This window comes from Tachypleus tridentatus, chromosome 12 (assembly GCF_004210375.1).
Source record: "Tachypleus tridentatus isolate NWPU-2018 chromosome 12, ASM421037v1, whole genome shotgun sequence".
Taxonomy (NCBI): Eukaryota; Metazoa; Arthropoda; class Merostomata; order Xiphosura; family Limulidae; genus Tachypleus; species Tachypleus tridentatus.
This window is the reverse complement of record NC_134836.1, coordinates 90344391-90609212: the sequence shown is the minus strand read 5'-3', so window position 1 is coordinate 90609212 and position 264822 is coordinate 90344391. Positions and strand designations below refer to the sequence as shown.

The following is a 264822-nucleotide window of genomic DNA, read 5'->3' as shown; positions in this document are numbered from 1 at the left end:
CATCCAACCATCGCATAACTCAAGAAACTAGAGAATATAATGGATATTCGATGTTAATGCTATTTTGTATGAAGAAATACACCTCAAGACATGTCTCATGAATTTCTGAGCTATACAATGAGTTATCTGTGCTCTGCTTACCACGGGTGTCGAAACTCGGTTTCTAGAGCTGTGAGTCCGCAGACACACTGCTGTGCCACTAGGGTCCCTTCTGTGCAATTGGACTGTTAAAATAGACAGTGGTTTTCTTGAATTAGGTAGATTGTGGAAAACAAGAGGGAAGATCTACGTGCTTTGAATAGGACGAAATCTTTTACAATGGAAATTGTGTTGCGGGGCTATTGCCATAATACACATTCGTCAGACCGAGTATGGCTGGACGTTGTGACAAAGAGTGTAACGAAGAGGTTAGACAAAAACAACAATATTAATATAAAGTACATAACCACTGTTTATGAAGACCGGACAGAGGTCAACCAGTCAGTAACACCCGCCGTATGTGCGACTAATCTTGATATAACTGTGTAACTGACTGTCATATTTATAGTCCCCCACAGCTTCGAACTTGGATCCTCTGATTCGGAGTCCAACGTGCTAGCCATTAGGCCATGCCTTTCCTAAAGTAGTTTATAATAGACACATACACCGCTTAAATAAACACAATTCCAATATATTTCTTCACTTCGTAAAATTTTAAAATAATATTTGTTTTACCTACTGAAATAAATATAATTTAACTTATTACTAAATCACAAGTGGTAACTCGAAACATATAAGAAGGTTCTAAAGGTAAATAACTTGCCTTATAGAAATAGGTATGCAACAATTTGAATATTTCAACAGTGGTAGCTAAAAGAAGAGAGTAAAAAATAATTATCAGTCACTAAATTATGTGAACTAAAAGTGAACAAATGGTAAACTAATCTTTATCATAGTAATACAAATATTAATTTTATCGATGTCATGCCCTTGTATATTGTGGTTAGTTAGTTAGTTATCATCATTAGATTCCATCTAGGAACATAGGGCCGCAATCGCTTGCGGATTCTTCAACAACTATTTAAGTGAGTAGGTTGTTAGCCCACTGCACCGAGCCGTCCCTAATTTAGTAGTGTAAGACTAGAGGGAAGGCAGCTCGTCACCACTACCTACCGCCAACTCTTGGGCTACTCTTTTACCAACGAATAGTGGGACTGGCCGTCACATTATAACGCCCCCACGGCTGAAAGGCCGAGTGTTTAATAAATCCTCATGATTAAGTAAAGTATAGTTTTAGTTTGATATATACAAAAGTGATTATAAAATATTTTAAAGCAAGCGTGTTTTATCCGGCTTTATATTTGTTAGAAAGCTTTCATTTGTACAATAGTTCTCCGGAGAAACAACAATAAGTTTACAAAATTACAATACTAAAATCCGATATTCGATTCCCCTATTGTGAACTCAGGAGATAGCCCATTATGGCTTTAGTATAAAACCAACAACCAAACTAAACAATGTGTCCAATATGGAAAGTTATGCGATTGTTTTGGTCCTTCTTTACGGATTCAGTCTTTTCATTATATTATTTACGACTGGTCATTATTTGAGGCCTGAAAGGGAAACAAAAGCCAGTTTTCACTTTGTATATAATTCGTATATTTTGAAACAAATTTACTCTTTTCAATAACCAACGAATAGCCCTTCACGGTTGAAGAAATGTGAGTTAAATGTTAACCACTAAGACAACATTACGTTTTTTTTATTATTTTTTCACAGTTAATAAAAACAAATCAATTTCCTTGATCTTCAGAAGTTTACTAATTACAGTATTCTACATATTTTTAATGGCCATCACTGGGTAGTTGCGGCTTTATTGTAGCATCCTATGATATAATAATAACAATTAACATATGTTTGGGAAATAAAAGTTTGCTGGCTTAGCAATTAATATATTTACAAATAAGTTATTTTATGGATAATTCAATTTATTTAAACGATAGTTCTTACAAAAATGTAGAAAAATGACTGAAATAATGTTCCTTGTGTATTTCTGTTTTTTTTATTGTTGTTTTTGTTGGTTTTTTCCAGTTGTTTTTTTTAGCTGGCTTACACCTTCAAGGAGATCAGATCCGAACGTTGAGCCCCGCGTATTACTCCGTGGAAGGAGGAAACATGAAATATTTGGTGAAAATCAATCCAGCAGTTCATTACTATATAATCTGACACAAACATTCACGTACATAAAATAATTGTTTGGATACCAAATAGTTACATGAAACGTAAAAAACAAAAAAAACAAAGAGCAATACCTAAGTTGAATATCTTATAAAATCTAAGAAAAGAAACATAAGCGTTAAAGCTAAACTCAGTCACAAACTCCACTTTCAGTGATTCATGCAACTGACTTAAAGTTTAATCATTTGAAAAGATGTTGGCTTAAATTTCGCCCTTTGTTAATTTGTCATTGTTCATATATTAGACCATTTTAAAATTATTCTCCCGTTACTCGCATAAAGGAAAACACTACTTTAGTACAGAAAACCTAAAGGAAAAATACCACTATTCTAGATCTCTAATGGCACAGCGTTATGTCTGCGAACTCACCGCTAAAAACTGGATTTCGATACTCGTGATAGGCAAAGCACAGACGGTTCATTGTGTAGCTTTGTGCTTAATTCCAAAACAAAACAAACAAACAAACCACTATTCTAATGCTAAGCTTTCCATTTGTTACCGCAAACTTGAGTATACAGCTTTACCCATGTACAATAGAACATTACAGAAAAACACTTTATACAGGGGCTAATTACCTGGTTTGGTTTGGTTTGTTTCTAGAATTTTGTGCAACGCTACAAGAGGGCTGTCTTCTCTAGCTGTCCCTAATTTAGCAAAGTAAGACTGGATGTAAGACAGGTAGTCATCACCATCCACTGCCAACTCTTGGGCTTTTAACAATGAATAGTGTGAATGACCGTCACTTTATAATGACCCCACCGTTGAAAGGGCGAGCACGTTTGGGCTACTCTTTTACCAACGAATAGTGGGATTGGCTGTAACGTCATAACGACCCACCGCTGAAAAGGTGAGCATGTTTGGTGGAACGGGGATTCGAATCCGCTATCCTAAGATTGCCAATCTCGTGCCCAAACCACCTGGTCAGGCTGGGCTGGAACGAAATGGGAAGTAACATCTTTTTAAAAACACACAACTTTCACTGACAGCATTTTATAACATTCATATAACAAAACAAAATTCATTTGTTAATAAACAACAGCATACGAACTTTAATAAACAGAAATTTTAAATTTAAAACTACTCTAATGAAAGTAGAAAATCAAAATAATTAGACCAACACGTAAATAAATCAGCTTATCGTTGCCAAGGGACTGAAAAGCAATAAAAAGGAGTAAACGTTTTTTGAGAATTAGATTGTTTGTTTGCTTTGTTTTAAAAATTTAGAGCAAAGTTACGCAATAGAACTATGCTCATCGTATTCAGACCGAGGTAGCGTATCACAGATTTTAACGTTGTAAGTCCGTAAACTTACCCTAACCAAGTGAGGGAGCCGTTTATAAAAAAAAATAAAACAAATAACCGAGAGAAACTTTTGGGATTGATAAATAACATTCTAAGTTCTTAAAATAATATGTGAGTAAAATTAGCATTTCAATTTCCATAGTGGTCACACGTGTGACACACATAATGAAACTCAATATATCTGACCTAATAAATGAAAACTCTAACTTTTAAAGCAATTAAAATTCGAAATTTGCTTATCATCTACCAGAAGTGTGCTTGTAACCAACTACCAGAAGTGTGCTTGTAACCAACTACCAGAAGTGTGCTTGTAACCAACTACCAGAAGTGTGCTTGTAACCAACTACCAGAAATGTGCTTGTAACCAACTATTGTAAATCGTTATTATTCGTTTTTTTCTCACTAGCTACTACTTCGTAGGCCTGGCGTGACTAAATTGTTAATACAGCCGACTCGTAATCGGAGGGTCGCGGGTTCGAATTCCCGTCCCCTAGGACAGCGGTAAATCTACGGATTTACAACGCTAAAATCAACGATTTACCTCGGTGGACACAGCAGATAACCCGATGTGGCTTTGCTATAAGAAAAACACACAGACACATGAATCGAAATTTAACAGTCGCGGGTTCGTATCCCCCCTTCATATCAAACATGCTCGCCTCTTTAACCGGGAGAAAGTTATAATGTGACGGTCAATCCTACTATTCGTTGATAAAAGAGTAGCTCAAGAGTTGGCGATGACGGGTGATGACTAGTTGCCCTTCTAGTCTTACACTGCTAAATTGAGGATGGCTAGTACAGATAGCTCTCTTGTAGCTTTGCGTGAAAATTCAAAATAAACAAAGTTATTTCTGTTGGGTTTTTTTCTGTAGTTTAGAAACTTGCAACTTATTCTTCAAACCGTTTATTTCTTCGTTTTGTTGTATAACAAAAAAGACTGAACTAACAAACCTGTGACAATTTTACATAAAAATACACAGAGGAGTTGGTTACTAACCCGTAACTAACAAACTTCTTATTCTAATCCTATTACTATACGTTTTTGAAAACAGAACTTTCATTTTGTTCGAGCAAACAATGAAGAAATACGAAACTATCATATCCTTTCGTACTTTAAAATTCTGGGACTCACGATAACTAATTTATTTTATTTGATAGAACCTGCTTTAGAGCGAAATGTTTTATCCCTAAAGAAGACAAGTCTATCTATCAAAAGGGCTAAGGTTTTATCGGCTTTTGTTTCACGTGATCTGCTAAAAAACAAGTACTCTGAGCAACGTTATACTGAAATAAAGACGTCTCATTTGACATAGTAAACAAATGTCTCAATAGTAAAGCGTTAAGTCTATTAGCTTAAAACTTCACCGTCAGGGTGCGAGGGTTCGATTCTTCTGGTGGATACAGCAGATAACCCACAGTGGCTTTGTTATGAAATAAAAACAACAGAAAAGGTTTTTAAGATTGCAGGAAACTGTTTTCACGTGAAATTAGAAATACATATTGAATTTCTTATAATCCCTACCCAATATCACGTAGATTGGTCTGTGTAAGTCGTCACCATAGTAATTTGGGCCTGACTTCATGGACTCCAAGGGATATCGGAAGTTTCTTGTTTGAATGTAGTTCAGGTTCATCCAAAGATACTTAATAAAGTTGAAACTCAGAGATTACGCAGGCCACGAATGTTGATTGAAGAAGTTCCTGCCATGCGTCCTTCAAAACGATTTCAGAAAAATACGAGTGCAATAGACTGATGCATTATCGTATTGGAAAAATCACTTGTTCATGAGAGTGGAAATGCAATATTGAGTGGTGAATAAGACTTAAAATAGCGTTGGATTACAGGTGGTATTATCTGTCCTTCTAAAGAAACCAAATGACCGAATCTACCAAAATTTTCTTTTTATTGCAGCGCCACCTAGCAGCTTCTACGTTCAGAACAATGCTTGCAGGATTAAGCCCATAACCCAATCTCCTTCGAATTGTTATTCTACAGTCCAATCAGAATAGATTTGAGTGCAACACACCAAATCACTTCATACGTTTCTAGTGTTACATTGCCTACAGTTCCGATTTTAAACAACAATAAAACCGTGAATTCTTACTTGAACCTGAAATAAGCAGTTTGTGGATCGGTTGTAGTGCCATCCAGTGATGTTATTGAAATAGCCATTCACCCAAGACAAAAATCTGATTTCTGTCGCATTTCATAACCTCCCCACTTGTTTTTCTTCGGTTAATCTACAGTGGCTGACAACTACAGTTTTGATAAGAGGCACACGTATTCCTTTTTGATTGCCACTGCTAGTAGACTCTGTCGATAGATATCGTTGAATAACTGGTCAAAGAAACTGACTTTAATAATAATGCACCTACTATACAGTAATTCATTATCACGTTCTTTCGGAGAGCTCTTTGCTTTTGCTTATTATCTTTGCAGTTAGCATAGATCGATTTATTTTATATATGTAAGTGGATAGTGTTTTTCAACTATATATATATTTCTGTGTGTGTGTGTTTATGACATTGGCAGAAACAAAGGTGGTTAATATCTCACGTGCCCCTAGTGGTTCAGCGGTAATTTTCTGAACTTATGGAGCAAATATACGGGTTTCTATATTTGTAATGAGCACAACACAAATAGCCCATTGTGCAGCCTTCTCACGTGGTCTACTCTTCACTCGCTAAAGCAGTGAAACACTTTTCGTAGCCTATTTTTAAGGAAATATTTCGTAAATGAGCGTTGTCATATATAAGTACAATTTCTCAGAAAAATAAAAACATATTTCACAAACACAAATTATTCTTCCAGTGAAAGAAAACCTGTGAGAAAATATCTTGCGACAACAACAAAACTTACGTATTGCTAAATAAAATATCTCGCATCAAAGAAATTAGCAAATTAAGCAGGGCCCGGCATGGCCAAGCGTGTTCAGGCGTTCGATTCGTAATCCGAGGGTCGCGGGTTCGAATCCCGGTCGCACCAAACATTCTCGCCCTTTCAGCCGTGGGGGCGTTATAATGTGACGGTCAATCCCATTATTTGTTGGTAAAAAAGTAGCACAAGAGTTGGCGATGGGTGGTGATTACTAGCTGCCTTCCCTCTAGTCTTACACTGCTAAATTAGAGACGGCTAGCGCAGATAGATCTCGAGTAGCTTTGCGCGAAATTCAAAAGAAACAAACAAACAAACAAATTACGCAAGTGACACTTTTATAACCAGAAAGACCTTAAAACAACATAACAAAATTAAATTTAATTGAGATTTATTCACAATATCACTCCTAATTTAGCCCACACGCCAGTGGCACAGTGGTATGTCTGTGGACTCACACCGCTAGAAAACGCGTTTCGATACACGCGTTGGGCAGAGCACAGATAGTACATGTGGTAACTCTGTGCTTCATTCCAAACAAAGTAATAATTCACAATTTTAGAGAGCTCAAATAAGCCTAATTCGGTAAAATACATGAATTTTAAATCTAGAATTTACTCATATCCACTTAATGTTTTGGACATTCTCGCATAGCTATCTGGGCTAACTGTCCCTCATTTTAAACTGACGCAATAAGGTAGAATACAACTAGTCAGCATGAAACACCGCTAGTTGTTGGACGAGTCTTGTGTGACACATCAATAACTGTAAAATAGAGACTACGTATCTTTTTACAATGTGACAAAACTAGAACTTCTGTTATATAATACTGTATTCCAAAAACTGTCTTTAAATTCACAATAAATCACACAAATTCACTGTATTTGTATAAAAACTAAAGTCTGTTTGTGTGTTTACCTTAATACTCTGTTTCAAAAGTCCAGAGTAATGCACTACATAACTTATTCTCATTTTTAGTCATCTGCATTTACAGCAAGACTGTTGGTAAAATCTGTACTCAGTCGTCGATTATCTCGCAACGATCATACCTTCACTTACTTAATGTCACTATTGGAGCGTTGGAGCTTTCTACCTCATCCTCTTCTATCATTAAAGGAACCAGTTTCAAATGCCCTTTTCAGAAATCTGCGTACAATTTATACTGAAATACAACGTTTTTAGAATGTTTTACTGGATTCTTATTGACCAGTGGAAACTTCAATTTCTACATGCCTTTCATGCAGAGTTTCAGTTTTGAGAGCCATAACTAGAATCATACTACTGCTGTTGGGAATAGTAAACGCTTACAAATGGTCAGAAACACTACAGATATGTTTGTTTATGTTCGACGCCAAAAATATCGTTAATTCTTTTAACACAGTGCCTGGTGCACTGGAAGTATAAAGAAACAGATGCACAAGAACATTCATTCTCCCTTTCTTTGATAGTAAGGTCAGCCTTCTGGGAAACACTGGAAGAGCTTTAACTTGGATACAGTTCCCAACAGAACCATCATCTCAGCTCAGGTCACTATGTTTTTAGCCTAGTGGGGATATCTGGAGTTGTATAATCCTCATGAGTTCAATAGACACATAACAGCCTACCTTATGAAAGAACACATGGACTACATCACGTGATATACCCTTTTTGTTTGTTTACTTATAAGAATTTTTTGTTTTTCGTTTCAAGTGACACCACTGTAGAGTTTTTCTTTTCTCTCGTCGAGTATGGCTTAATAAAGGAAATGGACGAGGCCTAGTGATGAAAATGCCATTTTTAGCAAGGAATGTTCCAGGTTTGAGCCATGATACGCTGCAGAATGTCCTCTATCCACGTCAGTGGAAAATGACGCTGCTCACCAGTCTTCCTTCCTCTAAATAACAGTTCAAAATTAAGGGTGCCTATACTTGAACCTTAGGAGTATGTGACATTTCTTTAGCTCACGTGTGGCCTATCGAATTGGAAATACGGAATATCATACTCAATGGAACTATACACCTGGTTTTTTATGGACTTAATATTCATTTATCTGCTTCAAACTTGTTTTCCAGTATCACAATAAAGTATACAAACTTGTTTTTTTTTCAACTGATCTTTATGATAATATTTTACCATAATGCAAAATGCATAATACATAGAAAAATGTGAGTAGGAATACATAGAACTTTAGCAATTTTGTGCAAAACTATGTTTATTATTTGTAATATGTATTACAGTGATGGTTAGTAGTTTCTAGTAAAACACATATATTTATATCTATCTTTCACTGGAAACTACTAACCGTCACTTTAATACATATAACAAATTATATATATATATATCGTATTACTGTTATGAGTCCAGATTGTCAACGTTTAGTCATATGTATATATATATAAGTGTGTCCGTATGTTGTGAGTCTTACACTGCTAAATTAGGGACGGCTAGCGCAGATAGCCCTGGTGTAGCTTTGCGCAAGATTCAATAAACCAATAAGCCAAACCGTGTGTTCTGTGAGTGTATCATTTCTTCTATTTGTTTGTTGTTGTCTTTTGTTTCTGAGCTCTTCTAAAAATTTAGAAGACTGCAGCATGTTTAAAACCAATATTTTAACACTCATTTCTTAAATTAGTAAAGCTACATATTATAAGCAAAATAAATTAAATTTCAAACAGATATTTGAATTATTATAACAAAAGTCTTACATCTGTTGCCAGATACTCAACAGAATCGTGTAAGCAATCATATATACTAAATATATTATAATCTTTTCTAGGTTTCTCTTAAATTATTTCTTAGAATATTGTGTTTACAGTTATTTTATCTTTGTCGTCGTCTGTTTTATTCACTTTCAACTGTGTACATTACTCACAACGCTGGAATCTTCAGTTACTTTAGTTTTCCCCAGGGACTGAACTTATGATAATATGTAAAGTCGGTTCTCAAACATACGGACGTTTAAGATGAATTAAGAAAACGAGATTAAAAATAAACCAATTATTAATGGTAATAACGCACATTTCGTCTGACTTATACGTTTGGTATAGACATTAAAACAAACACAACAAAACAATCTTGCGTGCCTAATGGCCTGGTTTCCTGGATTCACTAAGCTCATTAACGGGAAACATTTATACTAAAGAGACATTACAAAGACATGCGAAATTCATTATAATGTAATACGGAAAACAGCGCCATATTACTAATGTTTGCTTTTAGTGTTTGTTTGTTTGTTTGTTTGTTTATTTGTTTTGAATTTCGCGCAAAGCTACACGAGGGCTATCTGCACTAACAGTCCCTAATTTTGAAGTGTAAGACTAGAGGGAAGGCAGCTAGTCATTACCACCCGGCCCGGCGTGGCCAGCTGGTTAAAGCATTAGACTCGTAATTTGAGAATCACGGGTTCGAATCCCCGTCACACCAAACATGTTCGCTCTTTCGGCCGTGAGTGCGTTATAATGTGACGATTACTCCCACTGTTCGTTGGTAAATGAGTGGGCCAAGAGTTGGCGGTGATGACTAGTTGCCTTCCCTCTAGTCGTACACAGCTAAATTAGGGACGTCTAGCGCAGATAGCCCTCGAGTAGCTTTGCGCGAAATTCAAAACAACCAACCAGCCATTACTACCCACCACCAACTATCGGGTTACTCTTTTATCAACCAATAGTAGAATTAACCGCCACATTATAACACCTCACGGCTGAAAAGGCGACCATGTTTGGTGTGATGGGGATTCGAACCCGCGATCCTAAAATTACAAGTCAAGCATTCTAACCATCTGGCAATGCCGGACCAATGCCACGAGTGAAATACATACCGTGTGTGTGTTTTTCTTATAGCAAAGCCACATTGATCTATCTGCCGAGTCCACCTAGGGGAATCGAATCTCTGATTTTAGCGTTTGTAAATCCGTAGACTTGCCATTGTACAAGCCTGGGACAAAATACATAGTCTAAGGCTTTGATATTCTATGGAATATAATCAGTTATCTTATTGGCAGTGTCACTCTCTTAAACTTATTTGATGACAGACAAATTTAACAGAGCCCAGAAAATTCTAAAAAGTCTGAAAACATGGTGTCTCTGAAACGGATTGTATGTGTATGTGTGTGTGTGTTTTCTTATAGCAAAGCCACAAAGGGCTATCTGCTCAGCCCAGCGAGGGGAATCGAACCCCTGATTTTAGCGTTGCAAATCCGGAGACAAACCGCTGTACTAGCGGGGGGCCAACGGATTGTAAGGCCTCTCGGTTTTCTTTCGTTGAATTTGTTTTTTTTTTTATTTTCGCGCATAAATACACAAGGGCTATCTGCTCTAGCAGTCCCTAATTTAGCAGTGTAAAACTAGAGAGAAGGCAGCTAGTCATTACCACCTAACGCCAACTATTGGACTACTTTTTTACCAACGAATAGTGGGAATGACCGTTAACGCCTCCACAGCTGAAAGGGAGAGCATGTTTCATATGACGGGAATTCAAACCCGCTACATAATCTACATTTTGCATGGAGTAAGCTTTCTAATTATTAATTAAAATTTTGTTTGTTTTGAATATCGCGCAAAGCTACACGAGGGCTATCTGCGTTATAGCGCCCGCACGGCTGAAAGGGCGAGCATGTTTGGCGCGAAGGGGATGCAAACCCGCGACCCTCAGACTACGAGTCGCACGCCTTAACACGCTTGGCCATGCCGGGCCGTATTAATTAAAAGCTTGTTGATAATTATAATTAACAGAACTTGTTTTTCTTTGTTTTATTTTTACATATCAATATAAAACATTTTATATTGTTTTATTTATATTTATTAGCGGAGGAAATTATATTTAAAAACAAATTGCCTATTTAAGTAATTCAAATATCTACATGGTGTCACCCCAACAAAATGTACCACAATTTCAAATGCTCATATGACTGCAGTAAATAAACGAACAAGCCAACAAGACATCTTTACTAATATTTCATACAACAAATTAACTGCACGTACACTACTGCGTCATTTGAGATGCTCAAACTGGACTCCAACAGCATTCAATCATAACATATAAGACAGATTGTCCAACATGTTGACACAGCTTGCAACTATAATGAGGCCCGTCATGGCGAAGTGGTTAAGGCACTCGACTCGTTATCCGAAAGTCGAGAGTTAGAATCCCTGTCACAACAAACATACTCGGTCTGTCAGCAGTGGGGGCGTTATAATATAACTATTCGTTGGTAAACGAGCGTGTTCTTCATATTATACAACAAGAACAACATTATTCTGATGTTATTTTCCAAATCGTGCAACAGAGAATGAAACGAGTTTGTGTAGCACAAGGTGACCTAGTGAGAACTACAGGTATTTTATTGAAAACTAAAATGTGTATGCTTGCGAGATGTGTATTTGTCTAAAACTTTGTATACAATAAAGAGGAAGAGTCAAAAACGAGAATAAAACGAAATCTACATTTTCAGAAGCTACTCAGTGTCTGAGTTACAGCTTCTAAACTTAGCTGATTGACTTTAAAATAACTTTATTTTTTATCATTTATATTTCAACTGTACCAAATAGTTGAGCTCAAAAATTCAGCTTTAAGATTTTTTTTTTCATTTATTGTTTTAAAATAATTCTGCTTGTAAACCAGTTACATTTCTATTTGATCGTTTTTGGAACTGAAATTTTCGATATGAACAACACCTTGTGGTCAAGCACGTTAAACAGCCAGGTCAGAGGTTCTCTACGGTTTAAGGAAAGTACACTACTTTAGCTTTGAGCTACTAACTAGAGGAAGGTCTTCCAGCCAGCACCATCCACTTCACTCGGTATTTATCCGACTTCTATAACTTGTCCACTGCTGAAAATGTGAAGAGCATTCAGCAAGTCACTTCCCGAACCTCGGACTTTTTGGCTTAATCCACAGTGTGAAATACTTAACACTCTTCCAATTCGTACTTCGTCAAATAATAAATAACAAAAGAAAATATTTCTGAGTGAAATTCGTACATTTGTGTGTTTATGTGTATTACATGTTTATTTATGAATTTTCACGCAAAGCTACTCAAGGTGTAGCTGAGCATAGTTGTCCCTAATTTTGAACTGACACATTAGAGTTTTTGTTTGTTTGAAATTACGCACAAAGCTACATAGTGCTCTGCCCACCAAGAGTACTGAAACACGGTTTCTAGCGGTGTGTGTCTACAGACATTCCGCTGTGCCACTGGGAAGCATATTAGAGGGAAGGCTGCAATGTCCAACACAAACTCTTGAGCTGCCCTCGTCCGACCAGTTAGTGGGAGTTTATATCCACCTTTTAACACAACTACATCCTCAAAGCAATGGTGCCATTTCAGCAAAGTCTTGGGTCAACGCTAATGTCTGGAAAATACATGAACTGTTGATGACGTGGCATATTTTGGAGTTCATGTAATAACTGTAGAAAAACGAAAGGATTACACAGAACAAATAAACACAACTTTCTACTCTGCACATCTTAATATTGCGAACTTCCTATAAAGATATTCTACTAACCGAAAGGTTTACGCTTCTAAAAAAAATTAATTAAGGTTTAAGAAAAGTTTGTAGCGAAATAGGCCTTTTCCCTTGATACTGATATGAACATTTCCAACTTCTCAGAGTTTGAGAAGTACCAATCACATAGACACCCTGTGTAATTGCTGGTATCCGAGTGAAGTTGTTTTTGAAGTTGAAAGTTCCGTGATTAAAACCTGGAAAGGATACTCCAATGATCAGCGATAAGTTTACAATATTTAAATCCGAGGTTCGATTCTCCTTGGCGGACAGAGCACAAATAGCCCATTGTGTAGCTTTACGCTAAAATAAAAAAAAACAAACATTATGTTATAAAGGTATCACCTGGTAGGTAAAAATAACGACAAAAATGTGTTGCAACTTGTGTTTATTCACTTTATTAGGGGATAGCACGAAGTCACACTAAGTTAGGGCTCACTTTAAGGCTCTTGTATTTATTGATTAAAATGCAAATTGGCATGATATATGTTTAAGTTTTGGTGCAAAATATATTGTTTCCAATGATATTTCTGGACGAGTGGGGTTGCAATATTTTAAATACCAATACATTCCGTTAGTGTATTATATTGTGTTGTGTTTTTGTTTTTCAATTTGGGAGGGGTATTCAGACGTCGATATGTTTTTCAGACGTGGCATATCTTGTTGATTGATATTTTTGTATATACTTACAATTTAATAGTATGCATACACAGACTGTCAGGCTATATCAAACCATACTAGTGAACCTGAAATATTTTATGGAACAAAGTTAATTTTTAAAGAAAATTGATAAATCTTCAAAGTTGCCACGCAATATATCATTTTCAGAGCTAGCATGTTGTTTGTTTGTTTTTTTTATTAAATTCCACATAGTTCTGCCAATTTACAAGACAGTTGCTCAAGAAATATTTGATTTATAAACATGTTTTTTTATGACGTTTTTGAAACTTAATCAACCTTACATGATAAAAATTTATTTTCTACCAGAACAAACACTTAAAGTTTTAGTTAATGTTTAGAAAGTATCATTTTAAGGTTCAAATTAAAAGAAAAAAAATCAAGAAATCTATGTAATACTGAAGATTTAGCCATTCCTTGATTAAAGGCAATTACGAAATTTATGTTATACTGAGAACATAGCCATTTCTTGATTAAAGTCTTATTTGGAAATCAACTCATGATTAAAACATATATTCTGTGTTCGACACATAAATGAACTTCATATGGTAGTGCAAGATATCCTAAGTCATATCTTTTACGATTTTGTTTTATTTGTTTCATTTGAATTTCGCGCAAAGCTACGCGAGGGCTATCTGCGTTATCCGTCCCTAATTTAGCAGTATAAGACTAGAGGGAAGGCATCTAGTCATCACCACCCACTGCCAACTTTTGAACTACTCTTTTACCAACAAATAGTGGGATTGACTGTCACAACTAATGCCCTCAAAGTTGAAATGGTGAGCATGTTTGGTGTGAAGAAGATTTGGACCCGTAACCCTCAGATGTCAAGTGCCTCAACCACCTGACCACGCCGAGTATGAAAGTCTTGAACCTTAATATTAAATATTTCATATGTTATTTCAAGGAGCTTTTTATGTGAAAGTCACAATTGCAAATACACATCTCACATAAACAAAATACTAAATTATTATGTATCAAACAGGTGAAAAATGTGTACAGGATTATTACATGCTTAATTTGCACTGTTTATTTCAAAAAAACATACTTCCATTAGTCGTAAATCCATTATAAGACTGTCCATGATTACTATCTATTTCTCCAGCACGTTTGCAAAAAGAATGCACGAATGTTTACACACAAAAAAATAGCACATGTGAGTGTGTTTTTGACCAACAAGATTCTATGATAATCAGACAACAGTTCTCTTCATGCTTTACACTGATCCAAATGTTGTTGTTTTTTAAACACACAAAATCAGCTTTAAAATCATTAATAAACACTTTTTAGTCATTGAATTTGAAAAAAACACACTCATACAATAAACTGCATTATCCATATTACATAATTCATAAACATATGTATATATATTATTTATCAATATAAATTCATAAATATGGATTTTGAAAATTATATAAAGTTATTTTCATTAGAGCTGTATTTTATCTCGTATATTTCATGCAATATCTCTGGTTATCAATGAGGCATTGATGTAGTGCAAAAGTACAATTTACAGTTATAATTATTTACTGTTTTTCATTAATTATTAAATATATAATTCACACTGCAGTGTAAATCTATAATGTTTTTTAATGCAGAAACCAATGATGTGTAATTTTTTTTCACTATTCAAAAATCAACGAAACACCCGACTATAACTATTATAACTAATACTATTAGGTAGTAGAACTAGTACTAGTGTCTCTCACTTTCGAGTGTTATTTTAAAATTAAATCAGTCTCACCTACAAGGGCCAAACAAATTCAATTATAACACATTATCAGTTATTCTCCCCGAGACAAAATTATGCCACATTACTTATCGCACGAAGTTACCGATTAAACTTGCTTCAGTAGTAGTAGTAGCATGATGAAGTATCCCCACGTTAGCTTGAATTATGCTAGTTAGGCCTAGAGTGTTACCAATGTTATTCTTAGGCCTAAGGTTAATAATTAAAAAAAATAAACTTGGAACTATAATGATGGAAATTAACAAATGAACTTTCAAAGCAAAAAAAATAGATAATCGGTGCAATACACAAATTTAAATTACTCATAAAAATATACTAAAAACAATTACATAAGCTCACAAAACTTCTATACTTCACTCGAGTATCAAGACTTCAAAAAACAGGATCGATTAATATACCGTAGGTTAAGCAGCTAAAGAAAATTATTTATCATTGTTTCAACCAGTGATCAACTAAAAATCGGTCTATCATGCTTTTATTTCCTATCTACAGTTATATTCTTATACGTTGAACTTCGTTTTCATAATACGATTTCATTGTGAATAAGTAATTAAATACCAGGCTGTAGATCATAAATAATAAATTGTTTAAACACAACAGAACCTATTCTTCATTTGGTGTTATTTAAAACAAATATACTAATACCCAAGACTAAGTTATTGTTTTATAATTAACTATATTATACTGTGCTTTAAATAATAAACTATTATTTCTTTGTTATATATTAAACCATTTTGGTGTAATTTTTAATCTTTCTTCTGAAAGTAGTTTATAAAATATCTTTACCGCTTCTAAAATCATTCAGGCGAATTTTGAAACAAAAGTAGATTTTACTATTAACATCATATTGTATTCTTTGTAATGTGTGTGTGTGTGTTTTTTTCTTATAGCAAAGCCACAGCGGGCTATCTGCTGAGCCTACCGAGGGGAATCGAACCCTGATTGTAGCGTTGTAAATCCGAATACATACCGCTGTACTAGCGGTGGGCACGTAGTAATGTAAAAGTACAAAACAAAAATACACTGCTAAATTAGGGACGGCTAGCGCAGATAGCCCTCGTGTAGCTTTGCGCGAAATTCAAACAAACAAACAAACCAGACGTAATACAATATTTATAAAACTTGAGTCATTGAAAGACTAGAGGGAAGGCAGCTAGCCACAAGATGCTGTTAATATACAAAGTTTTACCTATTCTGTTGTCATGTTCAAGAACCATACAAACTATTGGTATCTAAGAATTCTGTAAGTAGACTATATTCTGTTCTTTCTTTACTGTTTCAAACAATTAGTATAACTATTCCTATTTTTTCATACTTTATTATACAGATTACTTTGCATTGTCAGCATAAGAACTGAGGACTAGCCTAAATCTCGTAGGACGTCTGAACCTCGTAAAATACTATTGGAATTATGGCCGAAAGTTTCGTTAACAGATAGATTCCCCGATTATTACGTAATGCACTCTAATAACTAAAGAAAGAACATAAGAACATTGTGTTAAATAAGTTACTTCATTACTGTGATGATTTGTTGTTCTAATCTATCAAGGTAGCTTGTTTTGATCAGAAATTAGTAAGATTTTTAAAAACGAGTATAAAGATTTTCTTAGTTATTTTAAACATCAAAACATATGATTAACTAATACATTGTATTCTTGGAAAAGATAAAAAGTAAGAAACTTTGAAATGTAATCAGTGATCAGAAAACGCGTAAATCACATTATTTAGTGAATTACAAGAATGATAAATTACACAGGTCAACAAATTTTTTCGAAATCTCAGTTGCATAAGATTTTTTTACTCATTCTTACCCTTTGTGACCTGCTAAATTCAAATATGAAAACGGTTCAGCTCTACATGCTCTAGTTTTAATGCAATTTTAAGTTTTTCATTCTAGCCGTTTGTGGTCAAATTAACACGTTTCCTGCGATGCCTATATTGGCAAACCGGCAATTGCTGCGATGCTCTTGTACATCTAACAGCTTCAGTGCTGCATGAGCTATGATAACGTGAGGTTGTCGTTACATTTGTCTCTAGCCTGCAACTTAGTTAAAGGTAAAACAATAGTGGGACACCGGTGGGTCCCATCGCAGGAAACGTGTTAATTACTTACACGTTTATGTTATCAACAGAGATATTAAAATTGTTTAGATTTTGTGGTCAAATTAATTACTTACACGTTTATGTTATTAACAGAGATATTAAAATTGTTTTGATTGTTTCAGATCTGATCATGGCTACAAGGAGACGTCAATGTGAGAACAAGCTGGACGCTTTCTGTTGTATTTGTGGATGCTTCACGCTTATTCGTCAAAGGCGTAATATAACATCGTTTGTGAGGCGTGCTTATAAAGCGTACTTTGGACTTGCTCTTGGTGACCAAGACATGAAATGGGCTTCACATATTGTGTGTCATAACTGCGAGGAAATGCTGCGTGACTGGACAAAAGGGAAACGTAAGGGTTTACCTTTCGGAATTCCCATGACCTGGCAAGAACCGATGGACCACACAACTGACTGCTATTTTTGTCTGGTCAATACAAAGGGCATTGGCAAGAAAAACAGACACAAAATCTCATATCCTAGTATTCCTTCAGCAATCCGACCTGCTCTGCACTCTGATGAGCTCCCAACCCTAGTTTTTAAAGGATTTCTTCCATCTGAAGATGTGGGTAGTGACCAAGAGCAAGAGACTGCTGATGAAACTCAAGAAATACTTTCAGAATCTGGCGATCCTTCTTATGAGACCCCACAGTCATTAACTCCTCAACAGTTTAGCCAGCCAGAGTTGAATGACCTTGTGCGTGATTTGGGTCTCTCCAAAAATGCAGCTGAAGTGTTAGCTTCCAGGATGCAAGAAAAGAATCAGCTGAGCCATACAACTAAAGTGTCATACTTCTAAAATCAGGAGCAGGCTTTTGTGCCATTTTTTACAGAGGAGAATATGTTTGTTTATTGTCATAATATCTCAGGTCTTCTCCAGGAATTAGGGATGCCAATATATCATCCAAATGACTGGCAATTATTTCTAGATTGTTCTAAGCAAAGTTTGAAGTGCGTTCTACTTCATAATGAAAATGTCTATGCAGCTGTTCCAATTGGACACTCTGTGTATTTACGAGAGGAATATAATGACATTAAGACTGTGATTTGCCTACTAAAATACCACGAGCACAACTGGACAATTTGTGTGGACCTCAAAATGGTTAATTTCCTCCTAGGTCAACAAAGAGGATTTACAAAGTACCCCTGCTATCTTTGCATGTGGGACAGCCGAGCTCGAGAAAAGCACTGGAACCAGAAGGAGTGGCCCATACGTGAGACTCTGAAGGCGGGTATGCCAAATATTGTCAACGATCCAATTGTTAGTCGAGAAAAGATCATATTTCCTCCTCTCCATATCAAGCTGGGCTTGATGAAACAGTTTATGAAGGCGTTGAATACTGACGGTGAATGCTTACAACACATATTTTCTGTGCTCCCTGGTTTGTCCTTCGAGAAGATCAAGGCAGGTGTTTTTGATGGACCACAGATTCGTGCACTTGTGCGTGATCAAGAATTTGCCAGAAAAATGAACGACAAGGAAAGGACTGCATGGCTTTCATTTGTGGCGGTGATGGCAAACTTTCTCGGCAATAAAAAAGCTGACAACTATGAAACCCTTGTAGCGAATATGTTGTCAGCTTTTCGCGATCTTGATGTAACATGAGTGTCAAACTCCATTACCTGTACAGTCATCTTGATAGATTCCCCGAGAACCCAGGAGCTGTAAGTGACGAGCAAGTCAAGCGGTTCCATTAGGACCTCAAGACCATGGAAGAGCGTCACCAAGGGAGATGGGACAAACATATGATGGCAGATTACTGCTGGAGCATTAAACGAGAATGCCCTGAGACAGTCCACAAACGCAAGAGCTACAAGCGGAAATTTATGCCTGAGTAGACTGCAATTGAGCTTTGCCTCCTCATAGTAGCAAATGTCTTATCTACTAATCAGTTTTATATAAATAAATTGAATTATAACTTGATATAAAATTGAATTTATATAAATAACTTTAATACATTTATACTATCTTGCATTTCCTTTTTTATTACCCAGCTATATTAAAGAGTTTTATAACATATTTTATCACATATTTTTCATGATAGACTACGACGTCAATATGATGATGACGAAATTTTGAGATTTTTAAATACCTTGATTGCAAAAAAGTAGAGCACTGAGGAAAAAACTAACTTCAGATCTGAAATCAGGGCAAGAAATTATGTAATACCAAGTTTTTGATATAAATGATTTATAAATTATTTAAAACTGTTTTCTTTATTTTTCCTTGCACTTGCAATTAGCAAGTACGGCCAATAGAGGGCGTTGCTTGATGTACTCCTTAAATGACGTAAATTTTTTTTTCTCACAATGGTAGTGATAAGGAAGACCCTCTGATTGATGCTTTTTTTTTCTATTTTTGCATGATACCCTGAGAACATAGTGAATGTTTCAAGAGTAGTTTATATTTGGCTTACTTCCCTTATCGATCAACCTGTATTAGTTTTTCTATAACTAAAGGTGTTCATGTTGCTCTTCCTAAACGTAGTAGCAACAAAATGTGGAGCCATACATTGGAAAATTTTAGTTGGTTCATTTTTCCTTCTAAGCTTTCTCATAATGAGCATAGGAACTCGGTGGATTGGGGGGGGGGTAACATCCCTGGTTTACTGTACGAGGGTGATGATCAGGCGTGGTACCTATCATACATACAGGTTCAATTTTATTCAATGATTTTCAGTACTCTCACTACAAGCATGTTTCAGCATCAGCATGAGAGATACGAATTTGGAAACTACAACATCAGCCCAAACTTTATGATGATTCTCCTTTTGGATATCATCCACAGCAAATCTAAAACATACAAACGTGACTAAAACACAAAATAAATTTATATTTCTTACTATCCTTTTAAAGGTGTAGAAATTAGTAGATGGCGGTGGTATTACTACAAATGCCATAATTACAATTGTACTAGGAAGCATTAACTAGTAACCAATCAAAAGTGCCGGTGCGTATATTTCCAGATTTGTTGATTTACCCTTGAGAATTCGGAGAAGAATCACAGCAGAACTGAAGATTTACTGGATAACCTGGGCTGGATTCACACCTGGTTTGTCTCACACCATATATGCTTTGTTTGATTTTGAATTTCGCGCAAAGCTACACGAGGGCTATCTGCGCTAGGTGTCCCAAATTTAGCAAGGTAAGACTAGAAGGAAAGCAGCTAGTAATTACCACCCGCAGCCAATTCTTTGGCAACTCTTTTACCAACGAATGGGATTGACCATCACATTATAACGCCCCCACGACTGAAAGGACGCGCACATTTGGTGTGACGGGGATTCAAACCCGTGACCCTCAGATTACGAGTCAAGTGCCTTAACCACCCGGTCATGCCAGGCCTCATCATATATGGGAAACAATAATGCCAGTTTTTTTCATGGCTCAGGTGCTACCCATGTGACTGAGAGTCATCCTCACTATCAAACAAAAAATTTTGTTCTTTGAGAATCACTCGAATTTACCAGTGAAAAGGAGCCGGCATGGCCAGGTTTTACTCACCATTATGCCCCAATGTGAACAAAAAACGGGATCTGGCTAACTAATCAATGAATATTTGCCGTAAAATTATTATCAATACTATAAAAGTGTAGCTACTGGTCTGGCCAACTATTTTGACTTTATTCTTTTAAGTAATACACCATATTTTTTGGCTGCACCTTTCTTCACACCTAATGTGTTTTCGAATAGATATCACGATTTTTTGTTAATGCACACCAACAATCTACAGCAAGTACAAACGTGACACTCGATAGTAACCCTATATTTCGGAATAGTTCTTTACTTTACACAATCAACCAGATTATTTAAAATGTATGGTGGTAGTATTAAGTCTTTAAAAGTTAATAGCTTTCTTTATGTTAACGCCATGGAATTTTGATTAATAGTTTTTTGTCATCACCTCCATACAATCGGTACAGCCGTATCAAGCATTATTTATGCTAATTGCTTAACCTAATATCAACTGCCGTTAAACTCTCTTTAATTAGGATAATGTATTAAGGCTTAATAAATTTGTGATGAAACGTTGGCAATAGATAATAACTGCCCACCCGCATGATTATTCTGAAACCTTGAGCTAGAATAGAAATTACTAATCTAGTTTGCTCGGCTTAAGCAATATTTATGTATCTGCACTCGTCCTTTCATCTTATAAATTTGCTGCTCTAAATCATTAGCCATTAATCTAAATGACAAAAAATTAATACGGCCAAATGTTACCCTTAGAGAGCTCAGCATGGCCAGGTGGTTAGGACGACAGTCACGAGTTCGAATGTCTGTCATACCAATCATACTCAACCTTTCAGCCATAGGAGCATTATAATGTGACGATCAATCCCACTATTCGTTGGTAAAAAGAGCAGCTCAGGAGTTACAGTGGGTTGTGATGACTAGCTGCCTCTCCTCTTGTCTTACGCTACTAAATTAGGGACAGCTAGAGCAGAAAGCTGTTGTGTAGCTTTGCGCGAAATCAAAAACAAACAATGAGATAACTAACCCTATCTGTTTTATATGATATTCTACAAGAATCTACTTAATAAGGGGCTAATTTGACGTTCTTGTCTGCTTCCCAAGTTTCAAAAGTAACTAAGTCAAGAAGAAAGCAGTGTCCTCCTTGACTAACTTTCTACACTAAGAACAAAGCCTTTAAAGTAAACAAACAGCACACTACTTAAGGTAATCGGAAACACACAATAAGCCTATGTACCACAATTTGTGAAATTTTCATGAAATATTTGCTGTTGAATTACGCGAAGAGCTAGTTTTTTTTTTAGTGTGAAGCATCTGTTCCGTAAAGTTAAAGGAACTCTAGTTAATATTTCGAGTTTCGAAGGCAAGCTAATTCCTTACTGCTGTATCGGTTGGTTTTGAATATTATAATGTAAGACCTTACATAACAGGTCCTTCAGAGTGCTATCAATGCCAAGACTCTACTCATCACTATTCATTATCAGATGTTCCACTTATCGTGATTTTCCTTCACACTCTGAGTTTACTGAAGTCAAGCTGTGGCAGACGTGGATGTGATTATTTGAAAGGGTGTGGATAGTGTCCTACATGCTTGGAAGTGATATTAAGTGTTACAACATGAAAAGCCAAAAGATTTGTAGATACCAGTTACCCAACCTTTAGGACCCTCTTATACACATTAAGTTCTATGTCGCAAACTATCATGCTAATCATCTTGCCTAGTTTCCTTTTAATTATATATATCCTAACCACATTTGTTAATCACTCTGTTATAACTGAAACCAAAACAGCAGATTAATCTACATAAATTAGGCCCATTTTATTAATACAGATCTTAACATGAATTTAGATTTGGTGGTATTTATTGTGAAAGTAATTTAGAGACCTGGTGAGACTTTCAAGTATTCTAAATAAATTGAAAACTATTTCTTGGCTTGACTTCTAATCGCCTTCCTTTTATTGTTCTGGCAGCAAGAAACTTGCATCCTCTTCTACGGTCACATGATGGCTGCCCCTACTTAGTATTCCATACAGTTCAATCCTGAAGGCCTTCCAGCACATCATTTTAAGCTATGTACTTCTTAGTTAAGCACGCAGACTTAGTGCTAAACCATCGGTGACTCTTAGTCAAGACTAACCCTTATCTTTGTATCATACTTCATCTCAGTTGTTGTTTAACCCACTTGGTTACGCCACTTATGGGAAACACAGAATTATTTCACACAGGATACACACTATATTTATCTATGAATATTTCCCTTTAGAAATCATGGATATTCAGTTTAGAAGGAACAATGAAACAAATATTCTTCATGCTTATTATAATTATGTAAATTGTAATGTTGATTGCTATTGCAAGTTCATTCATTAGTTGTGGTGATTTTAATTCACATTATATTTACTGAGATTCAATTTACTCTGATTCCAATGGTATCTTTAACAAGTTTAACAAAAAAAAAAGACTATGTTCTTAATTATGAAAAGCCTACTCCAGTAATCCTCACACACAATGGTTTTCAGTAAACATTTTGCTTGTGTTACCAGTATTCTTATTCTGGATTACCATGTTACTTACACTTCTGTCCAAAAATATAAAGGAAATCATTGGTTTGGCTTTATTCTACCATTGACTGTCTCCTCCATAATGTCGTACATGAAATTTTCCAGACAGATAAATAAGATTAGGCTGTACAGCTTTTCTCTCACCCTGTTAAATGTCATCATATAGTTTATTCATAAGTTCCATACTGGAGTGCAGTGAGTTATAACTTAAATAGATCTGGAACTGATAAAATAGAAAACTATGTTTTTATTTCAGATTCTCTGAAAGCCAAGTGAGAGTAGCTGAGAATGTTGTAGATTAATGACCCATAAAAAGAAGACCTATCTTCCCAGTGATTTTATCAAAGATCAGACTTCTTGAACTCTGAATATACTGTGAGATTTCATAACATTGTTACCAGAGACACTCAAAGGGAAAAATTACATACCGGATATCTGTCATAAAAAAGTTTTTTTGGATATTTTTGCAAGTCACTCTATAAAAGAACTATATATCTAGAAGTTATCTCACTGTTGATGAATAACCTGTCACATTTCAAGGCAGGTAACACTTTATAGTGTGTATGTATATATATGAAATCCAAACCAGGAATGCATGGAATGAAAATACTGATACTATCTTATATTAACACACCTCACAGAGTAAACCTTTAGTCTTACCTGGGAAAACAAGAACTAAACTTTAAGGAGCAAGAAAAGTTAGTTGTGCCTGATTTTAGAAAAGGGCTATGTCACACCAACTGAAAACATTTTTACCAGTTTGAAGTGAACCAAAGAGCTCCTTCTTGTGATATCACTTTGGCAAAACAATGCACCTACATTCTGAAAACAAACAAGGTAGTGGCTTTTCTATTCATGGAGCATCATGATACAAAGACTAGAAATGAAGCATTTATTCATACCATTAATAAAATAGGTCAAAGAATATTCCAAAATACAAATGACTAGGAGATAGCTACTTGTAAAGTTCCTCAATATATGTACTGCCCTACTGAATGCATTTGAAAAGTGTATGAGAAAAAGAGAGACAGTTCAGATGGCTCATCAATCAAACAGGTTTCTTCAGCACCTTGTATAAAAATGTTTAATAACCCTGGTAACAAGAACAGCCAAGGATCTTGTGTTACGTACCCAACACAAACATTGATTCCAGATGAGGTACACATATATAATGAAGCCCCTAAATTGGGAGCAAGATGTCAATGTGAATTCTGCCCAAGAAAAACAAGATATGAAAATCAAAGTAAGAGAACAATACTGCAGTAACTATATCTGCAGAGATCAACCCAATGCAAGTTGCTCAGCATGAAATTTACAGCAATAGCAAGACACTTTTGGCAGAATGATATTGATACAAAGGTTTCTGGTAGTCTTTATTAAGACAAAATGCATGCCAAAACTTTCTAGAATGTCATTTTTACTTGAGAAAGAAATATACAAATATTATATTAATAAGTATGGGTGTCCAGTTGCTTATACCATTTCAATTCATGTATATGTTAGAGACGCACAGCTGTAATTTAATGAAAGCTTTTATCATGTGATTAACAAAGAACATTGTTGTTAAAAAGTTACCAGCACTTTGAGTCATTTCTTGACAAACTGTAGAAAAGAATAGGGTTTTAAAATACCTTCCTAGAGATCCATGTAACTTTAAGATCACTTGGATCAGAAACTTAAATCATGGTCAGCCTCAAAATCACTGTAATCTGTGTACGATTAGAATAAATTTCTTTTACAGTGCACAACAAAATAAGTACAGGAATTTATTATATTTTTACAGAACATTTATTAAAAAGTAATAAATGAGAAATGATACCTTTCATGATGACGAGAGAAATCCACTTGAAGTAAAATGAGAATACAAACCATATTTTTATACCCAATCAATATTGACAAATATTCCTAAAACAGAAACAGATTTGAGTTTCCTCTTTTCACATTTTTCTTTGATAAATCATTTGCTGTTGTATTCATTCAATCATTATGAAAAGTTTATACATTTTACCATTACAAAAGCAGCATATTAAAAAAATAAATAATAAACACACAAGTTGGAACACTTCAAGTTCCCCAATAATTTCTTAAGAAATATACTCATAAACATACAATGGATTAAGGAAGGTACACATACCTTCCTTAAGGCATTTTGACAATATACAAATGTTCCAAGAGTTCTTAATTCAGAAGAAATATGTTACATACGTTATAGCCCAATCCATAAAAATTAATACCTGTAATTAACTTTGATAAGAGTATTTCACTTATTGATATAATAATATACTTTAACCACATAAAGAGAGACATACACACAAGATTCCTGAATCTCACCCAGTCTCATTACAACAAATTAGGGCATTCTAAGATTTTTAATAAGTATATCACTATTGTTTATAGTTGGTTTTATGAAAAATTTATATTATTTGTAAGATGTAATCATACATTATTTCCAAACTTTGCTTCAGTTTTTCTATTTTTATCCAATCTGCACAAAAATCTGATATTTGTGAAAAACTATGTACAAGGTAGCTTAGATCTAGACAGTAGGGATGTATTAATATTTACTTTGGGAAAAAACCATACATACACCTTACAATCAGTAAAATGTTTAATTCTTCAATGTACTAACCCTTTATAGTCTTCAAATAATTGCATGATTATTACCTAATCGGCAATTATAATTAAACCACACATAACTACAGATGAAAGTGAAAAAATGCTCAAAATATTGCTTTGAAAAATTATACAAAACTTTAAGCTTCCATTACTTCAAACAACAAAGCAACCAATGAATGCTACTACTCATGAACTATAATAAAGGGGAAATTTCCACAGTCACACATAAACAAGTCTGTTTACTGCAATACTATTGTATCAATAATTACCATGGGTAAGGAACTGCACAACTGGAATATAGTAAAAATGCATTCCAGAAAACTATTCACAGCTAGTGGGAAAAAGGGGTTCTTCCATCTTAAAACCTCACCTCCTTCTAGGATACCCCAACAAAATTCCATTTCACCAGCTATTTTCATAATCTTACATTATGTATAAGATAATGGATAACTTTTTCAAAGGAATTACACACACACACAGGGTGTCTCAAAATAATGTACTTATTTTGGGTCATGTATTTAAATGCCCAAACACTGTCATATATAGAAGACACTCTCTTGGAAGGACTCTCACGAGCATTCAAGCTCATTAAAATCCTGAGAATCTGGTTTGTGGCAATATAAACCTCCAATTACAACTAGAGACTGAGGATCACTACTTTCTAAGAAAAACTTTCTTTATAGACATAAAAATAGATTTCTATACTCAAGTGATTCTTATTAAACAAGTAGCCCTTCCTGTAGAAATGCTTACCATATACTGGGAGCAACCAAACATTATCTACAGGAAAACCAGGACTTGTATGCTGTGATACTACTAAAATTGTCAATAAAACTAGGATACATAGGAATTCCAGACCTACAGTCTACTGTCATGGTAAAGAAAGACAGATCAACTTTTCATCAAAACACTCAATCTGAATCACCCACATGTCCAATGTTCTATGTTACAACCTAGGTTCAAAGATCAAACTTTTCAGCAACAACACACAACCAACTGAAGGGTCATGGATAAGGTACAGGTTTCATAGCTTCCAAAGTAAACATCATTAGTAAACAACTAACAGCATGCATTCTATGCAAAAAAAAACACCCAAGAAATCTGCAAGTAATTAATACCTCAAGCATGAACCCAAGATTTGTTCTAAGAAACTGTACATCCTGTGAAAGATTGCTTGGGTGAACACACAAATCATATCTAAGACACAAAAAGAATTGGAAATTAACCCATATAAAAGTAGCAATCAACTATCAATTAAGTAGATTCAGGCTTGCAGTATCAAACACCTGCCCAGTCTGCCCAACACTTGAGAGTTCACCACGCCTTCTATGAATGTGCTCATGCTAGCTGAATGTAGAGGATGGTAGTAGACATTTTCTCACTAAAGTTAATTAACACATTCATGTATAACACCCTCTTACTTGTTTCAGAGAAACTTTAATTCACTTTCTTGTTCCTAATAAGTGAATTTCAACATAAAAGTTGGTCATCAAGATGCAACAAAGTCTACAACTACATTGTTTGTTTTTGAATTTCGCACAAAGCTACTCAAGGGCTATCTGTGCACAACTACATTGTGAAACCAAACAAAGTGCTTGTCAAGTTGAAGCTACCACCAAGGTTTGTCTGACAACTGACAAGTGTAGCCCAAATCAAACCCAATTTGGAGTTTCCATGGCTTGAAGTTTTGAAAACTACTTAAACTATGCCTGGTACTTTAAACAACTCACTCCCAATATTTGTATCCAAATCATTACTTTCAACTTGTAACTTTTGATTTCTGTAGTTACACAGTTTAATATACTCTAGTTAATCTTTTGCCACTAAAACTGGAAGAAGCAAAGGTTCCTCAAAACTTCAGAAATTGAAGTGCTCCAAAATTGGTTCACAACAACTTATACCATTTTCCTAGGGACAAATCAATACAGATATGTTCACACCAGACGAAAACATAAAAACCACTTTTCATGTGCAAGATGCACTTTGGCTGATTTGGAGAGTGGTAAATGAACCTGAACAGCACATTCCTGTTTGAAGTGGATTCAACCAAACACTGGACAAAGAAAACAACAAAGTTCCTGTCATCATCACTTGGTCACTTCCAAATTATCAATGCACCAGCCAATGATTATATGTTGTGGTCTGTAATGAGATGATGTATGGATATCACAAGATTCCTAAAACAATAATTCATTATCCTCAATTTACTGAACTTAATAACTAAAGTGCTTCAGTGGCTCAAAACAGATGAGCATCAAAATATCTTAATGCTTGGTGCATTCCACACTCAGATGAACTTCTCAAGTCATAGAGAAACTTATGACACTCAGGTTTTAAAAACATTTGGATTTACAGTGAGATTTTTGGAGAAAACACAGCTTGCAGAACACTCAAAGACAAAGGCTAGAATTGGAAAGCAAGGGCCACAAAGCCCTTTCAGCTGAGTTTTCAGAATTATAGCTATCATCTATAGTTGTACAAAATTATAAATCACTAGGAATTAAGTCTATTAACACCAGCCTTCTTACCTTTATAATGATCAAGTGGAAATGACATTGTATATAACATTAGACTTCTTAACTTTATAATAGTCAAGTGGAAATGACATCGTATAGAACATCATTTGATAGCTTAGAAAGCACAAATCACCACAAACTCACAATAGAATCATTATGGAGGGTTCTCTGGCCATGCTTTGAGGAATGTACAACTAACAATGGAAAGGAAATTAACAGTTGCATCATTAAGTGTCAAAAAATATGCCTTGGCTCACCATTAGAAAACAATAGGCAAATTGGTGATAGCATTTGAGAGATGACACTCCTTGTGAAAGACCTACTGGTCAGTGTGAATATATTTGATACATTTCATTTTGACAATAAAACCTACCTGTTTTGATAACAGTATATAGACATGATTGGGATTCTATTATGTTTCACTGATGCCTTTTGTTCTGGAAACTGGATATTGTATTAAACCAGCCTCACTGAAATGATCTCCTAGTTTACATTATATGGCCAAACCAGTTATGCAAGATGGGTCATAGTCTTTCTTCTTGATGCCTGGCATATAATAATTAAAAAGCACTGGCAGCACACAAATGAGTTCTTGATGATGGATTTGTTGTAAAAGAAACTGATCACAAATTCAACCAAATTCCCAATGTACAAATCTTAGAACACAAGAATAAAGTCAAAAAGTAACAGGTGGAATGACTGAAATTCCAAGGACAGACACAGCTTGGGACAGATGGAGACAATGAAAGAATGCACATTGCCAAGTCAACACAGACTATGTTTGGCTTGAAAACCAGATGCAAGTGATGACAATGAATGGGACTACAAAGACCCAGGGTGTTCCCACAAATAACATAGTGAAGCTGATTTTATGTTGTTAAAGGAAGAATTTATAGATCACCACATCCTTAAAATAACATCACCAAAAAGTCCTTCTCAATGCACCAGCCCAGTACAAAGACTGGAAATTGATAAATAATTATCAATTATTTCTGATAATTGGGCAGAAACAATCAAATTTATTCAACACTGTTAGATTAATGGAGAAAACTGAACTTTCACACTGTTATGTATAAGGTAAAGAGGAAAACATCTGAGTCCCTCTATGATGTAAATATTACAAGAGAAAAGAAAAAAATCCACAAGTTATGACTGACTGAGCATTGTTGTATTAGTGGAATCAGGAAAGGACATCAATCTTGATAATTCACTGCAAAAGGAACTCAGTCCAGTGCTTTTATCAATGAAGAACACAGATGAAAGCTCGAGATCTACAAACAAATCACAGCTACCATAACTTTTACAGGAAGGAAATACTGAAACAGCCTTGATAGAATGAAATATGCTAGAATACACATCATACATGGGACTTGTTTATGCCCTTGGAATACCAAATGAGCTTAAAACCTTTGTAGAGCTGACATATATAACTATAGCAGGTAATGCAACCAACTTCATAAGAATCTGATATTGTGTTTAATCAACTAAACCCACAGCCTATTAAGTACAGAACTTGGACCAATTGTTGCAAAAGTCACCAACCTGCAAGATAACTGGTGTTCAAAACTGCCTGACAATTGGCAAAACTTAATAGCTCTTAATAACAAAAGATCTAGTTGACTTCTTATTGAAAGATCTCACCACAATCAATCTCAAACAAGGCAATGAAATGACTCAGCAGAGTATTTACTGATTGTAAGAAGGTAGTTTCACAGGATTCTCAACATTAAGTGTTGTACTGATACTGATCACATCAAAAAAAAAAAAAGGGGGAGACACAAGGGACATACATTTAATGTATAAAAAAGCTGCTGTATGTGGATACCAAAAAATTGTTGTTATTGCCAGAGACAGATATTCTTATGCTGTTGTTAACATTATATGACGACACTGCCTTAAGAAATTTGGATGAAATGTGATACTTAAGGAGGAATATATCAGTTTTATGCACTTACAGGATCCAATAATATACTAATTTTCAAGAACTGAAAAAAATATCTGCTTGAAAAGTTTTTTCATGGAAAATAATGCTCAATTACTACATAATCTTGGTGCACAACACCTCAACAATCCAGAAGCCAAAGGTATTTGTTTAAGAGTTCTACAAACCAACAACATCCATCCTCAGCATACAGACTCAAAATCTGCAATGCTCAAACCATCTAGAGATACAGGTGGTGCAACACAAATGTATCTCAGGTTAACGTGCCTATTCCTCTCTACTTAGAAGCTGGAAGAAGCAGTGATACACTGTTGTATGTGTATGTGCAAACAATCTGCATTTAACAAGCTGTAGAAGCATGCAAGCTGGATAACGTAGAGGTCTACAAGAGTTGGTTTATGGCGTACCTCTACTTGTGCACACTACATTGACTCAGTTGAAGATTGATGCAAGAACCCAAACAATCAAGTTAACAATGAAAACCAAAATGTTACCCATAACTGAATGTCAAAATACAGATTCTCTACTATAATCATATATTCATACAAACAAACTTGTATACTGTCCAAAATATGTGTGCTATAAAAGAGGTGGAAGATAATTGTGACTGCAAGTGGTTGGTTTGTTTTAGTTGTGCTTTTGTGTATACATCAATGGATACACACCAAAAATCAGTGTTTATGTTATTTTATTGACAAAAACAGTTTACTTTTAACATTTCTGATCATATTAAATATATATATATCCAGTTCAACTTTTGATTATTGACAAAAAAGGGCCCCTGATACATGGGGCCTAAAATTGAGCAAAGTCATTATAATCATGTCACTATTAATTATCTTTTATCTAGAAATAATGACCTAAATTTCATATATTTTGACAGCTTCTACTATGAATCATCCCCCTCTTCAAAAACTTTCAAAATATTGTCCAGTCTATTATGGTGTCATCTAAGAGAATCTATACTAACTCCAAGCCTAGGAATATTAATGACCTCAATAACAGTATCCACTAGGAGATTCGAATTATTGTCGTGTAAACATTCATTGAAGTAATGGACAATATGGTAATCTGAACACAGGCTGTTATTCATAAACTTGGAGCCTACATTGAACATATGGTGGAAAAAGGAATTATTTGAACATAAGCCTTCTTCATTAAATTTTAAATGCATTTGTTATTGAGTAATCACCACATTTTGTACATTTTTTTTTGAGGGGGCACACATTAAAATATATACTGTTTTTGAAATACATACACACACAGAGACAGACATATGCAATTCAGTAAACCCGTAGTAAACTATCTCCAGAAAATGTATTTGTTTTCCTTTTCAGAAGACACATGAATTTTAATAATAATGTGCTAATTGTTTTAATTTACCAAGTACCCGTTAAATCTGTTCACAAAATAAATCTAAACTTTCTTTATTTGGTCCTTTTCAAAGCACCTGAATAATGATCTTTATTTTTTTTTCTAATATATATGTAACCAAATTTAAATTTGACCTGAGATGACCATTCATTTTTATCACTATACATTAGACAAGAATACATTTCAAGTAAAATATAAAATATTTATGACAATGTTACCTGCAGATTTCATAAGAAAAATGACAGATACATTAAATAAAATGAGCCCTTAAAAACATACTATTTCTCAGTAGCTGTCTCATGCAAAACAGAACATTCCGTACAGAAACTGCACTGCTTCTTTATCAAAAGCTCGTTGCTGTTGTCCTTTTTCAGATTATCAACACACTGAAATACCTCACTTTCATCCTTATTTTGATCTTGACTATCTAAAGATGCATTTACAGTAAAAGAAACCCCGTTAAATCCACAAACACCTCCTGATGGTTGAGTGTCACATGCTGAAGTAAAAGGCTACATTAAAAGAAATAATTACTTTATACATGAACATTAAAAAAATAATAATAAAAAACTCACAAAATATTTTTAGATAATTTTGTTACCTGATATATTTCAGGTCATATAAAAAATGATACTGTTTTTGTATAGCTATTACAAACTGTATACAACATGCTTTAAACTACTTAATACATCCTTCAAAATAATTAGACTTAACAAGTAAATTTTTAGTCCAGCAAAATGCAAACAATTAACTTAAGTATTTTATTCCTTATTTCTTTAAGAGACTAATATATAAAACTGTTTAAATGTTGCACAAATTAAGGCTTAAAATTCAGCTTGTAAAAAAATATCAATTAATATTGATTAATCAATAGCAATGAAAAGCTTCCACAAGTTCATATTCAAAATTATATTTTTAAAAACCAAAACCTTTAAGTATTTCTTGTACTGCTTATAATATATATGTTTGTTAAATTTTCTCGTGAGACAAATTTCCTGTAAAATTACCAATTTATATATTTATTAATTCTTTGATTCAGAAGACCAGATTTGCTTATTTAACATTCTCATAAAACTTACAACCAAACTATCACATTCACTGCCTTCAAGTACTTTTCTTTTGTTTACCATGCTTGTTGTATTTTATAGCAAAGCCACATTGGGCTATCTGCTGAGTCCACCAAGAGGAATCAAACCCTTGATTTTAGCATTGTAAATCTGTAGACTTACTGCTGTACCAGGGGAGAACCCATGTTTTTTTAAATAAAACAAGCAAGCAATATAAATGTTGAATCTCAAATGGCCAGATATATTACAGATCACACTCATTTTTGCACTTTCAGGTTTAACAAGTAAAATTTAATGAATCTAAACAGCAGATCAACGGGGTTAATTTTATGGAATGTAACAGATGAGAAAGTGTACTAATTAAGCTATACATCCTTGGCAAAAAAAAATGTTTTGAACATACCAAATGATTATGAAAATGCTCTTCTGATTAAAACTACCAGTAGTGCAAAAGATATTTCACACTTTCTCCTATAATTCTAGTGCCATTTAACATAAAATCAATTATGCACAATGCCATCCAACACTACAGATCCTATCCTTGACTAAAATAGAGTTATTAGTCAAAAGTACAAAGATGCTTGAACACTACAAGAAGTTCCTTTTACACATTTTGTTTAAACACAAAGGTAATAAAACATTTTTGGAGTATACTTGTATATAGGTACACAACTTAGTGGTACTTTTAAATTATTGTGAAAATAGGAGAGTCAAGATATTGATTCAAGTATGACTAATTACTTTCTTCTGTGGCTTTTTCTATTTTTTGTAAATGCACATTTCTCAGTAGGTTTTTGTTTTTTTATTTCAGGCTTCAGTTATATAGTTTGATTGTCATTAAGATTGTTTCTTACCTTGTTTGCTAGTGTTAATTCTTAAATTACACTCTAATACACAGTAGTTAATGTTCATGAACAGATCAGGCACCCAATTTGCTATGCGTGCAAAATGTTAAGAGTGAGATCTGTTTAAAACAGTAGGTTCAACATGCAGTGTTAAGCAGAATCAAGAAACCATGTGCAGAACTTTCCATTCCTTAGATGGTAAGTTATTTTAAAGAAATTATTTAAAATAGAAAAGGGGAGAAAAAAGGTTGTACATAATAGTTCACCTTTATAATATGTTACTTAATAGAGGGTAGTGCAGTGAAGGTAGATGAGGCCAAGATGATGTAACAGTAATAACTGGATGTAAAGATAGAGAATATCAATTTTTCCTCCAACAGAAATTCTGTAAAGTAGGTTGCAGTGAATAGATTAAGAACTTACTGCTTTTGTTTAAGAAGATGTGATAATTTAGGGTGTGATAGACACTTGTACATTTAAGAACTATTTTCCGTTTATTTTTCACAAGAGCTATTGATCTGTATAATCAAAGGTTTGAGTTTATAAAGACAGACATAAGTCTTGTAAAATAATTTAAGGCAAAAACAAAGAGCCAGCTCAGCATAAAAACATTAGTTAACCTTTTGGAAAAATATGTTATAAATATATATCTGGTTAGATATATATTGAAAAGTAGGTTGGCTGACTTAATATATGAGTTACACTCCAATATAAAAAAAAAAGTTTTGCTTAGGATTGGTTGTATTTGACTGGAGTGAAGAGTGTGAGGAAATTATTTTGAAAAGCTGTATACAGCTTCAAGGAGAAACTGTAAACTAAACTTTAGAATATGGGATTATGGCTATTAAAATGTTCCTGTAGAGTTGTTTTGGTTTAACCTACATATTGAAAATTGCATTTTCAGCATTGGATTAATAAATAAATAATGTCTTTCACAGAACAGGTTATGAAATTAGTGATTTTGAACTGCTTTTGGTTGTCTTTAAAGTCTTACATGAACTTATAGGTTTGAGATCACTTGCTATTGCAAGGTTGACTTCCATCAAAATCACTAATTCCACAAACTGCTCTATGAAAAATGTTACTTATTAATCCAATGTTGAAAATGCAATTTTCAATATGTAGGTCAAACTAAAATAACTATTCAGGAACATTTTAATTGCCATAATTAAATAAAATCAATTAACTTTCAGTTGCAAAACATTTTAATATGCACTGGACACTCTCTTGAAGACATTAAACTTGTGGGCATAGAAAAAAATGTTACATCTAACAGAAACAGGAAAATTTAAGCTTATTGGATAACACTGTTAAATATTGTAACACCAAAAGGTATCAATCTCAATCCTGGGGTTATTAACCTTTGCAAGTCTCCAAAAAGATTTCCAAAACTAAATTCATGATTAAACTTACTTTACATTCTTAGTATTTTTTCTTAAAAGAAAAAGATATATATAGGTTTAATTTCCTATATATTGAGCTATATTATTATTTTCTCTATTTCCTACCACCTTTTGATATTATTTAATTTTAATGTCATTTCTATTGTTTATTTTGATTATTTTTATTGAAATTAGATAATTCTTATAACTATTATGATCTTTACACAAAACTAAACTTGACAAACAAATCTAGGTTATGATTGGCTAGTTCTCAAGGCCAACTCATATTAAACATCCGGTTTACATAATGTCAACATCTGAGCCTATATAAATTCATCACACTCATTAAACATAACTTTATTCTCCTGAAGAATAGTCATCTATTTGATAGCACTTGAGCTTTAAGTCTTATTTGAAAATATAAAGTAAGAACTGTCAATGTATATTTAAAGTTTAACAAAATACATTACCTGTTGATCTTCAGAGCTTTCAGTTTCTGGAACTGATATTTCATGTAATGTTGACCAATCTACAACAATGAACCCATTCAACATCCTTGGTTTTTTTCCAATAACGGTTAAAGGTAAAGGTTCGGAGGTCTGAGGCTTCCTTCGACCAAATAAGTTGCTTAACGCCTCTAGCATTGTAAAAGAGTCTAAAAATGTAAGAAAAACAATGCTTTCCATAAACAAAAACACATTACAATCAACAAGTAAATGGTGTGTGTGTATGTCTTTATATATACATTTATATATATATATATATATATATATTTAAACATTAACATAAGACAAAAAACTGCCCAAAATTCTGTGTAAATATTATAATTATATTACATCCTTGTAAAAATATCGCAATATTAGCTAACCATTTGTCATTCTTCTTTAAAACTTATAAATAAAAAAAACAAAAGAAACAAAAAATTTGGACACAAGTCAAAAACAGCTAGGATTATTTTAGTTTCGTATGCTTGCTACATGCATCAAAACTGAATGTTAAAACAGTTTTACAAGTATTTAATAACTGACAAACAAAATACCAAAATGAATATTCCTAAAATGTATGCACTACATTTACTAATAGTGCTTAAAAATTGAGTACACAAATGATAATCAAAATTTGAACAATACATTACAAAACCACACTATTTAAACTTTCCAAAAAGTTAAAACTGAGCCATACTGATGTACAAAAATCCCCCATAATTAATTAAACTGTTGATTCACTGCTAAGTGATGTTCCTACACATAAATATATCTTTCCAGATTTTAACAAGGAATTCTTAACTGCTCAAGCACTTGAAATTATTTTTGGCAGGATTAGAATAAATTAATCTATAAGGCCTTTTTTTTTTATCCTTTTATTAATTATATTTTTGTGCATCATCAATACCAAGCATTTGACACACATCTCCCATTTTATTTTATTGAGGATTTCTACCAGTCTACTCTCAACTTGAAATTATTTTAGGCAAGATTAAAGTAAATTAACCTACAAGATCTTAGGTGTGGTCAAATACATCAGTTGAAAAGGGTTTGACCTTTTCAGTCCAAAACCTGTAAGTATATCCCAAATCAACCAAGCAGTAATTGAGCTATGAGCTGCTATGCCATGGCTAAAAATATACTTTAAACAATTTTTTATCTTTCAAAACCAAAAATATAATGGTACATCTCCAATTTTTGGTATTGTTTAATCTAATGTTAATAATTTTCATACCTGAATATGTATTTCAGGCAGATGCTTATCTCTCTACAGAACTAAGAGCTATTACCTCTTACATCTGTTGAGATAATCTATGCACATATTGTAAGCCTTAAACAAAATTCCCATCCACACACATCTATAAAAAGACATCCACATCCAAGGAAAGTTATAACCTTAAAGTAGGAAAAATTTCTCTACTTTGAACAGTGCAAGTATAAAAGGTAGTTCAAGTGGGACAGAAAAAAAACAGAAGTAAAACTCCAAAGCAGAGTTGAGGAATTAACAATGGCATTGTGACTGTTTGAGATGGAAAGGGAACACAAAATTGAGAAAGCATTTCTGCAATCCATTACTATGTGTCAAAGAATTCATAAATGTACAAAATGGAAGGCCTCAGGGGTGACTTCATGTCACTTCCAATACTGCAGATAAAATTGTTGATAAGCAACATTACCTTAAGATTCCAGATTATAAAAGTTATAATTTTTCTCTAATGATTTCTGATAGGTACTCTTTCCTTTTTTCAAAAGATTAGCTATTCTCAGTCAGTGCTGCCCTCTATTTGCAATTTTTTTCTTTAGACATGCCACTAGCCTTCTGCTACCTCTATTGGAATGGGGTGATTCCAATGTGTCTTCATGTAAATCATGTGTCCCCTTCTCCATCAATAAAAGCATTATATATTCACATGAAAGATACAACTTTATATGCCTCCACTATAATTTCATAGTTTGGCAAAAGATGGAAGCATCAAAAAGTATGAGGAGGAAGGGTGGGAAGTGTCTATTGGAAATACATTTTAAGTATAGGCATTTATAATTTCCAATACAGTGGTATTTACTTCTTCTCACAAGGTTAACCAGCACACTACACTGATTACAAAGAGGGACTGGTGTGAGGGAAGAACAGATGTACCCCTCTTCCAAGGCATAATCTTTGCCCATGGCAGGAAAAAAAGAGAACACATCTGAATGGTAGAAAATGTGGCAGGAAATTAATCCTAACCATAGATATTTAACTCAATCCCACAATGAGAAAAGTGAGTTAACATGGATACAGGTGTAGCTAGGGTTCTGTAGATCATACTTGATATATTGGGCATCAACATCTGCATGAGGGTATGATGAGGATCATATTGTCTTCATCTAAAACCTAAGAACTAGAGAATTCAATTGATCAGCTTTGAGCTATCAGTTTTGGAATTTGACATCTAGCTTTGAAAGGACGACTATCAGATGAAATCAACTCTCACAACAGTGAAACAACCTGGAACCATTCTAATGGCAATAACATTCCTGTAAGAAAAGAGAATGAGAATGTCCAAGGATAAAACTGGAACAATCCCATGTACCATCAACATGACCCATAACACAGACAGAGGAAATCAAACTGGTACTCATAAGTGGTAAAGACTCCCATACTTGACTAGAAGAAAGGGGTGAAAATGCATAGGAGAATATAAGGAATGTTATCACCTGAAACAGTGCAATTAGTTACCATGAAACTCATTTTGAAAAGTAGACTATACAGATTTATTCAGTTGAGGCATGGCAGGGAAGGACAACTATTTCCTTCTGCTTTACCCATGAAATCCATGGATGGTACAGTCTGGAACAGGCATATTTATGAAGCAAAATATTGCAAGATTATTCATCTACAACCAATCTTGTGAAACACCTTATCTCAACAATGAGCACTGCCAAGTCATGGAAGATAGAGCATAACTCAGCATGGCTATGCAGTGTGGATTTTGAGTTAAAGAATACCTAGTCAGGAACCATTCCCTATGCAGTAAAATCCATGTGATAAAAAGTAAATAAAAACTTACCAGCAAGAGTTGCACCAAAGTCTGAAACACAGCCACAGATAGTAGATGAAATCCTAATGAGGATGAAACCATGACATCATGGAGATAGAGATTAACATACACAGAATGGTCCACATGCCAAACTGCAGAATCTCATGGTTGAAAAACTAGGTGTAAAATAATTGCCACACAAACCATGTTAGGCTTAGCAGTAGGAAACTATTTGTTTGTAAACAAAAAGTAGAATGCATTCCCCTTATGTAGGTACACCACCCTGGAAAAAAATACAGATGGAACTAGCAAACAGGAATATGACTCGACATGAGAAACCAGATCATCTCATCAAACACCAAATAAAGGCTGGAATGTAAGACATGCAACTGACATTAACAAAGAATGGAGCAAGAACTGGGTAAGCAACAAGGTGGAGCAGTCAGTGTTAGCTTGAAAACTGTCAGTGAGTTTCCCAAACCTCAGGCCCAGCAAAACTAGTCTTTGGTGTAACCTACAATATGGTAATGTGCCCTACTAAATTTATTGCACAGAACAGTTTTAACAGACCTGAGTGCAGAAATAAAACAACTTGAATTAAGTAATAAATAGAAAAATTAGAATCTGGCTGAATAAATCAAATGAAGTTGAAAAATAACCACTTTGTGAGAAAAAGTTGAACATGTAGCAATAAACAGAGTATGTCTGAACTCAAAAGCTGTCAAACAAGAAGTGTTAGTTTGACAGAGGAGCAAAGAGGGAGCCACATGCATTACACAAATGTACCATCCTTCTTTTGATGGAGAGGTGATGCATAGAGTTTCCTGAAACCCACATTAGAATCAGTCGCTTTCAATAAGGGAAAGGCTCATGACATGCTTAATGAAAAAGTTTGCATGTAGAGAGCAGCACCAAACAATACCTAATTTTGTGAGAAGGAAACATCATATCGGGGAAAAAAAACTTCCAGAAAGATTCATTAAGAAAGGTTGTAACATAATCTCTAGAGAAATATCCCATTGATATTCATTTCAGATACAAAATAAGCTGATACACAACAGGTATTTCATAAATTTCTCCAGTGTACCTGACATTGTCTTCATGTGGAGTCTATTACAGAAAGTGAAATGTGGGCAAACAGCAAAGAATTTGTATATGTGCCAGATAACAAGTAGATAAAAAAGTGAGAGATTTAAAAAATAAAAAAAGGAAATCTTTAAGATGAAAGAAGAGATAAAACTGGCTGTAACTTCTGCAACAAGCAAGCCAGACATTCAGCAAAAACAACTGAAGTAAGAGAAAACAAAACCTGTGTAATCCAAGCAACATAAAACAGAGGTGGAGTTAACTGATCCACTTTGGGAAGAGACAACCATGAGCAAAAGTAAATATGGCAAGAGTTAGTCAAATTAGTCTAAATATGTAAAAGATTAAGCTAAAATAACAAATCAGAAGGTCAGGAATCTTGAATCCAATGGCACTATTGTCACTAATCATCAAAGGACCTCCCAGTAGCTAATGGCATCTGTTGACAAGTGTCAAATGTGGAGATATGAATTTGTAATCCAGATGATCATAAAAAACATCTTATGGATTTTGTTTAATTTTTATTTAAAGGTGGTCTGGCATATAGTTGGTTCACAGGCATAGGTAATTGATGTACTGAGAAAATTGAAGGGCATTTAATGAAATTTATTCACTTGGTAGTAACAACCAGAAATAGTACCAACAAAAAACCCTTTTAAGATACTGGAACATATGTACTAAAAATAAAACCTGAATGAATGAAACAATCAAATTCAAAATAATTCAAGTAAAGTCCTATGCAAAATGTTTAAATTTAACTTTTTTATGATAATCAAAAATGGTTTGCTTGATGACATGGTGAAAATAATGCAATTCTGTTGTTAAGACTTTTAAGTTGATTACAAATTTGAGTTGAATAAAATGCCCTTTGTTGAATTTTTATAAGTGATACCAAATCACATTTAACAACTATATTTAAATTCAAGAAAAAATCCTAATATTTTCAGTATATCAGAATGCTTACATATAAAAAATGTTATCACATCTCACAGAAAAATAAAGTATATAAATCCACATACTACCAATTAGAATTGGGCAATTATGTGGAATTTACTAATCAATTAACCCTTTCTCTCCAGGCTCAGTATACCATACGTGTTCGTCTACACATTTATACACTAATTGTTTGCATTTTAACTTTCGAGACAACATGTGTACTTTCACAATATTTGGTATACTTTTGGTAAAGATTACGAGCATTTTATAAACAAAAAATCAGATTTGATAATGAAATAATTTTACTAAAGATTTGTTTATGAATATAGTTTGTTTCATTACTAGTCTGATTTCAAAGTGATTTCATGTTATGATTAAAAAACTATTCTTTGTCCCAAAATCTCAAATATTTGCATAGTCTCTAAAACCTAAATACATTTCAAACATTTGTTTTCAGCTATATTTTAGATTTTCTATACTCTGTGTGGTCTGTCACTTGACCAATCTCGTAAACGTCATAACAAAATAAAGAAATGTAAATTATAATCTTTTCATGGTAGACTGCAGTGGTTCTTAACTTGGAGGTCGTTTGAAGTTTCTTGGGGGTCACGAAAGGTTTGGGAATTATTGTGGAAATCACGGAGCAGTTTGTAGTTTTTGTGGCAAGTGACTGTAACTGCCCACCAATGAGAAACACGCTGAAGTGTAGCAGTTGAACCACGTCAAGATGCTTGTTGTGCAACCACCTGTCTAATTTTGAGTAAAAATTTTCATATATTACAATGTTTTAAATTGCCTAAATTTTTTAAACTATATAATATTAATACATGGAACTTAAAATTTAAATATCAAAGTTTCTATCGTATTTAGTATATTTTCTCATTATATATATATATATAATCAACCCTCACACTGAGTGAATAAGCAGGTTTCGTATGATATTCAGTAATTCCATGGATTTTGTATGTTTAGCACTTGTAGCATTTCTCAAGGTCATTTATTTGTAATATTTCCAATAAATTAGGATCTTTATACAGTTTTGTTTTATTCCACCTTTACACAAATTTCACCATTACAAAAATTATTACAGGGGTCATGGTAATACCATGGAGAGTCTCAGGGGGTAAGACAATGAAAAAGGTCAAGAGGTTAAGAACCATTGTGCTAGAGTAACAACATGAAAATATACATGTTAAGTTTAAGTAGCTTAAGTCTCATAATGCTATATACGAGGTCTGTTCAAAAAAATACGTGGACTGTTTGAATTGCGTGGCTCCAGTTGGTTCCAGGGGAATCCGCTTAGTGTCGCTAGGTTCGCACAGATCAGCTGATTACGACGCCATTTCCCGATTGCAGATATCTTCATTTGTGTAGTAGCTACACAGTTTTAAGTGAAGTGCAATTTTTTCGTTTGGCGAATTTCAGAATGAATGACCTGAAGGAGCAACGACTTGCTGTGAAATTTTGTGTTAAACTTGGAAAATCTGCGACTGAAACTTTTGCTATGCTTAACACGGCTTATGGTGAGGTTGCTATGAAGCATACGGCATGTTTCAAGTGGCATGAATGTTTTAAGGATGGTCGACAGTCCATTGAAGATGATGAGCGTCCTGGACGTCCTTCCATGTCAACTGACGACCCACATGTCGACAAAATCAGCACTCTGGTGCGGGCAAATCGAAGTCTAATTGTCAGGGAGCTTGCTGAAGAGTGTGGAATATCAGTTGAATCTTGTTACGAGATTTTGACCGAAAAATTGAAGATGCACCGCGTTGCTGCGAAATTCAGCCCTCAGAACTCGTGAGTTTTTGGCCAAATACTCGATCACTGTTCTTCCCCACCCCACCTACTCACCTGACCTTGCTCCTTGCGATTTTTTCTTGTTCCCCAATCTCAAAAGACTTTTGAAAGGAAGAAGATTTGAGACGATTCCCGAGATTAAGGCAAATGCGACGAAGGAGCTGGAGGACATTACAAAAGTAGTGTACCAGGACTGTTTCAACAAGTGGAAACACCGTTGGGATAAGTGTGTGCGTTGGGGAGGAGAGTACTTTGAAGGGGTCCCAGACCTGTAACTTCTAAATAAAGTACATTTTGTTTTATGACGTCAGTCCGCGTATTTTTTAACAGCCTTCGTATTATTATACTGGCCTTCCAGTAATGTCTAGCTAACATTGCATAACTTGCATTGACATGGTGCACTTGCACTTGTTACATATCCAAGAATACAAAACTTAGTTTTAGTCTTCCCTGTCTTGACTGTGTTTTAGGAAACTAGTATTTTGTAATATACAGATACATTTCAATTATTATATATTGTGTGTGTGTGTGTGCATGTATATTATGGAGAACTGTAAATCTTATTCTTCTTAAAATATAGAGCAATAAATCAAGAAACAAAGCCCAAAATTGTCTTTTCATTACAACCTTTGTACTCAATTGCTGCTAGACAGGTTGCTAAGCCTTTCAAAATTTTGCAAAAGGAAGATATCAAAATATTTTTAGGTTTTACATATACAGCTGAATAACCAAAAAATAACTATATTGATACCATAGAATTCCACTATAATTTATTAAGCTTCAAAACTAAGATATATTTATATTTTTAAAAATATGAAACTTTGATCACGCTAAAGACAATCTACCTCTTTCAAATCTTGGATCAAAAGAAAGTTGTAGCCTTTTCACAGATTAGAATGGCTGAGAAAAACCACCATGTGGGCATCCTAAGCTGTTGATTGGTTATTCATATCATATATTGAAGTGTATATAAGGGACCATTTCCAAAAACAGGAAGAGGTGAATGGAGCCACTGTGTTTATTTCAGTATACAAGCCATATCTTACCAAAATAAAAAGTAATGAGGTTCTTATTTTATATTTTTGCTTAATATATCAGTATTTCGAGTTCCTAATTTGTACAAAACTATAGACTTGGTATTCTGATATCATAAACATCTAATTTTAAACAGTGCAGCATTCAGCATACCACGACTCACTAAAAATCAATATTTAGGTATATTCTTTCAATATTTACTTTTAAATTAAGAAATTAACTCATATATAATATTAAAGTTTGAATTATAATCTACAATTTGATTTTAAACATATTGATGCAAATTCAAAAATAGTAGTTCAATAAAAGTTTGATTGCAAGTCAACAAACATGATGAAATGGCCTTTGACCTGTCGTGAAAACGTTAATCATCAAGCTCAATAATCAATTACATTCAACAAATTTATTATTCTCATACAAAACTGATCTTTCCATTTTCAGCTTTCTTAAAATATTTTTGAAAACATTTTCAACAATCTTAGTTTAATATGATACACATCTCTGGATACAGCAATTTTTAATTAAGTTATATTTTTAATCTTGAACCATTATACTTTTATCTTACAATAAAAATATGGGTTATACCATTCCAAGGAATGAGTTGCCTCAAGGAATACAGATTTATAAATATTTGAAAATGGGATGACCGAGTGTTTTTCTTTGTGTAGTTTAAGCCTTGCAAATCAAATGGCCTAGATGGACCAACAGATTCCTCATGGAATTTAAAGTTTATTTTATGGTATTCTAATAATAATAATGAATTTTCATTAATGTTAATAAAAATTACATTGTAGCATTACTTTGTTCATAAATCAAAGACTAAAAATAACAGACTAGTTACTACTAGGTACAGGTAAGTTTTAAAATACATTTAGTTCTGAAGAGCAATATCAATATTTTATATGAACACAACCATACTTAGAGCCAAGCATGTGGTTATTTTAGATACACCTTTACTGTACAAAGTTAACAGCACATGCTGCTTTACATGTTCAAATGAAAGTAGTTTATCATGGTGCATAGAGCATCAATTGGTGTCAATCAAAATAAACTATTGATCGAAATTGTAATTAAATTTATTATTGTAATGAAAATAATCAGTTAAAGAGAAACAATTATTCCAACTATCCAAGTAATCAAATTATTACTTTTATGATTTTTCATTATTTTATTTCAATCCAAAGTTTTTCACCTAAGTTGATCAGTGTAACAACTAAAAACATCAACTAATTAACATAAGCATTACCAATTTTGATTTTATTAACTACTGAATTCTCATGAAAAATTAATTGGTTAGATGAATGTAATTGATAACAAATCTGAGAATTAATCATTTAGCAAATTTCACCAAATAAGACAAGTCATTTTCTAAAGAATAATATTCCAGTGCAAAGTGAGCAAAAAAATGTGTTATTTTGAATTAAAAAATTATAAATTCAATGCATCTTTATCTTCAATAAGTTTATCCTCACACATCACAAATACTATATCGTAAAAGCTGCCTATTTACATAGACTTTTGTTTCCTTTTATCAATGTTTTCTAAGATTTATTGGCCTATTTCTACAGTAATAATTTATAGCAACCATAGTTATATTTAAATAAGAAAGTTATTCACCGATCAGAATTTCCTTTAAACAAATAAATAATAATGAGTATTAACTTTTCTTTATTAAAGCTATCTTACCCAAGTAAAACTGGTCATGTTCATAGCCTATAAACAGGAATCACGGCTAGTTTTTTAACTATTAGCCCTCACATTTTTGTGTACAAGGAAAACACATGCAAACTAAGGCTATCTGCTGCTGTTTCTAATTTTGAGCTGCCAACCAGAGGAAAAGCAACCAACTAGCAACACATATCACTAACACTTGGGCTATTCTTTACAAATAAACAGTAGTAGTCATAAGTACATTATAATGCCATTGTCCATCCTCTATTCATGTAAATTTCTAATCAGTGCATTTCAAAGTGAGAACCATATTACAGCACCAAGCATATCCTTTTTCTTGTAACAGTTAGATTATCACCTTTGTTTTGTGTTACTTGCTCTAAACATCACATATTTACCCATAAAAATAAATGACATTTAGTTATTTACAGCTGATTTTGTAATTGGAGAAAAAAATCATGGCATCTTAACTCTGCAGGTCTGCTCATTGCATTATTGTATTTATTTTAAGTAGCCCAGATGTAATGGTTGCTCATGTATTAACAATACTTTACAATAAAGTTTTCTAGAAAGTACTAAAATCTAGTAATTCAAACTATATGGATGTTTCATAATATTGTACTGTGATACAAATTAATTACTTTTTTTCTTATTCTGACCACAGTAAATAAGTTGATTTCATTAAATTACTTTGCCAAAATTTTTGACACCTAAATAAGTGGGTGCACAGCCACAAATATGACACCACTAGGCCTGTGTATTCTCACTTATTCTTGCCATCTTAACTTAACAAACCTCAATGAAAACATTGCCCACCTTATTTGTGTTTTAATACATCACTTAATAATACTAGACAAGGGCAAAGCAGATTAAAATTAATATTCCAACCTTTTCCTATGGGTGAGAGGATATATATATATATATATATATATATATATAAATGTAATATACTACAACACTAAGCTATAGTATTGAAAAACATTTGACTGAGTACTTCACTTTAAGAAACCTACTATTAGTTTCACATGAATTTTTTTTTTTCAAGAGTAAATTTAGCATTGTTTCTTGCTGTTCGTCAGATATCCTTTGTCTTTTTCTTCCGAAGCAAACATGTCACGTGTAACTACGTTGAATTTTAAGGAAATATTGGCTAAATTACTTTGGATTTAAAGCTTACTAAAAGCTGCTCAAATAATTTCAAAATATGCTGTATATTGTTTCATTGGGAAACGCAGAAACTTGTGATTTTCAAAAACCATCAATCGCTATGTTAACACTTGCGAAACTCCAACACTACAGTGTAAATTTGAAAAGACACGTAAAGGTGAAAGACACGTGACATTAATTTTTTACTAATATTAATAATACTTGTACACTTTCATACAAAATTACTCCCAGTCACCTCTAATTTATAAACTAAAGCTAGCCCACAATTTCGGCTCTGAATATTTTTTCCATTCTTTTAACTTTTGTTCATTTTTATCATTTACTGAATAAACCATAAAGTTACTCAATCCACAGAAAGAATGAAAGTTCGCAATGGCAATTCACATAAATTTACAATAGTTATTAAAAATGTAGCTCTTAAACAAGTTCAAACTTATCAACAAGCTAGTTACATAAACTAAAATAACTAATAATCTAATTACTATCGTACAAAAGAAAAATAATAACAATACATTTTTTTTGAAACAATAGGTACGTTTCAAACCAACAAGTGCATTACGTTGCAACAATTGCTATTGTGTGAGGCATAAAAATAGACACCTGGACATCAGGAAAAGAACTTAACATAGATTAATAATTTAAATAACATGAATTTTACAATAAAATTTAAAAATCAATTACCAGTAAAAAGATAAGAGGAAAAAAGAAAGTTTTTACTGAGCAATGATATGAAAATATTTACTATGTTTTGAAAGAAATCAATTGTCATATTTTGAATTTTTATTTTTATTTTTAATAATTTGAATTTTAGACTTCAAGGTAATTGCATCAAAAATAAAAAATAACCTTATATTTTATATAAGAACTATAGTTATAATTAATATATATGTTCTTTTCGTCATTGTCCCACATCAAAGAAATACCTTTTTGATATTGTGATGTGCAGACATATCATGTGTTTCTCTCATTATTCTCGTGTAACTAATGTAGAATATTTTTGTACTTTTCGTTTAATCGTATTCTAAGGAGTATTAGAATAAAACCTTGAACTGATTTATTTTAGTTCCCTCTCTTTGTTGTACTCTAACAAATATTATCGACTTTTCCCACGGATATATTGTTGCGACTTTATATCTGTAAATTGGATAATTTCACAGTCATTCACATGCTACAAGACTCAAGTGAAAATAATAGTTTGTTTGTTTATTTTTTACTTTAGCGTAAAACTACACGAGTGCTATTTGCGCTAGCCATTTCTAATTTAGCAGTTTGAGACATGAGAGAAAGCAACTAGTCATCACCATCCACCACCAACTCTTGAGCTACTCTTCTACCAACGAACAGTAGGATTGACAATCAAATTATAACTACCCCCGGCTGAAAGGCCGAGCATGTTTGTGACGGGGATTCGAATTAATGGGGGTGAATACTTGATGGAACTTGCGAAAACTCCAGGGAGTAATCGAGTCACTCAAGCATACATAGAGATGGCTTTCTTTTCAGGATGATGGTGCATGTACTGGAGGAGGGAGAGTATTGTACAAAGGCACAATTGTCTGCAGGAAGGGTAGTTAGATTTTGAGATACATTCTCTCCATGATTTTGGACTTTCATAAGTACTGAAAATGTCTCTCACTAACTTTACACTGCTTCCTCAAATACCCAGAAAGATTGAAAAGTGTTCCTCTGGCACTGAGATCAAGCAGTTTAAGAGTCAAAATGAATGAGGAATATTTTGAGTGGCATGCCAGTCAAGATGGAAACATAAAAAGTGCCATTGGTAGATGAGCTCCACTGAGTTGAACTATTTGGACAAGTGACCAAAGAGTGAACACTAAGAAAAGACAAAAACGATGATCAATGTAATGGTGGTGATACTGGCCATAAAGAAAATGACCTTTGATCAATTCAAAAATCAAATATATTGTGTTATTGACAGTAAAAATTGGGGCAACAGAGACCCTCCCTGGAATGAAAGACAGCTGTCAAAATAACCATGGATCGTGAAAAATCTAGCAGTTTCCAGGGCAATTAGATGAGGTATGTTTAGTATCTCATTGTTTTCCAACTCCTGGGAAAATAATTAATACTCATCAGAGCATGGGGCTTCTGGAACTAGATTTCAAATGTCTCCAATATCATATGGGACTTTCCAGTCTGAAGAAGACCCATGCTGAAACAATGTAAGCCTGTGGTGGAAACAAGGCAGACCTTTCCCTTATGTATAATACAGAATACAGTGAAGAACTTTGCTTTGCTCTAGAATATTCCAGATAGTTTACTGTTTGGAATAAAAAAACTTATGTACAGACAGTGCTATGCCTAATGCCCAATCTGAGCTTGATTTAATTAAGTGATTATCAAGGAGACGCAGTGTCAATATTGATTACTTGGCTGAGATAAGAAGCTAACTAGAATGGTTATTTGTTGGAGAAACCAATGGTTAAAATTGTTTTCCTACACCTGTTCTCTTAATAAATGAGTAATAAAATGGATAAATGGCGTTTTGAAATGACCACTGCATAAACTGTATGAAAACAGCTAGTATGAGTAGATGTAATACTTAGTGCATCAATAGTTTGCACAATTGTGAATAATAACTAGGAATTGGAATTTGCAACACATAATTGCTGGGTTAATAAATGGTATGCATTACATTGAGTTATTGCTACATGATTACAATAAATCTAGTATGGTCATCATTTGTCGAGAAACCAATGACTGAAAGGGTGTTGCAAACATTTGATTTCTGAGCACTCTAGTTATTTTTCCTAATCAGAGAAGAAGAGGTTGTTAAACCTGTTATGACGGCCTCTAGATGAACCGTCACAAACACACACACTTAATTTTGCATGACTCCTCCATGACACAATGAGAGATTTGTGTTCTACCTTGAAACAGAGAGTTAACTGAACAACTCTTTAGTGAAATATGTTTTATTTTTCTGGAATTGCCTATGTTTATTTTCCTGTGACGTCACATAACATTAACATATCGAATTATATTAAGGAAATACAATTGTTGAACAATGCACAATCGGTGACTATTTGGAACAATAAGTGTTCACTTACTATTGCTCAAAGCATTTTGAACCTTCCGGCAAAGGAGTAAATTAATATACAAAGAAGAAACAGAGTTAATCGTATTTCTGCCACATTGAATTTTAAACTGAATAGTCTTGTTCAGTTAAATTCTTCCAGTGAGTATTACTTTAGCAAGGACATTAAGGTACTGTCAATAACACCAGTTAAAAGGGGGTTGGCATGTCACTGTACCATGTTACTGATGCATTTTTATGAGAGTTGCCCAAATCAGTTTCTGAATAATGGTATACAAGTCCTGAATGATGTGTTAAAAACTGCTTGTGTATGTGACAATGTATAGAAGTTGAAGGTTTACGTGTATTTGAGAATACCTTTGTGATTATGTATAGACAAAGTATTGCATGCATATGTCAAACTGTACATAAAGTCATTCAAAAGTATTGTTTACTACAAAATGATTCAATAACAGAGATAAACCTTGAGTGATTGGTTTGTTTTGTTTTGTTTTCAATTTCGCACATAGCTTCACGAGGGCTATCTGTGCTAGTCGTGCCTAATTTAGCGTGCAAGACTAGAGGGAAGATAGCTAGTCATTACCACACAATGCCAACTTTTGGGCTACTCTTTCACCAACAAATAATGAGATTAACCGCCACATTATAACGCCCCCACTGCTGAAAGGGAGAACATGTTTGGTGTGACCGGGATTCGAACTCTCGACCCTCGAATAACGAGTCGAGTGCTTTAACCACCTGGCCATGCCGGGCCACCTTGAGTGCAATGGAAAATGTTTGAGTTTAATGGTGGGTATAGTTATGAAGTTAACTTAGAGCACTTGTCTGTAAGACATTATTTGAACAAACAGTGAGCTGTTATTTTCTTTCAGTAAAGGATTTTTTTTTTTGTAAATTGATGCGACCAACGAAGGGATCACAGCACACTTCCAGGAAAACACACTTTAAACTTTGTTTTTCAAGTGTTGGCCAGTAACGCTTTACTTCTCACGCTGAAATGTAAGTTATGAAAACGAAACTATCAGCGAAAAGCAAAAATTCATCAACCGTGCAATTGACATAACAAGTATGATATTGGTGTATCCACTGTTTTGTTTGAATATGATAGAATATACTCTTCAAAAAAAGAAACGCAAAAGGGATACTTTTGTTATTTTAAAGAGAAATATGTGTAATAACGTTACAAGCTCAGAGTATGTGATGTTACACGTGTTAAGGCACTGATTGTCAGACCAAAATGACAATAAAGGTTGTGCACTTTGAAAACGGAGGAAAACATCGGATTTTTCGCCAAAACGCATTCGTGTCCAATAAATTTGTTTGAAAGTTCTGCATGTTCTGCAAGTGCAACATGTGCAAAATCCCTATAAAAGTGACGGGTTCTCGGTTTCCATAGCTCAGTGTTAAGCCACCGACACGCAATACAGTTACGCCAAGACTGACTGAAGCACAACGCAACAACGCCATTGGTCGCTTGGAAGCAAGCGAATCTCAATCAGATGTTGCCAGAGCTGTGAATGTCCACCCAAGCACCATCACAAGGCTATGGAATCGTCACCAACAACATGGATCAACTTGTGACCGTCCACGATCTGGCAGACCTCGTGAGACCATGCCCGCACAAGATCGCTACATCCAGTTACATCACCTTTGGGATAGGACCACCACTGCGACGTCTACTGCCTCAACCATACCAGGGCTGCGTAGGATTTCCGATCAGACCGTACGCAACCGTCGACGAGATTCTTAGGCCCCATGTGCAACCCATCATGGTGAACGTCAATGACGTTTTTAAACATGACAACGCCCGTCCTCACACAGCCCGACTCACCACTGTCTTCTTGAGACACCACAACATCAACGTTCTTCTCTGACTGGATGGGCGAAGTCTCTTAAGCTACCTTTCACTCCAGCTTCAAGTTGCTGAGATATTAAAAAAGTGCCTTATTCCATTACTAGAAATTTAACTACAGTTTTGAATAATCCAGGTCAGAAATGTGCAGATTATAGGTTATGATTAACAACAAGGTAATTGAGTTATCACAATATGGTCAAAGTGGACTTATTTTTCTACTGAGATGGTGAAAATAAGGTCAGAATGCACCTCAAATGTGTGGTGGAATTTATTTTTAAAATGGCGAATAGTGTAACTAGATACAATGATGTGTTATGATAAGTGATACTGAGATAATCTGTTAAGCCACACATATGGCAACTGTTCCATAGTTTATCCACACTTATTTCCTAGTAATCTGTTGTTAAGCATCAAGTTACTGAACCTATTCTGAATTTTGAAGTTGTCATAAGTAATCAAACACTTTTTTATTTTAGTAGCCTTCTCCCACACCTTATTAACTCAGTGGTAAATCTGAAGACTTATAAGACTAAAAGCTGGGTTTCAATACTAATAGTGGGCCCAGCACAATAGCTTATTAAGTAGTTTTGTATTAAAAAAACAACAACCAACAAACTTTTTTATTGTGGCTGCAAGTTGTGTATTTATGTATATTGAATTATATTTTATTCGTTTATTTAATTATTTCGGGTATAATGTCCATACCTATCTTCAGTAGAGCGTAATTAATATTGAGAATTTTTGTCTATATGTGAAATGTTGTTCACGTTATGTTTTATTGAGGTAGCCAAGTGCTATACATATGGAAACTTTCTTTAAGGTACTATATATATATATTCGTATTCATTCGAGTTATACATAGTGTATTTTATACGTTTTTGTATTCTATATAAAAATAATGCTTTTTCTATAAATAAATTAGCTTAAATATACTTAGTTAATTTTAACTTTAAAGATAATTTTTATTTGTAACATGTTTTTTCTCTGTAGAAGAGCTTAGTTTTTTGTTAATATAATATGTTATACTGGTTAAACTATTGTACTTTATAACTTGCAGTTGTTGTTTAGTTTCATAACTAGGGTATTGGAATACTTTGTCTTGAGTAAAGAGTTTTATTTAATGTGTAACTTGTATTGTTTAAGGGTTTTATTGTGGGGTATTTCTGTTTTGTTAAAGGATTATTCAATTTTATTTGGCTCGACATGGCCAGGTGGGTTAAGACGTTCGACTCGTAATCTGAGGGTCGCGGGTTCAAATCCCGTCACCCAAACATGCTCGTTCTTTCAGCCGTGGGGGCGTCATAATGTTACGGTCAATTCCACTATTCCTTGGTAAAAGAGTAGCTCAAGAGGACGGCTAGCGTAGGTAGCCCCCGAGTAGCTTTGCGCAAAATTCAAAACGAACAATCACTTTTATTTTAACAGGTAAAATACTTGTGTGTGTGTTTCTTTCTTATAACAAAGCCACTGCAGACTATCTGCTGAGCCCACCGAGGAGGATTGAACCCCTGATTCTAGCGCTGTAAATCGGTAGGCTTACCGCTGTACTAGCGAGGGGCAGGTAAAGTATGTTTTCATTGTTAAAGGTTTTGTATCATGTAAAGGTATTTTTGGCGAGGTATATTTCTATGTTAATTTTGCTTAGTACTTTTAGAATTAGAGACGTTCAGGCTGCACGGAAGTGACAAGAGGAATAAATGTGATGCAAGAAGGCATCATTCAGTTTCTGATTTCCTCTGTTAAGGTTTAAATGTTTTTAGAATTTTCATTTTTCTTTGAATAGAGGCAGTCGCTCAAGTAAGCATGTTTTAACTTTGTTTTTTCTAGTTCTGTTCCAAGGCCTAGTTCATTAATTGACAGTTAGCCTAGTTTCTTGCAGGAAAGATGAATCACAGCATCCAAAATTAGAAAGTTTTGTTGTTGTTTTTTTCTGTTGACGAATCAAATTATCTTCTGGAATTTCCCCACTCTCAGCACTCGAGCAGGGGTGGATGTCATATGCAGGATAACGTGTCGGTGTTGTGCGTAAACTTGGATTAAGTTGGTAATATATTTTTTAGTATTAAAACCCAGATTCTTCCCTACTGATAGATTTTACCTGAAGTTTTACATTTTTATAGACCTTTGAGATTTTCCAGATTTTCTAGTCTTGCGACTTTAGGTATTTCATAGACATTTCAAGAATTTATAAATTTGTAACTTTGGTTTAGCTTTTAGTTCAAATTTATTTCCACTTGGATTTTATACACAGTGTCATAATTTACGTCACAGGAAGGACGGACAAGTGAGAACTCAAAAAGTTTGCCTGGAAACAATTAAATGTTTTTGAAATTTTGTTGATAATAAATGGTTTTGTCTACAAGTTCCAAAATTTGTTAAAAATAGAAATAATTTTGAAGGCTTTTCAATATACCACTTTATTTTTTGTGAGGAAAATATTCATTTCAGTTCCAAGGTCATTAGCTATTTCTTGTTGTATTACCTTTGACAGAGAAAAACAACAACACTTTTTTTAAAAAAACATACTGCTGTAGAAAGCATATATGGAGTGGCAAACCACTGCCTCGTTTCTAGGAAAGCCTGGGGTCATGCCTCTGAAAACTATTTGAGAATTTAATACTACAAGACTGAATATTGAGCTATTTTAACTACAATTATTGCAGACACACAAAGTAATCTATAGAATTAAAAGAAGCAAGTTTTAATACGTAAGTTGTAGCAATACATGCCATGAAAAACTGAACAGATCACGGCCTGACTGGTCTCACCACTTCCTACTACCCAGAAACATATTGTTTCTTATTAATCACAAAGCTACATTGAGGGTTAGTTGTTATCTGTCTATTGCGGGTATCGAAACCCAATGTTTAACGTAATTATCCCCCATACTTACAACTGAGCCACTGGAAGTTCGAAATATGTAAAAATATAATATTATTAATTGACTACATTAAATTCACAAGTATAAAACAAACTTTAATTGCATTCAATTTTATTATCTGTTTCTTTTTAATCTCGCGTAAAGCTACACGAAAACTACCTGCGCTAGCCGTCCCTAATTTAGCAGTGCAAGACTAGAGGGAAGGGAGCTAGTTAACGCCACTCACCGCCAACTCTTGGGCTACTCACCAACGAATAGTGAGATTCACCGTGACATTATAACGACCCTAAGACTGAAAGGGTGAGCATGTTTGTGACGAGGTTTCGAACCCGCAATTCACGGATTACGAGTCAAGTGTCTTCACCACCTTCAGTTTTATTTCTGGATTTTGTGTATTATTCATACAGTTACATATTCGTTTCATTGTGAAGGGAATGAAAAAATAAAGATCAATTCATTTCCACATAACACAGTATTTTGTATTTTTAAAGATAAATTTCGAAATTATTTTTGTGAATTTTCCAAACACATTTTTTCATCAGTATATGCAAGTCATTTTTTATACTTGTATCTATTTCAAAAGATGTGTAAAAACTATGTTTTTATATTTACAGTTAAACAATATTTTATCTAACTTTTTGGTTCATTTGATTTATTTACGCAAGAAAATGTAAAAAAGAAAAACAGACGGATAAAAAATAACAATAAATGTGTATTCATGCAGGAAAGGACTACAAGCTAAGTTATGTAAATTGTGTTTGCATGTAACATATCTTTTTTTTACAATATTACAATATATACATCGTTAACAAATTTTCAAAAAAATATTTAGACACGTTTTTGACATTTCTCTCTTTCATTTAATAATTGTAAACGTAAATTAGTTTTATGTAACAGATTGGTTTGTTTTGAATTTCGCGCAAAGCAACATGAAAGCTATCTGCGTTAGCTGTCCCTAATTTAGCAGTATAGGACTAGAGGGAAGGCTGCTAGTCATCACCACCCACCACTAACTCTTGGGCTGCTCTTTCACCAACGAATAGTGGAATTGATCGTCACATTATAACGCCCTCACGGCTGAAAGAGAGAGCATGTTTGGTGTGACAAGGATTTGAACTCGCGACCCTCAGATTACGAGATGCCTTAACCACCTGGCCATGCCAGGCCCTTATGTGACAGAAAACACGATAAAAAGAAAGCTAGATGTTTGGCGAAACATACTTTCATGTATTTCTAATAATCACATAAATGTAATGCCAAAAACGAAATTTAAGATAATTTCACAATACAAAGCAACCAGTGTTCATAAAAACTAAAATAGGAAATATTTAATATTAAGTGTGTTATAAAAATGTTTAATTTATTTTCAAATTAATAAAGTAAAATTAATTATTGTAATATAAAGGATTACTTTCCAAAATAAATGGTTGGTTGTTTTGAATTTCGCACAAAGCCACTCGAGGGCTCTCTGTGCAAGCCGTCCCAATTTAGCAGTGTAAGACTAGAGGGAAGGCAGCTAGTCATCACCACCCACCGCCAACTCTTGGGCTACTCTTTTACCAACGAATAGTGGGATTGACCATAACATTATAACACCCCCATGGCTGAAAGGGCAAGCATGTTTGGGGCGACTGGGATCCGAACCCGCGCCCCTCGTATTACGAGTCGAACGCCTTAACACGCTTGGCCATGCCGAGCCCAAAAATAAATGGACGGTTGTGAGAGTTATATTATTCTTAAAGCAATACAATAAAAATGACACTAGTTGACTTCAGTATCCTGTAAGTAACGCTCGGAAGACAAACTTCTGAAGAAATAACTCCATGCAAGTAACCACACATAACTCACTTTACATTTCTTTATTCGTATTTATTTATTTATTTATTTTTGCTATTCTAAATTGATGTTTGATTTCACAACGCTTGTATGTAGGTTTTTAAAGTTCACACACAAAGGGCTATCTTTGCATAACGTCTCTACTTTTGAGCTTATTGGCTAGAAAGAAGGCATCTAGTAAATAATACCCATCACCAACTCTTGCCTGACCGAATAGTTGGATTTAACTGTTCGTAGTAAAGCGTACTTTTTGAGGTAAATTTCCATATGTACTTTACATTATTTTATGCTACAATGGTCACAAGTCAATATCAAATTATATTCCCTAACCTTTTCTTACACTTTACTAATTCTGTCAAACTTTAATCCGGGCTGACTGCACAGTCCCCTAGACTTAAGTGTTATTCAGATTCGTAAACATGAAACTGGTACAAATACTTACATGTGATTTCAAGCATTAAAATCCCCCCTTAGAAACAATAACAAAGTGCCATGGCTTCAAGCGTTGATTACACAGTGTTCAATTTTGCATTTCTGCAAAATTACATGCTTTTACGTTTAGTTTCACACATTTTAGTTATTAAACATTGAATAGACAAATTTTCCGGACTTTATGACATTTTAACCTTCTTCATACCATAATATATTGAAGTACTTAAGTTCATGGATATACTAAATCTTTTCTATGACACACAGCTACTGAAGAATAGTTTATAGCGATATTTTAAGAATGTCCTGTATTACTATGTAAGGCTTAAGTGTCACCTAAGACAATTCTTCTTTCTAATTTAACGCTTTATTTATCGCATTATAAATTGGACGAAACTATCCAAAAACCATCTTCTCATGTAACAGCAATAGGCCCTTGGAGACACTCTGGTTAATATCAAGGACTTCTCGCAGGAGACGAACGAGATTGTCTAATCCCAAAAGGTACCCATTATCAGGTCCATTGTGGATAGTCGTGTCCCCCTTGTAACCTTTGTATGTTGTATGAGCAAAGTCTATCATTCTGATATCTACTGATGAATAACCCGAGGCTCTTGCTGATATACAAGAATGTCTAGAGAGTTTATTCAACGACCACCACGAGTGAGACATTTCAGACACGTCAGTGATGTCCTTCACGTTTTCAAAAATACTCTCGTAGCTTAGACTTCGAGGTGGTGCTGATGTCAAAATTCTTTTATCACAGATTGGATGCTCTCTTATAAAGTGCGATTTGAAATTTTCCTCCCCATCATAGAAGATGTTATGACTTGAAATAGCCTGAATTCTATTGCCAAAACCTAGACTGTTGTCAATGGACTCGCAGCCCTCGTACAAAACCAATAATGAACTAGAATAGAATCGAAAGGAGTGTTGGTTTTCAACGGCTTTTCGAAGTTCTTGAAGTTTCTCCAAGACTCTATGAATAAAACTCACGTTAAGCTGAATACCATTGTGAAAAAACTGGTAAAGTGTACATCTGAAACCACACTCATCTAAAGTCCGACCGTAATATTTGTCTTTCCACACGTAGTTCCTACGATTTGCTTGATAAACCTACGGGAAGTAAACCTTTATTTTAACAATTACGTATGTTGTTTTATTCATTTATAATGAAAGCAAGTTTTGTTTTAGTGCTTACAGCGATAGTATATACGAATGTCAACACGATAATTTAACTTATTTTAAAAAAGATAATACATTTATGATTTAGAGATTGTTTATTGTTGGCATACATCTAGAAAACTGCCTTTCTGAGCTCTACATATCACTAGTATTGAAATACAATTTTTAGCATCATGAGCTCTCAGACTTTTTGCTGAGCTAATGGGAGGTGTTAAATTAAAAGTATTTTCAACAATGTTGCAACTAGTTAACGGCACCGACCGCCAACTCTTGAGCTACTCTTATGAACAGTGCTATTTGATCGTCACTCATATAGCACCCATAACTTTTTTGTCTTAACGGGACGCGAACAACGAAACTCTGGTTCTGAGATTAAACTATTAATGGCATTTTTATAACACCAATAAAGATTAATTCATCTTGTTAGTTCCTTTTTACAGAAATTCAGAATTAGCCTAAATATTCTGGGTTATGGTAGAAAAGTTACACTAACAACTGATGTGCATTTTAATTTTTATTACTGAGAACGTAAGAATAGTACGTTTAATTTCCTGTGTCTACTACTACGTTAATGTTTAAGTCTGAAACTCCAATGTTACTTTTTGTTCTACAAAATTCGTCATATGCATTCTTTGTGCAGCAATTGCTAAAGCTTACAGTAAATATGTTACATACGTTTCAGTGAAATATAATCGAAATATATTAATCACAACTATAAATCAGATAAAATATTTTGATTTGTACGTAGCTGGTACACTTCTTTACCTGCATGCCACATAAACGAACACCTAGAGTTGCTGATGTACTGGCTGTACACTTGGCCATCTGGCGGCAACGTTTATCATCAGACGCATCGTCTCCATGTTGACGTGTACCCATTTTCAAATCGAGGATACAAGGACGACAAAAGTGTGATGCAACATTTTCCAGCAACAACAAATATAGTAATTAATAAGGAATGATAATATAAATAAACAACAACAAGATATTAGAAATGACAAACTGCAACATAAGTTAGCCATGATCCTCTAGCTTACGAGATAAGCTATAAGGGTCATCGCTGTACAAAGTACTTAGAACACTTATGAACTTCAAACTCAGTGCATTTGCCAGTCTAAAGATCGTAACATCTCTGAAAACGTTCAGAGCGATTATTGTGCAGCAAATTTTTCTAGAGGTCTTCATGTTATTATGTTATAAGGTCAAAGACGATATATAAAATGTCCATTATTCGAAATTCCTTATTTACGTATATTGTACTTCTCTTGTCCCACAATATAATGGCAAGCTTGAAGACTCATAATTCTCTAATAGGCACGGTCTAGATAACCAACTGTGTATCTTTGTGCTTAAAACCATAAATATGACCAGAAAATCGCTTTTAATCTTCCCTAAGAATGCAACGCTTAACATATTTACATACTTTATGTTCAGTCCAGTCATAGTCCAACTGGATGGAAGTGTCACCAATTATTGTCTCAGCATCTTGAATACCTTCAGCTATGTAGGTAATTTGGTGATTTTTGTTCCCTGTTGTGTCTGAGTGCTAGAAATCATATTATTTGTGCTATGTGTGTATAGCACCCCATAACTTTCATCCCTGAGTGATTATTTCGAATTTCGCGCAAATGTGTGTTTGGGTTTTTCTTATAGCAAAGCCACATCGGGGTATCTGCTCAGCCCACCGAGGGGAATCGAACCCCTGATTTTAGCGTTGTAAATCCGGAGACATACCGCTGTACTAGCGGGGGGCATTTCGCGCAAAGCTACACGAGAACTATCTGATTCACCAGTGTAAGACTGGAGAGAAAGCAGCTAGTCATCACCATCCATCGCCAACTATTGGGTTACTCTTTTACCAACAAATAGTGGGACCGACTGAAACATTGTAACACCCCCAAGATAGAGAGGGTGAGCATGTTTGGCGTGATTCCAACCCGTGACCCTCAGATTGCGAGTCGAGCGCCCTAACAACCATGCTATGCAGGGCCACTCGTGCCTGCTGTGTGACATAAGTAATAACAGGATATTATTGGTGGGCTATTTGTACTGTTTTGCTGAATTCAGAACAAATACGCTTCACTTAAAATCAAATATATGCAAGGATAAGAAGTCCATTACATTTACTAATGATTCACAAGTTATACGGTACACTGTCAAACAAACGTTCTTTTAGTGTGTGTTATCACCTGCCTTATATTATACACGCCTATGATTGACACAACTGGGGAAGAGTTCAGAGCTGCATCTTTCGATTCAGTCTTTCTATTTTATTTTTTGGATATAATAAATCAAGTCTTAATTTAATACATTAGTTTGTTTGAACAACAAAGTCAGAAACAGCTGGAATTCAGCCCCTGCCATCTATGATTAAAAAAGCAAACAACAACTAGACAGCTGGAAGGCAGATTTATTTTCTTAACAGCCTACAGATAAAAAAAAATGAAGAACACGTTTAGCGCCGCTAAGTCTCAGTTTTGACCTTTATATACGAATCCCAATACGTTAATACAAGGCCACGACCGACCAACGAAAACGATAACAAATCACTTACATTAAGTTACTATGTGTACGAAAAAGATGCATGCGATATGTTTGTCTGTGTGTGTGTGTGTAAAACGTGAATTTTACTTACAAAAATAGTTATTGGGGAAACAATCTTCATTAGTAGTACGCATTTGTTTAGCTCTAAGCATAGCCAGTTGGTTAAGACACTCAACTCGTAATCCGAGGGTCGAGGGTTCAAATCCCCGTCACACCAAACATGCTCGCCTTTTCAACCGTGGGAACGTTCGAACGTGAGAGTTAATTCCACTATTCGTTGGTAAAAGGGCACTCAAGAGTTGGCGGTAAGTGGTTCCCTCTAGTCTTACGCTGCTATTTTAGGGACGGCTAGCGGAGGTAGCCCTCGTGTAGCCTTGCGCGAAATTCAAAACAAAACAAGCTCTAATCAGAAAGTAAAAAGCATTTTTTGCTTTAACACAGATACAAATTATTTATTCGAGAAGATAAGCGAAAGCACGAGACGTAACTGTGCTTTCCTCATCCAGATACGTAACTGTATCCAGATACGTAACTGTGCTTTCCTCTATCCAGATACGTAACTGTGCTTTCCTCTATCCAGATACGTAACTGTCCAGATACGTAACTGTACTTTCCTCTATCCAGATACGTAACTGTACTTTCCTCTATCCAGATACGTAACTGTACTTTCCTCTATCCAGATACGTAACTGTACTTTCCTCTATCCAGATAAAATCGAAAACTAAATTTTTATATTATTAAATACAAAGTCTAATTATTACAATTCTTATCCTAACCTGGAACGAATTAACGAGTGTGTGTACGTTTTTCTAATAACAAAGGCACATCAGGCTATCTGCTGTGTCCACTGAGGGGAATCGAACCACTGGTTTTAGTGTTGTTTAGCGGAACACGGAATTAACAAAAGCTCAACACTGCAGCTTACTATAATATCGGTATTTTAATAATATGTAATTTCCATGTAATTAATTAATTATTTCATAATATTCAGTGTAATTGCATTTTAAAACAAACAAACGCCACTACAAAACCACAGTTCTTACCTGATGTGGGTTTTATCACTCCAATGTCCCATGCTCTTTTTTTTTTCACCATTAATTTTAGCCATGTTATTAAATTAGAATAAATATTCCATGTAACACAGAAAGTACTTTAATATGTTATTAGCGGATCGTCTAATAATTCGCAAGAAAGAAAGGATACAACTATAATTGGAGGAGTTGTGTTTATTTTCCACTAGAAACTGAGGTACTGGATCACCAAGAAAAGTCATTCCACTCTTGTAACCGTGAACTTGCAGTCTGTATTCATAAATATAAAAGATAAAACACCAATCACACAGAATAACACACTTAACTGTCATAAGTTTTTTATCGTGAGATTTTAGACATAATTTAGTTAAAACCAATGTCTACATGTAAGCTGCTGAGGAAGGAGCCAGGATTCACTCAGGGGTCTTATTTTTGTAAACTGTTACTGTTTCCAGGAAACTCCTGAGAAAGATTTTACGCAGTTTTGCTCAAAGCTACTCAGTCCCCACCACTGTCTCAGAAGAAAGTCTGTAAGATTATATTACTGAAAACTGTTTGACACAGCACGTATAACTCATTTTTAGCTTAGTGCTTAATAATAAACAAACAAAGAATGCACTATGCGTTCTTAATTCTGAGCTGATAGTTGTTTTTGTTGTTTTGAATTAAGCACAAAGCTACACAATGGGCTATCTGTGCTCTGCCCAGCACGGGTATCAAAACCCGATTTTTAGCGTTGTAAGTCCGCAGACATACCGCTGAGCCACTGGGAGTCATGAGCTGATAGACTAAAAGGAAAGCAGCTGATTAAACTGCACTAACCGTAAATATATGAGCTACTCTCGTCTGATCGAATATATTTGTATTATTTTTAGTCGTAGTCTTTTTACAGGAAAGGAGAGATGGATATATGAATCCATAATCATGCACGCCAGCCACTTGGCCATGTCCAGTCTTCGTTCTAACAGACTCGAGCTTTTAGTTGAAGTAAAAACATAAAAACAACTAACCTATATTGTTGGCGAGATCCACACTGCAACCATTCTATAGTGTCATGGTTTTTATTTTGTTTTTTATTGTTCTCATTGGAACAAGCCACACTGTTCTTCTTAAAAGGCTGAAGAAATTCGGAACTCTTATTACCATGTTGAACCTGCATAACACCTATACCATGTCGTAAAACTATATTAGTATAATTCTTAAGATTACATAATACTTTCCAATGTATTTAAATAAACCTTATATGTAAGATAAACATTTCAAAACAATACAAATCTTAAAAGATTTTTAAAATGAAAAATTACAATAGTAAATTTATAACAGTCACATGTCCGAACATTAAAATTGTTTATCAGATTTAATTTCTATTTGAAACCCTCGCAAAATTCACTTTAAAAACAAGAACAAATGTGTGTGCTCAATCTCACATATTACATTTTAACCACCTTTCACTTTTGCAGACAGTTGAGAGACGTTGCTTGTTCAAATGTATAAAGCAAGTCATTAAAATACGAGTCATTGGAAATAATAGGAAAATTTATCTCTTGATTGTGGTTAGTAATATAAATAGTTCAACAATAAACGAATACTGAATAACAAATGAAAAATCAAATCCATATAATAAAGTGTTTTGAACAAAATTCCTTCGTTCATTTGTAATAAAAATCTACGTATCTCATTTTGTTTGTTTGTTTTTCAATTTCGTGCAAAGCTACAAGAGGGCTATCTGCCCTAGCTGTCCCTAATTTAGCAATGTAAAACTAGAGGAAAGGCAGATATTCATCACCGCCAACTCTTGAACTACTCTTTTACCAACGAATAATGGGACTGACCCTCACATTATAACGCTGAAAGGGCGAGCATGTTTGGTGCGACGGAGATTCGAACCCACGACCCTCATATAATATGTGTCGAGTGCCTTAACCATCTGGACATGCCAGGCCTAGGAAGTACTGTCCACTGACATGTCAATGTCATCGACCAGTTAAAAAACAAACAACAGAAATAGACAAATATTCTCCAGTCTTGTTGTCATTGTTATAATAATAAAAATAGTGATTCATTTAATGTTTATTGAAGTAATGCGATGTCTCTTCCTTATAACAGACTTCTGAGGTTTTACGTACATGTATTGTACTTGTGATGTTTCAGTAGGAAGTTTTATATCTTTGGGTAAAGGTGTCGTCTTCATGTCCTGTCATGAAAGTTTGTCCTTTTTAATTTTTGTTTTTGTGTTCAAGCAAGGCCACATCGGGTCATCTGCTGTGTCCACAGAAGGAAATCAAACCCTTGTATTCTAAACAAAAGTAGCCTTCCCCCCGTGGTTTAGCAGTTAGTTTGAGGACTTAAAACGCTAAAAATTGGGGTTCCTTTCTCGTGATGATAACGATGCAGATAGCCTATTGTGTAGTTCTTTGTTTTAACATGTCCCCCGCTGGGACGGCGGTAAGTCTACGGACTTACAACGCTAAAATCAGGGGTTCAACTCCCTATTTTTCAAAGTTACTGAATTAACAAGAATGAGAAAAAAAACGTATAAAAGATAAGCATAATTGAGACAAAAACACTCAAGCTACAATTAACATTTCTTTATTAAATCGAAAGCCCAGAACTCTTCATATTTGACTCGAACGCGTTAGCCTTGGATTAGGACTAAACATTGAAACCATATTTCAACAGACTTAAAATTTACAGAAACTCCAACTACGATTTTAATTCGGAGTGCAAGTTGATATCACATTGATATACGTTGTGTCGATGCTGAGAATCGAATTACAATTATTGCACCAAAGAAAGTTTTACTCACCCTTGTAATCGGGAACAAAACGTTTCATCTCCCTGGGTACGTTCTGGTAGAAGTGAAGTTCCCTCTGTATGAGAGGTTTGCAAAGGGTGTCCGGCTCCAGGAGTAACATCTGTGTGTGACCGCCCACTTGATGACTGAAGGGATACATCACTTTGATTGATGGAAACTTTCGAGCGGTTTCTGACCCTGTGGACGATGACTTTAAATTGTAGAAGTCAGACATTCCTGGTTTTCTTCTTCTATACTGTTTTCTGTGCACCATATCCAGGCGATGACTTTGAATTGTAGAAACCAATCATTTCTAGTTTTTCTCCTACTACGTAGTTCTGTGTGCAATAGATTCGGGCGATGAATTTGAATTGTAGAAATCAATCATTTCTGGTTTTCTTTTTCTATGTTGTTCTGTGTGGACCATATTGTCTCCTGTACAACAGCTCTTCTCTGATTTGGTGTTATCTAGTTAGTGCTATCTTTGGTAAAACAAAAATGTGTAATCCTGAAAAAAAAACAAAAAAAAAAAAACAGAACAGTGATAATGGCTCAGGTGGTAATAACACCACTAACAATGCCAAGTGGGAAAAACTGTACAGATTTACCCCCTTTCTAATAACAAGCCACACAGTAGCACAGGGGTATGTCTCTGGACTCACACCACATGATGGGTAGAGCACAAATAGTCCATTGTGTAGCTTTGTGCTTAATTCTAAACAACCTAATCCTATAACAACAAAAAATTATATACATATTTTTTTCACAAAATCAAATATTATTCTTTTCATATTGCGTTACTTACTGTGTCATCTTTTTCTTTGTCATTATTACAAGAACGTTAAAAGTCTGACAAAAGCTTAACGGATCTGAAAAAAATACTTATGATAAATTAGTTTAAAGAGACTAAATCTGGAAGAATTATGTATTAGTTATTTTAAAGTAACTTCATATATGTATATGCTTTATCGAATTTCGAACAACAAATTAACAAGCAAAAATAATTATTCTATTATTTTTAATATTTAAATGAGACACATGACCCAAAATTAATAAACACGACACAATATAGTGTTAATGGCATTGGTTAGCATGTTAAACGTTGGAAAACAAAATGCATGGGGTTATTTTAGCAACTGGTCACTGCAAGTGAAATTATAATAAACTAATTTCTTCTGATGCAGATGGAAAAGTTTTTAAATCGGCAGATGGCGTCAGATAAAACCTATTTCGGCCTTTCAGATCTTTTGTTAAATAATTTACTGATTTATTTATTATACACTTCGTTAACCTGATTCTATTCCCGCCAACTCCACAGAATATAGCTGCATAATTTTAATAGATTTATCTTGAAATTATGTTTAATCCACGTACAGACTACGGACATAATGATTTCACTGTTTGTTTAAGATTCATAATGTAGGCAGATTAACATGTTGTATTTTACACAGATTTTTCTCAGCGTTAACATACTTTTAATTTGCGAGCTTTGGGTCCTCATACCAGTAAGAGGGCCTGAAATTTGCAAATAAAAGTATTTAATGTAAAGAACGTCCGTGCATAATACTACATATAATGAGTTCACAATACGCTTGGTTGCTGAGATTATATATGAAGCTTGGAACACTATTTAATGAACAGATTTTATCTTTTTTGACAGTACTTCACTCTTTTAAATTAGTTTGTTTCGTGTAAAGCTACATGAGAGCTATCTGTGCTAGCTGTCCCTAATTTAGCAGTGTAATACTAGAGGGAAGGCAGCTAGTCATCTCCACCCACCGCCAACTCTTGGGCTACTCTTTTACCAACGAACAGTGGGATTGACCGTCACATTATAACGCTGAAAGGGCGAGCATGTTTATTGTGACGGGGATTCAAACCCGCGACCCTCGGATTACGAGTCGAGTGCCCTAACCACCTGGCCATGCCAGGCCACTGAATTAGTAATGTAGTAATACGATAACAGACAAAAATAGTATCAATTAAACTCAATGTGATTGAATAGTTATATTCATATTTCTATATTTTAATTCTTGACTGTCCTATTATGTAGGGCTCATGCAAACCCCATCCTACTATCCTGTTTGTATTGTTTTTTAAGGATTTCTATTGGTCATTAATACACTTACTTCCTTTTTTGAAAATATTTATTTGTTTGCTTGTTGTTGTTTGTTTGTTTTTTGCAATATTTCAATAAATATAGTAAGGCTATACTTAAAACCAGGTTCTAAATGCAAAGAGGTTCCAGCTGTAATATTTATTGTTTATCTATTATTAGCTGGTAGGTCTTGTTACACCAGATCTTATATAGAAACTTAAAGGGAAATAATACCATCGTTTACACTACAATTATATATATAAATTTAAAAGTTAATACTAGTAGTCAATAATACATATAAAAGTAGATACTCTGTTTGAAACTGGCACCTCTGTGATAGTGGTTGTTACCATTGTTTTAGTGTTTGAATTATCAAGTAATAAATAGAAACAGAAGAAAGAAGAACAATGAATTCACACTTTTTGCTGTGATATTTAGAGACATTTCAAGAACCTGTGACTGAGTAATTAAATATATATGGTTAGAAAAGGAAACACTGTATAGTATTATAATATTCTGATGACCTATTGAGGAGATAAACTACATGGCCAAAAGTATGTGGACACCCGACCATCACACTCCTATGTGTTTTTGAACATCTCATTCCAAAAACATGGGCATTAATATGGAGTTGGTCCACCATTTGCTGTTATAACAGCCTCCACTCTTCTAGATTTTGGAACAGGGCTGCGGGGATTCGCTGCTATTCAGCCACAAGATCATCAGTGAGGTCGGGCACTGACTTCGGGCAAGAAGGCCTGGCTCGCAGTTGGCGTTCCAATTCATTCCAAAGGTGTTCGATGGGGTTGAGGTCAGGACTCTGTGCAGGCCAGTCAAGTTCTTCCACACCAACCTTGGCAAACCATGTCTTTATGGACCTCGCTTTGTGCACGGAGGCATTGTCATGCTGAAATAAAAAAGAGCATTCCCCAAACTGTTGCCACAAAGTTGGAAGCACACAATTCCCTAGAATGTCATTGTATGCTGTAGCATTAAAATTTCCCTTTACTGGAACTAAAGAGTGTAACCCAAAGCATGAAAAACAGCCCCATACCATTATTTCTCCTCCACAAAACTTTACAGTTGGCATTATGCATTCAGGCAGGTAGCATTCTCTTGGCATCCGCCAAATCCAGATTCGTCAGTCAGATTGCCAGATAGTGAAGCGTGATTCATTACTCCAGAGAACATGTTTCCACTGCTTCAGAGTCTAATGGCGGTGTGCTTTAACCACTCCAGTCGACGTTTGGCATTGCACATGGTGAACTTAGGCTTGTGTGTGGCTGCCCAGCCATGAAAACTCATTTCATGAAGATTCCGACGAACAGTTCTTGTGCTGAAGTTGCTTTCAAAGGCAGTTTGTAACTCGGTAGTGCGTGTTGCTACGCGCTTCAGCACTCGACGGTCCCGTTCTGTGAACTTGTGTGGCCTACTGCTTCGTGGCTGAGTTGTTGTTGTTCCTACAAGTTTCCATTTCAGAATAACAGCATTTACGGGGCAGCTCTAGCAGGGCAGAAATTTGATGAACTGATTTGTTGGAAAGGTAGCATCCTACGACAGTGCCACGTTGAGAGTCACTGAGCTCTTCAGTACGACCCATTCTACTGCCAATATTTGTCTATGGAGATTGCATGGCTGTATGCTTGACTTTACGCACCTCTTAGCAAGGGGTGTGGTTGTAATGGCCAAACCCGCTAATTATAAGGGACGCCTACATACTTTTGACAATGTAGTGTATTTAAAATACTATTTTGAGAAACAAACCGAATCATCCCTATACAGCTGTCCCGGCGTGGCCAGGTGGTTAAGACACTCGACTCGTAATCTGATGGTCGCGAGTTCGAATCCCTATCACACCAAATATACTCACCATTTCAGCCGTGGGGGCATTATAATGAGACGGTCAATCCCGCTATTCGTTGGTAAAAGAGTAGCCTAAGAGTTGGCGATGAGTAATGATGACTAGCTGCCTTCCCTCTAGTCTTACACTGCTAAATTAGGGACGGCTATCGCAGATAACTCTCGTGTAGCTTTGAGCGAAATTAAAAAAAACATAAACTCTATACAGTCAGTGCTGCCACCTACCTGATAAAGTAAAACTTAAGCAATGACCTCAACGAAATGGTTGCCATTCCAGGCATTTTTTAGTGTAATAGATGTAACAGAATATAGCTGTAACAAAACAGCTAAACGTCGAAGTAACAATATGAGCTCAAAATATAAAAAAAAAACAGCTTATAATTATCCAGGAATTAAAGGGAAAAGATATTTAGAAAACTATTTATCGTAGCAAGATTCTTAATATTCAGATATTTAGACGAGAAAGGACAGCAGTAGATATTTATCTACCTTTTCACTCAGTAAAAGCCTCTGATTTTATTAGCATAAATCATTATTTAAAGTCATAACATTTAGAGGAAACGTTCTCTATGTATGTACGTATTTATACGAATTTTATTACTCGCAAGACATTAGTTATTTAGCTTTAATTGTTATATTCAGTATTGTTTAGTCTCTATTTAGTGTAAAGGTAAGCTATTAAATATTACGGCCCGAAATGCAGTGTTATGAGATATAAATGCTAACATGTAATAGCGTGAACTCTTGAATTTACATTTTTATAAATACACCAGTGCAGCTGATGTAACAAATAAGTAGTTAAATAGTAATTATACGTAAAAATGGAATGAGTAACAACAATACATATATATAATTTACAAAACATTTAAACTAACATCTAAGATGATGGAATATACAGACTTAACTTACACATCGCCAACAAGATGATTCGCATCATGGCTTGTTCGTGAATCCTATTTAGCTGGACCGGCATGGCCAGGTGGTTAAGGTACTCAACTCGTAATCTGAAGGTCCTGGGTTTGAATCCCCATCCCACTAAACATGCCCGCTCTTCCAACCGTGAGAGCGTTTTAATGTGACGGTCAAATCCACTATTCGTTGGTAAAAGAGTAGTTCAAGAGTTGGCAATGGGTGGCGATGACTAGCTGCCTTCCCTCTAGTCTTACACTGTTAAATTAGAAATGGCTAGAGCAGATAGACCTCGTGTAGCTTTGCGCGAAACTCAAAACAAACCAAACCTTTTCAGCTAAAACTAAGCAATGTAACAGTACCTCATAAACTGTTATTGCAAAACAAGTAATAAAATGAAGAAAAACGTAATTAGTGAAACTTAGATTTAAAAAAGCTGTTAGGTACATAAACCTGTTAGTTTCAAACCCTGGGAGTCAATCGTGTGTTTGAATTTCGTGATAATAATATTACGTTTTATGTAATTTCCCTGGATATATTTCCAGCCACTTTCCATTGCACTGACATATCATACATCTTAAAAGAGGACTTAATGATTTGTATGTTTTGAAAATCCTAAGCTCATAATTACAACATACGCATAAAACGCATAAAAAACAATTGTTATAATCAGTAAAACCTACTTCAGGGCTACACCGCTGTAGTATACAAACGTTTACGGACTAATGAACCAAACTAGAGGCTCATATTATCACATGCAAATACTTTTTTTTTTATTTGTTTTGTACCACAACGTAACCTCGCGACTCGTTCTAATTGTATCACATGATCGATAGGAGGAGAAAGAGCGTAATAGTGTCAACCATTTTCCGTTATATTCGAGATAATGTATTCTGTTTGAATGGTAGAGGAAGTGTGCAACGGCATCACCAGTTGATTGGGACGCTCGTTCCGTAACGTGAGGGTCGTAGGTTCGAATCCTCGTCAAACTAAATATGTTCGCCCTTTCAGCTTTAGGGGTGTTGTAACATGATGATCATTCCCGCTATTTGTTGCTAAAAAAGTAGCTCAAGAGTTGGCGGTTGGTGGTGTTAACTAGTTGCCTTCTCTATAATCACACACTGCTAAATTAAAAACGGCTAGCGCTGACAGTTCTCGTGTAGCTTTGCGCGAAATTCAAAACAAACTAACATAACCTAAGAAAGGAAATAAAACATTATCTTCTGCATTGCAGTTTAATTTATTTCCATTTTGTATATATAACTAAGTAAATGTGAAGTTTGGAAATGGGAAAAACTAAACGTAAAAATAGAAGTGTTTTAACAAAGGTTAAATACGTTATATTAAACGACTTATCACGTCGTTACAGTTAATGTCGTCACGTCCAATAATATTGTATCTGAAAATAGATCCTTTGATAATTCTCCTATAGCAAAATTTTCATTGTGAAGCTGTCATATCAAAAGCTCACTGTGCTTCCTGTTTGATGTTCATGAGCCATCTAGTGTAGAACAACGGCGATTTTCCCAACAGTGTGTGTGTTTTTCTTATAGCAAGGCCACATCGAGCTATCTACTCAGCCCACCGAGGGGAATCGAACCCCTGATTTTAGCGTTGTAAATTCGGAGACATACCGCTGTACTAGCGGAGGGCTTTCTCAACAGTCCGATTGTACAGACATTCGTATGTACGGTGTCTGCGCAAGGAACAGCATGAATGCCGTTTCATTCTCTAGATATCAAGTTTCTTTGTTTGTTTTTGAATTTCGCACAAAGCTACTCGAGGGCTATCTGTGCTAGCCGTCCCTAATTTAGCAGTGTAAGACTAGAGGGAAGGCAGCTAGTCATCACCACCCACCGCCAACTCTTGGGCTACTCTTTTACCAACGAATAGTGGGATTGACCGTCACATTATAACGCCCCCACGGCTGAAAGATAATATGCTGAAGTTAGTACTGAATTTTGTATACGTTGAAGTTTCTGTACATGTGTGGGTGCTATGTTAATCCAGGCAGGTGATGCATATTCTATTGTTGGTCTAATGTACGTTTTGTAGATTTTAAGTATGTTGTCTGGTGATGTTCCTTGGATTTTACCTGAAAGACTTCTTGCATAGTTTGCTCTTTTCTAGATTCGTATCAGTATATTTTTAATGTGTGGTAACCACGTTAATTTTGAATTATAGGTTAGACCTAGAAATTTAGCAGAAGTAGCAGTCAGTAAAAGTGATCCATTCATATAGAGTTTTGGTGGATCTTTTTTTCAGCTTATTCAGTCTGCTGAATAATATGACTTGGGTTTTGGAATATTGATTTTGATTCTGTATTTCTAGTAGTATTCTTCGATGTTATTTAGGACTGGTTGTAGGTTCGTTGCTGCTATTGACGGAGTGGGGGCACTTTTCCAGACTGCTACATCGTCAGCGAACTGTGATGCATAACCTAAATTTAGGTCCGACGGAGGCATATTACTCACGTACATGATAAATAATATAGGGCTAACAACCCCTCCCTGCAAGACTCCTGCTTCGGGTGAAAATGACCCTGAGTGGGCCCCATTTACATTTACTTTACACATTTTGTTTTCCAGGAAGTTGGATAGCCAGCGAATAGTTTCCTGGGGTAATGCCATTTCAGGTAATCTATGACGTAAGCCATTATGCCACACTGTGTCAAAAGCTTTCTCAATGTCGAGAAATCAAGCTACGGTGCATTCGTTTTTGTTGAAGCTGTCGGTAATTGATTCTGTAAGTCGAATCAGGTGGTCTGTAGTTTGGTGGTTTTTTCGAAATCCGTTTTGAATTTCTGGTAATTTTGAATTTTCTTCTAAGTAAACTGACAGACGATTACTAATTATCCTCTCTAATACTTTGCCAATACAACTGGTTAAGCTAATCGAGCGATAGTTGTTTGGTTTCTCCGCTAGCTTTCCTTCTTTCTAGAACATTAATATTATTGCTTCCTTCCAAGAAACGGGAATATATCCTGATGATAGTGATAGATTAAATAAATATGGTTTTGTTTGTGTTTGAATTTCGCGCAAAGCTACACGAGGGCTATTTGCGCTAGCCACCCCTAATTTAACAGTGTAAGACTAGAGAGAAGAAAGCTAGTCGTCACTACCCTCCGCTAACTCTTGGACTACTATTTTACCAACGAATACTGGGATTGTCTGTACCATTATAATGTTCCCATGGCTGAAAGGCCGAGCATGTTTGGTGTGACGGGAATTCGAACCCGCGACCCTCGAATAACGAGTCGAGTGGGTAACTTAATCACCTTGCCATGCCGGGCTTAGCTTTAGGAAGATAACTAACAACATGGTTTCTTCCAGTATCGTATGTTTGACTATATTTTTCTCATGCACATTTTGAGCTAAATCAAGTATCTTAAAAATGTATGTGAAAAAAAACATGATAATGTTTTTATAACAAAGATATAAGGGTTATATAAAAAACTAGAAAAGACTCACTATATTTAAAAAGCTATGTTCCTGTAATTTCTAAAAACTCAAAACCTTTTTAAAATGAAAAATCTCATCTCCGAACAAACGTGTCGCTTACAGAAAACACTCAATAACTCTTCGTTGGTTGTAGCACGGTTTGATTGTTAGGTCGTTGGACAAGTACTATGAGAGGTCAAGCGATCGAAATCCGTCAACAAACACGCTCGATCTTTCAGGGCTGAGGGTGCTATAATGTTATGGTTAATCTCATTATTCGTTGGTGAAATATTAGCCTAATAGTTGGCCGTGAGTAATTTTGACTGGCTGTTTTTCCTGTTGTCTATCACTTCTAAATTAAGAACGATCAAAACAGATAAACCTCGACTAGTTCTACGCAAAATTCAACAATCAAATAATCCCAGAGTAGCAGTATACTGCATTATTAGGCCGTTCGTGTAAACTGCGTACACCTATTTATATTTTAAGTGTCTAAAATGTCAGTATTTAGATACAGCAGCAAGACCAAAGAAGTAGTTTGTTGTCACGTTTGACTCACGCTCATTAATTTGGGTATGGACCAACTTCAGCCCCTAAACGTAAGCGTATAACTGTGGCTCAACGGGAAAGGTGAGGGTTTATAATGCTAGAACTCAGGGTTGGATCCCCGCGTCGCAAACAGGGCATGAATGTAATAGTATAATTATATATCAGAAACAGGATCTTTAATATCCCCTGCCCAACTACTAATGTTATGTTTAAGGGCAAAAATAACTGAAACCCAAATTTTTAGAACTACCTAGAAAGAAAAAAAGAGTAAAATTTGCAAGTCTACAGTTATGGTTGCATTCAAACCAATTAACGTGTTACTGTGCCTTTGCAACATCCAATCATCAGTAACGATTATAGTTCTAAATTATATCAAAATACACTAAGCCATTAGAATACTACAAGCTAGAAAACCAAGAAATAAGATTCAAGTGACGTAATAAACATAAGTACGCGCTAACAAAATACGGCCAGGAAAAAAACCCAGCAAAAGTCACTCAATAATAAAAAATCCAAAAGCTGTATTGCGTAACTAAATAAATCAAAATGAAGCATTTGCTTAAATTTTTTAAGGAATTCTAAACATGAACTGAGAAGCCCGAGGTAAGTTGATATGGAATAACCCATATACATATGTGTGTGTGACGATATACGCAGAGGTTCTCATCATGTAGATGAGTGTGTGTGTTCTTCTAAAAGTAAATCCGCTTTGAGCTATCTGCTGTGTCCACTGAAAGGAATCGATCTCCTGATTTTAGCGTTAAAAATCCGTAAACTTACCGCTCTACCAGTTGGAAACTCATGTAGATGAGGTTATGAAAGGTGAAGTTCTGTAGGAAATTACATTCACTTCCTACTTGTAGGTGTATGAAATTAGTTCAGTTCGATGAAAATGTCAGAATTATTTTTAATTTACAAGAATAGCGGTTATAAGTTATCAATGATTTAAATGGAGCTGACGGTAGAAAAATGTAAATTGGGAATTTAAATACTGACGAAATTAAATTCCCAAGGAGCAATTAACGCACCAGTTTATTACCGATTGTTATATGACGGTAGTACAGAGACAGTTCAAACTAAAATATATAACAACCTGAGATGTCATCACTGAACTGGTAAGTAACCACGTAAAGGCTGTATTTAGAGATGGTTATGTACATACATACAGCCTTTTCGTGAAAATTCCAAAGGTGATGGTATATTTAGGTATGGGTGACACAGAGAGTGAGAAAGAGATTTCTTACCATACACTGATGAATTTAAGAAAAATTCATGAAAAAGAATATTATAAAGTTCAAGAAATGTGATTAACATACAATGGTGATTGACAATATACTTAGATGTAATAAATTTGTTTATGGTCATTGTACATTTATGCACTTATCTTATTTAAAATGGTCATTCGACAAGTTTGGGACTTCCTATTTCGGGAATGAAACTGAAATTTTTGTATTTTGTTTGTTTGTTTTGGAATTTCGCATAAAGCTACACGAGGGTTATCTGTGCTAGCCGTCCCTAATTTAGCAGTGTAAGACTAGAGGGAAGGCAGCTAGTCATCACCACCCACCGCCAACTCTTGGGCTACTCTTTACCAACGAATAGTGGGATTGACCGTAACATTATACACCGCCACGACTGGGATGGCGAGCATGTTTGGCGCGACGCGGGCGCGAACCCGCGACCCTCGGATTACGAGTGCACGCCTTACGCGCTAGGCCATGCCAGGGCCGAAATTTTTGTAAACTTGAACGGCACCTTACGCACACATGAGTCGAGCAGTCTCGTCAAATATCCCTAAGATTCGGGGTTGTGTCCAGTTTCGAATCACTAATCAGCGAGAAGGTAGTCAGCTAGTGGCATCTATGATCACAATAAACCTGTCTGGCCTTTAACCAAATAATAGAACTGATTCTCACTTTTATAACGCGCCAACACTCGAAATAATATTCAGCGTATTTTCGATTCCTGTCTAACACCTTTTGATTTGTGGCCAAATAGTAGGTCACTTTCGGGCCCGTTTTTATAATTAAGAATTTTCTAATCCTTATTTATTAAAAAACGTATCAGTTCAGTAAAAGGCTTAGTGACTAACTTCTGAAACGTTTATCAGAGAGAAGTACACACGCATATATAAATATGATTACGCAACTTTTCGACCTCTACTTAGGCTATTAACAGGCAAGAGAAAATAACGATAATTTGAAACACTAAAGAACATAATTTAAAGTTTTAATTAAGTGAATCGAGTACAACAAACAAACAAACTTAGAGTGCCTAATTTCAATACTTTTCACTGTAGATAGAAATGCTCTATAGTTACTATTTTTATAAATCTATAGAACAGTACTTACATTCGTTGGAAGAAATAATACACGGACAGTTTAATCACTATTTTCACAGACTGGTACGAAGCTAATTGCTAACTATTAGAATGAATACTTCATTCTTAGTATGCCAGTTTCTCGATTGGAGGATTCGTGTTATCGCAAAAAAAAAAAAAAAAAAGGAAAATTCACATTTCGAGTTTTTATTATGTAGGTGGGTTATAAGAAAGACCGTCAAATCCTACTATCTTCTTAGAGTACTCCAAGAGTACTTAGTGGTGGGTGCTGTTAACTAGCTACCTTCGTTGTAGTCTCACAAATTCAAAATTAAGTAAAATAATCCCTATATAGCTGTAGTTTTGTGTGAATATCCGAAGCACAAGAACAACTTTTTTAATTAGAACTAATCTACTGTTGATTCCTTGCTCCTACTGAAAGCAGGCCCGGCATATCTATTAAGTATTCTACTACAGGTTTGATGTTTGTTTGTTTTTTTCCTTGGCTATACTTAAGTGTGGTTTTAGACGCCAATATTCATGTACAGTGGAAGGTTTATGGAAAATTAGTCGAGGTGTGTGGTCTAAGATTAATCTCGTTCGTTTCAAAAGTTTGTTATACTAAAAATTGCAACGTTAGTTAGTTAACAGCATATAATCGTGGCCATTATAAGTGACCTGGCATGGCCAGATGGTTAGGGCCGCTTGACTTGTAATATGAGGATCGCGAGTTCGAATCCCCGTCACACTAAATATGCTCGTCATTTCAGCTGAGAGGCTTTATAATGTGACGTTCAGTCCCACTATTTGTTGATAAAAGAGTAGCCCAAGAGTTGGCAGTGGGTGGGTGGTGATGACTAGCTGCCTTCCCTCTAGTCTTACACTGCTAAATTAGGGGCGGCTATCGCAGATAGCACTCGCGTAGCCTCGCGCGAAATTCGAAACAAACAAACCTTCTGTAAGTCAAATTTAATATGATAAAAGTATGGATACAGGAAATTTAAACCGAAGAAATAACAGATAGTTTTAACAAAAAACAATGTACTGTCGCCTGCTTTCTTGACATTAAGAAAACATTTGACACTGTATGGCACAATGGTATAAGGTTCCGTATGCATGAAATGGGACTACCGTGTGGAATTATTCGCTGACTATCTAACTTTTTGGAAAATAAAAAATGTAAAGTAAATGTAGAGGGGACCTCTTCTGAGTACTTTACTCCAGAAACTGGTGTCCCTCAGGGAGAGGTGGTTAACCCTATACTCTTCATCATGTGTGTAAACAATATGCCATTGAAGAATCTTAATCATGAATTCTCCTCACAGTTCGCTGATGATGTGGCAGTCTGGAAAAGTGCCATAACACCAACAATAGCAGCCACAAACATACAACCGCAACTAAGTAGAATAAGCGAATACTATCAAAAATACAGAATAAAAATAAATACAGCAAAAACACAACTTGTCGTCTTTACGAAATTGACAAAACACAAAAAAACTGCAGCCTGAAATATATATGAATGGTGCACTACTTCAGACTGCCACATCGGCAAAAGTTTTAGGCCTAACCTATGATTCAAAATTAACTTGGATTAATCATGTAAACTAAATTAAAAACAAAGTCTGGCGAAGAACCAAATATACCAGGAGTCTAACTGGCAAAAACAGTGGAGTATCAGCAGACAATATACTAAAAATTTATAAAATATACATTAGACCAGTAATAGACTATGCAGTTCCAGCATGGAAAACTGTAAGTGACAAAATAATTAAAACCAAACTACAAACAATCCAAAACACACTTCTCACAACTGCATATAGAGTTCCTAGAGGGGCTGGCATGGTCAGGTGGTTAAGACACTCAACTCCTCATCCGAGGGTGGTGGGTTCGAATCCTCCTCGCACTAAATATGCTCACTCTTTTACCTATGGGGGTGTTATAATGTAGGTCAATCCCACTATTTTTTTGGGGCCTGGCATGGCCTAGCGCGTTAAGGCGTGCGCTTCGTAATCTGAGGGTCGCGGGTTCGCGCCCGAGTCGCGCCAAACATGCTCGCCCTTTCAGCCGTGGGGGCATTATAAAGTGACGGTCAATCCCACTATTCGTTGGTAAAAGAGTAGCCCAAAAGTTGGCGGTGGGTGGTGATGACTAGCTGCCTTCCCTCTAGTCTTACACTGCTAAATTAGGGACGGCTAGCACAGATAGCCCTCGAGTAGCTTTGTGCGAAATTTCAAAACAAAACAAACAGTTCCTAGACTGCCTAGAGCAACATCAACATACCAACCATACCAGATAGTCTCCTACATAGTACAGTAACGTACTTCGATAAAAACTGGATGAAAAATGAATTACTATGCGAACTAGACAAGTACCGTATACATGATGAAAATAGTCCTAAACACCTCACCCCGTTGAATATATATTTTAAACATAAAAATAAGTAAAATAATAATAATAAAGTATATATGTATACATATAAAAATATAGTGTAAATAAAAAGTGCCACCAACAAACTGGATATCTTCCTGATAAGGCAAAACAATATCTATACATATATATGGACATTACCCTGAAAAGAGTCAGAATAAATTCAGCTGACTCTGACCCAAAAAGCAGTAACTACCACCATCAAACAGTGCATGACCACACAAGTACAGAAAGGAGGAAGAGGTCGAAGAGCACCTGACCCTCCAGGGTACGTACATATCATACCCAAACCCTGAAAGAGAGAGAGAGAGAGATAGCGAACGATGATCAAACTTAATAGCTCATTGGAAGTGATAATTTCGTTCAATAGTAGCGCCAAACTTCAGTTGTCTTACACATTGTACCACAGATGTTGGCTTTATAAAACGAATAATATAAAGTCCTTCGACCTTTGAAGAAAGAAAATCATCAAGAACAGTTACCATGTTATTCATGATAAGACTACCTAGGGAAAATTAGGCTAAAACCAACATTTGATGTATGGTTATTCTTTTGATATTTTTTTTGTTTCAGTGATGCACAAATGTAGTGGCGAGGGAATGAGGAGGGGTCGGGGCCCACTTTTATATGCGCCTCATCAGAAATGTAACAAAGTTAAGAAAATTATTCTCGGAAAATTGTTTGTTTTTGAATTTCGCGCAAAGCTACACGAAAGCTATTTGCGCTAGCCGTCCCTAATTTAACAGTGTAAAGCAGAGGGAAGGCAGTTAGTCATCACTACCCACCGCCAACTCTTGGACTACTCTTTCACCAACGAATAGTGGGATTGATCGTCAAATTATAACGCCCCCACGGCTAAAAGGGGCGAGCATGTGTGGTGCAACCCTCAGATTACGAGTCGAATGCCTTAACTCACCTTGCCATGCCAGGTCTATTCTCGGACTTAAATACAATTTAATTCGAAGACAAAAACTTTCAGTGCCCGAAAGAGAGCTCAAGACCAATGGGTTTGTCCAACTTTTAATTTGCCTCCTACAGTTCTGTAATGTCAAAGTGGGCAAAATATATTTCTCTATAGAGTCAAGTGCGATGGTTGATACATCAGAATCACACAACTGATATTTTGAATACCATTCTTTTAACTGACTCAGTAATATTTTGTAGCATAAAGAACCTAAGGTAGCATTTCATGAAACAGCAATGATTTGATGTACTCTCAGGGGCGTAGATACTGGGGGGGGATAGGGGTATACATTCCCCCTTCATTTTAGGTAGGGGTTATGGTGCATACAATCATCCACCCTACAGTTTGGTCTGTTGAATTGTTTTATTGCATCACAGACCTAAAAATTGTGTGTTTGTTCTTGTGATTATTGTGTTTTTACCAATCAAATTACATAATTAGGCCTAGATGTAGGCTTTTTCAGTAGCCGAAATGTATATCTTTTACATAGGCGTGCTTCTAAGCTTTTCGATCTAAACGATAGTTCGTAAGTATCAGTCAGTAGGCTTCAGTATACATGCAAGTATCGTGGCAACAAGGTTACTCTGTGACTGCATGTTTACAGCTTTCAGGTTCACGTAATCAGAAATTACCAACTTGCAAATTGAACAGTCCACATAAATGGTTGCAAAAATCATCCACCCCCACCGGGTGTGAAAAATCTATGCCCCTGTATAATCTTATTATTGAATAGCCATATTAAACCACTTGAAAGTGAAGTGCACACTGTCGTGTATTTCAAGTTAGTTGCCAAGAAAGTATAATATTTAACTTTGTCGTGAAATACTATAACAAACTATATCGTTTTGTGTATAGTTGTTGGCTTGGAGTTAATTTGAAAGTTGTCGTGATTGCTTTATTTATCGATATGCGAGACACCTAGTGAAACATAAACGCAGAACACTGTCTTTCAGGTGGTTAAAAAGAAGTGTTGTTTGGGTCTTTATAAAAACAAAACAAAAAAAAACAACTAAACCTATTTTTTTCTCTAAGTTATGAAAATTTATTAGTAGATATGAAATGAATAGCCGTACATATTTATAAAAATACATATTTTTGTCACATACGGCCACTCTGAACCTTTACAAACACTGTTGGCACGTGCCCAGGATTCAGGTAATTACAAGTCTGGTCCTGCTCCGTTTTCTTTTTAAAAACCTTTTAGTAATGTTATATCTCGCTTATTATCGACAGAATGTACTTATTAATATTCACCGGCACTGGAAAATTCTTCTGATGTTCTATATTTCTATTACACTGCTAACAGAACTTCCATTTACGTCTAAAACATTAAACTCTACGAAAAATCATAAGAGAGCACAAGTATCAATAATGTTTACACATTAAAAGTATTGGATGTACAAGTCTTGGAGATCAGAAAAATAACATAGGAATTTGAGACAATTCCTATTTTTATCACAGATCTTCTTCGCCACTATCTTTATACGGAAGCTCGGTGCCACTTTGAACAAGGGAATTTGAACAGCTCCACTTTCTAAAAATAAATCAGTTTTACTTTTACCAAGTTAATAATTCGAAAAAACACTAAAAGCAAGCTAATCTCTTTCTTTGTTGTAAACGTGGCCAGGTGGTTAGGGCCGCTCGACTAGTAATCCGAAGGTCGTGGGTTGGAATTCTTATAACATCAAACATGCTCACCTTTTCAGCCGTGGAGCGTTATAAAATTACAACCAATCTCAGGTGATGATCAGCTACCTTCGTGTAGCTTTATGTGAAATTCAAAAAGAAACAAACAAAATATTTGTAAGCTTGGTCTAACTGTTTCGTTACTAGTAAGACATCGGCTAGTCGTGGCAAACAATGTGATGAATATAGTATTGCTGTCTCCATGCAGGTACAATACACAGTAATGAAATCAGTCATGAAAACTCGAATTAAACAACATTCAAAAGTCTACAACACTTTTCACAATTTTGAAGGCACCAGACCTTATTAAAAACATCTACATGTTTCGATGGGTTCCAGACCCAACATCACCAGGAAGGAACAGTTTTTAAGTACTATATAATTTTAAACATTATCTGTGTTGAGCTTTTTAATAACTGTCTTTCATGAGTGTCCTGTTCCCGTTGTTTTTAATTTTTTTACAGTGAAATGTTTATAATTGACCTGTAAAAAGACCTGTAAAAAATTCTCACGTTATAATAACATAAAATAATGAAACCCAAACGAATTTGTTTGTTGTTAAGCCTAAGTTTACACAAGATGTATCGCAACCCGATTTTTAGCGTTTTAAACATTCAAATTCACCCTCTGAGCTACTGAACTAACAAAAATACACCAAACTCCTGGTACTGAATGGTAAACACGCATTTATTTTTTTCTGTTAGAAGATTATTGCAGTCGTATGGTTTTAAACCTGTAGGATAGAACTAAAACCCGAGTTTTGGTTCTGTATAGTTGTTTCCGAGTTTGCAACTAAGTCACCATGGAGAGGAAACCGTTTCTTATTTCATCTTCAAGAAGCGCACGACACGCGTGTTTTTACAGGTATTCACTTTCTATTAATAATCATGATTCGTCACTTGAATAAAAACGTTGTAAAGTGATTCAACAGAATAAACAGATCTCAACTTTAGAAACTGTTTATAAAGAACACGCTATTTATATGTTCATAAAACAATGTACTTGTTTTAAATTATCAGCAAAAGAAACAAAGACTCATAAATCGTTTGAGGTTACCGAAATACACAAGTTAGGCCTACTTTGCAATGACTTTGGTGTAAGCCTTGCATTCGTACTTACTAGATAACATTAGCTACATAAGAATTCCAGCAAGTTGAGAAGACAAATATTTTATAGGTTTCATTTGATGAAATAATTTGACCGCTTTAGTCCTTTCTATTTAATATTTTCTTGATGATCGATTTTCATGTTATATTCATTTTATTTTAACAATATCTATTGCAGTTTCTATTTAAATTATTTTTTAAAACAAAAACTTAACTTCTTTATATCTAGCATTTGCTCTTCCCCATTTATTCCTATCGTATTGCACAACAGAAATTAGTCACATCTGCAATATTTCTTTCAAAACTAACCCAAACACTTCCGCGTTGTCATGGTAGTATACTTGTGTAAACAAGACGTCACTCCATCTTTTACTCACACCTGATTCAACTTAGTTATGACACTTTGATGACGAAGAACCCACTTTTTAGAAAGTACGAATTTAGAAATGCTTGATTGTAAAACGAAGAAATCTATTTTAAATGTAGAACGTTAAGATAAAATTGAATAATCACTAGGTAGAAAGTTTACAGACAGAGGAATATTATAAATAATTATAATATTTCATAATATTGTTCGACCAGGAGTTTCACTTCAATTATAATAGAACATAGGGAAAAATAATCTTATAAACGAAACTTATTCTTGAAACAATACCCAATGAATAAAGTTGCTAAAGTATTGAAAATGGCAAAAAAAGTTGATTTTCCGATTGTTAGACACATAGGTTAATATTCATCCATTTGTTCTTCAGGTTATTATTATTATTATCTTTGTTCTACGAGCCTACAAAAAATACTTATGAATACGTTATTCAAACCTGAGCAAACTTACTAAACAAAATTCAGGCGCAGGTATAGAGCAAAGTATATAGTGATTCTTGAAAGAAAAGGAGAAAGTTTAATAGTTTTCTCATCGTTACTGGCCAAGTTTCTCTTCAAAGCCCAAAGCAAAAACGGCTAAGTTTGCTATACTCAAATCTATGCTCAGCTACTAAGCAAATTCCCGTGAAGGTTGTAAGGCTATTTCTAAGTTGATTTTTGAGAGTCGAGATTTCCATCCTCTAATATTTTCTAAGTTTTTCTTCGCTATCAATACAGGCTTTTTAAAACAATTCAAACATCACAGACACAAAAAGTTTGAGAACCAATTATTTAAACCATAATGGCAAACTCCTTACATTTGAATGTTGTTCTCGAAAGAGAATATAGCTTTCCTTAAGGTAGGTTTTACCTACGACATTATATGTTAATTTATAGAAAATATAACTTTACACCTCAGATGAAGGTTTCTTCTATATAAGCCATACATTTGCTTTGTCCAACCGAGCATTTCAAAACTGAGAGATTATTAAAATCTTACGCTCATTTAATCAATTATGGAAGGTTTTGTCTGTTGTTAATCGTAAAGCTACATAATTTGCTATCTCTATGTACTCATCACAGGTATCGAAACCTGAAGTTTAGCATTATAACCCTCCATACTTATCCCCAAGCCAATAGAAGAACATGAGAAAGACTTTGGAAAAACTGTTATATTGATAGCTTTGGTTACATTCATTCTAGCTTTAGAACTAATCATTTCAAACTATGATGTTACATATTTAAGACGCCCAGTATGGTCAGGTGATTATGGCGCTCGACTTGTAATTTGTTATAGTCAGTCCCATTATTAGTTGGTTAAACCCAAGTGTTGGCGGTGGGGAAGTAGCTGCCTTCTCACTAGTCTTACATTAGGGATGATAGCCTTCATGTAGCTTTACGAGAAATTCTAAAAGCAAACAAACAAAATATTCGAGACAATTACAGACAACTTAGAGGAGATTACAATCACATACCAATAAGTGGGGAAGCTAGCTGTCCCAGAACCTCTTTAAATGTCTCCCACTATCCATTGGTAAAAGTCGAGCCCAAGAGTTTGTGGTGGGTGATGACTAGCTGCCTCCCCTCTAGTCTCTCAGTGATAAATTACGGACAGATAGCGCAAATAGCCCTCGTGTATCTTTGCGAAAAATTCAAAACAAACCAAACTTTAAATTGTTAGAGAAAAGGCAGTTGGTCTACAACACCCAATTACAACTCTTGTTTCACCAAGTAGTACGATTTGACCGTCACTATTATAGCATACTAGCAATACAAACTTTAAAAATTAAAAAACCTAATTGCAAAATTTTGACATTTAAAAACTTTTTAAAATAGTTAACTTTGCACACATCGTTTAATGGTCCGTTCATTCGCATAATCACAAGTATGTGCAGTACTCAATGTAGCTCAGCGGCAGTTCTTTGTGTGTTAAATTTTAAGTTTTTTGAATTTCGCGTAAAGCTACACGAGAGCTATCTGTGCCAGCCGTCCCTAATTTAGCAGTGTAAGACTAGAGGGAAGGCAGATAGTCGTCACCATCCACCGCCAACTCTTTTACCAACGAACAGTAGGATTGACTGTCACATTATAATGTCCCCATTGCGGAAAGGGCGAGCATGTTTGATGCGATGGGGATTCGAACCCGCGGCCCTCAGATTACGAGTCGAACGTCTTAACCCACATGGCCATGCAGGGCCTTTAAACACACATCTTTTTATATGTGTTAAATTACTAAAATTAACAAAAAACATGTATAGCATTTAATATTATAAGAAATTTTTTTAAAATGTACTATGATTACACTACTTTAAGCTAGAATTTGCATTACAGTTTTTTTGGCAATGATTTTCCTATATTATTAAATTCTATGCATGTTCTTATCCTGTTGTCACGATTTCTTTATACAGGTTATGTGACGTGACAACAGGTTAAAACCGGTTTGTTTTGTCACTTTGGAACTTAATTTGCCCGAATTTGATGTTTACGTTCTATAGTTATTGTTTTTCCATTTGGTACTTATGATATATATAAACAATGGCATACCTTTAACATCCCATCTTTGTATCAAAAGATATGGCTGTTTAAACTTACCTCACTACTTTTTATTTGTTTTCATTACAGTGTGAATCCAATACACGTATCGCAATGAAAAAGCACTGGTGGAACTGAAGTTGTAGCCGTCGTATGGAATGTGATTGTTCGACCTACCGGGACGTTGATACAAATTAACATATCAACCGATTGCGCATTACAAGTTCCTGCAATAGATCTCTGTATGTTTTACAGTAGAACTAGGCGAGAGTTTCAACAGCATCGTTTTCGTTATTTCCGTGCACGCCCTAAAAATAGCAGGTTTTACAGATCGCATAATTTATACCAGAAAAAAGGAGATTATTTAGAAAATATGGGCTTAAGTGGAATACATCCTAGTTTGTTTTTTTGAATAGGTAAATGGTTAGTTTTAGAACATTATAAATATATGACCATAAAAAAACCTAATCTTTCAAGCTACATGCTGTTAGTTGTTTTAGAAACAGTAACATATGTTCACTTGGTTGGCACACCCTCACGTGAGGGCGTGGCTGTACATATTCCTGGATGAACACGATTGGATGTTACGTTCGTTCTTGACTGTTAAATTTTTATGAACAATTTCAAACAATTCCTTTGACGATGCGGTTATAAAATTAACCAGGAAAAATTATACGAGGAATATCTGCGCTAGTCGACCCTAATTAGTAGTGCAAGACAATTTTTTTTTACCAAAGAATAGTGGGATTGATTGATCATAATAACGACCCTACAGCTGAAAGGACAAGTATGTTTGGTGCGACTGGGATTCGAAACCAAAACCCTCACACTGCGAGTCAAGTGCCCTAACTATCTGACCCGACAGGGCCCTGTGAAGTCGAACTTTACACAAACGATGCGTTATAAAAGTGACGGTTAAAATCACACAATTCAAATGATGTAGCTTAAGAGGTGGCGGCGAGTGCTATTGACTAGGTGCCTTTCCTTTAGACTATCAATTAAACATTAGGGACGACTAGCACAAGTAACGTTTTCTGCAACTTCCTGAGAATTTTAGAAACAAACAGAAATAAAAAGCCTCAAATATTTATTGTACCTATTGTTTTCTCTTGCATAGAATTATTCAATCAATTATTGTGAATAGCATACTACAATACAAATTAATAACGACATAGTAAAAAATTATCATCGCTATGTTAGACACTAACTTTTCCTTTTTAGATTGAATTATATTAATACACACAGTTTAATGAGTTTGGTGCTGTGCTCACTTTAATGCTTTAGGCCTAAGCCATCAAGAGTTACTCTGTTTACGCCCGAAAAATCGTTGTTTGCCATTGTATTCGACTTAAATGTCGGTCTACGGAGCATCTCATAAAACTAGTTGAAGGCTCTCTGCACTAGTCATCAATTTAGAAGCTGTAAGCTACAAGGAGTAAAGCTGGCAAATAACCGAAAAAAATCGTCACATTCTAATACCCTAAGGAGCATGTTTGGTGACTGGGTTCGAACCCACCATTTGAATTTCGCGCAAAGCTACACGAGGGCTATCTGCGCTACCCTTTCCTAATTTAGCAGTGCAAGGTTAGATGGAAGGCAGCTAGTCATCACTACCCATCGCCAACTCTTTGGCTACTCTTACCAACTAATAGTGGGATTGACCGTATATTATAGTGCCGCAACGGCTGTAAGGAACGATAATGTTTGGTGTGACGGATAATTGAACCCGCGACCCTCGGATTTCGAGTGCCTTAACCATCTAGCCATGTTGTGTCTAACTGAAAAGTGTGTGTGGAGATAAGGAGAGGTCACGGTATTAAGAGGGCCACTCAGATATTGCAGAAAAATTAGGATCTTCAAAGGAGGGTAAAAGACTACTGGTTGGCGTGGGTTTCATAACAGGACAATTCACCTAGTGGAATCGAACCCCTGAATAAATCTTAATATTTTCAACAAACCTCTGATAAAATTTAGTTCAACAACTAGAAGGTTTCAAAATAAATTAGGTTCTCTTTATAACCAACTTGTATATTTTACAGTTAATGAATATTAAGGTTTTAAGAACGAAAGCTTACGAACAATTAAAGACCATTAGGCCGAAAGTTTGTTTTTTGTTCTACATTCCTATTGATTTGACCAATGCAGATTCATTGTAACAAGTGAGTAAAAATAACATTTCAGAAATTTTAGGCCTTATGGTTTCTAAAGCTTCGCCAGCTTTTGCAATTTAAATTGATCTTTTAAAATAATATTATTAACATCTTTTATAAATGTCTTAATGTCACCTCTGTGCTGAAACGGTTAGTAAAGACACTACTTTTAAGAGATCAACACTTTAATAACGTTTTATTTAGATACTTTAAAACTGATTGAATAACAAGTAAACCAAAGGATTGAATTCGATTCTCATAGAATATAAACCAAACAAAACCTTATCTAACTTGATAAGTTGCATAAAAAACAAAAGACGTAATAGTTCCTTTTTATTGGTGATTTACAATGTCACCAAACATCCGATAAACCTAATGTTTTTGTGTAGTTTATTTTATCATTTTCGGTCTTCAGAAACACTACAAATCTACAAAATAATGTAGAGCTTAGTTAACGAGCACAAAAGAAATTTTGGAATTAGAATAAACACTGCAAGGCAGAAACAAACCAGTTTTATCTATACTTTGATTCAATTGATGAGCTCCTGTTAAGTTGTTGTGCTTAAAATACGTTACTGAAACATTACTTCTACATATAAAAACGCTCCTGTATATCTTGAAATTATATAAACTGAGAAAAGAGTTCCTAAGTTTATACACTGATCTTTATTACATTTTATAAAAAAATTATTAGCATTTAATATATTACAGAAAATATAAATTCATAAACACTTTTTTCTGAAACTTAAAAGAATTTCTCCTTCTTAGTATTGTCAAATAACAAACAAATACACAAGTCAAACATCTACCCACCCCTTTTATCAAGCCCAAACTTCAATATAATGGTGAAAATTATTGGTGTCACACACATACTACAATATAATCACTAAGTCATGCCAGTTTGTACTTCTAACAAATTAGTAACATTAAATAATTAATAATTAATGTGAAAAATTTCTTAGGAAAAGGTTTATGAGGTATTACTCCTGCAATATATTACTTCATGTATTATCCTGAAAATTATACAAAAAGAAAAACAATTAGAAAAAGTGTTATTCATAGATTTGTAAGCTCTCAGGATCTACTTAAAAGCATTGGTTAAACTATAAACAACTCAAAAGATATGTCCAATACGTGTAAATGTATGATATGATCTGTGAAAGTTTTATATCTGGTAAGGTTTAACTGAATACTTCATATGTGAGAATGGATATGCCACATTATTGAAATATTTGTATCTAATGTTTATCTGAACATTAGAATGTCAATAAATACCATTGTAACACACTACTCTTAAATTTTCTATAGAACATTAGCAAGAAACAATCACTGATTAACACTTGTACTGGTTTCACATGTGTTTAGAATCTCTTGCAGTTTTACTGTAGTTCATACAAAAAATATGAATGTTGTGCAACTTGTCGTAAAATATTCTTTAACCAAACTAGGAATACACCAGAAAGTGAAACAGACATTTACCATTTGAGCTAGATATTTGTTGGCTGTCTACACTTAGATATTGTTAAAATCTAGACCAATGTATAATTCTTACAATTTTCTCTAAACTTTAATAGTGCCATTATGAAACTATTTGATATGAGAGAAAATTTCTATTAAATGAAATTTACTATTCATACAACATACCAAAATCTATAATTTATCTTTGATATTCTACTAAGCTACCTTTAAGAGAAGTTTAAAAACAAATCAATGATGAAGCTATAATAAACTGCTACCACATTTTTTTTTTAATATCTCAATAATAAACAAGAACTATTCCTAGTAGATATCCACCAGATCAGTATTACATATCCCATATCAAGTTTAATTTCACTCTGAAAATAAATTTCTCATTAAATCTCTTTGCTTCTAGGAAGTTTTTAAAAATTCTTAACACTGAAGAAAAATAAACTTGTAAATAACTGTCATAGCAAGGTGTTCAACTTGCACATCAATATTACTTAATATTTAACTTATCACAACTAATATAATACAACATCTTTTAATAACCTTTGTAATTTGAAGTACACTGAAGCTAGAAAAAGATGTTTAAGTTTTATTCCATTACCAGTTTGAACTTTAGTCATAAGCATTACCATTTTTTCTAATTCAGTAACCATCTTCTATAAACAGCAGTTCTTATGTCGCTATACTATAACTCCAGTGTTAAATAAACATGTAAATAACTAAACAAGAATTCTCCTGTTCAGACACATTTTGACAAGTTGCAGTTAAAAACGAACTTAATAATAATAATAGGCACTGTGAGAAGCACAACAAGTCCTCAGTGAAGTCAAGCCTTAGCTAAGTACAAATAATTATATTCTAATTTATGTTTTACCAACATCTTTTAGATTTATACATTTTATACAAAAACAGTAGCACAAGTTTGGTTAAAATCAGGAGACTTGACTTTGTATTTCTTTTATAATGTATTACACAGTTTACATTCTGTGATGCACATTAATAAATTATTTTGGATGAACTTAAGAGAATTTTCACTCTTAATAAATATTTTATATAACAAGAGAAGATGTGAAGAACATGTCAATAGAACAAAATTTCAAAACATTTTTGAAGTTATATCTATAGATTATAGAGAAAATCAGAAAAAAAAATTGATATATTAAGTCTTAAAATTGATCACAAGGATCAATCATGCAAGATCATGTGTTCCCATTTCTTACTATAACAGTTTGGTATTCTTCTTAGAGTATTTTTCTTTCCCATGTTCATTAATGACACATACATGCTGTAAGACAAAAAAGAAAAATATTAAGGAACAGAATACACAGTACATTTCTAAATAAACATACATTAAATGTATTAATACTTATATTTATATCATGTGTGATGTTATGGTTAACACTATATGGGAATACAACTTGATTTATCATCACAACTGACCAATGTTGAATAAGTGGCCCTATAAGAATAATTTTTAAAGTTAGTTTATTATCAGCCGATAGTCTCAAGAGATAGACTTTCCCATAATGAAATACTTATCCCTAATCAAATGATTAACTTTGATTTTTGTATGTCTAAAGAGATATATGCACATAAGATATTACATTGAAACACAATTGTACCCAATATAAGAAACAAAGTTTAAAATTAGTTTTATATTTTCTGTACACTACATGGAATTATGATAAATAGAATAACATTGTTCAACTTCACGGCCCACAGCATTTTGATGAGGATATAAACCATTTTAACAACAACAAAAAAAATATGACAAAATGTATAGGTAGCATAACAGCAAACGTGAACAGAAATTACAAAACCGCAAAAAAATCAACTTACGTTCAAATCTCGAAAATACTCATTGTAGTCCAAGGCATATCCAACAATAAATTTATTTGGAATTTCAAAACCCACATCTGTATTCATAAATAAAACAGCAAATAATCAAAATTAGAAGTTTTGTCTTTTTCAGTTTACAATCCTATCAATGTTTTTCTTTAAAAAAACTTCAATATTACAAAAATATCAGCAAATATCATGCATATTTCCTTTTATTGAAATTAACTGTGCTTCAAAGGACCCCTAGCTGTTAAATAAACATGAAAACAGCTGTTAATGAAAGTTGCCTCTTTTAAACTGTATACAGATGATTGAATACATTTTAGTGAAATGATTTTGGAGCCTCATCACAATGTTATATCAGTGTCACTACATCTGGTAGCTCTTTCTGACAATTAAGCATCTTGAAAATAATCCTGCAGCATTATTTCCATTGCAAAAGGCTACTTTAAAACTGCCATGTCCAAAGCACAAGACTCTTCCTTGTGTTCTTTCTATGATCTATCTTGTGAACAAAAAAGTTTGTTTTCTGGTACTGTTTCAATAGTAATATCAAATAGAACTTTATCTGTCTCTGTTGGCCTGATTTCCAGATGAAGATCTTTGTAGATTTTGAAATACTGTTGGTTTAAGCAAATTGATGGCTTTTGACATATTTTTTACCAGTTACAAAATGTTTCACTTCTCATATAACTTGCTGCAGTTTTTTCTTTTTCAATGGTCTTAGTGCTTAAAGTTGATCTATTTTCCTTTACTCTCAAATGTCATTAAGTAAAAGCATTATCTCCTACCTTGGGAATTCTAAATCTCCAATCAGAATAATAATCTGAGTGTATTATTGTATCAGAAACAACTATTACATACTCATTTCAAAAGTAAACAACTTTTGGTGGCATTGTATATACTATCCATGAAATACCAAGATGTCATGTATTATTCTATTCCACTACGATATTTAGCAGTGGTTGTCATGTGACTGATTTTAATAATGAAAATTGTTTTAATATAGTAGATTCAGCCTTTGTAGAATGTATTCAACATGCATAGTCCTATGTGATGTGTTAGTGCATAAGACATGCCATATACAACAATCCTCAGCATTAGTGAAAGCATCTGCAAAAGATGCATTATTGCATTAAAAAATATCCACCAGAGTAATGAACTATTTTTTACCATCAACAAACATTATAATGAATGACAAGATACTAAACTTTGTCAAGCTATATTTGAACTGAGGACCACCATCCACTTAAGAAATAATAGCAGTTTACAGGTACAAACATAAGCCTTGGGAAATAAATTATTTTTTCTCAAGGATCCAATTTCTCATTTACTCTAATATCAGGGTCCATATAAATATCTTATTTTCCACCTTCCACTATTCCATACAAACACATAGCTGAGCCAATTAAAAAATAATTTTTTTTTCACTTGAAGTATTTTAAATATGCGTCAAATTCAGTTTCTAATTTGGTGTAGTATAAAATGCACCACCAGACTGCAAGTCCAACACCATAATCATTAGGTTATGCCAGAACACATCCAAAATGTACTTTAGGTCTATTTAGCAACTGCCCCTCGGCATAAGCTAATGCGAGGTTCAAAATATCAAACAACCAGGGTAACCATGAAGATTCAATGCAGTCTAATCATTACAGTTTAAGTTTCTTAAACAGTAGATACATTTGTTAGTTTAATAAATAAAAACTTATTATTCCAAAAATTGTTTAATTTTAAAAATCTTATTTCAAGGGAGACCCAGTTCAATCTACACTATAATCAACACGTGTTGTGTTATATTAGTTTCAGAGAATTCCACTCCTCATCAGTGACTCTGAACACAAATTAACCAAAAAGAGATAAGCTGGACCTATTTTATAGTAAAAAGTATAAAGCATTCTGTGGGCATCAACATGTTTTATAGTCACTATGAGAAAAAACATATACCCTGAAGAGGTGAAGAAAAAGTGTTATTGGTCACTATTCAGTTCTTCATATTATATATTTGAAAATATAATAAAAAAACTTAATATGCTGAAAATTGTTTAATTTTAAAGCCTTATCTTTAAATACTTTAACAATCATTATTTAATATTTTTTTAATAAATAATATCACAAGTGCTTAACTGAGGTTAAAAAAAGAAACTGCAAAAAACAACTAACATTATATAACAATACAACATGTTAAAACACTTACAATCTGGTTGAAATCCTGAGCTCAAAGTTGTTCTCTTCACAAACAAACTAAAAATAAAGATAGTAACTAAAATATCTACAATTTATATAAACAGCAAAACTTCTAATCCTGCAATCTTGTAGCAAAAACACAAATGAGTAAAATGAACAAACCACTTAAAAAAATAATTGTTCACAGCTTCAAAGTTTTGTTTCTTAATAAAATGACAATAAGACACCCACAGAATTATAACAGAGGATTTTCTTATTTCTCTTCCAACAACAGAGTTCATTAACATACTGTAATACTAGTCTTAAATGTAAGATATTCTAAAAAGTGTATCAAAGGTCTGTATAGTTTTTACAGCACTGCAAAGTTTGCATTTAAGTCAATACTATAAAAAGAAATTTTTAATAAAGTATATGAAATAAATTATTTTTTTAAACATGAAGCAATTAATCAAGGTAAACATTATACAAAACCTAGTTAGTAAACTTTTATAACATTTACCACTCAAACATTTTTTTGTATAATTATACCTATGCTGTAACTGTGAAACATTCAAGGTTTCAGTTTGAAAAAAAATTAGACAATACTGAAAAGGAACAGCTTCTGTTCATTTTCTAATCAAAAAATATGAAGCCAAGAATAAACACAAATGAATCATATCTTTAACTCGTGTTTAACACCTGCCACCTGAGCCAGCTCAACATCATTTAGTACCAAGCTTGGAATGGTTAAGGGTCAATCTGAAAACCAGTGATTTGGTGTTAACTGATAGATTTCAACAAATAAAACTTGGCACATCTTCTGAAACAAAAGCAAAAGGAATAAGAATAGCACATGATTATATCTATATGGATTATATTATTGTGGTACCATTTTGTTATATATCATGGATGTCTTTCAACCTCTGCTGAATCATTGAACTTCACCATGCTGTTAGTTTCAAAATATTGAAACAAATGACTCCAAACCCCATTTTGAAGACAACGATACTATTGTGCCCTTTATGTTATTACTACTTATGTAGTAATCAATTGATGAATCTCCAATTCAGCTGGTATGTCAAATTGATAGGGATGTCTTTGGTTAAGTCCTTTCCTCTTCTGACCTGGACCAATGGTTTAGCATAATTGCTAAACTTAAACCATCACATTGACAGCCACATCTAAAACACTTCAAGAATGTTTCATTGTTACACTTATACTTACTTGTATATTTTGTTTTTCAAAGGTCTCAGAACAGATAGAGAGTCTGATGAAGTGACTTAGACCTCAAAAATAATAAGTACTAAACATCTTTTGTGCATAATCAAAGTAGCCCATTCTTTCCAGTATTAACTTCTAAATAAAATATGCGATGCCATAGGTGGCCAATGGCAGAAAAATTAAGACAAAATTAGTTTTATCATCATACCTTCAGATTGTCTCTTCAAAATCCATTATTCCACATAGCACAAGATGCAATGTAAAAATTCTTCTGTAAATTTTACATTTATTCAAACAAGAAACAAGTTAAACAAGTATTTACATACATACCTTGCAACTTTGACTGATTTAGGTTTCTGCTCCTCCAAAATTTCCAACAGAACTTGCATTGTCTTCCCAGTATCAATAATGTCTTCTACTACAAGCACATTCTGCAACATTACACAATATTCCAAAGAAACAATGAAATACTTTTAGATGTATATATCTATTTAAATAAACTTTATTCCTATCTGTGATAAAAACAGTAGCATATCAGGAGGATTTGAATTACTATTTTCCAAGATTCTATCAAAATAAAAATATTTTGGAACAGTTTGATTTTTGTTTAATTATTCAATAGAATAATTTTCTACTTGCAGTTAAATGTTCTAATGAACAATATCAAAATATGAATCCATGCATTACAGTACTGGCTTGATTATAAAGTGATGTTGGTTTCTTTCTTTTTATCATTATTAAACAGAGAACCACAAATTTAATCGTCATAAAAATTGTTTTGCTTTTAACAATAGATTGTAAATAAATCAACTTTGCAGATTTCGAAACTAAAATTCTTTTTTTTCCTCATCACATAAGGACTTTTTTACTTAGATCAAATTATTATTTCATTTACCACGATAAACTATTATTATTATGTTTAAGTTCTAGAATGATTGATAAGAATCTCAATCTCATGTCATGATTGGTCTAGCAAAATCTATAGCCATTGGTTGTCAACATTTTATGCATAACAAAAATGTAACCCAATTTCAATTAAAATAACTCACTCAAGTAAAAATGAAAAATTTGTATTCCACAATGGAGAAAAATGGATATCATTTTTGGAATTACAATAGAGGATTTTTGGTAGAATGTAAAAATTTCAATATAATAAAACAATGACAGGGTGTATATTAAGGCTCTAAAATTCATAGTTGCCTTATAATTGCAGAATACTATATACACCCCTTCCCTCTATTCTAGGTTGTTGCATTCCTAATTATCCAGTTTGCATCCATCTACACATATGCACCAAGTCATCACTAATTTTTACAACTAATGCACCTGCAGGTTGTTCAGTGATTTTGCAGACCTGAACAGGGAGTTAACTTTACAACACTCAGTTATTTTTTTATTTTCAATTTTTTTCTGAACATGGAACTCACTTTATATTTGAGGTCACCTTCTAATTAGGGCAACACTAATTTAATCGGTGATGAGTGTGACATTACAAACATGTAACAGCAGTTTTATTGGTTTGTTGAAAATTTCAGACTTCCTAAGATTTAAAATATTCAGATGTGTTACTTACTTTAGGTTTTGTAAAGAAAAATAAGTCCACCAAAATTTAACATTTAAATGCATGTTGTGTTTTATTATCAACTTAAAATAAAGTTTGGTAACTAATAAGCCCACCAAAATTAGACATTTAAATGCATGTTGCTATTGTGTTTTATTAACTTAAAATAATCTTGTAAATTTTAGTACTCATTACAATTCTTGAGAAAACTTGCAAAAAACTACTGAAATTAAACCTAATGATTTTGTTTATGTCTACACTCTACATATACAAGAATAACATTTTTCATCTGAAGTTTTTAACTTCAGCAAGGCTGCTAGTTGAATGACTCAGAATTTTGTTTTTACAAGTACAATCTTTTAGCTCATGATTCCATATCTTGACTGATTTTATATCTAATCACAGCTGCTATCATTGAAGATTCCATCTTGTTTAAAAGTACTGAACCACAAAATTAAATTACGATTAAAGAATTTATAAAATTGAATGCCAAACATGTGCATGTCGGTAGTTTAAACTATTCTTATCAGAAATTAACTAATTCTGTATACAAGATATTTATTTATACAGATAAAAATATAATATCTAATTTCTCAAAAACATTAAATACATATACTATGCCTTGTTTTGAAGGAAAGATAATCCATCTACCCCAAGAACCTTTACTTTCCCTGTTGAGCAATCACCCTGAAAAGTAAAACAATTAACTAAAGGGACCATAAAATGTTTAAATAACCTAAAGAACATTTATTGTAATGCAATTATTAATGTAAATATTGGTTAAACATTAGTTATTTTTGTAATGAAATTTACAGTAGTAATGAAGAAAATAGTAAATGAGACAAAAAGAAAATAAACAGACTAAGGAACACGTGAAAAACTAATAACCTGATAAAATGTTTAATGCCCTCTATAAAGTCTACTTTTATTTTGTATTATTTATTTACAGTAACAAATAGCTTATTTGAAAAGATTATTTTCCCAAATTGTTTTATTGGATGTTAAACAACATGCAAACAAGGTTTTAAGAAAATGGAGCTAGAAATTCTGACAGTAACAAATGGCAATTGGTGCTCTAACAGCATTTATTTTCACCAAGTTATAAGAGTAAAGAGATAAGCAGATCAACAAGGTTTTCATCTTGCTGACAGCTTTGTATGTCACTAAATCACTGAGTCAAACATTTTTTTTGTTTTTTTAAATAACTTATCACATGCATTGTTTGGAATAAAAGTAATTGAAAAACATAAATGCTACATATGATTGTATATAGAAGTGGAAACTTTCTGCATGAAACAAAGTAATTTCACATCAAAGAAGAACTAGCAATGTTGTAAGATAACCACTAAGAATTATGAAGAAATACTTCAACTGTGTACAATTTAAATACACTATAACAACACTTCTTAACATACATAGAAATATGACACTCAGAAGTATAACCTACACACAGATTATCCTAAACCTATACTTTTTTAAGACTACTAATAGTATCTGAATTTAAAACCATTTAAATATTTATGCATGACAAAAATAAAGATAACTGGCTAAAAATGACTATTCATTAGTAATACTACATTTGTATGCTGCACACATGATTATTTATAAAAATACTTAATTAGTTCAAACTAAATATACACACAAACAGTTTCAAGTGTACAGGTAAATGTATACAACAAGAGAAAATACACCTTTGTACGAAATTAAATTGTAAATTTGATCACTTCTTGAGATAGATAACATGAGTAGAACAAAGAAAATGAATACATTCAAATGTCACGATGATATTAACTACATTATTGAAATAGAACAAAGAATAAAACATCATTTCCATCTGGTGAATTATACACACCCACATACAATAAAAAAGTAACTGATAAACTTAAAAATAATTGATTGGACTGAATCCACCAAGACTACAACTACACGCATATAACCTTTCTACTTGTCTTAACCTTTTACATTCAGCAAATTAATATTTTAGGTTTTATAAAAACAGTATGAAACTTATGCTTTACTGATATTTATTCCACATATTCTTGATTATTATTAAATTAACTTACAACTTTGCTAATGGCAGTGAACAAACAATATTCAATGTATGCTCATATAAAACTAAATGACTGTTGTTACATATTTGGTGAATGTACATGTATTTTTACAATCAATAAGCTTAAAGTTTTTTTTGTTGTTGCTAAATGTCTTTAGCAATTTAAATGAAAGACATGGAAACAATAATAATGTACAAGTTGACAGAACAGTGAAATAAGTATTGTTTAAAATGAAGGAGGACAATTAGTTTTGATGCTACACAGGAGTTTGGAATATTCAAGAAGAATTAGGAAGACAATGGTATATAGCTTCTCTTCTAGGATGGAGCCTATAATGGCATATTGGAAAAGTTTAGATAAAATACAATTCAGAAGGAATGTTGAACAGAAAACAGGAAAAGCCTGGATAAAAATTAAGAGACAAGAAACACATTCAATAAGTAAACAGTATTTCAAAAGTAAAAAAACAACCTCAAATATGCACAAACAAATTTTGAACACTGCCAGACATAGGGATGAAACCAGAAAGTAGTGTATCAGACCATGTATTAAATCAATGGCAAAAATTAATAGAACAAAATAACAAAAATTACTTTTAATGAAAATTTCAAGGAGATTTGCAAAATTATCACAAAAGGTAAATATCTAAAAACCAGCTATCATATTTAGAGAGGAACAGACTCAAGCCCATAAAATGTGTTCCAAACAGAAGTTACCAAAATAAATGTTGGTTATTAAAACTTGAGCAGACACGTGATAATATGAAAGTAAAATAAAACAATACCAAATACCTTACACGTATCAAAAATGATGACACTTAAAAGCCCAAAAAAGCATATACGCTAAACATAAAATAATAGCATAGTCACCTGCATAATGAGTGAACATCCTACCGATTAGAATGGACAGGACGAGATGTTTCACACATTTCCTCAAGACTTGGATATCACAGGACGTGAAATTTAATTGTTACAGCATTAATCCAAAAACACTTGTATAAACCAAAGGTCTTTAGCAGAAACCCCAATAACAATACTTCTCAAACCATACTATGATTTATTATAGTGTATCCAACTAAAGTGTTATGCAGATAGTTTTCTCTCTCTCTCTCTGTCTGTGTGTGTGTGTGTGATAGTGTATCATCATGGTTCATTGTGAGCCTAGGATTAATTGGTAAGGTTAGAACATATCTTCTTGCTATGGGATGGATGGGTAGAGATTTCCTCTGGTCTGTGTTATATTAAAGATGGACCTTAATCACAGACAGAAGATTCACTAATATTTTTGACTTACACTGGTGTGCATCCATAACACATTTGAACAAGTTCTTAATGTAAAACACATTTAAACAGGTTTTCAAGTTAACATAAGTTTAGCATCATTGGTGAACTATAAATTCACCATCTCTATACTTGTGTCATGGAAAAAGAGCATAATGTCCATAGTGAAAGGAACTACACTTTATGGAATATTTCACAATGTTACCCATGATACTTATTTGTCTCTAAGCCATACAAACTTCATCATGTACATCTACAAGATACATGTTCAGACTTTGTAGTCACTGGTACTCCTGTGATCACTTTAAAAAAAAAAAAAAATCAGTAACTGATAAGTTATATTCATTCAAGGTATTTACAAATAATTATATGCAGAATTGTTAATGATATAAAACTATATAAACTAAAAACTACATAGAGGTAACCATTAAGATGCTGCTAATAAGATAATTAATCTCTCCAAACTTTCTTAGTAAGTAAGGAATTTAAAACAATTGGACGATATATAGAAACAATTTTCCTACCTCATAACTCTGAAGACGAATGAAATCTACAGAAAATGGAACAGAATTTTCAGAATTGAACCGATAACACTGTTTAATCTTTTCCAGAAGATCTGCAAGAAACTTGTAACCTCCCTTCAGTACACAGAGTGCTGCAAATGGTTCGCTTCCAAAATCAGTTGCAACATCTCGAGCCAGTCTTTCAATTCTAAACCAACAGTAAAACTTTCTCTGTACTTAACTTTCAATGATTGGAATTATTTTGTTCTACATCACTGTCATTTTGTCCATCACATCCTTTGTGCTTAAGTTTAATGTTTTAAACAATGATGCTTTGTGTACTTATTATGTACATGTATACAAAATGCAAAGTACTTTTGAGATAAACAGTAAAATGGAAATTTCTAATTTTGCAGCAAGAGAAAAATTTTGGAAAAAAAAAAGGAGGATTTAGGCTTAAGAAAAGTATAACATCCTTAAATGACTCTTTAGTTGAAGTAAAAACAGATATAGAGAAAAATAAAATACACAAAATATTAAGGTAATACCATTATGTTTACCACAAAGATGACTGAAGAGGCCTTAATCATGATACTCTGTACACAGTTTTGGGCATAAGAATGGTATACTAAATACAGGAAGGAGTGCAGAAGTGATCTACCTACTAAAACAATAGTTCTTAAAAAATTTAAGCTAGGAAGAGGGACAAAAGCTTATAATTTGTTTTATTTTATAAAGGATAAAATAATAAATTATATAGACTTAATTTTGTGAAACAGTTTGCATAAAAATATAGGATATGCTATTAATTTAATTTTTTTTTTTAATTTCTTGGAACAGTATATGGGTTAAAAGAACTAAATTTTCTTTTATTGTTTTTGTTGGTAATTTTGGCAAATAACACAGTAATCCCAATAGGTTATATAACTCTCTTGTCCTTATAAAATACAGTAATTATGAATACTCAAAAAAATAAAAAAACTTGACAATTACGACAACAGGCTTTTAGAAATGTATTACTTTACATAACTACAGAGTTCATTACAGTAAGAACTGAGAAAGATTCACCACAGTTTGTTTATATTGGATACCTGTGCCAAAAGTCCCCTGCAGCATTTGAAAATAGTTATTTTCATAACTTCAAAACTAATTACTATTACTTTCATAATGTACCTTGTAAACATGACAATGACCAATTCAGATTTGCAAATTTCTATAACAGTTAAAGCTGTTTGCATAAAATCTCCAAGAGGGCAAAGTTACATTATAAAAACATGAATAAATTATGTTACTATTTTGAAAGGAGACAACAATTTTAATATGTTATTTTGATGAAAGAACTTTTCTCTATTGCATGGAAACTTTACGAGAGGGCAAATATATTCAACTAAATTTACTGAATCAGGAAAAAAAAAAAAAAAATCAATACTTTGAGCACTTATCCAGATATAAATGACAAATCAATGAACGAATGTTAGAATAATTCATAGCAGTTAGCTACTTCTAACTTTATACTGCAATAATAAACAATTTTCATTAAATTTCACACATTACTAAAATTGAAAAATTAAACAGTAAAATAACTAGAAAACTAAGGCACGTACACATTAAAAAAATCACAAAACCTGTGATACTGGTTCAGTCAAAACACTACAAGTGTAGTACATGTATAAACCTTAAGTTTAAGTTTCTACTTTGCCCAAGTAATTTTAAATTACATGAAGTTAAAATATCAAAACACAACATACACTTCTGTATGTACTTATGTGGCAATTATTCAAGTATAATCTAAATATACAATTTGAATAATCATACTGAAATACAGTTACTAAAAGCAAACGTTTACTACTACTCTCATAAAAATAAAATATTTTACGTCTTATGAAGTAAACGATTTTTATAGATTGAATTTTTAAAAAAATGCAAGTAAACTATTAAAATAGACATGTTTCCACAGGGTATTTTAAAGCATTCTCTTTCAAGAATGAATAAAACCAAAATATTTTTTCTTGCTTTTGAAATTCATACGTCATGCTGTGTTGTAACGCACAGAGGGCATAATTCTTATAATTATTCATGACTTGCATACATTTTACCAATCCATGACAGAACAAACTGCAATGTTAAGCATCCCTTATGGGATATCATTTCAGTGTCTACTGACTTACAGACAACACACTAGTGTATAAATGTGCCAGTGGTTAAAACAAGTGATTTCTCCCATCAGGCAAACTTCTTCCACCTTTCAATGAAATCATTCTTATGATTCAACATGATTTCATTTATCTTTAGGGAACTTGTAGTTGAAAGAAAACTTCCTAACAGGAGATAACCATGTTTTTGTTTTAACCTAAAAGAAATAATGAATATATTAGTGATCCATCATCTTAACACACTATCATTTACTTTGTGAAAGTTTCTAGTACAATGTCAGCTTTTTACATGGATGTACAGTAAAAAGCAACTCCTTTCAGTGCGTTTTTTTAATTCATTTTTATACTGTAATACATCAAAAAATTTCTACATTAGAAATCATATTCATCAGGGCATGTAACAGACATAAATAACTAAATTAAACTAAATTAAATAAGGTACAAAATTGGTAGTTGTTGTCAAATACTACAAGAAGAAATTTAATTATATCAGCTAGAAATTATTAATACTTCCATTGCCTAACCATGAACCAAGTTCCAATTCACAGCCATCTGAAATTCATTAGGACCTGTTATGTATGCTTGTTCTCTTAGCAATCACATAACACACACACACAAACAGAGACTAATGAAGGCCACAAAAGGATTCAGATTGTGGACTTCATGCAGCTGACAAAAAAAAATTACTCAATGCAATTAAAGATTCTTCTAATTCTTTTACTGAAATAAAAGATTTAACTTCTTATGAAAGCCATTGCACTACATGGCCCCATTTACATCTTTGCATATGTTACAACTTCATGTACATCTGTAATCTGCATTAAAATAATCATGATAGTTAGAATGTTACTCTTTAAAGTATCCTTTTATATTAACTCATAGCTACACCTATGACAAAACACATTCAGTGACCACTAACTTCCATACCATAATTAATTCCATACTTGAAAGCAATGGATTTGAAATGTTTACAAAAGTACCAGTTTACATTGTAGTATTGGTACTTTGAATAACTATTACAGAGGTTAACTATAACATGCCTCAAGAAGTTAAGGAAAATAATTTGAATAATGTTCTAATAACACATACCTGTCTTGAATTAATCCACTGGGAATTAAGATAGATTCTAGTGAATCTTCATAATGACGAGGGACAGAAAAGAACTCCAGGTTATATCCTTTGTAATCATCAGGGAGCTGAGAATAAAACTACTGTAAGCATTTACATCACTCAAATATTTATCAAGTTTTCCTTTAAATTTACTGCAATTACCATACGTGAAGACAGTCCTTTCCAAGGGACAAAAAATACTGTTTGAAATACACAATTTTCTTTGCTGAAAATGATTCTTACTCTGTTGAACTTGTACTTTTATCCTTTATCCCCACTATTCATACTACTATGTGTAAAAAACGATAATGCATCAACACTACCAATCCCTTTAACAATCTTATTTCTCAATCAGATCCCTTCTAATTCCTCTTTTTTCAAGATAATTTTAAATATCTTAACTCAGTTTTACCATTGAGCATAAGAAAACAAAATCCCACCTGAAAAAGATTAAATTTAATTTATTTACCATTAATTTCAATGTCAGTGTCACAAATAAATTTATCAATGCAAGCCAAGCCAGCTGTGAGTTTATCAATATTACACACAGTTTAATTGTATGTAATTCTGCCTTTATGGTTTTCCAACAGTTTAATTTGAAGCACTGAAAAGTGAAAACAGAAATCATAAATACCACGATACACGAATTTCCCGTCATGGTCTTCAGCTGCAATTTAAGTTTTAACACTGTCTTGTCCTAGTACCCACAAACTGCAGGAGAACGCTATTTCTTTTCACTAGTGTTCACGATTACTCCTACTTGGAAAGTCAAATCATGAGTACTACACTCTCAAAGCTGATACACGTTACCGTTTCGCACGTGGCCAGTATGAAGATGAATGGCGTGTAACTTTTTATATTTATACTACTATCTCAAAACAATTTTCTGTTCCTTTGCGTGACTCAAAATTGTCTTCAGTATCGAACACCCATTATTCATTAATCATCAACGAACTGGAAATAAAATACTATACCATGACAAACATAAACTTTGCGTACACGTACACCCCATAACTTCTCCAAGACTGGTATAATATCTCACTATTAGCACTTAAGTATCCAACAAAGGTGTATTGCATCCGCTTAAATTGCCGCCACCTGTTGTAATATTTTCACTTTATATCTAATTATTGCATTGGTATATTTTATGACCTTGCTTATTCTTAGTCAATTTTAATTATAACTGTTGAAAAAATATTATTTTAATGTAACATTTTTCGTTATTTTTTATGTTCCTCATTTATATTCTTGCTATTTTGCTTCACTATAAAAATATCAGTTCTAAAACAGAGAAAAAACAAATGTCCTGGAAAATAAATAGAGAGAACAGGAATGGTAATAATAACAAAAAAGGCTAGACAATAATTGTACAACAGATGTTTTCAAGGTTTTCGTTCAATATATACATCTACTTAACCATGTACTCAGAGCCTCACGAACTCTTTAACACTCGGAAACTTGTCTGTTTAAGTGACTCAAATTATAGAGAATGAATAACTTGTTTTTTGAAGAATAATCAAAATTACATTACCACAAGAGTGTTTTATATACTAAACTGAAACTAGTAATACTTGTTATGTATAATGTGATACGCACAGTATTTCAGTGTATTACTAATTCTATGAAAATTTTATATGGGAAGTTGTGACTGGTCGAGATTTTTATCTTCAAGAAATTCCGTTTAATTATCTTAATATGATTTTTTTCCTACTCTTAGACTTCTCAATGTAACGGATTTGCCGTTATTCGTTTATTTTAATATCTATGTTTGTTTCAGTTTGATGCATGTAACGTATATTGTTCGATGTGTATTGCGCAAGCCTCGTCTGTTCTTTAAATTTGTAAAAGATTTTTGAGAGTAAGAATAACAAAATTTGTTTCAGAAAAACGCTAGAGTGCATTCGAACGCCGTTGAATGTTCGTGAATCTCGCGTGAGTTTATACCAATGCATCGAAAGAAAGTTATTATTGTTTGTCAGCTACAGTCAATGCACTATAAGTCTCAGAAGCTATAATTGTAACTGAAGCTTATTAATCGGAAAACTGCAGAATTTGACCAGAAACTGTTTATAGATTTCGAAGTTTTTTAAACCGTTTTATTCTAGTGAATTAACTTCGGATTATAGTATTTCTACGAGAACATTAGATATTGTCGTCTGTGAAAACTTACGGGTGCTTGAAGCTAGCTAGCCTTCAAGAGAAATCTATAGATGTATCAACAAAGAATTAAGTTGCTCTCTATGAACGTCGATAAAAGATTCAGTTCCAGACCAGTGTTACTTGTAAGTTTATAAAACTCTTATATATAAACCAATATTTATAATAACCGGTATTATAAACTATATTGTTGTTTGTATATTAAGATACATTTGCGGTTAGAAAGAAAATTATGTATTTCGATCTTGCTGACAAATATCATAAATACGATAAATATCGACATTAAATTAACTTCTAAATTAAAATTAACATTCCCGTCTCTTTGAAATCGTAATACGTGATATACGTAAGAAAATCGTAAAAATCGGAGAAACGTCCGGGGTAAATTATAATGCATAACACTACAATATGATTAGTGATCCTTAGTTCTGAACTACTTGGCTACTTTCAAATGAAAAGAGTGCTATGAAGAGTTGCCTAGTGAGTAGTGTTTTACTGCAGATTGCAAACTTCCCCTCCCTTAACAACTTAATTTGCAGAGAGTTTAAAATATTGCAGTAACAAACCTTTAACATCTTGTTCTTACAATATAAACTGCTAGAAGAAATTTTAGAGACATCCGAAGTTATCTTTGAAATTTTTATTGTGGTATTTCCTTTGCGATTGAAGATTTAAAATTTATAACTTGACGGTAAAAAGAGAAAAGTTTAAACATTTTATAATAAATACGGATGACGTTTCACTTTCATCATCTACTAAATAGATGTCTCACAATAACATGATTATATAGAAGAAAAAATAATTAAAATCAACGAACTGAAGACCATTTCTATTTAAAACAAATTCAGATTGAGCCCTCTATTTTAACCTTCCATGCAAAAAACAATACAAACGTTTTTATGTCAGTTTATTAATCACTTATGTCAAATACAAAAACAGGAGAGCTCGGCTTGAGTGTTTCTTTTAAATATAAACTATGAACAGAAACGTCTGGAAGTGTATCATTTGAGCTAATGAGTCACAATTTGTCGTTTTGTGTACTATTAAAGCGACTCGTAGAAAGGTAGAAAAACACCTGAGATATTTGTCTCTCCTTATATTCCGTTTCTAAGCTGTTAAAGATAGCGAAAAGATATTGAGAGCGTTCCAGCTGTTATGATTTGATTCCTTTAGAAAAGTGAATTACATCTCAAGTGTACCTGAAAGTTGTTTTTGACAAGTTCCGCCAAAAGACTTTGTTAAGACGATAACACAACAATCTGTCGAGCTTCTATCGACCAACACTGATTTGAATAACATTTTAACATATTTAATTATCTTTTTTTTTTGGTGGGGGGGGGTGGAGATAGAGGGGAGAGAGAGCACATTCAGTAAATCTTCAATCGGTTGAGATAATTAAGGGTGAATTTCAACATTTCAGTTAACAAAAGCAAACCTGCAAACATTTGTGAATTACTTGATGATATTCTTCAACGAAATGGTTATTATAGAACAAAACATCTTGTGGTCCGGCATGGCCAGGTGGTTAAAGCATTCGAGTCGTAATCCGAAGGTCGCGGGTTCGAAATCCCATCACACCAAACATACTTGTCCTTTGCAGTCGTTGGAGCGTTATTATGTGACGGTCAATCCCACTATTCTTTGGTGAAGGAGTAGCACAAGAATTGGCGGTTGGTGGTGATGACTAGCTGCCTTTCCTCTAGTCTTACACTGCTATATTAGGGACGACTAGCGCAGATAGCCCTCGAGTAGCTTTGTACGAAAGTTAAAAAACACAAAAGCAAACCAGTTATACGACATAGCTTATCAAGCAAGTGCGCGTTGTGTAGGGTATGGAGAAAACCACCGCATCTCTCAATGGACCAAGCAAAGCCTCAAACCAAAATGATGCGATTGTGGGGAACAACGCATAGCAAACTATAAAGGTTGACAAATATATAAATAAATTAAAACACATATATACGAAATTAAAAATCAAAACACACACACAAGTCTACAACACACATTAACAAAGAACAACCAAAACCACCTACTGATCAGAAACCTGAAAACATAACAGGCACCACAGCCATAAATAACACAAGCACACAATTAAACTCATATGCTGCATTAGTCAAAAAACATTACGCAATCAGAAAAACCACCAATAACTAGTGAAAATTTACCCTAAACTACTGAAGACGCACACAAAACTACACCAGTGAACATTGAAAATACATTGACTCATACCATTACATCTGCTTTTTCTGAAATAATGGTCGAATACGTAAAATCTAATAACGTAAACAATCAATAGAAATAGTGAGTGAAGTATTTATGAAAAATGTCCAAAACATACCTATCACAGATCGTAACATACATCATCAAGTCCATCAATCACAGATAAATTCGCAGTATTACACATAAATATCCAGGGCGCTATTACTTCCAACAAACGTAAGATTGAAGATATAACAAACACCATAAAACCAGATGTCTTTGTAATTAGTAAACGAGAACTCTATAATCAACATAGATTTAAAATAAAAGGATATTCTATTATCAGACAAGATAGAAAGGATAAGATAGATTCAAACAGAGGTATTTTATTATTGTATAAAACTGAACTTATAGTTCAGGAAGTAAGAATACCTTCCTCAAATGAATCAATAGCAATAGATGTAAGAAGCCAAAATAATACCGAAGTTACACTGGTAGGCATTTACTGCTCGCCTAATAAAGTATTAGATGCCAATATATTAAACAGGATATATACTCATAACCCCAATATAATAATTACAGGATATCTAAATAGTAAACATGCCACCTTCAACTGTAGATCTACAAACTTTAATGGTAAAATGCTTTATAAATTTCTAACCGAAACCAATATGATTCTGCTAAATGATGCAACACCGACACATATTTCGTACGCACATGGATGGCACCAGTTAAATATTGGAATTATGCCTGTGTTCGTATAATATGTGTCGCAAATTCGTAAACTTCTCCGTTGGTCACGATAAGGATAGTGAGCTGACCACTTTGCAGTCTGGTGTATCTTCTATCTCACCCCCTCACTTAAACAAAATGAAACTAAAAGATAAATTAGATTATAAAAAAGACCCAGAATTTCAGTTAATCATAAACCAAATTTTACCAACTAAAGTACTAAACTTCGCTGCGGACGCATTAGATATAGATGTATATAGTCATATAATCTCCGAGTGCCTAAACCATGCAGCCAACAGCTCAATACCGAAACAAACACACTTCATATCAACACATATATGGCATCCACATCAAGAAATAATACACCTAATAAAAGAAAGAAGAAAACTACGCAGACAGTACATACAAAATCTAAATTCGACACTAAAAACACAGATTAATACCACAAGAAATAAAATAAGAAATGAATTTCCACAACAAAAGCAAGACAGTTGGGAAACCTTCTGCTCACAATTAAACCATAAAAGAAAACAATTCTGTACACACTTGGAAAGATATACCAACACAGGAAAAACAAACAAAGAGTATCCACCTCTAGAATCACATGACAAAACAGCTTACACTAAACTAGAAAAAGCAGATATATTTAAAGACCACCTGGAAAACATGTTCAAAACACACCATGAACCAGACGTGAACAGATACTTCTATAATAAAGTCAATAATTTCATTGAACAGAACAAAATAACGTACATACCAAAATTCTCAGCAAGCACAATAAACACATCGATAAAACCAGATAAAACAATAGACTGGAGCTTTCTTTAACTTATCATTTACAGCCAGATATACCCCTGTTTCTTGGAAGCAAGCTGTAATTTTAATGTTCTAGAAAGAAGGTAAGTCAGCAAATAAACCAAACCACCACCCGATTTGTCTAACCAGCTGCACAGGAAAAATATTAGAAAGAATAATTAGTAACCGACTATCTATATACTTAGAAGCAAATTCAAAATTACCCGAAATTCAAAACGGCTTTAGGAAATTTAGACAAACTACGGACCACCTAATCAGATTAACGAAACAACTACATATAGTTTTAACAAGGACGAATGCACTGTCACTTGCTTTCTCGACATTGAGAAAGCATTCGACACCGTCTGGCAGCAGGGAATACGATACCGCTTAACAGAAATGGATTTATCCCAAGGAACTGTTCGCTGTCTATATAACTTTCTGGATAATAGAACGTGTAAACTCGATGGTAATGGGGCCTACTCAGAGTCTTTTTCAACTGAGACAGATGTCCCACAAGGAGGGGTAGTTAGCCCTATCTTATTTATTATGTATGTGAATAATATGCCACTGTCGGACCTAAACTTAGGTTTTGCATCACAATTTGCTAACGATGTAACGGTCTAGGAAAGTGTCCCCATGCCTTCAATAGCAACAACGAACTTCCAACCAGTCCTGAATAACTTAGAAGAATACTGCCAGAAGTATAGAATAAAAATAAATATTCCGAAAACCAAGTAATACTATTCACCAGATTAAATAAACTGAAAAAAGATCCACCAAAGTTATACAAGAACTGATCACTTTTACAGACTGCTACCTCAGTTAAAATTTTAGGAATAACCTACGATACCATGTTAACGTGGTTACAGCATACTAACAATATCCTGACTATAATATGGAAAAGAGCAAATTATGCAAAAAGCCTATCGGGTAAAAATCAAGGCACTTCTGATAATATAATAAAAATCTACAAAACATTCATTAGATCCATTATAGAATACGCATGTCCAACCTGGTTAAACATATCACAAAAACAACTACAAAAACTGCAGAAAATACAAATTCAATTATAACCTCAGCTTATAACGTACCGCGCAGTACTTCATTAACATTCATATACAAGTATGCAAACTTAGAAACAATATCCAACAGACTCTCGCATAATGCACTAAATTATTTTGATAAAAACTGGCATAAAAATTATTTATTGTGTGATCTTGACAGATACCACGTACATGATGAGCTTTGTCTTAAGTACCTCTTTCCAATGAATATATTTTTAAGAATTATAAATCAAGCTGGCCACCATGCACGAGACGTTTAGAATTAGTATAATATACATAGTTTATAAATATCTTTATATAAATAGATTAAAAAAAAAGGATTGCAGATAGTATATTGACATTGCCCTGAAAAGGGCAAGAGTACGTGTGGGTTACTCTGGCCCTCAAACACTACAACTTCAATATAGTAGAGGCTGAGAAATGAAGTAAGAAATGAGGGAAGAGGTCTTTTTGCACCTGACCCTCCTGGGTATAAAATTTTCAAAACACCCAAATACCCATAAAGAAGAAGCGATACAGCTTATGTTGTTATTTGTAATTAACCACAAAGCTACACAATGGGCTACCTGTACTTTGCACGTCTCAGGTATGTATTGAAACCCAGAATTCACACTTGTAAGTCTGCAGACATACCGCTGTGCTACTTTAGAGCTATGTAACTTATCTTTACATGGTGCAATAAATCAATATCATTCGTGGAGAAGCAGAGAGTTTTCAAATTCCTCACGCATGTAGACTAAGTCTTATCTTAGACTTTGGGCTTGACTGCCAACTTTGGTTTCAAAGGCACTATCAGAAATATTTCAGAAATCTTTTCTTAGCCTTTTAATTAAAGCGAATGATAATGTTAAAAACAATAGCTTAGTTTTAACATTGCTTTGCCCATTATAGGCAATAAGTTACCTGATGATATCAAATTTCATTCACATTACTACATTCAAGGGTCACTCTGTGCTTGTAATTCTAAACATTGCTTTATGTTTTAGCACCATAAACGTGGCACAACTGACATCGTTATCGGATTTAAAAAGTACAGTTTGCTAAAATCATTGGCCTGGTATGGCCAAGCGCGTAAGGCGTGCGACTCGTAATCCGAGGGTCGCGGGTTCGCGCCCGCGTCGCGCTAAACATGCTCGCCCTCCCAGCCGTGGGGGTGTATAATGTGCGGTCAATCCCACTATTCGTTGGTAAAAGAGTAGCCCAAGAGTTGGCGGTGGGTGGTGATGACTAGCTGCCTTCCCCCTAGCCTTACACTGCTAAATTAGGGACGGCTAGCACAGATAGCCCTCGAGTAGCTTTGTGCGAAATTCCCAAACAAACAAACAAACAAAATATATAATTCTATGAAAAATGATCGTTTTGGGGAAAGATATGTAAAAGCGCATTTAAAATGAAAATACTCCTCCCTCCCGTTGGCTCAGGCTTAAGTCATCTGGCTTATAATACTACAAAATAGGTTTTGGTATCCTCGTTGCACAGAGCATAGACCGAACATTATGTAGCTGCATACTTGAAAATATAGACACAAACAAATGGGTACAAAATATTCATACACCCAGCTCATAAAAACATGTTCAGTTGGAGAATTTTAAAGAGTGGACATTATAAAACAAAATATTTGGATCACTTTAGGGTACCAGGAACAATAAGAAAGAGACCTGCATTACGTAGTTACTCCAGCTGTGGTAAGCAAAATGAGACGTCTCGTAACAGGTGAGAAATTACGAACACAATAGTTAGTGGCAAAAGTCGTACACGTGTTCCAAGGAAAAGTACGCAACATAATCAGAAAGGATCTCCATTCGGAAAAAGTCACACAAGTCTCATATACACAAGTTGCTTCCACAATATACTTGTTCAACCGTTGCATACCTCAAGTAGCTGGAGGATGAAACGGTTATTCATATTAGTTCGTACGAAGGCACAAATTTAAAAAAATTGAAAAAAAAAACAAATTATTTCAGGACCATGACTGGGGGAAGTGAAATGATAGTGAAGTTTTAAAAATGATTATTTCAGAGTTATAAATTCGGTTCCACAATTTCATTTAAATGATCTAGAACTAATCGATCGCATTAGTTGTCTATTGTTATGTTACTTTGGAGCAGGTCCGGCATGGGTAGGGTGTTAAGGCGCTCAACACGTAATCTGAGGGCCGCGGATTCGAATCCCCATCACACCAAACATGCTTGCCTTTTTAACCGTCGGGGCGTTATAATGTAACAGTCAATCCCACTATTCATTGATAAAAGAGTAGCCCAAGAATTGGCGGTGGGTAGTGATGACTAGCTGCTTTCCCTCTGGTCTTGCACTGCTAAATTAGGGACGGGTAGCGCAGATAGCCCTCTTGTAACTCTACGCGAAATAAAAAAACAACTTTGGAGTACTGTAAGAAAGACATTAGTCCAATGTGAGGAGTGATTTTGTTAATGTGTATGATAAAAGTTTAATTTTGGTCTTATTCAGCATTCTGACCTTCGATTCGTTCATCTAAACTGTTAAAAAAAGACATTGGCGTCACTACATGCATTATTTCCTTATTGCTGAAAACTAATTTTGGCGTTTGAAAACTTTCTTCGCTTAGCGTTTCCTTGAGTGGTATGTTTCCGTGGGAACCGTGAACGCTGCTCTAAAATATTTTCTTTACCTATGGCTAAGCCACGTATGAAACGAGTTTTTCAGCACGTAAACGAAAATATATTATTTGAAACCTGTTTCCTTTTTTGTTTTATTTTACCATGTTATCAGGTTTGAATTATATTGTGAACCGTAATAGAAAAACTGAAACTATAGTCATTTATTTTCTGGCGGATATATTTTGTCTAAAACTATTATGTTTTGTTGCAACTTAAAACACTATACTTATTTTCGTAGTTATTGTACGACATCCTGGTCTGCAAACTTATGACACTAAAAACCAGGTTTCAATACCTTTTGTGGGGAGAGTACAGATAGCCCATTGTGTTGGTTAAACTTTGAAACGAACAAACATATCGTACTTATAAGAGACCACATGTTGGACGAGATGAACTATAATAAGTACCTTTTAACGGGCCCATAAAGTACAGATTAACAGTAGTTCTTCATATCTCTGAAAATTTATATTGTGAGATATTGTTTAGTAATTATTTACAGATAATTAATTTTCTACTATCTCACAACTTTATTAGTGACTTTTCTTTAACATATCGGACTAGACCACTTTTTGCAGCGATAAGTGGGTGGATTCCATGATTCATAGATACAGTCTCAGCCAAAAAATGTATATGTTGTTCTGTATTAATTTGAATATTGCATAATTACAATTGAAATTTCAAGGCTACTATAAGGCTGTCTGCGATAGTCATTCTTAGTTAAAAAGTGATAGTCCAGAGTGAAGGCAGCTAGTTAACACCACCTATCGCCAACTCTTGGGCTACTCTTTAGAAGGCTCGGCATGGCCAGGTGGGTTAAGGCGTTCGACTCGTAATCCGAAGGTCGCGGGTTCGAATCCCGGTCGCACCAAACGTACTCGCTCTTTCACCCGTGGGGGAGTTATTCGTTGGTAAAAGAGTAGCCCAAGAGTTGGCGGTGGGTGGTGATGACTAGCTGTCTTCTCTCTAGTCTTACACTGTTAAATTAGGGACGACTAGCGCAGATAGCCCTTGAGTAGCCTTGAAATTTCAATTGTAATTATGCAATATTCAAATTAATACAGAACAACATATACATTTTTTGGCTGAGACTGCATCTATGAATCATAGAATCCACCCACTTATCGCTGCAAAAGTGGTCTAGTCCGATATGTATAGTCCGACTAGCGCAGAGAGCCCTTGAGTAGCTTTGCGCGAAGTTCAAAAAACAAACAAACAAATAATCTTTAGAAATATATGATTGTCGTCCCAAACTGGGACAGCGGTAAATCTTCGGATTTATAAGGTTAAAATAAGGGGTTTTGGTTCCCCTCGGCGGACGTAGCAGATAGCCCGATGTAGCTTTGTTATAAGAAAACACATACTATATGATTGTCATATTTTAAAGTATTCACAGCTGATTGAACAAGTCCGTTCGGTGATGGGATCAGATCCCGCGATCTACAGGTTGCCAGTCGAGTGACCTAACCAAAAGTAATGCAGTAGATACAATAATTTGTGTTGAAACTATCAGGCAGATTTGTCTTGATACATTATCATATAGTTTCTCTTGTATAACTAAGAAGCAAAAGCAGCAAGAAAAGCACTTATTGAGTGTTTCGAATTACGTTGTGGCAGAAATTTAAATTTGTATCTCAATGCAGAAAACCACTACCTAAATCATTCTCTGAGGATAACTGTTTAGTACCATAAACAAATGAAGTTTATACATACTTACTGATAAAGTTTCATGTATTATGTATTTCGTAAGCCAGAAAATTTTACTAATGGTTGATGTACTAGTTTCGTATCGGAAGGTCCGAAGTTCGAGATATGCCACTAAACATGTTCTGCGTGTTATAAAAGAGTGTGTGTGTGTTTATTTTAGCAAGGCCACACTGAGCTATCTGCTGAGTCCGCAGAGGGGAATTGAACCCCTAATTTTAGCTTTGTATATCTGTAGACTTACCGCTGTACAAGCGGTGGACGTTATAAGAGTAACACACAGCTCAACCATTCGGATAAAAGCCCTTCCATTTACATAGCAGGTCTTTTTACCTGACCACCCAACACCTGGTCAGTTGTTATAAATGAGGATGAGCTAAGATTAAATTTTGGGGTCTCTGGCCTGGTCATTTAGCTTACGTGATGCCATTCAAATTGAAAAATAACAAAGACCAATTAGTTATATACGTACATTTAGAAAGTTGTCGCTAAGATACATCTTATCAAATTCAAATTTTAAGAAATAACAGCTCTTATTTGTTTAGCTGTGATTTAAATCGTTGTTTATTAATGCGTAGCTATATTTTTAATCTACACGTTATTAAGTTTCTACTTAATGTTTTTGTTACAAATTTCGAAACACTAACATATAACTTTAAGGTATTTATCTACGTTTCCGGGCCCGGCATGGCCTAGCGCGTAAGGCGTGCGATTCTTAATCCGAGGTTCGCGGGTTCGCGCCCGCGTCGCGCTAAACATGCTCGCCCTCCCAGCCGTGGGGGTGTATAATGTGACGGTCAATCCCACTATTCGTTGGTAAACAGTAGCCCAAGAGTTGGCGGTGGGTGGTGATGACTAGCTGCCTCCCCTCTTGTCTTACACTGCTAAATTAGGGACGGCTAGCGCAGATAGCACTTGTGTAGCATTGCGCGAAATTATAAACAAACCACAAAAATCACATGAGAGAAGTGTGATCTGCACAGTGAACGCAGCGGACAAGCAGTAAACAAACAGAGATATTTTTAGTTTTACATATAGATAAAATAGAAGAAAGACAGCTAGCCCTTGAGTAGCTTTGTGCGAAATTTCCAAACAAACAAACAATCTACGTTTCCTTAGAAAATCTTACTGCTAATCACAAAATTAACTTTCGAAAAAAAATATAATAGTTAATTAGAAAGTTGAGAATAGATTACCTACTGCAAATAGATTCAATTCTGGTTTATTTTAACTACGAAGCTGATTTTTATAGAAAACCTATTTATATGGATTTCTTTAAAACATATTCGCTAAGTTATATTTTAAAAGCAAAATACCTTAAAATTCGGGTATAGGGCTCACATAAAAATTTGTCCTGCTAACCTAATTAACAGAAAAACAAATGAGAACAGAAAATTACGGAGTGGAGAGGCTCATTTTTGAAAGGTAGAAACTAATAAGCGAGTTTCTTTAGTTCAAATACGTTTTAAATAAAAAAAAATGACCTTGGAATATAATCTTCCGGTGGAACAACGGTAAATTTAGGGGCTTTCAAAGACTAGTCTAGAGTGGCTTTGCCCTAAAATGACCAGCAAACTTTTGAATATGTAAATAGCTTTCTATAAAATAAATAGCTTATGCTTTACGAAAAGTAAATCCGCTGTTATATAGATAGTTAAATATCGAGAAAAATAAAGATTTTCAAGTTTAAAACTCTGACATTTATATAATTCTTGATACTGTATTTTTGGTAAAAGATATCACGAAAGAAAGCGATAAAAGAGATGGGTTTATCGTTAATCGATATACAATGATTTTAATTCTTTCGGCCCGGCATGGCCAGGTGGTTAAGACACTCGACTCCTAAACTGAGGATCACGGGATCGAATACCCTTCATACCAAACACCCTTCCCCTTTCAGCTTTGAGGTGTTATAATGCGACGGTCAATCCCACTATTTGTTGGTAAAAGAGCAGCTCAAGAGTTGGCGGAGGGTGGTGATGACTAGCCTTTCCTCTTTTCTTACACTGCTAAATTAGGGATGACTAGCGCGGAATTCAAAACAAACAATTTCAAAATACTTTAAAGTTTTAATTATTTCATTACCTGTCAGTTCCACGTGATTTCGCTACTTATTCATGAAAATTATTTTCTGTAAATAAGTATTTCATTGCTTAAAATGAACTATCCCAAAAACAAATAGTTTTGTAAAAGAACATTGGTTTTTCCAAAATGTCTTGGTATCGTTTAATTTTTTCCTGTTTCCAATTCTCGCATGCCAGCAGGTGTCACATGATATTAATTATTTATTTCTTAGAGCAGTAATATATCGTCTTCTTTTTTGCTTAGATAAATAAGGTTATCGTATTCTATAAAGCGTTTTTATACTCTCATATTAGGCTTATTTTTTAATACCTATAAATACGAAAAGTAGGTCAAGGCATAAAAGTAAACGAGTTTAAAAGAAGGTACAAAAATATGTCGAGTTGAGCGAATTTAAAGATTATCCGGTATTAACATACATGTTCAGTCATAATGTATAGAAAGTTTTGATAAATTGTCTACACAAATACACTAGTAAGAAGTTCACAGTTTCAAAAGAAACTTCTTTTTTCCTTTTTTATCCAGATCAGAAACCGACTTTTATTGGTGGTGTCTGGATAGCTAGTTTTGATACGGAATTAATATACTCTAGCATTCCACTTCGTTTTCGTTCCTGGAATTGTAGTGAAATACGTAAATATATTCGTTCTGAGATGATGCTTTTTGTCGTAAAATAAAAGTCAGGTCTTGTGTCTTTAATGGAGTTGTTTATTATCAGGGACGGCGCGACATCTCTTTCTGCCCTGTTACAGACTCTTACTGTGTCGCCTACACCCCAACGAATTTTCCTTGACTCGTATGTAGTCAACAGCAATGTTATGTTTTAACATAGAGTATCGATCGATTTTGGCTAACGGGGCATTTTTTTTTCGCTCCGCCAGGGAAGGTTTGTGACCATAATGAATTTTTTGTCATTCATAAACCGTCCCCAACAACCTGCTGCACTCTCCATATGTACATGCTGCACTCTAGGTAGTGGCGACCCTTCTTATGACCACGTTGATTGATCCGATACGGTTAGTATCTGTCTCGGTCATGTTAGTCTTAAGTTATCATGAAAATAGTAATTAAATTGTTTTTATTATGGATTCTACCTTCTGGTCTTCTGTGTTGTTGTTGTTTTTAATGGAAATACGAGGCACATTTTCTGGGTCAAAAATTCATCGTATCCCAGACGTTTAAAACATTCATCTAGTTAAAGTTTTGTTGGACAGAATCTTATTACGTGGAGTAAAATTTGATAAACATGTGCATTTTATTGAAGACTATACAAATACATTTGGGCCCGGCATGGCCAGGTGGTTAAGGCACTCGATTCGCAATCTGAGAGTTGTGGGTTCGAATCACCGTCACATCAAACATGCTCGCCTTTGCAGCCGTGGGGACGTTACAAGTTACCGTCAATCCCGCTGTTCGCTGGTAAAAGAGTAGCCCATGAGTTGGCGGTGGGTGGTGATGACTAGCTGCCTTCCCTCTAGTCTTACACTGCTAAATTAGGGACGGGTAGCGCAGATAGCCCTCGAATAGCTTGTGTCAAAAAAACAAAACAACAAACAAACAAATACAGCTACCTTTGAAGCAGCGTATATCTTTCGGAGAACCAGTAATTTATCCGAACACAGAATAATTAAACAATTTTTTACCTGAAAATAAAGCCCAACGTCTTGGTATTTTTATTATGACGAATACTATCAAGTACAAAACAGTTAAGATTCTACAGTGTTTATGAGATGTCTATATTGTGAGTGATGAAAAAATATACGATCCAAAATAATAAGACATTACACAAAGATAGCAGTTCATGTGACATTTTTCTCAAAGTTAAAGCCATGTTACTCATGTAAGAAGTATATAATGTTTATCCTTTTATGCAACAGTAAATTATTATGGAAATATGTAATATCACATTCACAAATAATATTTATATATTTTACGAAGTAATAAATTACTGTGGAAACACGTAATATTTAAAGTCGTGAAGTTTTGTTAGAGTAACATTTGGTATTAACACGTGCAAAAACATGCCAACATGAAAGACTCGCATCATTCAGATACAGTCCAAATTTTTTTATTTCACAGAATTAGCATCATACAATTTCAAATAAATTAGCAATAAACGTGAAACGTTTCAAATAAATAATTACTTTTTTACTATTGGCATCTCAAATGAATGTATATATAAATTTGTCTGACATGATTTAAATACATGCAAATCGCGTCCATTGCTACATAAGAAAACGTAATCTTACAGACAAAATATATCCAGAAGAGGATTCTCGTAAACAAATGTTAATACTTAAAGCTAATTATTTCCTGTAATCCACAAGCAGTAACTGTTGTTGTATTAAATCTACGTGCTCGATACAAAAACACTTTTTAAAAAAAAAATGTTTATAGTTACAACAAGTTCCTTTAATTGTATGGCTCATGTGTTGTTGTTTTTTTTTAAATCTATCAATAGGAAATCATATATGATTCAAAATAATAATAAGATACGTTTGAGTAGACCCAACCAGTTCATTTGATCTATTGTTTTACAGTTCATTTGATCTATTTACTGCTGTTACGATAAGTGCATTTTGAGCTTAAGAAAGATATGTGTTGCTTTTTAAGATTCATAACGTCGGTAAGTAAACATGTAGAATTATACACAGACGTTATCATAATTTTCTCTTATTTGCGAGCTTTTCGCTCTCTTACCAGAACGTTCCATTGATCAATACATTGTTGTCTTACAAATGTTCCGCTAAGACTCCGTGCATAATTCTGCATAAAGATATACGATGTCAAATACAAAACACCAGAAGTGTGAACTTACACAAGTAAGCGACTGTAATCATGATCTCTGTTATTAATTTAGAATTATATGGTGGATTTTCACGCCTCAGAATACCTCATTCATAATAACCAAAACATTACTTATCCTAGTATGTAGGAAAAAAGAATTAATATTTTTCAGCACATTTTAACAGTGATTCAATGTTAACTTCCATCGATGTTTAAACACGTTTAAAGCGAACGATGATTGTTTTTCTTAATATTCACAAACAGCATCACGAATAAAAGATTAACACTAAATGTTTTGATCAAAATGTAAAAAACTATAATAATTCATATAGAGAGAAATAGGTCTACTCAACTGACCTTATTTCTAGTGCAAAACAAATAATTCACTCCTCGCAAGCAAAGTAATTTAGTAAAACTATTGATTTCCAAACCCTAAAGGAAGACAAACACTCCATTAAACTACATTTCGTAGTTCTGCACTCAAACAAAAGCCAATAATACAGTAGAATGATGTTAATATATTTTCACTTAAGAAAATTTACGTTTAAAGCAACGCCATTAAGCAGTGCACACAAACAAAGTGAATTAATGCTATAGGTAGGAAGAAACTTTTTCAAGTCTGAATCAGATGAATATTATGTATTATTTAAACTTCCTCGTAAGTCGAGAAATCGAGTCTGATTCGATTTAAACTTATTTTAAGAAACCGTAAAGATAAGAAACGTTTAAAAATATCGGTGCTTTTCCTTATTAACTCGAGTGTCAACCATATTGAAAAATAACCACAAATGTTATATTATCGTTTGTTAGTTTTTACAAATATTGTTTTGAGTTGGCACATAATTTACTTGACAATGCTTCTAAAACATTTCTTGCTACATGTAAACCTCTTTATAATTTTAAGACACATCTAGTCTTTTGGCAAAATCAATAGTTATTTACCGTTGATTTATTGATACATTGAGAACAGTTTAATGTTAGATATTTTTCCGCCAGTTGAGACAATTTATAGCAATTCAACCCTTTATGGATTTTCACAGATACAATATGGATCAATTTGTTGTGTGCTGAACCCATATAAGTCTACAATTTTATCGGTTTAATGAATCCACATACATATATTGTATTTGTCGTATGTCACAAAATATATGCTCTCGCCAGCATACCATATCAAATACACAAAACCTTTACATTTGTGAAGGAATATAATAACGCTTCTAGTGGATTGAGCACAATAGAAATATTGTATCATAATTGTAAGTCTTAAAGGCACAGTACTGTAAATACTATTTTAACGTATTAGAATTATTAAAATTTAATTTTGCGTAAAATAGTTGATCCGTTACACACGTCATACCAGTTTAGATAAATGAAACAAAACAAACATCTACTGTAACAATTGTTCCCATAGACGCAAATGACTTCATTGAAAATTATCAATTGTTCGACCAATGGAAAACTCTGATTTAAATACGAGAAAAAATTATACAATTAACTGTAAAAATAAATTTGGGTTTAACAGTTGTGTCTGTGTTTTCTTATAGCAAAGCCACATCGGGCTATCTGCTGAGCCCACCGAGGGGAATCGAACCCCTGATTTTAGCGTTTTAAATCCACAGACATACCGCTGTACTAGCTGGGGGAAGGCAGTTTAACAGTTGTACAGGTAAATCTCGCTGCGTTCATAACATGGGTTTTAGAACAATGGTTAATAAACTCGGGTTTAATAGTTGTACAGGTAAAGCTCGCTACGTTCATAACATAAAGATTGACATTATAACAATTATTAAATATTGTTCAGACAGCCTGACGTTTTAGAACAATAGTAAATTTAGAGAACTAATCTTAAGAATTTTGAGCAAAAAATGTTTCGGACAACTGTATATGATCTAACATTTAGTGTTCACTTGCGATACACTCAGTGTTACAGATACAACATAGTATACAAAAAACACAGTATTTTGTTCACATCTGAACAGTGTACTATACGCTTGTTTATGGAAGTACATTATGCTAACATAATACTAGACTGACAAACAAAGATTTAAAAGCATAATGAAACGATTTTATTTTAGGAAGCATAGTACATGTTTCGACTCCAATATTCTGTGAAAACATATAGTGTATCCTGAAATTAGAATCCATTCACTGTGCTCATAAGTTGTTTCTTATCTGTTTACTATTGGTGCAATACATAACGTATCATATTAAGATATATCGCCAAAGAAAGCTGTCTCTTACTGTCTCTCTCAAACGTATTCTACATGCATACTTATTTAACATTGATTCTATTGTCTGTGGCATAACCTATCAATATAAGTAAACGTCACAAAGTAACGATACTGAACTAATAGTGGGTCAAAGTGTAGTGGACGATCCAAAAGTCACGTACCACAAAGTGTAGTTGACGATCCAAAAGTCACGTACCACAAAGTGTAATGCACGATCCAAAAGTCACGTACCACAAAGTGTAGTAGACGATCCAAAAGTCACGTATCATAAAGTGTAGTGGAGGATCCAAAAGTCACGTACCACCACGATTCTCTTAATACTGCCCTTTCAGCTCATTGAATTGTGCACTGTTGATTTCACGACACCATATCAGAACAGGATTAATGTAACAACAGCAAAAATCAGTGAAACAAATATGTCTTTGGAAAGAATAACAGAACGAGGCCAGATATTTGAAACATCATGTATCCTGATGGTCGTCATATTTGGATCGCCCTGTATGTCAGCCCTTAAGATTGGTAATTTAATGATAACTATAATACTTTTAACCGGGATGTAGGATTCTGCGTGTTTTAAGTATCTTCTGAACTGAATGTTTGAACTAGTTTATATTTCCACAATATATATAAAATACAATCTTTAGCATTCACTTTTCGTCTTTCCCTTCCTAAAAGTGGGTTGGTACAGTTATACTATCACAGCTTACGTGGTTTTAGCGAAAATTAATCTGCGATTTTTTTCTTAATTATCTTTATATATACAAACGAACATTTTCAGCAAATGAGTTTCCTGCCCAAATTGTTCTCACAACACGAATTGTCTCTATGTGTGTTGTCGCACACGTGTGACAACAGAATTGAGGTATTACTCGGTCCACTGAGGGACATCATTTAATAAGATAAAATTGTTACCTACTTATGCCTAAGCTCTAAATTAGTGCATGAAACATACATCTTTCTTAATGTTGCGTACTTCTTGTAAACCGAATACTAAGCAGGAACAAGGTAAGGAGAAAAGTAGAGGAAAATTGATATAATACAGAGATTGATCAAGAAACTGCTTCAAAAATTTAATAATAGCTTAACATGTGATAATGGTTAAATTGAAATGCTTCAGGTTTCTGAACTTGAGTTTTCAGCATTGAAATTCTAAAGCCTCGACACACAACTCGTGATGGTTCAGATCGACTCCTTGGGTTGGAGAGTTTTCTTAATTTATTTTTTTTTATTCTGTTTTATTCGTTTAACTACCGAAAAGTGTTTATGTTGCAAACATTTAAATACTGACACCAATTTAATCATTTTTTTAACACTGGTTGCTTTATATATTTAAACAACATCGCATGTAAACACACACATGCGAACATTCATGCAAATAAAATACATGTTTTTCGAAAGTTAAATGAAAAAATAAGGTTTAAACCATTTCGCTCATTTAACACAACATATTTCCTCGTTCGAGACTCTGGTCTAAAAATTCAAATAGGCATTTCAAATGGTGTTAAAAAATTGGCTACCAGCCAATAAAAATAATATTTACGATACCCCAAAACTGTCACTTTGTAAACATGAAAAAGAGACCTGATATATAATGTTAGGTTACAAATATCAACTTAAATTAAATATAATTTAGAAATTTAAAACGTATTACTCTATACTTTTTAAAAGTGGTCTCTATCGATAACATTGTAGAACTACACAAACAGATCGAATAAAATAATTGATTCTGATGAATAAAATAATTATGCCTTTACGTTATCAACTTGTCATAATCTAACAATAAAGATACTTCAACATAACTCTTAATTCATAAAATTAAAAATAAAATAGTGAACGATTTCTTCCTACGTTTACATATAATAAATAACCTGGGGTAAAATGTACAAAATATTTCACAACGTATTTAAACAATTAAAATACTTAAATAGAGAAGCGAAAACACGATTATTTTCGAAATGATCAACATTCCTTTTATTTGAACTCGATAACAGGTTAAACCCATGCGCTTCCAAAGTATAGTTACTAACATCGTAATGTGTTAGAGATTTGTGGGTATTATATTAGTTGAAATGGATAGTGGATTCATAGCTGAGTTAACTTTGTTGAATTGTGGCCGTAGTAGTGTCTCACTAAATATATATTTGTTTGAATAGAGGCCAAGCTCATTACTGGACCTAGTATAAATCGTAAAATAATGGACGACTCAAATTTACTTAAACTTTAACCTCATCCGTTTGCCGCTAAAATTGTCTTCTCATTGTTTGCTTCTTCAAAATATCGGTATAAAAACAATACAGTAGCCATTCCACTTTAACAAAATCACGATACGAATTTTAAAAAAATTCCCGACTTATTTTTTTCTCGTTTTGCAGCGCTGTTATTTCATAAAGCTGTGTATGGGTGGCGCCATCCAGGTTTACAAATCACCACTAAAATTTCCATCGGTGCTCTTTAAGTAAGTACATTGGACAAACATTTGTATCATATATAAATAATACTTTTATGAAAATCATATTAACTTATATATTTATATATATAACTTACATACACTCTCTATGAATTACGCTAAATTTCACGAAGTAACTACTACTTGAGCGACATCTTTCTCTTCCTTTGACAATCTCGTATATGGACAATTCAGAGAAAGAACACAATAAAACAGTTTATAGTTTGCCAATAAATATAAAATCTTAAATAAGTTTCCTCCTGGTTCTAGTTTTCCTCAAGACTTTCCTTTTCCTTCATCTAGGAAATACGTGAGCATTTCTCCCTTTCCCTTCACTATTGTGTAACCTCGACATTCTAGTGTGTAACCATGTTCTTCTAATACCTCGTAGACATCATGCGTAACCTGCATAATCAGATACAGATAACTTCAGTACAATCTGAAATCTAATATATAACCTGTGAAACAAGTAAAAATTTTATTTTTACAGAAGAAAGATAAATTTTGATATTATGAACTTATGAAAAAGTACTTATTACTTTGTTTTAAAAGAACACTCGATCCACTGCTGTTTAATTCTATCAAAACTCGGTTCAATTTTTACCATGGAATATAAAATGGTTTTTAATTTACTTGCTATTCTGTAATTTTTGTTTGTAGATTCATATCCTGCTTTTAATACATGGATCATGAGATCAAATCCTGTCATACACCATGCTTCCCCTTTCATCCGCTAGTGCTTTATAATATAATGGTAAATCACATGGTAAATAGTAACCCAAGAACTGGTTATGGGTGATGTTAGCTACTTGTCTTCCTTCTAGTCTGTTATTCCAAAGTTAGGGACGGTTAGCACAGACAGTCCTCGAGTAGCTTTGCGCGAATTTTCACAAACAAACTGTTAGCATTTATTCATCTGTTTAAAGGTATCAAAACTTTCATGTATGTTTGTGTTTTACGTATACAGTTTCTGAACCTCGCTAATAATTAAATTCTATAGTATTAGATTCATTTCCTTAAAACAATTTTTAGAAAATAAATTATTTTTGCCACCGAAACCAGTCTTTCATTTCGACTACAAGTAACATATAATGAGCAATGTTTTCTTTACTACAATATTTATGTGATACTATATACATGTGTGTGTATATATATAAAACCATCAACGTTAAATTCGAATAGATACCTGAATCTTTCCCATTTCTCCCGTGCTATCCATTCGACTAGCAACATTAACAGCATTACCCCAGATGTCGTACTGAGGTTTCTTGGCTCCAATGACACCAGCAACAACTGGGCCAACATTTAGACCTACACAAAATACAACATAAAACTCCATTTAAACCTACGCCAAGTATAATAGAAGACTTCATTTAAATCCACACAAAGTACAATGGAAGACTTCATTTAAACCTACACAAAGTACAACAGAAGACCCATTTGAAATGACTCAAAGTGCAACGGAAGATTCAATTTAAACCTACACAAAGTACAACAGAATACTTCACTTAAACCTACACAAAGTACAATAGAAGACTTCATTTAAAACGACACAAACTACAACAAAAGACCTCATTTAAGACGATACAAAGTACAACGGAATATCCCATTTAAACCTACACAAAATACAACGGAAGACCCCATTTAAAATGACACAAAGCACGACGGAAGACTTCATTTAAAACTACACAAAGTACAAAGGAAGACCCATTTGAAATGACACAAAGTATAACGGAAGACTCCATTTAAACCTGCACAAAGTACAACAGAAAACTTCATTTAAACCCACACAATGTACAACGGAAGACTTCATTTAAAACTAGACAGAATACAACAGAAGACTCTATTCAAGCCTACACAAGTTACAACGGAAGACTTCTTGAAATGTAACTTGTATATACATTTCTTGTTAAGACAGCTAAGTGTTAAGAAATAAGACTGAAACATTACTCAGTTTCCATGAACACCTCAAGAGGACAAACGTAGAAACTCAAAAATAAAAACGTTTCTCTCTAAACTATTTTTTCTGCTAACCAAATATAAAATTTTCCCAAAATAACAAATCCAGTTGCAAGGCTTCTGTGTTTCCTTATTAATACACGTTAAATTGTTTAAGTGAAAGCCTAAAACAATAAACATTACACAGTTAGAAGGTCTCTCACAGATACGATATCAGGTTTATTTGAGAACATTATCATGTCTGCTGGTTGACCTTCAAATCCTATCGCCAACATATATGAATTCTCTAATCCAGAAGATAAATATTCAGTGTAAGTTGTTTTTCAGAAATATTCATTAAATAACAAATAAAAGTATTAATTAATATTTAAAAGTTATAGCATGAAAAATTAATAAAAGATCATTATTTTCCCAGTCAAAATGTTTGATCAGTTTTTATTCTTATTCTCAGCTATTAAAGAATAAGAACAATTAGTTATAAAAGGTAGACCATAAAAAACAGTCCGATTTTCACCTACGTTTCACACTTACATTTACTATGGCACCCTGATGTGAAAAAAAAAAATAAGTCAATAGATTTCAAACGAAAACTTGTACCGCTGAATTCCAGATCCTCACCAATTCTAATTTTAAAATTATTGAAGGAATGTTCATTAACATAATCCAGTTGTTCCCTCAACCGTATAGCAAAGTCCGCCATAGCTGTAATGTGAGAGTGTGAAGCCAGGTCAGTGGAAGCAGAGGTCAGGCCGGAAGCAGCCATGTACGTATAGCCGGTTGTTTTGATCTTTTCGATACACGAAAACTGCTTTTCTTCTACAATCTGTGTAGAACGGTTAATTAGTCAAGTAAATCTTACAAAAGAGGGCGCCATTAAAAATAAGTTTCTTGAAAGAATATTAAAATTAATTAATTCCTAAAATTACATAGTTAACAATTTTTAGTTGTTTAAAGGATAAACTGGATTCATACATTATAGAATTTACTACTAGTTCTTTTACAGTTTAACTTCTTCAAACTGAAATCTCATGAACGACCGATTAAAATTCAATAGTTTCAATTGATACAAGTTCCATAAGTTACACGAGGTGCTTTCTATGTTACTGTACGTACGACTAACTTTTATTCCAAGATATTGATTGTTAAGGTATTTTTATGAAAAAATGATACAATAAAGTATCACACATTTACTATGCTAGAAACTTTAAATTTGTGTTTAAAAAATCATATTATTATGTGATTTCTGAATGCGTGGTTCTACAATATTTGGTTAATACAAATATCATAAGAGAGGGAATTACCTCGTCAAAATCCGCAATAATTTCGTTCAGCAATCGTAAACATTCCACTCCCTCATTGTTCCCTTCTAACTCCATGTAGAACTCACTGAAGTTAGGGATAGAAGCAAACATAATGCAGACACTGTCTCGCTGCTCGTGGTACAAGTCCTGAGGAAATAGGTTTTATTGAATGAAAACTGGTAACACTTGATACACAAGTTTGTAGCTTAGCGTGGTGCTTTGGAGGCCGGAGTTTACTTGAGAAATGCGTGTGCTTTGTTGAACTGTATTGAGCTTTCTACGCTATGCCCACTGCAGAGATCGAACCCCCAACTTTAGCGTCATTAACCCTCCAAGTTATTGCCTTTTCACTGATCTTTCGATATACAACCATTTTTATTTTTAGAAAAATTGTCAGTGTTTTAATGAAGTTACTTATTACTAATTAATCAAATTATCCAGTTTTTTCAGTCAAATAAAATCCCAAGATGTATACAGATTAAGGAGCGCAAGTACTATTGATATATATATATATAATCATAATTCCATTATCTAAAAAACATTTTGTGCTAATATGTAGAAATATTTTTAATACCTTTCGCTTCAACTGTAGAGAATTAAGTTTCAAGAAGAGAATAAGAAAATCTAAGTCACTGATTGCATTTTATTTCGATTACATTCACACGTTCATCAATTAGAAACTATATGGAAAAACATACAACCGGATGCTTATAGAAAATTATGCTTTCAGAAAATTATTTATTTTCTAAGTCAACCACAACTAGCTTGTAGCTTTCTGTGAAGTTAAGCACAAAGCAACACAATTAGCTGTCTGTGCTCTATCCACCATGGGTATCGAAACCCAGATTCTAGCATTATAAGTCCGCAGACATACCGCTGTGCCAAATGGAGGACTCGTAGTTTTGTCGTGTAAATCAATAAACACATCAAAGCGACATATAAGACCTAATAAATAACAAGAGAAAAAAGTTTCTGATAAATGTGTTAGCTTAACAGTTGAAAAGTCTCTTCAGTGTATTTATATATCAAAATTAATGATAAAATTAGAGAATCCAATGGTTTGTTTGTTTGTTTTTGAATTTCGCGAAAAGCTACACGTGTGCTATCACAAATTAATGTGAATTATTAACAGTTCAGCCATTCACACTTGGGATTTTGAAAGTGAACGGCAGTTTATCCGCATATGGACTAAATGGCCAGGTCTTAGGTCATACATCCCAGGGTTCAGATATACCTGCTCATAATTTTCAACTGCCGGTTAACCAGACGCACTGTCCACCTCCATCTCTTTCTAGCTATTTGAACCGAATAATAGAAGTGGCTGTCAATTTTATAATGTGCTCATAATTTAAAGTGCACATAGCGCATTCATTGGCATCTTACCTCTAATCCTTCAGTTGCTAGCCTGATGAGTTTATTACAAGACCACGCCCAGTTCTTCGCATTCGGTAAGTAGTAAGAGCCCATAAGCCTGGCATGACCTGATATTTAGGACTCTAGACTCGCAATATTCACTTCATCGGTTCCCTTCACTGAACATGTTTGCTCTTTCATCCATGGAATGTTAAAACATGCAGTGAATCCCACTTTTGTCGTTACAGCCAAGCTCAAGAGTTAGCAGTGAATGGTCGTTACTAGCTGTCTTTCTTCTATTTTATCTATATGTAAAACTAAAAATATCTCTGTTTGCTTACTGCTTGTCCGCTGCGTTCACTGTGCAGATCACACTTCTCTCATGTGATTTTTGTGGTTTGTTTATAATTTCGCGCAATGCTACACAAGTGCTATCTGCGCTAGCCGTCCCTAATTTAGCAGGCAGCTAGTCATCACCATCCACCGCCAACTCTTGAACTACTCTTTTACCAACAAATAGTGGGATTGACGGCACACTATAACGCTCCCACGGCTGAAAGGGCGAGCATGTTTTGTGTGACGGGGATTCGAACGCGCAAATCCTCAAATTACGAGTCGAGTGCCTTAACCATCTGGCCATGTCGGCCCCCCTCATGTGAAAGTGCGAAAAAGGACAATTTGTCGTTGATATATGCGTCTATCGTTTGCTAGCCAAATGAGTAATTTATCGTTTACACATGCGTTAAAAGAATAAATTCTTCGCAGACTTGACATTTTTGGTAACTTTGAGTTAACATTTAATTTAGAATATAACATTATAGGCCTAATTAGTTACAAGTCATTAACTATACATCTACTGATACATCATATATTTAACCCCACACATAAAATAAATGTATGCAGAATTAGAAAGAAATATGTGAAAAAGTAAACAGTCTATAAAATAAAATTGTGCAGCCTAATGTAAAATAAACTACGTGAGAGGAGTAAGATTTATATTACAATACTTACTGTATAAAATGAGGTTAAAGTCAAGTCAACAAATGTATTTTAGTCTACGTTTGTTTGTTTTTTTCTCCGGGTGTATTTGTTCCCTGGAAGTGGATTTTTTTCTTCCTTTTGATACGTTATAAAGTACGATATTGAATTTTGTTTGTAGCATAATTCATACATCAATGACATAATGCGAATATGGTATCACATTCATAAAAAAGTATATTAAAGTTACATCAAAGCAAATTCAACATAATATCACGTACACATTTACCTTTAAAATTTCAATATTTGAAGATGAATGATGGAGGATGAGGAAAGGAGATATAGAGTTGCGCTTATCCTGTTCGCAAGAAGGGGCTCTCACACGCGTAAAAGTAAGATAATCAAATATTTTCCATAAGGGCCTATTTATCCTTGCTATTTAAAAACATTATTCATAAGATAGCCCTGATTTCAAACGTAGTAGTTTGTTTTTCATGAACTCATAAGATATTTATACTTTTTCTTTACATATTGAAATATGGACAGGGAAAACAAACCGTGGTAACGCTGCTAGTTATTTATAAATTAGGAATTGCTAGCACAAGTAACCTTTCAAGTAGCTTTGCGCAAAATTCAACAAGAAAACAGTAGCTTGCACTTTGCAATAAACGATCTCACGTCAATAAAATGAAGCATTGTTTGATTTTTACTAACGTTTCATGGCCAGGTGGTTAAGGCGTTCGACTCGTAATCCGAGGGTCGCGGGTTCGAATCCCGGTCGCACCAAACATTCTCGCCCTTTCAGCCGTGGGGGCGTTATAATGTGACGGTCAATCCCACTATTCGTTGGTAAAAGAGTAGCCCAAGAGTTGGCGATGGGTGGTGATGACTAGCTGCCTTCCCTCTAGTCTTACACTGCTAAATTAGGGACGGCTAGCGCAGATAGCCCTCGAGTAGCTTTGCGCGAAATTCAAAACAAACAAACAATAAACTACAAGGTACCTCGTTTCTATGGTCGGCGGCTAGGAAATGTTCAGCCACGTGCGCTGGAAGGATGTTACTCAGAAGTTTTCTGTTGTAGGCCTGGAGGTGTTCCATGTCTTCTTTCTCTTCCACAGCCTGCAATTTCCAAAGAAAATCTAACCTCTCAGTGGATTCCGCTTGGTGTCCGTGTATCAGCAGAGCCACGAGAAAATGTACTACCATTAGTATAGCAAGGTATTTTGATGGTGTCGATCCACGATCCATTTCTCTGTTTGAGAAAATCACAAAAACAAGTATTCTTTTAGTCGAGCAATACTATTAGTAATAAAACGTATTGAGCATGCTGGACTCGTACAACAACAAGGGCTAAGGTAACCTAAACTTTTAATGATATTTAATACAGTCTTAGCTGCAATGTTGCTGTTATTGTTTTGAATTAAGCACAAAGCTACTCAATGGGCTATCTGTGCTCTGCCCACCACGGGTATCGAAACCCCGTTTTTAGCGTTGTAAGTCCGCAGACATACTGCTGAGCCACTGGGAGGCTAGCTGCAATGAGACTTGGTAATTATTAGTTCGTGATGAACCTGAATAGTATTTCGTGAAATACTGTGATAATTATCTATTCAATGCCACCCCCCCCCCAAGTGTCACAGTGGACTTATAACACTAGAAACCAAATAACCTAATGTGTATATTTGTTTATAACTGCAAATAAACAAACAAACGAATAATCTATTCAAACTTAGATCATGTTTTATATACGAAGTCTATATAAACTGGATACAAACGTATTTGAAAATTTAAAAATTTGAAGCTCTATCCCTTCATTAAATTAAATAAAGCAAGAAGTCCAATGAAATATCAAACGATTAATGATGACGTGGCGCTTCATCATTTGTTTTTCTTCTGTTTCGTAATACAGTAAAAGTGTAGAAGTGTTCGACAGAATGATGCAATTTATGCACCGTACTATTTTTAACTTGATCGAGTGTACGTCATAAAATTCCTTGTATAAATCAGGAAACTTTAATAGATGACGAAATAATCAATTTCAAAAGTATTTGTGTATTTTTATAGTTTGTCCGTTATTTTTATTTTACTTGCTAATTGGCTACTGGGTCATTACACGCCAACTCACCCAGATAAAAAAAAAAGATTTTCCCAGTTCATGCCATAGGTTTTCTTGAAAAAAAAATCAAATAAAAACTTTATTTTGGTTTATTTAGCCATGCAGTACAGCTTTAAGATTTTACATTTTTTACTTGAATTTTTCCAAGGAAACCTATGACATGAACTGGGAGGACCTGGGTGAGTTGGTATGGAATGACCTTATTACGAAATATCAGACTGTTGGAAATACTTTCTTTAAGTTCAGAATTTTTGCACTTCGTGTTCAGATTGTGTAGTTCATAGTGCTGTCTACTGGATTTTCTGCGTGTTACGTTTTACGTTTAAGACAAGGGCGTACACAAAAAGAGAACAAGCATAACAGGTTTTCCAAGAACTGCATAGAAGTACATGGTGTATGTACGTGTGTTGATGTAGTTTATATATAAATATAATACTGCATAGAAGCATATGATGCATGTACGTGTGTTAATGTAGTTTACATATAAATATAATACGTGTGTGTTTATGGTTCGCCCCATTAGCAATAAAATTTAAAATCCTGTGCACTGTCCTGGTATTGGGAACTTAAGCCACTAATCGAAGCGGAAAAAATAAGTGTAGGTATGAAACATCGAGTACAAAGAGTTAGGAGAAGAGTATATATATTAAAGAGAGAGACAACAAGTTTATGTTTAAAATCGAGTACAGAAATTAGAAGAAGAGTGTAGATAAAAGAGACAAACTATGTTTACTTACTCTCTATTCTCTTTTGACATGTTTACTTACTCTGTATTCTGTTTTGATATATTTACTTACTCTGTATTCTGTTTTGACATGTTTACTTACTCTGTATTCTGTTTTGATATGTTTACTTACTCTGTATTCTGTTTTGACATGTTTACTTACTCTGTATTCTGTTTTGACATGTTTACTTACTCTGTATTCTGTTTTGATATGTTTACTTACTCTGTATTCTGTTTTGACATGTTTACTTACTCTGTATTCTATCATTTTTTGTTTACTTACTCTGTATTCTTTCATTTTATGTTTACTTACTCTGTATTTTATCATTTTATGTTTACTTACTCCATATTCTATCATTTTATGTTTACTTACTCCATATTCTATCATTTTATGTTTACTTACTCCATATTCTATCATTTTGTGTTTACTTACTCTGTATTATGTTTTGAGATAATTACCTACTCTTTATTCTATCATTTTATGTTTACTTACTCTGTATTCTGGTTTGACATGTTTACTTACTCTATATTCTATCATTTTATGTTTACTTGCTTTGTATTCTGTTTTGACATGTCTACTTACTCTGTATTATATCATTTTATGTTTACTTACTCTGTATTATATCATTTTATGTTTACTTACTCTGTATTCTGGTTTAACATGTTTACTTACTCTCTATTCTCTTTTGACATGTTTGCTTACTCTATATTCTGTTATTGTATGTTTACTTTTTCTGTATTCTAGTTTGACATGTTTAGATACTTTTTATTCTGTTTTGATATGTTTACTTTCTCTGTTATTTTATGTTTACTTACTTTGTATTATGTTATTTTATATTTACTTACTCTGTATTTTGTTTTGACATGTTCACTTAGACTCTTTTCTGTTATTTTATGTTCACTTACTCTGTTTTCTGTTTTGACATGTTTACTTACTCTCTATTCTGTTATTTTATGTTTACTTACTTTGTTTTCTGTTTTAACATGCTTACTTACTCTGTTTTCTGTTTTAACATGCTTACTTACTCTGTTTTCTGTTTTCACATGTTCACTTACACTCTAGTCTGTTATTGTATGTTTACTTACTCTGTATTCTGTTTTGACATGTTACTTACTCTGCATTCTGTAGTAGCAAACGATCATACATCTCGAACAATGGTGCCTGAACAAGAAGCGGTAAGGGGCAGAAACCTCCAACGAAAATAACCAGTATCAGGAACTTCTGCATCACACTCAGAGTTAAGAATGCTGCTACACTCAACATCACTAAAACCATGCTAAAGGAGATAAACTGAAACGAAAAGAATTATTAGCATCTAAACATGTTTCCTAACAAATGCTTGCTTTTAGCTTTTTAACACATTTTACACTTCATATTGAAACTCCAGTTCTCAGTGGTTTACGCACAAACATTTTTATCGTTCAAAATTGTTCATGTTCCGAAAACCCTATATAAAGATTGTACCTCAATGAAGGAACTTGAGCTAAATTCTAATGTACTTAAATAAAAATGAGTAACAAACAAGAATAGGGTTGAAACTAAATTATTCATTGGTGCCATCTATTGGCATTTTTGACCGCCAATGTACAAATGTTCTAATATATATATATAAATAAATATTCAATGTCGACAACATTAATGGGTTGAACTTTGTTTGACCCTTAGTAAACACATATATATATATATAGATATACATTGTATTTTATAGATCTGGCTGTAGATGTACACATATACGCCCATCTTTTATGTAACGGCGAGTACATTAAGATCTGAGCTATTAACTCTCTTTCTCTTACCTCTGGCACTCTGGGAAAATCCATAATGGCACAGTTTTCAAATATTGGAAGGTCTATCAGGGAAGACACATTGAGAGAGGAGTTAAAAGTGTTATTAGCTAACATCCAACATCCACTCTGAGAAACTTCCAAAAACGACTGAAAATAGAAGAAAAATAAGAGAATAAGATTTTTTTCTTCTTTCCAATATTCTCACAAGAGCTATCTGAGCACAGCCCTCCTTAATTTTGAGCTAATAAACTAGAAAAGAAGCATCTAGTCAACAATTCCCTCCGCCAATTCTTTGGCTTCTCTAATCAAATAGTGAGATTTTAGCATTACTCTAATAACATACCAATAATCATAGAATACTAAAACAAAAATGTGATATGTTCAACATCTGATTACCAAAAGACGTAGAATGTGAGCAGTACAATTGAAATGCACGGTGTATAGTCAACAGTGTCACCGCCAGTAATGTTGGCCATGATCTTCGGACGACAAGAATTCGGTAGACTGTTACATTCGTGTTCTTGAATAAATCTTTCTCGGGAGTATGAAAACAAAACACTTTCAAGTGATTATGTTCAGAATAGCTTTCGGGTTAGTTCCTGATCGTATTTATCCGTTTTAAATTAAGCAAAATACAAACTCTTTTCATAAAAGTGTTCCTCCAGCATTTCACCATCAACAGCAGCCTGCAATACTGGAAAAAACACAAGTAAGGTCAAATATCCCACGTGAAAAAAGACTAATACAGTCACTGTGTTCTATGTGTCAAAACAAAAAGTTTCAAGTGTTTCATGTAGAAAAATACAAGTAGAGTTAAGTGTCATGTTTGTTATTGTTTTCATGTCCAGTGTTCTAACGTAGGCCCACCTGATAACGTTTTATTTGATGAATCACCAGAGGCGAGAAGACACATCGTTTTATTTTGATGATCGACTTTCACTGTTCACAGTGCCATGTACACTAATCAGTAATGTTTGTTTTGTTTTCAGAGTCATGTACACTAATCAGTAATGTTTGTCTTTTTTTAATTTCGCGCAAAGATGCATGAGGACTATCTGCGCTAGCCGTCCCTAATTTAACATTATAACGTCCCCACGGCTGAAAGGGCGAGCATGTTTGGTGTGACGGGGATTCGAACCCACGACCCTAAAATTACGAGTCGAATTCCTTAACCGCCTGACCCTGCTAGGCCAATCAGTTGTGACAAGATTTTTGCATTTATTTCTGTACTTAAATGGCTAAAAATAGCCTAATTTGTAACATAACAGTCTATTTTTCACAATACGCAAATAAATGGAGCATTTTACAAATAAGAGCGCGATTATAGTTAAGAAAATAACTAGCCACGATTGACGGTTGTGTGATGAACAGTATAAAACGCCGTCCAAACGGGTCTCAAACATTTGTTTTTATAAATGTTTTTAGCATTCTTAAAAAACTTTAAATTTAAAAAAAGAAACTGGTAGAAAAATAAGGATGTGAAACGTAGATATCATAACATTAATATCAAAGTTAACAAAAGTATTGTAAAAACATACGTTAACTGTTCGTCTTTCGTAAGTTCTTACACTAGAATTATATTTCATGTTACATTTCATTGTTGTTGTTTTCCTCAATATAATAATTGTTCAGTATTCTGGTGTTCTGTCTTCCTTGTAGGCATTCCCCCGCTGGTACAGCGGTAAGTCTTCAGATTTACAACTTCGCAGACAGCCCAATGTGGCTTTGCTATACGAAAACACACACACATACATACTCCTTGTAGACAAGGTGTCATGTGTGAAACATAACTGGGGGAAGGATAAATAGTCTAAGGGGTTTATGCGCATGCGTATAAGAGAAAACTATATTAGAACGTAAACGTGTAAATTCGCTGAAACATTAGCTCTTCTGCAGAAAACCAAAGAAAAATTCATCTAAGATGCTCGATGTTGAAAAGTGTTTCGCACGCGCGCGCGTGTGTAATATAACTATATAATATATAATTATTATATTCTATAGTTTTGTTACTCTGAAGATGACTTAAGAAGGTCGAAACGTTGCACTGTACTTTATTTTATTTAAATATTTATACTTTATTATATTTATACCCATACCAGGCGTCTCGAGAATACAATTTTACTTCAAGTGGGTTTCACAACATCGCATATTGGTCAAATCAACAACAAACACATGACAGTATCTCGTAACAGATCATAAACAGACAAGTCCAAGCACGAATAGTCATCCCAGCTATCTTTTTAATAATACATGGATCCAAAAAAAAAAAATTCATCCATATACGGTTATCTCAACTTTTATTCATAAGCCATATTGGCATGTTTTTAAAGATTCAAAGTGCATTCGCTCAGTTTTAGCGCTACCGTTGTTCCAACAATAGACGAAGGCCTGATATCCAAAATGGCGGATGCCAACGTTACGCTTCCCGTACATCAGGTGATATAGAAAGCTGTATTTTCCAGTAACAAAACACGTTTCATTATCTTTCCTCCGAAAAAATTGTTACTTAAATAATGTTCACGCGAAAACAAATAATAACGTTTAACAAAATAATGAAAGAAATGACTTATTATTTTTTCTTAACGGCATTATTCTCTTTCATGTGTGGTATCGAAAAAAAAAAATGAATAAGATAAGAATTAGATACGGTATTAACTATATACAATACTACTACACTGTATGAGTGAATCGTAAATCATATACAGTTTTACAGGGTTATACTTCATTTAGGAGTAAATGATAGAAAATGTACAAAAATGCTGAATTTATAAAATAATTAGTCTCATGTGAAACTTGGCAGATGGAATGATGTAATACATAATAATATAAATCGACAGTTAACATTAGTAGTTTCTCCATATAAAAAATAGCAATTAATGGTAAAATAGATGACAATCAAATAATATATATCAGAGTAGAAATGCATTACAATATAGTGAATTCATAAAAAAACGTGAATGTAGCGAAAGGATTGGTTAACTTAGTGGTTTTTTTTGTTAATGGAAAACGTAAATGTTTAAAGGAATCCCAGTCGTTTTTACTGACCAGAACAGGTATCCTTATAATACTGAAAGTGCTATACAGGCATATTAATTACTGTTCATGTTTATCCGTAATACCAAACTTCACACATGTAGTTACATATATTTTTTAATGTTCAGATAGTGAACATACGTAGACACCTTAACACTCACCAGCGGTACAACGCACACTATGAAGAGAACGACCAGAACTACCAAGGCCAAAGCTTGACTGTGTTTTCTGCTGGCTGATATGTTACTGGTTAGCCTTCTTATTAAGGTTGGTATCTTGTGCGTTATGCTCTAAAAATATAAAACAAAACCAATTTCTTTTATCTTTAAGATAATGTTGGCAGTACAATGATCTGTTCATTGACTTAATACTACTGGCTTCTTAATACTAAAAATAATTTAATATTAAATACGATCATTCAAATACCACTTCAACGAACATATCCTCGAATAGTTTGTTTTTCTAGTTGATTGGCTAGCCAAAGATTGATTATTTGGTTTTGAAACATCTTTTATGTTAAGAAATAGCAAGTCAACAATTGTACAAAATTCACCTAAACAATAAATAATAACACAGTATTTTACGGAATGTGTTTATCTGTTACGTGCTGCCATCTACTGTACTGTTATCTAAATAAGTAGTTTTTTGTTTTTTTTTACGAAGCAAAATGGTAAAACTTCGTAAGGACATTTAAGCTAACAGAAAAACTGATAGACTATTAGTTAACCCCAATAATAAACATTTTTATAGCAATATCTTTCTTCTGTTTCTTTAGGTTTTTTCCAAACAAAGCCTTGCTACAGAATATTAATAAGATTATTTATTATCATATCAAAACTTGAATTTTATACGAATTGTTTTCCATTTGAAAGGCTTGTCCTCTGGCAATTTTAACGTTTACATTATGTAGTTAATAATTAATTCTAATTCGGAAAAAAAGACCATTGAATAAAAACTTTATTTTGAATTCAATTTTTGTTTTCGGGAATTTTAATTTAATTGTACTTACACGTTGATTGTTAAATTATTTATTCTGCTAAATAATATATTATATACAACTTGATCAGAAAAGGAAATTTTTACACTGCATCCTAATATATTTCCGGAATTCTACAACTGTTTTAAACACATTTCAATTGCAGTATTTTGTATTGTTCAAAGGAACTACGAAATTATTACAAAAATTATTTGTTTAGATTTTGCGGAAAGCTAAACGAGAGCTATTTGCACTAGTCGTCCCTAATTTAGCAATGTAAGACTAAAGGGGAGGCAGCTAGTCCTCACCATCCACTGCCAACTCTTGGGCTACTCTTTTACTAACGAATAGTGGGATTGTCTGTCACTTTATAACGCCCCCATAACTGAAAGAACAAGCATATTTGGTGTGGTTGAGATTCGAACAAGCGACCCTCAGAGTATGAGTCCAATGCCTTAACCACCCAGCCATCCCGGGCCTATGCAAATTAAACGTCACCGTGCCTTCTATTGCCAAACGGAAACTTAACCAACTACATAATTAACACACTCGCCTGTTTTAAAATCCTTATTAAGCTGAGAACTCCAAAAACACATATACCTCCAAGAACTTGGAGAAAAGGTCTCAACCAGCATCTGTTTCAAAATAGAAATATAATATCTATATGCATACATTAGAAACTTAAGCGTATGATAAAGAAAGTAAATTCATACCAATAGATTGTACAAGTATAGAAATCATTAGTTTCATTTTATTTTCATGTTTTATTATAATACCTTGTTGGTAAATGAGAAATAGTACATCATATGTCAAAAAGAAGTTTCACATATTGTATTTGAACATTAAAAAAGACGGAGGTGAGACAAATAATAAGACGTTAGTTTTATGGGAGATTGATTTCGATTGAAAATTTTATAAAAAAGCACGATTAGAGCATAATGTGACGTATGAAATAATAATCAAATGATTATTTGAGAACAAGAATATTACTAACAATAATTTGAAAAACACTTTGTTTTGGATCAAAATCACATTGAGGTATATGCTACGTCCACCTCGAGGAATCAACTTCGGCAGTTTAATATAGTGAAACCTTAAACTTATCGCTGTTCTACCGAAAAATTTAAGAAACAACCCACATATAGAAGTATTATATTGTACTTGAATAGGGTTATACTTACACAAAAACTTTTAATGTAGGGTTGTACTTATGTAAAATATGTTATTGCAGGGTTATACTTACACAAAATATTTTAATGTAGGGTTATACTTATGTAAAATATGTTATTGCAGGGTTATACTTACACAAAATATTCTAATGCGTGGTTATAACTACGTAAAAAAACAATCAGATGCCTTTATATAGCAAATGTGTTACAAAGATGTAAATTCTGTTTACTTACATAGGAAATATCAGGAGTTGAATAATGGCTACGAACACTAGAAGCAAGCCGCTAGATAAAAAATAAGTTTCGAGCATTTTATCTTCCTCTTTCATGTACTGGAAGAAAAAAATTGTTGGAAAATATTTTAATAATAATTCTCTATTTCAAAACTTAAATAAGTACATAAATATCAAAAACATGATATAAAAACACAACAAGCAGGCATTCTAATAATATTGGTACAGAGCTTATTACTCAAATTGGTAAGATAATATCTTCTCTATTGAAAAGAATTAGTTTTCAACTCAACAACAACAGAAAAAGTTTGCAATATTTAGTAAAAGTGTCTCTTGTGGTCAATTCGATCCAAAAGTTTTTTCTGTTGTTTTTTTTACCAGTTATAAGAAATAAAAACAAAGATATTGCATAATCTATTGGGATAAATCTGAGGCAAACTTCCACAGATTTACTATATGCCTATTATGCACAAATCAAATCCTTTACTTGGAATCTTGTTTGTTGCAAGCTTTTCAATGAGCTCTAATTTAACATCAAGAATGTTCATTGTTAGAGATCTTTCACCTCCTTTATAATTTTCTAAACTGCCATGTCGCTCGCCGAAGTAAAAGTTTGTTTGTTTGTTTTTATTAAGTGTAAGGCTACTCGAATATTATACGTGTTTGCTGTCTCTACCCTTGTAAAGCCGAATAATGGATTACACGTCTAACATGGAACCTCAAAATCGCAAGCCTGCCTACTAAATACTGGACCGCGTTCGGTCGTAGTGTAAAATACAAAAAAAAAGGTGAGTTATTACTATATTGACGCATTGTAAGTGAAATGTCTTAGTGATATTGTTTGCTACACATCTTGGTTTTTTTGTATAGAAAGAGTTGTCTGTGACATTCTGATTTGTTGTGCACATTAATCAATATTAGAACAAACAAATGTCTGAAAGTTTTCAAATTACATTCTGATTTGTTGTGCACATTAATCAGTATTAGAACAAACAAATGTCTGAGAGTTTTCAAATTACATTCTGATTTGTTGTGCACATTAATCAGTATTAGAACAAACAAATGTCTGAGAGTTTTTAAATTACATTTTGATTTGTTTTACACATTAAACAGTATTAAAACAAACAAATGTCTGAGAGTTTTCAAATTACATTCTGATTTGTTTTACACATTAATAAGTATTAGAACAAACAAATGTCTGAGAGTTTTCAAAATGGGAAAGCTGACTTTATTATTGTTTTACAAAATGGAAAGTTATAACAGAGCAATTTAATATTAACTATATAACAAAGAAACAATAACTTAAATATATAATTATAATTTGCTTTGCTTAATTTAAATACCTTGTATTAAATATTGGAACTACATCACTTAACATATAACTGCAATAAAGGAATGTTTTTCACCTTCTCTTCCACTTCTTGTTTGCGAAACCTCAATAAAAACCTTTTGCAATGTTCGGACCGCAATCGGTCAATACTGCGAGCGTCAATTGCACGATACAGGTAATCGTTTACTTCCTCCAGAGGATTTTTGTATTCTTTGTTCCTTCTTAGTTTCAAATAAAAACAAACATCAACATTGTAAATAATAATCATTTTTTTCCACATCTCAAAAAACATAAAACATGTTTTATGTTTTTAATATTTGAATTTAAATGTTTGTTTTACTAGAGGGCGTTTTGCATGATGTAATGTAGATGCGAGATGTTTAGCAGTTTCTTAAATGAAAACCCGAGATTTAGTTAGTTGGTCAGACCAACGCTGTTCAATTTTCTTAGGTTTAGGTTGTGCATACAAGAGGAAATTCAACAAGTGAATGGGAAGTTTCATTTGTGAATTAGGTTTGTCAACGAATGGAGCCTATAGAACTTTTTTTTGTGTCAGAGTAGAATCAATAAATAACGCATTACAAATAAATAAACTGGATTTTCCGTTGTTTTAACCACATAATAAAAAGTAATCCGTATAATGAGAAAAAATGTTACAACAATATCATACAATCAATGTCAAAACTAAGTGCTAACTTGTTATTTACTTTTTATAGACAATCAGCGATGACGAGAAAACCCACTTGTAAAGAAAAACATACGAGTAAAAACGGCTGTTTTGGGTTGGAAAAAATTTTTATGCAGAGGAGCAAACAACGTTTCGACCTTCTTCACATATATATTTTTTTACAGATAAACAAGTAAGAATGTTTAAAATTCCCTTTTTATATTTATTTTAAATGTTATTTTTAGCTGTATTTACCAACTGTCATGGCTAGCTTTGAACAGAATGGCCTAACAATCCAAACTTCAATTTGTTACATCACCAGAACGATATTACGTCATTAAACAATAACATAATAGAACTAAACAATATTTATGTAAGGAAAATGAAAATTAAAATAAATTTGGAGGTATATTTGTTATTACTGTTATGCTTTCGTTGTTGTTATTGTTTTTATAACGAGAGCTTTTTAATTTTACTTGGACTTATTGTTTTCTTTGTTAATGAATTCAACATATGAAAAATCAAAGGAATGATTATGTTTAGTCACGTATTCAAATATTTCAATATTGTTTAACGTTATTGGCCGGTTTGTCCGATGTAAAAACGGTTAAAATCCTCACATTCAATTTGATACACTGACCTAGAACTAGCGTAAGTTTGAAGAGAAGCCTGAAACAGGGAAAGAATAAAAAGAAAATGTGGTATGCGGCCAAATCATCCGTTTTATGTCTTCTTACTGTAGTGAATAATCTTTCAAAAATTAGACAATCGCTCCAATATATGTACAGTTTTTGAATAAAATGTGATAAAGAAAGTTATTAAGTTGCTTTTGTTCTGGCTGGCTGTGTTTTTACTCACTTCCTTGAGATAATATCTGGTCTACCAGTGAAAATTTAACTATACAGCTGCACTTTGTGCAAGGAAGTAAACAACAGTATCCTCAAATGGTAGGCCTGTTGATATCCCGACGTTTCAAACAGGAATGACCATTCACGTGAGTAGTACTAATCACACTGAATAATAATAACGTCAATGATTATACTAAATAACGCGAGTCTTAGTCATTCTGGAACAAGATAAGTTGGTCTGCAATAAATTTTGAGGGAGTAATACCAGTGTTATCAATCTATTCCTTAAAGACACTTGAGCATAATAATATAAAATTATACTTAAAACATTTTTTATAAAATATATTGTTACGTATAGCTTAATATAGTGCACGATAAAGAAGCCTTTAGTGATGGAAATATTGTTTATTCTAGTTATCAGCAGTAGTTAATCCATTTCAAATTATCAAACAGAATCTTAGGCTGTACCTCATCAGTTGACATTTAGGGTAAGGTTTAAAGACACGTTCTTCGTACCACAGGAACTATGCATACCAATTTTCAGGAAGAAAGAGTGCATGTTGACAAAAAAGGCTTAACAAAAGTAGGTAAATTTTAATACACAGTACGAAATTATTCGTGTATTTTTCGTTTTGGTTATAGGATATTTTTCTAAGAAAAGGTTTTGAATTAAGTACAAACATATAATTTTTTTTAAGGAAATTATTATTAGGCATTCTGTGAGAACTATTTACGTTAAGTATTACTTGTACCAATACAAATCACTTCAGTTATATACAAAGGCACACTGTAATATCCTTGTAGACTGCTTTAAAGGTTTTTTAATCAGGGACACTGATTTCATTTCATTCAAACCATAAAAGTTACAAGACCATCCATAAAACTAAATCTGAAACCAAAACTAGCAAAATACTTAGATAATGATATTAATAAAAGACTTGAAAGGAAACTTGACACAAAAATATATAACGCATGATAAAAAGTACAGCTTTTCAATAAACTTTCCATCCAAGCAATTTAAGTATATTTAACATATGAAATATAAGGAAAAAATATAAAATCGTTAACAAGCACATAGAAGCTAACGACAGTGGAAACCTGATAATTTGTCAAATGCTTTTGTCTTCATCTGTCTGTTAAGTTCAATTGTATTTTATTATAAATATAGAAGAATTAATTTATTATTTACTACCATCAAGGCTCCAACAAAATGATATTCTGTTTTCAAACGCTATCAGCCAACAAACTAGTCACACAGTTCTAATTATCCTGTAAAAGTCTTAGCATTAGACTAAAGCTCTAACGCTGATAAATGTATAAAATTAAATCTCATAATACTTATAGCTATTACGGAGTGTAAATTGTTGGGTTTGTTTTGAATTTCGTGCAAAGCTACACGAGGGTTATCTGCACTAGCTGTCCTCAATTTAGCAGTGTAAGACTAGAGGGAATGCAGATAGTCATACCACCCACCGCCAACTCTTGAACTACACTTTTATCAACGAATAGTTGGATTGACCGTCACATTATAATGCCTCCACAGTTGAAAGGGCGAGCATATTTGGTGTGACGGGGATTTGAACCTGCGACCCTCAGGTTACGAGTCGAGTGCCTTAACCACCTGGCCATGCCGACCCTCAAGATTTGGTTAGAAGCTTGAAAACATTTGACTTGTCAATCTATCAGTTTCAAGCCCTTCTTTGTTGTCGCTTTAAAAATACCAAAAGATATTACCAGCTTCCCTTAGGGGTCAAAGGGATCCCTTCTCGTTAGGCCTGGTTCTATATTACCTGATGCCTTCCACTTTCTCAGTAAAGGTGCATACTTTAAATTAAAATTGTCTGCAGAAAAAAACAAGCAATTGCTTCAAACTTTCCGATTATTGTACGCCTTTATCAGTAAACTGTTAACTGAAACTTAGCTCACACTAATCAAATTAAAAATATAATTCTACAACAGGTGAATAATTATTTCTTAACAATCACTAATGTCCTTTTATTAATTTTTTTTTCACAGAATACCAAAAGGTGAATATAAAATTTCGCACTGTACTTTTAACGAGCATTAATTTCATGTTTAACTACAACAGTTTTGAATCGCTTAATAATGGAATACAACATACTTTGTTGTCCATGTTCGTATTAGCATTCTGTGAAAAAGTATAAGATCTAAAATCGTAATGTTGTATACAGAATGTCTGAAAATTACGTTAGCGAAATTGTATTTCAGAGACGGAACCCTTGAACCTCTGCTACAATGGATACTTGAATTCATTCCTAACCAACGGAAGCACATTGCAGTGTTAGTGGTATATTATGGCAATCTTATAGTTTCTGCAGAACTCCGTATGTATTACTGAATTTTATGACCTGGCTCTGGCGACAATATTATATTGTTCACCAAATTCAAATTCTGATTCTGATTTAATTCTTTGTTCAGCCCAGGCTTTGTTTCTAATACGAATATGTTTGCTCATGTGTCATTATCTAGAAATATAATTTACCTCTGCCTTCAATAAACAAGCAGATAAAATCATAGCTTGAAAAACACAAACAGTTCTTAAGTTTACGTCCTGATGATGCTGTTCATAATATTTAAAAAAAACTCACCTATTTTCCAGTCCCATATTATTATCCACGTGACCCATCATTCTCATTTCTTTGGAAACGGTGTTCAGAGTAACGATGCTCTGACGAGACCGTACTTGGTTTACTCTGGTCTTGTCGTCAGGAACGATAAGAAACGTTTCTATGTTGTGATCTCTAAGATAGGCATGTCTCTCACCTCCATTTCCCGGTTCCAACTGGTACTCACCATTTAAACATTTCAGCGTTTCCTTGGTGATGTGGATATATCTGATATAAGAATAAGTTGTGAAGAAAAATCATTAGAGCAACCAATATTCTAACATGGGGCAACCAATATTCTAACATGGGGCAACCAATATCCTAACACGGAGTGATATTAGTTGAACATCTTCACAGAGAGATTTGTATGCAATTGGTTTGGACTTAGAATTCGCGACATGAACACTACCTTACATGCATTTGAAATAAAAGACCAGATCAGAGACTCCCAGAGTTCAGGTATAGGTGTTTATAATGTCTAACTACTTACAAGAGGGACAGTATCCAGTAAAATTACCCTCCAGTATGAAAGATTTGTCTTTGAACCGTGCAACAGAATTAATTGTCTCTTGTCCACAGCTTGAAATGCAGAGAATGTTCAGCGACATTAAGTTCTACACTTAATGGAACGTATAATCCACATGTCAACACACTAACCATTATGCTACGACAGGCTGTAAGTGATTTGTTTGTTTGTTTGTTTTTGAATTTCGCACAAAGCTACTCGAGGGCTGTGCTAGCCGTCCCTAATTTAGCAGTGTAAGACTAGAGGAAAGGCAGCTAGTCATCACCACCCACCGCCAACTCTTGGGCTACTCTTTTACCAACGAATAGTGGGATTGACCGTAACATTATAACGCCCCCACGGCTGAAAGGGCGAGCATGTTTGGCGCGACGGGGATGCGAACCCGCGACCCTCAGATTACGAGTCGCATGCCTTAACACGATTGGCCATGCCGGGCCTGTAAGTGATTTGAGTTTTAATCGTAGCGACTGATATTAAGTTAGGAAAAACCTGCAGGACTGTTGCATTATCATTTAACTTATTACTCCTGGTTGTGTTGCACCATAATTATTATTCATTTTAGTCTGATTTTTATTTTAGGTTTCAGTTTTCTTGTGTAAAAAATAAGATCATTAATTGTATTGTTTACTTCTAATCAGTTTGTTATAAAGAATTAGCTTCATCAATTGACTTCTTATTTACCCAGACATGTATTATAATTTAACAACAAGGATACTTACTGTCCAGATGGGAAGCAATAAAAAACTTACTTCACAGCATGACTGGTATTACCATAAGTTCAAACACTTTCTGGTGCTACAAGTTCCTATTTTCACAAATGATCAATATCACAACTTATATGTAAGGTGTTTAAATTGTCTTTTAGCCATCACGGTGTATTGTTATTTACCTGTTTTGTATTGATAAGACTAATATGCTCTTTAACGTTAAATTGTTAATGGGCTGTTTAAAATAACTTAGTTTTTGACTTATCATTGAAATGATTAATTTTGCCAAATGTAAAACTAGTCCATCATTAGATTTAACATTGGAGAATCCCCACCTCTTTCTTACACAACATTTCTGGATAAAGACAAGATATTTAAGATGTGCTTTACTAACCACAAACTTTTATTTTTGTAAGTGTTTCAAGAACATCAGTACTATTAACTTTATGGAAAGACAGGTAAGATATGCAATTATATCATGCATTTCCTTTCTTAGATTTTTATACACGTTTGTCAAATTGTAACTATATTTCAGGTTTAGAGTTTATTCTTAAGGAACATTCGTTAACAGGATCACTAAGTTTCTCTTTACTTGTCTATCCGCAGGACTGGATGAATCACCAATCTCGTCACATGTGCTTCCCAGTAACATGAAGGATTCTACAGACAGATACAATGGTTTATCCTGTTGGCGAAGCACATGATAGTGCAAGGACACAACATCACTTGTTAACACAAAATTAGACCTAATTCACGTGGATGAACCGTGTGCCTAGAAATAATTGTGTATATTTTTATATTCTAGTTTATTTGAAAAAGATTGCATTTGGGGTTCTGTTTAGTAGATTTATCGAGTCTCTGTGAGACGTGCCAGACTACTAGATTTATCAAAATTCCTAATAGATATTTTACAGAGATTTAGAAGTTGCATTATGATACAGATTGTTTATCACAATATTTAACTTCACCAATTGTGAATTATAATTTTACTGGTAATAGAACACAAGGTTATCACTCAAACACTAAGTATTATTTTAACATGAATCTTCTTGTGAAGCTATCAATGATTGTTAATGTTTGCAAATCGGTCTCTTTCTGTGTGTGAAGATCATTCAAAGGCAAAAAAAAAACACTGCACTACTTTTTTGTTATGCAAAATCCGACGAAACCTCCTGTTTTTCTTTCCAGTTCCTAAAGGTTATTCTGATGGAAATTAGGGTTATATGAGAACGACTCACAGAGCTTTACGTTTCTGCTGTCGTCAAAGTACAAATTTTTGGTAATTTTTTGTTTGTTTAGAATTAAGCATATAGCTACACAATGGGCTACCTGTGCTTTGCCCACCACGGGTATCAAAACCCGGTTTTTAGCGGTGTAAGTCCGCAGATATACCGCTGTGCCGTTGGGAGGTATTTTGATAACGAAAAACAAAGTTGCATTATTCCAACGTACTTTTGGCTAATAACATCAGGCCTAGTTGAATTTAACTGACTAGTAACAAAAACACTTTTTCTTTTAGTTATCATAAGGTCTGGCTATGTTTAGGAGGCTAATACTGCAAACTGCTTATTATCCAATACCAAGTGCTGAAACCTATTTATATTACACAACTTAATAATTAGAGTACTACTGGCATAATTTTCTAGCACTTAATTCGAGCAGAGAGTAGAAGTGAGATAAAACAGTCAACCTGCGAGATTCATTTTGGCTGTACATTAAAAGATATTGCTGACAAAAGCCAAATAAATTTTTAAGACACAGAATATAACAAATGAAAAATTCTATACTTTTTCATTGAATTTGTAATTCGCAAAAACACAGATGAAAAGCGATTCTGACATATTTTAATTATTTTGACTTTATTTTGCTGTGGATTCTAAACTATTAGCACATCAGTGATACAGCGATTTCCTCCTATTCTGTATTGTATCTCTGATCACATCCACTAAGAACAAAAATAGTAAATATCTTTCCTTCCGTAAATGTACACAATATTTTGCGTGGCGAATAATTTAAGTTTATAATTAGAAAATTATATTGGTGTGGCCTAGTGGTTAGCGTTCCATGAATGACGAATAGAAGATACAAGGTTCGATCCAGTCATATGCTACTTCACATTTTCTATTTTTTTAGCTATAAAAACATTATGAAAATGGTTATCATTTTGATATACGGTTAGAAGAAACCACATAAGTGGTAATCATTTTGCTACACGGTTACAAGAACCCACATAAGTGGTTATCATTTTGCTACACGGTTACAAGAAACCACATAAGCGGCGGGTGCTAATGATTTATTGCTACACGTCTGGTCAGCAGTTCTTTATTTGACACAGCCATGCCTGAAATCTGTGAGGGTCATCTGGCCTAGCCGTGTAGCCAATGTCTGGCATAAAGTGCCATTCGGGTTTTAACAAGTGTAACGTTGGCAGAAAATTGTATTTCTGTTAAAATAAGTACACTTACTGTTATACTGCAAAAACGTATTTTGAAATATCCACAGTGATTAATGTATTATTATCCTGTATCTGTGGGCATTAAGTAGATAAAAAAAAAAACAATCAGTTAAAATCAACCTTTTCTGTCGTGACTAGCAAAACAAAACAAAATCCGAAAACTTTTGCAATTGCATTAAACAAATGTATAGGAATTACCAAACAAAGCTTTCACACTTTAGTAGACAGGTTACACTTACCCAGGAACTCCACCAGCTTCCATATAATTAGCCAAAGTAACGTCGTTGGACCAAACATCAAACTGCCACTTTCGGAGTCCCAGAACTCCACAATGGACACGTCCTGTGTGGATCCCCACGCGCATATTAACATCTACACCAGTGACTTCCCGTACCAACCTGCATACCAACCAAAAACCAAAAATAAACAAGTATAAATCTGTTCAAAGCGTATATAAGATAGTGTTAAAAATTAACGATTTTTAGAACTCTTCTCCAATGATAGAGATAAAGTTGCACTTTTGTACACATGTATATAAAAAGTTCGTATACTTTTTATAAGTCTGTAAGTATATGTTACAGTATACATATGTTTATGTCTGGGTATATTGGTTCAACTCTCTCTCGTTAAGCAGCAAGTACAAAAGCTCCCTGATAGCATTAACCTACACTGCCTTTAACTAGGGTTCTCATGTGAAAAATACATTTTCTTTATTTGTTTAACATGCGTGCAAATTATTCATAGATATCTGCAACATTAGGAGTACGAGTGGAAACCATTTTGATACACTAAACAGAAAGATGAATGCACGAAAATTCAAGTTGTCTTACTTCTGGAGAAAAGTATTATTGATGTTTGCCATTATTTCTCACCAAAATATTGTCTGTTTGTAACATTTTCCTCACCAAAACGGAGGAACTTATCATTGATGTTTGCAACCATTTCTCACCAACTAATATGTATTTTTGATTATTACTGGTCTATACTTCAAAACCAAGAAGATGTTGTCTGTTGTTCGTAGAGTATGAATGGACCAATGAAATGAAGTCCTTACCAATGTATTAGAATACCGAATGCTAACCATTACGCAACGTTCTTAGAACAAAGATATAGATTTCACGGATGTGAAAGGTTGTTTTAGCAAAACATATATTAGAAAAGTTGCTAACTGTTAATAATTAGAAAATGTTAGCCATTTCAATAATATATTAATCAAGACACACTCACAGATAGAATTAATTATCTAACTGATACCAGAAGACACTAGATGCAAATACTAAAAGAGAAAAAGCTATTTATTCTTAAATAGGTTAAATAAAATTTTACATTTAAGATTCTAATTATTATTGGGCGTTAAACCGTCAAATTAAATTAGAATATTAACGTAAAGCCATATAGGCACCAACGAGAAATTAAAAGTAATCTAACACCATATTCTCAGTATAGCTGATCATTAATAAGAAAATAGGTCTGTGATTTCATTTGATGTATTTTACAAAACTAAAATATATATAGAAAAATGAAAAACAACAGCACGCGATAAGAGATGTAATTATTATATGATAATTTTCGATTATATGAGTAAACATTTTTCTTAACCTCTTTCAAAACATAACAAATATAAACATGAGGTTTCACCATTCAGCATGATGTGTAACGAAAACTCAATACCACTACTTCAAAGAAAGTTATATGATTAAAGATATAGAATGTTTGAACAATAAACATTTTTATAATATTCACAGTGTCTCAGTGTTCTACATAAGTGATAATGTTATCATCTACTACGATACAGGTAATATACCACGTTAACCTCAAAACTCCTTAGTCATCTTGGGACAAACTTCATGCATGTATATCTAAAAGATCGGTCTTTTTTTTTAACATAAAACTATTTTAAATCATTTGATATTACAGAATATTAAACAATAAATTTCGTATGCAACTGAAAAGGCTTAAGTCTAGCACAAAAGAAGCAAGAGGAACTTTCTGTTATATTTAAAGAATTACATTACCTTCTCCCCTATTTTAAACATATGAACCAGAAAATAAGGTATTGACAAAATGTTTAATTTTAGAAAGTATATTACTTCATTGCGTAATATTCAGTTATATTTCTTTCTAGTTGTCACTAATCTGTTTCTATAGCTGTTTATAAGAGGCTTGTGTGCGTGTATGTATTTTTTTCCAAAAGTAAAGACACATTGGGCTCTCCGCTGTGTTCACCAAGGGGAATTGAACCCATTTTTTTAGGGTTTTAAATCCGTAAACCTTATAAAAGGCAAAAACAAGTTAATTAATTTGTAAATAATAAACTTTCGGTTTTGGTCCAAAAATACTTTAATATGAGTAGACACCCGCTTAATTATTCTTGGTTAATAAAATTACTAGCGATGTTTTTCGTGTTAAACAGTATCACACTCAAGGAATATAACATTTACACAATTCACCCTACTGCTTTATGTTAGTGTACGAAATAATGATAATAATAGTAATTATACTAGCAGCTCTGTGAACATTTATAGATAAAATACCATCAAGAATCCAATTGGGTAAAAGAATGCACGTGATCTTAGTGGGCACTTGTAAAATGCAGAAATGTTTTACAACAGAAATAGGCCACTCCCCCCAAAATCTGAAATAAACAAGATAATTTATAAAACATGTAGTTTTTTACTTACTTAAACATTTTTTAAAAATGAAACTGTAATTATATAAGTATCGCACGAAACTAGAAAGTAAATGTAAAAACAAACAAACCAGGAGACAAAATATTTATATCTAACTTCCATTGTTATTTATGTTACAACCACCAGATGTTTCACATTTCAATCTGTGTCGTGGTACTGTACCGTTGCATCACAATTGCGTTCCACACTCTGGGACCTTGGGTAAGTCATAACTGTGAAAGTCAAATCCACTATTTAGATGGCTATGAATGCTAGTGACAATAGCTGTCTCCCCTCTAGACTATTAGTTCAAAATTAAGGACTGCTAAAGCAGAAAGTCTCAGTATGACTTCAACAGTTATAAATTTTCCTTCTGAAGTTGAAGGGAAGAAATATGATTAATTATTTGAAAATTCGCTCAACATTTAATGTTCTTCCCTTAATGTTATGAATCCAGCGTTTCCAGTTTCAATTACATATTAATTCTGTCACCAACTGTTTATAATATAGTGTTCAATATATATTTTCGAAGACTGTATCCCGGGCCATTGAAATGTAAATAAGAAAGACTGGTCTCACCTTACTCGTAAAGAGATTTTTTTTTCCTTTTTCGTTATTAAATTTCCGTAATTTTTATTAAAAAAAAAGAAAAACAAAAATAATTAACATTGTCGTAAATATACATTTCTAATACATATCAAGTGCGTTGTATCTACCACACCCACGTGGCTGTAGATACCAAAATTATGTCATTATATATTCCAAGCCTACCTGTGTTTTGTTTATAATATTTTCAAGTGATTTTAAAAATATTTATTTGGTTTATAATAAACAGTAATGATAGAAATGCTGAGCGGAATGTTCTTTTTTCTCTTCAATGAATGTATGAAAGAACATTTCTCGTGATCTTTGGTGCTCTATTTCGCATTGTTGTTTTTTTTCTATTGCACATTTTTTGTTATTTTCAATTTTTACAAGCACCTTTATTTTAAATATACAAAGTTTACTGTTTGAAGCAGGACTTAAATTATCAATAACTTTGAAACAGGACACCAACAAGAAAGGATAAAAATAAACTTATTTTCCTAAAGTGAATATGGATGTTAAACTTCCATAACAGGTTTTGTTTTAACTTTCTGGTGGCAGTGCAGCCACATACACACACATAAATATATTACTTGTTCTTGGTGAGCATATGGTCGATGGAAAAAGAATTGTCATTTTTCTGATGGTAAATAACGCAATACTGAAATATTTCTTCGTCGTACATGGTCATGGTTATATGAACTTCCAATAAGAAAACAATTTACGATATTAAACGAATCTGGGTCGCAATACGTAAGGGAAGAAGAATTATTATTTTTTCAAACTGAAATATGTTGTGAAGAAAATAGCTTTACCACAGAGAAAACTCCAATTATGCTGATAAATGTTTACCATGCAGTTAAATCACGTTTATTTGCGTTTAATCATAACAAAGCGTTAGATGTTGGAGTGTGTGTGCGTTTTCTTACAGCAAAGCCACATCGGGCTATCTGCTGAGCCCACCGAGGGGAATCGGACCCCTGATTTTAGCGCTGTAAATCCGGAGTCATACCGCTGTACTAGCAGGGGGCTAGATGTTAGAAACTAAACACCTTCAAAGTTACATTTTTCTCTAATACTTTTTCCCGCTGAATTTTCTCAAACAAAAACGTATATACAAACATCAATTTTAATTTTGCTTACTTTTTAGAATTCGTATTTAAAGAACGTTCACAAAATAAGTAAAGTTATAAGTCACTTTAACCTTTAACCTTCGACAACTGGCTTGACCTTAGGTCAGATTTGTCATCGGTCTGGAACTGAACAGACCGTCAGCAAAAGTCAAATTTTAACTCTGTCCGTATATTCATAAGTAGTATATACGCTTATTTTAATGATATCAATAAAAATATTACTGTTTGTCAGTAAAATCAAAATTGTAAGGCTAGAAATACTGTCTTAGATACGTAGTTTAAATTCAAAGGCGTTAAACGTTTAATACTTATCTTATTTTATGTATACCTAATAATCTTACACAGTAGATAAATCTAACTTGTGAAATGTCGTTATTTTATACCTGTATTTCAGGAAAACAAATTGTACAAAAGTGCTAAATAATATATTAAGTCATGGGGCTATTTAACTTCGAGTTTTAAATGCATATATTGAAAAAAAAGTGATAAAAATATGTTTTCAGTATTAAAGAACATATGTTAATTTAGAAATTGATTTGTCTAACTTGCTTTTGACGAATTAAAACTCACGCAATGGCGTCAATCATGTCTAGTCCCATTTCCACACAACAGTGGGCGTGGTCGGGCCGAGGCTCTGGTATTCCACTAACACAGTAATAGCAATCTCCCAGTATCTTGATTCGTAGACAATGGTTTTCTGCTGCAAGTTTGTCAAATCTAGCAAATAATTCGTTTAGAATCTTTACCACTTCCTCGGCAGTACACTGGGACGCGAGCAAAGTGAATCCACATATGTCTGCAAACAGAATGCTAGGAGCGAAAAACAAAACAAAAACAACCTTAATATTGTGTAGGATGAACCATATCCTGGAATGTAACTCCATAATATATTAATATACTTGCTGATACCTTTGTCCACTAAATCATAGCTTATGCGGCATAGCAAACATGAGTTTAATCAAATAACTGGACACATGTTTCACCTTTTCTATCCAATCATTTTTAATTCGTCCCAATATGTTTTCTTATGAATATGAAGATACCTTTCTGATGCTGTAAAGAGTTCAGAATCTCTACAATAGATGTGTTCACAGAAGCAAATAAAACTAAATTAAGAAATAATTAATATTCTAACCACCCCAGGGCTAATTATTCCAGCCAACCAGCTTCTTGTGACATAACGTTTTTGTTGTGTTTTTTTTTACCTGACATTCTCATGTCTCTGAATGTAGATTTTATGAAACATCGTATCCTGAGGCTTCTTGGCAATATCAGACTTCATCTCCATGGCAACGTGTCTCGGTAGAACTGACAGCAAGAGACGTTCCTAGATTAAAAACATCAAGTAATCGTCTGTATGGGTCGTCAACGTAGAAAATGTCATTTATGTAACAGCAACCATTGTCTTCAAAATAATTTTTAAAATGGATGAGTACTTTGATTGACAAATGACTTAAGAAATTAGTAAAATGGGTGTTTCACTTAAAGCAAAGCCATATTGGGCTATCTGCTAAGTCCACCGAGGGGAAACGAACCTCTGATTAATGTATTCAGACCAAAGATGAGGATTAGTTTAACGCAGTAAGAATAAAAATAAGGTGTTTATTTCTCTACTCTTATCACAATCAAAATATAGCTATATAAAACTTCCTAGAATTGTCACTTACATTTTAAATATCAAAGATTTCATAACAAAGTTAATATTGGTGTATGAAGCACATAATCATAACAATTTGTTTGTTTTGAATTTCGTGCAAAGCTACACGAGGGCTATCTGCGCTAGCCGTCCCTAATTTAGCAATGTAAGACTAGGGGAAAGGCAGCCAGTCATCACCACCCACTGCCAACTCTTAGGTTTCTCTTTTACCAACGAATAGTGGGATTAACCGTCACATTATAACGCCACCACGACTGAAAGGGAGAGCATGTTTGGTGCGACGAGAATTCGATCCCGCGACTCTCAGATTACGAGTCGAACGCCTTAATCCACTTGGCCATGCCAATCATATGCAACTTAATATCGGTTCATGAAGCACATAATCAAATAATAACGAAGTTAATATCGGTGTACAAAGTACATAATAAACGTGAGCTTCGAAATAGAAGAATTTACTAAAGGTTGCAAATTGATATTTAAGTAAGTAAAATAACGTATTATATTGAAAACCATAGATAAAACAATATGCAAAACTGTCACGTAGAGTTTAACTTTTTTAAAGTTATCATTTGACGAAATGAGTTGGTGCTCCTCTGAATATGACTTCCTATATGTATAACATTTTAAAGTTATCATTTGACGAAATGAGTTGATGCTCATTTGAATGTGACTTCCTATATGTATAACATTTTAAAGTTATCATTTGACGAAATGAGTTGGTGCTCATCTGAATGTGACTTCCTATATGTATAACATTTTAAAGTTATCATTTGACGAAATGAGTTGGTGCTCATCTGAATGTGACTTCCTATATGTATAACATTTTAAAGTTATCATTTGACGAAATGAGTTGATGCTCATTTGAATGTGACTTCCTATATGTATAACATTTTAAAATATTCAATTATTTGATTAAATTAAATTCATTTCGTGCATTATAAAACACACAAAACAAAAATAAAACAAACATCTATACTTGTTTGTTTTGAATTTCGCACAAAACTACAGAAGAGCTAGCCGCACTGATAGTGAAAGACTCTTAGTCTACTCTTTTACCAATGAATAGTAGGATTTACCGTCACATTACAACGCGCCTACAGCTGAAACGGCGAGTATGTTTGGTAGGAAGCATCTATACGACAACTTACTTCTTAGTTTTTCCACGAAACTGTCTTTAATATGACATTCACAGTAATGTATCACTTCGCATCATCTACGTACAAAAGAGTCCCTTGAACCTTTGATTCCCGTATTTCAGCCATCGACATTTACTTAGATGATTTGTTATGTCATTAAGTATAATGTATCGAGATGTTTTTTCTGTAAATAATTAGTTTGAACACTCTAAACTTTAGATTTGGCACTGTAGTAAAAGCTGTGGAGATGATAGCCTTTTTTATTATTTTTCTCATTTGTATATTATCTTTTTTTTGTAAAAATCTGTAAAAATACTACTGTAAAAAGTCTAAACATTTAAACAACATCACAGTCTGCATACAATTAGTTATATGTGTAAAACTCCATTTATATATAGTCGACTCCTTTCTAGCCAAACTTCGAACGTCCGCCATTTTATTTTTATGGACCCTTTTAACCTTTTTTTTTATGAATTGCGAAGAGACACTACCTGCATATTAACTGGTATCGAGCTTCTATTACTGATCGTGCTTGTCCTTACGAAAATATTTAATTAACTTGTTACTATTATTGGCTTTTTCGTTCATGTAAGAAAGCTAAAAGATCCTGTGAAGAAAATGAACAGATTTAAATATAAAAAAACAAACTCCCAGTAAGTGACTTTCCAACCATACTTCACGCAAGAGAGACGTAAGCCTAATATGTACAAGAAACATACTGCTCTTCATTATTAGAAGAAAGTTTTATAGATACAACAGGTATTACACAGGCAGACGAAAGGCACCGAGGATTTTATTTTTCGTGAAAAGATGAACAAAAGTTTTATGGATTATAAGAACATTCATTATTCTCAATTTTAAGCATATTATTGAAAAACAATCGGATATTTTTTCCGATAGCAATAAAAGACTATTAATATTTTAAAGCTATTGAACTGAATTTATTAAAAATGAAATTTCCAACTTAAGTTCACGAATATTAAATCTAAACTTATATCCTTGTTGTATAGATAGAGTTCGTAGGATAAATTTGTATCCTTGTTGCATAGATGGAGTTTGAGATTCGTAACGTATTAGTGACTAGTTTCAAGTAATTTTTTTAATATAATCACTTGGATCTTTATTGGATTTAGTTTTATAAGCCAAATACGAACAACAGATTGTGATGTACTTTAAAATCTGTTGGATGCGATTCGCGGTAGTGGAACTAGGAGAAATACTTCATACAGCATGACCAGGTGGTTAGGGTGCTCGAATCGTAATTTCATTCTACACAAATACATTGTGCCAACACTTATTCTAGTTTTTATCTCAAATAAAACTTTAAGGCACCTGTTTTAATCGGTTACAGTTTCAGGCTTTGAGACTCTACCGCTAAGGATACCTTGCTGATTGCAAAAACACGTGACAAAAATTCTCTTAACTTTTTGCAATTTTAATTTAATTGAAAATCTCCGATATAACGTAAGAGTCTATTCAAATATTCAAAAGAAATTTTAAAATAATAGTCATATATTTTTTTCAATTTTAGGACCCAGGTCAGCATTGATGATAAATATATTTGGTTATACTTATATCCCAGGTCTGACATGGCCAGGTGGTTAAGGCATTCGACTCGTAATTCAGAGGGTCGCGGGTTTGTCTCCCCGTCGCACCAAACATGTTCGCCCTTTCAGCTATAGAAGCGTTATAATGTGACGGTCAATCCCACTATTCGTTGGTAAAAGAGTAGCCCAAGAATTGGTGGTGGGTGGTGATGACTAGCTCTCTTCCCTCTAGTCTTATACTGCTGAATTAGGGATGTCTAACGCAGATAGCTCTCGTGTAGCATTGCGCGAAATTCAAAACAAAGAAACATAACGTGACAATCAAGTTGCAAGTTTCTAGTTGAATACATCAACTTGAGACAGCAGTCTTTTTCTAGTAACTTGAATAACTTAAGAGGTTGATGGGGCCATAGCCTGAGAGTTCACATTGTGATTTATTTTCTTTTTAATAACTATTAACAAGTATTTGTTTGGAATTAACCACAAAGCTACATAATAGGCTATATGTGATCTATCGGTTTCTAGCGGTGTGAATCCGCAAACATTTCGCTGTACCACTGAAAGGAACTAACAAATAAAGCTGCCAATCGCAGACTATTTACTTCGTTGACTTTAAATAACGACTTCGTATGCGTGAGGGATTAGTAAAGATACCCGAACTACGCGCGGAAATAAACGTCACTCTCATTTTTAGAGACCACCGAACTCGAACCGCTTACTCGACTGCTTATCCATGTGGACTCGATCTTTGGGTTTATTTGAATTCTTCTGTCAAATTTTTCGAAATTCACCCAGCAATTTCTCGCTCGGACTTGTGATGAGAAAGCATCAGACATATTGACAGTTTTCTTTACATTTATAGACAATTATTCTGTTTCACAAGTTGAAAAGATTTAACCAGATAAAAAGAAAGAAGCATGGTAAAGGTGAAGGAGCGAATTGGCATGTTTTAAAACACTGTTGCTGATCATCGACACTTAAAGTTGAGTACATTTTCGGTTTTAACACTGATGCTAATTAGTTATTGTAACCGTAGGCATAGACAATGTCCTTTACCCACAGTGTTAGTTATTTTGGACTGAACTATAAAATATGCTTATAAATAATGTCACAAACCCAAGAAAAACGTATTTTAAAAATGTGTAAAAAATAAAATTAAAACATATAATTTACTAAGATATGAGGTACAATACCTGTTTCTGATTTTCTCGTTGAATGTTAAGACGAGATTCAATACACTGGCGAGTCTCCAGAAATGCTTGTCTCTGTGCTGTTTTACTTGGAAAATGAGAGAAGGTACCAGCTATGTTGATTGCTACGTAGAGTATAGAACTAGCTAGAAGCTGTAACAAAATCATATAGATACAATACCTTCGTTTATTTTGTACGGTAACATTGGGATAAAAACCATTTTAAGTGTTAAATCAAACTGTCATTAGCACCTCCGCTGCACTGAGCAATAGTTGTTGTTAATCGTTATTTAACACAAAGTTACATATAGGACTATCTGCGCTCTGCCCTCCACGGGTATCAATTTTCTTTGTTTTTGGTTTTTTGAATTTCGCGCAAAGCTACACGAAGGTTATCTGCGCTAGACGTCCCTAATTCAGCAATGTAAGACTAGAGGGAAGGCAACTAGTCATCACCACCCATCGCAAACTCGTGGGCTACTCTTTTACCAAAGAATAGCAGGATTGACTGTCACGTAATAACGCCCCCATAGCTGAAAAGGCGAGTATGTTTGGTATGACGGGGGGATTTGAATCTACAACCATCAAATTAGGACTCGAGCGCCCTAACCATCTGGCCATGCCGGGCCATACACAGGTATCGAAACTCGGTGTTTAGAAATATAAACCCGAAGACATAACGCTATGCCACTAGTTGGCGCTGAGCAGTACGCGTCAGGCTTTTACAACTAGAATTTCGTGTCCGATCCCTGTGGCAAAAACAGCGAACACATTCCACTGTGTAACTTTGCAATAAAAGCAAATGAGTTTTCGTTAATTTAGTGAAAATTTGTTAAGAATGGTGCTTGGCAACTTTACTCTTATTTTATTCGGTTTATTTGACTTTAGCTGTTTTTTTATTGTTGTTCTATTTCGTCCAAAGTTTAGTTGTACTAATCGCCATCTGCACCGACCATCCATAATTATAAATCGATAAACCAGATGGAAAGCAGATAGTCAACACCTTGCATTGCCTACTCTTGTTTAATCCTGTCAGACCGAATAAACAAAATTAAACTAATAAACACTCAATCACTCATGTTAACTTCAAAGTGTTTTAGACATTGTAAAATTCTTATTGAAAAAATATAATTGGTGACGCAATTTGATACAAAGAAAGTTAATTTTTTTTAGTACAGTTCTGTGTTTTTCAGATATTCGTCTGTGAATGCGAAGGTGTAACTTAACTTTAAGATAGTGTATTTTGAACATATGCCACACGATCCAGCTCATTATCATGTAGTACTGAGCCTAGGATGGTTAACAAGGGGTCATCCCAGAAACCGGTTATTTAGGGTTATTTCGATAAATCTCGATGAATGAAACTCAGCACAACTTTTAAAAGGAAAATAAAAATGAAAAAACAACAAATATTAATGAAAATGAGACATGACAAAATTTATATGAATTATACTATGATGGTACCGTACTGGATGTTATATCATCCTTATATTTCCTTTTCAATGCAGAAATGACAATTTTAATTTTGGAAATCGCCAGGGAAGTCATCATATAATTCGTATATCTGCTTAAGTTTCAACATTGTATCTTTGAGCTTTACTGTGCCATTAGTTTCACACAGTATCGAAACTATTACTTTCTTTTATATAATTCCATTCTCCCTTTTGAAGATGACGATACTACTATGGCCCTTCCACCACATTCTTCTGTCTCATTGTCAATGGAGTAATTAATTAAGGAACCTCCAATTCAGCTGGTTTGTCAAACTGATTGGGATATTTTCAAATTAGTTCTTCCCTCATCCAATCTATGGTTTAGTTTAATCGCTACTCTCAAACCATCACTGATTGAGATATCTTCAAATAAGTTTTTCCTTCGTCCAACTTATGGATTAGTTTAATCGTTACTCTCAAACCATCACTGATTGAGATATCTTCAAATAAGTTCTTCCCTCATTCAACCTATGGCTTAGTTTAATCGCTACTTTCAAACCATCACATCCACATCTAAAACATTTCAAGCATATTTTATTGTTATGTTGTTTCACTTTACCAAGTTAAACCTCCGTGTTGGCACTCGTGTTCTCGGGTCAAGTCACGGATCTTGACCTCTAAACTAGTGCCTAACGTTTTATATTTGTCTAATCAAAACAACTCAAACCTTTTCGGGATGATTGATGGTTTTTGTTTTGTTTTTTGGGAGGGGTCCACATCAGTATGTTGGGCTATCTCCTGTGGCAGGTGTTACACTTTTATGAATAGGATCGAAAAAATATGTAGTTTAAGTTTAAACACCTTACGTTTAAAATCTTCTTTAGCATCTTTAAGCAGCTTATCTTTATCAAACTAAGAAAACTGGAAATAATACTTACTAGTACCAAATTCCAAAATAGCTTTTGCAAATAAAGTTTTATTTTTCTCTCAGAATTTCACATTCTAAAGTTTCTAGACTGGAGATGCTTAATCTTTTTAAGATGGGCTCCATACTTGTGACATGAAGTTCGTTTATAGTGATCAATAAGTATTAAATTATCTTACTTTCAATAAGATTAGAGGTATGAAATATTTAACGGGTTTGCTTATTTCCTTCAGAACGTTCGCGCTACATAAAGGGCTATGTACACATAAGCCACTTCTAATTTTGAATTGAAAGACTAAAGGGAAGGCAGATAGTCAAAGGCACCAACTGTTATCTTATAGGTTACTCTTCCCTGACAATCACTCTGACAACGTACCACTTCCCCTTTAAAGTGCGGAGTTGTCACGGCAACGGTTTTACAGTTTTCAATTTCGCGCAAAGCTACACGAGGGCTATCTAATTTAGCCAACTCTTGGGCTACTCTTTTATTAGCGAGTAGCGGGATAGACCGTATCATTATAACGCCTCCACAGGTAAAAGGTGTGGTTGGTGTGGCGCTGATTCGAACCGTGATCTTTAGACTACGAGTCAAGCGTCCTAACCACCTGACCATGCGGGGCCCATGTAAATGAATCATGAATCATAAGCTCTCGGATTTACAGTCCAAGGTAGCTAACCACTAGGTCAATCCCAGCATTATATAATGGAAATGAGGAACCGGTTGTGACGCCAATATGAACAATAATAAAAATGATATGGCAAGATATATACATTTGAATATAACCCAGTTGTTCTCTTTAGTTAAGTTTTCACTTAAATAAATGGATCGGGCGTGGCCTAATAGTTAGCATGCTGTTGTCTATTACTAAACACAATAATATACAAAAGGTTAACTGTGCTCAGCCCGTCACGGGTGTTAAAGCCCTGCAGGCATCTCGCTGTGAAGTAAGTTTCTCCTTATGTTCTATATGATTTGTACATTTCATTTTATAATAACCAATGTCTTTGATTTAACTTTAGCCACATCTTGCAACATTTAGTGTGTTATTTGTTAAAGATTATGATCTACCAGTTTATTAATTATTGTAGTTTGCAGGATTTTGAGTACTTCTGATGGAACTAATGTCTGTGTATTAATATTTATGCTAACAAACAACAGGTGTGCATACCTACAAGTAACAGCAACTAGTTGAATAAACAATTTATATACAACTTGGTTATATTCAGCATAAAGAAAGAGGATTGGAGGATATATAACAATCAAACTGTGTTCAAGTTGATGTAGTGTGTGTGCGTATACTTTCCTATAGGAAAGCCACATCGGACTATCTGCTGGGTCCACCGAGGAGAATCGAACCGTTGATTTTAGCGTTGTAAATCCGTAGACTTACCGCTGTACCAGCGGAGGACTGGTGTAGTGTAACTGAAAATATACTTGAAAAATATTTTATTTTATTTATTTGTTTGTTTGTTTGTTTCAATGCAAAGCAACGCAGTGGGGAACCTAACTCTGTCAACCGCATGGAAGCGAACCTCCCAGATTTGATCTTTATAATGGTGAAAACGTACGGCTGAATTACTGAGCTCATAGAGAATTACCAATTGCTATTACATATTGAACTGAGCACTGCAGTTTCAAGCTATATCGACGTTTTTTAGCTTAACTAGACCAGTTGCAGGCGTCATAAAAATGAGCTCACATATTTTTAGTAAATATTTCTTTATATTAGTACCTGCGTACCTTTTCGTAAACGTCCTTATTAAAACTGTGCACTGTATTTAATATTTCTTACAATGTAACAAGTTTAAGATTTACCAAATGGTAGCTTCCAGAATGTTCTCATTTCTTCTGTGATTTGTTTGTTTGTTTCTTTTGAACTTCGAGCAAAGCTACTCGAGGGCTATCTCCGCTAGCCGTCCCAAATTTAGCAGTGTAAGACTAAAGGGAAGGCAGCTAGTCATCACCACCCACCATCAACTCTTGGACTACTCTTTTACCAACGAATAGTGGGATTGACCGTAACATTATAACGCCCCCACGGTTGAAATGGTGAGCATGTTTGGTGCGACTGGGATGCGAACCCGCAACCCTCAGATTACGAGTCGCACGCCTTAACACGCTTGGCCATGCCGGGCCATGAAAGTAACACATTAACATAAGAATTTGAAAAATAGTATTCAAAATGTGTGTATACTTCACATTTATAAATGTCAGTTTGGTTAAAACCCATTATGTATAAACTGAAAAACCCAAGATTCATGACTTTTAAGCTGATGTTTCGTTTAAGTTTTGACTATCAGGTAGCCACTTTCGAGACAGCTATGTATCTGATTTTATGTACACTAAGTATACTTTGCGTTTGTTCCCATAAACTTTCTGCGAATCCCAAATATCTTAAAAATCAAACATATTATGAAGACAAAGACAAGTTGGGACTGATATTTGATTTTTAGAATATAAAAATACTTGTTGCACTGCAGTTATTTTGATTTACGAATTATTTAAAGTGTGTCTCTTAAAGCGATGGATTTTGTTTTTGTGCTCAACTTACATCAATCCCAAAAAAAGTATAAACAGTAAGTGATGGATTCCTTTATTAATATTAAATATAAAAGAGAACATTACGAGGATCTTTTCTTGCCATTTATATTTTCCAAGAATCCATTATTCAAGAGATAAGGAAAGAAAAATGGTACACTGTTTATACCTATGGAAATTCAAAGACTGTATTTCCTTACTAATATTTTCATCAGCATCTAGAACAAGAGATGTTTGCCTTTTAACCGTTTTGCAGCCTAAAAGTAGAAACAATTAATGCAAAGTTCAGGTTATTGACGAGAAGGCGTCTTACGTAATCCTGAATGTCTAAGTAATGGCAAGATGGCATTTGCCACATAGTTTATCTCCACATGAATTATTTGGATAACGTTGAGCTCTTTGCTTCTTTTCTACGAACCAAATAAAGGGTATAAAAATGCCTTCACGAACTTTATAAATTCTCGACAGAAAAAAAGGGGATTAAAACTTTTAGAGCTTGCGCAGTACGTACTAAGTTAAAACGAAAAGGCGCAGATTTTTAGATGAATGTTGTTAAAAAACATAAACTTCATTTAAAAACGGGCCCGGCATAGCCAGGTGGTTAAGGCGCTCGACTCGTATTCTGAGGGTCGCAGGTTCAAATCTCCATCGCACCAAACATACTCGCCCTTTCAGCCGTGGGGGCATTATAATATGACGATAATCCCACTATTCGTTGGTAAAAGAGTAGCCCAAGAGTTAGCGGTGGGTAATCTGACACTGTTTAATTAGGGACGGTTAGAGCAGATAGCTCTCGTGTAGCTTTGCGCAAAATTAAAAACAAAACAAACAAAAATAGTCTATTTGTGTTGTGCCTACTATAAGTATCAAAACCCGATTTTTAGCATTATAAGCTCTTAAACTTATCACTGATCCACCTAAGGATTATTGTAAGGCATACAAATAGGAAAGATAGCAGCGTATCTTTCACCATATTATGAATATAATAATAACAAAATAATAGTAAAAACAGATATATTAAACATTCTACCCAATACTGTTAATGAAAGTGACTTTAAAGAATGAACAGAATGCTCATTACGGAATACATCGCACGTTTGGCCTGATTTGATAATCTGCTGATTGAAACTGATTAAGCGAGTTGCGAAATTGTCTGTTGAGTTGCATCTGATACCAACTGCTGCAACATGCCATTATTGCATGACACTCAACATGATATAGTTGCTCGGCTACTACAATGCCAGTTCTCCTCTGATTTGTCAGCATCTTGATTTTACTTTGAAAACTGAAATTTTGTACTTAGTTATATTTATATTATTATATTTAAATCGCATGAATTTGGCGCCCTTATAACAACACGCGTTTCGAGAAGGACAGGACCTAGTGGTTAACGTACCACACTGTATTTCAAGAGTCCATGTTCACGTCCCGTTACTCAATAAAGAAAAAGCGCGCTCCACTCTTTCGAGCTCTTTGTGCTACATGAATGATGGTTAGATCCTGCTATTCCATTAGAGTAGCCCAAATATTAATGGTAAATGCTGCTGACTAGCAGCTACCAATTGGTAATACACTAATAACCTTTAGTTTATTAGTTCAAAATTAAAAGATACAAGAGCAGATAGCTCTTGTGAAGCTTTCTGTAAAAATATAAAACAAACTAAACTAGTCGGTGAAGCCCATTCTCTGTGGTTGTTCCAATTCCTGAATTTTGTTCCCTTACGAGGGAGTTTTTATACACCTAAATCACCTTGTGGTCAAGCTATGTAACAACCTTGAATTTTTTTCTGTAATCCTAAATATGACTAAAACACAAAGTAAAAAGCCACAATAGTCTTAAGGCCAGTTTCAAAATTTTCGTTTTACCATTATTCCATGAGGGGCCAGGACTACCCCATTGGTCAGTGAACCAAACGGTGTATTCGACAATTCATGGCTCGTATCTCGTTACGACTAAAACATTCTCTGCACTTTGGGGCTGCAGCTGCGATATAAGGGTAGTAGTCAAGCTTACCAATAAATCAGAATGTCCCAGAGTTGAGTACTCTTGGATAGCTACTTCTACTCTATCTTACGATTTCAAAATTAGGGACAGCTAAAGCAAATATTCGTAGCTTTGCATGAATATCCCAAATACAACTGTCATTGAGTCACTGAGTTTTGTAAAAGACATGGACACATGATAGTGACTGTATGACCAACACTCTTCTTTTCTTATTTTTCCTTATTCAATAGCTTATTGTTCAAAATGAGATAGCTTTAAAATATTATTTTCTTAGTTATTAGTGTAGTACATATATTTCTACCATATGGTAAAAATATTAATGGATTATCAATCAATGGAAAAATAAAACTAAGCTCACTCACCTGCTTCCACAAAAGATGACTGCCAAAGTTAACTACAGCTGAGCACGCCACCTGGACTATGGCCAGCAACATACTATACACCAAGGCCTCTTGTATGCGAAACTGCAGGAAGGTGTAATTCAGGTAGATAAAGAAGGACGTACACCAGATACTAACGGTGGGAATAGTTGCGTCCAAGTCCATAACCATCAGGATGACGATGATGAAGAAATTTATGAGCAGGGTATAGGAGAAGATCAGAAGATATATTTGGTTAAAGAAGCTTTGAACGCTAACAATAGCCATTATTATGTACAAAGCAATCATGACGCCAAACGTATAGCCATGCAGGAGGGAATCTCGACCGCTTAGTGCGTAATTCAAAAGTACCATCACCAGAGCGATGCTAATCAACAAGAACAATAAGGCTGTTAGTCGACGCTGGTTTATGTTGAAGAAATATCGCTGATAAAGATACTCTGTGTCATTATCGGAAAAGCGCTGGAGTTTCAAAATATTAAACAACATGTTACAACAACGTAGAGAAATAGGAATTCGTGGGGTCTCCTGGTTGGAATGACCATTGTCAACTGGCCCAGTCGAAGAGGATTTGGTGTCAGCCATGTTTCACTTTTTTTTGCCATACATACGTTTACCAAACCTATGTAAACAAAACCTGTAGAAGCGCAATAGTGTTAAAAGAAATGTATTCTAAAATTGATTTCTGAGTTTCACTCAAAACAAGAAACGCGTTTTTATCAGTTGAACGTACAATGTCAAAAGCATGCTAATAACACATAAATACTTAAGAATCTCCTAAAATATTAATGATACGTTCTCGAGGGATAAACGTAGAATAACAAAGGGTTTTCATGGCACATAAACACTTCAGAATCTCCTAAGGATATTAATGACAAGTTATTGTCAGTCAGATGTGAGGTGGCCTGACTTTTAATACTCCAAATGGTACACAGAAAAGCTTAAAGAACAGCTTAAAAGGAACGGATGAGTCGTTAAATCCATTGACCAAAGAAGCTTTCAAAATCAGATGTAATGAAATTAATCTGCTTTGAACATCGTATTGATGTTCAATATGGAAGACGTCCACTGAGTAGCGATCTTGAAGTGGAAATAACAGGATAACGAAAGATATCTATGCCTTGTCTTCAGCTCCGATGCTATAAAAAGAAAACAAAGATAATTCTAAAATAAATAATTAAAAAACAATACGCGAACCATGGTTAATACAGTCAATGTTATTTTTAAGGTTTCAATTACATAACTTTCGTTGTTTTTATACGATATATTTAGCCGTGAATACACGTCTGTATCTCATTACGGATACTTTGTAGTTATATCTCATATACAAAAATAATCTCACCGTAATTAATTACACTGTACGGACTGCAAATAAGTACGTGATTGTGAACTACAGACAGAAATAGTGAGAAAAGCTTACCTTTTAGTTTCTGTCATTTATCAAACGCAGGACAACAATTTGCGCAGTCATCAAATTTTGTTAATTACATGTGATTTTTCTACTTGGAAGAACTTGATTCTACTTCAAGAAAGTCTCCAAATGAATTCAGTAAAAATATTATATATATATTTCTAAAAGTGAAATAAAGGCACTTATATGTACATATTAAATATTTGCTGGTTTATTATAAGTTTTCACTTGAACATTTATATAATCACAAGTTGTTGTATGTTTTCAACTTCAGCGTCATCACTTAAGTTCTTTCACGATCTCTATGTCCAGCACTTTCCACGCGGTTAAGTAACCCAGATGTAGCTGAAATTCCATATGAAACATTTTAATAAATGCTTAAGAAGGACTTAAGCATTTTTGAAAACATTAATTTAGAATGAGTGGAGCTGTAGCAGTCAAGTTAGAAACTGAAAGAAAGTCCTAATAACAGTAATATACTGGCCCATCTAAAAAAAGGCCCCTAGTGGCACAGCGGCATATCCACGGACTTACTACGCTAAAAACCGGGTTTCGATATCCTTGGTGGGCAGAGCACAAGTAGCTCATTATGTAACTTTGTGCTTAATTTAAAACAACAACGAAAAACACTCTGAAATAAGTTATGATTTTACACGGGAGACATGGCGGAGACGTCCCGCCCTTTTTCAACGACGAAGAAATGTTCCACACAGATTAATGTTCCACACAGATTGTAAAACTTTTGTTTCTTAATAATTTATTCAAATGATCACTAGTCAGTATTGCGATTTTAACATTTAAAAAAAATATTTTCCATGAAATAACACTCATGCTCTAGTTACAGAATCTCTTCTTCCATTTTCAGGACCAAAGTCACGATACTGCCGGTAATACATATTGATAAATAATTAATATGGTACGAAAAATCAAGTGAAATATCAAGAGTATATATAATATAATATAATTATGTAACCAGAGGTTTGAAATTTAGGTGCATAAACTAACCTGACCAAAATAAAACGTTACACCCATAACGAATAATTTTTGCCCGAAAGTAGTTCTAAGAAATGTCAGTATATTTATATAAAACATGTCTGTGATTGGACTCAATTTGTTTCTGTTTGCTCCGAAATAAATACTATTCTTCTTAAGCAATAATTAATATTTTAGTTTGTTAAATTAATAACTGATTGATGAATTCTTTTATCTGATAAAAGTTTTTTGGATTTTTTTTTATAATGCATAAGCTGTTCCTTACGTGATAAAGCGCCTTTTCGAATGATACCAGTGCTCTGTTATACCAGTTGTAATAAGTGTTTAATATTACTGAATAACAGTGTATAGGTAACAAAACGTGTTTGTTTTTCTTATAGCAAAGCCACATTGGGCTATCTGCTGAGTTCACCGAACGAAATCGAATCCCTGATTTTAGCGTAATAAATCCGTAGACTTACCGCTGTATCAACGAAGGACACGAAACGTATTATTTAATCAATCATAAAACAAAACTACAACTGCTACCACAGTTTGGTTTAGTTTGAGTTTCGCGCAAAGTTGCACGAGGGCTATCTTCGCTAGCTGTTCCTAATTTACCAGTGAAAGAGTAGAGGGAAAGCAGTCAATCACCATCCACCTCCAACTCTTGGGTTACTACTTTTTCAACAAATAGTATGATTGATTGTTACATTATGACACCTCAACGGCTGAAAGGGTGAGCATGATGTGCTGTGACGAGGATTCTAACCCACGACCTTCAGGCACCCTAACCACTTGTTCATGCCGGGCCGCTAACATAGTGAAACCATACATAGTTAACTGACTTGTTTGGCACCTGAATAGGTTTATTACTTATCTTTCTCGTCACATTAGTTACTTTACTTTTCTCCCTCTGATGGTTCAGCTAAAAATCATATTCGATACTCGCTGTGAGTACAGCACCGATACTCCACTCTTCTTCACCAAACAAGAAATAAATGAAGAATAAACCTCATAAAATAATTAAAAATAATACTAAACTTCACTAACTGTTTCTGATTTTCAAAAACAGTCATATTAGTAGAGTACAGAATATCGGGCCTATACAGACATTTCCTGCCAGTTGGTTTCAGGGTTGTGGGTTAAATATTTAATAGACACATAATGCATATTACAATATATCATATCTGCGAGACTAGAATCAGTGCCAGACTCTAGCGTTTATAATTTAATAAGCAGAGATACGTATAACTGTTTCTAAGAGACGAGAAAATAAATTCTGTTAAGAGACAAGTCTGGTTGCTTTGGCGTAATTAATTATTCAAGTGGATATGAAATCGCTTCACTTTGGAAGAGACGTAAATAAAATAATTTGACCATTGCTTCCCACTAAACGTATTAAGAGAATAACTTATTTTCTTTCAGCGTCCAACAAATCAAAATAAATGTCCATTAGAATTGGTGAAACTTTGTAGAATGGACAGCAACTGCCTCTTGTGGAGACACAAGTGTAGAGGACAACGTTTCGAAAGTCTTCTGCCTTTCGTCTTCAAGTCAGAATAGAATTATTTGTTTGTTTGTTTGTTTGGAATTAAGCACAAAGCTATACAATGGGTTATCTGTGCTCTGCTTGTCACAGTTATCGAAACTCGGTTTCTAGTGGTGTGAGTCCGCAGACATATTGCCGTACTACTGGGAGACTCATTAGAAGTAAACTCAAAAAATTTATCACTTTTACGTGCATTCATTTTATATACGACCCATAGTAATGATGAAAGAAATTACCAATGTCCGCCATGTTAGGGTTAGGAGGAATAAATGTCCTTGTTTTAATTATCATATGTGTCACCCATTGCAATGATGATCGATAGGAGGAGAGAGTAGTTATAATGTGACAGTCAAACTTACTTTTATTTGTTAAAAGAATAGTCCAAGAATTGGCGATGCGTGGTATTGGCTAGCTGCTACCCTCTAGGCTATCACTCCAAAATTAGGAACGGCTAGCGCAGATAGCCCTTGAGTAGCTTTGCACAAAGTTCAACGCACAAACAGTACAGACTAGCCATTAATCTTCTCTAGAAGTGAAGTTATTTCTAGTCTCCTTTATAAAAATTTATTTTATAAAGTTATTAGTTGACACAATTTAAAAAAAAATAATAATATCCTATACAAGATAATTAACACGAGTACCTTAGCTTTTGTAAAACACTTACTTCCACAAACAAGAATGTCCTTTGCGTTACTTGCTCCATAAACTTAAAAATACCATAATAGCAATCATTAAACTGTCTTACTTCCTGTGAAAAAGGTTATAAACGCATGAAATAACTCGAACGTTAATGCAAACAGCTACAAATTTATACGTATAGAACATGAAATATTTTATCTGAAATGGGTTAAATGGCGTTCACGACAGTGTTTGCGTGTAAGTCACATATAGAATTACAAACTACAAGACTGTTTCATGTATTCTGGACTCTCTCTCGAGGACGAAATGCATTTGCAAGAGTAGTTACTAAAACAGAGAAGACAATAAACATATCTTTTAGGAAAGAGGAAATAAAGAAGGGTAACAAATGTTATTGTTTATATGCAACTTCTGTTTTAAATGAAAGAGTGAGTTTTCAAATTTTGAATTTTTGCTTAAACCAAAAACAAAAATAAGATATTTTACTTTGAATGACTTTTTTGTTAAACCCAAAAGTGTAAAATATCGTACTTTGAATAAATGATTTATCTCTTAGACAAAACAAAACAGGAGGGAATCTTCAGTAAATACGGCTGTAATTAGATCTCAAATCGGTCCAGAGATGGAGCTATGAGTCTAAAAGTTTGTACTTGAAAAAAAAACAAAAAAAGCTCAGAGCCATTCCATGAGCTACTGTGCCGCAGCAAAGAAAAAGTAAAATATCATGTTTTGTTTCGACTTGTAATATACAGTGAAACCCCCATAAAGATACCAATTCAGTTGAATTATTTGTTTGTTTTTTAATTTTGCGCAAAGTTACACGAGGGCTATCTGCGCTACCCGTCCCTAATTAAGTAGTGCAAGGTTAGAGGGAAGGCAGCTAGTCATCACCACCCACCGCCAACTCTTAGGTTATTCTTTTACCAACGAATAATGGGACTGACCGTCACATTATAACGCCCCCACGGCTGAAAGGACGAACATGTTTAATGTGATAAGGACTCAAACCCGCGATACTCAAATTACGAGTAGAACGCCTTAGCCCACCTGGCCATGCCTGGCCAACAGTTGTATTCAAGCAACTTCTTGCATGACAGAGTTAAGAGTTGATAACGACAGTAAACACTTAGAAGTTGTACAGTTGTTCTGGTGCACTGATGAAGGAAGCACGGCTTAACGGTTGAAACAGTTTTGTTGTGTTATTCGTATTGTTTCGTTTTCGTTTGCGAGGGATGTAAGATTCGACATGACCAGCCCTGTAAGTATATGACAAACAGCATACTAACGTGTATACAACACATACTAAATTGATCAATTCTTGGACTTCAAAACGTAAACAATATATTTTAATACTAAAACACATCATAAAAATAAACATGATCATACGATTTCTTTGTTCGTTCACTATAACGCAACTGGCCTTCTGTGCAATGCTCATTGCGGGTATCGAAGTCAGATCTTTAGCGCTATAAGACTTTTGATTTATTATTGGGCTTCAGTGAGAGCACCCGCATACCTACATAGATACAGATGCTTACAATTATTATCAAAATTAATGTAAAACTAAGAAAATAAAGCCAAATGAAGTTTGTTTGTTTGTTTTGGAATTTCGCACAAAGCTACTCGAGGGCTATCTATGCTAGCCGTCCCTAATTTAGCAGTGTAAGACTAGAGGGAAGGCAGCTAGTCATCACCACCCACCGCCAACTCTTGGGTTACTCTTTTACAAACGAAAAGTGGGATTGACCGTCACATTATAACGCCCCCACGGCTGGGGGGCGAGCATGTTTGTCGCGACTCGGGCGCGAACCCGCGACCCTCAGATTACGAAGCGCACGTCTTAACGCGCTAGGCCATGCCAGGCCCCCAAATGAAGTCAAATTAACAGAATACCGAATCTAAATAATCTTAAATCTACCATTAATTGTAGATTGAGTCTGTTTGAAGTTAAGAACAAAGCTACACGAGGACTACCTGCGCTAGTCGTCCCTAATTTTGCAGTATAAGACAAGAATGAAGGCAGCTAGTCGTCACCACCCACCGCCAACTGTTGGGCTACTCTTTTACCAACGAAGAGTGGGATTGACTATCACATTATAACGCCTCCACGGCTGAAAGGGCAAGCAAGTTTTGAGCGACGGAGATTCGAACCCTCAGATTACAAGTCGAATGCCTTAACCCACATGGCCATGCCGGGCCGTATTTTCTTATGTAACCATAGGTTATTTAGTATTCTACTTTTATTTACATCGGTATTACTGCAACGTAATGTCGCAAAACTATCGAACTACAGGTCATACGTCACATAGCAACAAGTAGAGTGCTCCCATGTTCAATACCCCACCCAGTAAAACAGTAGCTTGTCTGCGGACTTACAAAACTAGAAGTTTGTTTCGATACCCGTGAAGAGCAGAGTACGAATAGCCTACTGTGTAGCTTTGTGCTTAACGAAACAAACATCACCACTTAAGTCGTCCCAGCATGGCCTGGTGGTTAGGGTGATTGACTGGTAATCTGGAGTCTAGAATTCGAATCCCCATACCACCAAACATGCTCGACCTTTTAACAGTGGAGAAGTTGTAATGTTACGGTATATTCCACTACTCATTGATAAAAGATTATCCCAAGAGTTAGCGGCAAGTGGCGGGAACTAGCTGTCTTCCCTTTATTCTCTCACTGCTAAATTAAAAACGGTTAGTGCAATTAACCCTCGTATAGCTTTGTGCAAAATTCAAACCAAACGAAACCGTTTCTTGCCCTACAATTCCCAGAAACCTTGACTTGTTGTTTCCTTGTTTATTCTCAGCTCTTTGTTGGGTTTTGGTTATTTGTCAGGTCCTGCATACCTAGATAGTTAAGGCACTCGACTCGTAATCCGAGGGTCGAGGGTTCGAATCCTCGTCACAACAAACATGCTTGCTCTTTCAACCGTGGGGGCGTTATAATGTGACGATCAATCCCACTATACCTGGGTAAAAGTGTAGTCCAAGAGTTAGCGGTGGGTGGTGATGACCTTTTGTACACAACGTCCATGGTTATTACCAAGTATAAAGGTCCCCCGCTGGTACGGCGGTAAGTCTACGAATTTACAACGTTAAAATCAGGGATTCAATTCCTCTCGGTGGACTCAGCAGATAGCCCAACGTAGCTTTGCTATAATAAAACACACACACCAAGTTTAAGCGGTATATTTACACTCGTACAAGAAATCTACCTGAGAATATTTAAAGTCTCTACTTGTGTTATTGATTAAGCTTGATTGGAACATCATAGTTTACCAAGTAAGTCATTATTGCTACATTAGAGGGTACTGTTACGACACAAAAACCATTATTAATGATTATACAACACAGCTGAACAGTAACATTTGTTACTGCTTCATGCTTCCGGTGGTTCACTAATAAATTCGGGTTTCGATACCTAAAATGTGCAGGGCACAAATGACCTACTGTTTAACTTTACGCTTCACAAGAAACAGTTCTGTTTTATATTATTCAACAGACAGTCTCTTTCAAGACTGTTGCACAAACTGTTGTGGAATTAAAACTTTGTCCATAGAAAGTTTATTTTTTCGCAGTTGCTTGACATAAGTTCGAATCTTTCATATTTCTTTTTTGTTTTGTTTTTTCGGAGTTTGATGCGACACCTTCACATTCATATTAAACTCTCGCTCAAACTGTTTCAAGTTTATTAAGGGTTAGCAACAAACCTTTTGAAAACGCTTCAGATCTCTATTTTATATCATGTGGCAGTAGATTACATGTCAACTGAAGGATGATTTATCACCTTGAGGTTCGGTATGGATTCGATATCCAATTTGTAGAATTTCTCTCTGTTCGTCCTTTGCTTTCTGGCATCCTTCTTTTATATAATTCCAGTTCACATGTCTCTTCTGGTACAAATAATAATTTTAAATTATTGGATGAAGTTTCAGACTCTATGGGATCATTTTATATTCCTTTTTTTGTATGGGCTATTTTGAAATAATCTTCATTGAAACGAACAACCTTGAGATCTACTGAGCTGTCTATTACTACAAACTTGTAACGACGGTATTGTGGGCTTTCGGTAGAATTTGTTAGTAGTCTATCTGCTTTCTTGATTAACTAAATCTCACAGTTCACTATTTTAGTAAATTAGAGACATATTTGGTGCGAGGTTTTTAGGCATATTTGTCTTCCCAAATGTTTCATATAATGTAGACCAACCCTTTAGACTTTCACCTCAGAGGCATAACGAATCATTTTACAAATCATGACTCTATTAAATCGTACATCTACCTTGTTTGAAATTTTTACTAGCTTTAATTAGGAAATGCAAAAACCTAACAAACAGTTTCACACCAAGCTGGCTACCACATTTCTCCTCACTCACAAATGAGGAATAGTTTCAGGGTTGGGGGTTACCATTATTTTTATGAGTAATTCAAGCTTCCATATGATCTGGGGTCAAACATGGCACCGTACGATTGTGTTTGGAAGGTTCAAGGTTTGAGATTTTGCACGGGGCCATACTAATGTTAATTGCTTTTTCTATTTGTTTTTATTCCTAACAGAAACTGCATTTGCAATTCAAAAGACCGTGTTTAATTTCTTTGAGAAAACGAAACCTTCTTTTCACATCTCTGAAGATCTAAAACAACATATTGATCCCATTTTACATGAGGCATCCATATACATTGGGCTATCTGCCCTGTCCACCGAAGGGAATCGAGGTCATCATGCTATTGTTGTACACATTCGTAAATTTTTCACCAGTTGACGAGATAATTATACTCGCGGAAAAAAATGTAATTTATGTTTTATTTAATGGAATTAAGTGTGCACGGTTTGTGTTTGTTTGTCTGTTGTTCCGCGCAAAGAAGTACAATGCTTTTTGTTTGTTTGGAATTAAGAACAAAGCAACACAATGAGCTATCTGTGGTCTGCCCACCACGGGTACTGAAACCCGATTTCTAGCTGTGTGAGTCTGCAGCCACACCGCTGTGCCACTGGGGGGCAAGCGCAATGTAACTACCAGCTCTGTGATTACCACAGAAACCAAACTCTGGCTTTTAGAGTTATTAACCTTCAACCTTACCACTGAACTATAAGGGGAGCTAGTGCGTGTTCTTGTTACTTCCTTACAAATACACAGTATCATGGTGACACAGAGTGGATCGGGAGTTATTCACTCATCATTTAGCATGAAATAAAACGGATAGATATTACTGGCACTGTTTGCCAACATATATTGATGTCTGATTATATAGATGCAGTGTGTTTCCACTCTAGTTTATTTTTATAAAAATACATTTTTTCATCCTTCTATACACTTCGCCAAATTACTCTAAGTTTGCTAGGATTACAAAAAAAAAAAGCCTATGTTGGTATAAGTTTCGCTTTTCTGTAGGTAGGTGTCGCAAGCCAAATATTCTTCTTGATGAGAGAAACCCACTTGAAATAAAAATGTATCTCAGAACGGCTGGTATGGGTATGAACACTTTTGGAAGGTCGAAACGTTGTTCTCTCATTACAGTAAGTGTCAATACCCATACAAGCAGTTCTGAGATACAAATGCTCTTCTGTTAGTAACTGAGTCTGTGGTCATTTATCGGATTAAATGGTTCAACTTCAATACCAGGGAGATTGGATTGAAAGTCTAAGTGTTATTGTATTTACTAATCTGAAGCCCTCCAGTGGATCAGCGATAAGTTTACAGATTTATAAAGATAAAAGCCGAGGTTCGATTCCTCACGGTGGAACGTGCGTGACTTTGCGCTGTCACGTTAACTACAACTTACCTGAGCTGGTTCTATCATTTTAAAAACTGTTCTAATCCATTCACAGGCAACTCTTAAATGAATATCCGTATTGATCGTAGTGTTGAAATGAATACGGGTATTGATTATAGCGTCAAAATAAACATCCGTACTGATTTAAAAAATAAAATGAACATCACTACTGATATCATAGTGTTAAAATAAGTTTATGTTTCAGGTATTATACACAAATGTTCATTTGTTCTTAAGTAACAACATCATTTTAAAATGCTTATTCACTTTTTATGTGTCGCATAGACCATGAATTCTTATTTGTTACTCGTGTTTTGAACAGAAATTTGTTTCTTACGAAGTTATTGTATATGTATCGTTCTTTGGCTCTGTGAAGGTGTAACACCTTTCAAAATGACTTTATCCTAGGTTTTACAATATAAATTTGCTTTTTTATTAAACGTCTTCCCATTTTTCTTATAGCAAAGCAACATCGGATTATCTGCTGAGTCCACCAGAGTCGTATGAGTGTTATATTTTTGATTACACCAAAATATGGTGCAAACGAACGTAGTAATAGCGTTTTAGAAAACCTTATTCGTTTTAACGAAAAATAAATATGCAGACGAAAATCAGTAATATTCAAAACACGTGCAAAGAAGACATGTTTTACAAGAAAAAATGCTCACTAACCTTTATCCCACCCTGCCAATAATATCCATTGACTATAAAATTAAGATGGCATTTACCCTAATATGGGTACATACATTTTATTGGGGAACCAAAACCATCAGGAATGATCGTAAAAACCTAGAGTAATAAATAAAAATATTTTAAAACTACAAAACGGTTGTGGTTGGAGCTCCAAGCTAATTATTTAATACGATTACTGTTTTGGTAATTGATAATTTGACGTAGTAATTGTTAGACTCGATACATTATCTCTGAGTGATTAATAATATAAATGCACGTTTTTAACGTTTTATTATTCTTATATGGCAATAAAGTGTATTGTATTATATATTTTAGTCAAAACAAAGTTAGGTCCAACGAACTTAGGTATTGGTTAAGTTCAATTCTAATCACTTTATGTTTCATCAATTGAAAATTCGTGGCATAAGATGGCTCGAAAGATTAATAGCTCTCTAGTTCATGTATGAAATAATGTATTTCCTGACAGTAGTCTTGATTAAACAGATTTAACATATACATTAATGATAATGGAATAGAAGTGTTCCTGTACTGATCTAAATAACATGTTAGACTTACGCTGCACCAAAGTCTTACTACTGTTTGGCTAACCTGTACAAGTAATGTATATCTGATCAACAGGAAAGCATAATATGAATACATTTATTACTTATTTAAACAGAATGTCAGATTATGTTTTAAATTATTTAACGCGTGAAAATGAGCTACACTTCACATATGTTTCGATGTTTTCACCTTGGTACTATTATAGATACACGAAATTAGCTGTCATTCTGCTAGCTAACTTGTAATATACATTATCTTCATGGGCCCGGCATGGCCAAGTGTGTTAAGGCGTTCGACTCGTAATCCGAGGGTCACGGATTCGAATCCCGGTCGCACCAAACATGCTCTCCCTTTCAGCCGTGGTGGCATTATAATATGACGGTCAACCCCACTATTCGTTGGTAAAAGAGTAGCCCAAGAGTTGGCGGTGGGTGGTGATGACTAGCTGCCTTTCCCCTAGTCTTGCACTGCTAAATTAGGAACGGCTAGCGCAGATAGCCCGCGAGTAGCTTTGCGCGAAATTCAAAACAAACAAACAAGCTTTTCGCCTCAAACGCGCCATTTACAAGCATCTTTTGCAAATAATAAAAGTTAAAACGTTCTCCATATAATTTACAAATCTGTTAAAGCTAAATACTTAATTATACATGTTCAAATATCTCTAAAACTAAGCATATGTATATAGTATATCTTAATAATATATAGTTAGAAAGCAATGTGTGATTTTTGAAGCAATTCCGTTTGCAATTTTACCTACTTTTCTAAACTTCTCATCATATTATTCAGTTTGTAGGCCTAAGGAACTCAGAATTAAGTCCATAAAATTTCATCCCTAAGCTAAATCAATCGTTACTTAATTTTAAGTACCCCAAAACATTTTTATTGTGGGATAATGAAAAACAATGACCATTTCCTTTTGAAAATGTCCTGGATTAGTATATCACTTTCTTTCCATAGTTCAGTATTAAAAATTATTACATCATTAATCCATATTGGCTTATCAAGGTGTTGTGATTCTTTTCGTTACTTTAGTGGCTTGACAGACTTCAGTGCAAAGTAATACTACTGCAACTAGGGTGATATACATCAAAATAACCTTTCCCATTCATCAGTACAAACTCTCGTCAGGATAGTTTGTTTGTTTGTTATTAAGCACAAACCTACACAATGAGCTATTAGAGTTCTGCCCACTACTGGTATCGAAATCTGGTGTCTGGTCTGCAATTCTCAACAGCAACCTCTCTTCACTATCATTTGTAGTTTTTATATTAGAAATATCAAACTGGGGGAAAAAATCTTAATCAAAGAGAAACCTAGAGTGTTGTTTTGAACAGGTTCAAATGGCTTGCTTTGTTGTAAACGTTATCTTTTAAATAGAGTAAAACATTTGCAAGATAAATAAAAACAACATTCAGGAAATTTATGACAAAAAATGAAAAGAAACAGAATGCGAGATCAAAGAGTGAACGTTTTTTTTTATTTTACAAGAAACAAGATCTAAAACTACACAAAAGTCGGACGCTTTTCTAAAGTATACTGATGTATCCCAAGCATCAATTTGTTTCGCAGCAACGTTTTGTGTCTATTAAGTTTCACATCGTAAGCACCAAATAAATAAACCTAATATTCCGAAAATTGTTAAATCTCGAAGTCTAAGTTCAAGAAAGGCCCAGTTCAACTTACATTATGAACAAAGTGTGTTATTATGCTAAACTAGTTTAGGAAACTTTCACTCCTCATCAGCAACCCTGAACACAAGTTAACCAAAGTGGACCCATATCATAGCGAAAAGCATGAAATATACTGTTGGTATGAACGTGCTTTGCAGTCACTTTAAGAAAAACCTATACACAGGATAGGTGAAGTGGAGAAAAAGTGTCTCGGCCACGATTCAGGTGCACAATAACATATATTGTTTGTTTTAAATTTCGCGCAAATCTACTCGAGAACTATCTGCGCTAGCCGTTCCTAATTTAGCAGTGTAAGACTAGAGAAAAGGCAGCTAGTCATCACCACCCACCACCAACTCTTGGGCTACTCTTTTACCAACGAATAGTGGGATTGACCGTCATATTATAACGCCCCCACGGCTGAAAGCGCGAGCATGTTTGGTGCGACTGGGATTTGTACCCGCGACCCTCGGATTACGAGTCGAACGCCTTAACACACTTGGCCATGCCGGGGCAATAACATATATACTAAATATAAATGGTATGTTTAAAATATAAGATAACAGAACATCAGCATTTGACACATTTTTATCATTTAAGTACTACTATGTGTCATACAGTTCTTCCCTAATTTGGCGCACTAATTATTCATCTGTTTTTAGAATTTCGTACAAAGCTACGTGAAGGATGTCTCCGTTAAAGATCCTTAACTTTGGATTGATGGACCAGAGACAAGACACTTAGGTAATAGCACCCGCCGTCAACTATTTGGATACTCTAATCAAATAGTGGGAATTGACAGGTCATACTTTCAAAGTATTGACTATCTCCAAGAGAGAAACGCGATATCGAAGCAACGTGATAAAAACCATGAACCCTTCGTTTGCATGTTTTCGTTACAATAGGCCACGCTTGGTTCCTTTTTTATTACTATACAGTTCTTTAAACAGATATCCCGTCTACTGAATGAACAGTAAATAAAAATGCACCATCCTTTTTCATTTACTTATATTTCTAAACGATTAACTGCACCCTAATGGACTGAGAAATCATGTAGCTAAAATGAATCACATTAATAACCAAAGTCACACAGGGAAAGACAACAGCTTGCGTAGTTTAGGTTTCACCGTGATGCTTGTCATAATGTTTTAAATTAAATTTCCGGTTTATTTTACTTTTCGCAGTGTTTTTAAAGTTCTATATCGTATACAGTTTTACGTAAAAGTGCTGAAACTTATTTTTACGATTGTGTGAAACAATTATGTTTATCTTATTATTTATATTATCTCAAACATAAATGCTGATTAATTAAACAAATGCCTCTGCACCTGGTGGTCAACTTCATCAATAGGCCTTATGTGCCTGTATTTGCAATACTACAAATTATATTTATGTAAAAGTTAATGTATAAACTCGAACGTCAAAGGTTGTTAATAATTTCGCCAGTTTATTTATTACAAACTAGAAATCCAAATTGCTATAGCTCCTCAATGGGTCAGCAACGTCTGATGGCTCACAGCACAAAAAATTGGGTTTCGATACCAGCTGGGCGTAAATGACGGATATGCCATTGTATATCTTGTGGCTTGTAACAAATAAACAAAACAAACTAAATAAATATGTAATAAGAACACCAAACTCTTAACACTAGAAACTATGAGCAATAAATAAATTATCCTTTGGCGATTCATAACTGTAGTGTTTTCTTTATTTTGTGAAAAGCACTTCAATGTGTAGTTTTTCCCTTTCTACAATAATCAAATTATGATTAGTGTAAATGAAAACTTGAATTATGAAAACTCTTATTTTTTTGCAAAATTATTTTATATAAAATGTCTAAATTCATCAGCTACGAATGACAAATAAAATTTAAAGTATCTTCAGATATCGTTTGCATGTCTTAAACTTCTTCATTCATCGAAGAAATAATGAAAGCTTTAGAAATTATCTGGTTTCAAAGGCGAGAAAACTGGCACTGGATTAGCATTACGACAAAATTATGTCAGAAAACATTTTAAAACTTTCAATAGCGGACAGAGACAGTATAAATTGCTTGTTTTTTACGATCCAGTAAGGTATGTGTGGAATTCGATTTAACTCTTTGTGTCTTTGAAAAGTATCAACAAAGCGAGACATTTACAAAATGAGTCTGAGTTATTTACTTCAAAAGAAAGTTCAACTACATTCAAAGCTTTTTCAATAAATCTCCATGCACGAGAAATTTCACTGTAAAAGCTAAAGAACTTGTGTGTAACGAAGTCCGTTAAAAATAACATAGTCGTTACGAACTAGTAACATTGAACACAATATATTGTTAGTTAAGAACTCAATACACCATGTAGCACACGATAATACTCAAAAACTGAACACAATATCATATTATTTAAGAACTCGTTACACCATATAACACAATAATACTGAGACGCGAACGAAATTTTAGTCCACTTATAACCCAAAACTCTTGGATTCCAACAAGAGTAAAGTGTAACTAAATCAGATAATTCTGAGGCATCAGAGGGAAATAAAGCAAATACATCAAGAATTTTGCTCTCTTCCAATTAACGCTATCTCTGTTGGTCGCGAGTACACTTCCCAATAGAAACTACGAAACGTAAAAAAAACTACTACAGCCGCCCAATTCTTGTGAATATTTGTCACGTAGTGTTGTCAATATTTCTCTATATTTAACGCTTACGACAGTAAAAATTAGGCTTAGATACTGGTGGTAGGTAGGTGCAGTACAGATAGCTCGTTCTGTCGGTTAGCGCTCAATAAAAGACAACAACTGTAAAATTATAAATTTGAATTTTTATTTAAAGTCTGAAGTGAATTAACAATAATATTTCTCTATTTTTTTACTCCCTTGAGTACTCATTTAACGTGATTTTCAAGACTAATTGTAAATTATTCACGGCCACATTTCCCTTACCTTAAATTTCTCAAGTCTCATTAAAGCATTTTCACTCACACAGAATCACAATAACAATTTGAACCGTTTTTCACTGTTTTGAATTTGGTATATGTTTAAAAACCTCGAATCCACACATATAATCAACCATCTGAGTTCCATCTCTTGTCGCACTTCTGTTGTTGGTGAGTTTTTTTTTCTCCTCATAAATTTAACTTTTATTATTTCTTTGCCACGGCCCGACATTTACCAGATGGTTACGGTGCTTGACTCGTAATTTTAGAAGCGCGGGTTCTAATCCTTGTCACACCAAATATGCTCGCCCTTTAAGCCGTGGAGACGTTACAATGTGACGGTCATTCCCACAGTTCGTTGGTAAAAGAGTAGCCCGAGAATTAGCGGTGGTTGGTGATGACTATATACCTTCCCCATAGTCTTGCACTACTAAATTACGGAGGTTAGTGCAGATAGCACTCGTGTAACTTTTCGCGAAATTCAAAAACAAACAAACTGAAGCGCTCCCTGAATGTTATTCTATGAAAAAACATAATGGACGGAGAAAACAAATAAACAATCTTAATCAGTTTTGCAGCTTGCAAGGTGATATTTAAAAATAGAAAATATACATATGATGTTCGTCTAACAATGTGTTTTTTTTTTCAAAGCCTGTAAAACTGGAAGATAAAATTTGTGCTTAAGAACCAAAATAATCTTGTTATATATATGAGCATTTCTTCAGAGTACAGATATAAACCGGTTATTTCTTTCTTTATTACCCCCTCAGTGGCACAGCGACACGCCTACGGACTTATAACGCTAGAAATCGGGTTTCGATATCCGTGATGGGCAGATCACAGACCGTTCATCGTGTAGCTTTGTGTTTAATTACAAACGAATCTTTCTATATTCAGGGACCCTGCATGGCCAGGTGGTTAAGGCGCTCAATTCGTAATCCGAGGGTCGCGGATTCGAACCCCCGTCGCACCAAACTTGCTCGCTCTTTCAGCCGTGGAAGAGTTATAATGTGACGCTCAATCCAACTATTCGTTGGTGAAAGAATAGCCCAAGAGTTGGCGGTGGGTGAGTGGTGATGACTAGCTGCCTTCCCTCTAGTCTTACACTGCTAAAATAGGGACGGCTAGCGCAGATGACCCTCGTGTAGCTTTGCACGAAATTAAAAAACAAACAAACAATCCCCTTTTCAGTTTACATTCTCTTTGCTACTTTAACGTTGTAAATAAATATTCGGTTTCGATTTATAATTCAAACTGGAAGTACTATTTCTTTAGAGGGAACTGACAAAAAGAAAAGTGAATGTTAACAGGTGGATACAAAAATAAATAACCTTTAATAGTGAATTATTAATTTGAAAGTAATTGTTTCGACAGCTATGAAAATGAGCTTATATTTACTTAAATAGATCTCAAAGTTTTGTTTGTTTTGCATTTCACGCAAAGCTACACGGGGGCTATCTGTGCTGGCCATCCCTAATTTAGCAGTGTAAGACTAGAGGGAAGGCAGCTAGTCATCATTACCCACCGCCAACTTTTGGGCTACTCTTATACCAACGAATAGTGGGATTTACCGTAATTTTATAACGCCCTCATGGCTGAAAGGGCGAGGATGTTTGGTGCGACTGGGATTCGAACCCGCGACCCTCGGGTCGCATTCTGGAAGTAATGGTTTCATAGAAACCATTATATTTTTATGCATTACAGTTGTCTAGCATCATAAGTAAAGGGAGTGGAACATGGCAACCTTATTTATTTGAAACAAAGAAACTATTTCAATATAATATAAAATAAAATAGCCTCGTGAATATAAAAATTTTAATTTTATTGTGCTTTGTTATAGATATGCCCATGTTATTGTTAGTAATGTGACAAAAGAGTTCATAGAATATTTTATTGAAGTCGTACTTCGTCTTGCCTGTGTGTAAGTCACAAAAGATACAGTATTTGACCGATTCTGAAAAACGCTTGAATTACTGTTTGATGTTAAATTTGACTTTGGTCCAATAATCAATGTACGGTTTTCACGTATTACAAATTGTTATTTATTAGAATGTAAACATCCAGGAGATCCAACAAGATGTTATTGTTGCTGAAATTAGTACGAGCCAATGTATTCAGAGGACGTGACGTCGTGTTTATAGAAAACCACAAAGTCTGTAGAGAAAATAGTTGTAATGTTTAACTTAGTCTGTAGAAATCGAAAGTTGTTTATTTTGATACTATTGGAGACTTGGTAGAATGGTATGAAATTATTAAAGTTTATTTTTCTTGAGTATATAGAAACGGCGTTTGAAGGGTATGATTTAAAGAAGTACGAAAGACTGAGGAGGACGTTATCTATGATAGGTCTTAGGTAACCTGGAAAAGGAGGGGGGCGGGTAATTCTTTTAAATTTGGAAGAAATGTTTATAAACTAGGAACAAAAAGATAGAATTTAGAATGGAAGAAGTATGACAAGAATTGAAAAATAATCAATCAATGGGAATCTATAGGTTTCTAATGAACTGATGTGTCTGGTACTGTGAATATTGGCGTCTATATCGATGTAATGAACTGATGTGTCTGGTACTGTGAATATTGACGTCTATATCGATGTAATGAACTGATGTGTCTGGTACTGTGAATATTGACGTCTATATCGATGTAATGAACTGATGTGCCTGGTACTGTGAATATTGACGTCTATATCGATGTAAAGAACTGATGTGTCTGGTACTGTGAACATTGACCTCTATATCGATGTAATGAACTGGTGTATCTAGTACTGTGAATATTGACGTCTATATCGATGTAAAGAACTGATGTGTCTGGTACTGTGAATATTGACGTCTATATCGATGTAATGAACTGATGTGCCTGGTACTGTGAATATTGACGTCTATATCGATGTAAAGAACTGGTGTGTCTGGTACTGTGAACATTGACCTCTATATCGATGTAATGAACTGGTATGTCTGGTACTGTGAATATTGACGTTTACATCGATGTAAATAACTGATGTGCCTGGTACTGTGAATATTGACGTCTATATCGATGTAATGAACTGATGTATCTAGTACTGTGAATATTGACGTCTATATCGATGTAAAGAACTGATGTGCATGGTACTGTGAATATTGACGTCTATATCGATGTAATGAACTGATGTATCTAGTACTGTGAATATTGACGTCTATATCGATGTAAAGAACTGATGTGCATGGTACTGTGAATATTGACGTCTATATTGATGTAAATAACTGATGTGCCTGGTACTGTGAATATTGACGTCTATATCGATGTAATGAACTGATGTGCCTGGTACTGTGAATATTGACGTCTATATCGATGTAATGAACTGATGTGTCTGGTACTGTGAATATTGACGTCTATATCGATGTAATGAACTGATGTGCCTGGTACTGTGAATATTAACGTCTATATCGAGAAAAGTAATTTGAAGAGACTTGAAAAACTGAAAGATAAGAAGAGATAAAGCCAGAAAAAAGGTCACAAAGAGTTTAGACGTTAACTGGACTGTATTCTAACAAACGAACCGCGGCAGGATTCCACAACCAGACGGAGGAGAGTCCAATCTTTGGCCAGTGCTAAACTCCTATGGTGTGTAAATGTTTTAATAAATAAAATATATATACCCGGTCTTTCAACTTACACATCATTACGATTAAGTAAAGACGTGTTGGACTTAAACATTCGCACATTTAATGTTGTTGTTTTGTTGTTTTGAATTGAGCACAAAGCTACACAATGGGCTATCTCTGCTCTGCTAACCACGGGTATCGAAACTCGGATTTTAGCGTTGTAAGTCCGCAGACATACCGCTGAGCCACTGGGGGACTGCACATTTAATTGCAATGCACATAACAAAAACGGGCTTTTTCAAAGCAAACATATCCATAGGACCAGAGATATTTTCTCAGTTTGTACGATGGTGATAACAGGTTAAAAACATCGTTTAGCATCAGTGAGGATTACAATTAAAAATCAAATTTCATATATCTATGTACAAAATAAAGTTAATATTTCACATTATGCGTGTAGTACGTCTACTACTATAAGCGCTCAATCATGTATATATTCAAATATACTAAACAAAATATTTTTCAAAATATTAATATTTTTCCATAAAAGTTGTAAGATTCTGGCAAACACAGATAATACGCTCTCTTTTTTGCCACCACTGGCTCAGCTGTAAGTTTGAAGGCTCATAATGCTAAAATAATGTTTCGATACCCGTGGAAGGTACAACACAGACTGTTCGCTGTGTAGCTTTGTGCTTAATAACAAATATACATATATACATATACATTAGTCGTCACTGACGATCTTCAAACAGTTAATTTCAGTTTTGATCAACATCATTGAAAACTTGTAAAATTAGAACATTAAAAACATTTAGCTGAAGGGAAAATAACGAGTGTACATTTAAAAGTATCTACCGATTAAATTGTCGTATACGCTACTAGTTCCCTCTCAAAACATTGACAAAATGTAAAACTACACTTCTATTTCTCAATGTGAAACAGTTGATATTACTTGGAACAATGCATTTTTGTCAACTCTTCTAACCCAATAAAGATTTGAGTTTCGTTTATTTGTTTTGTTAGTATGCACAAAGCTAAACAAAAGGATATCTGTGCTCTGCCCACAACGAGTATCAAAACACGAGTTCTAATAGTGTAAGTCTGCAATCATATAATTGAGCGGCCAAGCATGGCCAGGTAGATAAGGCACTCGACTAGTAATCTGATCGCGGGTTCGAATTCCTATAACTTCAAATATACTCACCTTTTCAGCCGTGGGAGCGTTATAATGTTACAGTCAATCCCACTATTTGTTGGTAAAAGAGTAGTCCAAGAGTTGGCGGGGGGGTGATGACTAGCTGCCTTCCCTCTAGTCTTACACTGCTAAATTAGGGACGGCTAGCGCAGATAGCCCTCGAGTAGCTTTGCGCAAAATTCAAAACAATCCAATCATACCACTGGGGAGCTTGAATTTTGTAACTGTGAAACTAGATTAAACATTTCCGAAATGAAACAATCTACATTGTTCAGAATAATACAGTTTTGTTGGATTTTCTAATTCTAATTAATTTAAATATACGGATATGATAGGACCTGGTACGTATTCCTTTTCTTGCAAATAGATTGCTTGTTTTGATGTTTTCAATACATGGTAAATTAGAGATTAAATTATTTTACATGAGAACACGAAATATAATAATTGACGTCAAATAATTCAATGTTGATATCGTCAAATTTATATTTATATATTTAATTAATATATTTATATATTTAATTAATCTCAGAAAAATGTTCAGAGAAGACAGTTTTTAAGTCTTGTACGGTATTACAGGACTGTGGTTTACATTTGCACGTTTTGGTTTGGTTTGAATTACGCGCAAAGCTACACGAGGGCGATCTACACTAGCCGTCCCTAATTTAGCAGTGTAAGACTAGAGGAAAGACAGTTAGTCATCACAACCTACTACCAACTTCTGGCATACTCTTTTACCAACGAATAGTTGAATTGACCGTCACGTTATAAAGCCCCCACTGAAAGGGTGAATATGTTTGGTGTGACGGGGAATTCGAACCCGTGAATCTCGGATTACAAGTCGAGTGCCTTGTCCACCTGGCCATGCCGGGCCCCATTTGTTCGTGCTCCCACCCGTAACATAAACTATTAAAACGATATAAATCGTATAAGACGAATTAAGTCATTGAATGAATGATATATATAACATTTTAAAATGCCTGAAAAAGAATCCAGTTAGAACGTGAAACTGAAATTCCACATAATGAAATAAGCTATCCCCGAATAAAATTGCACTACTTTCTAACAGATAAGTTTATAAGGAAAAGAAAATGTGTTTCTTTGTTTTGAATTTCGTGCAAAGCTACACGAGAGCTATCTGCGATATCCGTTCCCAATTTAGCAATGAAAGACTAGAGGAAAGGCAGCTAGTCATCACCACCCACCGTCAACTCTTGGGCTGCCCTTTTACCAACGAATAGTGGATTGACCTTCATATTATAACGCCCACATGGCTGAAAGGACGAGTATATTTCGTGTGACGGGTGACGGGGAATCGAACTCCTGATTCTCAGATTACGAGTCCAAAACCCAAACTACTTGGCTGTGCCGGAGCCCTTTGGTGTGGTAAATTTAAACAGCGGTTTCATAGTTGACCAAATGTTACAGAAAAACGTTGATAATTTATTGCACAACAATTGTTTTGAAAAGTTTTTGCTAATTGTGACAGGTACCTGGTGGGTATGCTCAAATATAGTTTTGGTTCTGCTTCATCACGTAGAAACTCTGAGAACTAGACAGTTAACTGTTTACCGGCAATAACGTATTTAATTGCGTTTATGTTTCTAATACGCTATTACGTTCAACATAATTAAGTGTTTTGCTCCTGATTTTCGTTTGTATTCAATGTCTGGTGCATCACGTTACAGTGTCCAACAGTAGTCAGCAAGCATTGACGGATTCCAGTTACCCTGATATCGTTTTTCCATTGTAGCAATGTCCTGGTGAAAACTAAAGATTTTGATGAAACAGTACGAGATGGACAAATTTGAATGTGATTTTCGTGATCAGCAGCCAAAAATTTATAAGGAACACTCAACAGTGTTCAACAAGCAAACACTTTGTTGTGTAGTGTAATGATAACATAGCGCAAGGTTTTGACATCTCCGATAAGAATTAATTGTGACTCGAGAAATAGTTTAACTTAATTTTGTCAAAGACATTCTTAAGCCTCTATACGTTTTGTGATTAGACCATACAGTAATACCTTCTAGCTTTGGTTTAAGTAAAGTTAACCCTTTCCATACCAAAGGGGCCCGCCGTTTTTTTGCATTGACTCTAATGATATGTGGTCTTTAGGGCCTTTCTTCAATGAATAAATCAAATATATCAAACATATTTGACATTCCGTCAGATTTCCCAATTTCCTCTTGGTTTCTGAAAACACAAAAATACGTTGTGGCGAATAAGTGAATGTTAAGTTGTAACTTCAGTTGTTATCGACCTTCTTATGAGGCTGGTTGGGTCCTTAAAGTTATGATACAAAGTGTTGATTTTTCTCTATTAGTACTCTGTATATTGCATACATTATTAATAATTACGATGATAAATTAGTGTTTTACTAATACAGGAAAATAAAGGACGAAGCAATAGGTTAATGAAAACTGAGTATTGATATTAATATACATTAATATTGATTTCAGTTTCATAGCTTCGCTTTCACCTTTGTTGTACAGGACATTCTTCAATTAGGTTATCCTGTTATTTTCTAAGTTGATTGTCTGTTTCAAGAAAGAATTTCTCTAATTGAATTTTCTGTAAAAACAAAATAGCTGGTTTTAGTTGAGGAAGAAAATTGATCCTAAAGTTATTGTTCCAGAATTATACTTGTCTCAGATATTCATCATTAATTCTTGTCGACTAAGGCAAGATCACTGTATCTTTAAATAGTAAATATATATATTCTGGGTCCTTTACAAATAATTTGTTGATTTCTTTTGTAAACATCATTCCAGCAGCATGTTTTAGAGGAAAGTCACATTAGTTTATATGCTATGTCCATCGCAGGCAACTTAGCTCATAATTTTAGCAATGCAAGTCTGTAAACTTACCACTGCGCCAAAGGGAGATAACGAAACCTTTATTTTATTATTATTATTGTACTTCAAAATTATGTTGTATGATAAACTATCGCAATAAAATGGCTTCTTATTAGAAATATTATTTAGAATAGTTAGGATGAAAGCAAGAACCAGAATCAAACCTGAAATAGCAGAGGAACAGTGTGCATTTGTCGAAGGCAAAGGTACAGTCAACGTAATTTACTTCCTGAGGACCATCACACAGTGTGCAATCGAAGTATAGCAAAATTTGTATCTTTGTTTCATAGACTATACAAAGAAAATTAACAAAGTAAGACATGATGTTGTAGTGAGAATTATTGAAATCACTCGAAATAGGAATCGCCCGAAATATATGTTTGAAACAAACAACACTCATCAGAGTTGAAACTGAGATTGGCCAATTTCAGAAAATAAAAAAGAGGAGTCCGTCAAGAGTGTGTGTTTTCTCTGGATCTCTTCTCTTCGTACAGTGAAATAATCATGAGTGAAATAGAAGACATGTTAGGCATAAGTATTGGAAACAACAATGTGAAAAATATCAGATATACTGATGACGCAGTGTTAATGTAAACAACATAACGTGTGTTGATGACACAGTGTTAATACCAGGATTAGAAATATATCTTCATTACTTACTTGACATTACAAATAAAGAAATATCGGACTCAGTCTAAGCTACACCAAGAAAACAGATACCATGGTGATATCAAAGAAAGAAACCAGTACAAAATGCACTTTATCATTACATGGGATCCTTATCATTCAAATATACAAGTTCATATATTTAGGGATTACCTCAGGTGTAAAAATGAGATAAAAAACAGAATTACACAGTCTAAGACTACACTGATGAAGATGAAAAATATATGGATTTATAAAGGTCTATCGATTGACGTGTGCAAGAGGCTTATTAGCTGCTACATCGATTACGAATCATGGACAACAAACAAATATCTTAATGTAACTGAAATACGGCTCGTGAAAAATCGGAAAACAAAAAACAAATGAAGAAATTTAATGTTCCCCGCTAGTATAGCGATAAGTCTACGAATTTACAACGCTAAAATCAGAGGTTCGATTCCCCTCGGTGGACTCGACAGATAGCCCAATGTGGCTTTGCTATAAAAATTACACACACATGAATTTAATAACAGATATAAAAAATATAGTACGAAAAAGACATACAGCTTTGGCTGGTCATGTTATGAGGAGAAAGGGGATTGGATACTTGATAACGACTGGGGAATTTGTGGGGAAAAGAAGTAAAGGTAGAGAAATTCCTGCGCAGTGTAACACTTTTGTTACACAAAGAGGGTGACTGAGACAAAGGAAAGTGGAGGGACTTTGTCACCTACGTTACTTGTGGTAACTTTCTATTTTTATATCCACCGAGATAAAAAAAATACAATAAAGATAGTTTCATCTTGTATTGTAACAGGATCCAAGTACAATAAAGACAGTTTCATCTTGTATTGTAACAGGATCCAAGTACAATAAAGACAGTTTCATCTTGTATTGTAAATGGATCAAAGTGCAATAAAGATAACCTGTTCTTATATTGTAACAGGATCAAAGTACAATAAAGATAGTTTCATTGTGTATTTAAACTGATCAAAGTGCTACTGATGACCAGATTTTGCATCAAAAATTGTTTATTGGTAAATTCATTGATGAACAAAGTATACGTTTTTCTTCTAATATGAAATTTAATAAAAATCTAATATTACTAAACACTCTTACAGCATATACTTTTCTCACTATATGCTCTGTTACGCCTCTTTGTTTTCACGATCGATATAAATTTGTGAAAATATCAGAGATTCCAAGGAAAATAAGTCATGGAAGCTTAGAATGAAAAACAAGGGCAGAATATCGCCTTAAGGATATTATTGATCGTCAAAAAAAGAATCTGCAAAAAAAAGATAGCTTTAGTAAAGTCCTAGCGTAGTTTGAGCTGCATTGTTTTCGCAAAATGTAGCCCCGAAAGAAAATGAAAGACTAAGAAAAATTACGAGTATAAAAAAGAAACTTTATATCTGAAACAAAGCCCTAAAAAAACATCAGATTAGTTATTCAGATGCTAGTACCTAATAGCAGCATTAAACATACAAAAAATCTCTTGCTTCTGTCTATAGATAATGACAATACACAACTCTAGAGGTCTCTTGAAAATCATGTTAAAATATGTATTTCAATAAGAACCTGAATATTGAAAATTAGCTGTTGTAACTACTTTGACTGCAGAATGACCAAAACACAGAAACACAAGTATAGTCTTCATATTAAGCACATATAACCTATTGGGTATCTCTGTGCTTAGCAAGAAACTAACAAATCAACATTTGATAACGAAGTAAAGTATTTGTCATAAAGAAATTTCCAATAGTCCTTCAATGGGATGTCTATTTTATAGTTTTAGGCTTAACAACAAAACAAACAAACAAATCTCGTAAGGTATAATTAATACCAATTTTAAGAATAAAATAAAAAATAATGCTATTTAAAATAGAATACTTAATCATTTTTAACAGTTCACAAAGATGAGATATAATAACATTTGACAATTAGTTTTGTTTCAATCCGAACATTTCGCTCAAAACTACATGAAGAGCTCTCAGAGTACACTAGAATTAGGCGAATAAAAGTAGTACAAGGACAAGACGTTATTGTTAAATAAGGGAATAGCTTTCTCTTTCTTTCTTCTTTTGTGTAATAAGACTAAGAGCATATAGCAGCTCATAATTTTGACTTTATAGTCTAGAAGAAAAGCACTACTACTCAACATCACCTAACACCAACTACTGATTTATTTATATCATAAACCTACTTGTTAGTATTACCTCATACTTCTATAAAATTTCTTCGATTTTAAAACATTACTTTATTAGCCATTTTATTGTTCTTTACTCCAATGCCATGCATTTAGTCATCTGTATTTTGACCACTGCGACAATCGAAGTTGTGATTACAGAAACGTTTGTCCATAAATTTACAGCTGCCCCACTGAGAAATAGAAATTATTTTTATTTCACGATTATTCTTATGTAAAAAACGGATGGTATAACCGAAGAAGGTCGAAACGTTGTTCGCTCCTCTACATAGCGCTTTCTTTACACATACCAGCCGTTTTTACGAATGTAATTTTCTCTACAAGTGGGTTTTCTCGTCATCACGGATTATTCGTCACATTATATACCAGTACACATGTCTACATTAGTGACTGTCATGTCTGACAGTTTTAAACATTAATTTATTAGAAATAATTTACTTTCCTATCTCTACATCTCAAAATAAAATTACTAATTTTTGTTCCCTGGTTGGACAATGGTAACCTACGGACTCATAACGTTAAAATTCTGGTTTCTATATTCCTCGCAGTAGACACAGCAGATAACCAAACCCTTATGACGTTATTCTAAAACAAGCTTATAATGTATGTTTGTGTGTGTTTTCTTTTAACAAAGCCACATCGGGCTATCTGCTGAGCCCGTCTAGGGAAATCGAACCCCCTGATTTTAGGGTTGTAAATTTGTAGACTTTCCACTCTACTAGCGAAGGGCGGCTTATAATATAAACTTTAATAACAACGTCAAACAGAGTGCAATATCCAATTTATAATACATACTTTTCCCATCTATAACATTAAGATCTTAAACTTTCATCCATTTTTGTTCAAAACACCACTTTCATTTGTCAAGATAGCTTCGGGTAATTGTTAACACGTATATAAACAGAAAGAAAGTATTTCTTACTATTCGTTTCCTTATAAGCAACCTCCTTACTTCAAGTGTTTGCTGAAAATGAGTGATAATACAAATAATATACTGTAATGATGTTCCCACACATGGTCCTATCAATCGTACTCTCTACCGATATGATATTATAGATTATATATTCCTACAGTAGTGTAGGCCGTAATTCTTTAGTTAAGTCTCCAGCTATGACATATTGTATTAATTCTATTCACTAGTTTTCGAGATTATTTTGCTTTCTTTGTTTATTTATTCGTCCTACACGTGTAGCTCTCTTTTTTTCTTTTGTATATCAACTTGTTTATCCAATTAAGCAAATAACTTCGTCGCATATGCAAAAGTGCTTTCGTATTTGTATCCTTCTTTTTTCATCTGGCTACAAAGAACTCTGATAAGTTAATTCAATTTTAACAAATACAAGGACCACCTACACGAATCTATAACTTATACTCATCTCTTCTCACAATCAAAACTTGACACAGCACTAAGACTTCACATTTAACGTATTTTCCTTTAAATCTATTAAGCAATCACAGAGTGGCAGGTTTCACATACTCCTTCATACAAAAAAGTACAATAAATTTATAAATGACACCAAAAAATAAAAATTTATTTGAGGATATTCAATGTCTAAACGATTCATTACTTTTCTTTCACCTATGAATAATTAACTCCTCTCCATTTATCTTTAAGAAATTAAGTTTTTTAGAACAAATTAAATACAGAATCTTACAAATATTATTTCTTCATGTTAAAGATAAAAAACTATTCACAAGTTATTAAAAGGTTCATCAAGTTAATTGGAAGAAAAAATAAATCAAACTATCAAAGTGAGTACCGGATGACTTTCGATTGTGATAAACAGTTGTTTCAAAACTCCACTGCTGACGGGCCTGGGCCCGGCTTGACCAAGCGTGTTAAGGCGTTCGACTCGTAATTCGAGGATCACGAGTTCAATTCCCGATCACACCAAACATGATCGCCTTTTCAGTCGTGGGGGCGTTATAATGTGACGGTCAATCCCACTATCTGTTGGTAAAAGAGTAGCCCAAGAGTTGGTGGTGGGTAGTGATGACTAGCTGTCTTCCCTCTAGTCTTACACTGCTAAATTAGGAACGGCTAGCGCAGATAGCCCTCGAGTAGCTTTGCGTGAAATTCACAAACAAAACAACTCACGGGCCTGACATAACCAAGTGGTTAGGGCGCTCAACTCACAATCTGAGGGTCATGAGTTCTAACTCCCGTCACGCTAAACATGGTCACCCTTTCAGCTGTGCGGATATTATAGTGTAACAATTAATCTGCGCTAGCCGTCCATAATTTATCGGTGTAAGACAGAAGGAAGGCAGCTAGTCATCACCACCCACCGCCAACTCTTGAGCTACTCTTTTGCCAACGAACAGTGGGATTGGCCGTTGCATTATAGCGTTCCCACGGCTGAAAGGGTGAGCATGTTTGGTGCGACAGGGGATTTGAACCCACGACCCTCGGATTACGAATCAAACGCCTTAACCCACCTGACCATGCCGGACCTCATTCTGACAGTATCATTTTTATTTCTTTGTTGTTAAGAGCAAAGGTACATAATGGGCTAGCTGAGCTGTGTTCACTAAAGGATTTTAGCAATATAATCCTTCAGACTTACCACTGAGCCACTAAAGGACAAATAGCAACAGAAAAAAAAAAACATTTTGATCATCAAATTAATTATGAAGAACATATAAATCAAAAGCAGCATAAAAATCAAAATTATTAACCTTCAAATTACCAACTTTTTTATACCATTCACATTCGGCAGCATATTGAAGATTTTTATGTTTCTATGTGTTGGAGAATTTAAGGACTGGCAACAAATTGGGCAAAATCATTCATTTTAAATATAGAATACATATAGACTTCATCAATAATTAACAAAATCACTTCCAATATTTATGACTTTTCCACTGAAAAGAATACTGTAACAATATTTGTTATAAAGGATTAAAATATTTAAAATAGCGCTGAATTACTGACGTTATTTCTTTATATTCTCTTTGTCATTTGTAATTTCATATTTTGGGTACTGGCTCCGAAACGCTTGTAATATGTTTTCGGTTTTCAAAAGAAAACGTTAATAGTTTTCATTTAACTAACTTCAAAAGGGTATGAACACAAATATTTCGAAGCATTAATACAATTAATTATACTTGTCAAGAAGCATTAGTATTAGGCCTATTACAATACTATTTAGACTTTTAAAGAAATATCACCTTCAAAATCTATGGAAGTATTTCATTTACTTGGCGACGCTTCTCCCTTGAAAAAGAGCGTTTGTTCAAAAAGCAGCCAAGTAAATAAATTACATAGTTTTTAAAGGTGATTTATCTCCAAACTTCTAGTTTCTTTATTTTATCAGCTTCGCATTTCTATTCTGTTGCAATAGTAATTATACTTGTCATAAAACATTAGTATTAGTCCTAGCGCAGTATTAGGCCTATTACGATAGGACTAATAGCTGTGATTTATAAAAAAGTATAATTACTTGTAATAGGCCTAATATTAATGTATCTTAACACGTATAATTAATTATATTCAGGCTTCGTCAGCTTACAAAAGACGTTCACGCAGAACAATTCGAAGAAAATTTAAGGAAAATCAATGGTAATTAGTAATATCCAAATATAACCACGAGGTATAACATTATTAATAGCTGGCAAAGAACTAGTATATAGAGATAGATAACGATCGAATTGAAAATATGATGAATAAAGGTTAACAAATAAACAAAGGGTAGAGATGAAGTCATTAATAGAGTGCATCATCTGAAATGTAAATATATATATATATATATTTATATATGTATAAAATCAATAAGGGTTGGTACCAAATGGTGTGTAGGACAGAGAGATAAAATCGTTTATATTGAATAAAGTTTAGCTTGATTGTGATTAAGCGCAGAGCTACTTAATAGGTTCTCGGTGCCTATCACGAGTACAGAAACATGATTTTTAGGGTCGTAAGCCTGCAAACTTATTGCTGAGCCAGAGGGAGCATTGATAAAAGATTTTATGTTTGTTACTAAGTGTGGTTTACACTAAGGAACACTATATTGTTTATTTGTTTACAAATAAGATGCAACATATAAGAACACAAATGTTTATGCATAACATTAAGGGTTGTTAAAGTTATTGAAGATTGGTAGTTACTAGATTATGGAAGTAACTTAAAATTTAATTTACTGATGTTATCGCACGACATTTATTTGCAAAAGCTCTTTGCATGAATATATATTTCCTTAAAGAAAAGAAAATGGATATTACATAAAGTCATGGTAAACTTTCTAGGTTTGGAAAATGTCTCCGCTGTATCAATCTAATTATTTGGGAGTTTTGTTCAAGATGCTGTTTGCTTACTCCTTGTTATTACAAAATAAAAATTACATTTTTTGAAAAGATCAATAATTTACCTAAAATCCAGTATTCCATTCTTGATTTGCAACCGTTACGGTTTACTTCACAAATTGTGAAATAGGATGTGACGAATAAACTACAACCTTACTTTCGAATCAGGAGTTCAAAGAACTAAATCCTTACAAATCTTTCGTGTTTTAAGAGCAACAGTAATTTCAGAGGTAGATGATGTCCATCAAAGTGCTATGTACTTCTTAGTGTGTTTACTTATAGCAAAGCCACGTCGAGCTATCTGCTGTGTTCATCGATACGAATCGAACCCCTAATTTAAGCGTTGTAAATCCGAAGACTTACCACTGTCCCAAGGAGAACTAGTTACTTCTGAATGAAAACGTTGTAGTTCGACAAAGTCAACGGTAAAGACACTCAACAATGTTACTTGTATTTTCTAAGAACGATTTATATAGGCTATCTATTACAGTGACGTCTCAAACTGGGCTGAAGGTAAGAGAAAAAATATTTACACAGCGATACTGTTGAACATGTAAAGGTAATTGACAGAATATTTAAAGATGAGAACATTCAATATTCTTCATTGAATTGGAAAATTTTGTACAGCCGAGCGTTTATAGCAGTGAGCTTCGAAGACATTCGCCAATCAAATCCTGAGATATCCCTTCATCTGCAAAGGACTGTTACAAAAGAGAGTATTCCAACCCCAAAAGCTACTGTGACAAAGCTGAACATATATCCAGTTATTATTAACAAGATAATAAACAAAGATTTGAGTCTGATAAAAGATTATAAGACTATACCCCGAAATCAATGTTCAGAGAAACTAGAATCACAGCATCCACATTCGTCTACATATCTGACAAGTTCCACGATTTAACAAAGCAGAAAGTGTGTGAAAAAGATTATTAAGATATGTGGTCTAAGCTGGACACCGCCCCACAAGGCTCGTGCCTCGGACGTGCTTCACAGTGCCCTGAATGTATCTTACCTAAAGTATAACATATAATTATACTGCAATAACGTAACAAGGGTTTAAGGTAGCAGTTGCTTCCTGTAGTCTATGCCCTGAATATTTACGGTTGCTGCCCCAATGCCTCCGGACATATAGTTGATTTCAATGTCATTCACAACGGAAACTGCAGTTCTGGCAACAATGAACGAGTATGGTCATTATGTTTAACATGATTGACGACGAATAATGTAGCGGACTTAAACACATCGATGTTACAGTGTGATGGACCTTCAGTAGGATCAGAAAATCTGGATAAAGATAAAATTACTTTTGAAGTTTTGATCACTAGATCATAATATTAAAAAGTAAAGTAAACTGAAAAAAAACTACCAGAAGTATCTAGTATAAGACAATATTAGGAAACAATAAGTTTTCAACAGCGATGAACTTATCAAAGAGACAAATCAACAATATGAACATGAACAAACATGTATATGGCTTTAATGTATTCTCAAATGTCAGAAGGCCCGGCATGGCCAAGCGCGATAAGGCGTGCGACTCGTAATCTGAGGGTCGCGGGTTCGCATCCCCGTCGCGCTAAACATGCTCGCCCTTTCAGCCGTGAGGGCGTTATAATGTGACGGTCAATCCCACTATTCGTTGGTAAAAGAGTAACCCAAGAGATGGCGGTGGGTGGTGATGACTAGCTGCCTTACCTCTAGTCTTACACTGCTAAATTAGGGACAGCTAGCACAGATAGCCCTCGAGTAGCTTTGTGCGAAATTCAAAAAACAAATAAATGTCAGATGTGGTATTGAATGTTAACCGAATCAGATTTTTAAATTCAGAGTTAGCATTGAGAAAAAAACAACTCATTAAATGTGTTACGTATTATAATTTATCTCGGATAAATCTCCGATTTATTATGTTACATACATTAGGTATTACGATTTCAATATTAATTTTAAGTTACAAGTTAATTGAATGCCTATATGTATGAAACTTACGATGTTTGCCAACAAGATTGTTACACGCAATTTTATTTCTTAACACAAATATATTTTAATAAACAAACAATAATACAACCTGTAACAATGTTTATTACAAATAATGGTTTATATAAAAGTGTTTTTGCAGACTCACAAACAGTACTGAGTCTTCTATCTGGTCTGGAACCAAATATTTTACCAACAGTTCACGGAGAGCGAAATAATTCTATGTTAATACACAGGTACACTTCTCTTGATAGGTAAGATAGCTAGCTCTATTCTTGGCTATCCTCTTGCGGTTTACAAGCTTACTTTTCACAGAGGAAGATAGATATTTAATATCCTTATAGAAATATTAACGTCCAAAGTTTATTCACTGAAGTTAAATCGTTTGTAATATTCGAAATCTATAAACGTTCCTTGTCAAAATAGTTTTCCAATTAATAAGCGTTTATAGCTTCAGAGGTTTATAGTATACTGACTATAGCAAACCAACAATATTAAACTGCCTCCCCGCGTGTTGCGATGGCAACCTTTCATACTCATTAAGCGATATTCTCGAAAATTTAGCAGGCAATTACTAGTATTTTACACACATTATACATTGTTGAATCTTACTCTCGAGAATCTTCTACAAATTTAAAAAACAGGCGAGACTTTTACAATATACATCGAACAATATACGTTACATGCATTAAACTGAAATAAACATAGATAAAAAATAAATGTGTAACATTAAATCCATAACAAATGTAAAAATATTTTTATACTGCAGTCTTTTATTGTTCAGTCTAGGATAGAGTATACCATGATAATGAGAAATACCAATACAAACACTTTCTGAATTTTCGTACATCTACAACAGTCTGATTATCTTGTATCTGTTTTGAAAAACGAATTACGTAAATATGTCGCTTGAAAGGCTACAATTTATCGGATCTTCTTTGTTATTTAAAAATCCAAACGAAACGTTAAGTTAGTTTCAACTAGTCTTTGGATATCCTTATCACAATGCTGCAGCAGTATTGGTGTTCACTTAGAGATAGAATGTGTGAGAACTGAATAACGAAGAAGGAGCATACGTGCGTGAATTCTTGTCTCATACTTTTATTAAAGTTATCATCTTTTACGGTTTATACAAACATATAAGGAATATAACTTCTTTTGAATTCTATAAGCCTGAAAATGGTTTGCTGTTGTTGTTGTTTTTTTCCTTTTGAGAAAAGAAAGTATATATACAGTCATGTGAAAAAGTTAAGACACCCCATGAAAGCCTGTGTATATTTGTAACATTTTTGGATATATAGATATTTAATCTCAATTTTAACAATACTGAGAGACTATAGGAATATAACTAAACAATTAAAATTGAAGAAAAGACTTCAAGATCTTCTGTAAATGTAATTTTACAAAAATGCATATTCAAACTCAGGAAAAAGTTAGGACACCCCCACATTTATTCCCACTTAAAATGGCTCAACTCACACACAGGTGTATCAAACCAGGTGCACATGATTAGAAGATCGTTACTCAGCATTTTGAATGACGTTTGCCCTATTTAAACCTTTGACATTTAGATTGGTGTGCTCCTGACTGTTGAAGTGAGAGTGAGCACCATGGTGAGAGCAAAAGAGCTGTCTGAGGCCTTCAGAAAAACAATTGTAGCAGCTTATGAGTCTGGTAAGGGATTTAAAAAGATCTCAAAAGATTTTGAAATCAGCCATTCCACTGTCTGGAAAATAGTCAACAAGTGGAGGGCTTTCAAAACAACTGCCAATATGCCCAGGTTTGGTCGTCCAAGCAAGTTCACCCCAAGAGCAGACCGCAAGATGCTAAAAGAGGTCTCCAAACACCCTAAAATGTCATCACGGGACCTGCAGCAGGCTATGGCTACTGTTGATGTGAAAGTGCATGCCTCTACAATCAGAAAGAGACTGCACAAGTTTAACTTGCATGGAAGGTGTGCAAGGAGGAAACCTTTGCTCCCTAAGAGAAACATCAAGGCCAGACTGAAGTTTGCCAGAGAGAATGTAGACAAAGACCAGGACTTCTGGAATAATGTTCTTTGGACAGGTGAGACCAAAATTGAATTATTTGGACACCAGGACAGAGGACATGTTTGGCGTAAACCAAATACAGCATTCCAAGAAAATAACCTTATACTAACTGTGAAGCATGGAGGTGGAAGTGTCATGGTTTGGGGCTGCTTTGCTGCAGCAGGACCTGGACAGCTCACAATCATAGAATCCACCATGAATTCTACTGTGTATCAGAGGGTGCTTGAGGAACATGTGAGACCATCTGTAAAAAAATTAAAGCTGAAACGGAACTGGACCCTGCAACACGACAATGACCCAAAACATACCAGTAAATCCACCAAGGACTGGCTGAAAACTAAGAAATGGAGAATCCTGAAATGGCTGAGTCAAAGCCCAGATCTCAATCCCATTGAGATGCTGTGGGTGACTTGAAACGGGCTGTACATGCAAATAACCCCTCAAACATCTCACAGCTGATAGAATTCTGCATTGAGGAGTGGAGCACACTTTCTTCAGACCGATGTCAGAGACTGGTAGCTAACTACAAGAAGCGTCTCACTGCAGTTATTTCAGCCAAAGGGGGTAACACTAGCTATTAGGGGGTAGGGTGTCCTAACGTTTTCCTCAGTTAGAATATGCATTTTTGTAGAATTGCATTTACAGAAGATCTTGAAAAGTCTTTTCTTCAGGTTTAATTGTTTAGTTATATTCCTATAATCTCTCAGTATTGTTTAAATTGAGATTAAATATCTATATATCCAAAAATGTTACAAAAATACACAGGCTTTCATAGGATGTCCTACCTTTTTCACATGACTGTATATTTATATATATATATATATATTTCAACGAAATTTGATTAAAAGACTCATGGTTCATTGTTTAGAAGGAAGATTCGTCATTGCGAAAATATTTTATTTATGCAAAAACGTTGTGTTATAGAAATTTATAATTATAAAAGGTATGTACTTATATTTTTGTATAACTAACTTTTCAAGTGATGTTGATTTACGACACATCATGAACTCTTTAGGTTATCTTTTATAATTATATATTCGTTTCAGAAACATGTTAATCCTTTCGGTTTGGTTTGGTTTGAATTTCGCGCAAAGCTACTCGAAGGCTATCTGCGCCAGCCGTCCCTAATTTAGCAATGTAAGACTAGAGGGAAGGCAAGCTAGAAATCACAACCTACCGTCAACTCTTGGGCTACTCTTTTACCAACGAATAGTGGGATTGACTGTCACCTTACAACGACCCCTCAGTTGAAAGGGCGAGCATGAGTGCCTTAACCACCTGTCCATGCCGGGCTAACCCTTTCGGCTAAACAAAAGAAATGTGTAGCTTTTCACCACACAACCGAAAGTACTTAACTGTTAATGCAAACGCCTCATTTTATGTAACTTCGATTATTCATATTATGTTTATTCCCATTTGGTAATTATAGTTATTGTGGCTAGTATGCCGTTTGAATATTTTAATCGATGTAGCTTTACTTCAAGAGCTTTACAAAAAAAATGGCAACAAATATTATTACCTATTATTTATCATCAGTAACACTACTTCTGGTTACCTTATGTTCGCCCAGGACCATCGTGTTTGCTATAAACATTATATTTAATAATTTATGGTAAACTACATTGGCTGACAGTATTAGGCCTAACATTCTTGAACCTGCGATTACATCCTATCGTAAATAAAACGAAATATTAAATAATCAATAAGAGCATCCTATTGAAATAACTTTTGTTATTCATGAATCCGCTTTCAGGAATTGTTGGATATGATCGAAACATGTAGGATTAAAGGCATTTTTTGTTTTAAACTTGAGTATATTGCGCAAGAAATGTCTCACTCTTCTCATGAATGTCGTGCAAAGCTACACGAGAGTTATTTGCGCTAGCTGTCCCTAATTTAGCAGGGTAAGACTGGAGGGAAAAGAGCTAGTTATCACCACCACAGCCAACTCTTGGGTTACTCTTTTACCAACAAATAGTGGGATCGTCCGCCACATTACAACTCTCTTCTACGGCTGAAAGGGCGAGCATGTTTGGTGGGACGGGGATGAAATTTAGACTTGTTGGGAAGGCAGTCAGTCTCAACCTGCTTCCTGTCAACTCTTAAACACCGAGAATACTTCAATACTTTCTTCGAATACTCGGACTTTACCATTACTCTTATTACACAACCATGGTCTCAAAGTACAAAACGCTATTTTGCAGCATATTATATTAACTTTTACTAACTATAAATATTCTCCCTGACTCTCTTGGAATGAGTATAAAATATAATTCATTAACTTAGTTATCAGCTTTCTTACCAGGTGAAGAATATTTTATTATGTCTCTCTCTTCTCTTTTCAAAATCAAAAACTTAACTTTACTAAATTCTACTTATTTGTTTATAATTCGAAAGAAACATTCGAACTAGATATGCCTTTCTTTATTATGCTATTCAATTAAATGCAAGCAAGAACAGAATATATACATTTAAATGTGCAACCTCTCAGAGTCACATATTTAGACAGAAGTATACAGTAATTGAAAATTATTCAGACTAACTCTAACTACTATGTCTAACTCTGAAATACTTCGAGTGCTTACGTAACACTTTACAAATGAAACCAATAACTTACGTTTTATGTATTATAAGCGCATATAGTCTATATTTATTGAACATTTAATACCCGTATTTTGCTTTGAAAATTGCTAAAATAATCGACTGTTATGCATTTTTCTAAATTAGATACCTGAAGAAAGATAAGTAGTCAAAACAGGTTTCGCTTATAAATATTTCTGAAACACACGGAAGCCTATAACAAGAGACAGGATTATATAAACTATAACCTTTATTTCAAATGCCAAGAACACTGTATTGAATGTCACTTCTCAGTAAGAAAGTAGGTAGTGTCTCTTCTGTTGTGTCTACTTACCGCCACCTGTCGGTTATACATGCAACGCTCTGAAATATTATAAAGATCAATGAGTTTGTCTGCACTTCAGGCTGTCGATATGGGTAAAATACTCCTTGTAAACAAACCACTTTTAAATGCTGTCAATATTCTGTTAAGTGGAAACAGTGGAAGAAGAAAGGACAACATGTGTAAATAGAAAGACGTGAGTGATGTCGAATTTCGAGATTCCGTGCAGGTGAAGTTGGTTGTACTAGAAATTGAACAATCAGTTACCCAAATAAGCTTTATTCTTCAAGCGTAATAACAAATACTCTGGCGTTCATAAAAAAAAAAAAGAAATTTAAATATCATTTAATTCACCGTGAACAACTTTTTTTTTTTTTTTGCTATTTCAAATATGTAAACAAGTAAACTTCCAGATGACATTTATTTACCCCTCTATTCAACAGAAGCGATGAGATATTGGGCGGTATCACGCATGTTTGACTTCATTTTCACTCAAAAAAACAGGATAATAAGTTATTTCTGCTTTATGCCATCATACCACATTGTGATAATGAGACAACTTTATAGTTTGTAACTAAATATAATCCAATCAGGCAGGATAAATCCAGCTTTTGTTTCATAAATAGCAATTATGTTTGAATACCACTGACTAAATTCAGCTTAGAAACCTAATCGATTACAAGGCCCTCTATAATAGTACGTATGCATTCGTTAGAAGTTACCTATAGCTAAAGGACGAATGATTTATTCTGTAGTGTTCTGTTTAGGGTAGTGGTTTTAAAATTTGTATCTCTGCTGAAGACCTGCCCTTACAATAAATTAAGTTTGGTCACTGTAGGCCCAATACAACGCTTAAATATATTTATTGATGAGGAACGGCGTAATCTATTTGTTAGAATAATAAGGATTTGTAACTCGTGATCCATTGCCATAAAAACGCGCTCCGCACTTTGGAACCATCGTTGCTTTCTTAAAGTGACGATTATATCTCGTTCAGACGAGTGTAGCCCAAAGTTTGACAGTATAAGCTGTTGGTTAGCTGCATTCCTTTTTAATCTACCAATTTAAAATTTTGAATGACTTCCTTTTATTTATTTGTTTTAAGCGCATAAATACAGGTTGAACTATCTGAGCCTGCTCAATGTGGTTATCAAAATCCGATTTTTAACATTATAAACTTTCAAAGTTACCGATGCTAAACCAGTGGGGAACAAATTAAAGGCAGCTGTGCACAGTTAGCCCATATGTAACTTTGCAAGAATAATCTAAAATAATAAATAAACAAATCAATGTCAATGCATTAGATTTACACGTTTTAGACTAACATCCAGGTGGTTAGACACTCGACTAGTAGTCGGAGGGTCACGGGTTCAAATCCTCCTCACACCAAACATTCTCGACCTTTCAGCCGTGGCGGCGTTATAGGGTGACGGTCAATCTCACTATTCGTTGGTAAAAGAGTAGCCCAAGAGTTGGCGATGGATGGTGATGACTAGCTGTCATCCCTCTAGTCCTACACTGCTAAAGTAAAGACGGCTAGCGCAGATAACCCTCATGTAGTTTTGCACGAAACTCAAAACAAACCAAACTGTCATTGTGCCAAAGTATGCCCCTTTTGTTTCATATTACGAATATGCTGTAGCACCATGCGCTTGAAAAGAAATTATAGCAATTTATATTTGTTAGTTCACTTGATGAAAACACGGCTTTTGCTCAGAAACTATCAAAGTCTCTTCAATATGAAGGCTTTGTTAATCGCTAGTCTTAATTAAAATTTTAAAATAATTTGAATGGACAACCACTTTACACTATCCTTCGACAAAATACAACATACTCAATTTGTTCGATGACCTTAAATTTGATGTCCTTAATGGAGAAATTGATTTCTTTATATCTAGCCCCCTTTCCAGTGGAACATCGGTATGTCTACGAACTTACAACATTAGAAACCGGATTTTGATACCGTGTTGAATAGAGCACAAATAGCCCCTTGTGTAGCTTTGAACTTAACTACAAACAAACAAACAAATTTTACATCTAAACAACGTACTGGTTTAAAGACTGAATTTCTTCACAGAGACCATAAAATGTATTTTATCGATTTAGTTGTCTTTGTTACACACAAGGTTATATTAAATTCACCATGAGATGACTACACGAGCGAATGAAAGAACATGGAAATTTTAGGAAACCGAATAGAACGTGCCTTAAGGGAGTGGGAAGCTGAATGTATCTAATTAAAGTATTTTGAGATCTTTGCTAAGATGAAAAAAATATCTGTATAAAGGAGAGCTAGTTCACTGATCACCGGGGGCGTACCTTAACAGATTATGGTACAAGAATAAAATAGTGTATATATCTAATTGTTTTTATCATTCTTCTCATAGGTTAAGTAAACGTGTTTTAGATATGTTTTCTTCGCATTAGTTATTTCAAGATCTCTGGGTAAATTAATATAATCAGTTAGTTAAAGATGCAAGGATATAATTTAATATCATTTATTTCAATGTGCTCAAACCAGGAGTGAAAAATAAGAAGACTTAAAAAACAGCAGTGAATAAGGAGGTGGGTACACTAAACACATAAACCAATCTGTGTTGAAGAAAAGATCCACAGTGAAGGACACTCCATTATATAGTATATAATAATAATAAAAGGTATGTTACATTAGTTGTTGTTCAAACTACATGGTGTGACACAGAAAGAAATGTTACAAGCAAGGCATGTATTATTCGTTTTATCTAAGCCACGTTGGCACACCTGATATGTCCACAGAGAGGAATCGAATCCTAGATTTTAGCAATGTAAGTCCGTAAACTTACTGCTGTCACACCGTAAAGCAGTAAAATGGAAGGAAAATCACAGGAGAAATAAAACGTTGATAATATATTCCCAAGAGATGACAGTTCATTAGTAAATAAAAACTTGTATTTCGAGTTAGCTAAAAAATGTCTTAAAAATCAATAAATGCTTTGTTACCAGAACAGATTGGGGGAAATGATTGGTGGATGAACTAGCGTGAAAGGGTCATGTTTTAGCATTTCCAAAGCAAGTACTTTTGTATTACTACGTTCAGTAACTAATACCAAAATAGTTCCACATATCAATGTGTGCTAAACATATATTGTAGTATATTTATTGTTGGTTAAGATAGTGTTGCTAGTTTTCTAATATACATGCATTATTATTATTTACTAAGTGAACTACATTGTAAAAATTGGTTTGTATGTTAAAGTCTGCATATAGTGAAAAAAAAAAGAGATTATTTAAACATGTCCTTTTTTGTTATTTTTTTTCAGTTTACTTTCACTGATTCAACACTGCGGAAATGTGTTTTCGTGAAGCTTCTCTTGCGGGGTGGGGACGCTAAAGCTTGTTGCTTCGGGGGTCCAAAATACTTCAATCACCGCTTGAAAAATATTGTTTGTGATCTGTTTTCGACAGTTCTACAGTCGTTGGTTAAATCTAGGTACTCATACACTTCATTAGGCCTGGCATAGTTAGATGGGTAGGGCACTCGACTCGCAATCTGAGGGTCGCGGGGTCGAGTTCCCGTTCTATAAAATATGCTCGCACTTGCAGACGTGAGGGCGTCCAAAAGTGACGTACAATCCCACTATTAGTTGGTAAAATAGTAGCCCAAGGGTTGGCGGTGGGTGGTAATGACTACTTTCCTTCCCTCTAGTCTTAACACTGCTAACTTAGGGACAGCTAACGCAGACTGACTTCATGTAGCTTTGCGCAAAATTAAAAAGAAACCAAAAATTTCATTAATTGGCTGACTCTGATGGTTTAACTTCGCAATTCCTTTTCAATCATTTAGATTAAAGAAATTTAATAATGTACCATCATATATTACTACATAGTAATAGGTTATCTTAAAAGCTATGATAAGATAGTGTTGGATTACTGTCACTAATCCTGTAACAAAGCTTTATATTTTGCTATAATCAAACAGCCGATTTGCTGATTAACTATCTATCACGAAAGATTTGAAATTGATAGGGGATTTAATATATTTGGTTTTGGTTTGCTTTGTTCTGAATTTCGCGCAAAGCTACACGAGGGCTATCTGCGCTAGCCGTCCCTAATTTAGCAGTTTAAGACTAGAGGGAAGATAGCTAGTCATTACCACCCACCGCTGGCTCTTGGGCTACTTTTTTAAGAACGAATAGTGGGATTCACGTCACATTAAAACGTTCCCACGGCTGAAAAAGCGATAATGTTTTGATGTGACAGAGATTCGAACCCGTAACCCTCAGGTTACGAATAGAGCACCCTAACCACCTGATCATGCCGGATCGTTTGTTTCAAATATTCACACATACCTACATAAAGGCTACCTGCACTAGATGTCACTAATTCTGAACTGCTGGTCTAGAGGGAAAATATCTGGTCAATAATGTCCACTGCCAACTAATACTCTACATTGCTTGAAGCATGTTGTTTGATCACCTCTCACATAACACGCTTTCTGCCCCAAAGTGTAGCAATGGGACTTCAACCGTGAACCTTTAGATCCACAATCCCGTCATGCCAAACACACAATTGAAAATACTGAACAGAATTAGCATTATTTGTTAGCTGTCTTGCTTGTAAGTTGTGAGACATAACAATCTGGAACCTTTTATTTAGATTAAATATACTATGGAAAAAGCCCCTCACTAGTACAGCGGTAAGTCTACGGATTTACAACGCTAAAATCAGGGGTTCGATTTCCCTCGGTGCGCTCAGCAGATAGCCCGATGTGGCTTTGCTATAAGAAAAACACAAATACACACACACATACTATGGAAAAATACAGAATGTTGTCACAGAAATCCACTGAAACTTACATTCAGTTTCTTTCACAACCAAAATACTTATTACTAAATATATTCATTTATAAATTTATAGCACTAAAGGAACTAAATTAAACTATATATGATTGTATACTGAGTATTTTAACAAGAATAAATCAAATTCGTGACACTAACAGAGTATTATGTTACACCCTTCTAAATGCTAAAGTTAAATTTTCATACACTATGAAATTTACTTAAAATGCTCTCCAGTGGCACAACAGTATGGCCAGGTGGGTTAAGACGTTTTACTCGTAATCTGAGGATCACGAGTTCGAATCCCCATCGCACCAAACATGTTCGCCCTTTCAGCCGTGGGGGCGTTATAATGTGATGGTCAATCCCACTATTTGTTGGTAAAAGAGTAGCCCAAGAGTTGGCGGTGGGTGGGTGGTAATGACTAGCTGCCTTCCCTCCAGTCTTTCACTGCTAAATTAGGGACGGCTAGCGCAGATATCCCTTGAGTAACTTTGCGCAAAATTCAAAAACAAACAAACAACAGTATGTCTGCGTACTTAGAATGCTAGAAACGGGTTTTAATACCCTTGGTTGGCAGCGCACAAACAGGCCAGTTTGTTCTTTGTGCTTAACTTCATATAACAATAACTTAATTAAAATAATAAAAGTTTTTGAGTGTTCATATTCTGTGTTACTTTGTGATTTATTAATAAATGAAGGATAGCTTCATTTGAGGTTTAACGTTTTTAAGAGTTTGTTTTTTTTATCTGGAACTAGAATTAAGTAAAGAAAACGTGCGTCCAGTTGCAGATATTATTTTATCCATTATTCAAAGTACTGATGTTTAGTACATTATATTAAAATATTCTGGAACCTCATTACGTTGTTGATGTCGTAATGTTCGTTCGTTCTCTCTGTGACTACCATACATATTGACAATGGTCCAGCAATATAGTTTTCACTGCAAAAGGCTCCGTTGTCGGATTGTCATATAAAAACCCATCATTCTTCCTTGCAGTCTTTTCATAAGCCTTCCAGTGTACGAAGATGAAGTTTCTCACTTCCTCTTTCAACAGCTTGATCGCAGGGAAATCACAGATACTACCTCTGAGAACTTTACCACTGTCTTTGTATGAAATACAAAAGATACGCGTTTCATTCTCTTGTCGTTTGAAATGCGACAGTTGAATAGACATGTCGTTGAAGCAGTCTGTATACACGTAACCTGTAATATATTGGTTATATGTTACCTAGAAGACGTAGACGTTTTCAGCCTCTGGTCTCTGTCTTCATGGGCTCTCCTCTGTCACAAAACATCGCACTTTGCTAACCATGCTGATCTAAGACTTGTTGCATGTCTGTTTCTGAATAGTCTTGACTTCACAAAATGATCCATACTCATTTATCTCGTTTTTTAATTATCCGATATGAGCAATTCTTTAGGATCAGAGTGTAAGAATATTTGTGCTGCGCATGAAATACAAAACAAGTGTTTCTGATACAGTCTGTTCTACAGTGACTTTATTTCGAAAGTAGTTGTTAAGTGACTTACTGATTTGCATATTAAAGAATTTTTAATATAACGTATTTAACCCTATGTAAACTTTTGATTTTCTTACATTAGCAAATGCAATGTACCTTATCTTATTAGATCCTTATACTTTCATATTTACCCCTCATTCACCTTAATTACAGTTATATTCCAGTAGTGGAAAAACCATTCAACAGTTTCAAAGTAAAATATGCAATATCAAGAGATTCCAGACTTGAATTACAGAGAGAATAATACAAAGAGACTGCAAATTTAAAAATAATGACTTAAAAGTTGTAACATCGATAGAAGCACGAAAGAGTTAGCCAGTAGATAAGTCCAGATGGAATTCATATTTTAGCTTTTCAAATAAACAAACTCAAAATCATATACGTAGCTGTCAAGAACCTTGTCATACCAAGTATTTACTCTAAATTTACTCTAAAATCTGATACTCCCAAAAGTTACTTTACTTTACAAGCATTATCACTTCTGCTAGACCAATATCATCAGGTTAATCTATTGATTACCATGACAACACAGACCAATGAGAAAATACAAAGATCCTAGAATGCCAACAGTTAGAGATGGTACACTTGAGGTCACATTTACAATTGTGCTATTTATATAGCAAATCTCCTGAATAATACTGAAGAATTTTCAGAAGGATGTAGTTAATAACACAGCAAGGTCTGTAGAAAATGCTTAATTATGCAGAGTTCTAAGCATAATATATTTAATCCAATTACATTTTCATATACTTACTTTGATACGTGCAAGTTATATATTTGCATATTCGAACCATATGAAGGTTTTATATATTTATTAGTGGAAGTTACATTTAACTTGTAAAAAACTTTACATATATATTTATTTGAGATACTCTAAAGATTAATCGGACTTTATAAACACAATGTTGAATGTTCCACTGAAACTGCTTCTTCCGTCATTCACCACGTTCAGGTTAATGGCAGTGATTATATAATCAAATGTTAACTTGGTTATTAAACATAAATTTAAGTCGCATATCTGTGCACTTGAAACGTAACCAAGTTTGAAACTTGATACTAAATTCTTATTTAAGTACCTGAAACATAAGTATGAAACTTGATATTAAACTCACATTTAAGTCACATACCTAAGTACCTGAAACATAATCAAGTTTAAAACTTAATACCAAACTCATATACCTAAGTATTTGGAACATAAACTAGTTTAAGACTTGATATTAAACGCATATTTAGGTGATATACATGAGTATTTGAAATATTACCAAGTTTAAACCTAGGTATTATCGTACGTAAGTTATGTGCTGAGAATTTAATCCAATTAGTATTAATCATGCTAAAGTTATGTATGTGAACATTTAAGTAATATCAGTGTTGTGTGTGTTTTTCTTATACCAAAGTCACATCAGGCTATCTGCCGAGCCCGCCAAGAGGTATCGAACCCCTGATTTTAGCTTGTAAATCCGTAGACTTACCGCTGTACCAGTGTGGGGCATTAAGTAATATCAGAATTGCGCCTAGAGAACTACTCCAAACCCATAATATGAAGAATTCCAATTTTTCCCAATATACATAATTATTTCCACACGTCCGTCAATAATTTGTTATTATAAACGTTTCTTAAAGCACTGATATGAAGTCGAATAATGAAAGCTAACACATTTTTATTGAGAGAAATATGAATACTTCATTTTAACCCTTCACAAAGGGTTATCTGTGTTCTGCATACCAAGGGTATCGAAATCTTGTTTTTAGAGGTATAAGTCCGTAGGCATACAACTGTACCACTGGGGGGTGGGGGCATTTAATCAAATAAAAAAATAAAACCCAAAACAGTCGAATATTCACGATGTATCTGTGATAGCCGTTCTTAATCTTAAACTGATAGACTCGAGGGTAGTTATTTAACAGGAAACAGCCCCAACTGTTGGGCTACTTAATTCGAATAATCAGATTTGATTGTTACTCTTATGATGTATCAAAAGTCTTGAACTGTTGTTTAACGCTGCAGATGATCCAAACTTTTGTAGTATGTCCACCACAATGTGAAACTAATTCCACGTAAAGCACAAGTTTTTCGCACACCCCTGCACGTATTAGCTCTCAGTGAAGGGATGGGTGTGTTGAAGATAAAGTGATTAACAGTTTAAAGTAGGAATCTGTATACCACGTACACAGACTAAATTCTCAAGCACATTCGTAAATGAGTAAAAGAATATGAACAAACGCGCAGTAGTAGCCAGTAAAACATATCTAATATACTTATTGTGTGTTCCTAGATTGACCTCTCTCACCACTTGTACCTATTTATTTTATTTATTTATTTTTTTAATTTCGCGCAAAGCTACACGAGGGCTATCTGCGCTAACCGTCCCTAATTTAGTAGTGTAAGACTAGAGGGAAGGCAGCTAGCCATCACCACCCACCGCCAACTCTTGAGCTACTCTTTTACCAACGAATAGTGGGATTGACCGTAACATTATAATACCTCCATGGCTGAAAGAGCGAACATGTTTGGTGTGACGGGGATTCAAACCTGCAACCCTCGGATTACTAGTCGAACGCCTTAACCCACCTGCCTATGTCAAGCCGTTCAATAATATTGAACAACAGAATACAAAAATATATCTAACTTACTTTACTCTGTAAAGCTACTTCCAAATCATTGTTCTAGCAAATGGTATCTAAAAATAGGTTAGATTGAGGCATCAAAATATAAACTAAGAGAAGTAGAACTTTTCAGCTCATAATTTAATAACATTTTCTAAGAAAAAAACACATTAACTTAGAAATGTATTTTATACTACGTGGGATTCCAATACTCTGGGCGGAAATTATGTAACTTCATGATTAATGAAATGGTTTCTTAGGACACGAAACGCTGCTTAGTTTACATGTAATTGTAAAACAAAAATAGTCCATAAAAACTGCGAAACACAAAATATGTCACATCAACTTTGTAACTCCCCATGGACCTAGTGAATCTCCTTACCAAATTTGGTGAAGATCCATCAACCGAGTGAGAAGTAGTGATAAGAAGAGCAAAACCGAAAAACACAAAATTGAAAATCTCTATGTGTCTTTCCATGGATCTACTGAATTTCAATAAAATATTTGGTGAAGATCCATCAACCAAGTGAGAAGTAGTGGTAAGAAAAGCAAAACCGAGAAACACAAAATTGAAAATCTGTAGGTGTCTTCCCATGGACCTACTGAATTTCATTAAAAAATTTGGAAAAGATCCATCAACCAAGTGAGAAGTAGTGGTAAGAAAAGCAAAACCGAGAAACACAAAATTCACATCGACCTAGTGAATCTCCTTACCAAATTTGGTGAGGGCCCCTTCACTCCATGCGAAGTAGTTACATGAACAAATAACAAACAGTACTATTATAATTATATAAATGCGTGTCGCTGTTTATGTTTTGTTTTGTTTGTTTGGTGCGATGGGGATTTGAACCCACGACCCTCGGATTAAGAGTCGAACGCCTTAACCCACCTGGCCTCTGTGTAAATGTCATGCAGTGTGAGATATACATATGTTATATTCTGTTAAGTTCTTACGATGGATGTTAAATATTTTTATATCTATTTTTATAATAATAAATAGAACCATTTCAGTGGGTAAACACTGGTTGAAAATTCTGCTAAAACTCATAAATTACAACTTAGAAATATAAGTGGCTGTAAACCTGCACACTAAAGAGGATGTAAAGTAATTAATATCACTGTCTCATAACTGAATATATCAAATAATTTACTGGTTTTAAAACTACTAAATATTTAAACTCAAAATCCACAATTTTATTTACGTTTCTACACATTTACATTTGTCAACACAGTAATTAAATAACCTCTATATTCATCTGAGTAACTATTATATAGTGAGAAAAATACTCGTATACAAATATCATCTTGTAAAAATCTATATATATGTACGTATTATTACGGAATTTCTCTGAAGTAGAAAATAAGGGAGAAAACCGGGTGTTTCACTAATACATGGCATTAAAAAATCATATAATGAAATATAATTCCTAAACAATTAATATTTTCAATTACTAATCGCAATGTTTTTCATGTATTTTGAGGTTTATTGAGAAAAAAAATACACTGATGTAATCACATTTGTGTGAGAAATCATGACCTTTTCAGTAATTTACAAATACTCGTAACTGAAGCTATGCATTGCTTGTTCATTTGTTTCAAGTTAAACACATAAGTTATAAAAAGAGCTATCTGTGCTCTGTTCACTACGGGTACCGAAACGCGGTTTGTAGCGTTATAAGTCCGCAAACATACCACTATAGCAATTGGTGGAGGAGAAAGGGCAAAGGTAAACATATAATATTACAAATAATATTACAAATCCGGATATTTACTTCCAATCTTTCCAAAAAGATAATATTCGCACGAACATACACAGATTTAAAACGTTGACATTAAAGAAACATGTACTCCAACCTAAACAAATAAGAAAGTTACGTGTAGCTAGAAGGACAAAGAAAAACTGACGAGAAAAGCACGTGCCCACGCATGTGTATGCCTACACGAAGTAAAAGAACTTGGAATAGCGGTACAAATAAGTCATATAATTTGCAACTCATGTTCAAGGAAACTCATTTCATGTCAATATGGCTGTGTGTGCAGTAAGTAAACTCTCATGTTTTTTTCTATTTTTTTACTATTTTCTTCTTCCGGTTTCATGAGATCAAAGGTCACTCTTCCGGAAGTAATTTTATAGGTAATCTATAATAAGGCTCTCAAACATCACCTTTCAGTCAAACATAAGTACTTGTTTGTTTTTTTCAATATGTACAAATACGATATACAATTCTTTACATAAACTAAATAATTTAAAATATACTAAAAATAAATTAATTGAAGCTTAACAAATGGTTTTTCTTCCCATTATTGTATAAAATCAGTTTTGTTCAATAATATTGTTTGTTTGTTTTGTGAATTTCGCGCAAAGCTACACGAGGGCTATCTGCACTAGCCGTCCATAATTTAGCAGTGCAAGGTTAGATGGAAGACAGCTAGTCATCATCACCCACCACCAGCTTTTGAGCTACTCTTTTACCAACGAATAGTGGGATTGACCGTAACATTATAACGCCCCCATGGCTGAAAGGGCGAGCATGTTTGGTGTGACGGGGATTCGAACCTGCGACCCTCGGATTACGAATCGAACGCCTTAACCCACCTGGCCATGTCAAGCCGTTCAATAATATTGAATAACAGAATACAAAAATATATATAACTTTCTTACTTTACTGTTGTTTCTAAGATTTCTTGTAATGCTTTTTACTCTTCCACAATTCCCGCTGACCTTCTTCAACTAAAATGACTTCTGCCATCTGACCTGCATCTATAAAAATAGGAAAATGTATAATTACAATAAAGCATTAATCAAAAGAAGAATAGATAAAGGAATAGAAAATAATATTTATTTGATGAGTTCTAATTAATTAAAAATGGTATTTGAAAGTTTTTGTTACATATTCTCTGTAAAATTGCATCTTGGAGTCAAACAACTGGTAGAAAAAATAATTTAGAAGATAAAAATCAGAGGTGTTCCAATAATTGTATTTTTGTTTGCATTGACAGTGAGGCCTAAAATGTGTTTTAATTATACGTGTGTGTGTCTGAGAGAGAGACTATGTGTCATTAAATTATAACACTTATGTTAAAATTGGTTATCACGTATTATATACTGAATTTCTATTTCATTCTTGTGCTTAAAAAACAAATAAACTAAACCTCGAAGTGTATCAAACCTATGTCTATCTGAATATTTAATTCGAATATTTCTTAGTGTTGCTATGTGGGTGTTGGTGCACAGGCAAAATTTGTTTTTCTGCTAAACGAAATTAGGTTTTTCTCACCAGTTAAAGAGGCGTGGAAGTTTAAAATTTTTAATTAAAAAAAACGTAAGTAAATTGTATTCTAAAGTGTCTCAAACTAGAAATAATTTACAAGCGTATCATATTTTCGAATGAAAGTTTCAAAGATTATGTTTTTCTGCATATTTACTGTATAGTTAGTCCAGTGATAACTCGATTATTTTAATTTCTTCAATATCTCTTATTAGGCCTTTTTTCTTCTGGAAATGCCAGTTTCGTCCCGGCATGGCTAGGTGGTTAAGGCATTTGACTAGTAATCTGAGGATCGCGGGTTCGAATCCCCGTTACACCAAACATGCTCACCCTTTCACCCGTGGGAGCGCGTTATAATGTTACGATCAATATCACTATTCGTTGGGAAAAGAGTAGCCCAAGAGTTGGCGGTGGGTGGTGATGACTAGCTGCTTTCCCTCTAGTCTTACACTGTTAAATCAAGGACGGCTAGCTTTTCGCGAAATTCAAAAACAAACAAAAATGCCAGTTTCATAGCGTAGGAAAGGAAATTCAAAACCGTTTGATGACACCCAGGAAAATTTCTCAAATATCTTTTTTAACTTAATATTTACTTCCTTTTAATGTAACAGCCCTGATTTTCAGAGAGCATATTAAGTCACTTATCATAACATATTATTCCTCCTGTGTTTCCCATTGCTTTAAAACCCATCACTGATCCTAGTTTGCATTCAAATTAGTTCACCCAACTTTCATGTCGTTCTTTACTATCACCGTAGTAACAAGTTTTTAGTAGTTATGGATAAAAGAGGTACAGGATTTATTTAGTTCATAACATTGTCATGTCAATTGCTTTTTGCTTCCCACAGGGAACATGTCAGCACAGAACAATAAATTTGATTTCATTCGCAATATTTATAGTTGCTAAAGCAGCCGCGTGTTGCCTCTGTAACAGAGCGTTGAATTTCAGATATGGTAAGACAAATTCAATACGTGCGACACCACAAAGCAGTCTCCATGTTCTAAGGTGTGGGTGCGTTTTAAGAGTAACAGTCAACCCCTTAGTGTTAATGGTGGTTGGTATGATTCTTCTGACTGACTGACTGACTTCCCTCTAGTTTTTTTTTGTACTTGAGCACAAAGCTACACAAAGAACTATCTGTGCTCCGCCCATCACGGGTATCGACACCCAGTTTTTAGCTTTATAAGTTCGAAGACATACCACTGCGCCACTGGGGAGCTTCTAGTTAATAGTTTAAAATTAGAAATGGAAGCAAATTAGCCTTGGGAGCTTGGCTATAAATACCATCCACAAATACAAATAATTCTGGAACTTGTCCTCATGTTCTAAACAATCAGTCTAAGAGCCCAACTTAACAGAACAAATGCAATAAAACGCCTTTTATCACTGACCTTTTCATGCTTGTTTGTAATTATTATAGCAATATATTTAATTTCCGTCGTTATGGTCACTTTAGCGAAACCTTGTTACATTGTTACTTTCGGTCCGTAACATAGTTTTAATTGGAAAATATTTTTAACAATTTTGACCATAAACTTGTTTTAAATACAGTTAAATACGAAGTATAAACTTTTATTGTGTCGAACACAATTGAAATTTAATTGAATATTCTCCACGCTATGCTTTTTCTTGCAGGATAATTTAGGCACTATTGATTTCATATTATTTGTTTAAAAAATATATTAAACTGCAAAATTCATTTGGGCATGGAATGTGTAAAAACGAACGATAGTGTAGAATATTACCAGATATATGTGTAATGTATGTATTTTATTCTATAATCTATAAATATGTAATAATACTGTTTGTTATATGTCCCTGTAACTACTTAGCAGTGCGGATGGATCTCCACCACAATTAGTATGCACTTCCTTATGTCCATGAGGAAGTATAGAGAAACTTCTGTTCTGCATTTTACGTTTTGCGGTTTTATGGGCGTTTCTTACCACTACTTCGTCCCCTGTTGATAGATCTTCACCAAATTTGACATGAAGGTTCGTTAGATCAATGAAGAGACGCAAACAGGCTTCTGGTCTCACATTTTGTGATTTGCAGTTTTAAGGAACTTTTTTTTTTTAATTTTCATGTCCTAAGATAACCTTTCATTAATGATGAAATTACAAAACTTTCGTTCGATGGGTACTCCAACTAGTAAAAACATAAATATGAAAAAAAAGAGTTCCAAAAGGCTTAATAAGATTCTACATATTTCATAGAAAGAAACTGGTGATTCTATTCATTGTTAAGCACAAAGGCAATATCTGTGATCGAAACCTGCCGTCCATATTTCAGTTCTTTTGATTTGCTGCTGAGCCATTAGAGGTCTCACATTGATGATACATAACTGAAATATAAGCTAATCGTATTCAATAAAATTATTGTTGTCGTTTGATTTTAAGACAATCGTGAAAAGCTTAGGGCCAGCAGGACGAAAGCTAGCTCCCAGTATTCACCTCCACTTTTGAGTTACTTCAATCAAATAGTATCATTTTATCTTTGCTCGTATACTGCACCAACCAGAGCACGATTTTCCAACAAAGGTCAATAGTCATTCACCATCGGATTTATTATCCGCTTTTCAACGAGAAAATGAAAATGAGTTTGTTTGTTATGAATTTCAAGCGAAGATTTCCGAGGGCTGTCTGCGCTAGCCGTCCCTAATTGAGCAGTACAAGACTAGAGGAAAAGCAGCTATTCATCATCACTTAGAGCAAACTCTTGGGCTACTCTTTTACCATCAAATAGCGAAATTGACTGTTACATAATAACGCCCCCACGGTTGCAAGGAGCGAACATATCTGGTGTGACGGGGATTCGAATCCGTGACTTTCATATTAAAATTCGAGCGCCCTAACCACCTGGCCATGACGTGCCTGATAAAAGAAGCTATGAAATAAAAGAATCCTGATATCGAATCTCCTAGAAATCAAAATGGTTTATGTACAGTTCTACACATACTATATAAATGTCTGTTGATTTTACACTACAACGATTATTACATCAAATAAGTCGGTTTTAGTTTGATTTGAATTTCGCGCAAAGCTACACGAGGGCTAGCCGCCCCTAATTTAGCAATGTAAGGCTAGAGGGAAGGCAGATAGTCATCACCACCCACCGCCAACTCTTGAGCTACTTTTTTACCAACAAATAATGACATTGATCGTAATATTACAACGTCCCCACGGCTAAAAGGACGAGCATGTTTGGTGTGACGGGAATTCGAACCCGCGATCCTCAGATTACGAGTCGAGTGCCTTAACCACCTGGCCTTCAATAGTTATGAGAAAGACAGTAGATGGTGTTCACAAGTATGGTGAGTTTCAGCTGTTGGTACGTAATTTCAACAGTTTTCTATGGTGTTTCAGCAAGTATTTAATCTTAGATTTTTTCCACTAATTCTCCAGTATATATCTTTTTTATCCTTTTTTTATGGGTTTTCGTCCTCACACCCACTGTAACAATAACTAACTCAAGAAATTAATTACATTTTTTACGTTCTAGTCCGCATGATCGAACCTCCTGTGTTGTGAAAAAATTCAACGAAAGACGAAGTCAAGCAGTTTCAACTCTGCCTTATTTAGATTTAGCGACATCTAGTGCTACTTTTATAACGATTACTTTAGAAATCTTTAATAACACGATAAAACGGGTCCTTATAATAATATAATTAAAAATGTAACCACCCAAAAGCAAAACACAACACTTATACTTTGCCATACTAGACAAAGCAATGATCTAGGTATTAAAACAAAAAAAGACTATCAAACATTATTTTGAATTATTACGGTTTTTTTAAATTAACTTTTATTACCGGTTTTTTATTATCATGTGTTTGTTGTGAACAAGATTAATTATGTAATTATTTCCATGACAACCTCATGTGTGGCCACTTTTTCTGAGTCGTTAAATCCGATAGACTGAAAGCTGCAGATGTGCCAACTCAGCTGTTCACATCTATTAATGGCCGATACTGAACGGCAGAAAGGTTCCTGTAGAGAGAGCTCTTCCAGCTATTCTTTGGTTTGCTCTTATCACTACAAACGACACTGTCAGCACTTTCAAGGATCTTAGCGCCATGGGAGTTTCATTAATGTATAAATCCATTTCTTTCACTAGAACTGCTAACTTCTCTCGCGATATGTGTCTTAATGTTACCAGTCGCAACGTTACAAGAACTGAAAAAAAAAAGAAAACAAGTTCAATTTTCTTGCATGAACTCTTGTGATCCTTTATTTAATAACATTTAAGAAGTATTAAACTTTTAAGGCCATCATTTCACACATTCTCTCTACTCGCTGTCCTTTATCAAGAAACTGTGAGAAATTCTGAAAGCCACGTTATCGGGTTGACAAGTTCAGAAATACAATACTTTCTGATAGCAGCTCTATTAGTTCATGAATGCTGATACTCCCAGTGAAATGGAAACTAAATATCTTATCCACAAGAAAAAGAAGGAAACAGGTTAACTAAGATAGCCTAATTCTTTTCTCATTTACAACAAAGAGAAGGCAAACAAACATCCAAACAAAAACGTGCCAACTCATTTGATTCTCATATATATAATTCTTATACTGATTTGTAGCTGCAGTATTTCGATCATTTTTTATGATGTACTACATTAACAACATTGTTTTGGTTTGTTTCCTTCAATCAAATCTACAGAATGGTTATCTCCGACGGCCATCACTAATTTAGAAGTGAGAATGTGGAGAGAAGGCAACTAGTTAACACCGCCCACCACTTACTCTTGGGTTACTCTTTACCAACGAGAATTGGGATTAACCGTCATTAAAATGTCCCTCATGACCAAAAGGGCGAGTATTTTTTGGAAACGGGATTCGAGCCCGTAACCTAAAGAATGCGAATCATAAGGCAGCTAAATTTTGGTAATATTTACTCATATAATTATTTTCCATTTTGTATACAATTTTATTGTTGGAAAGTAATGATTTCACTTCAAAGCTGGTTTCTTCATCCTTTAATTCAAATAAGTAAACTTTATATGAGAAATTATATATTTACAGGGGTTGGACAAAAAAAAGTGTCTCCCTTGAAAATATTATTAATATGTTATATGTTTTATTAGATATCAGAAACATATGTGAAAACCGTACGTTTTCAGAACGCACTCGATCTGTTCACATGTGATCTCAAATCCTAATGTTATATCTGGCTATTGTAACTACCTGAACTTTTCATGATTTTAGTTACATTTTCTCATAAAAATTATTGTACACCTGCTGTAGTTTCTTATTCCAATTAGCCTAGAAAACAATCAAATAAGTTTATCTACAGTTGTGGATTTTTTAAAATATTTTTCTCTTATCTGATAAAAGATATAACAAAGTTTTCAAGGGGAGACACTTTTCTTGTCCACCCCCTGTATATACATATATATGTGTAACTTTTATTGTTATATATTTAAATTCACTTTTCTCTCTGTTTTAGAGAAAGGCTGCAGTGAGCTATATACAATCTCCACCGCGGGGAATCGAACGCTCGATTTTAACATTTATAAACTTATCCACTGATCTACCGAACTAGCACGCTATTGGTCTCAGGTGTTTCGTTTTTCTAGTAAAATGTCTCCCGGAGGGACAGCGCTAAAACCTGGAATCCTGATCCTCTTGGTAGGAAGAGCGAAAATAGTCAGTTGTGTAGCTTTGTACTTAACAACAACAACAACAAACAACAAGAATAAGGATCTCCGATGGTAAAATATTAAACTGTTTCTATTGTTGTGTCTTTAACTAATTTATCAGCATACTGTTTTGTAATTACAATAAAAGACAATATTTTCTTCATAAACAGAATCATAATATAATTTAAACAACTAGAGAATTCAGAAGGTGTTAATGCGATCCTCCAAAAAATACCTTAACACGTTTATTCTTAACACCAGTTTTAAAGCAGACTGAGTTAACTTGATTCTCCAACATGCCTTGACACATTTATTTTTTAACAAAAGTTTCAAATCGCTAAAACTTTCTGTTTCAGTTCAGTTCATTCCAGTGTATAAGTAAAACTTGGAAAGAATTTGCAAATTTGAGCATAACTGAAATTCTATAAAATAATTTGAATTCATTTATAAAAAGTGAGAACAGACTACAGCATTATGTAACGAAAGAGAACATTCGTCATTACATGAAACAAAAACTAAAATGATGGAAAGTCTAACAGATATCGAGATAAGAATATAGTTCTGTCATTCGAAAAATTTCAGCATCATATCGACTGAAAATATTCCCAGAAATATATACAGGAAAACAGTGATCAACAAGAAAAAAAAAAACTCAGTCGGAAAGACTATTGTGCCTCGTGAGAACATGGTCAAGCTTTGAAACTTTGATTTAAAAAATTAAAATCTGGAAGAAAACACGCGTGACCCATGAATAACTGTTTTTTTTACAAAATCTTGGAAGAGTTTCTTTGCGTGGAAATGTTACAGCGAGTAAAATATTACTGTACATTGTAACCCGGTTTATCTGATAAACTCGGAATTGAGAGCCATGTGTGTGTGTAGTTTTAGAATAATTTAGATAATTTGATCAGGTTTCATCTGCATGAAATACTAGCGAAACGTTTCAACAAAGCTACAAAGTTAGAGACTTAAGCTGTTTACAACTGTGTGAATCTTATGGATTCTATTGATTAAAAATAGAGTTTCGAAACTTTTAATGCACATTTTAACACATAGTAGTACCAAGCAAGGCAGGATTTGGACAGGTGGTAAAAGTTAACACATAGTAGTACCGAGCAAGACAGGATTTGGACGGGTAATAATATTTAACACATAGTAATACCGAGCAAGATATAAATTAGGATTTGACTTGATTTTCCTGGACTTATTGAATCAGTTATGACTTGAAATGTGTATTATCTTTAAAAACCTTACATTTTTTATGTACCTCTTAATTAAAATTTCATAAGCTCTTTTTCTTTTGGTATCATTAATTTTCAATAACGTTAGTTGGGATATTTTTTTTCGCTTCCTAATAGTCATGTCATAAACCCTAAATCTACGTTCTTGAAGATCTATGTGCCTCTGCGTAATGGATATTTGGATACATTATTATGTGCTTCTCGTCTACTCGACAGAAATACTTTGTTAATGATTCTTTCTGATTTTCGTACCTACAGGTGCTGTGATACAACTCTCGACACTGGCGAGTCGGATTCGAGTTATTGCTATGATAGGAAAATATTCATCGCGTTTTATACTGTAGCTGGTTAAAAAAATGAGAGCCAATCCCTTAGCATGGACTATGGACGTTGCTAATTGGCTGTCATCTCTTTGGCCATCAGCTCAAAAATAAGAAAGAGCAAATGACCTTATGGGTTTGCCATAAAATATAAACATGATTTTAATACTTGACTGCTTGTTTATTTATATTTCTTCCCGTTTAAGGGAATATCGACTAAAAATCTTAATTCCTTCTTTTCGTCCCTCTAAAAACTATCTTTAAAATTAGCCTGTATAATATTTATAATTGTCAAACTAAACCGACAGGAAAATTTGGAATAAAATAAAAGTTTCGGTTTTGTCACACATACATAATCATACTATAATAGAACTCTTGCTTATATGATAGTAGAAAAACTTTTTTATTACGTGACACGTACCCCGAACTTTGCGAAATTTTTATCCTGCGTGCATGTAGATTTTTTCGTTTTGCCTCTATTTCCCGTCACGGAGAACTTTATTTTTCTCCATTCTCAGGGCGTAGATATGACGTCATGAATACATCACACAATCATCTGATACACTGGCGCCACGCGTAATCGGCATGAGTGAATAATCCTCATCAACACAATGAGAACTATTTACCTTCAATACATTTTTTACGCAATCTGGTAAATGCTGTGCTTCAGTGCCTTTTTTACCACAAGAAACAAGATCGAAGAGTAATAAAAGTTTCATATCATCTGAACAGTTAGAGTCAGTAACGAGTTCGCTCACATGTAATTTGAAGCATGCGACTGCAGCGCACAGATATCAAACTATAACAGCTAATTCCTCAAATTTTAATCGTCTGAGTCACTCTGAAGCCTGAAGATGTTCATCATTTGATTGTGTCAGTAGAAAATTAAATTTATCTAGTCAATCAAAAAATAGATTGTACTTTTATAAAATGTTTAGTTATTTGAGTTTTTATCACAAATAATTTGTATAAAGGTTAATTATCTTATTTTGCATTTTACGATAAGAGGAGATCAGTCAATTTTTACGGAGGTTTACGCTCATCGCTATACGTAATTACCGGTAGTACTAATACTTTCAGTTTAACAAATTTTTGAAAAATTGCTTTCAAACTTAATATCAATGGTTAATGTGTGAACTGCCAGACATTAAGATGCAGCCAAGGAAAATTATCTCAACAAAAAAATGCAGTTAATAAGAACTATTAAAATCACCGATTTAAGAAAAGAATGTTTCATAAAATTAGATAAATTATTTTTTACTCAAAAAAACGGATATCTTGATAGAAGACATTAACAAAAGGAAGAAAACCATACAAATGAAATTACTGTTGTGTTGAAAATTAACTTGTTCAATGCCGCAGACGAGATAACGCGTCCAAACCGATCGGTAACACAGTGCCACGGACGAGTTAATTCGTTCTCAATAATACCTAACTTCAACGCTAGATGTCAGCACCATATATGCATTTTACCTACCTACACATTTTTTCACTTTCGATCCAAAGTCGCGTCACGAAAAAGTTAGAAAATGAAGAAGCAATAGAGTTGTATTGTAGCACCTGAAATACTTGGCAGTCAACAGGTTAAGAGTTCTCAGTATGGAACGTTTATTTGATTCATTGTATGCTACTAAAAATCTTATTCAATTTTCCACTTATTAAAACGATTCACTAAAAAAGTAGGAAATACATTAACTGCTCTTCAGCAAGAAGCGCCATAGAACATGAGCTATCACAAGCTTTTCAACAGTTTTGTTGAATCTCACCTATAAAGTGTTTATGCCATAACTGTAACAGTAAGTTGACGGTCAATATTTGTATGTTCTCCTTTATGATAATCATTATGAAAGTCAATTCCACTATATTTTATTTGTCATATGAACCCAAGACAATTGGTGATTTAATGTTAACGTTTTCATATCCTTTTCGTTATTTGACGACAGAGATTGACATTTGATACGGTTTATAGATATTTCTCTTCGGGTTTTCTTCAGTCTCGGGTGATGAGGCGGGCTGTATGATCTGTATATGAACACGGTACAAGTCGTCTAGATTGTAGGCTGTACAGATCTTACGTTCTGCTTCTATCCCCGAGTCAATATTTACAGATCATCTCAGACACACGGCATCCAAGCTCGTGACGTTATGTGCAACGTTAATACCTGCGTTCTTCTCGAAATAGCTCTTCATTATTTGAAAAATCTTTTTTTATGTAAACGGCAAAAGAAACAGAAAATTACAAAAACATTTCAGGATGTCTATGTATAATTAATCGTTAAAGATCTTTTTCAAATAAACGAAATAAAAATACACTGATTTTTTTGTTCAAAATCTAAGCTATAAGTTGAAATTAGAACTAATAAAATGTACCACGTAAAAAAAGTGGATCAGCGGTAAGTTTAGAAACTTACAACGTTAACATCTAGAGTTTGATTCCCTGAGGGATGAAAGCATATTGCGTCGATTTTACTTTAAATAAAAATAATACAAAAGACGCATGACGAAAATGTTGCTATTGATATAATGCGAAACCAGTAATATAAGATAGGTTATATTTGAATTATTACTGTATGGATTTTAATAATAAATTCTGCATCATTTAAATGTAAAACACCGAAACTTTCACCGTATGAACATAAATCTGCGCAGATAGCCCCCATGTAGCTTTGTGCGAAATTCAAAAAACAACACAATCCAAGTGAAAGTCGGCCCGGCATGGCCACCTTGGGCAAGAAGCTCGGCTCGTAATCTGAAAGTCGAGGGTTTGAATCCAAGTCGCATCAAATATGCTCGCCCTTTCAGCCGTGGGGTCGTTATAATGTTATTGTCACTATTCGTTGGTAAAAGAGTAGCCCAAGAGTTGGCGGTGGGTGGTGATTACTAGCTGCCTTCCCTCTAGTCTTACGCTACTAAATTAGGGACGGCTAGCACAGATAGCCCTCGTGTAGCTTTGCGCTAAACTCGAAAACAGACACCGAGCATTAAAGGTACATTTGTAATATACAGGTGTACCCGTTCAAGAGATTCAAGTTAGTATATAAGCGTATGCGTAGTTTATTATACTCTAAGCTATTTAACTGAGTAATAAGCAAATCAAGAACTTTTATTTGTTATTCAGAAGTTCGTCAATGATCTGATAAACTTTGTAAGGTATTTGATCATCGTTTTTCAATGCTTCAGCAGATGTGTAAATTCTCTTACTTTCGTGCGTTGTACTTTATACGTGTTTATAATATAAATATATTGCAGAGCGAAAAAAGTAACAGCATGTTGGTGGGTTTTAGCAATACGATGTATAACTACAGTTAACCAGGTTTAATACAACTGAAACAGCTAATTTTGTATTTGTTTTTCACTGTATTTGATAAAACTGAGAAGCATTCGTTAATTAGCTTGGTCATACGATCACAATGTTAAGAAATAAACACCATATTTCTGTTGTACATAAATAGTTATGTCTGTTGAAATACCTGGATAACAGTGTTTAACGTACAATAATAACTGGAATAACAACAAGAGACATTCGTGGGTTAAGGAGCATTTGAAATTCTCACTTTGTGCAACTTTGTTGACCGGTGATCGAAGCCGGCTAATAATATTGTTGAAATTACCAAAGAGAAGTAGTGCTATATAAAAGAGATCGTTGTAGAATAAGATTAGAATCAGATGCGACAAGATCTATCTATCATAAGAGAAAGACTGTTGCAGTTCTATATATTTTAACATACCCTGTTAAAATAGCTTTGTAAAATATTTAATCATACTTAACATCGTTTATCTGATACATTCACGTTGTTTGTTTTACGAAGCTACGCCATGGGCTATCTATACTATGTCTAAGAGTTTCCAAACTCAATTTTTTTTAGCTTTATATACCTTTACAGTTACAGCTTAGCCACTGGGGAACTTGTTTGTTTGTCGTTAAGCACAAAGATACACAATGCGCTATTTCTACCGTGCCTACCACAAGTATCAAAAACTTATTTTTAACCTTTAAAGTTATCGCTGAGCGGAGTATGAGTTGATTGTATATTCAGTTAGCGCTTTTACTGAATTTTACTAACCTTAGTAATTTAATAATAAGTCTTATAGTAATCAACGAGTGAGAATAATTCTCTTTAGAAGCTTGTTACGTTAAATATTGTTTTATACAAACTAGCTGGAGCACCCGTCCGCTGGACGGAAGTTACGTAAATTCCTGATTATTGAATAGTTATCTTAGGACATGAAAAGTTACAAAAAAACGCCTATAAAAACCGCAAAACAAAAAAGTGAAACCACAACTTTGTACGAATGTTCTCACAGATCCAATGAGCTTCACGCCAACTCTGGTGTAAATCCATCAATAAGAAGCAAACTTACAGCACTAGAAATCGGTTTTCGTTAGCTGTGATGGCCAGAGCACAAATAAATCATTGTGTGGCTTTGTGTTTAACTTAAAACAAACTTTCTTGTTCATGTGAATATGTTAAGTTGTGGCATTGTTATAATCAAAACCCAAGTAGGTTCAAAGTATCCAAGTAGGAAGCTTAGAATGTGTATATACCCCCTTTTCTATGATTTCGATTTTCGTAAATACAAAATGATTTCAAGCTTTGTACATGTAATAACAATAAATCTGAAGTTACATTTCAAAATTCCTTTTGTATTGATGATTCCTCCTTGTAACCAAAAACCACATATGTCAGAAAAGTCTTTCTTTTTCTGCCTTTTCTTTTTTGTTTTATTTTATGTCATTTCAAGCAATTATTGAGAGAGTTTGTCTGTTTTTGAATTTCGCGCAAAGCTACATGAGGGCTATCTGCGCTATCAGTCCCTAATTTAGTAGTGTAAGACTAGAGAGAAGGCAGCTAGTCATCACCACCCCCCGCCAACGCTTGGGCTACTCCTTTCCCAACGAATAGTGGGATTGATCGTCACATTATAACACACCCATGTCTGAAAGGGCGAGCATGTTTGGTGCGACGGGGATTCGAACCCGCGACCCTCAGATTACGAGTCGTACGCCTTAATCCACTTGGCCACATTGAGGAGGACCAAATTATATTCGAGTAGCAAGAGTTTTCAAACTGAGACAAACTTTTACATTTTTCGTAATTCTATAACATAAAAAACATTAGTAAATTTCATTTAGAGAAACAGAATTAATCTCTTATTATTATTTCCAGCATAGAAGGACGAGATATAAATATATAAATCCCTTAAAACATTATGAACTATGAAGATATGTAGTAGGATCGGTTTGAATTTCACGCAAAGCTACACGAGGAGTATCTGCGATAGCTCCCTCTAGTTTTACACTGTTAAATTTATTAGGGAGGGTTAGCACAGATAGTCCTCGTGTAAAGTCGTGACAAATTCAAAAAACAAACAAACAAACTACTACCAAACCGACAGACAGACGTGTGCATGCGTTTGTCTTTTTAATGAGGCTTTCTAGCAAGAAAAAAAAGCGATACCTTATATAACAATTTATGTATAGAAAAAAGCCAGTGCATTTTGAAAAGAATTCTTTCACCAATGGCTTTCATATCATGCTGCTTAGCGATAAAAGTATAACTTAATATTGTTGTTAGTCTATGTGACGAAAGTATAAAATGAAACGTGTATGTGTGTTTTTCTTATAGCAAAGCCTCATCGGGCTATCAGCTGAGCCCACCGAGGGAATCAAACCCCTCACTTTAGAGTTATAAATCCGTAGACTTACTGCTGCACTAGCGGGGGGCAAAATGAAATGTATAGACAACAAAATTGAAAATATATATATATACGTATATTATTTTCTGATTTAGATGCTCTCGTTTGTTAAAGAGATTTGTTTTTATAATTTAAGTTAAAATCGGAGGACAAGTTATCTTTATAAACAGGCCACATCCCGTAAAGAAACAATAAAAGTGTATAAGCTATACTTCTGTGCTAAAATGGGTTCAAAATACACACACTAAGAAGGTTTTCCAGACAAATCAACCTAACAATCTAATATCGAGTATACTCTCGCTAGTATCACTAATAAATCAGAAAAAACAGAGAGTGGACATTGCAGTAGAAAGGGATATGTTGAAAACAAATATTCCTACTTTTCAGGAAAAATGAAAAACGAAGAAATAAGTCTAATCTTTATAAATTTAACAGATTTCGTTTATTTTTAGTTAAGCACAAAACTGAACAATGTGGTGTGAACAATCTGTGCTGTGGTGCAACAGGTATCGAAATCCGGTTTCTCGCGTTATAAACCAGGCATAGCCAGGTAGTTAGGGCGCTCGACTCGCAATCTGAGGGTCGAGGATTCGAATCCCCCGTCACACCTAACATGCTTGCTTTTTAGCCGTGGGGGTGATGTAATGTTACGGGCAATTCCACTATTAGTTGGTAAAAGAGTAATCCAAGTAGCAGTGGGTGGTGATAACTAGCTGCTTTCTCTCTCGTCTTACACTACTAAATTAGGGACGGCTAGCGCAGATAGCCCTAGTGCAGCTTTGCATCAAATTCAAAACAAACAAACAAATCCAGCGTTATACGTCTGCAGACCTGCCGCTGTGGTTCAATTTAGTAACAAACGTATTAAAACACTTATTCCATACAATAGTAAAAATTAAAAATAAATATATCTGTTTAGGCTTATTTTACAGCACTGAAAAGTATGAGATTTTAGAATTTGTTTGTTTGTTTGTTTGTTTTGGAATTTCGCACAAAGCTACTCGAGGGCTATCTGTGCTAGCCGTCCCTAATTTAGCAGTGTAAGACTAGAGGGAAGGCAGCTAGTTATCACCACTCACCGACAACTCTTGGGCTACTCTTTTACCAACGAACAGTGGGATTGACCGTCACATTATAACGCCCCCACGGCTGGGAGGACAAGCATGTTTGGCGCGATTCGGGCGCGAACCCGCGACCCTCAGATTACGAAGCGCACGCCTTAACGCGCTAGGCCATGCCAGGCCTATATTTTAGAATGTCGTAATATTTAATCCATTTGTTTCAACAAACTGTTTCAGATTAACTTAAAAGTAGATCGTGTCATTCTTGGCAAAAAAAAAAAAAAGTTTTACAACACAATAACTAAATAGAAAAGTTTAGATAAACAGACGTAAAAAATGCTTAGTTACAACTGAATATTGAGAAGAAAATATTTAAAAACAATTTAAACATAACTTAAAAACTTCATTATCTTTGTAAGTCAAGTGGACAAGCTAAGAGCATATTTACGGCCCGGCATGGCCAAGCGTGTTAAGGCGTGCGACTCGTAATCTGAGGGTCGCGCGTTCGCATCCCCATCGCGCCAAACATGCTCTCCCTTTCAGCCGTGGGGCGTTATAATGTGACAATCAATCCCACTATTTGTTGGTAAAAGAGTTGGCGGAATTGCTAAATTAGGGACGGCTAGTACAGATAGCCCTCGAGTAGCTTTGTGCGAAATTCGAAACAAACAAGCAAAACAATATATTCCTAAAATAAATAAATGCTTCCTATACGAAAACATAGCATGACACTGGAAAGCTTGCATACTTACACCAAGTAAGTTCAATTAAAAAATAAAACATCAATAAAACAAAAGCAAGTTGTTAAGTGTAAAGATATACTCTTCAAAAAAAGAAACGCAAAAGGGATATTTTTTTTATTTTAAAGAGAAATATATGTAATAACGTTACAAGCTCAGAGTATGTGATGTTACACGTGTTAAGGCACTGATTGTCAGACCAAAATGACAATAAAAGTTGTGCACTTTGAAAACGGAGGAAAACATCGGATTTTTCGCCGAAACGCATTCGTGTCCAATAAACTTGTTTGAGAGATCTGCATGTTCTGCAAGTGCAACATGTGCAAAATCCCTATAAAAGTGACGGGTTCTTGGTTTCCATACCTCAGTATTAAGCCACTGACACGCAATACAGTTACGCCAAGACTGACTGAAGCACAAAGCAACAACGCCATTGGTCTCTTGGAAGCAGGCGAATCTCGATCAGATGTTGCCAGAGCTGTCAATGTCCACCCAAGCACCATCACAAGGCTATGGAATCGTCACCAACAACATGGATCAACTCGTGACCATCCACGATCTGGCAGACCTCGTGTGACCACGTCCACACAAGATCGCTACATCCGGTTACGTCACCTTCGGGGTAGGACCACCACTGCGACGTCTACTGCCTCAACCATACCAGGGCTGTGTAGGATTTCCGATCAGACCGTACGCAACCGTCTACGAGATGCAGGAATCCGACCTTGACGTCCAGTCAGAAGCGTCATCCTCACCCAGCAACATCGTTAAGCACGGCTGCAGTGGGCTCGGGCACATCGGGTATGGCCTCATCGACGATGGCGGCATGTTTGGTTCAGCGATGAATAACGTTTTATGCTTCGTAGGCAGGATGGAAGGACCCGTGTTTACCGTCGCCGCGGTGAACGTTTTGCAGCAAACTATGTGCAGGAAGTTGACAGATTTGGTGGGGGCAGCGTCATGATGTGGGCTGCCATCGCCTACAATGCCAGAACAGACCTTTTGCACATTCGAGGGAATCTTACGGCTCAACGATACGTCAACGAGATTCTTAGGCCCCATGTGCAACCCATCATGGTGAACGTCAACGACGTTTTTCAAAATGACAACGCCCGTCCTCACACAGCCCGACTCACCACTGTCTTCTTGAGACACCACAACATCAACGTTCTTCCCTGGCCCTCCAGATCACCAGATTTAAACCCCATCGAACATCTCTGGGACGAGTTGGACCGACGTCTGCGACGGCGACAACCTCAACCGCAAACTCTACCTCAGCTTGCAGCAGCTTTGCAGGCTGAGTGGACAGCTATTCCACAGGATGTGATTCGTCATCTCATCGCTTCCATGGGCAGGAGATGCCAAGCAGTTATTGGGGCATACTCGTTATTGACGTTGAGTGACGTTAACCTTCAACTGGTGAGCGTGGACTTCGTCTTTGCACACTTTGGATGTTAAGCAGTGATTGTGCAAAGTTTCACACATGTCATACAGAACTACCCGGAATAAACTTGTTAACAATTTGTCTCAAATTCTGCCTTTTGCGTTTCTTTTTTTGAAGAGTATATATCAAAAAGTGTGTCAAGCTCGTGAAAATATTATGACATATATGATAGAAAATAGGCCGGATGTGAATTCGTGAAAATCTCCCAATATATATATATATATACACAGAAAACGTGCTAGGCGTGAACTAGTGAAAATATCCCCATATTTTTTATAGAAAGTATGCCGGCGTAGGCTAGTGAAAATATCCTGACATATATCATAGAAAATGTGTTGGGCGTGAAATTGTGAAAACATCCCCAGATATATCATAGAAAATGTGCTAGACGTGAACTCGTTAAAATGTCCCCATACACATATATATCATAAAAAAATGCGAGGACGTGAAAATATCTCAATATATATCATCGAAAATGTACAGGACGTGAACTCGTGAAAATGTCCCCATTCACATCATAGAAAATGTGCTGGGCATGAATTTACCAAAATATCTCCATTATTTAAAGAAAGAGAATGAAATAATGGTTAGTTTTGTAAATAGCAGTAGATAATAGATATAATATTGCATCACAAGGAGATTAATAGGGTTTTCTTTCATATCATAATACCTAGTACGAGCTTCATTATTTATCATTTCTTACTGGAATCCTCCAATGATATAATAAAACATCTGAGTCCTGGTTGATTTGAACACATGGCTCCATCACGCAGATCGAATGGGGAATTATTGCATTATATGCACTTACATTTACGGTTGAGCACTAAATGTACTCAGATAAAATTATTTTAGACTCAGTCCCGCATGGCCAGGTGGTTAAGGCACTCGGCTCGTAATCCAAAGATTGCCGGTTCGAATCCCCATCCCACCAAACATACTCGCACTTTCAGCCGTGTGGGTGATATAATGTGACGGTTTATTCCACTATTCATTGGCAAAGGAGTAGCCCAAGCGTTGGTGGGGGGTGGTGATGATTAGCTGCATTCCCTCTTGTTTCACACTGCTAAATTATGGATGACTATCGCAGATGGCCCTCGTGTAGCTTTGCGCGAATTTCAAAAAACAAATTAAGCCTACTTTTTTTTTTCTCAAACTACAGCAGTTTCATTGATATTCTTCTTCTATTGCACGTGATGTGAAAATACGATGACAGAAAACATACTTTGGAAAGTTATAGATAGGTACGTTATATAAATTGCTCAATTGAGGAGCCAACAAAAACAATTCCGTGGTTTATTTAGACTGTTATCTGGAAATAAGACCAGTGAACGACAAAACTGAGTATTTATATATGCACTAGAAAAAAACAGATTTATTATCTTTTCGTTTAGATGTGCAATAAATGGTTAAACTCGTTAATTTTCACAAAGTTGAATCCTTCGTAATTTTTAATTAATGAAATGCCCGAAATATCTTCGTGTTGTTTTTTATGGGGTTTTTTTTAGTCAAATGGGCTATCTGTAGTCTGTCCACCAAGGGTATCGAAACCCGGTTTCTAAAGTTCTAAATCCGCAGACAAGCCACTGACATTATTTATGAGTGTATAATGTCAAAGGTTACAGCCAGGTCTCGAATATTCGAAAATAAGTCCCACATCTCTTAACCTGGGGACCCATTTTTCACATAATTTATGAGTGTATAATGTCAAAGGTTACAGCCAGGTCTCGAATATTTAAAACAAGTCCCATATCTCTTAACCTGGGTCCCATTTTTCACATTATTTATGAGTGTATAATGTCAAAGGTTACAGTCAGGTCTCGAATATTTAAAAACAAGTCCCATATCTCTTAACCTGGGTCCCATTTTTCACATTATTTATGAGTGTATAATGTCAAAGGTTACAGCCAGGTCTCGAATATTTAAAAACAAGTCCCACATCTCTTAACCTGGGTCCCATTTTTCACATTATTTATGAGTGTATAATGTCAAAGGTTACAGCCAGGTCTCGAATATTTAAAAACAAGTCCCATATCTCTTAACCTGGGTCCCATTTTTCACATTATTTATGAGTGTATAATGTCAAAGGTTACAGCCAGGTCTCGAATATTTAAAAACAAGTCCCATATCTCTTAACCTGGGTCCCATTTTTCACATTATTTATGAGTGTATAAGGTCAAAGGTTACAGCCAGGTCTCGAATATTTAAAAACAAGTCCCATATCTCTTTACCTCAGGACCCATTTTTCACATTATTTTTGCTCTACAACTAAATCAAAAATGATTGGATTTTGATAAAACATGTTACATATATGTAGAATATTATTCCCCATTGTTCTGCCAGTTATGATCCGTGTTTGTTGATAACATTGGACATACAAACACCCCTCTGTAAGTTTTTGAGAGTCGAATATAATCAACGCTGAGTGGCGGAGATATGCGCCCTACTGAGTGCCCCTCCAGTTTAATATACGTTTCTAAGTATACTGCCCATACCATTCCGCTGTTGTTATTTCAGTTCAACTCTTAATTTATTATTCTGTCAACCTTGAGTTTCGAAAATGTCAAAGAAGGATATGAGTCGAAGATTCTTCAGTTGCTCGCGATACACCCCCACTCCCCACGTTATGCTTTGTGTAACTATTAATAGTATCACGCTATTGCCTTCCATTGTTCAGCACTGCAGGGTATGTCCTATTAACTTGCGTGATCTAACAACCCTAAACTGAGTTAAACTATCTTTATATCTCTTTTTGCTTTGTTGCTAGAAAAGAAAAAAAAACATTGGAAGCTTTCTTAAAGAATGAAGGTACACATCACTTAAGTGTTTAACTCAAGCAAAGCTAAAGCTTCGAGCACGTGCAATATAATTATTTTGTAATTCCCGGATGAGACTTACACACACACACACATTCTCTCTAATATGTAATTTCAACAATCGTTCCAGTTATAGAAAGCACGAATTTTCTAACAATTATCTATAAAATTCCAGACAAATAAAAAGTTTAAAATAACATATTAGTCTACGTCCGAAATGAATTGCACGTACAATATAATTGTATGCAAATTTTTAAGAATAAATGAAACATAACAGCAGACGATATTATTTCTCCAAACATTCGCTACGGGCACGCTTGTATGCAAATCAGTTATAACATAAATAAATTTAGACGCGCAACAGTTCAGAATTTAATTACTAATAGCGGTAAAAGCATCGAGGGACTCGACATGGCCAGGTGGTTAAGGTGCTCGACTCGTAATCCGAGGGTCCAGGGTTCGAATCCCCGTCACATAAAATATGCTCACCCTTTCAGCCGTGGGAGCGTTACAATGTTTCGGTCAATCCCACTATTCGCTGGTAAAAGAGTAGCCCAAGAGTTGGTAATGGGTGGTGATGACTAGCTGCCTTCCCTCTGATCTTACTCTACTAAATTAGGGACGACTAGCGCACATAGCCCTCGTGTAGCTTTGCGCGAAATTCAAAATCAAACAAACAAAAGTACCGCTTGAATAAAAGGGGAGGAACAAGTTTTAAAATATGACAGTTTATCTGGACACACAACCAATGACGTAACTACAAAATATTTGTTTTTATTTCTCGCAAAGAAGTAAGAAACGTGGTAATTTAAATAATGATCAGAATAAAGATATTGGCGTTAATATCGCAGCATTTGGGGTCCCAACCCCAGGTAAGTAGGGGACACCTTCTCCCGCCCAAATTCTGTTCCTCTCTCAGCAATTCGTAGCACTTACGGCTTTACTTTTTTTACTAGTTAATCCGTCCCTAAATGTTACAATATCAAACCATGATAACGGTTTATACTATAATCTGTAATTAATTTACCATGCTTTTAACCATTTGTTTACCACGATGATGTACGTTGGCATGACAAATTTGTTTGTAGTTTTTAAATTTCTCTATTATTATCCACATCACAAGCATAAAGCTTATAATGCCATAGGAAAATCTTACATACATACTGTAATACGATTTTGGGAAATTGAATTTCTTGTTTTCTGCAGTTGCTGAGCCAGCTTTGTCTACAGTCACTTCTGCGGAACTCTATCCAAGTTACGTTCACTCGCTCGGTTTTTAATTTCTTGATGGTTCAGATGCTGGAATGGTTTACAAGGAAGTTTCCAATACTACTTCAACAGTCATTACTTTTATACCTTTGATTGAAATGAAATAACTCTGCATATTTTCTTGAATTTCGGTATATTTAACTAGTATAACGTATAACATCTAAGGTTTGAAAAGAAATTTGTTAATTAAAGACTAAATATTTCGAAATTAATTTAATAACGTTGATTTTTTCTAGCGTTGAAATAAATTATTGGGTATCATTATTATTATGAACATAGATAGTAAAATACATTAAAGGCGATACATATGAATCAGTTTGACCTCAAAAACACTCTAACACTCAGTTACAGAACTAATAAAATACTTTGAAGGACGATACACGTGGGATTATTTTACTTTAGTTTACTGTCTGTTTCTTTTTAAGTTAATTATCTGTCATACATTAACAGAGTTAACAGCGACGTGATAGGGATGGCTGTCATTCCAATAAGATTTACAGAATTAGTCAGGACTGAGGAATCAGGAAACTACTTGTGCTATTAGGTGGTGGTCGAAAACACAACGTCGTAATTTCATCCAAGATACATTTGATCGAGAGAACCAAGGAAATAAAAAACATCTAATCTGTACTTGGGTCATTCAACTTCCATACAAACAACCTTAAAATTATTTATCATCTTATTTTCGTTTCGAAGACGCAACACGCCACCTTCCATTACAAAAGTCAAAAATGTATTACAGTTTTGTACATTTTCAGACAAACCATTTGTTTTTGTCGTCAAATTCATGTAAAACCTTGTTTAAAAGTATTGTACAAATTTTCTGTAAAACATATTAAACAATGCCTAAAACCTGATTCTAAACAAAAGCCCGTTCATTGTCCACTTCCTGGAAACGTTACACTCATGTTATAAACAGGCCCGGAATAGCCAGGTGGTTAAGGCACACAACTCGTACTCCGACAGTCGAGTGTTTCAGTGATGTCGAGAAAACCCACTTGTAGAGAAATATATATGCAAAAACGGCTCGTTTGGGTTGAGAAAATATTTTACATATTTTACATTTTTACGTTTTTGCATATATATAGTCGAGTGTTTGAATTCCCGTCACACCAAACATGATCGCCCTTTCAGCCGTAAGGGTGTTATAATGTTACAGTTAATCCTACTATTCGTTGGTAAAAGAATAGTCTTACATTGCTAAATTAGGAACGGCTAGCGCAGATAGCCCTCGTGTAGCTTTGTGCGAAATTTAAAACAAACCAAACCACGAAAAAACTTTGTAAAATGGATGGCAACTGCCTGTTGTGGAGACACAAGTGTAAAGGACGACGTTTCGAAAGTCTTCTGCCTTTCGTCTTCAGGTCATGAATACTCTCCCTAAACAATCTATCAAACAAACCAAACCATATTGTAAGCCTTAAAGAGCAATTGCAAAGATGAATTTAGCCGTCTGTCTTAAGAACTAATGTAAGTGAACTGTATTTTTTACTCCTTTAGTGATCATGACTAAGTTGTTACAGAAAAACATTGTAAATCAAGTGATTAGTCCTTACCAAACAAGTTGCAATCAAACGACTTAAGTAAAATACAAAATGCTTAAATCGTAAAATTTAAGATTGATTTATTTTCAACACATTGTAAGCATAAGAGTTTATATACACGTATATTTACACGCTGGGGATTCCCACTAAAGCAAATAAAAGTTACTGAAAACTGATTTGGGGGTTCAACTGTAGTTTCAGACCTTGGTAATGTGTTTCCTTGGTTCAAGGTACACCTAAGAACTTTAGGTTTCATTTGCTGGGTTGATGGGTTACTGAATTACTACACTTAACACCAGGTGTTCTTTAATGCCCAAGATGCGCCGCCAAATCCTATCCTTCGTTTGTGTCTGTTCTTCCTTATTTTAAAAGACAATGGAACGATAATGAGCTGGTCTATAAAGGGTAGTGAAGGATAAACAGTAGAACTCTTCAGGCTAAATAACAAAGGTTAGTGTAGGTTTCTCTTTGAATTTATACCGTTGAAATAATCAAAGTACTTATCTATAACACCTATTCTCTTTTTGTCTCTGCAACTGATGAAAAAGCTCAACTCTGTTAAGAAAAAACGTAACTAAAATTATCTCATTTACAGATCACGCATCCTTTTTGTGTTACAAAAAATAATATTGCACTAAGTAATTCAACATCTTTTTAACTCATAAAATTACAAAAGAGTTATTACCAGAACCAGGGCCTGAATATTTTAATATCAACAAAATATTTGTTGTCTTTCATCACAGAAAAAAAACAACAGAGAACAACCAATTTATGGAATTAAAACATCTCGTGGTCTACGAGACACGTAAAAGATATTTTAGCAAAATAAACACTCCACCAGATTTCCGAAAATAGTGTTATATTAACTTTCGAAACCTTGTGCTGGTGAGCACGATTGAAATTAGTTTATGTTTCCAATTTCAGAAACCACTCTTTTGAGTTATGTTTCTCGGAACTTTTCTTTTGCACTTTTTATGTTTTCTCAAGAAGTGATTTATAAACTCTTCGTTAAGAAACGGATGTTATGTTATCTTTATTTCAAGCCGATACATTTCTTATTCATTCTAAGTTTAGTGTAAAAAGAAAACAAATTTCTCCATTTAAAACGACAGTGCTGAAATAATGAAATGTAATCTTGTGGTGTCCTTGGTATTCCTGTATGTATGGTATCGTAAAGTCATAATTTTTAGTTTTCATTTATTCCTTCATCTATAAACTAATATCAATAGCAAAAGCACTTGATATTAACTAAATATAGCTTTTATTTTCAGGCATAGGGTTTGTTGTTTTTTAGAAACAAGTTAACTTAGTAGTCAATATGATTATATTAGGAAATACGAGTTTGTTTTCAAAAGCAAATCATCAAAACGCTGTATTCTGGAGTAACTTGAGGAGTTTAAATGTGCTGTAATGATTATGTGAAAGGAATAGGCGTGTACGATTATAACGATAATATGAAACGCTTAACACAGGTATTATTATTATTGTGACGATAATGTGAAAGGCTTAGCACGCGTGCTATTATAACGATAATATGAAACGCTTAACACAGGTATTATTATTATTATTATTGAAACGTTAATAGGAAAGGCTAAGCGAGGGTATTTCTTAACGTGTATTATCAAAACAAACATCAAAGGGTGGTCTGCTGAAACGATAAAAATAAAGGTTAATATATTACATAAGTTGAAACACAATTAACTCTAATATATGAAAAACAGTAAATAAAACACTGATAAAATAACAATAAAATCACACCATAGTAAGATGGAAGAAGCTTTCCAGCATTTTGTCACTTGTAAATTCTCCTCACAAATAAAAATGAAGAGGAACTTGCTTGATTTTTTAATTTTGCACAAAGCTACACGAGGGCTATCTGCGCTAACGGAAAACTACTGGTGGACGACTTTTTCTCAAACATCCCTATGGCTGAAAAGGACAAGCATGTTTAGTGTGAAGGGGATTCGAGCCCGCTACCCTCAGATTACGAGTCAAACGCCCTAATCATCTAGCCATGCCTGGCTCAATAATTCTACTTGTTTGTTTGTTTGTAATTAAGCACAACACTACGCAATGGGCTACATAAGCTCTGCCCACCTCTTGTATCGAAATCCGGTTTCTAGCGTTGTAAGTCCGGAGGTATACCGCTGTGCCACTGAGGGGGTGGAGGCAAAAGAGAGAAGCTTTCATTAACGTAGTAATTATTACGTTTGATCTACTTTTGTTTTAAACCAGATTGCGCATGAGCTAATTCGCTAAATTTCGTAAACTTAAAATACAAAAATCTGCCAGTAGCTAAATGTATTTCACTTCTTCAGAATAGATTTATATCACTTGTGACAGTCCGCAATTTTTTATACGTTTTCTAATATTCAAGAGTGAAAAAAAAACATACATTATGTTAAGCCTTTCCTTAACAAACACTCCTATCAACTTGGACGTAAATAAATCGCATTCCATATCAGTTTTTTACCAGCTGCTCGATGGTTCAGAGTATAATAAGCACAAATCCTACTTTAGGCTTCTTTGCTGTTTCTAAGCGCACAGCTACGCAATGAGCTATCTGTGTTGTATTCACTACGGTATTGAAACCTGAACTTTGTCATCATAAGCCATCAGAAATACCGCTGATCCGCTAGGGATCATAAATACTAAAGAAGTTTATTTTTAAATATACTCGACCTTTAATGGTGTTAAGGGCATCTGGCGACTGTTAAGTAGATCTTATAAGGTTCCCTTAGAAGTGAAATAGGTAGTATGAATAAGAATCGTAGTGGTTCACGTTATGAAAATTTTCATCTTTAACCTGTAGCTGAAAACTTTTGTTCTCTTTAAATCAACTTGATTAATTGCAGAGAAACCTGCTGGATTTAATTAAGTATGACTGCACATTTATTGAAGTTGTTCGTAACCTCAAATAATTTATTCATAGCCTGTGTTAGTTAAAATTCTTCTAAATGCATTTAATTTACAAAGAGCCCTGAAATTCGAAATGATGAAACACGAACAAGTTATGGCACGCATAAACTCTAATTAGAACATTATTTGGATATTTCTAATTAAAGTATTAACTTCTGATCAACTGCTTAAAATAATGTAACAACAATAAATATGTTTGTATTAACAACAAACTGAAATCTATGTATTTTATCATACTTAATTACGAAAAATTAAACCCTAAAGGAATGTTGAAGAGCTGAAGTTAAAACGTGTTCTTAGTGTATTCATTCAAATTCAACTGACATAGCAAGTCCTAAAATACGCCAAAACTCAAAGGTAGCAAAAAAAAATTTCGAATAGGTCCAGATAAGACTGACTGATCAGTTTTATAATCTCGGTCTCTCGGGTCATCACATAAATTAGTTCGTGAAAGTAGCCCAATGAAAGTAAAAAAAAAAAAAACGTTTTTCGTGATGGCGAGAAACACACTTGAAGTAAAAATGTATCTCAAGACGATTGGTATGGGTATTAACACTTTTAATAATAAAGCAGAGAACAACGTTTCGACCTTCTTAGGTCATCTTCAGGTTAACAAAACCGTCTCGAGAAAAAAAAAAGAGTTATGTTTTACTCTAAATATGATTAAACCCTCTGACTCTACTAAGGAAAAAAATTACGTGTTTTAAAATTAAAGATAAAAATTTTATTTTGGAAATTTCTTATTCTTTTCTAAAATTTTGTAAAAATAACTAAATTTTAACAGTTTGGTGTAAAAAATTAACAAATTTTCCTTGTTGAATATATTTCTCTTTAAATTCTTTGGTAAAAACAAAACATATTGTTAAATATTTTTCTGAAGTAATAGTTTCTTCACAGCGTTTTGGTTGGTTTTCTTTTAAATTTATAAATGTTACGATGGTGTTCTTAAGAAGTCTTAAATATTTAAAACCATTACTGATTGTGAGACATGACTTATAAACAAACTAAAAGTAAAAAAAAAAGAAAACTAGATGTTTTGAAAAACTACTGTATGCTGTATACTGATAATCGAAATAAAAAATTAGATGTGTTCAAAAAGTATTATATGCTGGATACTGATAATACAAGTAAAAAATTGGATCTGTTCAAAAAAGTACTATATGTTGTTTATTGAAATTTCTGTTTTTTATAAGGAAACTTGGCCCGGCATGTCCAGGTGGTTAAGGCGCTCGAGTCGTTATCTGACGGGTTCAAATCCCCGTCACACCAAACATACTTGCCCTTTCAGCCGTGGGGGCGTTATAAGTGACGGTCAATCCCACTATTCATTGGTAAAAAAATAGCCCAAGAGTTGGTAGTGGGTGGTGATGACTAGCTGCCTTCCTTCTAGTCTTACACTGCTAAATTAGGAACGGCCAGCGCGGGTAGCTCTCGTGTAGCTCTGCGCGAATGTCAAACCAGACACAGCGGCATGTCTACGGACTTTCAACGCTAGGAACCAGGTTTCGATAACCTTGATATAACAGAATACAGCCAACGTATTGCGTTGCTTAATTACTATTTATTAAAACATTTTTGTCGCTAAAATCAAATGGTTAGTGCACAATAGAGCAGAAAGTAAAATAAAATGAAAAATTTTGTCTTTCTCCACAATTCTTGAACTGGCTTTATATGAGTGACGTCAGAATTACGTAGTAGGTAAACTCATCATGAACAGATGAATATTTTGGGTTTAGTGACGTCAGAGTTACGTGATAGTTAAACTCATCATGAACATACGAGTACTTTGAATTTAGTGACGTCAGAGTTACGTGCAGGTAAACTCATCATGAACAGACGAGTATTTTGAATTTAGTGACGTCAGAATTACGTAGTAGGTAAACTACGTAATTTTATTTCAATTTTATATTTTATATTTCAATGTCACCTTATCATTGGTCATTGGTATCTCTTTCATTGCTGCATTAACAGTCACTAATGAATGCGTGATTGAAAAACTTCAAACGTATATTTGAATGTATATAAAAAAATCCGTATCGTATTTTAGATAACATATATATAAGCAAAGCAGTGTCGGATAATTAATTAATTGTGCCCACACTGTCCAATATTTATTACAAGAAAGTATTAGAATCAGACTGGTGATAAGTCAGTCAGTAACCGTCCATACCACATCAGGTCTGGGATGAAGTTCACTGATTGTTTCTGTTTACATGCTTGGCGTTTCTTATATTGTTACATAACAATGGACTTATTTACAACATTCAAGAATAATAAAATATTTAATTTTTTTACTTACAAGAATATCTGCAGATTTTTATTATGATTTCATAAACAGTGCTAAAAAGAATACACGCTGTGAATTCATATAAGCAGGCACCCCTACGATGAAGCTTTAAACACTAACATGGAATTATCAACCGCAGTACCTTAACCCCCACTAAGAACTTGTAGGCTATCCCTTGACCGATCTCTGTGAAAGCATTCCAATAAACATACTTTCTATGATTCACTACTACAGATCCTATGGTGCAATCCCAGGAAGAGGGATCGCTGATATCCACATATGTAGATGTATTGTTGAGCTGCGTTAGACCATGGGGTGTTACATTACAAAGCTGTAACCCTATTCACACTTTACCAGTACTATGTGTTGCTCTAATATAAGCTAATGTACCCTACTCATATTTTACCACTACCATGTATTGCTCTAATATAAGCTAATGCACCCTACACATATTTTACCACTACCATGTAATGCTCTAATATATAAGCTAATATACCCTTCTCATATTTTACCACTACCATGTATTGCTCTAATATAAGCTTGTGTACTTTGAAACCTGGATGTCTATTTACATACGTCAAGTCTCTGAAATTACATTTAGGCATCCATAAGTTAGTTCTCTATTGAATAAGTATTGTATAAGAGAAGAACGCATAAAAAGAATCAGTCTTACAATGATAAAATCTGGAAGTTATTATAGGATATTAAAAGCACTAAAACAGAGACAGAATTGTGACCATCGTTTCAGTATCTGATATTGTACATGTGAAGAAACTAATCTACCCTGTAGTTTGTATATACATATGAACACAAAATAGGTTCATCTACATCAACACATTCAAGCAGAATATTTGGGGAGTATTCCCCCTAACATATATGCCGCAGAGTAGAACTCTACCATGTATGATAACACATGTTGCTAATCGTGAAAGTGCACGTGTGATTGCATTGCTCAAAGCAATTACATTCCAAGCCTACGTAGCATACTATGTTTCAGGTTTGGTAAATGTTTATTGAGTGTTGGCTGAATTAGTTGCTCTAATGAAAACACTAGCCCTTTTCGTTACCCCAGTAAAAGAAGTTATTCCTGACGTCAATAAATTATTTCTGACTACAAGAAGTCATTCTTGACAGCAAGAAATTATTCCTGACTACAAGAAGTTATTCCCGACAACAAAAGGTTAGAAACAAGTCGTGATCTTATTATTGAAATACTAAATCAGATTTCAGAGCTACCTGAATACACTAGAACTGAAGAACGTGATCAAACATACAATATTTATTTATTTATTTGGTTTTTTGTTCTTGAAAAATAAACGGAAGTGTACTCGTTAATGTATGACTTACTTATCACTGGGGTTTTTTTCTTACAAGTTCTTTTATCTCTTAGTTTAAATACAACCGGACTTAACCCTTTAATCAATTCACTGTGGTTCACAAGAGATTGTCACAAAGTTTGATAGAAAGTGTTCGCATTGTTTTATCCGACGTTAGTTATCAAATCAAAAGAAATCAAGATATCTGTTAAAGAATTAGGATTTTCACACCTTGACAGAACAAACAAAATAGATACAGACGCCAAACTATAACTGCAAGAGAAACGGTTGATAACATTCCCGTATGAAGATATTTATATACGTAATAGTTTGTTATAACTTAAACAAACAAGCCAAAACAAAAATAAACTAAACAAAAAAACGCTGCACTAATTGAAAAGATTCCATGGTACAAACTATAATGTTGAATTATAAATTTACCCTAGGTTTTGGAGGTGATTGAAGAAGTAGGACCCACATTGAGGGGGGGATAAACCGTCTATTAGTCTTAACCTCCATTCATCAGTCTCACATAAGAAGTAAAAGAGTGGAAATAAATATAGAAATATAGATTAGGAGAGCGAGATGTAGGTGCTCAAGCCCATAACGTTCCACATATATATATATATATATTTCAATTGATTTAATACAAGAGTACTTATTCTTCAAATCACAGAACGTGTTAAGTAATTTTTGTTTGGTATTTAATTATGCTTGTCTGCTAAGGTCTGAAGAAGAAATTTCCGTTTAAATGTCTTCTGAGGTTTGTATACCAACGATGAGTACCCTTTTAAAAAGGTTTAGATATCAAGAGCTAACCAGTGGCAAATTTAGGAGGTAGTGACTAGCTGAATCCCTTTTTATATTATTTAAAAAATATATTAAATATATTAAAAAATATGAGTTCACTGCTCATGTCTGTTATTTTTTACATTTTCAAAATACTTATGTTGTTACGGAGTCGAGCAGTTATTGTTGTCGTTTTCTTAGCGAAAATTACACTCTCTCTTCACACTGTCCACCGAGGAGAATCGAACCCCAAATTTTAGAGTAGTTAATTCGTTAACTTATTGCTGGCCCTCCGGTGAACATGGTGTCTAAAATAATAGCGGAAATCAACTTATGAAAAAAAATTGAAATAAATAAATAAACGCTTGAGGAAAAATTATTGTATTTAAAATTCTAATTTATAATAAACAGTTATTATATGAACGGTATTATATATATATAATTATATAATATATTATAAACAGATTAAAATGATTTTTGTTATGCATAAGATTTGCTGTAATTTTGCCTTCCTTTGTAACATTCATAGCAACGGCTAACATTACTTACCCTTGTAAATTACGTAGCTAAGCACCAAAATGTTACAGCAAGGTTGAGGATGGTGCCACACGCACACCACGCGCAATGGCAGAATTATCTCGTGATTCTCATTGAACGATTTTCACAAAATAGTCTATCTACTCTGTTTGCTTTCAAATTACAGTTCTCGCGTAAATAAAATGGGAATAGTTAGAACTGGAACTGTTTAAAGCGATCAGTTATCCCTTTCACCAGACTCGGATTAATTCCAAAAAATAAACTGAAAAATACTGTGTGTCGTTATCATTCTAATATATTATTTATCTCGAATTGTTTTAGTATAATCTCCTCTCTACTTTGAAATACTTCGTTCTTCAGAGTGTATCATTGCCTCACGGTTAGCAATTATAAACTATTACATATATATTATATATTGGTGGTGATAAATTTAAACTACGAAACTACACTTATAGATGTTTAGGATAGTATCACGTTCACTTTCAACGTTTCTGGTTGGCATAACTTGTTTTTATTTTGTTGTTGTTTTTTATTTCGCACAAAGCTACACGAGGGCCATCTGCGCTAGCCGTCCCTAATTTAGTAGCGTAAGACAAGAGGGAAGGTAGCTAGTCATCACCACCCGCCACCAACTATTGAGCTACTCTTTTACCAACGAATAGTGGGATTGACCGTCACATTATAACGCCCCCACGGCTGAAAGGGCGAATATGTTTGGTGTGACGGGAATTCGAATCCGCGACCCTCGGATTACGAGTTGAGTGCAATTTTAAGTTAAACACGTTTTAGAATAATTCTCGTTTACATATTTAACCCACTCTGTCGGTTTCAGGAATATGATGAAGTTTCTCAGTGTGCAGTCGTTATATTTAACCCACTCTGTCGGTTTCAGAAATATGATGAAGTTTCTCAGTGTGCAGTCGTTATATTTAACCCACTCTGTCGGTTTCAGAAATATGATGAAGTTTCTCAGTGTGCAGTCGTTATATTTAACCCACTCTGTCGGTTTCACAAATATGATGAAGTTTCTCAGTGTGCAGTCGTTATATTTAACCCACTCTGTCGGTTTCACAAATATGATGAAGTTTCTCAGTGTGCAGTCGTTATATTTAACCCACTCTGTCGGTTTCACAAATATGATGAAGTTTCTCAGTGTGCAGTCTTTTTCTTTTTTTCATGTTTACCTTTTACTTCAATGAACAGATTCTTTCAAAACAAAACGTATTTTATTATTTAAAAAAATAATGATATCATGGTATTAAAGGAACATTTGATTTAGTGTGTCTCGCTTTGGAGCTTCACAAAGTACACTTATATTCATTTCTGACAAAATTACTGTTATTAAAGCTAGTTGCTCCTGATGTTTAACAAAATCTAATTAGTTTTCTCGTGTTGCTATTTTTCTTCAGTAAAACGTTGAAAGGAACTAAGATATTAAAATTGTTTCAAGCCTTGAACTTTCAATGAAAAATAAATAATTATTTGTTGTCGTTTTTATTTACTAAAACAATGTTTACTGAAAGGTTGATTGATTAATCTACATTGGTAATTTTCATCTTGTGATCCAAACGGAAGGTCTTAAGACAACATTACAGTTCTTGTTTCTTTTATATTATTTCCCAGTAGCACAGCGGTATGTCCCAGGAGTTACGTTGCTAGAAACCGGATTTCGATACCAGTTGGGGGCGGAGCAAAGGTAGTCCATTGCATATCTTTGTGATTAAATACAAACAAACGTTCCGTATTTTGTTAATTAATAAACTGTTTCTGTATATGGTACATCTGATAATATAATAACGGATTCCACACAAGAACTTCGCAGTACTGTTTAAAAAAAAAAAGGTTTGATTTGTTTTGAATTTCGTGCAAAGCTACACGAGGGCTATCTGCGCTAGCCGTCCCTAATTTAGCAGTGTAAGACTGCTATAGACCGCTAGAAAAACGTATTTTTGTCTCGTCACGCATACACTTCCCCTGATAAAACAGGAAAAAAAATATATAGTTCCGTTAAACAAATTAATTATCATGGATGTTAATGAAACCAAAACCTATTTTCGTCCGATATGACGTTGAAAATGCTACGTTACATCCCCGAAACCTATTTCAAACCATTTTAATAACCATAAATAACCATCGTCAAGTAAAAATACTGAAATACTACCAGACACCACTGTGATTGTTGTGCTTCTGTTAGAAAAATAATTTTTATTAAGTTACACGACGTCGAACGTATTTAAAACTGTATTTCTATTCTGTGTAACATCTGTCGGTTTTAAAAAAACATGACTACAATAACAAAAGTAACATCTTTCACGCTTGAACGATTTATGAAGGATAATCACGTGTACTCTAACGTCATTTCTAGCTATACTTGGATTGCATACTTCGTATATGTCTTTATTCGACAGATTTATGTTGTTGTAGCTTCTTTCTACGTAGGCGACAGCAATAAACATCAGTTCAGACGAAAAAGATAAAATTATTCAAGATTTTTTATTAAATATTCTTGTACATTTGAATTAGATTAAAAGCGTTTTCATTTTATTATTATTATACATGATAAAAGGTTATTTAGGCTTCAGATTACCGTTATATGTCGGAGAAAATATCATTATATCATCACTCGACAAGACTATGTAACCGGATTTTATTGAGATCCTAAAAAAATATTGTTTCTGTTTTGTATCTTCGGTTTCACTAGGAGTTGCTAACCTATTAGAACGCGAATTTTCTCTAATTATGTATCTAGTTCCCAGTACAAGGGAGGGAATATTAGTTGTTACTAAAATGATGTCCCCCGGTGAGATAGCGAAACGTTTACAGACTTACAACGCTAACACCCGGCGTTCGATTCCCTGTGATGCACACAACCTAACTTTGCTATGAAACAAACGTTAAAATAATATAAACAATCACACGTTCGTAGTGTTGGGAAAATGAGTAAAAACTAAATAACAAAACGAGAGCAAAATTACATACTTTAAAACGTAAAAATGTTTACAAAACTCATACTATTATATGCAGTTCGAATATTAATGGACTTGGAAACTTCAAAGAACATGCTTTATCTGTATATCTTATTTAAACTCCAAAACCAATATGTCGGTAAGACTTATCACTTTAATAATTACAGGTCCGAGAGAATGTTTCTGTCAAAACTCAGACAAGTGTAGTCATTAGATTATTAATTATGAAGCTTAAAACCAACCACGTTTCTTATATTTCAGGAATTTCAACTTACAATTAAAAAGCTTAACTGGTGAAATTTTTATAATGATGTGTTAAATACGTCGTTGCCAAAAAAAATATGTTTTTATCCCTTATTTCAGCATAAAAATAAGTTTCACTCGGCATTATAAAACAAAAGTATGTATTTTACCTAAAACCCAAGTTTGAACGTGAATTTCCGTAATTAGTTTTAGTAAGTAATGTACCTTTTCTGCAGTGGAAAAGTAACCTATTTTCTATTCGTCACTCCAGTACAAGTATCGAAACTGCAATGAAAAACGTTTATTTGTTTTTTCCAATCCTGCCCTAAAACGTAAAAATTATGATCTGGCGTTCTAAAGCAAAAGCATTTTTATCAGGCATCTTATCAGACTTTATCAGAGTCGACAATATAAGATCATTTTTTTCTTTATCCGGAGCATAAGTTTGTTTGTTTGTTTTCAGAATTTCGCACAAAGCTACTCGAGGGCTATCTGTGCTAGCCGTCCCTAATTTAGCAGTGTAAGACTAAAGTGAAGGCAGCTAGTCATCACCACCCACCGCCAACTCTTGGGCTACTCTTTTACCAACGAATAGTGGGATTGACCGTCACATTATACACCCCACGTCTGGGAGGGCGAGCATGTTTAGCGCGACACGGACGCGAACCCGCGACCCTCGGATTACGAGTCGCACGCCTTACGCGCTTGGCCATGCCAGGCCTAGGTACATAATCAGAAACGAAGTAATAACCCTGTCATTCAATTGTCTCTTTGTTCTTGATCCAGTTAGAACGTTAGCGCCACCAGTCCATGCCGGTTCTATTATATCGAGTACATCTTTTAAGAAAGAAACCAACGAATAATTACTTACAGTCACGGATACGAGGTTACCGAAATCGTTGGAAGCCTTGCTTTATTTTCCAAATATCCGGCAATCGCTCGCCAATAATTGTCAGTTGTATTTACGAAACGCTAATGCTCCCTATACAATAATGCTTCAATAGCCAAATCCTCATTGTATCTGCTGTAAGCTGAGAGTCATTTATTCTGATGTTCCGAGACCAGGGCTTTGCTGTCTTTGTTTTGTTTTTGTCACGTGCATTATCAGTGTTCCAAAAACTACAATTTCCTAGTTTTTTTATGTTCTTGAATAATGATATAACCACGTTAATACATTATCGATTCAACCAAATAACGGATTATATTATCTGAGCTTCTTACAAGCTCTGTGTTGCAACGATGCGCCAAGTTGCGTGATTCAACAACGTAATTTGTTTATTGACACTTCGTTCTTCAGGTAATAAATGTAGCCTGCTTTACTGTAATACGTCAAAACCTCTCCTGAGAAATGGGTTATTAACAGATAGTAATACTTGTTAGGATGCATACTAGAAAGTCCTTAATGTAGTAAGACCTTAATATAAATATATACCTAGTACCTACCTGTTATTAAAAATCACGTCCATTTCTCCTTGAATCCAAAATAACACTGAAAAAGCGCTCAACTCTGCCGCGTTGATATCCAGGTTGTTCTGTCAACTATGAACGGTATTTTTGCAACTTTCGCCCTCTAGTGGTTGTAACTTGAACATATTTATATTTACGTTTGAAGACGGCTTGAATCAGTAGAGAGAGAGAAACTTTATTACAAATAGTGTGATGATGAAATAAGGATTGTCGAAAAGCTGTACATTTGTAATAATTGTTTATTCACTACTCATTCAAGTCGTATCCAAACTTTATTTCACAAAAAATGGGTTTCTAGGCATCCAATCTCAAGTTATCATGTATTGGTTGTCACTGGTGGATACGTTTTACTTATATTTATTATCAAATTTTTAAACCATTTTAGGGCTGTAGTTTTGTATAACTAAACTGAAATAACTGAAAGTAAAATAACTTACCTTTTATTATACGTTTAAACTAGTCGATGGAAATCCCTAAGGAGCAGATAGCCCGATGTGGCTTTGCTATAAGAAAAACAAACAAATACCTAAGAGGTCAGAGACAACAAAACTGACAGACAATCACGAGCTTTTCCTAAAAACAGATATATATCTTTTCGTTGCTTTCAGTTCTCACAGTATAGGAGGTCGCCATACTTATACTGAGCATCAATCTTCTGAGCTAATGTTCTTAATTGTGAAAAGCATAAATAAAAGGATTTCATATAAGCAGAGAAAAAAATCTGTTTAAAGTATGTGTTCAAGTACTGAAAGAGACCACAGGTCAACTTAAGAAATTGAAGTTACGAACCAATGTTCTTATTTGTGATGACCTAAATAAAGGCTCTGGACATGAACAAAGAAAATAATGTTTAAAATATCTCTTTAAAAATAAAAATTGGTGACAGGTCAGTTAGTGGAACTAAAAGTCAGTAAAGATCTACAACGATAAGTCTACGGATTTACAACGCTAAAATCAGGGGTTCAATTCCCCTCGGTGAAGTCAGCAGATAGCCCGATGTGGCTTTGCTATAAGAAAACGCACACACACAATAAAGGTCATAAATTTATCCGACTGAATATTTAAGAGCATAACTGAATTATGTAACATTAGAAAAAACGAATAACGTAAAATTTGGAATTTTTAACGTACACCGTAATCTGGACACACACAGAAAATCCGTAAATTTAGCTTTTGTTTAAAAAGCAAACTATTTCCAGATGTTGCTTTGTAACGTGCATTAAATTCTTAGTATCTACCTGTTTTGTTACATGTAGAATTAAAGATTTCTCAAGAAAAGGAGAGAAATAAAAACAATTGCGTTTTTGTTGTAGTTTTTCAGAAGTAACATGGTAGTAAAATAACTGTGACATGGAAATGAACCAACTAGAAGATAAAACCGTATCGCCAAACGAGTTGGTCGATTTGGTCAAAAACAAATGGGGCTATAACTTGATAATCACTCTCAAGCGATTTGACCGAAATAAAGCAAACTCATATATATATATATATATATATATATATATATAATAATACTTAGCAGGAATGAATAAAACCCTATAACCCGAGTACTTTCGAAAGGTAGACCACTTTTCTATCCATTTTTATCAAGCTTTCTTAAACTTACGAGTTTTCCTGACGTAATAAAATGCTTAGTATTCATAGGAAATTTATTAAAGTTATCTCTTGACGTCAGTAATTTTGAACCAATGACCAGAGGGCCGGCAGCCAAACAGCAACACCCAACCACCCATAATCCGAGCTGTCACAACTTACGTGAAAGGAATTTTTTGTAGTGTCTTTTGAATACGAAGTAGCCTCGCTAGCTCCAAAATACAGAATTTCTCCACGTGGCTAACCCGCGGTCGAAATATCAGGTATAAATGTTTATGCTTTGTTTTCTTTTATCATGCACAAAATAAACATTTTTTTGTGTAAAATGTCAACAAATTTACAAAGAAAATGTTCTCACACGGGAACAAAATGAGCAACCGTTGGATTGATTGGCACTTCTCAGAGAAAGGGTTTGTTTTCTTATAACAAAGCCACATCGAGCTATCTACTAAGCCCACTCAGGGGAACCGAACCGCTGATTTTAGCGTTGTAAATCCGGAGACTTACCGCTGGACTAGTAGGGGACGTAGGGAAAGAGTAAAAACATAAGTCATTTCAATCAAAGCTTCACGATAGGCTATCTGTGCTCTGTTCTCCACGGGTATCAAAACCCGATTTCTAGCGTTATAAGTCTGCAGACATACTGCTGTACCACTAGAAGACAAATAATTTCAGAACGCTTTGTTTGATTGTTAAACTTAGTAATGTGTTTTAAAAGGTATTACAGTAGTAATGAGCTGTAAATTACATTATCATTAGTTCAGTAAAAAAAAAAAATATTGTGAGCTTTTCACTGGTGACTAACAACTTTAGTCAAATTTCAGACAGAAATGAGAGAAGGTAAGCAGTATTTGTAGAAGAGCAAGTGACCTTCGAAGCTAGTCTCAAAATACAAAGTTCAGTTTTTCTTTTTAAGTCAGCAGGACGTGAATAAACGTAGGTTGAAAACTGCAAAGTGGACGGAAGAATCGTAAATATTTGTTCAGAATATTTAACTACGGAAAGAAATTATTATGAAATGACGATATGTAAATCCACAAAGATCTAAGTAAGTGCCGAAACTCAATACCATAATATACACAAGTCCACTTAGAGTATTATATGTTGGTGTATATCTGATGAACCTTAAGATTTTTTTGTAGCACCAACACTGATGTTGGAGTCGAGTTTATTTTGAATATTTGTTATTTCAGTATTGGTTAATTGTTAGATTCATTTTCAGAGTTTGTAAGTTTTATTTATTTGAACTAAATGTATGTTTATATTGTTCTAAAGCTTAGTGATACGAATAAGACAAAACCTATTTCAGAAAAAAAAATAACAATTATAAAGCATTCTGAACCGTATTGTAAATCTGACTTTTTTAATTCAAAAGGAAGTGACGTACTAAAATTGGCACCGACTAAAATCAATCTGTTAATATTGAAACAACTGTCCTCTTAAAATTTTTTACGATTTTAGGCAGAATCTACAGAGCTATTGATGATTACGATAATCGATAGTTTCTATAGTAGGTAATATTAAAGTGCCAAGTGTACTGTATTTTGTACAAAACTACACAATGGGCTTTCTCTACTCTACCAGCCACGGGTATCAAAGCCCCGTTTCTAGCGTTGTAAGTCCGCAAACATGCCGCTGTGCCACTGGGGGTGCACTGTATTCTGATTTACAAATTTACAGTTTTAAATTCGTTTTTCTCTTTTGCACTATCACGACTTATTATCTTATTTCAAGACTAAATGCAGGTGGTGTTAAAATACCGGGGGAAATCTTTGGGATAAACGTGGAACTTTTTTTTTTTAATTCTCAAGTAGGAAAAAAATTCGTGTTTCTCGTTCGTAACACTTTTTATTGGTTGTGGTATTTATATTTGAATGCACTAGTTTATAAAAAGTAATGATAGTGTTGCATATTGAAAACAGTGACCTAAATGGACTACTTACGAATGAGGTTAATTACATAAGTTACTAAATGAATCTGATGGCTGTACACTCCATCTCAATAACTTCACCCCCCCCCCCAGTAACACAGTTTCAAAAAGCTTCCCACGAACGAATGATGACGTCATCCCTACGTACCTTTTTCTCATTTAAATTTTAAGTAGTCTAATTAAGTTTTAAATGTTTCCCACACACGCAAGTCACATTTTTATTTATAAAGGTTGGTTGATAAGCACTTTTTGATACAACTACATCGCTACCATATTTATTTATAAAACATTAATTTTGACATCCGTAAAGTGTAATTTTCATTTTAATTGGCCCCCCAATGGTACAGTAGTATTTCGACAGACTCATACTGCCAGAAACCGGGTTTCGATACTGATGGTGGGCAGAGCACAGAGAGCCCTTTTTGTAGTTTTATGCGTAACAAAAATACCAACTCAAACACCTTACTACTTTTATCCTTGATGTATTCTTATAACATTTCTTTTTCAGTCCGTCTATATTTTGTGAACATTTATTTAAAATGTTAAATCATATTTATATGGTCGAAATCATTTTGGAGCTGACACACAATAAATGGTCAAATGTGTGCTGAACTGATAAATTATCAAATATACGACACACTCGTACCCGTTATGTCATAATGATATTTGATTTATTTTATGCGATAAGTATTGAAATTCAAAATAATTATTAGATATTAAAATATTCTGATACAAAATAATTCTACTAGTATTTTGAATGAAGAAGTTATTTAAAACCAGTTCAAAGCTATAATAAAATTGTGTGTGTGTTTCTTACAGCAAAGCCAAATCGGGGAATCAACTGAGTCCACGGAGGGGAATTGAACTCCTGATTCTAGTGTTGTAAATCCGGAGGCCTACCGCTGTACTATCGGGTGCTAATAAAATTGTGAAAGAGGTGAAAACGTCATTAATACAAACAAACAAAATAGCAAGTTAACAACGTGATTTAGAAAACTGGTGTGTATAATTTAGGACAAATTATTTTAAGAAAAGCTGTTCTTATAAACATGTTTAACCTTACTTTTTATTTGATCGTTTACATCCAACACAATTTCTATTGTGCCCCCCAGTGGCTCAGCGGTATGTCTGCATACTTACAACGCTAAAAACCGGGTTTCGATACCCGTGGTGGGCAGAGCACAGATAGCCCATTGCGTAGCCTTTTGCTTAATTCAAAACAACAACAACAACAATTTCTATTCTGTAAGTACGCCATCTATATTTTTTAACGTTATCCCATTTTGCATATACTTGTACTGAGACGAAGAAGGTTTTACAGGATACTATATCCGGCGAACATAATATTTTAATATCAACTAAACGGTATTACAATTAATTTAATTTTGTGTTAATTTTTTTATTTATTTAATATACAACAGGTGTTTTCTTCAAGAGCCAATAAACTCATAATTTTTATTTCGTTTATTGAAGTTTTTTTTTTTAAATTCTTTGTATTTTCATCTTCAAGCGCAATTACAGATGTAACACAAATTTTGTTCCTGTACAGTATGTGTTATTTCTTAATGGCCATTATTCCATTCAAACATTGCTTTTGTGACCTGGATAATGAAATTTAGAAATTAACCTATTTTCTATGGAAAACAGGCAAATTTACATGTTTTCATTTACATAAGGTCTGAATAAAACAACATATGGATCAAGATTTACATGCATTTATACTAAAGTTATACAAAAATGTTTAGAAATATTTATTCCACCAAATCAATCAGCTGACGTAGTACCAATTAAGTAGATATTAAGACGAAATGTATTGTTGAAGAATCTACATAACTTTGGTAAAACAGGAGAATACGTTCCGTTTGCATACATGTATAAATAAATATAAATATACATTTGCAAAACGAGTTCATAACAATTTCAACAACAGTAACTGAGTCAGAAACTTGGCAAGATTCCAACTCGACAAGGTTTAAGACATGCTAAGCATAATCATAATAAAAACTTAATTCGTGAAGTTGATGGATTACAAAATCACCTTTCTGAAATTATAATATCCTCAAGGGAAATATCCAACACTTCTCGTGGAGTCCAGTAATGTATGTCACTTCTTGTACATCCGCGCATCTCAGGTGAACTTTCAAGTTATGTCTTGTTCAATTAACGCCGCAAAGCAGAAGGAAGCACTGAAAACAGAGTATTAATAGATATTTACTCTGGGATGTCGATTGAGTATCCGTTCATATGGTAATAGTCTTTGGAAAGAGTAGAATTTGATCCAAAACCTGTTTCATCAGAATAACAAACACGAAAGGATAATGTGTAGGGGTTAGGAGCATGCGCGTAGGCAGAGGAGACGGCTTTATGCGTCTCTGTTAAGAGATAATTTTTCATTAACCTTAGTTTGAGAAACAACTGTGCTACCTACTCGCCGAAGCTTTGAAGTTTATCATTATAGCTCCGTCTTTACAAATCTCTCCTAAGTCCCGGATGAAAACTAAATTACGCCCTGTTTGTTCAGTGTTCTTAAAGATTTTGCTGATGGATATTATAAATTATGTATAACACGCTAAAGTAAGTCAGTACGATAATATATTTATCATTTTAAAATATTTATTCTCTTTAATAACGCACTCAAAATCAAGGGTGCAATACAAAATATGTTCTCAAGAAAACGCGTATGCGTGTCGGAAACACACGCAGCCCAACGCGTTAACCCCTGGCCTTACATTTTAAATAATTTACTTTTATGCATGTTCAAAATGGAATTGAAACTCTGGAATATTTTTGATCTCTTAAGACTACATTTTATTTCCTGTGCAGCAGGGCGTGGCCAAGTTGTGAAGATGCTCAAACGGTGATTTCGAGGGTTTATGAGATCGTTTCTCGTTTCCACACTAACATGCTTTGCGTTTTGAGACCTGAGTACCCAAAACCCCTTATTTTTAAAATAACGGTACTTTAAGCGTTAATTCTTTAAACCCAAGTGTCACCACCGATTTCACTGAGATCATTTTAAACCCCTTCTGAACATGTTTACTGACTTACATTCAAAATTTAATTAAACCACTTTAATATGAATGTTTGTTTTGTTTGAACTTCGCGCAAAGCTACACGAGAGCTATCTGCGCTAGCCGTCCCTAAGTTAACAGAGTAAGACAAAAGAGAAGGCAGCTAGTCATCACCACCCACCGCCAACTCTTGGGCTACTCTTTTACCAACAAATAGTGGGATTAACCGTCACATTATAACGCCCCCACGGCATTATTTCGTGCGACAAGGATTCGAACCTTCGACCCTCAGATTACGAGTCGAGCGCCTTAACCTCCTAGCCATAACGAGCCTTAATATGAATGTATTTGAATGAAATTACTGTTATCGAGTATGTTATAACTTCGAATTTGATGTTAAGTTTTACTCCTTTATTTTAAGACGAAACATTTTAGAACTGCAAATTTTGCTGTGACGTGATCCGCTTGTAGTTACAAGTTTAAACTTTACGAGTTATTATACATGATACTTTGAGGATATAATAAAGACTGTTGGCATAAAAAGTCAAATTAAAGTTCCACCTGTCTTCCATTAATGTCTGAAAATTTTCAAGAATACTTTTCGATTACTTTTAAGCTTAAAAGTCATCCACGCCCATTTGAAAAGCCAAAGCTCTGTTGCTAGGTGACAGTTTAAACTTGAATGGCATGCTCACAACCAATGAAAAGAAGAGATTTTACAATATTCAGTTATAGCCTGAATAAACCTATACCTATGTATGGATTTGTAGCATGAGATAAAAAAGAAGTTTAGTGGTGGGTGCTGTTGACTAACTGCTTTTCCTCTAATCTATCAGTTCAAAGTTAGGAACGACTATGTGCGAATAGCGCGAAAATTATAAGCGACCAACAAACAGATTATATCTACAAAGCACATCCCTTAAACAATTACTTTCATATATTAAAATTACGTGTAAGTAATATCGCTTTTTTTTCCTTGTACGGCAAAATATCTTTTTTAAAGGTAATAACTTATTTTTCATAATCCACAATATGTCATCTTCCAACGAAGTTTTCACTTCCTCACAGATAGAAGAAAGCTTTCTTTGAGACAAAGAATTCTGGGCCAAAGAACAGTTTTTGATGCCATCAATATTTTTGAGAAAGTCTTATCGCTGAGATAGTGCTGCACAGATCTAAATAAATGGTAATTGAAGAGACAACCTAAAGAAAGTACGGAGGGTGAGGCAATTGATGGCAGTCTGAAGGGGCAATGCTAGGAGAGTATTCACGACGAGTCATGACCTCCCAATACAAACCTCTGATCTTGTTCTGAATCATTCTTGTAGAATATGGTCTCACACTGTCATGCTGTAGGATGGCACCTTTTCTGTGCTGAACATTTTTCATTGAAATCCTGGTGCAAATGGATTCATTGTTAACAATACAGATCTGAAATTATAGTCTGATTCGATTTCAATAACTCAACGTGAACTATGCCGACTTTGTCCAACCAAAATGGACACCAAACATTTCTGCGCGTGTATACCTGATTTGGCCATCGGAATTTGATTCAGGCCAGGGCTAAGCCACTACTTCTTGCGTATTATGTTGACATAAAGAGCCCGTTTCTTCTATCCTGCAACAATTGAAAGAGAAAAGGTTCTTTCTCGTGTTGGGTTACCAAAAAATTTTAAATTGTTATGAGCTGGGCTATGAAGTCATCTGACATCTTGTGTGAAACCCAGATTCCTTTTCAACTGACCTTTCCAATCTATTTATGATGTTTTTGAACAGTAAGTCAAGAATAATTAAGATTTTTCTGATAACTTTTAGATGGTTTGATAGGAGATTTTACCAACATCTGACCTCCCGAGGTCGTTGTACAGATCTACTGGTCTCCATTAAAAATGGTAAGTTGAGAGATCAAAATCATCTGGCTACATTTTTCTGAACCACCGCTTGTTTTGTGAACGCATAAAACATCTTTATGAACAACACAAATGTTACCTTTTTGAAACTCATAGGGTATGCAGTATTGAATGTTGTCAATCATTACTTTTCTGAATATTTTTGTCAACATAACACTGATGAATAATATTGATTTATATTTTCCTCGGTAAAATTTACGAAGAGCCGAGCATTGCTAATTAAGTAGGAGTTTCTAATCGGATATTATTTGATTTTGAACAGACAAGACTCGCCTTCAGAAACTCGTATAAAATGCTTGCATGTAATATAGCAGTCGCCTATTAGTCACTTAGTCTCTTAAGCTAAGAAAATAAAGTGGCAATTTAATAATATTAGAGTGATGAATTGAAATCATAGAAAAGCGCTAATAAAAAAGTTTGGTTTGGTTTGTTTTGAATTTCGCACAAAGCTACACGAGGGCTATCTGTGCTAGCCGTCCCTAACACGAGGGCTATCTGTGCTAGCCATCACTAAGTTAGCAGTGTAAGACTAGAGGGAAGGCAGCTAGTCCTCACCACCCATTGCCACTCTTGGACTATTCTTTTACCAACGAATAGTGGGATTGACCATATCATTATAACGCCTCCAAGGCTGAAAGGGCGAGCATGTTTGGCGCGGCGAGGATGCGAACCCGCGACCCTCGGATTACGACTCGAGTGCCCTAACTACCTGGCCATGATGAACCTAGTACATAAGAACAAAGTTGATTTCGATTGGTGAAAAGACAGACACAGTGTCAAACGGTTTAACAGTAGCACTATTTTGGTCCTACATGGAAACTTCATAATTTGCATCTAAAAAGAAATTTTTGAAGTATACATTTGAAAAATTCCCAATGATTGTTCAGTGAAGTTACGAACTTGGGACTGGGCAGGCCAGAGTGGATAACTGAAGCATGATATTCAGTAACTCCGATAGTAACACTTGCAGCAAATATAGCTGGATTATCGTCTTCAAAAACATCATTTTGCAGAAGAGTATGAGCTAAATGTCACGAAACGAGCCCATGCTTGTTTTTAAGACATCATTGTGACAAGTATCTGTCGTTTCGCCTCAACTGTGTAATATCTGGACCATATTGGTACCATCAAAGGAATGAACGTGGTCTTTTAAGATGATATTGCAGTAACTAGCCCTAGTTAAGTCTATTATACTATGTCTGAACCATCTTCAAACCAGGTTTGGTCTTTATGATGTCGTTCTACTAACAAGCTGCCATTTCAGTCACCGCTATGCAATGTTTGGATTACTTCTATGTAAACAAAATATGGTTCATAAAATAGTGTAATCACCTACATGCCTCGTTTGGTTTGACTTGTTTCGAATTTTGCGCAAAGCTACACGAAGGCTATCTGTGCTAGCCATCACTAAGTTAGCAGTGTAAGATTAGAGGAAATGCAGCTAGTCATCACCACCCATCGCTAACTCTTGGACTACTCTTTTACCAACGAATAGTGGGATTGACCGTCACATTATAACGCCCCAATGGTAGAAAAGGGTGAGCATGTTTGATGTGACGGAGATTCGAACATTCTTCGTAAAAATGTAACAATTAACACATTAGAACCGTTCATAAGTCTAAAAGTCGTGGTAGTTACATAATTCAAGACGCAAATGTGCCCTACCAAACTGTCTCAGACGCTCACTCAGCGAATAGCTCTTTCTAACATTGGTTGTTGATGTCCAACATTGAATGCTGAGCATATTGTGGCTACTATTGGACCCCTTTTTCTTTCAAATTGGATTACATTTTTGAGTTATAAAAACAAAATTACTTGCATCACATTTCCTTCAGTACCAGCCTCAATATATATCAGTTATACAAATTGTACCAACAGTGTAATACCTTTTGATTCATCTCATATGCATATGTATATATGTATATATATATATATATGTAATACTATCGATTTGCTGTTATTAATATTATTTCATTTATGTAATTTTTGGGTTATTCGATCAAATAACGTATTTATTGTAATTTTTTTAGTCTTTTTGTAAACACATTACACTTAAACAAAACATATTATCATCAGATAGATTAAAAATTCTTTCCCCAAAACAAATATGCGATGTTAGATACGCTTTTGTATATATATGTATATATATAGCGTTTGTTTATACTACTTAAAATAAATATTTGACCGTTTATGCGATTAACTTGTTTTCATTTCCGCTTTTGTCCTACCCGTCTATCGATCCATGTATTTTAACGCTGGTTTCTCTTATATCTGCACATTTTCTCTACTTCCCTATTTTAGAAGTGTGTTTGCTTATGTTATTCTTTGTAAAATATGTTAAAGATCTCTAAACGTAGTTTGAAAGTTAAATGAAATTATCAGAAACAAAATAGTTTACAATGAAACATAAAGCGCTTTCGGAATACGCAGTTTTCAGGTTCGTTGTTATGTTCTTATGCTTTGGAGAATGACTGGGTTATGCAGCAAATGATTAGAGAATGTTTAGTAATTATTATTATTATTAGCTTGTTAAATTTAGGTGAAAGACTGAATCAGTTATATGGTTTATAATCCAAATATAAAAGTACGTGTGAAAACTTCAAAAAGTTTAAGTTAGCACAAAGTTCTCACCTGTCTTAAACCAACATGAAAAAATATACCTGATACGTTTCACATACAACAGTATGATAACACACGCCTAATATTAATGACAAAAATCAAGCTAGACTGAAGCTTTTCTTCACATTCTTTTTGATGAGTTCATAACGGATTTCAAATCATATTTTAAATCTATCTTCTGTCCTCTACAAGAAATTGTTCAAGACACTTATTGTTAGGCCCAACATGGCCAGGTGGTTAAGGCACTTGACCTGTAATCCGAGAGTCGCGGGTTCGAATTCCCGTCACACCAAAGATCCTCGCCATTTCAGCCGTGGGAACGTCATAATGTGACTGTCAATCCCACTATTCGTTTGTAAAAAAGTAGCCCAACAGCTGTCGGTGCGTGGTGATGATTAGGTGCCTTCCCTCTAGTCTTATACTGCTAAATTAGGGACGGCTAGCACAGATAGCCCTCGAGTAGCTTTGTGCGAAATTTAAAAAAAACAAAACAAAAACTTGCAAATATCTGTATCAGACTTCAAAAACTAGGGTTTGCGAATTTCATGTTTATTCTAGGTATTACAGTTTCATATAACATGTGGTCAATAAAGTTGTTAGGTTGCTTTCGCTCCACCTAACTTCGTACTTTGTAATTTCCGTGAGATAACATCTGGTCTACCTGTAGGGGTATAGTTCTACACCTGCTACTTGTGCATGAAAGACGACAACTGTTTCTTTAACAGTAGATCAGGTGATATCTCGAGTGCACACAAACTGCCCTATTCACATGTAGAAGATATATCCCGAACACATGCGAAGTTTTTGGTACACAGGCTTCAATAGGTCTTTGCCTGACCATTATCTATAGCTGTAATCCCTCCTTGTCATTCCCATAATAATGACTAATACAATTTGCGCTTTAACCCAGATGCAATTCTCCCACTACCACCTGGCTATTCCATAACCAAAACCCGAGTGCAATAAGAAATTAATGGAATCAAAACCATAAAACTACTTCTTGTACAGAGGAGGTTACTCAGGCTAGCAGAAGTACAAATCTGTACTTCTGGTCATCAGAACCCACCAATGAATGCTCTCCATTGCAGATTTCTTCCAGATTCAACTTTAAAACCAGCTAGATGCAATTTACAAAATTTCACCAAATTGGTTTAATTTTCTACCCCTGAAAGTACACTTACTGCCAGTGTTTTCATGTGCCTTTAACTGTAAGAGTGTTTAGGAAATTAATAACTATACTTTTTTTTTTTTGCACAAGTTGCCTTGATTGAATTTTTACTGCTTACAAAATTTATAAAAAAAACTGTGAGTTATAAAGTGTTTCGATTTGCATGATTAAAAATATTACATTTTAACCAATCAAAACACTGGATACATCAACTTTACATTTGTTATAATGTAGAACCTATTATTTGTGAACTCCGTTTACTGTTGATAATTTCTCTCATTATTCGTTTGAAATTTCTTCCAATACTCTTGATGCAAAACTTCAGATAAAAATATGGAAGTTTCTATGCTACTTTTATTCTTCCATGAAAATTCATCACCTGCTAAATATTTAACTGTCGAAAACGAAACATTCTCTCGCTGGTATTAATGAAAATAACAGGTGCATTGTACTTTTTAATAACATATCATATGTTAACCTCATATCACAATGCCAATCTAAAGTCAAAATGTAAACTGGGTATGACTTCCTTTTCCTGACAATTCAAACGGAAGATGACCAAGTACTCACTGAGAGCTGTTTGATTATGTCTTATAACATCCACTTTACATCATTCTCAGTGCTGGTTATACTCTCAGCACTCCAAAGAGGTTTACATGGTTGCTCTTTACTCGGACATGCATCACCTATACCTATATGATATTGTGTAATTGTTGTTTGATCTGATCACAAAATATGGTCACACAAACACGTTTGAATATTCAGTTTCAGTCAACAAATCCCTGAGTTACTGACGCTGTATTGAGTCTAGATCATCTTTGCAATCCTGAATTAGCCCTTTCAGGCGCCAGGTACTTGCTTTCGTGTGTGGCATAATGAACACAACCCTAGAATTCCTATTTGCCTTATTTATTTCCCCTGTGCTTATTATGCTGATAACCATTGTTGCATAAAGTTGAATAACCAGTCATCCATAATTAGTAAACAACAACAAAACTTCATAACCTCTCAAAACGGTAACTGCATATGTTATAGCTACTTCCTTTTTGGATAGGAAACAACTTATTTCGTATACGGGCTTTATAAACATTTTATAAATTGCCTGCAATAAACCATAAAATATTGGGTTGAGGAATAATTCGTGAGCGTTTTTTCAAGTTAACAAAATATATTCATAAATGAAACGCTTTCCCAAAATATTTCATGTCATTTGGTAGATAATTTTTTGCTCTAATAGATGGTGTGTTTGATTTTCATATGTCTTTAATTTTTGCTTTCATTTTCAGCTCATTAAATGGAATGTCAAGTGGACAAAATCGAGCATTTTCGACACCATCTGCTTTTCGCATTTAATTTCTTGCAATTTCGTTTAAAACAATGCATACTATATACCTAGGTATCACATGAAATAAAGTATCATAATAAATGTTTTGGGTGTAATGTGTTCATGCATTGAAGTATTGTATAGTCTTGCATGTAATGCTTGAATGAAATTATTTAAAAACGCTCACGAATTATTCCTCAACCTAATACAATGTTTGTATATGATGGTACTGTGACTTCTCCTTACACACAAATTTATTCAATCCATCGTTCCTGAGTCCAGTCTGGGTGGTATTGAATAACTTTTGCATGGAATATTAGTGCAGCTCGCTGATATACATTGAAGTACATCCATTTTAAGAATTATAACACAAGAACCAAGAACATTGATGACAATTTTCAGCCTGTGAGGAATTTCTTCTAGAAATAGTAAGAATTGCCTCTCCATTCATCAAAATGAAGTTTTTGGTGTGGACTGTCTGTTTCACTCCTAATCCAAGTTGGTGATTATGTTAATTTATCAAAGTTGTAGCAGTATTTTTACTGCCTATTTTTGGCTCTCCTACATCTGCTGATCCATCATTTGAAACTAATAGCCATGTCTACCTTGCCACTTAGTCAGGTATGGGCAGTTCCTTTGAAAATAACCCAATATATCACAAGCAAATCAAATTTATTGTTCCTCTATTCCAGGATGGCATCCAGATTAAAATATTATTGATATAAGCTGTGGCATGTGAACTATGAGAGGACGAGGATATCCCTACCTATGTTTTGGATCTCAGTAAGGTTGCACTGTAACACCAATATGTGCAAGTGGTTGGTTATCCCTCAGCTGAGATCAAATCAGGTGCAATTAGTGTGACTGGGTTAGATGGTCTGTTCTAGATGAAGTCACTACAGCTACTGCTCCTGACGTATTGTTTTTTTTTGCAACAGGCTTTAAGTTACTATTTCTTACTAAATCTCCAAAGAAACTTCCTCAGTAAAAATGAAAAGGTCTCTCGCACACAGGTGATTCCTCATCATTTCATCTTTCTATAAACTTTTCTACAAGAATATTCTTGCAATCAACTGAGGTCATTGCAAATAACACAGATATCTACATAAGCAGCCAAGTTTTCCATGGCTCCCCTCTTCTTAACATTGAACTCGACCCAATGGATAACTGTTTTCTACCATTTTGAACCTTCAGTGTAACTTCATCATAACTGTCTCGTATTTGCTCTTCACTCAAGTTCTTGGTAGAGTCTAGTGCCACACCCATTAAATTCAAGCTCAGTTGCTGCACAACTTCCTCTGGCCTTTAACCATTCCAAGCAGTTACATGTTTGTAAAATTAATTTTGTCTTCTTTTGTTGTACTCTTAAATGTCATGGATATGACCTGCTTCACTTCATGCACAGATAACCACGATCATAATCATTATAACTAATTGTTTAGCTCTCTTGAGCTAGTGATTGACCATGCGGATAAACATCAGAGTCTTTGAGAATATCTAGAATTCTCTACCCTCATAATTTCCTGACAATCACCTGAATGAGATATTCTCGACATACTGAGCCCCAATATTATGGCCTGTAAAATTTGTCTTTCTGAGCTCACTTATTTTAGCTTGTTTGTTTTGGTTTGTTTTGGAATTTCGCACAAAGCTACTCGAGGGCTATCTGTGCTAGCCGTCCCTAATTTAGCAGTGTAAGACTAGAGGGAAGGCAGCTAGTCATCACCACCCACCGCCAACTCTTGGGCTACTCTTTTACCAACGAATAGTGGGATTGACCGTAACATTATACACCCCCACGGCTGGGAGGGCGAGCATGTTTAGCGCGACGGGGGCGCGAACCCGCGACCCTCGGATTACGAGTCGCCCGCCTTACGCGCTAGGCCATGCTTATTTTAGCCTATTTTAATTGAATACGTGTTTAAATGGTTTTCTTAATCAGTTTGTGAACTTTCATCCAGTAAAACATTTAAACACGTATTCTCTTAAAATTGGCTAAAATAAGTGAGTTCTGAAAGACATTATTAAATATTAAACTGTGAAAAAGTAAAATATTTAATCATGGCCGAAAAGGCTGACAAATGTTTTTGCAAACATATTTTTGAACGATAAAAAAAAAGTAAGTAAAAGTTCCCATTATTTCATCCCATATTTATTCCGAATTCGTAACACTTCATAACTAAAATATTATGTACTTTTCCAAAATAAACTTTAAATAAGACGTTTGGAGAGTCGTTAAAGCATAATAAAAATAAATCACCCTGACACCTTAAAACTTTATTTGTTTGTTGTAA

The 264822-nt window shown here is 34.3% G+C and overlaps 4 protein-coding genes and 2 long non-coding RNA genes across 16 annotated transcripts; 2 read left to right on the top strand and 4 right to left on the bottom strand.

Moving 5' to 3' along the window:
- Nucleotides 1-31188: 31188 nt before the first annotated feature.
- LOC143233970 (uncharacterized) lies at nt 31189-46995 on the bottom strand. 4 transcript variants are annotated; one of them, XM_076470913.1, is made up of 4 exons: nt 46898-46959; nt 43358-43553; nt 35656-35840; nt 31189-32403 (listed from the first exon to the last, which is right to left on the bottom strand). In XM_076470913.1, the coding sequence occupies exons 3-4, from the start codon at nt 35827-35829 to the stop codon at nt 32170-32172; spliced, it is 408 nt and encodes a 135-aa protein (XP_076327028.1). In that variant the 5' UTR covers nt 35830-35840; nt 43358-43553; nt 46898-46959; the 3' UTR covers nt 31189-32169. The 4 variants fall into 4 exon arrangements, with proteins under 4 accessions (XP_076327028.1, XP_076327027.1, XP_076327029.1 ...); XM_076470912.1 differs by lacking the exon at nt 43358-43553 and having other exon boundaries at nt 46898-46995; XM_076470914.1 differs by lacking the exon at nt 43358-43553 and having other exon boundaries at nt 46930-46972.
- A 9031-nt stretch (nt 46996-56026) lies between these two features.
- On the bottom strand, nt 56027-84445 carry LOC143233966 (inositol hexakisphosphate kinase 1-like). Of its 6 annotated transcripts, none has more exons than XM_076470904.1 (7): nt 84310-84426; nt 68866-69123; nt 64011-64506; nt 62215-62368; nt 61378-61474; nt 58395-58571; nt 56027-57560 (listed from the first exon to the last, which is right to left on the bottom strand). In XM_076470904.1, exons 3-7 carry the CDS (start codon nt 64270-64272, stop codon nt 56841-56843), a joined length of 1410 nt encoding a protein of 469 aa, XP_076327019.1. In that variant the 5' UTR covers nt 64273-64506; nt 68866-69123; nt 84310-84426; the 3' UTR covers nt 56027-56840. The 6 variants fall into 6 exon arrangements, with proteins under 6 accessions (XP_076327019.1, XP_076327020.1, XP_076327018.1 ...); XM_076470905.1 differs by lacking the exon at nt 84310-84426 and adding an exon at nt 83193-83974; XM_076470903.1 differs by lacking the exon at nt 68866-69123 and having other exon boundaries at nt 84310-84445.
- LOC143233968 (uncharacterized) lies at nt 60208-86265 on the top strand. Its single transcript, XR_013018451.1, has 2 exons — nt 60208-60478; nt 84340-86265. It is a non-coding gene; the product is annotated as an uncharacterized LOC143233968 (long non-coding RNA).
- A 301-nt stretch (nt 86266-86566) lies between these two features.
- On the bottom strand, nt 86567-102850 carry LOC143233967 (hypoxanthine-guanine phosphoribosyltransferase-like). 2 transcript variants are annotated; one of them, XM_076470910.1, is made up of 8 exons: nt 102385-102850; nt 101730-101836; nt 98509-98695; nt 95275-95340; nt 93423-93523; nt 91903-91949; nt 89706-89782; nt 86567-89151 (listed from the first exon to the last, which is right to left on the bottom strand). In XM_076470910.1, exons 1-8 carry the CDS (start codon nt 102406-102408, stop codon nt 89086-89088), a joined length of 675 nt encoding a protein of 224 aa, XP_076327025.1. In that variant the 5' UTR covers nt 102409-102850; the 3' UTR covers nt 86567-89085. The 2 variants fall into 2 exon arrangements, with proteins under 2 accessions (XP_076327025.1, XP_076327024.1); XM_076470909.1 differs by having other exon boundaries at nt 102725-102836.
- Nucleotides 102851-117179: 14329 nt separating this feature from the next.
- On the bottom strand, nt 117180-249042 carry LOC143233964 (adenylate cyclase type 5-like). Of its 2 annotated transcripts, none has more exons than XM_076470901.1 (19): nt 248950-249042; nt 214072-214170; nt 164555-165711; nt 157294-157443; nt 152966-153087; nt 152331-152570; nt 147613-147771; nt 143668-143913; nt 139620-139764; nt 138215-138312; nt 137365-137446; nt 135997-136125; nt 132812-132949; nt 132130-132305; nt 129177-129426; nt 125844-125990; nt 125074-125365; nt 123770-123894; nt 117180-122988 (listed from the first exon to the last, which is right to left on the bottom strand). In XM_076470901.1, exons 3-19 carry the CDS (start codon nt 165155-165157, stop codon nt 122860-122862), a joined length of 3231 nt encoding a protein of 1076 aa, XP_076327016.1. In that variant the 5' UTR covers nt 165158-165711; nt 214072-214170; nt 248950-249042; the 3' UTR covers nt 117180-122859. The 2 variants fall into 2 exon arrangements, with proteins under 2 accessions (XP_076327016.1, XP_076327017.1); XM_076470902.1 differs by having other exon boundaries at nt 125161-125365.
- Nucleotides 234371-235147, top strand: LOC143233650 (uncharacterized). The gene is made up of 2 exons (XR_013018265.1): nt 234371-234508; nt 234843-235147. It is a non-coding gene; the product is annotated as an uncharacterized LOC143233650 (long non-coding RNA).
- Nucleotides 249043-264822: the final 15780 nt, after the last annotated feature.

Coding starts and splice junctions, on each gene's coding strand:
- LOC143233966 (XM_076470903.1), bottom strand. CDS start 64,272: ATGGTGCACAGAAAACAGTATAGAAGAAGAAAACCAGGAATGTCTGAC. Junction 62,369..64,010: donor TTTTGTTCCCGATTACAAGG/GTGAGTAAAACT, acceptor GACATGGTATAG/GTGTTATGCAGGTTCAACAT. Junction 57,561..58,394: donor TTCGTTTATGTGGCATGCAG/GTAAAGAAGTGT, acceptor TACTTCCCGTAG/GTTTATCAAGCAAATCGTAG.
- LOC143233970 (XM_076470911.1), bottom strand. CDS start 46,277: ATGCTAAATTTACTCTTGAAAAAAAAAAATTCATGTGAAACTAATA. Junction 35,841..46,231: donor AAATTCATGTGAAACTAATA/GTAGGTTTCTTA, acceptor TTACATTTTTAG/ACTCTTTTACAATGCTAGAG. Junction 32,404..35,655: donor AAAGCTCTGAAGATCAACAG/GTAATGTATTTT, acceptor CTTTTAATGTAG/CCTTTTACTTCAGCATGTGA.
- LOC143233964 (XM_076470901.1), bottom strand. CDS start 165,157: ATGGCTGACACCAAATCCTCTTCGACTGGGCCAGTTGACAATGGTCAT. Junction 143,914..147,612: donor GAAGCTGGTGGAGTTCCTGG/GTAAGTGTAACC, acceptor TTCTTATATCAG/ATATATCCACATCACCAAGG. Junction 125,366..125,843: donor TTATTGCGGATTTTGACGAG/GTAATTCCCTCT, acceptor CGTTCTACACAG/ATTGTAGAAGAAAAGCAGTT.
- LOC143233967 (XM_076470909.1), bottom strand. CDS start 102,829: ATGCAATACACCTTTGTTGGATACTTAAGTGCTAATAGTGAGATATTA. Junction 91,950..93,422: donor AAATCAGTCAAAGTTGCAAG/GTATGTATGTAA, acceptor CTTTATTTTTAG/TTTGTTTGTGAAGAGAACAA. Junction 89,152..89,705: donor AGTATTTTCGAGATTTGAAC/GTAAGTTGATTT, acceptor TTTGTCTTACAG/CATGTATGTGTCATTAATGA.